The 274,645-nt window shown below is 35.7% G+C and overlaps 38 protein-coding genes and 2 non-coding genes across 85 annotated transcripts; 22 read left to right on the top strand and 18 right to left on the bottom strand.

Moving 5' to 3' along the window:
- Positions 1–5,341: 5,341 nt before the first annotated feature.
- LOC117911482 lies at positions 5,342–8,078 on the bottom strand. The gene has a single exon (XM_034825883.1). It carries the CDS (start codon positions 7,419–7,421, stop codon positions 5,856–5,858), a length of 1,566 nt encoding a protein of 521 aa, XP_034681774.1. The 5' UTR covers positions 7,422–8,078; the 3' UTR covers positions 5,342–5,855.
- Positions 8,079–9,896: 1,818 nt separating this feature from the next.
- Positions 9,897–14,130, bottom strand: LOC117919437. 2 transcript variants are annotated; one of them, XM_034836645.1, is made up of 3 exons: positions 13,771–14,130; positions 12,233–12,383; positions 9,897–11,736 (listed from the first exon to the last, which is right to left on the bottom strand). In XM_034836645.1, exons 2-3 carry the CDS (start codon positions 12,375–12,377, stop codon positions 10,229–10,231), a joined length of 1,653 nt encoding a protein of 550 aa, XP_034692536.1. In that variant the 5' UTR covers positions 12,378–12,383; positions 13,771–14,130; the 3' UTR covers positions 9,897–10,228. The 2 variants fall into 2 exon arrangements, with proteins under 2 accessions (XP_034692536.1, XP_034692544.1); XM_034836653.1 differs by having other exon boundaries at positions 9,897–11,700.
- Positions 14,131–15,606: 1,476 nt separating this feature from the next.
- Positions 15,607–18,193, bottom strand: LOC117917961 (UDP-glucose 6-dehydrogenase 3). Its single transcript, XM_034834456.1, has 2 exons — positions 18,056–18,193; positions 15,607–17,437 (listed from the first exon to the last, which is right to left on the bottom strand). The coding sequence occupies exon 2, from the start codon at positions 17,422–17,424 to the stop codon at positions 15,982–15,984; it is 1,443 nt and encodes a 480-aa protein (XP_034690347.1). The 5' UTR covers positions 17,425–17,437; positions 18,056–18,193; the 3' UTR covers positions 15,607–15,981.
- A 2,465-nt stretch (positions 18,194–20,658) lies between these two features.
- Positions 20,659–24,309, bottom strand: LOC117915675 (40S ribosomal protein S19-1-like). Its single transcript, XM_034831341.1, has 4 exons — positions 24,146–24,309; positions 21,971–22,061; positions 21,682–21,871; positions 20,659–20,955 (listed from the first exon to the last, which is right to left on the bottom strand). The coding sequence occupies exons 1-4, from the start codon at positions 24,236–24,238 to the stop codon at positions 20,889–20,891; spliced, it is 441 nt and encodes a 146-aa protein (XP_034687232.1). The 5' UTR covers positions 24,239–24,309; the 3' UTR covers positions 20,659–20,888.
- A 2,794-nt stretch (positions 24,310–27,103) lies between these two features.
- Positions 27,104–29,887, top strand: LOC117928334 (putative SNAP25 homologous protein SNAP30). 2 transcript variants are annotated; one of them, XM_034848257.1, is made up of 6 exons: positions 27,104–27,286; positions 27,959–28,495; positions 28,994–29,084; positions 29,185–29,315; positions 29,416–29,513; positions 29,607–29,887. In XM_034848257.1, the coding sequence occupies exons 2-6, from the start codon at positions 28,073–28,075 to the stop codon at positions 29,704–29,706; spliced, it is 843 nt and encodes a 280-aa protein (XP_034704148.1). In that variant the 5' UTR covers positions 27,104–27,286; positions 27,959–28,072; the 3' UTR covers positions 29,707–29,887. The 2 variants fall into 2 exon arrangements, with proteins under 2 accessions (XP_034704148.1, XP_034704199.1); XM_034848308.1 differs by having other exon boundaries at positions 27,104–27,304.
- Positions 29,888–30,092: 205 nt separating this feature from the next.
- LOC117928246 (pentatricopeptide repeat-containing protein At1g08070, chloroplastic) lies at positions 30,093–32,959 on the bottom strand. The gene has a single exon (XM_034848186.1). The coding sequence runs from the start codon at positions 32,923–32,925 to the stop codon at positions 30,664–30,666; it is 2,262 nt and encodes a 753-aa protein (XP_034704077.1). The 5' UTR covers positions 32,926–32,959; the 3' UTR covers positions 30,093–30,663.
- A 499-nt stretch (positions 32,960–33,458) lies between these two features.
- Positions 33,459–37,052, bottom strand: LOC117919805 (probable inactive purple acid phosphatase 2). Its single transcript, XM_034837067.1, has 2 exons — positions 36,267–37,052; positions 33,459–34,989 (listed from the first exon to the last, which is right to left on the bottom strand). The coding sequence occupies exons 1-2, from the start codon at positions 36,957–36,959 to the stop codon at positions 33,724–33,726; spliced, it is 1,959 nt and encodes a 652-aa protein (XP_034692958.1). The 5' UTR covers positions 36,960–37,052; the 3' UTR covers positions 33,459–33,723.
- A 9,827-nt stretch (positions 37,053–46,879) lies between these two features.
- On the top strand, positions 46,880–52,598 carry LOC117919896 (probable leucine-rich repeat receptor-like protein kinase At1g35710). Its single transcript, XM_034837187.1, has 11 exons — positions 46,880–47,130; positions 47,220–47,367; positions 47,856–47,927; positions 48,450–48,521; positions 50,820–50,891; positions 50,993–51,136; positions 51,233–51,313; positions 51,424–51,495; positions 51,614–51,685; positions 52,235–52,306; positions 52,402–52,598. The coding sequence occupies exons 1-11, from the start codon at positions 47,037–47,039 to the stop codon at positions 52,490–52,492; spliced, it is 990 nt and encodes a 329-aa protein (XP_034693078.1). The 5' UTR covers positions 46,880–47,036; the 3' UTR covers positions 52,493–52,598.
- A 98-nt stretch (positions 52,599–52,696) lies between these two features.
- On the bottom strand, positions 52,697–54,546 carry LOC117919888 (pentatricopeptide repeat-containing protein At5g66520-like). The gene has a single exon (XM_034837175.1). It carries the CDS (start codon positions 54,391–54,393, stop codon positions 52,783–52,785), a length of 1,611 nt encoding a protein of 536 aa, XP_034693066.1. The 5' UTR covers positions 54,394–54,546; the 3' UTR covers positions 52,697–52,782.
- A 4,806-nt stretch (positions 54,547–59,352) lies between these two features.
- LOC117917714 (14-3-3-like protein GF14 iota) lies at positions 59,353–62,822 on the top strand. Its single transcript, XM_034834083.1, has 7 exons — positions 59,353–59,525; positions 60,740–61,046; positions 61,490–61,577; positions 61,692–61,801; positions 61,890–62,038; positions 62,322–62,371; positions 62,464–62,822. The coding sequence occupies exons 1-7, from the start codon at positions 59,453–59,455 to the stop codon at positions 62,467–62,469; spliced, it is 783 nt and encodes a 260-aa protein (XP_034689974.1). The 5' UTR covers positions 59,353–59,452; the 3' UTR covers positions 62,470–62,822.
- A 456-nt stretch (positions 62,823–63,278) lies between these two features.
- LOC117917700 lies at positions 63,279–67,919 on the bottom strand. 2 transcript variants are annotated; one of them, XM_034834072.1, is made up of 6 exons: positions 67,704–67,919; positions 67,509–67,581; positions 64,852–64,903; positions 64,625–64,694; positions 63,587–63,687; positions 63,279–63,502 (listed from the first exon to the last, which is right to left on the bottom strand). In XM_034834072.1, the coding sequence occupies exons 1-5, from the start codon at positions 67,806–67,808 to the stop codon at positions 63,601–63,603; spliced, it is 387 nt and encodes a 128-aa protein (XP_034689963.1). In that variant the 5' UTR covers positions 67,809–67,919; the 3' UTR covers positions 63,279–63,502; positions 63,587–63,600. The 2 variants fall into 2 exon arrangements, with proteins under 2 accessions (XP_034689963.1, XP_034689954.1); XM_034834063.1 differs by having other exon boundaries at positions 63,279–63,687; positions 67,704–67,918.
- Positions 67,920–70,336: 2,417 nt separating this feature from the next.
- LOC117930742 (triose phosphate/phosphate translocator, chloroplastic-like) lies at positions 70,337–76,071 on the top strand. 3 transcript variants are annotated; one of them, XM_034851624.1, is made up of 13 exons: positions 70,337–70,468; positions 70,584–70,909; positions 71,045–71,116; positions 71,629–71,694; positions 71,799–71,877; positions 71,965–72,085; positions 72,222–72,317; positions 72,523–72,635; positions 72,878–72,955; positions 73,036–73,152; positions 74,232–74,331; positions 74,489–74,589; positions 75,694–76,071. In XM_034851624.1, the coding sequence occupies exons 2-13, from the start codon at positions 70,635–70,637 to the stop codon at positions 75,718–75,720; spliced, it is 1,245 nt and encodes a 414-aa protein (XP_034707515.1). In that variant the 5' UTR covers positions 70,337–70,468; positions 70,584–70,634; the 3' UTR covers positions 75,721–76,071. The 3 variants fall into 3 exon arrangements, with proteins under 3 accessions (XP_034707515.1, XP_034707437.1, XP_034707353.1); XM_034851546.1 differs by having other exon boundaries at positions 70,337–70,474; XM_034851462.1 differs by having other exon boundaries at positions 70,337–70,909.
- Positions 76,072–76,594: 523 nt separating this feature from the next.
- On the top strand, positions 76,595–81,820 carry LOC117912519 (triose phosphate/phosphate translocator, chloroplastic-like). Its single transcript, XM_034827128.1, has 12 exons — positions 76,595–77,106; positions 77,345–77,416; positions 77,970–78,035; positions 78,174–78,252; positions 78,339–78,459; positions 78,965–79,060; positions 79,390–79,502; positions 80,314–80,391; positions 80,474–80,590; positions 81,214–81,313; positions 81,397–81,497; positions 81,597–81,820. Exons 1-12 carry the CDS (start codon positions 76,829–76,831, stop codon positions 81,612–81,614), a joined length of 1,239 nt encoding a protein of 412 aa, XP_034683019.1. The 5' UTR covers positions 76,595–76,828; the 3' UTR covers positions 81,615–81,820.
- Positions 81,821–81,938: 118 nt separating this feature from the next.
- On the bottom strand, positions 81,939–94,079 carry LOC117912512 (pentatricopeptide repeat-containing protein At1g26460, mitochondrial). Its single transcript, XM_034827115.1, has 7 exons — positions 93,406–94,079; positions 91,151–91,373; positions 90,565–91,047; positions 83,425–83,631; positions 82,767–82,904; positions 82,476–82,664; positions 81,939–82,284 (listed from the first exon to the last, which is right to left on the bottom strand). The coding sequence occupies exons 1-6, from the start codon at positions 94,017–94,019 to the stop codon at positions 82,479–82,481; spliced, it is 1,851 nt and encodes a 616-aa protein (XP_034683006.1). The 5' UTR covers positions 94,020–94,079; the 3' UTR covers positions 81,939–82,284; positions 82,476–82,478.
- A 3,791-nt stretch (positions 94,080–97,870) lies between these two features.
- LOC117923429 (PLASMODESMATA CALLOSE-BINDING PROTEIN 3-like) lies at positions 97,871–100,162 on the top strand. The gene is made up of 4 exons (XM_034841713.1): positions 97,871–98,099; positions 98,264–98,506; positions 98,600–98,636; positions 99,531–100,162. The coding sequence occupies exons 1-4, from the start codon at positions 98,048–98,050 to the stop codon at positions 99,793–99,795; spliced, it is 597 nt and encodes a 198-aa protein (XP_034697604.1). The 5' UTR covers positions 97,871–98,047; the 3' UTR covers positions 99,796–100,162.
- A 1,947-nt stretch (positions 100,163–102,109) lies between these two features.
- Positions 102,110–108,291, bottom strand: LOC117914923 (uncharacterized hydrolase YugF). Of its 7 annotated transcripts, XR_004651357.1 has the most exons (13): positions 108,093–108,291; positions 105,758–105,852; positions 105,579–105,676; positions 105,387–105,436; positions 104,925–105,020; positions 104,688–104,777; positions 104,509–104,601; positions 104,270–104,365; positions 103,746–103,811; positions 103,346–103,503; positions 103,088–103,167; positions 102,534–102,581; positions 102,110–102,257 (listed from the first exon to the last, which is right to left on the bottom strand). XR_004651357.1 is itself a non-coding variant. In XM_034830775.1 (11 exons), exons 1-10 carry the CDS (start codon positions 108,273–108,275, stop codon positions 103,348–103,350), a joined length of 1,023 nt encoding a protein of 340 aa, XP_034686666.1. In that variant the 5' UTR covers positions 108,276–108,291; the 3' UTR covers positions 102,110–102,257; positions 103,346–103,347. The 7 variants fall into 7 exon arrangements, 4 of the variants coding, with proteins under 4 accessions (XP_034686666.1, XP_034686365.1, XP_034686585.1 ...); XR_004651351.1 differs by lacking the exon at positions 102,534–102,581; XR_004651372.1 differs by lacking the exon at positions 102,534–102,581 and having other exon boundaries at positions 103,088–103,136.
- A 2,546-nt stretch (positions 108,292–110,837) lies between these two features.
- Positions 110,838–117,299, top strand: LOC117921683 (erlin-2-B). Its single transcript, XM_034839640.1, has 9 exons — positions 110,838–111,171; positions 113,411–113,531; positions 113,627–113,694; positions 113,776–113,835; positions 113,950–114,108; positions 114,435–114,581; positions 115,116–115,330; positions 115,410–115,518; positions 116,726–117,299. The coding sequence occupies exons 1-9, from the start codon at positions 110,998–111,000 to the stop codon at positions 116,810–116,812; spliced, it is 1,140 nt and encodes a 379-aa protein (XP_034695531.1). The 5' UTR covers positions 110,838–110,997; the 3' UTR covers positions 116,813–117,299.
- Positions 117,300–117,470: 171 nt separating this feature from the next.
- Positions 117,471–117,542, top strand: TRNAP-AGG. The gene has a single exon. It is a non-coding gene; the product is annotated as a tRNA-Pro (tRNA).
- Positions 117,543–119,212: 1,670 nt separating this feature from the next.
- Positions 119,213–122,771, top strand: LOC117929305 (ureide permease 1-like). Of its 5 annotated transcripts, none has more exons than XM_034849692.1 (9): positions 119,213–119,340; positions 119,833–119,911; positions 120,042–120,345; positions 120,747–120,885; positions 121,011–121,158; positions 121,382–121,425; positions 121,535–121,629; positions 121,826–122,200; positions 122,336–122,771. In XM_034849692.1, exons 2-9 carry the CDS (start codon positions 119,886–119,888, stop codon positions 122,489–122,491), a joined length of 1,287 nt encoding a protein of 428 aa, XP_034705583.1. In that variant the 5' UTR covers positions 119,213–119,340; positions 119,833–119,885; the 3' UTR covers positions 122,492–122,771. The 5 variants fall into 5 exon arrangements, with proteins under 5 accessions (XP_034705583.1, XP_034705707.1, XP_034705510.1 ...); XM_034849619.1 differs by lacking the exon at positions 119,213–119,340 and adding an exon at positions 119,568–119,737; XM_034849740.1 differs by lacking the exon at positions 119,213–119,340 and adding an exon at positions 119,568–119,737 and having other exon boundaries at positions 119,833–119,928.
- A 1,611-nt stretch (positions 122,772–124,382) lies between these two features.
- On the top strand, positions 124,383–126,039 carry LOC117931852 (putative pentatricopeptide repeat-containing protein At1g26500). Its single transcript, XM_034852955.1, has one exon. The coding sequence runs from the start codon at positions 124,440–124,442 to the stop codon at positions 126,015–126,017; it is 1,578 nt and encodes a 525-aa protein (XP_034708846.1). The 5' UTR covers positions 124,383–124,439; the 3' UTR covers positions 126,018–126,039.
- Positions 126,040–126,084: 45 nt separating this feature from the next.
- On the bottom strand, positions 126,085–128,314 carry LOC117931939. 2 transcript variants are annotated; one of them, XM_034853030.1, is made up of 4 exons: positions 128,090–128,312; positions 127,118–127,240; positions 126,701–126,803; positions 126,085–126,575 (listed from the first exon to the last, which is right to left on the bottom strand). In XM_034853030.1, the coding sequence occupies exons 1-4, from the start codon at positions 128,251–128,253 to the stop codon at positions 126,330–126,332; spliced, it is 636 nt and encodes a 211-aa protein (XP_034708921.1). In that variant the 5' UTR covers positions 128,254–128,312; the 3' UTR covers positions 126,085–126,329. The 2 variants fall into 2 exon arrangements, with proteins under 2 accessions (XP_034708921.1, XP_034708961.1); XM_034853070.1 differs by lacking the exon at positions 127,118–127,240 and having other exon boundaries at positions 128,090–128,314.
- Positions 128,315–128,417: 103 nt separating this feature from the next.
- Positions 128,418–128,488, bottom strand: TRNAG-CCC. Its single transcript has one exon. It is a non-coding gene; the product is annotated as a tRNA-Gly (tRNA).
- A 567-nt stretch (positions 128,489–129,055) lies between these two features.
- Positions 129,056–138,125, bottom strand: LOC117925277 (protein root UVB sensitive 3). Of its 2 annotated transcripts, XM_034844251.1 has the most exons (15): positions 137,927–138,123; positions 137,761–137,818; positions 136,760–136,819; positions 136,637–136,675; positions 136,486–136,548; positions 136,294–136,350; positions 136,053–136,116; positions 135,015–135,098; positions 134,633–134,715; positions 134,409–134,538; positions 131,246–131,338; positions 130,694–130,832; positions 130,333–130,373; positions 130,054–130,241; positions 129,056–129,564 (listed from the first exon to the last, which is right to left on the bottom strand). In XM_034844251.1, exons 1-15 carry the CDS (start codon positions 138,040–138,042, stop codon positions 129,466–129,468), a joined length of 1,314 nt encoding a protein of 437 aa, XP_034700142.1. In that variant the 5' UTR covers positions 138,043–138,123; the 3' UTR covers positions 129,056–129,465. The 2 variants fall into 2 exon arrangements, with proteins under 2 accessions (XP_034700142.1, XP_034700150.1); XM_034844259.1 differs by lacking the exons at positions 129,056–129,564; positions 130,054–130,241; positions 130,333–130,373; positions 130,694–130,832 and adding exons at positions 130,852–131,052; positions 131,091–131,152 and having other exon boundaries at positions 137,927–138,125.
- A 461-nt stretch (positions 138,126–138,586) lies between these two features.
- Positions 138,587–145,059, top strand: LOC117921820 (pentatricopeptide repeat-containing protein At1g69290). 2 transcript variants are annotated; one of them, XM_034839785.1, is made up of 4 exons: positions 138,587–141,026; positions 143,608–143,976; positions 144,117–144,173; positions 144,759–145,059. In XM_034839785.1, the coding sequence occupies exon 1, from the start codon at positions 138,691–138,693 to the stop codon at positions 140,656–140,658; it is 1,968 nt and encodes a 655-aa protein (XP_034695676.1). In that variant the 5' UTR covers positions 138,587–138,690; the 3' UTR covers positions 140,659–141,026; positions 143,608–143,976; positions 144,117–144,173; positions 144,759–145,059. The 2 variants fall into 2 exon arrangements, with proteins under 2 accessions (XP_034695676.1, XP_034695671.1); XM_034839780.1 differs by having other exon boundaries at positions 143,481–143,976.
- Positions 143,163–144,793, top strand: LOC117914313 (wall-associated receptor kinase-like 8). Its single transcript, XM_034829601.1, has 3 exons — positions 143,163–143,976; positions 144,117–144,173; positions 144,759–144,793. The coding sequence occupies exons 1-3, from the start codon at positions 143,163–143,165 to the stop codon at positions 144,791–144,793; spliced, it is 906 nt and encodes a 301-aa protein (XP_034685492.1).
- A 1,025-nt stretch (positions 145,060–146,084) lies between the features above and the next one.
- Positions 146,085–156,227, top strand: LOC117924220 (probable inactive purple acid phosphatase 1). Of its 2 annotated transcripts, none has more exons than XM_034842815.1 (13): positions 146,085–146,186; positions 146,762–146,943; positions 148,470–148,561; positions 148,701–148,767; positions 148,884–149,006; positions 149,237–149,329; positions 149,601–149,730; positions 150,484–150,565; positions 151,520–151,652; positions 152,609–152,814; positions 152,904–153,029; positions 153,647–153,956; positions 155,503–156,227. In XM_034842815.1, the coding sequence occupies exons 2-13, from the start codon at positions 146,773–146,775 to the stop codon at positions 155,806–155,808; spliced, it is 1,839 nt and encodes a 612-aa protein (XP_034698706.1). In that variant the 5' UTR covers positions 146,085–146,186; positions 146,762–146,772; the 3' UTR covers positions 155,809–156,227. The 2 variants fall into 2 exon arrangements, with proteins under 2 accessions (XP_034698706.1, XP_034698700.1); XM_034842809.1 differs by lacking the exon at positions 146,085–146,186 and adding an exon at positions 146,356–146,378.
- A 592-nt stretch (positions 156,228–156,819) lies between these two features.
- Positions 156,820–161,682, top strand: LOC117916625. 3 transcript variants are annotated; one of them, XM_034832768.1, is made up of 4 exons: positions 156,820–157,065; positions 157,167–158,011; positions 158,576–159,003; positions 160,505–161,682. In XM_034832768.1, exons 2-4 carry the CDS (start codon positions 157,237–157,239, stop codon positions 161,285–161,287), a joined length of 1,986 nt encoding a protein of 661 aa, XP_034688659.1. In that variant the 5' UTR covers positions 156,820–157,065; positions 157,167–157,236; the 3' UTR covers positions 161,288–161,682. The 3 variants fall into 3 exon arrangements, with proteins under 3 accessions (XP_034688659.1, XP_034688652.1, XP_034688643.1); XM_034832761.1 differs by having other exon boundaries at positions 157,154–158,011; XM_034832752.1 differs by having other exon boundaries at positions 156,820–158,011.
- A 634-nt stretch (positions 161,683–162,316) lies between these two features.
- Positions 162,317–167,189, bottom strand: LOC117916647 (magnesium transporter MRS2-5). Of its 3 annotated transcripts, XM_034832786.1 has the most exons (8): positions 166,870–167,007; positions 166,621–166,769; positions 165,281–165,873; positions 164,491–164,561; positions 163,800–163,928; positions 163,367–163,711; positions 162,987–163,034; positions 162,317–162,878 (listed from the first exon to the last, which is right to left on the bottom strand). In XM_034832786.1, the coding sequence occupies exons 3-8, from the start codon at positions 165,720–165,722 to the stop codon at positions 162,648–162,650; spliced, it is 1,266 nt and encodes a 421-aa protein (XP_034688677.1). In that variant the 5' UTR covers positions 165,723–165,873; positions 166,621–166,769; positions 166,870–167,007; the 3' UTR covers positions 162,317–162,647. The 3 variants fall into 3 exon arrangements, with proteins under 3 accessions (XP_034688677.1, XP_034688687.1, XP_034688670.1); XM_034832796.1 differs by lacking the exons at positions 166,621–166,769; positions 166,870–167,007 and adding an exon at positions 167,046–167,189; XM_034832779.1 differs by lacking the exon at positions 166,621–166,769.
- A 1,400-nt stretch (positions 167,190–168,589) lies between these two features.
- On the top strand, positions 168,590–172,067 carry LOC117912537. Of its 4 annotated transcripts, none has more exons than XM_034827167.1 (5): positions 168,590–168,780; positions 168,874–168,989; positions 169,994–170,814; positions 171,215–171,316; positions 171,614–172,067. In XM_034827167.1, exons 3-5 carry the CDS (start codon positions 170,000–170,002, stop codon positions 171,768–171,770), a joined length of 1,074 nt encoding a protein of 357 aa, XP_034683058.1. In that variant the 5' UTR covers positions 168,590–168,780; positions 168,874–168,989; positions 169,994–169,999; the 3' UTR covers positions 171,771–172,067. The 4 variants fall into 4 exon arrangements, with proteins under 4 accessions (XP_034683058.1, XP_034683051.1, XP_034683042.1 ...); XM_034827160.1 differs by having other exon boundaries at positions 169,970–170,814; XM_034827151.1 differs by lacking the exons at positions 168,590–168,780; positions 168,874–168,989 and having other exon boundaries at positions 169,004–170,814.
- A 2,909-nt stretch (positions 172,068–174,976) lies between these two features.
- On the top strand, positions 174,977–179,507 carry LOC117921404 (LRR receptor-like serine/threonine-protein kinase RPK2). Its single transcript, XM_034839238.1, has 2 exons — positions 174,977–178,540; positions 178,617–179,507. Exon 1 carries the CDS (start codon positions 175,163–175,165, stop codon positions 178,523–178,525), a length of 3,363 nt encoding a protein of 1,120 aa, XP_034695129.1. The 5' UTR covers positions 174,977–175,162; the 3' UTR covers positions 178,526–178,540; positions 178,617–179,507.
- A 1,424-nt stretch (positions 179,508–180,931) lies between these two features.
- Positions 180,932–187,002, bottom strand: LOC117921414 (ninja-family protein AFP2-like). Of its 4 annotated transcripts, XM_034839267.1 has the most exons (3): positions 185,974–187,001; positions 182,022–182,124; positions 181,600–181,690 (listed from the first exon to the last, which is right to left on the bottom strand). In XM_034839267.1, the coding sequence occupies exons 1-2, from the start codon at positions 186,632–186,634 to the stop codon at positions 182,063–182,065; spliced, it is 723 nt and encodes a 240-aa protein (XP_034695158.1). In that variant the 5' UTR covers positions 186,635–187,001; the 3' UTR covers positions 181,600–181,690; positions 182,022–182,062. The 4 variants fall into 4 exon arrangements, with proteins under 4 accessions (XP_034695143.1, XP_034695158.1, XP_034695150.1 ...); XM_034839252.1 differs by lacking the exon at positions 182,022–182,124 and having other exon boundaries at positions 180,932–181,690; XM_034839259.1 differs by lacking the exon at positions 181,600–181,690 and having other exon boundaries at positions 182,034–182,250; positions 185,974–187,002.
- A 4,852-nt stretch (positions 187,003–191,854) lies between these two features.
- Positions 191,855–200,914, bottom strand: LOC117922360 (nuclear transport factor 2-like). Of its 9 annotated transcripts, none has more exons than XR_004652484.1 (10): positions 200,777–200,914; positions 199,044–199,231; positions 196,975–197,278; positions 196,669–196,901; positions 196,316–196,595; positions 196,073–196,194; positions 195,928–195,987; positions 193,194–193,257; positions 192,336–192,595; positions 191,855–192,264 (listed from the first exon to the last, which is right to left on the bottom strand). XR_004652484.1 is itself a non-coding variant. In XM_034840506.1 (10 exons), the coding sequence occupies exons 2-9, from the start codon at positions 199,227–199,229 to the stop codon at positions 192,390–192,392; spliced, it is 1,455 nt and encodes a 484-aa protein (XP_034696397.1). In that variant the 5' UTR covers positions 199,230–199,231; positions 200,777–200,914; the 3' UTR covers positions 191,855–192,282; positions 192,362–192,389. The 9 variants fall into 9 exon arrangements, 7 of the variants coding, with proteins under 7 accessions (XP_034696397.1, XP_034696407.1, XP_034696427.1 ...); XR_004652486.1 differs by having other exon boundaries at positions 191,855–192,260; XM_034840506.1 differs by having other exon boundaries at positions 191,855–192,282; positions 192,362–192,595.
- Positions 200,915–202,270: 1,356 nt separating this feature from the next.
- LOC117913702 (asparagine synthetase domain-containing protein 1) lies at positions 202,271–215,304 on the top strand. Of its 3 annotated transcripts, XM_034828762.1 has the most exons (14): positions 202,273–202,420; positions 202,681–202,939; positions 203,730–203,923; positions 204,029–204,164; positions 205,058–205,327; positions 205,507–205,604; positions 206,294–206,408; positions 209,794–209,899; positions 210,953–211,046; positions 211,597–211,793; positions 212,719–212,818; positions 212,895–213,011; positions 214,361–214,417; positions 214,905–215,304. In XM_034828762.1, exons 1-14 carry the CDS (start codon positions 202,340–202,342, stop codon positions 215,016–215,018), a joined length of 1,938 nt encoding a protein of 645 aa, XP_034684653.1. In that variant the 5' UTR covers positions 202,273–202,339; the 3' UTR covers positions 215,019–215,304. The 3 variants fall into 3 exon arrangements, with proteins under 3 accessions (XP_034684662.1, XP_034684653.1, XP_034684661.1); XM_034828770.1 differs by lacking the exon at positions 204,029–204,164 and having other exon boundaries at positions 202,274–202,420; positions 203,730–203,936; XM_034828771.1 differs by lacking the exons at positions 214,361–214,417; positions 214,905–215,304 and having other exon boundaries at positions 202,271–202,420; positions 212,900–213,003.
- Positions 215,305–215,434: 130 nt separating this feature from the next.
- Positions 215,435–218,695, bottom strand: LOC117913731 (putative methylesterase 11, chloroplastic). Its single transcript, XM_034828772.1, has 5 exons — positions 218,026–218,695; positions 217,097–217,333; positions 216,304–216,447; positions 216,068–216,199; positions 215,435–215,971 (listed from the first exon to the last, which is right to left on the bottom strand). Exons 1-5 carry the CDS (start codon positions 218,407–218,409, stop codon positions 215,687–215,689), a joined length of 1,182 nt encoding a protein of 393 aa, XP_034684663.1. The 5' UTR covers positions 218,410–218,695; the 3' UTR covers positions 215,435–215,686.
- Positions 218,696–220,747: 2,052 nt separating this feature from the next.
- LOC117925009 (protein SPIRAL1-like 1) lies at positions 220,748–225,208 on the top strand. The gene is made up of 3 exons (XM_034843794.1): positions 220,748–220,857; positions 221,891–222,187; positions 224,679–225,208. The coding sequence occupies exons 2-3, from the start codon at positions 221,927–221,929 to the stop codon at positions 224,808–224,810; spliced, it is 393 nt and encodes a 130-aa protein (XP_034699685.1). The 5' UTR covers positions 220,748–220,857; positions 221,891–221,926; the 3' UTR covers positions 224,811–225,208.
- A 3,946-nt stretch (positions 225,209–229,154) lies between these two features.
- Positions 229,155–231,245, top strand: LOC117911978 (cytochrome P450 78A5-like). The gene is made up of 2 exons (XM_034826381.1): positions 229,155–230,262; positions 230,361–231,245. Exons 1-2 carry the CDS (start codon positions 229,309–229,311, stop codon positions 230,961–230,963), a joined length of 1,557 nt encoding a protein of 518 aa, XP_034682272.1. The 5' UTR covers positions 229,155–229,308; the 3' UTR covers positions 230,964–231,245.
- Positions 231,246–233,949: 2,704 nt separating this feature from the next.
- LOC117914306 (exopolygalacturonase-like) lies at positions 233,950–235,447 on the bottom strand. The gene is made up of 4 exons (XM_034829589.1): positions 235,307–235,447; positions 234,910–235,218; positions 234,282–234,794; positions 233,950–234,177 (listed from the first exon to the last, which is right to left on the bottom strand). Exons 1-4 carry the CDS (start codon positions 235,445–235,447, stop codon positions 233,950–233,952), a joined length of 1,191 nt encoding a protein of 396 aa, XP_034685480.1.
- Positions 235,448–238,487: 3,040 nt separating this feature from the next.
- On the top strand, positions 238,488–265,971 carry LOC117917999 (germinal center kinase 1). 4 transcript variants are annotated; one of them, XR_004651820.1, is made up of 20 exons: positions 238,488–239,248; positions 239,458–239,546; positions 239,642–239,749; positions 239,905–240,012; positions 240,616–240,706; positions 246,198–246,250; positions 246,468–246,530; positions 251,772–251,816; positions 253,037–253,072; positions 254,038–254,093; positions 254,847–254,928; positions 255,969–256,103; positions 256,241–256,391; positions 257,766–257,919; positions 260,892–261,108; positions 262,723–262,923; positions 263,018–263,103; positions 263,530–263,644; positions 265,731–265,786; positions 265,889–265,971. XR_004651820.1 is itself a non-coding variant. In XM_034834522.1 (19 exons), exons 1-18 carry the CDS (start codon positions 238,525–238,527, stop codon positions 263,627–263,629), a joined length of 2,499 nt encoding a protein of 832 aa, XP_034690413.1. In that variant the 5' UTR covers positions 238,488–238,524; the 3' UTR covers positions 263,630–263,644; positions 265,731–265,798. The 4 variants fall into 4 exon arrangements, 3 of the variants coding, with proteins under 3 accessions (XP_034690413.1, XP_034690422.1, XP_034690402.1); XM_034834522.1 differs by lacking the exon at positions 265,889–265,971 and having other exon boundaries at positions 265,731–265,798; XM_034834531.1 differs by lacking the exons at positions 265,731–265,786; positions 265,889–265,971 and having other exon boundaries at positions 260,895–261,108; positions 263,530–263,850.
- LOC117918018 lies at positions 264,651–267,066 on the top strand. Of its 4 annotated transcripts, none has more exons than XM_034834543.1 (5): positions 264,651–265,169; positions 265,698–265,798; positions 265,889–266,064; positions 266,458–266,566; positions 266,653–267,066. In XM_034834543.1, exons 1-5 carry the CDS (start codon positions 264,872–264,874, stop codon positions 266,953–266,955), a joined length of 987 nt encoding a protein of 328 aa, XP_034690434.1. In that variant the 5' UTR covers positions 264,651–264,871; the 3' UTR covers positions 266,956–267,066. The 4 variants fall into 4 exon arrangements, with proteins under 4 accessions (XP_034690434.1, XP_034690444.1, XP_034690452.1 ...); XM_034834553.1 differs by having other exon boundaries at positions 264,654–265,169; positions 265,731–265,798; XM_034834561.1 differs by having other exon boundaries at positions 264,662–265,157; positions 265,731–265,798.
- Positions 267,067–267,171: 105 nt separating this feature from the next.
- Positions 267,172–271,994, top strand: LOC117917990 (receptor-like protein kinase FERONIA). The gene has a single exon (XM_034834498.1). It carries the CDS (start codon positions 269,283–269,285, stop codon positions 271,884–271,886), a length of 2,604 nt encoding a protein of 867 aa, XP_034690389.1. The 5' UTR covers positions 267,172–269,282; the 3' UTR covers positions 271,887–271,994.
- The last annotated feature ends 2,651 nt before the right edge of the window (positions 271,995–274,645 follow it).

The following is a 274,645-nucleotide window of genomic DNA, read 5'->3' as shown; positions in this document are numbered from 1 at the left end:
ATTTTGCATGAACTTTTCAAGAACCAAGCTAGAACTTTGATGGTACTATACTTTATAATAATCTTTTAGGAAGCAAAACATCACGTAACCAAATCACTTTTGATGGTACCATACTTCACAACAATTGTTGTTTATAACCATAAAAAAAAAAAAAAAAAAAAAACCATGAAGAAGATGGTTAAAATAATATTACAGTTAGAACTTTTCTTTTAGGAATTACGTTAGCCAATTTGAGGAATATTCATGTGGTATGTGAGATCATAAGAATGGGTTGAAATCACAGATCAATTTATTTGAAAATTTAAGAAATCAAATTGATAGATTTAAACCATTGTATACATTCCTTTCTTTTTCTTTTTCTTTTTTTTTATCTTTTCTTGGTATATTAATAGTTTGTTTGAGAATATTTTTTAAAACAAATTTACTCTAAATGTTAATTTATTTTCAAAACAAATTCTCAAAAATTGATTTTTCATTAAAAATTTATTAAACTAGAAAACTGTTTTAAAACTAATTTCTAAACGGGCTTTAATTGCTCTTACCTAAAATTTGGTATTCATTATATAATTTGAGATTCTAGTTGGCTCTTTATGCAATAGTAGGCCCTATGTCTAGCAATAGTGGGGAGCTGAGTTATTTGCAATCAAGCTGTCACAACTCACAAGAGATAACTTCTCCTCTTTTTTTTTTCTTTTTTTTTTTTAAGTTTTAGTGCTATAACTTTAACAGAAATATTAATATTATTTTATAAATATAAAATAACTCCATGCATAATCAAAATAGAGCTTTTAAGAAAAGTAACATATTAGTCTTTATTTTTGTAAGTGATAAGCTCTTCTCACTAAATTCATTAAATTATTTTAAGATATTTTTTTATATTTGAGTTGGGAAGTGTTTTCAGACAATGCCCTAATTGAATTAGGGAAGGACAAGTATACGGAGGTGGGGAAGGGATGGGTGACGTATGATATGAGCAGGCTTTCATTCCTATATGCACCCCCCCTCTATTCAAATTTTGTACCACCTGACTCCCTCCCTTGGGGACAATGACCATTGAAAATTGACCTAACCTGGATAAAGTGAAATTTTGATAGAAACTAAACGAAATTAATGCATGTACGCCCACTACCATTAATGATTCCATATTTATCTCCCGCTTCAGACAAAAAAATCAAAACCATTTGGGTTTCTCAACCAACTCACTAAAATGAGACAAATAATAATAATTATTATTAAATATAAAAATAACATGACTCAAATATATAAGTGACATGTGTGACTATTAAAGGGATATCATTTAAAAATGTGTTTGATGTACGATGGCTTAGTAGACTAGGTCACTAGAGAGAGGATTTAATTTTGACACTAATCAAAATTTTATTAAAATGTTACAAAAAGGACAAATGTATTTGCAGTGGGGAAATGAATTCCATAAAGTCGGTGATGCATTAATTTATGAGTATTGGAGAATCAATTTGGTGTCATATAACCACTTTTTCTGGGACTTCTAAAATATCTCCTTTCCATTCTCATGGAAAAGTTGAAGAATCTCTTTTCACACCACTTTTCATGAATTGAGCTCTAAACAAGCACTTTTCCTCTCATCTAAGGTTTATTTGTTAAATAACTTCTCAAGGTGTAGGTTTAAAAATATTTTAATTAAGAAAAACACTTTGAGATAGCGTTTATTTTTTAATTGAATAGAAAAAATTAAAATTTTATTTTTTATATTTAATTGAAAATAACCCATTAATATAATAAATCGATTAACTTTAATTATATCGATTGACATTAATATTTGACTTTTTTTATTTAGTAAAAAGAAATACATTACTTAAGTTAAAAAACTATTTTAAGCGTTTTTTAATCTTATTTTTCTTTTTAAAATATTTTTTATATTTTTAGTTATTACAAAAAAGATATTAAAAGTATCTTAAATTTATTTTATAAAATAATATTTTTTTTAAACCAAATTTGTAGAAAACCATTTTTAATAAAAAAATTTGTGAATTATATTTTATAAGTTAAAACTATTTTATATTTTAAAAATTAAAACATAAAAATATATGTTTTAAAAATAGTTTACAAGCAAACTCATATATTTTCCCCAAATAACTCAAAGCAAATTTTTTTATTCTTTTTTAATAAAAGTATTTTACAGACAATATTGAACAATAATAGAAATTACTTCAATATTGTTAAAATGAGAAGAAGTGGAAAATCGCCACGCCTTTCCCTTAATTTTTTTCTATTTTCCAGTTATCTTATTTTCTCTAATTTTCAATTTTTTTAAGGAAAATGTTATTTTTATTATATAATTTAAAATTTTAAAATAACTATAAAAAAATTGTAGATATAGGAAGCGCGTGGAATACTACACTTTCACAAGTGGGGTATTTTTTGGTGTAATCAGAAGGCAACCAATGAGAATCGCACACGTGCCGTGAACCGTTCGCCTGGCTCAGCGCCGTACTTTTAGCTGACAGAAAAAGGCGCCGCTTTATCCGGCCGCTTCATTCGATCGAGATCTCACCACCATTTCCTCGCCGATTCCTCGTTCGACAGGACCGTTTGGCAGTTAACGTCTGCTTTTCCTCATTCCCTCTCATTATCCTCGTTTTTTTCTCGTTATCCTCATTTTCAATAATGCTATTGACCCGAATTCCTGAAAAAAAAAAAAAATTTAATTCAAATTACTGTCGAAATTTATTTTTTATTAAAAAAATATTAGTTTTTATATCCATTTATAATAATTTAAAACGTTGGTATAAAAATAAAAAATTATTACTCAAAAGTTATTTTCTATACAATATTTTTCTATGAAATTAAATTTTATATTCTAAATGAGTTTGGAATGGTAGTGAATTATTGAAAAGTGCTTTGATTATGAGTTGGTGTTCCAATAAAGCGAGTTTGAGATTGAGGGTTGAATTGATAAGAAAAAGCGTTGAGTGGTGGTAATGGAGCCAACAATGAATGGATAGACACTTAATTTGAACCACATCCTCCTCATCCTACTGATTGGATTAAAAAAAAAATATTATTAGTTAGTCAGCTGATGTTGTATGTGTAACTCCCGCCTCATTGCTTTATACCTTATACATAGTTTTATTACCTTGTATTTTTTAATTTTATTTTTATAAAAAATTCTATCTGTATGAATGCATCCACAAAATCAAACCATCAATATTCTCATGGAAATTCATATTTTCATCATCGAGTTGATGAAGCCTTAACCCAGGCCCAATTTGACCATATAGGTTGGGTTGAGATATCTCAAATCAGGCTGAAGTTAGATTGGGCCCAACTCGCTCACACTACAGCCATGGCCCATGTACAGGCCCAAGCTTAACAGTCTAGTCTAACAAATTGATCCTTGGAAGCCCAAGCTTCCCAAGTAGTTTCCTCATGTTGATAAATTATTGCAGGTTGGGCCACCTACAGGCCCAGTATCAATTGGAACACCCCTGTCTGATTCTCATACCCATTCCATCTAAATTTAATCATTTAATTTGAATGATCTTGATTAAAAAGTTCAGCATTTTCTTTTTATATATAAAACGTGGAGTTTGGCACTATAAAACCCAACCCCGACATGGGATGTTAACCGATCCGATTACACTTCCCAAACACGTCTTATTGGGGATGGAGGAAGACAGGTGCCCCCAAAAAACTCATCCGAACGTAAGCCAGGCCTAAACCCCCTGGACCCCTCTGGGCCAAGACCAGGTCTTAAAGAACAGGGCCCAGAGAGAGAACAAGCCCCATGTCATCAGACCACAGATAATGTTTTATGAATCTACATTTGCATTTAGGCATTGTTGAGGAGCATCTCCAGAAAGTGATGTTTCAAAAATAGATGTATCCAAAACCAGTGACTTCAGTCTGATTCCATCTTCCAATTTCTTGGCTCCAACCTAGGTTTCATTAATCTTTAGACCCATCATTTTGTTCGGGATTATCGGGCGGGACCTGTGTTTAAGAATAATTTAAATAGTTAAAAACATTGGTAGGGCCTAATGGACCGACATGATGATCGGATCACACAGAACAGGGTACCTAATCTGGATCAAAATATTTAACCCTCTTTTCGGAAAAGCAAACTACAGTTGACCAGAATTTTTCAAGGCACCCTAATCAACCCTAATCAGTGTTAGCAGTCATATTCCTTTTTCTAGCTTTTGGGAAAAGTTGTTTCAAGTCCCAGCCACTTGAGCTGAGTGAAAACAAAGAGATAGAACAAAGCAAGAGAGACAATGTGACTTTTTGTAGTGTTTCCCATCACATTTTTACAGTCTAGAATTCCATGAAACACACAGCTGCATGACTCCAATAATCCTCTACCAGACTGCCAGACTACCAGACTACCAAACGAAAGTTGGATGGTTCGGGTTTAATCAACGATTTAACATTGCTAAGTCTCTTGAACAGGGTGAGTGAGTGAGCTTTGTCTAACTAAAGTGCAACCATTTCATCGAAGTAAACCAGTCTATTCAAGCAAAAGTTGCTCGTTGCTTCTCTATTCACTCCAATGACAGCTTAAAGTGGTCCTCAGAATAGAACGGCAAAAAATAAATCAGTAAAGGACACGGCGTGATGACTAAAGAGACGAATTTTGCCAGAGTGTCAACTAAAGGGGGAAAAGGGATTAACAAAGAGGGGGAGAGAGCAATAAGATGTATTGTCATGTGTAATGGTTGGTGACTATACAACCAACTTGAGCTCACACTCCATGTTGAATAATACAAATAGTTTCAGGTTTATCGGCTTTTTTTTCCCCATGATTCCACACACTAATCATCCCTCCCCAATCTTCAAACTTAAAGCACCCCAACTACTTGATATTTCCCATTTCAACGAGAAGGGGCCCAATTAGTTGTTCTTTTTTTTGTCGGGATAGGGACTAAAATTCTAAACAGGGAAGTGTTGATGATAACACAACTGTTTCACAAAGAGGATTCAGCTTCCTAACAAGCCCTTGATCCTCTTTCTGCTGAATGACTTCCTCATGGGCGCCAGCCAGCCAGCCACTGTTTTGACCCCAAAATCTGCAAACTCGGTTCAAGGATGCAGTATCAATAACTGATCCATGAGAGAGCAGTTCTACTTCCTAGCACGTTTTTAGGTGAGAACTGTGTGCAGTAGTGAAAGGGTGTCATGTCTTTCAACCCCATAGGCCATGTTTCCCTAATAATCGTCAGTAGTCTTATCTTGAGCTGTCAAGCATATATGAAAAACAAATAAGAATGAAAACATGAGATCTTGGGAATGTAGTTTCAAAACAAAACTTATCATCAGAACCAGAAAATTTCAACTTCTAACAAGAAAAGCAGGCAGAAAATGAGAAAAACACTTCAATAGTCACACACAAACTTAGAAACACATAAAAGATTGAATTGAAAAAAGGGACTAAAAGTGAAACTAGAAGCCCTTGTTCCTTGAAACTGCAATATAAACAGAGCCTGCACAATATAGATGCCCTAATTCAGTGTCTTCACAAGGCTGCTCAATTCCTTAAAAATGTTGTATTTGAGACGAAACATAAAAGCTCAGTTATCACATCAAGTTTCAGGGTGGAACACGTCAAAAGAACTTGAAATTCCTGAACAAAAGATGGAAACAAAGAATAATTTCCAAGGGCAAGCAAAACTGCTTCTTGCAGTAGGATCAGCAGATGGAGAAGTTACCTCTGGAAGACATTCTTGGATCTGGGGAGAAAATAGAAATAAAAAAACATCAAGGAACTTGACTGTACACTCTTGCATCTCCATGGAACCATATCCACCAAAAAATTCAGTCACAAATCAGACCCACCAGCAACTCATGATAGCTGCTAGCTGCTGTCTGCAAGCAACCTATGATATCATGAACCCAACATGCTCATTAGCTTCTTCCTCAATAGGAGCAGGAAGATTAAGATCAATGAGACCAGGAATCTCAAGAGGCTCTTGCTTGATTACTAAAGTCCTACTGTTTTCGTCTTCACAAACTCCTACAAAATGGGACTTCTTATGACCACCTAAAGCTTGTCCTGATCGGAAAATTTTGAAGCAGATTGGGCACATGTGCCCATTGCTTTTCCTTGACCCGATCTTTTTCTCAGCTTTGCCAGACAAATCCTGAGCAATTGGGGTTTTTCCACTGCCAAATCGAGCTAGCTTCTTATGGGGTGTAGGGCCAGGGCAAGTATCAGTCTCTATGCTGTTCTCAATGCTCTCATAGTTCGATGAATTGCATCCTTCCACCCTTTTATGGTTGGCTCTGTGACCCCCAAGAGCCTGGTGAGAGTGAAAGGTCTTGTTACAAGTCAGACATTGATACTTGCTTCTCTTCCGAACATTCTCTTCTGAGTAAGAATCATTCTTTCTCTTACTCAAATCGTACTCCACTGAAGCTCTATTCACTCGATCATATCCTTCTTGTTTGAGCAGACCCTTTCCCAATTCAGTTTTCACACATTTGGGTCTCTTCAAATCCTTCCCCAATCCAGCTTTCATACATTTGAGTCTCTTTAAACCCTTCCCAGATTCAGCACCAAACACATCAAACCCAGATCCATCTTCCAGTTTAAGCTCCAGAGATTCAACATTCCTGAAAATCCCATCCACAGAAACATCTGATTCAACCCTCTGGGCTCCATTCATAAAATACCCAGAATCAGAATTCTCAAACGGACCAGCCTCAGAGTCCAAAACAGCAGATTTTGACTTCCCATCCCCTAATTTCTTCTTCTCCACAATCTCATCACCATCAGAAACACAATTCATATCTTCTCCCCTACTAATTCTCATATCAATAGAGGATGATTTGGCCTCTAAGACCACAGAATTGTTGTCTGAAGAATACACAAGCGAATTCAAACCACCCCAATGCCCAGAATCCCTAGACAGCATCATCAAACAAATAGCCAACTCTTGCTGCTCTTGCTCAGTGTCAGAAACAGATGGAGAAGGGTAAACAGCAAGAGTCCTGTTAAAATTCGTCCTTTTCGACCTCTTTCGCCTATCCATTACTGGTTTCTGGCTAGCATTGGTCCAAGAATGATCTTCCAAATTGCTTGAAAGTCTCTCCTTCTCAGAGTGACAAGCCATGTGACCACAAAGAGCTTTCAAAGACTGAAACACTTTACCACATTCTTTACAAACATTCTCTTGCTGTGAACCACTCCTTGAATTAGCCAGCCTCCATGTTTTCTTAGGGTTCTCTCTGAGACCGTATGCAGAATGCCCACCACCTTCAAACCCTGACTCCTTCTTGCTGCTTCTCCCACCATTCAAAGATGAAATTTTCTTTCTCTCTGCAGCTTCAGCTGAATTCCCAATCATATGAGACCTCATGTGACCCCCCAAGGACTTCCCAGAAGGGTACCTCTTGTTGCAGAGCTTGCACACATGCTTCGTCTTCTGATCTTCCTCCTCCATAGATGGACTCAATCAACGAGAGTTCAAAACCAAACTCACCCAGTAAACAAGAACCCAGATCAGAGAACCCAATGCGAGCTCAAGCCTCCCAAACAATGCTACATTTCTTGACCTACAAGACCCAAATGGCGAAGAAACAGAGGAACCCAGAAACAGACCCGGATCCAAAACCTCAAATCTGGCAAGCAGGACTCAAAACAGATCATAAAGTTTCCCTCTTTGCACAACTCCCAGACGAGAATCAACTATTGGGATGTGACAGTTTTGTAAAGTACAAGATCCAACCCACCAAAAAGAGCCCTTCAGAATTCCCCATATCTACACGCTCTCAAACCAAACCTTCCCAAAATCAAAAGGGGTTTGCAAGGCAAAATCAAGATTTGCAGAAATGGGTCACACCCCCAAGCTGAAGGAGAGTCAGAATCAATCGGGCTACCTATCTCCACTTTCTCTCTCTCTTGGCCTGGCTGTGTTGTAGTTGGAGGAGAATTCCATGCATGGAAGCAAAGATTAATAAGGGAAGGAAAAGGATAGAAAGCACGTGTAGTCAAGTGAGAATATTTCGCTGTTACATTGGACGGTCAGGATTTGTGGGGTTGTAAGGATCCCAATGTGTGTGATCTGTGTACTGGCTTCTACTCCATGAGTACCATGTAGAAGCATATACAATACTGAAACAACTCCATCCCACCATGACCTTCCTTTTTGTCTTTGCTTCACCTCAGCACTCAGCCCACAACACCAGCCCCTGCCATCTTCCATGCCCCCAACCGTTTTTCCCCTTCACCCCTCCTCATTTCCTCTCTCTACCTTGGGATAAAAAAATAAAAAAAACTCACAACCCGGTTTTGCTTTTAGAAACGAAATTGAAAGAAAAAGATTCTGAATATGGTTTATGATTAAATTGAGTATATGATTTTATGTTTAACCTTTTCAATCTTAGACTTCAATATTTATAACCAAATTTAGATTATTAAATTAATTGAACTTAGATGCAAAGATATGGGACTTGGACCTTTACTTTTCTACACATATATACCCAAAAGCCTTAAATTTAAATAATTTAATAAATGACTAAATTTGGGGCATCAATGGACCAATATTAGTTTTCAATAGTGTTAAGAAATAATTGTTGGATATCATTAAAAAGACATAAAAACCGTAAGGGTTTTGGAAAGTACCAAAGGGTTGAAAACATAGCCAGTTGGTCCATGAAATTAATTGATTTTTGGGGTTCATTTTACCTAACAACCCCACTGTTTTCTTCCTTGATTGAGTAAACCCACCTTTCTGGTTCAAAACCGATATGCTTTTCTAATACGCAATGCTTTATTTTTTTTATTCATTATTATTATTATTATTAATGTGGGTTTTCTTTCATATTCTTCTTCATATTTGATTTTTTTAATTTTTTTTTTAGGATTTAATTTAATTAAGTGGGTAAACCATGGAAATGGTATATTAGCCACCTGTCTTTCTCATGTGTCTTGGGGTGGAGGACACACTAGAGGCTTTGGTGGCAACGTGTCACCTACAGTCAAGCTGACTCGGACCATTCTTCTCTCTTTTTGCTTTTTTTTTTTTTTTTTTTGAATTATTTTTGGGTGTTTATCGTGTTGTTGTTGAACACCCAATGGCCCAACAAACAGACTTAAAAAATTATTGTATCCCTTTCTAAGCATTGGCGTCAATGATGAGAAGAAAAATTAATGGAAAGTATATGATACACTGAATGTAGGGCTAGGAGAGGATTGGGTCAACAATTAAACCCACTCCCTCTAAAGTTCATCCCCATATTTAAATACTTAATCTCCAATCTTAGATGACATTTAACTTCTGTATTTAATAGTAAAAGACTATTCTTTACAATTTCAATTATTGTTGAACCATACGCTTTGGCTTCTACTAGGAGAAGCTTATTTAATAATTGTATTGAAAAATAACATTTTCATCCCTTCATATTTAATAAAATAAATCTATGCACACCAATATCAAAATTGCTTTATAAAATAAAGGAAAATTTTAGCATTACCAAATTTTTAATATCAGTAATTAGATTTTAGTATATAATTTATAACACTGACGTTGAAGATGAAATATATTTTTGGTAACCTAATCATATTCTTACTTTATGTGGGCCGGCATCCGACAGGATACCATCTAATTTAATTTTTTAACAAATTGAGGGGCATTTATTCACATTTATGTTGTGAGTCCGATTCATGGAAGTAGATCCATAAAGCTACAGGCCATGAATAAGATTCAGTCTTTTCATAGATTCATGTCCATCTCATGCTGTAACTCCAGTCATGAGAGGCATGTGGCCCTTAGTGCCATTACTCATTAGGACCATAACTCAGCTCAGCTGTCAACACAATTCATGGTTTCTCATCAGTCCTCTTCTATGTATGTTGTTCACTCTTGACTTTGCACAAAATAATTTTTGAGAAGACACCAAGACAAATACAAGGCACATACATGTCTCTACTATAAAGGGTAGAGATTCTTTTCTTCATTTCTCATCTTTGTGAAGATCTATCGACAAAAAGCAAGCATTTAAGCTATTTTCATGTATCGCCCAGATAAAGGTTTAGAAGAGAATTATAAACAACAGTTGTCATATCCCCATATTCCTGTAAAAATCAACAAGTCTAATAGATTCACAAAGGGAAAGGGACATTTGTGGGGAAAACTGGAACGGCCCCACCTGCCAAAGTCTTGATTATCAGGAGCTTCGCAGTGATCAGGGCTGCCATGAATGTCCAAGATAGACACAGAGAAACAGGGGAGGATTGGCTCAGGGAGCCTTAGCTGATGCTTTTGTCGTCCTTTGTCTTGCTATTCGGTGTGCCTAGTCCAAAAATCTCTTCAATCATATTGCATGTGGGCAGGAGATCAACGCCATTTATGGAACCTGTCCAGTACCTGCCATCCCAAACTTTGGTTTCAGAGGGCTCCAATAAATATCCTGGGTCTACCCTGGTGCTGGACCCATCATCGTCACCATGAAAGGATTTTTGCTGGGTAATCCTAGCTCCACTTTCTTGAACAGAAGCCTCCGGATCCGCAGGAGCACAAGGGTTGGCAACATTGGGTTGGCACTCAAAAGACATGCATGAGTCATCTTGGACACCGAAATCCTCCCCATTGCTATCTGGTACCTTATCCATGTTCCGAGATACAGGATCAAACATGTTGCAATCAAGCAACTTCCCATTATGCGCCATGCCATCCTCTTTGGTGGCACCTTGCTTGTCATCTCCAAAACCACCATCGCCGTCAAAATCACTGTCGTCCTTGTCATCATCTTCTTCATCGTCATCGTCGTCATCATCGTTGTCGTCGTCTTCTTCATGAGGTTCCTCTTCATGATATGCGTGATTATGTTGATCAGAAAGAGATTCTATGCCAGAATCATCTTCTTCTTCTGCAGTTCCAACTTCATTTAAGCTTCTATTATTTCCATGCCATTCATCATCATCGCTGTCGATGTACAAGAAGTTGGATCTGTTTTGGGCAGCCCGCTGCCGAAGCATAAAGACATTGAAATAATAGCTGACAAGTTCCTGCTTGGCTCGATATGAGAATGTTGCAGAGAGATGTTCCCAAAAATTCTGACCCAATGATGCGGGATGTGAGAAAACAACCTCATGAAAAGCCTGTTCTTCTTCTTCATGCCATTTAAGTGCCACCTCTTCTCCCATGTCACAAAATCCTAACTCCGTGAATTTTTCCTGTCCAAGGGTTTTTCTTAGTTTCTCTCGTGCTTCCATTACATGTTGCCGCACGCATCTGATAGAATCATTATCCAGGCAGCCACAATCTGTTCTGCCATCTCCAGTCTTGACACCATTTTCAGCAGACAAATTTTCTTCAGGCATTGGAATGACACAAGTTCCCATCCACCTTTCTTCATTTTCACCATCAACAGTTTGGTCTGAAACCATTGACTGTGATGAGGAAATGTAGCGATTAGAGGTCTCTAACTTATCTAATCTGTTTTTGACTTTCTGCAGGCTCCATACTGGAACATTTGCTTGATGATCTGGTCCAACAGCAACTTGTCTTCTAGGAGAACAATCCAACAAAGAAGAATATATATCCTCAAACTGTGCTACTGTTCTCCGTGGGAGGTAGGATTCAAAATATTCTGGAGAGAGGGATGAGTAAGCAGCTGCCACAGACCTACCATCTTCCTCACTTGAACCATTGCATGACAAGGGAGCGCTGATCTCAAACCCTTTGTCATCTAAAACTGAGACTCCATTTTCAACCCCCTCTGTACCACATTGAAACTTATAAAAGCTGCATTCATCTTCACATATATAAAACAAGATCATTCATAAATCAGTAAGTAGACAGATTGGTCAGGTTCACAACAGACCCATTTTGATCAGGTGTCTAAAACCATCCAATCAACTTAAATTTCTACTTTTCTATTTATTTCATAGTTGTTTGCTTCAACTGGGAAGTATGCAAAAAAAAAAAAAAAAAAATCTTATTATTGTCAATAAGCTCATGCCTTACAAATCTGTCCAATTTCAGGAGAAAAGCCTATATAAATTTCCCCTTAAATCCTTCTATTGCTTTCCCAGACACTTCCAATTTCAAAAGAAGGAAGATTGACATTTAACTTAAAAACCATCCCCACCAAATAAATGATTACAAGAAAAGTGAAATTTATGCACACAAAATGTGCCAACCAGAGAAAATACATGTCTATCACCAAGAAGATAATCAATAGCAAGATTCCAAGAAACCTATTAAATGAGGCGTAAGCATTAATGACGACAAAACAAACAATATTCTACCTGAAATATCAGGTTTCTGAGGGGCATCTTTACATGGAACAATTTCTCCAAAGGAGGCCAGCTTATCACTAGACTCAACACATTTCATGTTCTTAAAAGGAAGCTCCTGAAACTCCTCATTTTCAAAAGACCGTTTGAGTCCCATCTTAACCTGCAAAACAAACAATTAAGAGCTAAGAAACCAATTAGAAGAGAGAAGTGCATGCAATTTAGATTTTGATGCATCAAGCCCTCCATATGTACAGTATGCAATCAGAAAAGGTGTTTACTGATCTATACTTTGCCCAAAAGTAAATGGTAACCAACATATCTAACAAAAAAAAGATTAAGTACTCTTCAGGGTAATGTGTTAACCCTTCATAAGGCACATGCATGAGGTGTTAAGACCTAAACATGTGCCGTTTATCTAAAATGAAAATCTTTTAGAACCATAAAAGCCAGTGAAGAATAGGAAGGAGAAAATATGGACATATTTATTATCATCAACTAATTAAAAAGATATTAACAAATATGAACATCCAAATCCACGAGAGTCAGTCGTAGACACATGAGCAACGGCTCACATGCTTCCTTCCAAAACTACTTATAAATCACTTGTATTATATAAAATAAAACAACAGGCAATATACGATTTGGCTTTTATACAGTGAACCTCATCCAAACAAACATATTAGGAAGCAAAATTAAGCAACCTGATGTTGGTTGGAGAAATCAACAACATGAAACAGAAAAAACACAGAGAAATCAATATATGACAAGTAATATCAAAACTATGGCTCATAGAAAAGCGACCTTAAAAAACCAAGAAAACACTGCATGAGTTAAATGTGATAAAGAAAGTGCCTGCAAGTAAATGATTCATTTCTTAATATGTTATCCTAAATTCAGTCACTATGTGCATTCAAGTCTGTCATAACCCACGTCAAAATGCGTAATAAGTCTATCATAGATTAGCCATTTCCCGAAAGCCAATAACTCCCATGCATTACTAATGTCCAAAAACTCTCCCATGTACGTATAATTACTGTATACACAACCAAAAGCACACCACCTCCCTATCCAAATACTACACCATCATTCAACAACCTATACCTATATCAAATTTGCATAACAAGGCTAGGTTAAGCATTGTTTGGCATTACTTGGTTAGAGGATTTTATAACTGTTCTTTAACTGTATAACCTGATTAGTTGAAACCGTCCTCAATAATGAAAAGCTAACAGAACTTATTTAAAGCATGAAAGTAGCATTTTATTTATGTATTTTTTGTTTTATAATAATAATAATAATATTAACGTGCTTTTATTCCTCCAAAGTTATATTAAAATAAATAAATAAATAAACCCCATTAAAAACTAAATCCCTAATCCTAAATACCAAAACAAGAAATTAATTTCTCAAGAATATGTTTCCCCAATGAAATTCATACACAATATGCAAAATTCGAAATTTACGTCAAACCCTAACCCTAGATTCTCAAAATCACATGTGAAAACCACAAAATCAACAACGAACAAAGGGCAAAGATCGAAACGTACCAAAACCCTAAGAAATTTATATCGAATTAAAGTTTGTACACCTCGAAACCCTAAAGCTCGACAGATCTTAAAAATCAACCAAATTTGAACCAAATAGGAGAGGGTAACAAAAATATAATGAAATTCGATGCCAAATACACCACGGATCAAGGCGATCTGAGGATTGGGAACTGAGATTCGAAACCCTAACCCAGATGAGGTCAAGTCAACGGCAGAAAGTAAAAGAGGGATCAATCGATAGAGGAAAACGAGAATTGAACGGATCAATCGTTGATCTGAAAATCAAATCAAGAAGACGAACAGAATCGGACTTTGATCGAAAGAGGATATGAGAAGGGAAGACCATGGAGGGTGAAGATACGGTTCGTGCTTTTTGTATACATCGGTTCGCAAATGCGAACCGGCTCTGAATAACCTAAGCCGGCTCTAAAATTACTTAAACCGGACCGGTTCAGAATAGGTAATTACATTAACGTCCACGATAAAGTTTGATTCTGTATTTGGCGGCTCGCAATTTTTTTCCCATAAATGATCAAAATTTGACCCATTATGCTAAATTGACATTAATTAAAAATATTTTTATAAAATTTGAATGTAATTTTTATTAAAAAATTACCATAAAATTTTGATTTAAATCTGATTTCTATTAGCATAAAACTAGAAAAAAAAAATTATGTAATCTAATAAGAGAAATTCTAATAACAACTATTAAGAAAAAATAGGCTGATTATGTAGAACTCGTTGACATGGTTTTTAAAAATAGGATACAAAAGTTTAATTATTTCTTAAAATATTTTACAAAAAAATGTGAAAATTTTAATATTTTTTATTTTTTAAAGTTTTTATTTTAAATTATACTAAATAAATAAATTTCATATTTTTTTATTATTTATTTTTATAAAAGCGATTTTCATTTATATGTATTTAAAAAATGGAAAGATAAAAAAAAAAAAAATTAACCTCACTTATCTTTAAGCTTTGAAACCCAAAGTGGGATATGTACATTATTGACCTTCAAAAGATTTTTATAGTTTTAAAACGTATGTATAAAAGTAGCTTGAGTTCGTAAAAAAATATATCGTTAAAGACTTTTTCAATAAAATAAGGAAATACTTCTACCTATATTTAAAAAAAAAAAATTATGAACCAGCCATGAATCTTTTATTAAAATGGATACATAATTTTCAAGCAAATTCTTTAAGATTTAATATATAGATAACAAGCTTAGGTAGTAAGCGTGGAAAAGTAAGGGCATTTTGATAATTTATTAAACAATTTTTAAAAATTAATATTTTAATAGCTTTATTTTCAAAGATAAGGATTTGTTTAAAAATATGTTTAAAAATAATTTTCAAAAACAGTTTTTAAGAACAATTTTCAAAAATATTCTCAAACTTGTTTTCTATTTCTAATATTTTTTATGTAATTATTTTTTAAAACACAGTTAAGAAACTAACTCAAAACAATTAATATATTATCAAAATAACACAAAATTATTTTTAAAAGCAGTTCCACCCTTGAAAACAAGTGGAAGGTTGTTCCCACAAGAAAGTCTAACCCTCTGTCCAAGCAGTGATCAGAATCATTGCTATACATTAGGTCCATTCCCACTCCATTGCATGGGCAGCCAGGTTGACCTGATAAGTCAAGTAGACTCTCTAAAGGTAGTGATCATTCCCCTAACATTAGGCTCACTTCCAAGTTCCACCCCCGTAATGATTCATCCCACAAACTAACAAAGGGTCCATACCCTTCTCACCATCATTGACCAATGACCATTACTCAAGATCAAATAAAAGTAATAGCATGAATGAAATTACATCACATATAGTACGGTTTTTCCAGGAAACAATCCATAATCTTCATTCTTCTGCTGAGAAAATTTTCTGGATGTATAAATGATATTGGTGGGGTAAACAGAGAAAATGGATACATAATCTTCTGACTTATGATTTATTACATTGGAACAAAGTTAACAACAAATTCAGGCTATCTATTAGCTAGACAGAGATTCAGACACCAGTGTGTCATGGAATCCATTATACAAAGTAAAGCTTAAGAAACAGAGCCCCGGAACTAGAAGAAATATAAGGCAAAATGGAAGGAAAAATGATATAGGATGATCAAACTTCATACTTCTCTCAGATATGGATTCTAAACCCTCAACCAGCCCCATGGCACACCAGATTGTGTGCTTCTCCTTCTGGGTCTTTATGCCACAGCGGGCATGTCCTTGAGCCATGCATCCAATGGCTTACCAATGGAGTAAACGATGAATCCGATTTCCCTCAGTTTCTCTGCATCCACAACGTTCCGCCCATCAAAGACGAATGCGGGTTTCTGCATGTTGTCATAGATCTTCTTGTAATCAAGGGACTTGAACTCATCCCACTCGGTCAGGATGCAGATTCCATGGGCATCCTTTGTAGCAGTATAGGCATCCCAGACCACACTGACTTGCTTCACAGAGGTGGGGCTCAAGGGTTGAAGATGAATTGGATGGTCCCAATCAAACTTCTTCATTGCAAGATCCCTCTGAATCTGCTCCCCTGAAACCTGAGGGTCATATATGCTCAAATGGGCTTTGTCACCCAACAGCCCCTTGCACACATCAATGGCTGGGGTCTCCCTTGTGTCACCAGTGTCCTTCTTGAAGGCAAAGCCTAGAATGGCGATCTTCTTGCCAGAGACTGTGTTAAACATTGAGGAAACCACCCGGTTAACAAAGCGGGTCTTCTGGTAGTCATTCACCTTAATGACCTGTTTCCAGTAGTTTGCTACCTCAGGAAGCCCATTGCACTCACAGATATATACCAAGTTCAAGATATCCTTCTGGAAGCAGGAGCCACCGAAACCAACACTGGCGTTCAGGAACTTGGGCCCAATTCTTGTGTCCTTACCAACAGCATGAGACACTTCAGTGACATCTGCGCCAGTGGCCTCACAGAGAGCTGACATGGCATTAACCGAAGAGATCCTCTGTGCCAAAAAGGCATTGGCAGCGAGCTTTGAGAGCTCAGCAGACCAAAGATTGGTGCAAATAATACGCTCCACAGGGACCCAATGGGCATATACATCTCTCAGTGCCTTGATTGCCTTCTGACCCTCAGGTGTCTCCCTACCTCCTATGAGGACCCGATCTGGATTGAAAAGATCCTGAATTGCAGTTCCCTCAGCAAGGAATTCTGGGTTGGATAGAATCTGGAAGTTGATCCCCTTGCTGTTGTGGGTCAGAATTTTTTCTATGGCCTCAGCTGTCTTCACAGGGACTGTCGATTTCTCAACAACAATTTTATCAGACTTGGATACATCGGCAATCATTCGAGCAGCGCTCTCCCAATAAGTCAGATCAGCTGCCTTGCCAGCTCCAAGCCCCTGAGTTTTAGTTGGTGTGTTGACTGAAACAAACACTATGTCTGCCTCAGAAACATGCTTCTCCACATCTGTGGAGAAGAAAAGGTTCTTCCCTCTACACTGCTTCACCACCTCATCAAGGCCTGGCTCATAGATAGGCAATTGATCACTGTTCCAGGCATTGATCCTGCCTACAGAGATGTCGACAACCGCCACTTCGATATCCGGGCACTTGAGGGCAATCACAGCCATGGTTGGGCCCCCCACATAGCCAGCCCCAATGCAACAAATCTTCACCATCTTTGTTTCTTACCAACACCCTGAAACACAACAATTTGAACATAATTTTCAGATTCATCTTCTCTGATTCAAGAAAACAAGCACAGTACCAGGGTCTAGGTCCCTGGGAAGATTCATGCTAGCTTGTGTTCTTTGTCATCAAGAATTAACAGATCTTGAAAACTAATTACAATAGTGACTCGATCAAGTGTCTTCCATTCAAAAACAATTCTCAGAAAGTAAATATTCTCTAACAACATGATGGGTATTCATTAAATCTTGATTTTGGCCTTACTTGAAAACAAACAAAAGAAAATTCAAACAAGCTGCATGCATACAGAGAGAAAGAGATCGGATCTACAAATCCCAATGTCTGAAGTACCTTTGGGATGGAACAGATCCAGAGCTCTTAGCAGAATAAAAGGATTGCTTAATTTAAATTACAAATCCGGCTGAATCAACCCACAAACACCATGCAGGAAAGATTAAAATAAATAAATAAAAAAAAATCCCAGCTACCAAGCACAGCCAGCCATCAGATCCAGATCTTTTCATTCATAATATCAAAGACCCAGAAAATCCCATGAACAAAAGATAAAAAATTTACAGGAAACGAAACCAAAAGAGGCATGTACGTGAAGATGAGAAATACCAACACCCTTGAGATGGGTTCGTGGGAATTGTTTGGGGAGAGAGAAAGATGAGAGAGAGAGAGAGGGGGCGGAAGAAAATGAAGGTGGTGAGAAGGGAGAGAGCTTCTTGTGGCGAAGAATGTGGGGATCTGATGATCTCAGCCTTGAATTTATAGCCATTCTTGCTCAAATGTCAGATTTGAACGAAGGCGGAAAAGAGAGAGGGAACAAGGAAGAATATTCAACACGTTTTCAATTTTTCCATGCCACGTCATCATCATTTTCTCACTCGTCCCAACCGACACCCATCAAAATATTCATTTTAATAACATTTTTTCCTTTTAAAAAATAAAAGTAGTTATGATTATGGTTAAATTATAAATAAAAAATCAAATGAAAATATCATGGAAGTTATTTTGATGAGGAAAAATAATATAAAAGAAAAAAAAATCAAATGAAGGCAGAATATTTTATGATATTAACACGCCCTATAAATCTTTTTAAATCTTTTTTATTTTTTTTTCACTTGTATTTTTTCTCTCTATTGAATCAAATATTCATTAAAAAAATAATATTAATATCATAATTTTTTTATTAAATATAAAATAGAAACTAATAAAAACAAAGATTCTATAAAGCAAAAGTTTATTGAGACAAAAATTATTAAAGAAAATTAAAAGAAAAATATACTCAAAAAAATGAAAAATGTTAAAGAATTTTTCCTTTGGTTTTCTTAAATAAAAAATAAAAAATAAAAAATTTGGAAAACATGCATTGCATTTTTTTTTTCTCAACTTACCAAAAACATTCAAATAGGAAAAAAAACTTTATAATTTTTTCTTATTTTTCTTTTTCCTTATATACAATTTTTGTATTTCCTTTCTCTCAAATTCTTTGAAAATAAACACTATATTTAGATTTAGGAAATACTACGAAAATAAAAAAAAATGTTAAGAAAAATAAATTTTTCAAAATCATGTTTGATTTTACTATTATAAAAATCAAATATAATTAAAATGTATATATTTTTAAATTATTTAATTTGATTATAATAGAGAGATAAGTAAAATGGGTTTAAAATATATATATATATATATATATATATATATATATATATATATATATATATATATATATATATATATTTTCACTTTTTTGTTTTTTATTTTATTTTTTTTATATTTTTTCTTTAATTTTTTGAGAACCAAACATACTCAGATGGGGGAATTTAATAATACAAAAGAGACACTATAAAATCATAAATGTAAAAGTCAAATAAATAAATAAAAAACCACTTGGGAATCTTAAGAAAAAAAGGAAGCATTAATCATAGAGTTTGTTCCAAAAGAACGGTGGGCACATGGAGGGAAGAAGAGAAGAGATGAAGTGAAATGAAAGGCATGAACAATTGAGTGAAGAAGAAGTTGGTTACAACTTACAACTTACAGACCCTATTCCAAAGAAAGGTGCCAAAACAACTAACCACTTTATAATATGCAGGAGTGGGGTGGTGATGAATCTTTATAAAATTGGAGCAAACGTGACATACACTAAAAGTTGAATTCAATTATCATTATTATTATTATAAATCAAATGATAATACATTTGACTCATACGAGAACTCCAAATTTTGCTTTGAAAGCCTCCTCTTAACCTTCTCACTTACTTGTAGTGTAGCCTTATTTATTTTAATTCCCCTTTCTTCCTTCATTTTCAATATATAACAACTTTATTTGTGAGATATTGTTTAACTTCTGCCTTAAATATAGGAAATAAATAAAAATAATATTTTAAATTGAATTGGCCCCAATATTGAATGTTGGCCTGAGGAACCTGGAGGGAGTATTAATTTATTCTGCTGATTCCACTTATGGCTACTTAATGGCTGTCATGTTATGAACTTCTCCTGTAATTCTTAAATGCATTTTTTTTTTTTTTTTGAAGATTAAATTCAATTGAATGCTACTCTGCACTACGTAAGAAAGCATTCTAAGTTTCTGAAATTCATAAATTGAAGTCCAGAAATTTTAAATGACAACAATCCTATTTTTAGGATTTATTGGAGAGTAATTCTTATGAATCGGTTTTTGTTGTTCATGGCGTTTGATAGCAGCTTTATCAAAATAAATATTTTTATGAAGAATAAATTGCTTCAATTAATAACTTCTCTATCAAAAATGCTTTTATGGAGAATAGATATAAATCAAAATACTGTTTCTAAAATAAAATTTTATTTGAAAATTTAGAATATTTTTATGTTTTCAAATATTTTCTAAAAATAACTTTTATTTTCAATCATCTATATTTTCAAAATAATTATCAAATGACTATATATATTGTTTTCTTTCTCTATCAGGAACAAAAAAATTCTCTAAACATAACCTTAGTATCAATCATTAGATTTTAATATAAAATTTCATATCCAATAATACTTTTCATGCTCCTAATTACAATCTTTTAGCTTTGGTCACACTCTTCACATTCCAGCTTATATGAGATTGATTATTGGTTATAAGAATATCTCAAGAGTGAAACAACTCGAATAATAAGGCATAAATAACAAGCTATTTGTAAAAATAGGATGGGAAAACCAATTTTCATATTCAAGCAGTTGAATCAAATATTGTTCTTGAAAATAACTGAAAATAATTTTTACTGCTCGATTGTAAGATGGTTCATGTGAAATTCAACACTGCAAATATCAAATTCCAAGCCCTAGAACAAAACCTCATGTCCAGAAGAGGAAAAACACCAAACAAAAATCTTAGCTCAGGCTAGATCAGTTCAACCAAATTGGGAAACCTACAGCAACACAAAATTGTGGCACTGTGCCGTATGAAAGCCAACATTGGCTTAAAGAGCAACTACAATCCGTCCAGCAACTTGGTCGAGATCCCGCTGGCCACTGGATGTGATTCTCCTTCCACTGGTGCACCAAAAAGAGATGGTCAACACGAAGAAATAATAAACAATTACGAGATTACTTCAAAACCGGATGGTTCAAATCATGTTTCGGTGAAATTAATCCTCATGGCACTACTTCATCTCACTTCCAGGCTGAGCCATGAACAAGCAAAACGCGGAGGAGCCTAGGGGGGTGGATCACTTGATAGTTACAGCTACTTAATGACTTACAGAGCTAGCCATGAACGATCAACCCAGCAGGAACCCATGAAGGTGGATCACTAAAGACACACACCTTCCCTCTTAATACTCTTGGGGTTACTGACAATGTTTAATAAGTGGGCCAGTGGTTAGGAATGTCATAGTCATACAACACTAGAGCAAACCAAACCAAGTTGATTTTACCATTGGGGTCACACCTGTCCACTCAAAATTCAGTCAAGTGTGGATTACACGGTTTGACCAGTTTAGATCTTAAATGGTCCAGTAAAGTAACTAAACCATATTGGTGGCCAGCTGACCCATCTAATGACTAAGCAATTCTTTCAAACTGAAGTTTTGAACCTTTCTTCTGGAAGGGAGAGACCGGAGAAATTAGCTGTTTATATGGCAATTTAATAGTCACATTACTGTCAGCAAAAAGGCAAGATTATAATGAAGAGGGGAAAAAAAATCCCACTTACATTTCACAGGAGGAATGGGAAATTCAGAAAAAATAAACAAACAAATAAAGGAAACTCACCTTCCACCCCTGGGGTCATTTTCAATAATGTTCATCTTCTCCAACTGTTGGAGTATGTGGCGAGCAATGGAACCACTGCTCTTACAGAAGTGGGGTGGGCGACTTCCATTCCTCTTGCTCCCACCATAAATTCTTCGGAAGCCACCAACTCCTAGACCCTGCCTCAAATAAATTTTCCTTGCCATTGAAGCTGGAATCATATTGAGAGGAATAGGTCAGAAGGAAACATTTGCAGGCCCACATGTCAGCATACACATGCAGAGGAGGGAGAAAGAGAGATGAAACATACCAGCTCTTACATAGTACCAATCAGGATCATATGGAGCAAGCTCCTTGAACGTAGCAGTCTTCACAATATCAGTCCAGTGAGGAAGCTCTATCTGCTCAAAGGCAGTTGGTTAGGCATAACAATGAAGCAATAAAGAGGATGGTTGGCAAAATTGAATGGTAAATGAAACATCATACTCCCAAAGAACTACATTGTAAAATTTAACATGTATACAGCATTTTCATAATTCCTCATCCATTTTAACCAAGTAACTTATCTTTGAATAGTATTGACTTCAAATATATCCTTCCACTTTCAAAGAAAGAAAATGATGATATCATTATAGATCCGGTACAAATAAACCATCAGCATTTAATATGCCAATAACCATTTTTAAGATGGAAGTCTATAGAATTTTGAATGTACAGAATGTTACTCGAATAGAGTCCCAGCTGTTGGAACAAAACAATTTTAGTCAATAAGTTGGATAAGCCAACCAAATGCAATCAAGTGGAACAAAGCTTATTCCTTTCTTTATTTTCTTTTAAGTTCTGGAATTCATAGGCATTTGTAAACTTCGGTGACACCTGTGGAGACAGAACACTCCTGCTTGTAAACTTCGGTGAGTCTAAAGTGTTCTCACTAGAGATCCTTGAAGGTCTAAGCATGCTCTGTTACAAAATGATACGACTTCCCTATGTTTTCTTATTTAATTGATTAACCTTCCCAAGAAGTCAGCAAGCTAACCATCTGTATTCACAACACCAGTGGCAGAGCTAGAAAAGAAACTTAGAGGGAGCATGATATGAAATTTGTTTCAGGGGGCAAAATAACATCCAAATGTTTGTATACCCTAATGAAAGTTGTCCATTACAACTCAAAATCTTAGGTGAAAGGATCAAGTCCCTCCTCTTACATACTTTTTTCCCAAATTTCAGGGGGGGATTTGCCCCAGCTGGGCACAAGGTGGATCTGCCCCTGCACAACACACACACGCACACACAGTACAACTAAACATCCTCAATCTTCTAATTCAATACCTAGATACAAAAGCAACACAAAATCTGGATGAAGGCTTCTCTGCTTTTGCCATGGCTTGTTGTCACCTATTCATAGGCTACACCGACAACTACCAGGCTGTTTCCACGCATCTGTAATTCTCACCAGAATCTATATGATCAGCCTTCAGAAATGGCCATCCTCAAACTGTTGCTTTTGCAAAAGAGTTGTACCAAAACTAATAGTTGATTGTATTAGTTTTGCTTTAGAAAAAAGCAAGAAATGTATGGATCATGTTGCACCTATCCCTAGTGGAGGTTGTCCAAGTCTATCTTGCCACTTTTGCAACTGCAGCTGTCTGCTAACTGTCCCTTTGATTTCTCAGGCATCACCCTGCGCCATGCCACTGCATTGCAACCCCAACCCAACAAATGTCCACTTGGACCAATCTCTCGATGACTTGAGAGAGATATAAGCCCAATGTATGGCACCTTCGCAGGCTAAAATGTTGCTACTGGTACCCATGTCAAGGCCACATGAAGAATGGTGCCAGGCTCCATTCCATCTCAGTCAATTGGTAAAAGCATTAGCCATCATATTCCACACCCCGCCTAGTGCATAGGCCAGAATGTTTACCATCGCACACCCCTAATTTCATTCCATAGACACATCCAAAGGGTCATCAAAATTTCTTCATCAAGCGGCTAATGCCACAACAACCAACATGCTCCCATCCCACCCTTGTCTAAACCCTCAGAAACATTGCCTTGGAAAACAATTATAAGGGCATACACGCTCAAATCCAATCAACCCATACTTCTTCATAGGAAAAGAAAACTCATTATAGGCCAGCAACTACATAAACAACCCAAACAATTATAAGGGTATACACACTCAAATCCAATCAACCCATACTTCCTCATAGAAAAACAAAAGTCACTATAGGCCCGCAACTACATAAACAACCCAATCAAGAATTCCAGCCATCCACCCATTTTGATCAAATAACTCCATTCTACAAAACAATGATCTCTCGGACCATGACAAACAACTGTAAACCTCCAATTTCAAACAATCACCATGCTACTGCTTACTAAACCTATTTAAACGTGGAAAAAGAACATTTTGACGGAAAAAGGAAAGATCTTAGACATCAAATCCGAGCAAAACTAACAAAAGCGAAGCAATGAATGGTACCTTCCCAGATCGCTTGAGGTGAGAAGAATAGGCCTTGACGAACTCGTGAGGAGAAACGTCTTTCACAGTTCTTGCGGCTTTCGCAGTCTCCATGGCTGCAAATGGAAGCTTCGCTCAACCAACCGCAATCGGAGACTCTGAACTAGGGTTTCCGTCTCTAGGGTTTTTCCGCTGCCATGTGGAACCATTTTATATGGTGTTCATTCTTTCCTAACGAGTCCCGCTTAACCCGACCCGTTTCGGGGGCAACCCTCACATGGATGCCAATTGGCGGGTGATATCCGAATACTGATTGAACCAATAAAATCGACCCAACAACCCATTCGAATCGATTTATTTTATATTTTTAACAATTTTAGTTGTCTAAAGCAAAATTAGACTCGCCCCTGCAAAGTTGTCTAACATACTATGAGTATTGATCGTATTAATTTGGTGCATAATATTTAATTATGAGTCTTTTGGTTTTGACCTAAATTAATAAAAAAAAAATATAACAATCTTTGTTTTTAAACAGAAAAAAAAAAAATCAAACCATATCAAAATAAAGTAATTACACTTAGATTAGTTATTCCTATTATTAATAAGCTAAATTAGTTAAAGATGAGTTAAACATTTTGTTTTATACATCATCAATCCAATCTATGCACTTCAATGAGGCTTTTTGCTTCAAAGGTTCAAATGTAATTAGTGACATATCGATTAAATACGTGGTAGAACATGACAATGCAAAATGAGTGAAATTCAATATTGAAATTTTGATTGACAAATTGATTGAAAATGGAAAATATATAACGAGTGCTTGAAAGTGTTCCTTGTATGAGAATGAGGTGGGTTCGGAACGTGGGGATAAGTGGGTTTAACAAAAATTAAGAGCAAAATATAAAGAAATGAAATCTAAGATGGACTTAGGTATAAAAAGCAATGTGACCATTATCGAGATACTTGTTTGATAAAATGGAATGACAGAAAAGATTAGAATGAGAGAGAAAGAGAAACAAGCAAACTAATGCTTTTGTTCTTATTTCTTAGAAGAAAAATTACATTACGCTTCTGTAATTTATATATGTGTTTAAGTAGTTGTTGATGCGTATAACTAACTTAAGGGATTAGTTTTAACATAAGTGATCAATTGAAACTAACTGAAATCGAAAACTAACTCAACTGAGTTCATTAACAACCCCTCTCAAACTCAGGGAGGACTTAACCTAACATTGAGTTTGGCATGCATGGTGAGGAATCTAGAGTTAGGAATTATCTTAGTGAAAACATTTGCTAGTTGATCAGTAGAAAGAACATGATGGATGTGGATTTGTTTTTGAAGAACTTTTTCTCGAACAAAATAAAATCAATCTTGATATGCTTAGTCTGAGCATGAAGAACATGATTAGTTGAGAGGTACACTATGTTAAGGTTGTCACACCAGATGACCAGAGTTGTGGAGGAAGATATGTTTAATTCTTTGAGGAGAGACTGCAACTAATAAATTTCAACAACTAAGGTAGCTACACTATGATATTCTACCTCGGTGGAAGATTTAGAGACTATATGTTGCTTTCAAAAGTGTCAGGAAACCAAGTTTGGACCAAGAAAAATGTAGTATCCTGATGTGGAGTGGTGATCATCAACATCTATGCCCAATTAGCATCACAAAACCTTGTTAAGTTGAGGTGTGAGTTGGAGCTACATTGGAGATGGAATCTATGGTGAAGGGTATCAGCTAGATAGCGTAGGATTCTCTTGACAGCTAGGGATGAAAATATCGTTAATCATGAATATATTGGTATTTCGATTTTAAAAATATATCGAATATATCATAGATATATCGTCGGATATTTTGATACAAAATATCGATGGGTCTAAAATTAACCAAAATTTATGAAAATATTAAGAAAAATTCTAAAAATGATATAATAAATAATAATAAACATTTTAAAGTTGTTTTATATATATAAAAAAAATTATATATGCATATGATATAATTAATTATATTTGATAATAATATCGTACACGTTGATAAAAAAATATAAATTTTATAAATTTATATTTATTATTAAATTACATAAAATATTATTTGATAATAATATTGTGATATTTGATTATGATATATTTAATATTAAAATTATGATTCATTTTAATTTAATTGTATTAAATGATATAAAATAAATAATGATATATGAATAAATTTTTTAATTTTTTAATTTTTAATATTTAATTTATATATAAATTATATAAAAAAATTGTTAAGAAAATTATCACAATATTTTTTTATATTTTTAGTGATGAATTAAATGAAATTTAAAAATAAAAGAATTAGAATTAATTTGTTTATTAAAATATTTTTTTTTAATATTTTGTTTTTACGTAAGGTTTTAGTATATGTTTATTATGGCGAATACAATATAATGAGGTAGTAACGTAGTCCGGTGATGAGCCCAAAGTTGAGTTTGCTTGTTTTGGCCTACAAGTCACAACGCATGCAACAAGCCAAAATTGCTGAAAAATCCTGAATTCGTGGAAATATCGTCCCAATATTTCTATGGTGGCTGCCGATAAACCGATATTTTGGGGACATAATATATCTAGAAATTTTCAACCAGTAAGAGGAGCTTGCATGAATTGGTCATGTTTAGATTTATTGACAATGTACATCAATTTTTAAATTTAGACGGTTAAAAGTATAGGTAAAATTTAGATCATTATATGAACATACAAATATATGATATTAGAATATACAGATGGCACCACCTTAGTGGTGGTGCTTTTTCCATAAGTAAAAAATAATGGTACTCTTGGTGGGACTTTTTTTGTCTTTTTGTTTGAAACTAATTTTATTTGCGGAAAACTGATTAAAATTTTTTATTTTTTTTATTTTTTTTATAATAAAAACAAAATAAATTTGAAATGAAGGAACCCAACGGTCTAAAAATGGCGTGTTGGGGATCTCTCTGCTTTTCCGCGGCGCCTTCCATCTGTTCGATTTGTCTTGGAAGAGAGCAAGGTCTTAAAGAAAAAACCTCTCTCTTTCTCTCTCCGCTCCCCATATCTCAAGTTTCATACACAGACATAGAATATGTGTATGAAACTTTCGTTCAATACCTCCAATTTTCAGTTTCTTTTCCTCTTATTTGCTTCAGATTCCAGGTACCCCATTTGTTATATGTATGTAAAATCTCTCTTTGTTGGGCTTATTTTGATGTTGCTTCCTCATCTTAAGTTCCTGTTGGGTTTCTCTGATTTGAAATTTCTGTTACCAATCAACTTTTTGTCTGTTTGGCTCAGTTCTTCCATTTATATCCTGTTTTGTTTTGGCTTGGTTTCCAAGAATGAAGAAGAAGAAGAAAAGGAAAACCCACATCAAATCGAACCCATACATGTATATTTGTCTTTAGTTTGGGCAAATCATGAAATAGAGTTGAGGAATGCACCCCTTATGTGGAATTTTTTTTTTCAGCATTGGGTTTTATTTTATTGGTTTCATGAAATGTCTAAATGTTGAAGAACCCTATTCTGTTTGGTTGGTGGGAAATTGAAGGAAGGAAAGGGAACTTGCCATTTCAAGTCTGACCTTACTTGGAGATGCCTTATTTTTCAGTTTCTTTCCCGCAATTTCTCAGCCATCTGGACAATATTTTTTTTTTTTTGTCCTACATTTTCTCAACACCCAAATGCAGGATTGGGAGTTTCAAATTCATGTGGAATTTTGCTTTCATGGGGTTCCTTGCTTGATTTCACTTCTAATTTGTTTCTCATTGTTGCTTATCACTTTTTTGATTGCTTAACCTTCATTATTATTAATTAATCACTCCTTTTCAGGTGCCATTGTTGAATCTTCATTATTCGAGTGGATTCCACCTTCATCAGTTGTGCCCCTCTTGGAGTGTAAACCAAATAATTATTCATCTTATTTCTGCTAATTAGCTCATTCCAATGATGTTCGGGTTTATGAAATCTCCCATGAATAAAGTTTTTAAGCACAATGCAGTTGACCCAGGACCAGGACCTTCTAACCCTTTTGATTCTGATACTGAAAATGATTCCAAGCAAATCCATAGAGACTCAAAACGAGCTGCTTCTGAGCCTACACTCCCTGGACTAAACTTCAACATTGAGGACCAGTACAAGAACGATTTTCGCGACTCGGGAGGGCTAGAGAACCAGAGTGTGCAGGAGCTGGAGAATTATGCTGCATACAAGGCTAAGGAGACTACCAAGACTGTCAACAACTGCCTGAAGATAGCTGAGGACATTAGGGAGGATGCTACCAATACCCTTGCCACTTTGCATCAGCAGGGTGAGCAAATCACCAGGACCCATATGATGGCTGCTGATATGGATAAGGATTTGAGCAAGGTATTCCCATTTTTGCTTATGAATCCATTTCAATTGTTGTGGGAATATGTGTGTATGCAATTATGGGATGATGACCAGTATTGTTATAGCTTTTAGACCTGTATCCACTTTCATTTATTCTGTTCATCTAGGGGAGGAAACCTTGGGCTGAGGACTGGAAATCTTAAAGCTTTTGTTCTTGGAAGTGCCAATGCAGTCTCTGATTGAAGTCATGGAGTTGGTGAATTTTCCCTTTTGGTGTAGGCTTGGGGTAGAATAAATAATTTGGTCACAGACTAAGGATTTCTAGACCATAACTTCTGATGAGTTTTGGAAAAAGGAAGGGTGGGAAGAAGCTGGCTTACTAGGACTTGGGGTGTCCGTCATCTAAGAAATGATCTCTGGCATGGTTTTGCTGGTCAAATTTTCACAATAATATCAGTTTTCTTTTGATGCTCTGGTTTTCTTTTAACTGAAGTTTACTGGTGATGCATGTTTGTCCATGGTTGTTAATTTCAGGGTGAGAAGCTTTTGGGCAACCTTGGGGGCATGTTCTCCAGGACTTGGAAGCCAAAGAAATCCAAAGATATTACAGGGCCTCTTATCACAAGTAGTTATTCTTTTCTCAATGCAGTTGGTTGCCTCATTTATTCATATTTGATCTAGTAATCATGTTCATGTTTGATTTTCGATTATTTGTTGATTAACAGGTGAAGACTCCAAAGGAGGGCCAGCCAGCTTGGAGCAGAGGCAAAAGCTGGGCTTAGCCCCAGCACCGAAAGGACGGACAACTTCTCGAGCACCTGGTCCTGAACCAACAGCTGCCATGCAGCAAGTTGAGGTTTGTTTTTTCATTAATGATTAGGTATACCATCATTTTGGCACCATCTTCTTCCACATCTGATCTAACTATCCTTATCCATATGTGGTTATTGTACCAGGGAGAGATGTTGAAACAAGACGATGCCCTTTCTGACCTGAGTAATATCTTGGGGGACCTGAAGAATATGGCTGCTGACATGGGATCTGAACTTGATAGGTAACTTCTCTTCTTCTTACCCTCCTCCTCTACCAATTTTTCACTTTCAGTTTTCTTTTTTATTAGTTTTTTAACTAATTATTGTAAATGCAGACAAAATAAAGCTCTTGATCATCTCAGTGATGATGTTGATGAGCTAAATGCTCGTGTGAAAGGTGCCAATCAGCGCGCACGACGACTACTTGCAAAGTGAAGGAACATTGGTTTGATTGACATACCAACCTTCTGAATTTGACCTTGTATTCATCTGTTTTTCTCCAGCTCCTTGATGGCTTTCTTTTGACAGAATTTTTTGACCTTGTATTCATCTCGTTGGTTGTTTTCCATTTGTATACATACATGCAATAATGAATTGTCAATCCTCCTGTTTTTCATTTGCTTCTTCTTCCATCTCTGGCATACTCTTGAACTTCAATGATGACTGAGGCTCTTGAAGCTCAAACACTCAAGTCTCTTCCAAGCTCTGAGCCCTATCTCAACTCTGAGGCCTAATCTCCAAGTCTATAGCTCAGTTTTACTTAGTTGATTTATAAGATCCAATACAAGTTTCATATTTCACATTATTGGGTTATGGATATGTTAGGCATCAGATCAGTTTCTTTCATTTTCTTGATATTAGGAAAATTTACATATCCCAATCTACCATGTTGCGCATCACATGAAGCTAATCAAGTAACCAAAATAGAAAGTTGTGTTTTAATATCTGCTACATCCATGAAAACCCCTAATCACAGAAAACCTTTCCAGTAATATCTCAGTTTGTTTTTCAAGTAGGAACTGACTAGGTTTGGACGAAATATCTGGCTCATGGTGTTCATCCAAGATTTGGGAAGAAACTCTCACCCCACCAACCATTAGCAGTGGCCTCATGTGCCTGGTAGCTCCAGAGTCTACCTCCAAGTCTTTCACAGTAAGACCATGTCTCAAGGATGACTGCAACAATCATCTCAAACTACTAAGCAGCAAGCTGCACAAGCTCATTCCACTCAGAATTTTGCGATCTTTCCATCATCCAACTGTTACCCAAGGATTAAGCTTCACTGTTGCTTTCTCTTTGTTGTGATGCACCTTTTCTTGATCAATCCATATGATTGGATTTCTCTAGAAAATAGTCTGGGAAGTTATTATTCCTTCTGTAAGCAACCAAGTTTCACCAATAGTCCATACATGAACAAGAACCATCTTTGAAATGGTGAAAACGGTTCCGATCTCTAGCAATAATCTCTCTGTTGAATATCTTGCTTATCAGCTTTATTGCTGAATGACAATTTCCACATACACGAAGATTCTTCACTATCCTGATAGTAGTCTCTGGCTTTGTACTAATCAGCCCAAAGGCAATGGCCAACTTCTCACTATGATGACTCAAGGACCCTTCTTTCCACTCCTCATCCATGTCATAGAGCACCTCAGATGTATCAGGCACATGCCCGGCTTTCTCCAAAAGCTGATCTATTTCATCCAACATCTTATATATGTCTTGGCTCTGTTCATGTACTTTGTCACCAACAAGAAACTCGTGAACAACACTATCCACCTCAATTGAGCTACATCCAGGGACCTTCTTCATCCCCTTATCGTTCAGCTTGGTTCTTATTCTTGCTACATCATCCCATCTACCAGCGGTTGCATAAATGTTTGATAAAAGCACATACGCCCCAGGGTTTTCAGGCTCTAATTCAAAAAGGTGTTTAGCAGCAAATTCCCCCAACTCTACATTTCCATGGACCCTGCAAGCTCCAAGTAGAGAACCCCATATAGCACCATCTGGCTTCATCTCCATGTTCTTCATCAGGGCTTCTGCTTCATCAAATAGCCCTGCTCGGCCTAGTAGATCTATCATACAGCCATAGTGTTGCAGTTTTGGTGAAATGTCATAATCTTCAACCATTGAGCTAAAACATTGACGACCGAGTTCTACCAAACCAGCATGGCTGCAAGCTGATAAAACCCCAACAAAAGTGATATCATCTGGTTCAAATCCTTCATCTCTCATTTGTCTGAAAAGCTCAAGGGCCATATTTGCATGCCCATGCATAGCTAGTCCTGATATCATTGCATTCCAAGAACCCAAGCTTTTAGGTTTCATACCAGCAAAGACTTGTTTTGCAGCCTCTATATTTCCACATTTTGCATACATATCGATGAGACTCGTCCAAAGGGAGGTATTGGTTAAACCTACAAATTTTTTGTCTATATAAGCATGAATCCATTTACCAAGATCAAGAGCACCCAAGTAAGCACAAGCAGGAAGAATGTTTACGAAAGTGACATCATTAGGCTCTACATTTGATTGCTGCATTTTCCGAAAGAGAGCCAAGGCCTCTTTATAGCTGTTCATATGAGAATAACCACCTATCATAACATTCCAGGAGATTATATCCTTTTCACATATCCCCTCAAACAAATCCCTAGCTTTGTCCAAATCACCACACTTTGAGTACATGTCAATAAGAGCGTTAACAAGACGAAGATTCGAACCAAGTCCATGGTCTTCAATCCAAGACCGAACCCAATTGCCCAATTCAAGAGAACCAGACTGAGCACAAGCTGAAAGGACAGTTACCATTGTGCTCTCATTTGGTGCAACATTGGCTCTTTTCATCTCTTGAAAGAACGCCAATGCCTCTTCAAATCGACCACTTTGGGCATACCCAGCAATCATAGCATTCCAAGACACTGCATCTCTCACTGGAATTTCTTCAAAAAGCCGTCTTGCATCATCCAAACAACCCCGCAAAGTATAACCCGTGATCAGGGCAGTAAAAGAAACCGCATCCCGAAGAGAACTCTTACTGAAAACCAATTCAGCATAGCCCAATTCACCATTCTGGGCATACATATTAATGAGTGAAGTATGCACAAAGGGATCAGACTCAAGTCCAAGCTTCAAAACATGGCCATGGATCTGTTTCCCTTCTTGGGTAGCTCCAACTTTTGCACAAGACTTCAACAGGAAAGGAAAAGTATAAGAATTGGGTTCAACCCCACACAAAAGCATACGAACATAGAAATCTATGGCACCCACTGGGGAGGAGCTCAATGAGTTCCCACGAATCATGGTGTTCCAAATGAACTGATTGGGCTGCTCAATGGACTCAAATAGTAACAGAGCATAGGAAAGGTTGCCAAATGGAGAAATGGCACAAAACTCAATGAGCTTGCTTAAGGCGAATTGGGTATTGTGGAGACCAGTCTTAATGATTTGGGAGTGGATTTGCTTGAGGTTTTGAAAGCTCTTGCAAGTGGAGAGAAGAGTGAGAGACGGGTGGTTTTGGAGAAGTTTGTATGGAGGATCTGAGGTGGGTTGGAAATGGAGGGTTGGGGGTGGCATGACAAGTGAAGGTGAACAGGATGCCAACGCCATTTTTATTATAAACGTAAGTATGGAATACCCCAAATCCAATTTCATTCAAAGATGAAGAAGATGAGCTCACCTGAGCATGCGAAGCCTGATCCTTATCCCTGACCAGTTAACCAGGTCCCCACAAAAAATATCTTTGATATAATCATATAATTCGTGTTCCTGGTCAAAATTACAGTCAAATTGAGTAACGTTTTTACAGTCAAATTGAGTAGTGTTTTTTCGATGATGTTCACTTCCTAGAATATCTCATGAGTACTTTACTATCAGGGAAAAAAAATCACTTCTTAAAAGTCGTCCATGTACAGGATAGAAACAAATCAGGATATCAGATTTTTCCTGGAAGGATGCAAGAGTAGCAGTACAGTTTCAACACTCCTCAGCCATGGAGCAAACCTTTTCATCGAACAATGACAAGAAGAATATTACTAAAGAAATAATTATTTAGAAATTCCAGGCTTGTTTTCCATATGGGGTATTGAAGATTGAAGCATTGTTTATAACAGCTGAAACAGGATAAAAAGAGAGGTGAAGGACAAATGTACCTTGAAACTCGTACATGTTTCTTTAAAGACAGATCATATAAAAATACTTTCTTTCACATTAAAACAGCTATAAAATGCATATTTACACAGATCCTGAAGGGTTTATATGACATCATACAGCAAATTAATAAGGGCCCTGGGGCCTATCCCATCTGCCTAGAATTGCCGTGTAGAGTTATTCCAACATTTAAGACAGTTACATTTCACAACATTTACTTGGATATGGAGATTTAAAATGTAATAGAAGCTAGGAAATCTGAGGGCCTTTGTTTGACAATTTGCTGCAATGCTGATCAGGAGTTCAGCTATCTTCGATCTTCACTGGAGTCCAGTTCTTTCTCAAGGCAGCTTCTCTCCTGGCATGTGATACGAACCCAATAACATAGCCCATAAAAGCCCCCAGCACCAAGATACTTGCCCCCTTAACATACCATGAAAATGTGTACTCTGCCACCTCAACTCTGGGTTGAGCATCATCCTCTCCAACACCACTGAGAACTTGTCCAGATGCCAGAATCTCAACAGTATCATGCACCTCACCATCATGGTTTCCTACATAAGAAAGAGTAAGCTTCTCTTTGGTGGCAACCAACCTAGTGTACCCAAACTCACCCCCACGGTACAATGACCATTTAGGTTGTGGGTAGACAGGGTCCTTCGGGTGGTCTGGTCTTGGTTCCCATGTGGGCTGCCAGTCTTGCCCTGCCATCCCAATCACGATATGAACAGGCAATCCCCCCAGGTATTCCCCATTCAATCCCATGTTTCCACAAGTGAAGTTATTTATTGGGCAAAACCTCTCATATCTGTGGACATGACCCCAGAGTGCAAGGGTCACATTGTTCTTCACAAAAAGAGGTTCCAAATACTTGAGCATCCTCTCCCTCACCGGGGCATCTCTAAGTTCATTGCTTGTTGTGTACATTGGTCTGTGCCCTTGGACAACCACAAAAGGGGTTTTTTTCCGATCAACTGACTCCAAATCCTGCTTTATAAAGTCATATTGGCTGCTCCCTGGAAGGAAATTGGTCTCAGTTGATATGTACACAAAATGCACTGCCTTCGTATCAAATGAGTAGAAGAGGTTTCGAGTGGCTGGGGCACGGGTTCCAGTTAGTTCTGAAGAGTTTCCAGGCATTTTGAACTTAAGGCTGTAGGGCACTCCACATTCACCGCCACCATCTGTTCCATAAACTGTGGAGGACCAATCAGGTTTCCAAGGCTGCAATGGCCAATCATATTCATGATTACCAATACACACATGGTATGGGAGTCTGGAGGCGATAGGTTCAACCTGAGTGAAAAAATTGTCCCACAACCATGAATAACCTCTAGCATAGCTAATATCTCCAATATGCGAGATGAAGGCAGGGTTGTCATCAAGAGCCTCAATGTCACGGAGGATCCATTTAACGGTTGACTCGCTTTCCTCTTGTGTACGAAGAAAGGTTGAGTATGGTGTTGCTGTCCCCATGTCACCAAATAGAAAAGCTATTGTTTTTTCAGAGTCCATATCCCGTGACATAAAGTTGTGAATTGCGCTCCAACCTCCTGAATCACTTCCAACCTATCAAGAAACCCATCAGTATTCCTAATGGTGGATAAGAAAGCTGACAGGATATGTACTACGTGCAACAGTGGATTAATATCTAAAAGAAAATGCATGATGCTCACAAATATATCAAATATGCCATGGTTGAAGTAAACCAGAGAAAACTTGTATGATATATATATATTTATTTCCAATTAAGCAGTGTTCACGAATCAATGAGCTGAAAAGGGCATGGCCTCTAAAGAGTGTTGTTTATAAACAATATAGCTTATGATGAGATGGGACACAATGGCAATTCATAAAGGTGATATTAGGCATGGAATAAGCTCTGATAACAGTGAGCAGGCTCAATATCAGTTAATTATTTCCAAATCAAATAATAGAAACTAAAAGATAACTATAAATCATAAATGAGCAAAAGAAAACAACATTCGACATTAAAGGTACAATTGTAGAAAACTTATGACATAAGATACAATACAAATCACCAATCAATCTCTCCTCTTAAGATACTTAAGATGCATAAATGATACTCAACAGAGTATATATGGTACATGATGTGACACATGGAATACTTTGGCTTTTGAGAAAAATCAAAATTGAAAATAAGCCACACACCAAAAATTTAATCGTTGAGGACTAGTTGGAACTTGGACTAGAAATTATGGTTAAAATGTCACAAAGTTTATTTTATGAATTCTACAATGAAAACTATGACATTTTAAATGCCATATTTTATCAAGCTGATTTCATCAAAACTTCTAATATTGATTTTTTTCATTCGTTTCGGTTGATATTTGATGATATTCACCTCTTTTAACCATACAATCTTTCAGAAAATTGGTCATACATCATCACGTGTTCCATTCTTATGTGCACACATGCTGTTATCTATGTAGTTTTCATTATGTAAAATTACTTACGACACATGACACGATATTAAAAAGGTTGATAGCTGTGTTTAAACCAACTCTATTATGTAGTAGAACAAACTGAACAGGAACTGGCAACCCGTTTTTATTTTGGAAAAATGAAGGGAAGCAAAGGAAAATGTTGAAAACGGTTTAAGCAAGTCTCTATTTTCAAAGTGAATCAAACAGAGAAAATCCAAGATTATCACTGAACCAGATCAACAAATCCAGCCAATTGAGATTGACAAGACAATTGCCAAATAATCAATGATGGGTTATCAAAAATTTCAATCCAATTGCAGCTAGCCAAATCAGAAACGATCAAACAGTTCAACAACACCAGAGATCAAAATTAATAAATCCGGAAAAAGCTCTACTGACCTTATAATAATATCTCTTCCCTTTCTTCAATTTCCTCATCACCGCATCTTGAATAAACCCCGGATCTCTCCACCCAACACTCTCATTCGCTGGCGAGTCACACATGTCCTCCCTCTCATACCTCCCCACCGCCGCCGTCACCACCCTGTGCATCGCGTCCCTGCTCAAGCCATACCTCACAGTCCTCACGCCCGCGTCCCCCGTCACGAACATCACCCGCATCTCATCCTCCCTATCCGTGTACGCCAAATGGATCTGCTCCGGCCCCCCGCCGCCCCCGAACCCCACCTCCCCGGACTCCGCCACCAGATGCGTTGTCCCCGGCAAGGGATTGTGGTCGTGGTCCATCCGGGTCGGGTCGACCTCGGACCGGGACCACCGGAATATCCGAAAAGAGTAGTTAGCACGGAGATTAACCAGGGGTAATCTGATCGAACCCGACCCAGATTCCCATGTGGGACATGACGACAGAAAAACATAGCCAATGAAGTTGTCGTGGGCAGAGGACGGCGGCGAGTAGATGCCGAGCCAGTCGAGGTCGGACGGGGAGTCGATCCCCGACCATTTGATTCGGATCGAGTCGCCCGATTTGGCTAAGGTTTTGGCGGTTAGGGTTATGGAGACTGGAGAAGAAGATGCGAGGAGAGGAGGAGCGAGGACGAAGAAGAGGCAGAAAGGTAATATTGGAAACATTTGGGGAGGATTTAGAGGAAATTTTGGGAATTTCCAAAGTTTTAAGCCCTGAGAAAGAAAAGCTTCCAAGTGACGGTCTGGACTCTGGTATATTCGTTACTTCATCCTATTCGAAAATACCGTTGGGTGTGACGCCAAAATAAGGAAACTTCATTTGAAAAATAAAAATAAATTTACTTTTTTAAAAACTGTTTTTATTTATTATTCTTAAGCAAGTTTCCCCCAAATGAAACATCAAAATCAAAATTTTCATTTGGTTGTTTTCAAAGTAACCTATTTCACTTATACAATAATTATTTAGGGTTTTAATCTACCCATAATTACTTGAATAATAAGATTAGAAGTAATTATGGGCTTACACAATAGATTTTCTATTCTAATAGGTTAATAGTTCATTCATATCTAAGTAGATAAAACTCAAACAAAGATCTTTAATTAGTAAAATCTTGATCTTTTAACTTATCAAATCACGAAAAAATGTTGGTGGTATAAATTATTTAGTAATAAAAAAATAAAAATCACAACAATTCAAAACTTCAAATCAATAGTCTTATATCTATTTTATCTTAATTTCAAACCTAAAACCCTTTTTCATTTCTTAAATATGTTATAATCATTATGGCTTTTGAACCTTTAGGTTTTTTTTTCCGGTTAATTACCAATTTTCTTATTATAATAACATATGACAATCGATTGTAACTAATTGGATCATAATTTTAGAGTTATACTATCCTAAAAAATGATACTATTATAAAGTTATAAAAAATTTTTTAAAAAAATAATAGTGGTTGCATATTAGTTTTTTTTAAGAAAAAACAAAACAAAAGTTATTAATTTTTTCAATTGAATTTTTAAGTTTATTATAAGATTTATAATCATTGTTGATCAAAATCAAAGTATAGTATCCGTACATGTTCTTTAATCGCTACTAAAAAATATTTAAATTAAAAGCATCAAACCATTATTTACAATTTGACTCACATCTCCTTTATAAGAAATATAAAATACAAATAAATCGAATAACTGTTCAATTGCAAGCAAGCCACATGATACCTTTCCGTGCACGTGTCTTCACTAATTATTTAATTAATTGTACAAGAAAATAAAACAAATAAAAGGGTGTCAATCTTCCCTTTACAAGGAAATTGTTACATAGATTTTTTTTATTTTTTTTTTGGCCAAGCAAAACAAACTTTGTCACCAAAGACAACGCCGAGGACCCAACATGTGGGCCCGGTCCAATGGCTCAGCTGACGAGCCTTCTGGGCTTAAGATCCAGCCTACAGCCCATCTCTCCTCTTCCCAAACCCACCTTGGACTTGTTGGTGAGCCTTAGGCCCTTACCTCAAACAAATATTATAAATTTTACTACACTTCAAAATTTTAGTACCATTTTTTTTTTTTAAGTTAAATCTTATTTTCATATTTTTTTAACACAAAATTTAAAAATTTTAAATAGGAAAATCCATGATTTTTTTTAATTGATTTGTATTCAAAAATAAATTTAGATTTGTTTAGACTTTAAATAAAAAATGTATGCTATTGAAAGTGTATTTTTGAGTCATAGAAGTATCATAGATAGAGGGAGAGAGTGAATATCTAGTCCAAACTTTTTAATAAATAAATTAAATTTATTCCAATTTCTTTTATATTCCAATTAATTTAATTTTTTATTAATTAAATCAATCCACAATAATATATATATATATATATATATATATATATATATATATATATATATATAGTTTTATCTGATTTACATGTACCAGGGTCTTATACCGATTAGTATTTATACTCTTCTTTTATGTTTTTTCTCAATTTCTTTTATTCTTTTTACTTTTAAATTGTTGCTCCTTTGTTTATATCTCCAAACACATACTTATCTAACACTGATTCTTAGTAGCTTGAACTCTACCAAGATCATTAAATTTTTTTAGTTCTTGTCCTAAACTATAATTAACATTCATTGGTCGAATAAGGAAAGCAATGGGTGAACAGAAGTGGAGATTGATGGTGTATGCAAATGAAGGAGTCATAAAGAGTAGGATTATCTGGTTGGTTTTGGAGGTAGAAATGAGTTATGGTGATGGAGATTGAAGGTAGAATATGGTGATTTTGACAAAGGAAATTATGTATAAGATATAGTAATGGAAATGGATGGTGATGATGATGATGATGGTGATGGGCTATGGTTAATGATAGCTCCGACTTTCATGATCGCAATAATTGTTTGACAAAGGTGCTCATCTCTCCCACAAAGGCATTGCTTGGTAGTTCTTCCATTGCTTAAAATAAAAAATAAATAGCAAGTCATTCAAAGATTGGTTTAATTTTGTAGGTTCTATTTGGAAAATATTTTTGAAAACTAATCTTTAACTTAAAAAGTTTTTACTCGTGTTTTTTTTTTTAAATATGTTTTAAAAACAACTTTTATATATGGTACTTTATTGTTAATCATTTTTTAAACTTATATCTATATAATTATTTTATAAAATAAGAAAATAAAAAAAATAATTTAAAAATATTTTTTAAAAATACCATGGTTTTTGTTTTCGAGTTGTAAACCCCATTTTTTTTTAAAAAAAAAATAGAAAACTATAAATAGTTATCCAACAGAGTCTTAATAACTTTACAAATAGGTTCAAATTATTTTTAATATAAATTATGATTTTCTCTCTATTATTATGAAATTATATATCCACATCACATAAGGCCATAATTATATGTCACTATTAGGTTGTATCCTTTCTTAATCAAAGGAATCGACTAGCCCTAGTTAAGTCAAAGATATGAAAAATTCAATACCACAATTCTTGAATAAATTACAAATGAATTTAATTTTCAACTACTCATATTGACAATATGGTTTGTCACACATTTGAGTCATGGAACATATTTCATAAACTATTTGGTAGAAAATCCTAAACCTTAACTTTTTAGGCATAAAAGAAAATTTAAGTTTTAAAATAAGTTTTATTATTATATAAGTGTGACCAAGTTTGATTGACTTTCATTTTTCTAACAAATACGTGAGAAAAATTTTATAATTTTTTATAAAATTAAGATGATTTATATATGATGAAAGAGATACAACAAAAATTATGGGTCTATTTGATTCTTGTTTTCAAGAACTGTTTTCTGTTTTCTGTTCTTAAAAACAAAAAAACTCGAAAAACTTGTTTGAAGAAAGGGATGTGTTTTTGTTTTTTGTGTTTTCCGTGTTCTTAAAAACTCAAAGCATAGATTGTTTTTCATTTTTTTTTTTTTTTTTTTTTTTGTGTTTTCCACAAAGGTGAGCTTCACTCAACTATCACATCCCCACTAGCAAGCCTTTTTTTCTTCCTTAAATTATTAAAATTAATAAACTTACACATGATTACAAAATCATAATTTGTTTAAGAAAATTATAACTGGTATAAAAATTTAAAATTGAATAATTTTTTTTAATTTAAATAAATTGTGCATATGAAATTATTTATATATTTATAATATCAAGTTAATGAAAGAAAATATTTTATTAATTAAAAAAATAACTTTTAAATATGTTTTTTATTTTACTTATTCTAAAAAAACTTTTTTATTAACTTAATTAAACATGTTTTTTTTTATTATTTTTTATTTAGAACAAAAACTATTTTACAAAATTCAGTTCCAAATATAATTTTTTTTTTTTTGAAAACATAAAAAAAAAACTGTTATTAAAAATTATTTTAAAAAACTATTTTTCACAACAGTTTTCAAAAACAGCACTCAGGCGTACCTACGTGTTTTTTCCTTGAGGACGGGTGAACCAAATCCACAAAGTTAGCATACCACAAGTGACCATGGCTAGGAGTCGGGAGTAATGAATGACAACTGGTGATGAGGTGAGCCATAAATGGTGAGCAGACCCCACAATCTTAACTACAAGTAATGGGAAATGTGGAAACTCCCTCAACAAAGTACAATCCCACTCGTTCATATACGTGATTCGTTTGATGAAAGATGTTGATTTTGAGCAAGCACTTCTGCATCTCCCGAAGCCCCAAAACCAATCTTTTTCTCTCTTCATGACTTCATGTGTCTCTCGCCTCTCTATATACTCACCACCACCACCTCCTCCTCCTTATATATTCTTTCTTCTTCTTCTCCTCTCTCTCTCTCTCTCTCTCTCTCTCTCTCTCTCTCTCTCGCTCTTTCTCAAGTCTCACCTGATCTGAAAGTAGTCTTAAATCTTAATCACCATGAAGAGCTCTCCCTCTTCTTGGCTTTGGGTTCTCATGCTTCTTGGCCTTGTCTTCTTGGCTTCATCCGCCACCCAACTGGGCCAATTCTCCAACCCCACAACCACCCACCACCACCACCCCCACCACCGCCGCCACCGTTCTTGTAGTTCTGCAGTGTCATCATCAACTGAACAAGCCCCATCTTCTTTATGCATTCAGATTCAAAGAATCCGGGGCCGTCGACCTCTTCTGCTGCCGCCTCCGCCACCATCATCACCCGATGAGATTGACCCAAGATACGGCGTAGAGAAGAGACTAGTGCCCTCAGGGCCCAACCCTCTCCACAACTGAGTCATTACTACTTGGCAGTACCGTTCATCTTTGGCTTGTTTTCAGTTCTTGGCGTGTCTTCCATGGAGTACCCTATGTTCTTGAAAAGCTACCCACAACACATGGAAGAAGATTTACAGCTTTGGGATGGAGAATTGGCTACAACCAATGAGTTTCTTGCTTCTCTTTTTGATCTAATTAGCTACTAGTATATTCTACTGCAAATGTTGCTATTTCCACGCTTGTTTTTGGATAGAATTTTTTATGCTTTCAAGGAGAAAAAATATGAAATTAACCATGGGAAAAATCTTTGTAGAAGCAGCAGAAACAAGCATGGAAATGGTGTACTAGACTTGTATTTTGGCTTTTGGGGTTTGGGGTTTGCTTTTAGCTTTTTGGGCGTAGGAGCTCAGGAGAAGCCCATGAGTTTCATTAAATTTGGAGGTGGTTTGACGAGGAAATGTGACGTGATTACAGCTATATTTCTTGTGTGGACTGTGGACACGATGGTCTTTTCCCCTCTCTCTTCACTACTGTTTACAATAAATATATTCATGTAAAGTTTGGTGCTGTGTATCTATGACTATGAATATGATGAGTATGATCGATATAATGAATTAATATTGTTCCCACCTTGGTATTCTTCTTTAATTAATTGTGGGCCTTCATTTCTCTTTCATTCTATATCCTTTCCCTTTCTTTTATTATTCTTCTTCTATACATTGGAATATTGTATATATTTGATTTTGAATAATATTCATTTGGTGTTTTTCTTCCAATTGATTTATAGGTCTTTCTAACATCTCAATCAAGGTGTGCCTCTAAGATGTAATGAACTATAAGTCCGAGTTGAATATTTTTATACTGAAGAGATGATCAATTTGTATTCTTTCACCCCACCTCGGTATTCTTCTTTAATTTGTGGACCTTGATTGTTCTATCGAATTTATTTCTCTTTCATTCGATATATCAATCAAAGTGTGCCTCCAAGATGTAATGAATTATAAGTCATTGAGTTGAATATTCTCAACTTTGGAGAGATGATCAAATCCTATTGCTTGAATCTACATCAATTTGGGGTATGAGTTTCTTTGATATTAAAAAGGTACAAGATTGGGGATGAGTTTGTAAAAACTTATATTGCTCGGGATATATCTGGATTTAAAGAGCTTATATAAATTTTTATTTTTTTCCTTACAATAATAAAATCATTTAATTTCGAACTATATATTTAAAGAAATGAATAATAAGTATTGGATTACAAAATATCTATGGTAAAGAATTCAAATTTGATTTCCTTTTTCTAACTACACCAATACTTTTATTACCCTCATGAGAAGATGCATTTCTTAAAGTTCGTTTGAATTTGTTATTGTATATATCGATTAAGGATTTGAGTTTTTCTAATATTAAAATGGTATAAAATATGAGATGAGTTTATTTGGATCCAAAGAGAAAATTTATATTTTTTTTCTTTTTTTAACGGATGATTGAAATAAATGTCCATTAATCAAGTGAATCAAAATCATAATTATGAAATCAAGTAAATATACCATTTCTTTCATTCATTAAATTAACTTCACAATACATATGTGAAAGGCATTAATTTTGAGACAATGGTACTTGTAAATGAACTTGATCTAGAGCTGATTGAATGGGTGAAATTGAAGAAATAAATTGCTATAAAAATTCAAAATAGAAGTTTTTTTTTCCTCCTTTAGTGCATGATTCTAAGTTAAATGATATTATTATTGTTTTAATTATACTAATGCTATAAGACATTAGTAACTTAAATGAGTAATTAATTTGATGGACACCTTTTTTTATGAAATATTTAAAATATTAATATTCTAAATTTGAGCCGTTAGTACATAGCTCGGGTTTATTTGGACCCAAAGAGCATATATTTTTTTAAAAGAACATATATTTTTTAAAAAATTTTTTACCACAATTGAAATGAATATATCTATTCATCTAGTGAATCAAAATCATAATTGTCAAATAAAGTAAATATATAAATTCTTTTATTCATTAAATTAAGTTGACATTACACAAAATGTCTTAATTCTTTAATTAATTGTGGGCCTTCATTTCTCTTTCATTCTAGATCATTTCCCTTTCTTTTATTATTCTTTTTCTATACATCGGAATATTCTATATATTTGATTTTGAATAATATTCATTTGGTGTTTTTCTTCGGATTGATTTATACTAGCTTCAAATTAAATAGGTCTTTTTAACATCTCAATCAAGGTGTGACTCTAAGATGTAATGAACTATAAGTCTGAGTTGAATATTTTTTATATTGAAAAGATGATCAATTTGTATTCTTTCGCCCCACCTCGGTATTCTTCTTTAATTTGTGGGCCTTCATTTCTCTTTCATTCGATAGGTCAATCAAGGTGTGCCTCCAAAATGTAATGAACTATAAGTCCTTGAGTTAAGTATTCTCAACATCGGAGAGATGATCAAATCTTATTGCTTGAATCTATGTCAATTTGGGGTATGAGTTTCTTTGATATTAAAATGGTACAAGGTTATCGGGGTATATTTGAACCCAAAGAGCTTATATAAATTTTTATTTTCCTTCCAATAATAAAATCATTTAATTTAGAACTATATATTTAAAGAAATGCATAATAATTACCGGATTACAAAGTATTTATTGTTGAGAATTCAAATTTGATTTTCTTTTTCTAGCTACACCAATACTTTTATTACCCTCAAGAGCAAGATGCATTTTTTAAAGTCCGTTTGAATTTGTTACTGTACATATCAATTAAGGATTTGAGTTTTTCTAAAATTAAAATGATATGAGATATAAGATGAGTTTATTTGGATCCAAAGAGAATATATATATATATATATATATATATATTTCATGGATATTTGAAATAAATGTCTATTAATCAAGTTGTTAGCTCAAGGGTTCTCCTAATTAGGTTTTGATGATAACAAACCATGGTTAAGTGACTAATTGTTTTAAACTGTTAAGAATCTCAAGCTTAATCTCAAAAATTCATCAAGGACCAAACGAATACGGGATCGAGATCATTTGGAAGACTTGTGATCATAGGAAATGAATGTAAGATGATAGCATGAGTGCACTTAGGATGTTCATACCTTTTCATGCATCTTAAAAAACTCGGTTTATTCTCTAAAACTTGATTTTCTTTAAAACCCGAGTTTTATCAAATATACCTTAGGCAAATTGATTCAAAATTGGCATATTAACTCACCTAAAGACTTTGCCTAAGTATTGGAAAAGAAAGAAATAAAAAAGGATAGATTTTTGGGGCCAAAAGGCTTAACCGGTCGTGGCTATGGCCAAAAGGCTCAACCGGTCGTGGCTATGGCCAACTGGCTCAACCGGTTGGGGAACCGATCGACCGGTTGCCCTTGTCCGGTCGAGGTCCGGTCAAGGTCCGGTCGAGGGAGACACAAAAACTTTCTCTCTCTCCCAGTAGCTTTCTCTTCCCGGTCGAGCCTCACCCTTGTCCGGTCGAGGTCCGGTCGATGCAACGATAACCTGTCATGCATTAAATACACCAACGGCTAGTGATCCGGTCGACCCTTTGCTCGTCCGGTCGAGGCTACTTTTCTGCTGTTTTTGTCTCCCGAGCTTAGAAACCTATAAATTGAGAGTTTCTCTTCATTTATGAGCAAGAGAACAATTGCATTCAAAGCCTACCTACCTGTTCTTGATCAAAAAGCTCTCCTTTTCTTTCTAAGTGCATAAAACCATCACTTGCATATTCTTAGTGCACTCTTGCAATTCATCCTAGCTTTCTCTTGTACTTGAGTCATCCTTAAGTTAGGTTGAGAGTTTCATCCTAGTGTAAATTGAGTGTGAAAGCCTTCAAGTGGTTCAAATCTTGAAGAGATTGTGTGAGAGCCCATTGGAGCCGGAATCCAAGTGTAAGACAATTGAAAGCTTGATTGAAGCTTCAAGTTAGTGGAACCCTCACTCGGTTAGGAGATTGAGGAGAGTGGACGTAGGCAAGGGAGGACCGAACCACTATAAACCCGAGTTTGAATTCTCTAACTTTATCTCTTTCCTTTATTTATTTTGTGCATATATTATTGTGTGGAAAAAGATTTTGAAAAACCCAATTCACCCCCCTTTTAGGTATTTTCCTTAATTATTCATAGCTTTTGTTTTATCACAAGTGAATCAAAATCATAATTATGAAATCAAGTAAATATACCATTTCTTTCATTCATGAAACTAACTTCACAATACACATGTGAAGGCATTAATTTTGAGACAATGGTACTTGTAAGTGAACTTGATCTAGAGTTGATTGAATGGGTGAAATTGAAGAAATGAATTGCTATAACAATTCAAAATAGAAGTTTTTTTTTCCTCCTTTATTGCATGATTCTAAGTTAAATGTTTTTTTTTTCTTTTCTTAACATTTTCCGAGAACAAACATTGCCTTATTGTTTTAATTATACTAATGCTACAAGACATTAGTAACTTAAATGAGTAATTAATTTGGTGGACACCTTTTTTTCTCAATCATATATTTATGAAATATTTAAAATATTAATATTCTAAATTTGAGCCGTTTGGGGTCGCATTATTTGAAATTTGTTTGAATTTGTTGATACATATTTTAATTAAGGATTTCAATTTCTTTAGTACTAAAATGATATAAAATTAGGAATGAGTTTAAAAAAACTTACATAGCTCGGGTTTATTTGGACCCAAAGAGAGCATATATTTTTTTAAAATTTGTTGACGACAATTGAAATGAATATATCTATTCATCTAGTGAATCAAAATTATAATTGTCAAATAAAGTAAATATATAAATTCTTTTATTCATTAAATTAAGTTGACATTGCACAAAATGTCTTAATTTTGAGAAAAAAAGTACATACAAGTCAACTTGATGGAAAGTAAATTTAATGGGTCAAATTCAAAAAATAAATTACTATAAAAGTTTAACGTAAATAAATAATTTGAATATTATTTTAATAATGCTACAAGATAATAATAATAATAATTTAAATGAGTAATTAATTTCATCAAAGCCCTTTTTCTTGATCATATATTTATGAAATATTCAAAATATAATTTTTCTAAATTGAATTCATCGTTTAATCTTTCATTTACCACATGAGATTTTGACTATTCAATTATGAATTAATTGGTCTTGATTGGAAAAAAAAACACTAGAACTTTTAGGTCATTTGAATTACATTTCATTTCAAGCTTGTTTGAACTGTAAAAGTTTTTTCCATCATAATTATTTTGTGGAATAAAATTATAATTTTCCATGATGTCTTTCTTTAGAAATATTTATTTATTAATAAATGAAAAATTTTAATCATTAGAAAAGAAAAATGGAAAAGAAAAGAAAATCCACCGACGAAGCGGTTTTCAACTCCTCGTTCCGCGTCCGCGTCCGCGTCGGCAGAGGCAGAAGCAAGAAGTGAAGTGAATCTCCATTGAAACCAGAGAGAGAGAGAGAGAGAGAGAGAGAAAAGTGGTGAATTGGATCCTTCCATATGTGAGTGTTGATCCAACGGCGAAATGGCTCGTCCGTCTTCTTCAGTGGCTTTGAATCTGATTCTCCTTCTGTCCTTGTTTCTCGACCTCGGCCTCTGCAAAACCCTAAAGCGTGATGGTAATTTTCGGATCTCGAGCTCGGATCTGGTGTTTTTGAGGTTGGAATGGGGTTAGATTTGATTCGGATGTGGGGTTTTGTGGTTGCAGTGAAGGCTTTGAACGAAATCAAGGCGTCTCTGGGATGGAGAGTGGTGTACGCGTGGGTCGGAGACGATCCCTGCGGCGACGGCGACCTCCCGCCTTGGTCTGGTGTCACCTGCTCTACTCAGGGTGATTATAGAGTAGTTACTGAACTGTAAGCGTTCTCTCTTTCTCCCTCTCTATATTTTTGGGTACTTCTTATTTGCATTGATTTGGAAGTGTGTTCATGTTGTAACTGTCGTTTGCTGATTGTTCATTAATGTACGGTTTTGTTGGCGTTTTTCAAGGTGTTTTTTCTTGCTTTTGGGAGGGGAAATTGCGTTTTTTCTAGCTAATTAAAGCTTTAAAAGTACCTTAGAAATGTTGAATTAAACGTTATATTGTGAAGTGTTTGAGTTTAATACTTGTGGGTGTTGTAATGCAAAGGGGTGTTAAGGATAATTCATAGGAATGAATTTGTTTTAACGTACGGAATGATGGTTGGTAATTGATGTTTCAGTTATATATTGCAAATTCATTGAAATGAATCTGTTTTGAACGAATGAGTTGTGGGGGTCAAGTTGAAATTTAGAAACGATGGTTGCAATTTGATGTTTCAATAATGTGTTGAATGCTTATTGGAATATGTTTGTGTGCTTGCAGGGAAGTTTATGCAGTGTCGATTGTGGGGCCTTTTCCTACTGCTGTGACCAATTTGTTGGATCTTACAAGGCTGTAAGTTTCTTTCTCCTTCTGATTAATATGTGATTCTTGGCTTCTGGACTATAGAAATTGCATCCACCCTTGATGCATGAATGATATGTGCAATTAGTATCGTCTCTGACTGGTTTTCTAACAAAAAGTTCGTTTCAACATTTTTTTTGTCACAATATATACTCAGTTGTGCTGCATGGTATTTTTTTGAGGACATGCGTAAATGATCTTCTATCTTTGATATTTGTTATGAATTCTGAAGTCATTTTTGAATGATTTGAAGCTGTTTTTTGCTACGGTTTTGTTTTAATGGCTGTTCACTGATGTGCTAGTTTGCTTGTGTATTAAAATCCCAAGTTTGTATGTTTGTTATGATAGTTCATTGGCCCTTAATGTATTCTAGGATTGCAATGGTGAATTTATTCCCCTTATCTTCAAATGTAAAGAATAACTGGAAGGTGTTTCAGCACTATCAGAAGTTCTTGTTTTAAAATTCCTTTTCCTTCAATTGTCTTTAATCTGTATGACTGTGTATTATGGCAGGGATCTCCATAATAACAAGTTGACTGGGCCTATTCCTCCACAAATTGGACGGCTGAAGCGTCTTAGAATACTGTGAGGCTCTTAACTCGCTATCAGATTTAATATTGGTCCACTTGATTTCACTTTGACATTTGACTTACGCACATAGCATGTTGTCTTGGCGTATGTTCTCTATTATTATATATTATTATTGTTCTGCCATGGATATAATTCGGTTGAAGCAAACATGGAAATGCCCCCTAACTTAACGTATTATGAAATGGCAGCATCTATTTTAAGAGACAGAATGCATTCTTCAATATGTCTATGTTTTGGCCATTGAGCAAAATAGTTCGTTTGGGAACTCCCAATAATTAGACTTGAAAATTGACATGACAAAACAATCATGGTGATAGTACTTTAAGTTGTTGTAGCAAGATTGATCTTAGAATTGGGACAGTCATAGCCATTGATTCTCTACTCGGTGGTATGGGCCATAGGGTAGATTCCTTTCTGTTGTCTTTGCATCTTTATCTTAAATCACATATGTTGTACATTGTTTTTGTATAGAAAGAGTGGCTTGTATGGATCTTATCCTCACAAATTTTCAAACTGTAGTGAAGTAGGTTACATAAGTTTTTACACATTCTTGGGGATAACTTTCTCTGTCCTATTAATAGGATTTTCTTTTGCCTTTTACTTGGCTGTTGCATGACATTGTCCACTTTAAAAGAGCCTATATATAGAGCATATCAGCTACTAAAAATTTGTAGGATTTGTTATCCTGATTTTAACATAAGAACTACCTTGAAAGTTGGTGCCTATTTTGTGTATGCAGCATGTTCATTTTGATAACACTGCTACTGATGATGCCATTTTTTCAAATCAAATATCAGTGGTAGTCTTTTGGGTTGTTATCTAAAGCATGGAGCCTGACTAAATTTAATTGAAAAAGCTGTAGGTATCTCGCAGGTTGCCTTTGGCATCAATCTTCTTTTTTCAGTGAATGTACTGATAGCAAAATATTGTATATCTTCAAGGCGGAAACAACTTTGATTGTTACAGTTCCCTATTTTATGACCCATTTCCACAGAAGCATGCCAGATTTTGTACTTCTCTGACATGTAGCTAGACCTGGCTAATATGTGTCTCAGACATTGATGCATCTTTTCGGATGTGTAACATGTGTTGTTAGCATGGCATAATCCAAGTAATTGGTCATGTTGGTCACTCTGGTCTTTGCTACTAAGAAACTGTTATTGTAGGCAAATAAATATAGATCTATGAATATAAAAATAGAGTCATAATTAGCAGGCTTTTGCTTGCTTTAAGCAGCTAAAATGTATGTACCAGGTTTTGGACTATGCAACTATTAACTGTTTCAGGTTTTGGAATCCTGTTTTCCTAGACACTTTCTTCTGCTTTTGAAACCTTTTAAGGGAGCACACTTTAAGCTGCACCATTCATGCCTTTTCTTTTGGTTTGTATTTCTCACAGTTTCTTTTTTTAGAAACTTGTGCTTATGGAAAATATTTTGGGATCTTATTTATATCTAATCTACAAAGATCATCAGTGGTTCATTTTGTCTTATTAGAAATGAAAATGGTTTTTAAAGATTAATTGACTGGTACTTGGTAATATTGTAATGAGCCAGTGATTACTTAATTATAATCAGCGTTTATGAATATACAATGTCATGATCTTGTTGTTACTCTAGATCCTGAATTCTTTATGGTTCCTACTTTCTGCATTTATCTAGGAGGCTTTCTATGTGTTTTCTCATTCCGTTTCCTAATGCTTTGTATATCCTCCTATGTTTGTGCAGTAAGAACCACGTTTCCTGCCTCTGGTTCTGATGCTTACTTCCTGCACTTTCTTGATCCTATGATATTTTTGAAGGAATGATCTTGTATTGTTTGAGGCATTGTGGATGATATCCCAGTTATTCAAAAATAACATGCCCCTTTTAACTTGGGATATTTTTATGTATAACACCAATTGCTTGTCTGAATGATTCCTTTTAGCAAGAATATTACATAGCCATATGAAATGCAACCTTGAAAGGCATAACAAGATTTGCCTAGGTCTGCCCTACATGATGTCATAAGGCTTGGCTAGTTGATTTTGTTCGACTATAATTCATAGTTGTTTGTATCATCTCATGCACTTCCTGATACTGAGCTATTATGCCATGCCATGCAAACCTATGCATCATTATATCAGTGACCTTTTCTGTACTTCCAAAAATGCCTGTTGGATTAATACCAGATGTTGTTTTGTGAACACTTTTCCTAACCTGAAGCGAATTATTAAGCTTTTAATTTATTCTCTCTCATCTTTTTATTGTGTACTGATCTTTTGTCTTATTTTATCATATTTGGTTTCTTTCAGTAATTTGAGGTGGAATAAGCTACAAGATGTCATTCCTCCTGAAATAGGTGAATTGAAGAGATTAACACATCTGTGAGTAATTTCATTTTTCTGAAGATTATTGTTGTTGGGAATTCTTGTTGTAACACCTATCCTTCTTACAGTTAGAAGATTGTTAACTGATTCTTCTGCAGATATCTGAGCTTCAATAATTTCAAAGGGGAAATCCCCAAGGAGCTTGCAAATCTTCCTGAGCTTCGTTACCTCTATCTACATGAAAATCGTTTTGTTGGCCGTATTCCTCCAGAATTGGGCACTCTGCAAAACCTTCGGCACTTGTAACATTTCTTCTTCTCTTTGCAGATCTTGTTCTAGAGAAACTATCTCTTTATCTCAGTAGTAATGCAACCCATTGTAATATCCCATCTTTGTAGGGATGTTGGCAACAATCATTTGGTGGGTACCATAAGGGAACTCATACGCATTGAGGGATGCTTTCCTGCTCTTCGCAACCTGTAAGTTAATCCCAGTTGAGGAATCCATAATGAATTCATTTATCTTTTGTAACTATTGGTATTATAAACTGCTAATTCTAAGTAATTCTGCTTTTAATTTTTCTATGCAGCTATCTGAATAACAATTATTTCAGTGGAGGAATTCCAGCACAACTTGCAAACTTGACGAACTTAGAAATCTTGTAAGTGTTGCTTATGTATGTCACTGTTAATTGAGGTTTTATTTCTTTTCTGTGTCAAAATTTCCTTTCCTTTTTCTAGTCATAGAGTTTGTAATGTTGATTGCTCTGTTGGTTACAGGTACCTATCCCACAACAAAATGTCTGGTGTAGTACCATCTGGGCTTGCTCATATTCCTAGATTGACTTCCTTGTAAGTTTGGATTTGTGCAATTGTATCCCTTTTACAATTGTGCTGTTTCATCCATATGTAAAGAAAAATATTCCTTCTTTCACTTACTGATATGCATCAAACTGGAAGTTTAAGCACACAGTTCAATGGGATCTCGATTAGATCTCATTGACTGACCATCTTTCTAGCCATTCTCAAAAATGGTCTACAAAGCTAGACCATGCATTGGGCATGAAGCTGCCAACTGGATTATTACTGTCATGGTGACTTTATACTGTAAGATAATTAGCTAGGGAGCTCTAACCTGACCCCTGTAAGACCTGGGAAGATTAGCTTCTTAGTTCCTTTCCATCATAAAGTCAATGTATTCATTATTGTGTTTCTTGATGGGTCATTTTCTTGCTGTTGTGGGGACATTCTTGGAAAATAGGAAAGACTAGAATTCCATCCATCAAAATCCTGAAAGGGAGTAATGAATGGATGAGGACATGACCATAGAGAAGGGATTTTACATCACTGTTTGTTGATGCTTTCAGTATATATCTAAGGTCACCTTAATTGTAATTTCAGGTTCTTGGATCACAATCAATTTTCAGGGAGAATTCCTGATGCCTTCTATAAGCACCCTTTTCTGAAAGAAATGTGAGTCCACTTCTTTACTCGGATCTAGGCAACTTACAGTTTCTGAAACCCTATGTTAGATGGAGGAACTAATGATCGATTCCATGCTACTGTAGGTACATTGAAGGAAATGCATTCCGGCCAGGTGTGAAACCCATAGGTGTACACAAAGTCCTCGAAGTTTCTGACACGGATTTCCTCTTTTAGTCAAGATATCAACATATTTTTTTATTTATATAATGTTGTACTTGTATGTGCAAAAACATATGTTCAACCTATTCTCTGAATAAAAAGAGAAATTTAGCTTCTTTTTGTCTCCAATTATCGCACTGATAAACTCTGCCCTCAAGTTAATCAATACCTGGTTTTGCGTTGGTTGAGAGTTGCTTATGCTGTTCATAGACCCATAGAGAATGAAATATCAAGATTCATTGTGTTTTGCTTCTGTTGTGAAACCTTGTGCTGTTTCTGACTTCCCACACCCAGAGGGCTGGTTGTCAAGCTTGGATGCATAATGTCTCATCAACTTCAAACGGATATGGGTTGAACCCAGAATAATCCATCTGCTTATTCATCTTCTCCAAAACTCTATGTACTTCTTCCATCTGCAGATGTGTCTCTTCCCCTGCAATAAACTCATGAACAACCCCATTGATCTTGACTGAGCTGCAACCTGGAGCCTTGTCTACTCCTCTGTTTTCCATCATCTTCCTTATTCTTCTCACATGGTCCTGTTTTCCTGCAGCTGCATATAAGTTTGAAAGCAGAACATAGGCCCCACTGTGATGTTCTAAATGGAAGAGTCTCTGTGCTGCATCCTCAGCCACTTCTGTTTGCCCATGACTACAACAAGCGCTCAGTAATGCCCTCCAAGCTATGGCTTGCTCCGTGGGGCTGCTTGAATTAGGCATTTTGAGGATGAGTTCCTTGGCTTCTTTCAGGAGCCCAGCTCGGCCAAGAAGGTCAACTATACACCCATAATGCTCGCTCTTGGGCTCGATATTGTATACTGTACACATGCTATTTAACAGCCTTATAGCTTCATGTGCCATGCCTGAATAACTACAAGCAGTAAAAACGGCAATGCAGGTGATATCATCAGGCTTGACACCAGCCTTCTCCATCTCTGAAAACAGCCTAAGTGCATTGTCTCCATCTCCATTCATTGCCATCCCTGAAATCATGGCATTCCAACAAATTGTATCCCTTTGCGACATTCCGTCAAACAGTTTCTTGGCTATATCCAAACTCCCACATTTAGCATACATGTCTATCAGACCAGTGCTCAATCTCACACTCAGTGGATGACCCAATTGGTCCAAATATCTATGGACCCAAACCCCAATTTCCATAGCTCCTAAATGGGCACAAGCACAGAGAATGCTCACAAGAATGGCCTCATCAGGCTCCAACCCTGTGGACTGCATCAAACGGAACATCTGCAAACCCTCCTTAAAACAATTGTTCTGCACATACCCAGATATGATTGAACCCCATATTCCTCTATCCTTCATGGGTGCTTCATCAAAAAGCATTCTTGCTGTCTCAACATCACCCACCTTTGCATACCCAGAAATCATGACTGTCCATGACACAGCAGTGTGCCAAGGCATTTCATCAAATATGCATCTTGCTGCCCTCGCATTTCCAAATGATGAGTACATGGCAATCAAAGTGTTACCCACAAAAATATCAAACCAAAACCCCAGCTTCACACTCTGCCCATGAGCCAATTCTCCTAGATGACAGCTCTGCAGCCCTGCACAGGCCTTCAACACATAAGGAAGGGTGTAGTTGTCAGGGTACAGCCCATTTTCCAGCATCTGGGAGTAAATCTGAATGGTGTTGATCAGTTTGCCCTTGAGTACGAAAGCTTTGATCATTGTGTTGCAGATGCAGATGGTGGGGTGTTGAATCTGTTGAAAGAGTTTCCAGGCATGAGGGAGGCTCCCGTGAAGTGGGTGTGAGCAAAAGGCCAAGAGCCTGCTGAGGGCAAAGCTATCAGTTCCAAGCCCGCAAGTGAGTACCTGGGCATGAGCCTCCTTCAGCTGCTTCATATGCCTACATTTTTCCAAAAGTAAGAGGCATCTTCTCCTACATCTTGACATGGGTTCCAACAACCTCCTTCACTTACCAAACCCACCAAATTTTAGGACCGGATACATCTCAGTATGACTTGTGCATTAGGTTTTTTGTTGGGAGAGTGCTACTGCTAATGTAGTAATCGGCATCTTGGTGGGTCCCGCTATCGGAAAAAATGGTATCGAAAAATAAAACGTGGACAATTATGGTTTCATTTTTTCCCTCCTAAGTCTCACTGAAATATGAGTCCATCGCTTTAGGAAAATTCTAGGGTACCTTTTCGGCACGTACCGAAAAAGTTTTACCGGCCATTGGATCTTGTACAACCATTTTAAATTTGAAATAAAAATTCCACTTAACTAGTTAGGGAGAACCGGTTGTGACCTTATTTCTTCCTTCATTCTCAATATTTTTGGGTTTAAATAAAATAATTATGAGATAAAAATATAATTGAAAAAAAATAAAAAATAAAAATGATATAAAATTTGAAAACATATTTATTAACAAAAAAAAATATCATATATCATAATTACATTATTTTATTTTTAACAATTTATTAAACATTTAAATTCAACATAAAAATGAATATGGTAATATTACTCTTTTAAGTTACTAATGATAGTATTTTCGAAAATAAATTTGTAATTTAAAAAATTTTAAAACTAAAAATCAATATGAAAAATGTGATGAAAGTACTAAACATGTATTTATCACATTTTTCATACCGTTCTCATATTTTTCGTACTCAAAATTATTTATATTTTTAAAATTTCAGATTACTTTTTAACTTGAAATAACAATAATATAGTTTAATAATATTATTTTGAGTTATTATTGATAGAATTGTTAAAAAAACATAAGAATTAAAAAATTTTAAAATTGGAAATAATGTAAATTATCCTAAAAAAATTAGAAAATTAAAACACTAAAAAATTAGAGAGGATATGAAAAATGTGAGAAAATGTATGAAGATTATAAGAAATCCTCACATTCTTCATACCTTACCTCACATTCCCGTATCCTGAAATTTAACAATTTTTCGATTTTTTCGATTTTTTTTCCACTTAAAAATATAAATAATATTGTTTATCAACTAATGAAATGATGAAAATTATTTTAAAGAAAATTAAAAAATTAAAACACTAAGTAATTATAGAAGGTATGAATAATGTGAGGAATGGTACAAAAAATGTGAGGAATCCTCACATTCTTAGCACCCTTCGTCATATTCTTTTTACCCTAAAAAATTGTACAAATTTTTTTCCACATGGAAATACAATAATATTATTTATTGATACTAAATAAGCTTAGAAATGATGGAAATTACTCTTAAAAGAAATTAAAAAAATTACTCTTAAAGAAATAATGAAAGTTCGTACTCTCTCTCACAAAGTTTGTACAATTTCTTACAAAGTTCGTATCATCTCTCACAAAGTTCATACCCTCTCTTATCAAGTTCGTATCATCTCTTACCAAGTTCGTACCCATTTTTACAAAGTTCGTACCCTCTCTCACAAAGTTCGTACCCACTCTCACAAAGTTCGTACTCTGTCTCACAAAGTTCGTATATTCTTTCACAAAGTTCGTACCATATTTCACAAAGTTCATACCATTTCTTATAAAGTTCGTACTTTTTTTCACAAAGTTCGTACCTCATCTCACAAAATTCGTACCCCATCTCACAAAGTTCGTACCCACTCTCACAAAGTTTATACCCACTATCACAAAGTTCGTACCATTTCTCATAAAGTTCGTACCATTTCTCACAAAGTTTGTATCATCTCTAGAAAATTTGTATCATATCTTACAAAGTTCGTACTCCCTCTCACAATTTTTGTACATCCTTTCAATATATAAAACTTCATCTTCAAATTTAGTCTACGAATACACAAAATAATAATATAAAAATATTGATGACAATTTCATAACAAACGATTAAATACTCTCAATTCGATTAATAATAACTTAGAAAAAAATTAAAAAATCTAGATGTTATAAATCATTACATATTTAAATGTCATTTAACATGACATTTCTACCTACAACAATTATATGTAAATGGAAAAAAAAAAAAAATCAAATGTTACTTTTTAACACTTGCAACCACTTGACATCTTTCGTATAATGTCTTTTTCAAAACATATAAAACTTCATCTTCAAATTTTATCTATGAACAAAAAAAAAATTATATAAAAATATTAATAACAAATTGACAACAAAATTTTATAATAAACTCATAAAAAATTCTAAAATCGTTATTTAACATCACATTTCTTCCTACAACAATTATATTTGGATAAAAAAAAAATCAAATATTATCTTTGATACTTATAATCACTTGAAATCCTTCATCTTCTTCATATAATACAAATTTTAAATTTTCTCTCTCAAAAAGTTTTAAACTTGATATTGAAATTTGATTCATCAAAATACATCTTACATATTTTGTAATTTGGTAGTTGAAATTATTTAATTTTTATATTAAATTATTATCTTTTTTATATATGAATAATGAGAGTATAAGAGTAGTTGATAGGATTTTCTTTTTTAGATAGAGTTAGATAATTCATTAAATAACAAATTATATTTGATATTTAATAATAAATTATAAAAAAAATTGTAATATTTAGATATGTATGAAATGCATGTGATTATTTCTCATCAACAAGGCATTTTTACCGATTTGATAAGTTTTTATAAATTTTTTTATGACATATACTTTACACATGTTATTTTATTATTGGGTCAAATGTGGGTAGGTACCCAAAATAAAGTGTGGTACCAAAGAACAATCCATCGCTTTATACCGGAATCCCTTCCCAATCGGAGGCACGGTATCGAGGATGGTACTGTGCACTAGGGTACCGAATTCTCCTTTTCGGTATCATACCCACAAAATTAGACCAATAGTTATAAGGCACGTGCCAAGGTTTGGTAAATTAAAAAAAAAAAAAACTCATCCTATGGGTTACCAAACGGTCCCATGCCATGAAAATAATCCAAGGGTTGACATTCAAAGTCTTCGTTCCAACGGTTGCAACTCATTGGAGGCTAAAATTTTCCATTTTTATTATTATTCATTTATGTTTTAATGTCATTTCTTTGTATTTTGATCTTATTTATTTATTTATTTTATCATATTTATTTATGTTTTTTTTCAAGTACCCAAATCCAAAATTATTCCATATCTTACAATTTTTTTTTAATTTAATTTTTATAAGGAGTTAAGTAAGATTATGTAAGAAGATCTTAAACATATATGAGAAGCATTTTTTTTTTTAAATATTAAATTATTCTTTCTTAACCGGGTGATAGTTTATAACATTTGAAAATATATTCCAACATAAAACAAAAGTGTTAAGGTATTTTTATTCAATTGCGCAATAGAAAAGTGTGTTAGTAATGTATTTCAAAATCATTGTCATTAATGAAAATAAATTTCATATTAGTTTTCATGATACACTAAGTAAGATAATTGTCTTCTATCCTCCCATAACAATTAATTTTTAAATGAAATAATCAAAACCCGACTTCAGAATTAATAGGGTAGGAATTATTGGAATGCAAAATCATAACTTATTAATTTTTCAAATGAGATGGTTGAATCCTTTTGACTCTAACAAATAACAATTAGGAAAATTCTTTGGAATTGATTCCAATCTTCTAACAAAAGCTAGCCCAATGCTATATTCTAGCTTTATATAATTGCTGCCCATGTGTAAATAAATAAAGACAGCATATAATAGAAGGCAAATTGGCCCTCTTGTAGGGCCTTTTCCATCAACCACACTTATCAGACTCCATTATTAAATTGTGTGTCTCATCATCATCATCATATGGTCAAAAAGAATGATAATGATCACCAAGAGAGCCACCCTCAAAATCTTACCATTAAAATTCTATATGTTGTTAGTCCATGTTTGGATATATTTTTTACTTATTTTAAAAAAAAAGCCACATATAAAGTATCGAAATTATTATGAAAAAGTAAGCACAAATCTTGTGAGTTTGAAAAACACTTTCTAAAATTTTAAAAAATTTTGAAAAACACAAGGTAAATTTTTTCTCATATTTATATCAAAACATTAATTAGTTCTTTATAAAAGTATTTTTGATAAAAATACCATCATACAAGTCAAAATATAAAAACATTATTAGAAATATCATTCCCAAACGCATCCTTAAATCTTTTTGTTCATTTATTATTTCTCAATAATTAAATATCAATTAAAATCAATAATTAATAACAATAAATATAAAATTTTCCTCTTTTTTTTTCCTTTTGGAGCCAAGAATGATGTTGTCTTCAATCTCATTTGGAGTTTACTAAACTAAGAAGATCATTGAAGTACCAATAATATAATTAAATTATAAAAAATTATTAAGATAGAAAAAAATAATTAAAATATAAATCATATCAACAATTCTTAATATTGTAATTAATATACAAAACTACAAAAAAAATATTTATATTATTTATTGAACGTGAAAATTCCCCTTCCTTGGTAACTCTAACCATTTCAACCATAAAATTATATAATTAATTTTAATTTATTAATTTGAAGATAAAAATAAAACAATAACTTTAATGGGAATTTATCAAAAATAAATATTTATTTTTAACTTCTAACATACTATTATTTGGAGCTTTTTAAAATTGATAGAAGGTCATATTTGATAAAATCCTCAAAAATGGAATTCACATTTTTCAATTTAAAAAAAGAAAGGTAATAATTTTTTTTTTAATTACATATTTTAAAAATATGAAATTTTAGGACCGTAGCACGTGACAGCATCTTGTGAAGGGGGGGAAGGGAAGAGAGAATTGAAGAAATCCGATCAAATCCGAATATGGCGGATAAGTTTGAAAACTCTCTTCCCCAACTAACGGTCTAGATCCGATCTTCCTTCCTCCCCACTTGCCTTTGACCTTTTGAACTTCCCCCTTCTCTCTATATATGTATATATAAATACCCTTTCTTCCTACCACAACTCCCCTATTTTCTCTCTATTTTTCTTCGTTTTTCCCTCCATCCCTCCAAAAAAGTCTCTGGTGTTGTGGGTTTGTCTCTCTTTCTTGCAACAATGTCGACCGAGAAGGAAAGAGAGACTCAGGTTTACATGGCCAAGCTCGCCGAACAGGCTGAGCGTTATGAAGGTTTTCTTTTTTTTCTTTTTTTTTCTTTTCCTTTAATTTTGGGTTGTTTTTCTTGTCGTTTTTTATTGCTTCGGATCTGGGTTTTTGGGGAATTCATGAATGGATGCGGTTTTATGAAGTTTTGTGTTGGTTTTTGTGGGTGAATATATATATTTCCAGCCAGAAATGGGTCTTAGACTCTCAGGTGATGATTTACAATCTGCCTTTGTGCCAAAGAGAAGTAATGGATTGGTTGCAGATGGGCATGGGTTGAAATGTTAGAATTCTATGAAATGGAGTTGATCTCCTACCCTTTCTCATGCAATTGTTTCTTCTGGGCATTAGGGTTGGTCTAATCATTTAGTTTCTTGACTTGCTTGATTTCATCATGTTTGGTTGTTTGGGAATGTGGCTGAGCATATTCGCCCTGGGTTTCCAATATTGTTAAGAGGCACATTTGGATGTTGTGTTCAAGTTTCCAATGTTGTTAAGAGGCATATTTGGTTGTTGAGTTCCATTGAATGGATCCCTTGTCATCTACGCATGTGGTCTTTGATTTCATCAATTTTTGTATGTGTTAATTTGGTTGTTGGAGAAGATCATAGATGTCCCATTAATGGGAATCAAGCTTTGGAAAAAGCATCATAATGAGAAATCCAAAAAAGAAGGACCATCAATTTTTATTTTTATTTTTTGTTTAGGATATCCATTTAAGGAAATAGTCATATTATGTTGTTTTTGGATGGGTGTATTGTGAATTCAGAGGGATGTGACCTACCTTATACCACTTAAATACTGGGACATGAGTTATACCCGAAAAAGTAATAGAGTGCCTTTTTATCATTGAGGAGGGCCCCAAATTGGGATTGCATTTCCCTCCCTTATTATTTTGGTTATCTTCTTGTAATTTTATTGTTGTTTTCCCTCTTTATTTTCAGGCTTTTTTTTTTGGGTTGGATGTGTGCAGACTGCAGAGATTCTTTTATATGCATTCATGGCCTCCCTAGGTTATTGCTTAAATGTTCATTATATACGTTAACATGTAATTTCCAGAGAGTATGAAACCATTCACATTTCCTAATTTTTAGAGAATAGTGATAATGATAAATGCACTCTTAGAATCAAGTAGAGGACTCTGTCTATGCCTCATATAGAAGGCACCTATTTGGAAATTTTCTGCTTACTATATTGTAATTAAGATCTCCTTCTGATTTGATGTTTTGTTTGCGACACAGAAATGGTGGAGTGTATGAAAACAGTGGCAAAACTCGACCTTGAGCTAACTGTGGAGGAGAGGAACCTCCTCTCTGTGGGGTACAAAAATGTTATAGGCGCTCGACGTGCTTCTTGGCGCATTATGTCTTCGATTGAGCAGAAAGAAGAGTCAAAGGGAAACGAGCAGAATGTTAAACTGATTAAGGGTTACCGCCAGAAGGTTGAGGAGGAGCTCTCCAAGATTTGTGGTGACATTCTGACAATCATAGACAAACACCTGATCCCCTCTTCTGGCTCGGGGGAAGCCACTGTGTTCTATTACAAGATGTGAGTCATGTTGCCCCTAGACTATATTCTTGTTGTTCAATCATGCTGAATATATTCCAAAGAGCATCATACCAGAGAATAATTATGTTCTGATATGATGAGTTACTTTTCCTTCTTCGTACAACTGGTGCCCAATGTGAGGGGACAGGGATTGTGCTTTTGATTCATTCCATGGCCCATATGAGATAGGTCAAACATTTCACTCAGTTACTTTACATATCTCTCTCATTCTTTTTCGAGTTAATAAGATTGACTTTGTGTATTCCCTGTCTTCTCTCCCTATACATATATACACACATTATAACATATATTTGTTTTTTATATGAGAAGAACTCATTCACATGGAGGCTGTGCGATATATTTACATATGTACATTTGAAACTAAACTTTTATATGGGGTTTTAAGTTTATCTTTCCTGGTGTTTTGGTATGAATGAATTCAGGAAAGGTGACTACTACCGGTATCTGGCTGAGTTCAAGACTGACCAGGAAAGGAAAGAGGCCTCTGAGCAGTCACTGAAGGGCTACGAGGCATGTTCACTTCTTGTGACATCTCTTAACAAACACATAATGAGTCAATGTTCGTATTTATGTAACATTTTCTAATTCGATCACTTGATATACCATTCCTTTGCTATTTGTTAGGCTGCCTCCAGCACTGCTAACACTGACCTCCCTTCAACCCACCCAATCCGTCTTGGCCTTGCTCTCAACTTCTCTGTCTTCTACTATGAGATAATGAATTCTCCTGAAAGGTAATGCATATGTTTCAAGCATAGCATAGACTGTTCAAGCCTTTTAAAAGATTGTTATGGCCTGATCTGAGAAATGAAACTTTTACAGGGCCTGCCATTTGGCTAAGCAAGCTTTTGATGAGGCAATTGCAGAATTGGACACCTTGAGCGAGGAGTCATACAAGGACAGCACTCTGATTATGCAACTGTTGAGAGACAACCTCACTCTCTGGACCTCTGATTTGCCTGAAGATGGAGGTACTGTATGGCCAAAAACTAAAGCAAATCTACATTTCGAAAATATGGTACATAGGAACACATGGGAGCCATAGACAATGGTAGGCATTAGACAAGAGTTGAACCCGAGACCTCTAGTTAACCAGAGCTCTGATACCATGTTGAGTTCCCAATTTTTCTTAAACGCTTAGAAAGCATTTAGAATTTGGACCCATAACATTATTCTTCTCCATTCCTGAGATAATAGAGTTGTTTCTGTTGGTTTTGGCTTCTGTATGTCTCATACACAAATACTCCATTGCAGGTGAAGACAACTTCAAAGGTGAAGAACCCAAGGCTGCTGAACCTACTGAGGTACACATTTTTACATAATTTTTTGGGGTCACCATTAGCCAGCTAATGACCAATCCTATGTCGCTGATCAAAATCTGACAAACTTTTTGCAGCATTGACAGAGTACTCTCAAGCTCTGCATAATGGCAATATGATATCAAAGTGCTTTGCAAAAGCAAAATTTTCGTTTTCATCTTTCATTCTAGGATTTCTCACCAAGGAAGGAGATGGCGCTGTGTAAAACACTTGAGAATGTTGTTAATCTTTTCAGGCCCAACCAAAGCGAGAAGATGATATGGGTTGACTAGGCTTCATTATTTTTGATTCATGTTTTGTTTTTCTTTTAATCTTTTTGCCTTCTGCTTCTGGTAAAATGTTATTTCATAGAATCTACTACTTATCCAAAGAATGGATAATCTCTGTGCACTCTTAATATTGTAATGACTTTTTGTCTGTCACTTTGTTTCTGTTAGCATCCAGTATTTGAACTCCAATGCATCATGATCCAATGCAGTTTCCCAGAACATAAAATGAATAGCTGTATAATACTTTCAGAGTCAGGAATATAAATCAAGATTTGAGAAAATTGTTTTTTATATTTGATCTCTTACATATAATTTTGTTCCTAAAAATAAATGAAAACTAATTGAATTTTTTTTTTTCTTAAGAATTGTTTTTGGTAATGTCGTCAAATAGGCCTTCCCTCTTCTCATGGCTTTCCTGATTGAAATCAGGCAGCCCCTTGCAGATATTCTATGCAAAGTAGCCTTGAGTAATTATCTGAAAATCAAATGGTAAATAATGACTCATTTTTAAAGTCATGAAATATAACATCTTTTAACAAAATGATATTTTCATAATTTTTTAATCATTTTCTTATATTAAGCACATTTTAGATAAATAATAATAATAATAATAAAAATAAAATGAACAATCTAATCTTAGCATCGTATTTCAAAAAAAACCATATCTTAGATAAATAATCATTTACAAAGCCTTATAAACAGATATAAATCTTCAAAAGTAACTTCATTATGAAATCAGTAAAAGAATTCACTCCCTCACATTTGGCTCTCTTTGGTAGCAAGATTGCCTCTGTGATGGTTACATTTCACACGGTATCGACATGGAACTACTGCCCACTTCTTGGTCCTTCCAACATCAAGTTGAGTGACAATCATTAGTAAAACAATCTCAAATCTCAATAATAGTGCCAATGACTGCCATAAGCAATACCTAAATTTTGTGAGTTACGATTCTTCTTTGGCAAAATAACTTTGGGGCAAGCAAAATTCTTCCTCTTGACTTAAGAACTCCGAGTCCTCATCATCTGGTTTCTGAAACTCAGTCGGAAAATAAATAATGAAATTACTCATTTAATAGTTCAAAAATGGGATAAACTAACTAAAGCAATCTGACATGCATAAACACATCCCCAAAGTAAAAACGGACAATCAACCAATCCTTTCTTTGTGTGGAAGAGTTTGTTTTGAATCAATAGTCCATCAAATAATGTCTCATTCCATTTTATTTGAGATCAGAAACAGAAATACTGCTTTATGATTTCACTATATCAGAATGCATATTTTCAGTGAAAAGAGCTAAATATCCTTTTTACTATATTATTTTATCCAAGTTGGTTTCAGTCTTTCTTTCTCTATATAGAATCCTTCCACTAGAAGAACTTCCATTGCCAATCCATCAATGGAATTCTTTTACATGTCTAGAGGATACCAATCAGCATATCCACCATTTCAAGAACAATTAGATCTGCAGTTCTTCAACCTGACTACATTAATCTTATGAACACAACATTAGGTAGGCGGGAACCCAGGAAAAGCTCCTCAGGTTTGGAACAGCTAAGAAAAAGGGACTGTCCTTGGCAGATAGGTGCCACTCGTGTGAAAAAAAAGAAGAAAAACAGAGTTGTCAACTACCTGCAGTAACATCTGTTGTCCAATGGCAAATAAGATTTGGTTCTCTCCCTCCCCTGTTCAGTGTGTTGTGGGTCTTCCTAAGTCATTGGGGCTGTTTGTATATTTGCAATTTGAACTGAACTTTCTGAATTAATGGGTAAGATGTTGTACCCACTAGTTCACAAAGACATTCATCAACTTATGACTATGATTTTGTAGAGGAGGTGTGTCAACCATGCAATACAAACATGGGGTTTTCAACATGGCAAATTCCAAGTAAGACCAAACTGTACATATATAAATGTAATAATAACTGATGAATTTTAATTATAATATCAATGAATGTAATTATAGATACCAGCATTTCTAAGTTGTAGAAACGATCCAGCAACTGCAAAACCTCCTCAGAAGTGAAGTTCCGTTCAAAGCTGTGACATGAATGTCAGTGATGTGCAAGAGTATGTAATACAGATTAAGGTTTAGTAACATAGTTAATACACGATTTGAGTTAAAGCCATACCAGAATCTTTACTCAAAAGGTGGAAAACTATAGAGAGTAAAAAGCAACAAAGAGCAAGATCAAACCTTCTTCGCATAAATTCCATTAGACTATAGAGGATAAAGTGACGATGAATGCCTGCAGGAAAACAATTGGTTAAATTATTGCATTTATCAATAAACTGATAATTAAGAAAGAAATTAGAAGTTGATACTTCATCTGTTATTATTAGCTTAGTGCATTGACCACCAGAGGTAGTTTTTCCTTAAAATCCCTGCTTAATGGTAAATGACTTGTAACAAGTGTGAGTTCTATCATCAGCAACATGTAAGTTCTTCAAGGATTGCTAGAAAAATATTTGTCTAAGTGGAACATAACTTTCAATGATATTAAAAGGACCAATTTATCATTAACCATGCTCTATAAAGTAATAAATTTTTAATCACCTTTCCACACCAAGCATCAATCAAATTTTAAAGGCAGTCTGAACAACAAAATCCTACTAAAGAGGACTATTGCATTGTATTTTTATACCATTTCCAGAAGGATTATTAGCCCTACCTGTCCTGACTCTGACATTATGAACTTTCTTCCAAAACTGGAAAGTGCAAGAAAGGATGACAAAATCAAGAACTTACAACTTATCTTTACCCCCAAAACCAACAAAAATTTGCATTGTGATTACGGATAACAGTAATTTTTGCATGACACTGGTTTCCAGAACACTTGTTTGTGCAAGCACAGAAATATAAAATCATTATGGGTATCATGCACAAAAACCATATTAACATGTAGTCCAGCAAAACTGCCTACTTGAACAAAAGAAGGCAGAGTCAAATCTAGCATTGTGCTTGGCACCTTCCTTTCAGCAGCAGTAGCTGTCAATTGACACATCATTTTAATTCCTTTTATAACATAAAGGCATCATCAGATGCAACATCTCTGCTAAAGAGTTCCTTCTTTTACGCCCTTGATACCTTCCTCAAAACCAAGAAATATGTGCTTCCAACATACGACTAGCTTTCACCTTTTCTCATTGACATGAGGCCTCTAGTCATCTCCTCAAATACTAGTCTTCTTATACAACAATGTAGTAACTAGAGACTATGAGATGCAAAAAGTGATGACAATAGAAGCATCACCTCATTTTCCTCTTCAATTTTCACTCCAAAATTTAACAATTTGTGCTTAACATGTTAGATGCATTGAAATGCACCAGCAATTCCATATTTCCCTCCATCTACAAATTATACAGTTGTTTCTTCACACAGAACTTGTTCATAATATTCATCACCATATAATTAATTTTTTAGTTCTTCCGTGTCACTTCAACTTTCTCTCTATTAGTCACAATATGAATGACTTCATCCAACAGGTACGACAAATAATCCTAGCAGCCTTAGCATCCATCTCTCCCCATCCTCTCCACTTTTTCTGTTTCTTTGTTTCTCCAGCAATGCCTTGTGAACCCTTTGCCTATTAGGAGATCATCGATTCCCCTTTGCCAAAAAGAAGTTACTCTTATACTTGACTTTCTCTACTTCATACTGCTGTTTGATTTTTACTATAACTGCACATTCTTGAGCTAAATATTGTGTGTTTATCACTACGGAACACTTAATAGACAACATCAAACCCAAAACCTGGGTACAAGGTGCTTTTCCAACTAATAATAAGAAGAGTAAGAATAAGAATCTTATTTGAGAAACAGTTTGCAATCACAAATAGTTTCCAAGAAAATGGTTTCAGTTTCCACAATTTTTCTATTAAGACAACAAAACTGACCGCTTGTCATCTTCACCCTCCACCTATGCATTGGAAAACCCTATTAACAACCAAGGAAGATAGAGTATAATGGAGCTTCATAGGATCTTTGTATCCAGGCACAAGTAGCACTTTTGATAATATAAAATTCTCAACATCAAGAATGTGACGGAACTACATGTGCTGCTTAAGCAATTGGCACTCATTAATTTGATTATTTAATGGACGCCCTTTGTTCACTTATCCCTTGTGAGAAAAAGAGAGTAAACTAATTTCTGACCTTTCAATTGAAGAACAAGATACAATACGAACTAGTCACATTATGCATTTCCCATAGGATATAAATGAAGGAAACACATTATCACTTCAATTTAGCTATTTCGTTACGGATATGGATGCTATTATAGTACATATTGGTTTGTTAGCATAAGATGCTGGCACCCTTACAATATTCCAGACCACACAATCCCACAAAGGAAATATTTACATTCCAAGGTGTGAAATTAGCAATCAAAAAAATCTACCCTCTGTTTCTGCAATTAACGAGCATATCTCTTATTCAACTAATTACCATCTATGCGTGAAATCCTTCAGAATTACTTTGTATATTCACATCGACAATTAATTTCTTTCTCCATCTGACTGCTTATTAACTCCAAGAGCCAGTCCTTGGACCAAATCAAACGCCTTTCTTCTTCCACAAAACCAAAAGTAAAAAAATGAAAAAAATGGCAGCAAAGAAAACCTCTCAAACATTCCAACATAGCAACTTTCCAATAAAGAAACCAAAAGACCACCATATACTAACTACGAAAGCAAGCAAGACAATATGAAGACAAAGATTCAATCAATGCGGCATTGAAACCTAAGATCACCAGGCATGATCAAACCTGTCTTCACCACCACTCTCAAATCCCTTCCACAAGGATCACTAGCTAATCCAACGTTCATACAATGAAAATGAAGAAAACGAACTTGCCTTGTAGCTTGACAAGAGGATAAATTTCAAGAGCTTCAAGAATTCGGAGTTCCAAATCAACTTGAGATTGCTCCTGTTTAACAACAAAGAGACATCCTAATTCAACAAAAAAACCTAAGGAACCCCACCCCCCACACCAAAAAGAAAAAAATAAAGAAAGAAAGAAAGAAAAGAAACTGAGACACGAATGCATACATTTAGAGATGCCTTGGAAAGAGAAGAAGTGGAAGAAGGGGGAGCTTTGCACGGAGAGTGTACGGACATTCCGTCTTGTTCTTCTTCTTTGGCAGTACCGTCCATGAGGACTGCTTCGAGAATCTGCAAGTGAGAACGTTTTCTCGATTTTGAATATTAGGGTTTCAGCGTTTGATCCAAAAATGATCAGAGAAAATAAGTGTGATTGTGTTGTTGGGTTACGGATTGCTGGGCCAGCCCAAAATTTAAGCTCCACTGCCTTGACTGGACCAAGATTTCTTCTTCTTTTGGATTTTAAATTTTTTAAATTTAAATTTTTTTAATCAGAAACTTTTACATAAAAGTAGAAAATTTCGAAAAAAATATAAATTTATCTTATATATTTAAAAAATAATTTTTAAATATTTTGTAGTAATTTTTTTTTATATCTCAATTTTTTAAAACCTTTAGTGTCTATTTGCACATAATTTCTATTTAAAAAAAAAATAGTAATACTTTTTATAATTTTAATACTATTTAAAAAATGAAGGTAATAAAACTTTTAGAAATAAAAACATTAATAATAGAAAAATACTAAAATATTTAAAACCATGTTAAAAAGATTTATTTAACAAAAATGAAGCAAGTAACTTTATTTTTTAAATAAATAAAACACAAGTCAACCTTTTCATTTCTATCCGAAGATGATGGAAGTTTTAACTTAAAAATGGAATCTTTTGCTGCAATAAAAATAAAAGCGATGTAAATTATTCAAGAATTGATGTTGATTTGCTTTATAAAAAAATGATATCAATGAGCTTCATTGAAATGATTTTACAGGATTCAATCAATTGTCTTGATTATGGGATATTATCAAGAATTAGATACCTGATTCCAATTTTATAAATATAAAACTAAATAATATTTTTAATGAATATTTTTAAAAATATATGAAAAATGTTAGAGTAGTTAATTACATGCTTATTTATTTTACTAAAAGAAAAAAAATCCCTTATAAATAAAATAAAAAAGTGTTAACAAACAATTCTTCTTAGAATATCAATGTCATAATCACTATAGTAGTCATCAATAATTGAAGGCACATAAAGAGAAAATCATAAAGTTGGGACCATATATATTATTTATATAAAGTAAAGCCTATTTTTAGCATTTTTTGGCACCTACTATCACCATAGTAATTTATTAACCAAATAATTTCAAGGAATTGGATTCTATGATAAAGTCAAGGCCCCATTTTCGTATAGGAGATGAAGAAACAAAAGGGAAATATGGTAGAAAATAACAAAAAAAAAAATTAATTTTAATTATTTCCAATTTTGTCTACCTCCCTCTATAATTATTTCCAATTTTTTAATAATATAATTACCATCACTATTTCTCATCTAATCATAAATTAGCTCTCTTATGATTTAAAATAGTATAAATCCAATAAAAAAAGGTTTTAAAGAATAAAAAATTCATTTAGTTCTATATTTTGGGTTGGTAAGGGTCTCTAATTCAAGCATTAAAGCGACTTCCCATTAATCAATAGGAAGAAAATTCAATGACCTAGACAAAAAAAAAAAAAAAAAAAGGGGTAAAATACACTTTAGACTTCAAATTTTTTTTTTTTCTAATTTCATATTTTATCCTCTCACATTAAAAAGTCAACAATTTACTCTCTAAGTTTATTAAAGAACAACATTTTACCTCCTAAACTTATTTAAAAAGTCAATAATAAGTTATTAAACCAATAATCAAACAAAAATAAAGAAAAAAAAATCAATCTCTTTTATAATTTTTATGAAAAGTTTGTAATTTAAAGTAAAATATATAAGTTTATGGTAAAATGTTAAAATTTAAACGTGAGTGGACAAAGTCTTATTAATAATAAAACCTAGAAACATCTTGTTATTAAGGACAAACACGTGACACATGTGAGAGCTCAGTTGTGATTTGTGTCACGCTTATCAACATTATTTGTATATGTTTGGTGGAAATTGAGAGATTCATGTTTTTAAATATAATTTTCAAAAATAAAATTTAATTATTGTGGGGTAGGTGGTGGGAGCAACTTTTAATTTATTCTATTCTAATCCCAAACATCAAATTCAATGAGTTTTTGTTAATAACTATACTCACGGGATACAGACGTGACACTAAATTTTTTAATAATTTCAATTTTTTAAATATAAAACCAAACTAGACCATTCAATCCATGGCTTCCCAATTAAAAAATTGATAATAAATTATACATACGGACTATAATATATAATATCTATTGATTATATTATTAATTTCGTGTAATTTTTTTTTAGGTATTTGATGAGATTCCAAAGTCAGATTTATTTTCATGTTATAATTTATATGTATATATTGCTTTTCATAGTCTAGCCGCATCTTATTTTAGCGGATTCCAAGAATGATAGGAGGAGACGAGGTGAGAGAGAAAAAGGTCCATTGGAGCATCGAAGAGTCACTCAGGCCCAATTATTAGAAGAGTGAGTCACACCCACGTGGCCACAACACAAGTGGGTAGGTCCCAAACAGTTGGGCAACGACTTTTTGGAGGCAACCTCTCACCGTTAATGAAGAACAACCACCTCAATTCATCACTCTTCACATTATTCCACCACTTTTTTTTTCTTTTTTTTTTCCTTTTTATTCTGTTTCTGATGGTCAGCAGGTGTCCATCTTTTTCAAGCGCTTACTCCTTCCATTTTTGAATTTCCATCAGTCACAGAGTGACGACATCGTCTTCAGCGTTTTTCCCCACCACTTCCTATGTTGATGTCTCCGCTTTTTTCTTGATTCCTTGATTTCATCGACACCCATTTGTTTTTGTTTCGTATTCGATGATTTTTATTCTCCGCACGCTCAAAGGCTCTGTATTGTTTTCAGTTGGTGGTGGGCGACGTAGTTTGGGGCTTTTTTCTTTGTGTTTGGTTTGGGATGGCTTCGCTGGCGGCTTCGGTTCGTTGCTCTCAGTTTTCTTCTCTGGGCTTGAATGCGAAGAGAATTTCGCGTAATTATGGACTGCCCAGGACTCCATCACTTGTTTCTGCGAGACCCTTCTCGGCGCTGCCAGACATTCGAGTGTCTGCGGCTCCGGTTCAATTCTCCGGCAATGCTTTGAAATTTGCTGGTTGGGATCCTCTGCTGAGGCGGCAAGGTGGCGCCGGAGTAAAACTTCCTGTTCCGGCGGCTGCAGCTGCGGATGCCGATGGGTTGGGCTTCATCTCTCCTTTTTTTATTTCATTCAAAATTCTGGGTTGCTTTCTTTTCCTACATTTTCTCAGCAACCAAACGCAGCATTATTAACTGCTATAATTGGATAACTAATACTCATGGTGTAACTGCAGCGTTACAAAGCCATCAAAGAGCTTTGCAGAGAAATTCCCCGTCCTGGTCACCGGATTCTTTTTCTTCATGTGGTAGGCTTTTTCTCACTTGTCTGATTCCTTTCCTTTTATCACTCCCCTGTATTCTGTTTGCCATAATGGCGGTTTTTTGGAACTTGCCTAAATTAGTCTTTGAGAAAATGTTTTCACTAATAGGCAATAGAACTCATTCAATTCTCTAAATTGTTCCTTATGAATAATCTTTTGGATTTCATATTTTGAGATTGTCAAATGAATTCGTGATCATACTAATTGATCAATACCATTTGTGACGTGGTAATCATCCTGTTTCTCGTTTGATTGATACAATGCGGATGGTTAATAATCGCACTCGGCCTTTTTTCCTTCATTTTTTGGTATGCTGCTGTTGTTCATGAGTGGCTATGTTCATGTATTCTGAAATTTCCCAATTGAGGGTTTTTGAAATTCTTCATACCAGTTGAAAAAAATCACAATCCACTCACATTTCCGATCTAAGGATTGTTAAAGGAAACTATTACTATTCCATTGCGTTGCTCTAAGCAGAAGCCAGTTTATCTATGCAGGTACTTCTTGAATGTAATTTTCAACATACTTAACAAGAAGGTTTATAATTATTTCCCATATCCATAGTAAGTTATCTTAACTAAGCTTTTGTCAATTTAACCATTTACAGATTCGTGTTTCGAAAATACGATTCTCGTTAACAATTAGATCATCTTTTCCCCCATTTCAGCTTTGTTTCTCTTATACATCTCCTTGTGGGCGTGGCCTACTGTCTTGTCAGTTGGGCTGTTGGTTTACCAAAACGAGCTGTGAGTCCTGTATTTCATATTTGATAGATGTCTACCTGAGGCATGTTATGGATTTCAATTGAATTTACTGTGTTTTTATGAAACCAGCCGATGGATAAGGAGCTCCTGCTGCTCCTCACTCCTGTTGCATTCTGCCATGCCCTTGGACATGTTATGTCTAATGTGTCATTTGCAGCGGTGGCTGTGTCATTTACCCACACTATCAAAGGTGATGAACGAGATGGAATGTCACAAGCATATGCCCTGGTTTCGGATGGGTGGTTTAAGAGTTTGGTTAAGTTGGGTGACAGTTGAGATTATGATAGCTTCTTGCTCATAACCATTTCTTGATGCTTCTTCTGCAGCCCTGGAGCCATTTTTCAATGCTGCTGCTTCTCAGTTTGTTTTAGGCCATCAAATTCCCTTTTCCCTGTGGCTGTCATTGGCCCCTGTTGTTATTGGTAACTCCTTGAATTTTAGTCCCCTTCCTTAGAATTTTTTTCGGTTTTCTTAACTGTAAAAAGAATATCAGATGTCCTCCAACTGCCATGTATATGTATAAATATGCCAATATGGCAGATTGCTTTGTGATTTTGTCGACATGTGCCACATAATTATGTCTAAGTTTGTTCGCTGAAATACTGAACGGCTCCATTTCTATTTTAGGCGTATCAATGGCATCTCTGACTGAACTTTCTTTTAACTGGACTGGCTTCATTAGTGCAATGATTTCAAACATTGCATTTACCTACAGAAGTATATATTCAAAGAAAGCAATGGTAATATCTTTCAGGAAGTGTCTTGTATTCGAAGTTTTCGTTTCATTTCTTACTTGATTATATTCCTCATTTCTCTTCAAGAAGCTTAATCCATGCATGAAGTCATATGTTAGTCTTTATTCATAAATCTCTCTTGACCTCTGCACATAAACTACACACAAACACAAGGGAATGGCATCATCACTCAAGAAGAAGTCTATTCTGTGCTGAAAATCAACTAATTCATGTGTTTTTTTTAACAGACGGGAATGGACAGCACAAATGTTTATGCATACACTTCAATAATCGCCCTCCTGTTTTGCATCCCACCGGCAGTACTCGTACGTTTGCTTATCACAGAGATGAATGGAAGTTATGAAATTCTTGTTTCTTGGTCGAAATTCTGATTATTTGGTTTCAGATTGAGGGGCCTCAGCTGATGCAGTATGGTTTCAGGGATGCAATTGCTAAAGTCGGTCTAACCAAATTTTTGTCTGATCTATTTTGGATTGGAATGTTTTACCATCTGTACAATCAGGTAAGCCACATCCATAGTTACCCTTAGCTCTGGAAAAAAAAAGTTCATTGAACATCACATTCTATAGTTGGAGCTGCTTCTTATTGCTTGATCTTTGTAGTGTAAGTTGTTAGCTTTTCTAGTACATTTTAAGATTTTTCTAGGCCTCCTTGTCTTTTTCTGTCCAAGTCACTTCAGGGATTCCTTTGTAATTAAAATTTAACTTTATGGAAGTCCATAAAAGGGTATATACGTCCAGGATCTGTCACATAACTCGCACCATTTGAAAGTTGGGTGGTGAGAAATTTTGGCCCTGCTTGATGTTACATTTTTTTAATAGAGTCACATTTACGGACAAGTACCGTGATAACGAAGTTAGGATATAACCGAATGAGTTTATTTGTTGTATAAGCAAAAAGCATATGAACCATATAAACCATGTGGTTATATGATGTTTTAAATGCAGGTGGAAAGTGTCACAATTATTGCTTAGAATATATTTTTTTTTTTATAGAAGAAATATTATATAAAATATTTTGGTATGTAATTATAATTAGATTTCTTATAGAATAAAGAAAGTTGACATAAATATTTATATAAATATCCTAGGTTATGAAGAGTAAAATTTATGAAAGAGATGAACTTATGAAGACTATACATAATAGATAAAAATATGAAGAAGGATGATAGACACCCGATAGAATTCGATGGAGTTAAAGAACTTAAGGCGGAGATACAAAAAGTTAAAAATATGGGATAGTTTGGGACTCAATAATTGTATCTATTTCTATCATCTGCAATATTCTTTATTATATAATGAAAGTTCTATCTTATTTGTGAAGATAGATATGATAGACTAAATCATGTTAAAACTTTATGTACTTGTTAATATTGAAGCTTTTATGGGCTGAATAAGTGGTATTAGAGCTTTTGTTGACTGAATAAGTGGTGTCGAAGGTTCAAATGCATCCTGTCAATTTCAAGTTGTTGTGTTAGACTCCAAATGCGCATGTCTGAAAGTGACATAGTGTGAATCAGACTAATAAGGTATTGAATTTGCATTTTTCTGGTTCTTTTAACTCATGAGCTTCCAATTGCAGCTTGCTACCAACACCTTGGAACGGGTTGCGCCGCTTACACATGCAGTTGGAAATGTGTTGAAGCGAGTTTTTGTCATTGGATTCTCCATTGTTATATTCGGTACTGGTTCATTCATCCCCTCAAAATGATTTGTGCCGCCAACTAACTCTAAATTTCGATATCAGAAAAACTTCAGACCTCGATTCAAGATTTATCAGCCATCCTCACTGAACTAACTCTTGTTTTCTTGTATTCTAATGGCTGCAAAATCTGGCAGGGAACAAAATCTCTAGGCAGACTGGGATTGGAACTGCAGTAGCCATTGCTGGTGTTGCCATTTACTCCCTCATTAAGGCAAACATTGAAGAGCAAAAACGGGTAAGATTTTATCACATGGCTGAGCACTTTTACCTTAAAAGGTATTTTTAAAGAAAAATTATGGGCTCATACAAAAAGTTAGAAAAGACCTTTTTCTATTAGTTCGGATGTTTGATAATAATTTTAAAAAGTGATTTTAGACTTTTTAACATGGAGAATTTTGATCTTTTTAAGTATTAAAAGGACTTGTTATCAAACACACTTTAAGAATATGTTTGACGATAATTTTAGAAAACGTTTTTAATATTTTAATAATTGAAATTTTTTATCTTTTAATTATTGAAAGAATTAAAAACACTTTCTAAAATTACTATCAAACACACTCTTAATAAACAAGTTCAGAAACACTTTTAAAGAAAACACTTTTACTAAGAGTGTGTTTGATAGTGATTTTAGAAAACGTTTCTAAACTTCCTTACACTTAAATGATAAAATTTTTTAAGTGTTAAAAATATTAGAAATATTTTCTAAAATCACTGTCAAACGGGTTTTTAAATATGCATCTGATAGCATTTATTCAAAATATTTTTAGTGAAAGTGTTTTCTCTATAAAATCACTTATCAAATATTTTTCTTAAAAACATTATAAGTAATTTTTTAAAATTTTTAAAATATTTCTTAAATTTTGTTTAATACCTTTTTTTTTTTTAAAAAATACTTTTTAAGTTAAAAACACTTTATAAAATCATTACGAAATTACTCTAAATAACGCTTTGAAAAGAAACACTATCAAACATATGTTCCTATGGTTTGCCCTTATTGTTACCCATGAGTCTCTTCCCTTTAAATAAAGACGCCAGGCTCTTCCCTTGAAATAAAGATTAGGCTTGAAGTGCATGGACCAAGTCTCATTTTAAAATATTTTATTTGAAAATATTCTATTATTTTATTTTAAAAAGATCATCCAACATATTTTTATGAATTTTTTTAATCTGAAAAATAGAAAACTGTTTTTGAAAAATCGTTGCCAAATAAGACATATTCATCGGTCTTAGATAACTATGATGAAGAACAAGGAATCAAATTTAGTACTTCATTTTTTACTTCTTCCCTTGTGGCTAAACATGTTTGCAGTGGACTAACAAAATTTTTCTGCTACTTCAGAAAGCTGCTGTAACTCCAGCAACATAGAGCTATCGAATCTATCTACCCACACTCTGCAGAGCTTTGTATATTACTGAGGATAATAAAGGGGTTCTAAAAAATAGATTGAATTAATGGATCCCCAGAATCATACTTGTTCAAATTCAGAGAGACAGACTCCTGAGGTGGTGGGTGGTTTTTCATAAAAGCTATCAGAAACAGAGAAATGGTGCTTTCCAAGCATTTGGATTCAGTTTGTTTGACCATTAGGTTTGCTTCATTAAATGAATGGTTTCTTTCTCCCTACAGTAAGCTGGTGAAAACTTATGGATTAGAAAGGAAGTTAGTAGATAAGTACGGACAATATTCCTTGTAGTGAAAGCTCCTGCTTTGGATTTATTTCACGTCATCTTTATTCAAAAGCTCTTTATCACACAAAAGCTAAAAGCTAAAAGCTCTTTTATCACACAAAAATAAGAAAAGAAGGGAATCCCAAATAAGATATTTCATTTTGCAGCCATCATCCCAGTTAAATCATGATCATAAATTAAAAAAAAAATCATTATTAATGGAATGAAAACCTACTCTTATCAAAATAAGAACATCACTTTATCAACTTCCTTTATTTTATTTTCATGGAAGGCATCATGTTGTGGGGACTTCCATTTGAATGGGGACTTCAATAACTTTTTTAAGCAAATAAGCAATCATGGCTATTAGAAAAAAAAAAAAAAAAAATAGTAGATATGTCATATGTGTATGCATTATTTTTTTATTTATTAAAATTACTGTTTTTTTTTCATTTATACCAACCGACTTTTGGGTTGGTGGGGACGCTACGGCCATGATAGGACGAGGCAAACCAGACAAACCTCCTCTCTCTCTCTTCCTTTATCTCTCTCTCCTCCATGTGATAGGCTGATAGCCACATTATTGTTATTATAGTGAGTTTCACTCTCAATTCCTCATCACCAACATTACTTAATGGAGGAGCTTGTTTTTCTTGTTTTCCACAATTTTCTCCCCTGCTTTCTTCACTCCTCCATTCCAACTTCATCAATGACTTCCATCTTCTACGGCTCACCAAAATCCAGTTCCCGTTTCAGTTGGTTGCTCCTCATGTAGATTTAGAGTCCTGCATTGTGGTTTGTTTCTGATGGCTTTGATGGCTGCTTCAGCTTCTTGCTCTCGGCTTTTGTCCTCTCTGCACTTGCCTCCGAGGGGAATTTCAGGAAACAATGGACTACCCAGGATCAGACCAGTTGTTTCTCAGAGACCCTTTTCGCCGTTGCCGGAGATTCGGGCATCTCCGGATCCGATTGATTTTTCCGGCAGGTGCTTGAGATTTGGCGGTTGGAATGAGATGTTGAGGAGGCGAGGCAGCAAGGGAGGAGAACTCGGGGTTCCAGCAGCTGCAGCTGCAGATGCGGATGGGTTGGGCTTCGTCACACCCTCATTTGTCTTTTTATGTTGTTTGGTTGGATGGAAAATGGAGGAAAAGAAAAAAAGCCATGTAAACTGAAGCATTATGCTTCGGTTGGTGGGTAGACTGGTGGTGGAATGTTATGAAGATAATTAGAAATTCCTTGACTTTCCCACATTTTCCCGTCTACCAAATTTAGCATTGCCCATTGCTATTGTTATAAATTGATACTCAGATTTGTAATTGCAGAGTTGTAGAGCCTGCCAAGAGCTTGTCGGAGAGATTCCCGGCGCTGGTCACCGGATCCTTTTTCATGACATGGTAGGCTTATCTGCATATAACTGGACACCGTTTTGTTTGACAGCTCATAGGGATAAAAGTGCTTTCTGGAACCACTTGTCTAATTGGAAGTTGGAAATATACTTCCATTAACCCGTGGAAACTCCTTTAATCTTCAGCTTCAGATCTTTGCCTTTTCAAAAGAATGTGTGCCTATCACAACCAATGAATGTCCCCCAGTTGGTGGTAGATCTGAATAGTCAAGAGAAGTCCACTAAGAATATAGTGTCAGCGTCCATGGGATTACAGGGCGGTTAGAGCAATCACTCAAGCTCCCACATTAAGTTACGGGTTGATTCTGATATCATTTGTATCCATTCATTCTTATGTCGATTAGGGACAGAGGTTTCTAATACTATTCAAGTAATAGACTCCTTTTAACCACGTGGATGCTGTTTTAAGCTTGTGAGCTTTGACCCAAAGCGGCGGGTTTTTACATATGTTTCATTCACACTGAGGGTTTTAGGAAATTGTTGCTAACTGGACTACTGAATACAAGCTATGATTCCCCAACCAGTTAATGTTATCTATGCAGGTATTTTTCGAATATCATCTTCAACATACTCAACAAGAAGGTTTATAATTATTTCCCGTACCCACGGTTAGTATGTCTCTGCTAAATTTTGTCCTTTCAAGCCTTTATGATTTCCGTCTGCAACTAGTTAAATTGCTTTATAATATACAGGTTGAATCTATAATCCCCATCTCACAATTAGAAGAGCTTTTTCCCATTTTGCAGCTTTGTTGCTTTTATCCATCTCCTGGTGGGTGTGATCTACTGTCTTGTGTGTTGGTCTCTTGGCTTACCAAAACGTGCTGTAAGTCCTAATTTTCATGTTCATTGCTACTATCCTTAAGGTACATAATGATTTTAATTGAATTAACTGTGTTTTTATGAAACCAGCCGATCGATAAGGAGTTCCTGCTGCTCCTCACTCCTGTTGCCTTCTGCCATGCCCTTGGACATGTTATGTCTAATGTATCATTTGCATCTGTGGCTGTGTCATTCACACACACTATCAAAGGTTAAGAAATATGCAGAAATGCCTCAATACCTGAAGCTCATTGTATCGATATTATGTTGATAGTTATGAAAATGTGCTAGCATTTCGCATCTGTTTTTGGGTATGTTTTTGAATGATTTTATAAAGACCGTCAAGCCCAATTTTTGTGCTAATTGCCTAATCAGTATCTGCAACCTTGAAATCTGCTGTCTGGTTCTGAACGTCTTGTATCAGCCTAGGGTGTTCTAGAGCTGAGGCTGATTTCAACCAACCTGTTTGAATCATTTGCAGTCAGTCCCACATTCACCATGTAGAAATGGTCATGACCGAGAGTGGTGAACGTACTAGTGTTCATTTAGAACTAGGTACTTCAATTGATTGACAAGCTTTTACTTCACCATGTTCAATATGGTGATAAAGCTTGGGAATTCTGTTATGTAGCTTAGCGGTTCAATTAAGTTGGGAAACAATTGAGATTATGATAGTTTCTTGCTTCTAACTAATTTTTTCAATGTTTATTCTGCAGCCCTCGAGCCATTCTTCAATGCTGCGGCTTCTCAATTTGTTTTAGGCCACCAGATTCCCTTCCCCCTCTGGCTGTCATTGGCCCCTGTTGTTTTTGGTATCTCTATGGATTCTATTCTTCTTCCTTTTACTTTCTTCAGTTCTCGTTAGTCTAAAATGAACATTGGATGTCCTCAGACCTACCATGTTGGACAAATTATCTAAGACATAATGGTGATCTTGTTGCTAGAAGGGCAAGAAAGGAGAATCATTTATATAGAGATAAAAGATATGATCATATGTCTTGATGTTTATTTGTTCGTTTTAAGTATCTGAATAAATACTTCGACATGGCAGGTCTGGTAAGTTCATTTGTGTCAGCATGTTCCATATAATTATGCCTCTAGAATCCGAAATCACTGAATTGCTTCTTAACTTTTCGTTTAGGTGTATCAATGGCATCACTCACTGAACTTTCTTTCAACTGGACTGGTTTCATCAGTGCAATGGTTGCAAATTTTGCTTTTACCTACAGAAGTTTATATTTAAAGAAAGCAATGGTAAGATCTTTAAGGCACTGTCTTCTTTCTGTGTCTTCGATGTTCTATTTCCATTTTATAGGTTGTGAGAGTGTTTCTATAGAAGGTGGGGAGTTGAACCGTGAAATTGTGAAATTTCCTTTGTTTTTGCTCATCCATGTGTCTAATTTTGATGCAGTGATGAAATGCTTTCTAAAGCTCAGAATGCATCCTCAAGAGACTACTGGGTTTGAGTTGAAACGTCTAATAAGATTCCAACAGAAATGAATCTTGAAGTATCCAAGAAAACCAGGACTTCATAGCCCTTTTGCCCTTGTAGCCCAACTCATTTCACAGCCCATCCCATGGAAAAACCTTTTATATGGGCTTCTTTGAAATTGTAGAATGGAATTGATGATTTGTGTGTGGTCATCTCCATCCACACTGTTAACCTATGTTACATGGGTTTGGGATATGAGGGTGTCGGGTTTAGGTGTCTGATCCTTCACTTTTCAAAGCTTAGGACATAGGAACGATTGAAAAATAATCTTGAATGGTACTGGGATACAATCCTTGATAAGAACAAAATTTATTAGTATCTAAAGCAAAATAAGAATATTTGAAAATGATACCCACACCTACAACACTATCAAGTCGTGTCGAAACAGCACATTGGATGAAGTTGAAGAGTCCAGGTACCACAGCTATTGACCACCCCACATGCACACAACCTACGCATATGCATGTCCTCATTTGTCGAATCATTCAAGAAGATGCCTTGATTGGGTTGAAAATTTACCAATTTAGCATGTTTTCTTGCTATGCTTCTTACTTGTTTTTCGGTTTTTAACAGACAGGGATGGACAGTGCAAATGTGTGCGCTTATACTGCAATGATCGCCCTTGTGTTGTGCTTCCCACCTGCTCTACTTGTATGCTTCCGTATCACATAGACCAAGTGAAGTTATGACATTTCTTGTTTGTTGAAGATTCTCCTGATGTAAACACTTTCAGATTGATGGGCCTCAGCTGATGCAGCATGGGTTCAGGGACGCTATTGCTAAAGTGGGTCTAGCTAAATTAGTGTCCGATTTATTCTGGGTTGGATTGTTTTTCCATTTGGACAATCAGGTATGTGACTTTCTTCCCTTCTTTATAGATACCAAGTAGCAATTGACGTTGGTGGGTCATATTTATGTAATGTCGAAACCTAAACATTCAATGTAACATAGATCAATCAAACCCGATAAGAATAATAATCAAGTTAAAAACATAAATCCAAATATTGCTTAATTATTAAATCAGTTACACATTATATAGCCAATTTAACACATTTACTTATCAAGTCTTGTTATTTAATAATCTAAATAAATTTACAATGAGTCAAATATGAATCAAATAACTTAAAATTATAATTAATCAATCAACATATTTGTTTAAAAGTAAATTTAAAATAAGTCAAATATGCATCAAATAATTTAAAGTTATAATTAGATTAATCAATACTATTATTAAATAGTTCGATTCAAGTTAAATTCATGTTATATAAATCGATATGAAATTGATCCAAACTCGATTATGTTCAACTCATACTTTTGAAAAACATATTGACTTTGAATCATGTTGACGGCTCGTATCAAATTTTACTACTCCTATTCATAGATGAAGACCTTAGTGTACCATATCCAGAAAATCAGGACCTCATTTTCACCATGACTTCTGGTTCTTTTAACATTCGAGCTTTACCATTACAGCTTGCTGTCAGCACCTTGGAACGGGTTTCGCCGCTCACACATGCAGTTGGAAGTGTGTTGAAGCGAGTGGTCGTTATTGTGTTGTCTACCATTGTATTTGGTATGAACTCATTGCTTTCAATCCAAAATTTACCAAACAGGTTCTTTTATATTGAATTCTTTTGTGGTTGAAAAATCTGGCAGGTAATAAGATCACGACGCAGACTGCGATCGGTACTGCAATAGCCATTACTGGCGTTGCCATCTACTCCCTCATAAGGGCAAATATGGCAGAAGAAAACCAGGTTAGAGCTTATCATCAGATTTTGCTCTTTCCAAAGCTAAGGTACCTTTCTTCCATTTTTTGCATTTGACTCTCAAAGTTCTCTCTTCTGCTGTTGCAGAATGCTGCGGCAAATTAAGCATCATAGAACTGGTGGATTTACTCCCACTTCGCACAGCCCTGCATAATACCAAAATAAGTAAATAATGGGGGTCATTGTAAACAGGACTTTTTTTCTTTTTTTTTTTCTTTTGCGTGAAATCAGATGTATAATTTTTTTCTTGTGTCAGATTTTTATCATATTCCGAGTTGAGTTGAGTTAATGCTGATTGTTCAAATTTTTGCTTTGACCAACCCAGAAAGCAATCAGATCCCAACCCAGCAATGAATCAGGACCGGTCCTGTATACTAGAAATGAATGAAAAAGAATGACTATTAAAGGAACAAGAAGCACAGGCACAAATTATGCATCAGGGCAGAAATCAAAATGAACCTAAAACCCTAGGATGGAAATATTAATTATTATGGATGCGGCCCTACATCCCTAAAAATTATTGGCGATATTGAAGTGTCTGATTTGGATTAACATTGCGTCATCCCTTTAGTTTTCCTCAAAAATCGCAAAAAGAATACAAAAACAAGGTGTTAGGAGGCTACACTCTAGTATTCCTCCAGCTAAGACTCAAAATTGAGTACAATCTCTGGTAATTTACAAACATGGAGGAATATTCAAGGGAAAACCAAGGTTGGCATCGCCAAATGTTGAATGGGAATGCCACGATCCAAAGAGAAGAGAAGCAAAAGCAAACCTGAGAGCAGAATAATACGAGTTAATACTGCAACATCATGAAACTGAATCAATGGACTCAGGAAAACAGTACTAGACTGGGAACAAGATGGCAAAAAAGGATGGTTTTCAGAACTGCAAGTTCTTCTGAACGATCGTACAAGATATTAAAGTCATCACATTGTTCGATTTATGAACTATGTCAGAATTTACCTATCAAGCATAATCGGTGTTGTACGCAAGGTTGAACAGCATGTCTCTGCGATTTTCTGTGCCCATACGGATCTTAAACTTTCTCGCCAGGGACTCCACCTGGTCATTACTCTCATAGTCCATTTCCCTAATGCATCGTCTTCTCACCTTTTTAAGTATCTCTTTCGATGGTGCAAATCCAGCATTTATCTGTACATGCAGTTTGTTATGTTACAATAAATCATTTATAAAAGGGATGGCATCCAACATTGATAACAAAAGCCAGCTGATTAAGCAGGAAGGATATTTTACCATCTCTTCAATCACAGAGAGAGCAGCTTTTTGATCTCGGTTGATGAGATGAGCATCCACAAGCAATGAAAATGACATTGCATTTGGTTTTATGCCCAGACTGGTTAAGTGCTCAAACACCCTTGAAGCTTCAAATGTCTGTTACAGGAAAAGCTCTCTACTTAGTACTCTAGAACTACTCCAGCAGATAAAACAAAAGTTTATGAGCGTGTTTAATTTCTTGCATTTGTAGGAGTGTCATGATGCTTAGAAGGCTGTGACTCAGGCATATATGTGGGCCCTGAAAGTACATGGCTGCTGTCTGCTTCTCACACAATCAGAAACAAACCCCCACCCAAATTTGGAAATGAAGGGAAAAAAAGAATTTGTTCCAGGGAATTTACCAAAATTAGTTTTGCCTCTCCAGCAAATATTGCTACAATGATCTAGTCATGAGACTTTTGGTATTTTCACCAAGTAAATTATTAACAGAACCAGAATCACATGCATAACATGAGATACAAAATGGCTCGATACTCACATGAAGGAAGAATGTACGTGCATGACATGTGTGTTTGTGTGACTGCATGTGTGTATCTAAATAGTGCTTGTACAAGTAGATACATAGATGCATAGAAGGAGGGAAAAAGAGGGAGAATTCATTCATAAGATGACCCACCTTCTTGAGCTTTCCAAATGCATACATCAAAGCATTGTATGAATGGATATCAGGGGTCAATCCAAAAGAAGAACCAATTGCCTCAAAAGTCTGGTAGGCCCTGTCAAGGTCCCATATATTCGCACAACCTAAAATAACACAATTCAGAGCAGCAACAGACTTGTAAGGAGGGTCTGCACGGCTCAGATTCTCCAATTGAAAATAAACCTGATACATATTTTAACAATGCAAAGTTAGCAAACAAATCATAATTAAACAGGAGTACAGACAGTACTACAGATGCATTTCAGCATCTAGTTCGGTAGAATGATGCTTTGGACAGAAGAATGAACAACAACAGTGAACTAAACTTTATTATAATATAAAAACAGAACTAGAAATCGCATTTAACTTCATTCTGTCCTTCAACATCCATAACTGACATCACAAGGACACAAATAAAAGTTTCAATCATTGGCGGAGTGACCTTGAAAATCCTGAAACTCGATGAAGTGTGGCTATGAAGATGAGGGTAATGAGACAGATGGCAATGTGCCACAATACACACACAAAAAAAAAAAGGAAGGTCTGAAACAGGGCATGAAAGAAACAAGTACAGAAGAAAATTTGTAACTCGGTTCTGTACATCACAATCATTTCCTGCTTTCCTTAACATGCATTACTTTTGTTTTTTTCTTTTCCACATCAGAAGATAGATGGAAAGAATATGTACACATATACAAAACACATCATTGCAGAAGAAGACCAAACAAAAGTCATTCATTACCTTCGTTCATCACTTGTGTACCAAAACTTCCATGTCTTTTTTTATTCTTTTTTTGATAAGCACACAGAAAAACATTATAGATAAGAGAAAAGGGTGGTAAAAAAGGGAAGGCTAAAGCTCGCTAATGTACACGAAGAGTATACAAAGGGAACCAAGCAAAAAGAACAAAGAAAGGAGGGCAAACAAAGGAAAAACACCACCTGCCCACAACTACATAGCTTCTGGCCAATCAATAAAATAAATGAAAGACAGTTTTTCTTTCTAACATGATCCCAAAAGGAGAGCATAAAAGAGGATTTTAGCAATTGATCTCAGGTTTCCACATCTTCAAAAGCCCTTCATTTTCTTTCAAGCCAAATGATCTAGAAAGGGCACAAAAGGGCAGCTAACCAAGCTTTCTTCCACTTTTTTCCTACTTGAACCCCATTCCAGCTTAGCAACCCAAATAACAAAAAAAACCAACAGCCACAGAAATCAAGTTGTAACACAATGTAGAAGCATGTGGTCATAATCCTTCCTCCATTTTACACATAAAGCATCTATTTATTAAAGAAACCCCCCTTCTTTTCAAGGGGTCTAATGTCAAGATCCTTTCCCAAGAAGCTTCCCATGCAAAAAAACCAATTCTCATTGGGACCCACAAATTCCAAACAGCTATAGCTGGGAAAGCCTTTGAACTCCCTAAGGCAAGAAAGAGTAAGAAAGCTTTAACAGTAAACTTTCCATTCCTTGAAACTGACTAAGTCATTTTATCCTCTGTATCACGCCTATCCAAATGCTTTTGAATTTTCTACAAAAATGGTTACACCATCTCTAACTCCCAATCATGGAACTGTCTTGAGAAACAAGAACTTCAATGACCAAGATGCCCATCTTTTCAAGGGGTCTAATGTCAAGATCCTTTCCCAAGAAGCTTCCCATGCAAAAAAACCAATTCTTATTGGGACCCACAAATTCAAAACAACTATAGCTAGGAAAGCCTTTGAACTCCCTAAGGCAAGAAAGAGTAAGAAAGCTTTAACAGAGAACATTCCATTCCTTGAAACTGACCAAGTCATTTTATCCTCTGTATCACTCCTATCCAAATGCTTTTGAATTTTCTACAAAAATGGTTACACCATCTCTAACTCCCAATCATGGAACTGTTTTGAGAAACAAGAACTTCAATGACCAAGATCCCCATCTTCCTCCCATGTATTTACTACCCACAAATCCTTTGAATTGACAATGGCAAATAAGGTGGGGAAAGACTCTTTTAGCAAGTGTTATAGTGTCACCACACCACTTATCCAACCAAAACTTGATTCTCCTTCCATTTCCAATAATGAAGCAAACTCTACTTTTAAAAACCTCCTAATTTTTTTCTGATAGCTTTCCAAAAGCCAACACCATAACCTTCCAACCTCCTCCTCCTCCTTCCTCCCCAAACATCCCAACAATCAATCGCTTCCACAAAAAGTCTCTTTCCAAGGCAAATCTCCAACCCCACTTACCCAACAACACCATGTTAAGAATAGAGAGATTCCTAATGCCCAAACCCTCTTTTCTTGTCCAAGCACACTTTAGCCTAGTTCACTAGGTGAAGTTTTTTCTCTAAAGCTCCTCCACCCCATGAAAAATCTCTTTGAATCTTTGCAAGCCTTAAACTTACCCTTCTTGAAATTACTAATAAAGACATGCAATAGATAAGGAGACTAGACAAAGTGATTTTAATGAGAGCGAGTCTCCCCACTTTTGATAAGTACTATCTTTTCCACAAGGCTAATCTTTTTTTGACTCTCTCCTCTACCGCTTCCCACATTGCTGCCAAGTTGAAAAGGGTCCCAAAGGAAGACCTAAATAAATAAAGGGGAAACACCCCATCTAACAACCTAATTCACCTGTCAACTCTTCCAAATTATCAATCCTTCCCACTAGGATGATCTCACTCTTTTCCATATTGACTTTCAACCTAGAAATCACATTACACCACATGAGAGACTAGTTCAAATACATCAAGTGCTCTTCATTTGCCTCACCGAGTATGATAGTATCATCAATATATAAAAGGTGAGTCACCTCCACTATCTTACTACCCATCCTACCCACCGAAAAAGCAGAGATAAAACCTTCATCCCTTTGCTTTCACAACTAAAAGCCTCCATGACCAAGACAAATAAATAAGGGGAGAGTAGGTCACCTTGTCTCAGACCTCTAGAACTTTGGAAGAAGTAGATGGGGTCCTATTCAGTAAAACTAAGAAGGAAGCTAACGACATGCATCACTTCATCCAACCCACCCACTTTTGCCCAAAACTCATCTTCACCATAACTTCTAAAAAGGAACTCCAACTAACATGATCATAAGCCTTCTAAATATCAAGTTTGCAAATAATTCCAAGAGTGGAGCTCTTTAGTCTTGAATCAATAGCCTCATTTGCAATTAGGGTTGCGCCTAAAATTTGTCTTCCCTCCACAAAAGCATGCTGAAAAATCATAAACTACTTTGCCAACAATCCCCTTTAGCCTATTAGCTAATACTTTGGCTAAAAGCTTATACAACCCTCCTATCAAATTGATGGGTTTGAAATCTTTTAAATCCTATGCACCCCCATTCTTTAGAATCAAGACCAAGAAAGTAGCATTCAGACGCCTCACAAAGGAGCTTTGCTCAAATAACCCTTTGAAGAATCCCATCACCTCCAACTTAACAAAATCCCGACACTAATGCCAAAAAGTCAGAGTGAAACCATCTGAACCAAGAGCTTTGTCCCCTTCTAAGCTCGATAAGGCAAAGAAAACCTCCTCCCCTAAGAAAAGAGCCTCCCAGAACCCCCACATCTGCAACTTTCTAAACAAGAAAAGACCATTCTACTGATACTAGGCCTCCAACCCCCAAAACTTCCATGTTCAAACTTCACAAAATGTTGCACCAAAAGCTCTTACTTCCAAGGTTTTACAAAAATGCTGACACATTACTTATCAGATCATGTTGCATCTCACATTATAAATTGTGAGACACGGTGCATTGCAACTGCCAATTACAGGGCAGGCACATCAAGTGTGTTGCATCTCACATCATGAATAGCTAGATGCTGGAAATTGCAGAGACATGCAGATCATGTTGCATCAGGCATATGAATTGTGCAACACAGGGAACTGCAGCTGCCAAGTTAACAGGGAAACTGCCCCATTGATGTTGCATCTCACACAATGAATTTTGTGAAACAGTTGCCACTTCTTTTCCATCACAGATTTTGAAGGATTTTAAGACTGCTCAAGATTGAGCCATAAAAGGTGGAGTATCATACATGAGTCACCAAGGGCACGTGTGGAAGACTGAAGTGAATTGCAGCTATTGATCTAATGACTATCAGGGATGACTATTCAAGTATAATAAGTAACAACTGGCTTATCCTCTTGTACAAAAAACTAGAAGTACAACAGAGAACTGGTTTTGAAAAATTTTGAATGTGTTTTTTTTACTGAGCATAGAGCTAAGCTAAAAAATTGATATCCTTTGTCAGAACATTTTACCCTATGAGACATGTAGTATGATCTTCATTTGTACTTGGTTGTGGTTTCCATACTCGTTGGGCGTCATTGAAATTATTGGATAGAGCTACTTTGTGTCTTATGTAAAGTTTGTTTTGCTTTCTTTGGGAATGCTATAGAGCCTACTTTCTTTCTCAATCAGATTCTATAAATCTTCGAAGGATTTCACATCCTTTATTCATACATTCCAAATTTAATGCAATCAATTATCTTGTTTTTTTAATTAAAAAGAATGAATGGGTTGGCAAAAGAAACTAGTAATTATGTTTTCTGATGATTAAAGCAAGAGAATATTATAATATAAACAAGAGACACCAACAAAGCACCCCATAATACACAGGACGTATATAAAAAACACCTCAAGGCATCTCCAAAACAAGAGGGCCACCAAAAAACGTCTCCTCAATAGGAGCCCAACCAGTCTACAAAATCTACTACATACAGGAGACCAGAAACTAAAAACAAGTTAGACCAAGTCCAAAGATTACAAGAAAGAAATGTTTTAGTCTTTGCATAGAGTGATCTTCATTCTCATAAGGGAGCAGCGTATCATGCTTTTTTCCACTTTTTACCCATGAAAGAGTCATGCCAACCTAAAAGCATCTCTCTAACCAAAAGAAGGAAAACAAAAGATGCAACAAAGCCCTTGTCTTAACACAATGAATAAGGATGTGATCAATGGAATTTTCTTCTACCTAACAAAGATAACATTTGTTTGCCAAGGATAATATCTTCTTTAACTAATCCAAAGTTTTACCTTTGCCCAAGTAGCCTCCCATGCAAAAAAGCCTACCTTCAACAGCACCCAAGAGTTCTAAATCACACTTGCTAGAAACAAAGTTATACTTCCTGGTTCTAAAGCTAAATAGAGGGCTTAACAAAGAATTTACCATCATTCGAGCTTGTCCAATTCACCTTATCTTCCTCTTTGCTACTAACTCTCCTTATTTGCAAACTCAAAAGAAACTGCTTCTCAATATTCACCACTCAATCATTTAGGAGCCTGGAAAAGCAAGGGACCTGACAACCCTCTTCTTTTGATAGGTTCCAAACATCTATCACCCAAGCCTCCTTAGAAGCAACAATAGCAAAAAGAAAAGGGAAAGGGTATCACACAATGGCTCATCACCACACCATTTGTCCATCTAAAATCTAACCCTTTGCACATTCCCAACCGAGAAGGCAACTCTACTAGCCAAAAGATCTCAATCCTTTCTAATGGCTTTCCATAACTTTCCCTCACATCCTTGGAACACCACCCACCATCCTCTACCTTGTACTTAATAACAAATGCTTTTAGAAAAAAGAAACTCAAGTTCTTTTCCTTCCTTCTTGGCTTTGTTGATAGTATGGACATCAAGTTAGCTAGATATTGAGATTCAGATGTTTTTTTTTTTTATTCTCTATGTGCAACATGCATGCATTGTGTTTACTTGGTCACATCTTATTTTTTATTTCAGCACTTTAGTTAATATGCTCATCCTTTTTGCCTATCAAGAAAGAAAGAAAGAAATAAGAAAGGGATTGTAAGATATCCTTGAAAGAAAGAGGGAATGAAATGAGAAGCAACTTGCTATGACTAGAATAGCAAAGGACTAACATTGGTATGTTTAGATATTTGTAAATTTTTCCATAGACATACTTAGATAGAAGTCCATTATTTCCTAAAAAGATTAGTGTGGGACAAAACTAAATTCCATGTCTCCAACCACTCAACTTAAAATGGTCTAGAGTCAAAATTCTCTTCCACATAGCTGTCCACACAAAGAAACAGCCATAAATCTTTAGTTGGGAAAGCACCTTCCTCTCCAGTCATTAGCACATGGTAAGATTTCATTGAAAATTCCCTCTTATTACAGCCTTACATCTCAAAATATCTCATCTTCCTGTATGAAATAAAGATGTTAATAGCTTCCAAAGTATCCCTTGCCAAACCTAACGCCCTGGACATCACTCACAAACATCAAATTTCAAAAAGCCCCACCTCTCAAAAAGCCCTGATAACTCAACCAAAACCTCTCTGTCCACAGCAATGGAAAACAACTCAGGAAATCTGACATGCAGCAGCAACTCCCCACACCATATATCATGACAAAACCTAACTCTTCGCCAATCACCCAAAGAGAAGGAAATGAACCTCACGAACTCATCCCACCCCTGATTGATGCTCTTCCATGAATCTTTACCATTGAGAGCTCCTCACTAAGTCAATAATATGGTGGACTAGACAAAAAATTAAAGCATGGAAAGAAATAAAATCCAATAATGCATGATTTGCATAATTTCAAATCTATTACTCAACAAACCATAAGCACTGGTAATATTTTCCTCTTTGCGTATCCAAAAAAAAATGATAAAGGACGAGAAGGGGTTTCATGTATATGTGTGCCTGTTTGGTTTTTGACAAATAAAGGTAAGTGTATATTTTTTATGTTCCAGTTTCAGATTCATTAAGACTTTGTTTGGATCATGGAAAGTGCTATGGGAAAGAAAAAAAAATAGTCTGGTTTTCCATGGAAAATTGAAATATAATGAAAATTATGTAAGAACTTATACATTCTTAAATTCTTTATTCTCTATAGAAAAGAAGAATAATATTGGAAAAGTATGCTAGAGAAAAAATTATTGAGTTTAAGCTTTTTTTTCTTCCTTTTCCATTTTTTCTCCCAATTGAGTTTCCCTCCTACTTTTCGCGATCTAAATTGAACCTAAACGACTAAAAACAATAAAAGTAAAAATAAATTACACCCTAATCAGATTTCAGTATCAATGTATGGAAAATCAACCAACTATAGTAAATGAATTGTGAGAACAGAAACTTTTACAGATAAGAAGACAAACCGTGTCCAAAGTTTCAAAACCCTTCTTGGAGCTTGCCATTACCAAAGGATGTAAAGATGTAAAAGGTGAGAATATATCCTCTTCTGCTTCTTTGGGGGAGTTCCTATAAGCGGTTTCAAACTCATGCAGAGTGCTGAATGCTCTCTGCAAATTCCCCAATGTTGCATCGGCATATATTTTTGCAAGATAAGATTCTGGTTGAGGTGCCTTCTTTTGACGCAATGATCGTCGTAGGATCGCCCATGATGCATCTAGAAGAGTAGAACTATAAGTCCTACCAGCAGTTCCAAGTGCTGATACAACAAGCCCCTCATCCACAGAGAGTAGAACAGGGCCCCTTGCATTCTCACCCCGAGCAATCCATCTGGCCATGAATTCCAGGGCATAAAAAGCTAACTTGCTATTATCCTCTTGCATCGCAATATCTGCAATGAAGATGCACATGTTCCAGGAGGGAGAAAGAGCTTTATTCTGATCCATTGTCTGGTACACACTCCAGAGAAGCGAGGTCAGAAACAGAAACATAACCAGAAAGTGTTCCTCCTAACACAGATGATCTAGAAAAAAATTCTAATTAGTCATGTACCTTGCACCTCTCTATAATAGACACCAAAGCATCCAGCCTGCCTTTGTTAACACAACTTCTCACACACTCAGCAAAAACCCTCATTGACAACATATAACCAGATTTCAAAGTCAAATCAACATATCTCAAGGCAGCATCAATCTGGTCTGTCAAAAACAGCATACCAACAACCAATTCATATGACTCATCATCAGGCATAGATTCCTTTCCTGTCTGCAGCATCCTGATATAAATAAAGTAAAGGTCCATCCATAAAAAATAATGAAAAATATGAGTGTTTGTAGGGAAAGAACCTGTGATGGAGTAAAATTTTATGCAAACAAGCAAAGTGACAAATAGAAGAACAAACTTCTCTTGTTCAAATCCAATCCAGAAATAAAAGAATATAATAAATAGAAAAACAGAGAATAAGGACTGCAAAGGACAGTCCCCTGGCATAAGCATATAAGCCAACTAATTTATAGTGCCTATAAAATAAAATAAAAAAGCATACAAGTCAACTAAAGGTAAATATGATTTTTTAAATAAAAAAAAGATTAAATAAAAAAGTGAAATAGTCGGCTATTACCATTTTTTTTTATAGGTAAAGAAGAAAATAGTCGTCCATGATAACAGACAGCATTTAAATGCTGTTTGGGGCATTCATTTACCCCATCTTCAGATTCCCATGATCCTCCCTTTGGCAGCCATGAGCCTTAAGACTTTGAGGGTATCCTTGTACTCTGTTTTTTCTTTTCTTTTCTTCTTCCCTTTTTTATTTTAAGCCCAACATCAATCTTCAGTATGCACTCACTTCTGCTCTTCATAATTACTAAAGTTAAAATCATACATATGCTATGACCAGCAATCCTGTGAAATTTTAAATTATATACAGTTCTAAGTTCTAAATTAGCATTTACCCTCTATTCCCACTCTTGAAAACTACATCCACAACAATCAGAACACCCACATTCTAAGATATAAATAATTAGTTCACTCATAACCAAAGCAAAAGATGAGAGCTCATGTGCACATTAATGTAAAGCCTGTTGTGATGGAAAAATCATTCATCTCTCTAATTATTACAGTTTAGTCATGTACTTCATTAATAATATCCAACCATTACAGCCAACATCTAACGTAAACAGGTTTCATCATCTTTTGCAAGACACTTTGACTACATTTGGCTGACATGATAGGATAATATATACATATCATAAAGCTCATTGTCAATGTAGAATATGATGTTCTTGGATATTATATCGGATAGAAACGATATTCTAGTTCATTATATCCAATCAAAGATGTTATAATATGCTCATGTTTGATTTGTAGAAGAAATGAAAGATAAAAAGGAAAATATATTGCATATCCGTATTCGATATTTTTTAAAATAAAAAATATACCAAGTGCCATTAAAAAAATGAAGAAAATGGATGAGAGGAACGAATTTAGGATCCATGGGATGTATATTTTTTTTATTTTTTATTTTATAGGCAGATCCATGGGATGTATATATCTCATGAGATTTAAAAAAAAGTTGGATAAATTATCTCATCACTTATCATATCCTATTAGTTGAACATAAGATATGAGAAATGACGAGATCTTTGATTATTATAAGGAATAATCGAGAGGTTTACTTATCTTATCCTATTTCTTATCACCAATGAGAGTTTCTCTAAACCATTTTATCAGCCACCTTCATAAATATTTCTTTATGGCCAATCTCCCAAGCATGAAGCTAATCTTGTTTTGTAAATTCTTGTCCCATATCTTAGCCTCAACTCAAACAGTAATTAAATCTTGCCATTAATGAAGCCTTAATAAATAAACTATTTTATCGGTCACCTTCATAAACTTTCTTCATGGCCAATCTCCCCAACCATGAATCTTATCTGGTTTTGTAAATTCTTGACCCATATCTTAACCTACGGAGCTTTAACAAATCCATGGCATCTAATAACAATTTTACGTGAAAATTAAAATGGAAAAATCCATGCAAATGTCTTAGGTACCAAGTTCATTTTCATTCTCCACTAATCAAGCATATCATATTCAAATTTTGTGTATGCAGTTTCCCAGGGAAAAAAAGTTCAATGATAATTTGTTTTCCAGAAGGAACAGCCTTAATTTTCTGGAAATGGGGGTAAGTGAAAGAGAATTCTGACGTTCCATTTTCAGAAATAGACAAAAATCAACATTAATACTAAAACATTTCTTGAAAAACAATAAAAACATCACTGCGAATATAAACGGAAGAAAAGAATCCTAACCGCTGAAACAACTTCTCGGCGGCCTCGGTCTCTCTGGCTTGATACATTGCCTTCAACACTAAATTAAACGACGCCGTATTAGGAATGATGGCGTAGTCCTCCATCTGCGCCACCAGATCCAGCAGCTCCCCAGCCGAGGCGCCGATCATCAACTTCGCCCTCAAGTAATGGTTATACAAGTTCACATCCGGCTTATTCGGCTTCCCATTCTTATCAAGCGACCTAATCCAAAACTCGAACAGCTGATTCATATCCGCCCACCGCTGCGACGTCATCCAGTCGGCGAACACGTTCATCAGGCTCGGCACATCCAGCGTCTGCGACAGCGCCTGCAGCCGCGACGAAGAGGACTGGTGCAGAAATCCTAGAGGAATGATGGACTGAGCCTGGGGGATGGGGCTCCGCCAGTTCTCGTTGTAGAGCGGGCTCCCTGAGGCGGGGTTGGGAGGAAGTGGAGTGGGAGATGACGGGGGGAGGCTGGGCTCGGCCAGTTGGGGTTCCTGGGAGAGGAATGTGAAGGTGGAAATGGAAGCTTTAAAGGGACTATTGTGGTGGTTTAGGGTTTTGAGGAGGGTTTTACGGGCTCTGGAGAGGATCGCCATTTGGGACGCCATTGATAAGCTCCGCTCAGTTCAGAGGTTTCATCGAGAATACTGACAGAAGCGAAGGAAAAATGGTAGTGACGAAGTCGAGCTAGGGTTAGGATGGGAATGGATTGCATTTGAAGGCCCACTATACAATGGGCCTGGTCTTGCAACGTTATTATTTCAAATATTGGCCCAATAGTCCCCGTCAACCGGGTGGCCTATGATTCCAGCACAACACAACCGAAAATCCAACCATTGTGACTTGTGAGTGGGCAGGGTTGAATCATTCCTTGACATTTGAGACTGGGCTTAGAGAAGAACTCCTCTGCGGATTCAACTTGGCCCGATCTGGACAATTATTTTTATCATGCAGACTGAGCTAAGCGGACATTTTTTTAAAAAGTGGAAATTTGAAGAACAAAAGCTGTTTCTGGAAATGTTTTCAAAGCTAAAAAATCACTTTTGATAATTATTTTTTAAAACCATTTTTTCAATGATATGTGAAATAAAAATCCATTCAAGAACTTAAAATATTCTTAATCTATTTTTTATGTTTTAAAATAATATTAAAAATAACTTTTATCAAAAGTATTTTATTTTCAATTATCCATCATATTTAGATAATTATTTTTTAAAATAATTTTCAGAAAATAAGTGAAAACAACTAAATACATTATTAAAAAAAACACGTGATTTTTGGGCAAGATAATATGTAACGATACAAAATTTGGTTTTGATTGGTGGTTTGAAATTAATCCACACCCACTTGCTTAGAGAAGTGGAAGATTTAAGTAATAATATAGATCATATCATATTGAGTAGCTATGAAGTGTCACTGCCTTTATGGTGGGTCCTTTCACTCGTCTATAACCCAACAAAAAAAAACAATCATACATCACACACATGATACATCTCAATTTAACCAAAAGATAATTTTAGGAAAGCTATGTGAACTGAAGTTGATGGAGAATGTACATACCCTTTTGGATTCTTCCACTTCTTTTCTATATCTTTTTGGAAAAATTAATAATATTTTTATTAAAAACAAATTTCAGAACATAGAAAATACTTTAAATTTTAAAGAAAATAGTAAATATTGCTCATTATAAATTGTATTATTTATTTAATTTTTGGTTTGAAAAATAAATGACACTAAAGTCTTGTTTGGGAAGTCTCTTAAAAGTTAGTTGAAACTTTTCAATAACATTTATGTGTCCATCTAGCTCATGCTTCTCAATGACGTTTACATCTTTTTAGAAAAATTGAAAAGTTCTACTTTTGCCTGAATATGATAAAAGTAAAATATTTTTTTTTTAATTATAAGAAGAAGCCTTTTTTAAAATATATAGAAGTGTTTTTTTTTATAGAAATTTTATATTTGATAATTTATTTTTAAAAGTATTTCTAAAAAACAATTAGTTGATGGATGAATAGTCCGAAAATCATTTTTCTCATTATATAAACTATGATAAAAAGTACGAAAAATGTGTTTGATAGTGATTCTGTAAAGTGTTTTTAACCTTTCTAACACTTGAAAATTTTTATTCTTCAAATATTAAAAATGTCGAAAACACTTTTCAATATCACTGTCAAATGCATATTAAGCATTATTAGTAAAAACACTTTTAGAATGATTCTATGAATGCTAGTAATACACTTTTGAATATAAAATTGATTGCCCACCTTTTTTTCTTTTTTTCTTTTTTTTTTTACTTTTTTTTAACTATTTTACTATTGAAGGCAAAAGTTAACATTGCTCCAAACCTGCCCTTGAAATAACGTAAAGTGTGGAAGCACAACATAAAGTAATTTTATAAGCAGTATAATGTTACAATGAAGCCATCTATTGAAAGTTGACAAGAATAATTTTGCTGCAATATTAAAGATGGGCCTACTGGCCCACCAACTCTTTTCCTTCAAATTCATCTGCAGATATCTTAAACATACATGCATATGCTCATGTCTCTTGCCAATGAGTTGGAGCATTTTTTTTCTAATTAATTTTATGATTAAAATAGCTCATCTAAAAAGTCGGTACAATAATTTAATAACGTTATTATTTCAACTTTAGCCACCTAAAAAGAGTTTCGAGAACCCAAAAAACAGTATTTGATGATCAAATATAACTTTAAAATATATTTAGAGAAAACTTTCAAGAATTAAATTATATTTTTCTAATATAATTTATTTGAGTTTTAGACTATTAGAGTTGACACTATATGTGGGTCCTTTCTAATATTGAAAATACATGATTATTTATTTAAATAAAACAGACAATATCTATACATTTGAGAAACAAATCATTATAAATGTTATAAAAACTAATCCTTGATTCCAATGTGGGTCTTTGTTTGTTCAATCCTGTAATTTTATAAGACATGACGTTGTATTATATTTGCATGGGGTGATTGTGATATCTCATATTGGATAAAGAAAAAAGTTTTTGATACTATATATGTATAAACTCCTTTTAATATTGTAAACCCATTTTAAAATCGTAAGAAGCATTAAAAAAATATGATGTATAAAATGTATTTTTATTAAAAAAAATATTTTTTAAAAATCAGGAGGGATGAAGTTTAGATTATTTCCCACATCCTTAATTAGAACTTCATATTACAAGTGGAGAATCTCCACCTTTTGGGTTTGTGCCAAAATTATTCTCTTTTTCCTAAATTTCAAAGCTTCAATCAACACCTTTAAAGACTAATAAGAGAAAGTAATGTAAAAGCAACCAGAGAAATGGAGAGAATACTTGTGTGTAAAGGTTTACATGGCCAGAGACAAAGAACAAAAGTTGTAGTTTTTATTTAATTTTTTTTTCCTCCCAACTCCACCAAATATTCTCTCCTTTCCTTTTTGTTTTTGGTTTTGTTTGATTCATGTGTCATATAGGCTGTCTTTGATTGTGAACTTATTCCCTAATTATTGGCTGCAATCACCATTCAAAAAGGTTACTTATTCCCATTGGAGCTTCCTTACTAATCACTCTAATTCATGGACTTCTTCCAACAATGATCCTTGCTTCATTTGATGATGAAAAATTGGTAACCAAAGAAATGAAATGAAAATGTTTTTATACTACAATCATTTTCAAATAAGCTTTTAATATTTATTATTAGTTTACCATTTATAATTTTTAAAAAGCATCAGCATTTAAAAAAGTCATATTACCTTGTACCTTCCTCAAATTCTATAGGAGAAGAAGAAATGACAATTTTGAATCTCCATTAATCGATCGAAATACTTCATTTGTTGCAAAAGAAAATCATACTTAGGAAGAACATTACTAGGGTTTTAGCCAAATTGACACGATTTGTATTATTAGTTGCTTACTAGTTTTTAGATTGATTAACTTAACATGGTATCAGAATCTCATCTTCCCACATCCAACCCATGTAGGCCACATATGTAGAATAACTTTTTCTCCTTCATTTGGTCAGTAGAAAGATGGGTGCACTTTGATCAATTTTATCACAACAGAAAAGAGCTCTCTGCGAGATAAAGATGCTGACGGCCAGAGGGAAAAGCAAAGCGGGGAAGGGCTCACAGTGACAGCACACATGGCATAACTAGAAGGGAGCCAGGAAGCTCCAAACTAAACCCTAGGTTGGGTTAATATTTGGTACTGCACATGCCACATGAGTTTAAGACCGTTTGAAAGCTCACACTCTAAAACAGTCAAAATACATGACAAAAGCTTAGCTTAGCTTAGCTCAGTTCCCAAGGCCACACCGCCCCCCAGATCCTCACATCAGAAACAATAAAATACTATGTATTAAGACCCAAAAAACAAAAAAGAGTGAAAAAAGAACAGTAAAAACCGAAAAGCTATTCGAGATACAGACACCCCACCTCCACTACCAGTCTACCACCCACCTCACTCTCCTATTATTGTCTAGAAGCCTCCATTCCCCACAACCCCATCTCTCCCTCTCTCTCTCTCTCTCTCTCTCCCCCTTTCTCTCTCACACTCATCTTGATTTCTAAGTTCCCACTGACCCTTTAAGGAACTGTTTGGTTTCTCAAATATTTCCCATCATCTTGCTTCAATCATGGCTGTTCTAGTGTATTTTGTGCTTTTCCTGGCCATGACTGGCCATTCAAGTAAGCCCCTGATTACTGTGTTTTCTCTTGGGTTTTCTCTTTTTGACTATATTTCTGGGAATTGTCTTACCCCATGAGATGGAAATTTTCATGGAGCAAAGTCCTTATGTTTATTGAGATTTTCATGGGCTGATCCATTGCCTTGGTGGGTTTTCTTTTGCTAGGTGCTGCTGTCTATTGTGTGTGTAAAGATGGGTTGAGTGACCAAGCTCTTCAGAAAACCTTGGATTATGCCTGTGGAGCTGGAGCTGACTGCTCCCCAATTATTCAAAATGGGGCTTGTTACAACCCCAACACTGTGAAGGATCACTGTAGTTATGCTGTTAACAGCTATTTCCAGAAGAAGGGTCAAGCTTCTGGGAGCTGTGATTTTGCAGGAACTGCCACCCAAAGTCAGACTAACCCTTGTAAGTGCCTTGTGAAACCTCGCTAATTTCATCATCCCCAACCCTCATGGAATACTGATTTTTTCTCTTCCTCTATTGTTTGGTGATTTACAGCCAGCGTTTCAACTTGTGTTTATCCTACAAGTGCAAGGTTTGCCTCTATTCCTCCTGGTTTCTGTCCTTTTAGTCTGTTTCTTGTCAGATGGGTTCTCTTCTCACTTTGAAATGCATCATCTTTTTCCCATGGTTTAGCAGTGAGCATCTGCTTCAGATAAAAAATCTTCTTGTTGCAGATCAAAAATATATTTTCCATGCCTAAGATTTTCCCCTTTTCCATGTTTTGATTCTTTTGGTTGGGATGGTTTATTATTTCCCATGGTTTAGCAGTGAGCATCTGCTTCAGACAAAAAATCTTCTCGTTGCAGATCAAAAATATCTTTTCCATGCCTAAGATTTTCCCCTTTTCCATGTTTTGATTCTTTTGGTTGGGATGGTTTATTATCTCCTTTTTATCGAGTTTTTTTAACTTTTTATGATGATCACCATAATAAAGTTTTTCCCCCAATTTCAATCTACAAAATAACCATTTCCCACTGCTTTCTCTTGCATAAGGCAATAATATTGAAATCTAAAAGATAGATTATGGGGGTTGTTCTTCCTGGTTGATTCCTCTGTGATTGGGGTTTCTCCTCCAAAAACAAAGACAGGGTTTTTTGTATGCCAATAGCTAGCAACCATTAGGTTAAATCTTGACAATGAATTAAGAATTTTTTCGACTGTAGTTAAGAAAGTAGATACATCACCCTATTTAATATTTTCTTACATTGATATCCTTCCACGTTTCTCCCCCACTAAAGCTGTGAGCTGTCATGATGTTGATACCCTTATGTTTTTTCTGTGTTTTTTTTTCCTCTTGATGGTGAAAAAATATTGATTTCAGATCTCAGATTGACATCTGTTCTTCCTTCTGTTCCTTTTTCTTATCAATTTGATACTCAATTAGGGTTTGTGATTAACATTGTTGTGGTTTCTCTCCTTCGTTCAGCTCTACAGGAAGCAGCACAACTCCATCCACAACCACACCATCCACGACCACACCTTCCACGACCACACCTTCCACAACCACACCCTCAACCACGACTCCAAGCAGCACCACCAGTCCCTCAGTGTTTGGCCTAGGCCCCTCAGGAAGTGGTGGCATCACCAGCACGGACTCCAGTGCTGCAGTGGCTCCCCTTCACTGCACTGACTTGTTCTTTTCTGCAGCTCTAACCCTCTGGCTCTCAGGCCTAGTGTTGTTGTGGGGCTGATGGATTTACACATGGGGAAACTGGGGTGAAATTGGTGGTGGGGTTTTATCTTTTGGATGTGTGGATGAGATTTTACCACGTACAGGGTTGTAATTTCTACGGTGGGTGGAGCGAGGGAATCATCTAGGGACATACCCCACTATGGTTTTTGTTTCCTTCCTCATATGTTAAAAAAGCTGGGAATTTGATTCCGTTTGAGTGGTGATGTAGAACCTGATCTCTTTAGATTTTTCTTCTCTTTTTGTATATCTAGAAGAAAGAGAGGCGGTATTTTTTAAATTGGATGAGAATTTGGCTACCCATCTACCTTTCTTGTTATGGCTCACCGGCCTTTATTATATTACTATCCATCTGAATTCGTTGTGTCTTTCTCCTAAGCTCTATTTGTGTGATAGTGATTTGGTTCATGCACTAGTGAAACCGTAAAAAGCAATACAATACAGAAACTTTACCAAAAGCTATTCCTTTTGTTATCTTCATGCAACATCTACAATTTGATGATAAGAGATGAGCCTTTTCTGGATTAAAGTTTGGTAGGGTAGGGTGTTTCAATACTCAGAAACATTAGTAAAAGATGACTGGTTTATATTAAATTGATGATTGATTAGGTTCAACTAACAATAATGTTTTCGGGGTGTCGGTTCAGATTAAACTGTTATAATGATCTGTTTTTGGAGGTTACATGAGGCCCCCTTCTGCTTGAAAGAGATTTACTAATCATGTGAGCCATTTAATTTATTTAGTGAATATATATTGTTGTAGTTGGGGTAGATCCAATGTGCCAAAACAACAATCAAAGCACAAATGAGTTTTGACATTTTGGCTATAATGTTTTCTTCAAGGGATTAAGACTTGTGAACCGCCTACTATTTAGGCTTTATGGATCTTTGAAATTTCGGATCATGGGTTAAGATCCACATGACAAGGACTGGGGGGAATTTTCGCCTCAGGGTTTAGTTCGATGGTAGTGCTCTTTGACAATCAGCTAAAGATCCAAATTCGAGTCTCTTTGGCATTTAAATGGTATAGGGATAGAAGGGTGCATCGGTCAACGTATGGCATTGCGTGAGATATGCGATGAGTTTGACACATGAATTGGTTTCGTATCTCAACTCACGGGGGCAACTCAGAATCATAACTTTATGACTCGGATCTATAAAACTGGAAGGAAAAAAAATTATATAATTTCTGCAAATCTAGGAGATTCCGCTTATCAAATGTCTTAATATACACGAGTAGGAATGATAAGTTCAATGTGATTTATTTGCAAATAATTTTTTTTACTATTCACTTTTTTATTATTTTGATTTTTTTACTTTCAAGATATACCTATTATTAAAAATTGGTATTGGGTGTAAAAATTAGTATGGTAATATTAAAAAAAATAAAAATTCTAAACACTATAATAAACCAATTTGAACATGTGCTTTTACAACTAGTTTAAATAATGTTACATGCACTATACATTTACTTATTAATTTGTTAAGTTCATCTAATTATAATTACCATTCTAAAATTTTTACTACTTTTAGAATTTTATAAGAGTTGAGATTGATGTATTCTAGGACTTAAGCCAATAGTGTGAATTTAAACCATGAAAGGGTGGATTTATATAATTTAAGGTGATATTTGTTTTTTTGTTAAATAGAAAAAATCAAAATATTTAATTTTTTCTATTCAATTAAAAGTAACATGTTAACATCATCCAACATAATTAAATTGAACCTATTAATAATAAGTTAATTTTAATTATGTTGGATGAGGTTATCAGATTAGTTTTTGTTTAATAGAAAAAGCCAAAACATGTATGGCTTGCTTCGTTTTGTTGGTAGGTGAGATAAATGTCTTGCTATTTCCTATTGTAAGAGAAAGGTATAGAAGAGGGTTGGAGGGAAAAAGAAAAAAAAAAAGGAAGGGGGGACTTGGGGATTCCCGAGTGTGAAGCCAGAGATATTAAAGAAAACAGAGCTGTGATGTCAGTGTGGTCCATGATACAGACCCATGTGACAATCTTGAGTTATTTACATATGGGCATATATTCTTTTGATAATGCATGAGAGCCGCATTCAAGGAATGAAGCTCAGAGAAAGTTTGATAACTTTTATTTATTTTTTCTCTGTTTTCTTTTCTTATTTCTCTTGTGTTTGCTGCAATATGTGACTTTTTTTGTGTAGACACTTAATAAATGCCATGTGATGTGATGCTGCTCTTTTCTAGCATGTCCACCTAACTCACCTTTCTATAAGGGGCATTCCTTGAAAGGGTTAGAGAAAAACCATGAACACTTCAATGACTAGTGACTACACTAAAAAAATTCACAGAAATAAGTTCCATTAAAAAATAAAGCATGTTTTGCTACTTCTAATCAATATACAACAATGATCAATTCGAAAAATAAATCTTGTGCCACAACAAGACAAGACAAGGATGAATCTCCATTAGTATGCAAGCCCATTTTGGCACTGTAACAAGAAAAATCAATCATTTGAAGAGACATGCTGGTTTATGTTGAAAATTAGTTATTGAAAATTATCATTTAAACCAGGTAATCCTACTAAATATAGGCAAATAATCATAGGAATAAAAATGCAAGAAACTAAAATTACAGAATCGAAATATGAACAGGAAAACTTATCAGGACTGGCTCAGGTGTGTAATCACTACCCTTAAAATAAATCTCGCTCCCCTGAGATAATATCTTAATGCAGCAGGAACGGTCTACCTCTAGGGTACAATACCTGGTTGCCTGTGATGGTACGCTCTAACCATGCGCAATTACACAGCTACTTGAGGGCGTTCCTCCAAAAAAAATGATTGAAATTGAGGGAAGGAAACTACAAATAGTGGAAGATAAACTGTGTATTCCCAGAGAGTTCTACCCTCTGGTTTTGTAGAATACTTCTCTCTATTTTCTAGAGTACAATAGATTTTTATTTCCTCTCTGATTTTTTCCTGTTAGTAAAACAGTTTTGTTGTTGTTTGTTTCTTTGTTTTGAAAACATGTTCCAACTTTTAGGAGTTATTTCTTTTCATAATTACCCAATCACCAAAGTGATTGCAATGGCAGGAAAACATTGAAAAATTCTCCTGAAAATAAAGGACATGTTGCTAACAATCAGCAACTAAAAGTCTTTATCAAATCAGGCCCAACCAGTTGAAGTAACTCATGCAATCTTCTTATGATGCCTCACAGATTGCATGAGTGACACTGTGACAGATACTTCTTATATAAAGGTCTTTTTGTTTAATACGAAGTCCACTGTCTTATAACAAGAATTCTTAGAAATAATACCAGCAATAACTTCTGTTTTCGTTTTTCTTTAAATGACTCCATCTCCTGCATGTTGACATCAAGAAGGCACCTTCAAATCACTGGCATGCAGAATGGAATAATTTCATTTCCACAGGATATCTAAACGACTTTGTGTCAACATGTGTTTGATTTGAATTTGAGAAAAGTTACTAAATCATGAGTACAGTAAACCACTAAGCTCAATATTTTCCGAACAAAGATAAAAAAAAAATAAAAAATCAGGCATAGGGGATAGACCTTCAATACTGGGAAATGCATTGGGCCTCTTTATAGCTATCCTCTTGAACAAATTCCATAATCAACTTGGAAACAGAGTGAGGCTTTTCCACATGAGGGAGGTGCCCACAATCTGGTATTTGGCGTATAATTGCATTCGGCAATTCACAATGTAACCTCTGCATTATACAAGTTTAAGGGTCACATAAGTCATTGTTCCAACTGAATCTATAAATGGACATATAGCATAAAAATTAGTCACAGAAGGTTGAATCAATTAAGCAAATAAAAGAAAATTTTCCACTGGAGTTTTCTCCTCAAATGTCAAGGATATTTCTTATGTAAGCATGTTTTACAAGTTATTGAAATTGGTCTTTTATAGACTTGGATATGATGTATAAAACTCAGCAAATGTACTAACCACAGCAAGCTTGTTGCTGATTATCTGGTCATCCTCACCCCATATGATAAGTGTCTTCTTCTTTACCTGTAGAGCACAATGAGCAATAGCACATACCCAAGTTTTTGAGCAAATAAAAAGGATTCTAACAAGAAAAACATAGCCTATGGTTCATAGGCACTAGCTTGGAAATTATTTTGGTAGAGGTGATTTTCCAAGAAACTTGTGTCAATAGCAGGCTTCCTAACAAGCCAATCAGCTTCAATTCTTATGGATGGGCAAAAAGCTGTAACAGCCATGCCAGAAAAAGACATCTAAGTAGACATAAAAGAGAAATTAACTATCTTTCAGATAAATGATCATAGTCCAGCCTAGCATGATCTACTTCTCTAAGGATGGTGGCAGTGAATCCATCAGATGTATAACTTCATCCATAATATGCACCACAGCCATCATGCATGCAAAACAACTTCTTCATCCTGAATCTCTTTCCTGTTCATAGAATGCAATTAGATGCTTAAATGACAAAAGCATTTCCTGCATACCTGTTGTATCTGAGAACTAACATTATAACCCCCACTAATCATAAAATTCACAGTTGCATCCTCCCACCAGGGATATAGACAATGTAGGCGGCCCACCTATATAGGAATACAGGGAAAATAATGGCATTAGATACAACCTTCCCTTGCAAAATCCAAAAATTTTGTGGATATCACACAATTCAGAGAGATCAATATGAAATTAATTTTTGTTGGTTCTGACTATGGTGGGGAACACTCACTTTTGTCCAGTCTGAGCTTCTAGTGAATGATATACTCTTGAAAGCCAAAACATTTGCATAAAAGCGCAGTGGAATGCTCTTCAATATATGGACCTGCAATAGGAACCTTGTGGTTTAGCATTGATGCTAAAAGTTACCAATACATATATCTCAAGAACTATGGGTGATTGAACACTCACCCCAGCATAGGCAACCACTCTGGGTAACTTCATTAGGTTTCCCGTGCCTTCTGTATATACACTTGCATCAATTAAGACCAGCTTATCAACCTGAAAAAGAAAAACAGGAACAACTATATTATGATATTTCATAGAACATCAAAAGCATTGCAGGCAATTCATTTCAAAATATAACTTGCAAAGTGTCTTCAGATAGAATTAATACATGATCATAACAACTAACAGAGAAATACTTACAGCTTCTGGATGGTTAGCTGTAAAGTCAATTGCAACTGCAGCACCAAGGCTTGGTCCGACCAATATCATTGGCCTTTTGATGTGGGACTTCCAAAGCTGAAGTTAGATATTGAACAGTCCAATTCAGTCCAGCTAAGTGGATGATCAAGTTGAGAACAGGGTGCAACCATGGATGGCAGGAATAGCTTCTTTATGCCAATGAAAAGCCAATTAGCCGCAAAATCTACCATCCAATTGGTCGTTCCTGTACTCTGTCATTTATATGCAAAATTATAATGGATGGCATTAACAGTTCTCCAAAATGCAGCCCATCGAATAGGCTCAATAAGCACATAAAGCACAGGGCATCACCTTATGCTGTAAAAAAATATTTCAGTATTTAATGGAACTTGATTAAAGGCCTTCCTTCATATCCACATGCAAAGAGTAAAAGGAATTTTTAAACGACAAAAGGCTAAGTACCTGATAAAAGTGATCACGCTTAGTTGCCACATCACAAGATGGAAGCCTTTCTAAAACATGCATAAAAATGGAAAAGAGAACAAGATTAAAAAAAAAACCAAAACACACACACACACACACACACAAAAAAAAATCATATATATGGGAAAGCATTAACTCAAAGAATAGGAGCCAAGGCATTATAAAACAAACCTAAATCAGAGAAGCCCCAACCAAGAATGTCAACAGCCCATGTCTCTAAACCAGCCTCCTCAAGCAGCGGATATGTGTATCTCCATTCTAAACAGGAGCTGAAGAATAAGATGTAATGATCCCTACAAATTTAGGAACCAACAAGACTTCCTAATCAATAGTAGAATTACAATACAAACCTGTCAAAACCATGGAGGAGAACCACTGGACTTGTCTTGCTTGGTGATAATGGCTTCACGCAACTGCTCATGATACAACTGTTAGAGGAGCTAAGCTGCAGTACCCGTAGGCAAAAAGCAGAGAGACAAAGAAGTGTGAAAATAAGTATGCTTGAACTTCAAACTGTGTATTTATGTTGAGTCAACTTGATGCAAAGTAATGTTGTTCTGATCTTTCAATGCTGACGATTTAACATGTCTAAACAATTTGGTACACACATCATTTTTCATAAGCAAACTATATATATATATATATATATATATATATATATATATATATATATATATATATATATATATATATATATATATATTTATATATATGTTTGTATATTAGCAAAAAGTGCCTTAGAAAATGCACACCAAAGTACACAGAAAGTATAGAGAGAGCACCATACAAAGAGAGAAACAAAACGCTCCCTCCCCCTACTTAGAACCCAACCAATCAACAAAATCTACCATAGACAATGGCACATCATCTATACAATGCTTAACACAATCCAAGAAATTATATGTAAAAGAGGATTTGAGCACTTGCTCTGATTGCTTCACATTTTCAAATGTCTTCCAATTTGTTTCCTTCCAAATAGTCCAAAATAAACACAAAAGGGCAGTTGTCCACGCTCTTTTCCAGTTCTTCCCAACAAAAGACCCATGAGAACTGAATAGAGTCGGTCTTCTTGAAAAATGGATCACCCAAACAAGGAAAAGACCAGCTGCCACAAAATTTGTGTTCTTGCATAATGTAACAAGATGTGATCAACAGAATCTTCTTCCCTTTTACACATATAACATCCATTCCTCAAAGACAAACCTCTCATTTGCAGCAGATCCAAAGTCAATATCCTGCCCTTCCCCCAAGTTGCTTCCTAACCAAAAAAACTCCACTCTCATCAGGGTCCAAGGATTTCAAACAACATCATCTGGAAATGGCTCTAAACCCCCTAGCACCAGAAAGGAGTAAAAAGATTTGACCAAGAACTTTCTACTCTCTGAGTCCAACCAGATCATCCTATCCTCTAAGCCCCACTTACTACGTGTTCTTGCAATCATAATAGAAAGGCCTCAACCATCTCTAACTCTCAATCATGGAACTATCTTGAAAAGTAAGGGCTCCAAGGGACCATCTCCCCAACATGTTTCCACACATCTGCTACCCACAAATACTTTGAAAGAACTGTTCCCCTCTGCATAACCGGAACCTTCAAAAAATGGCTTTTAATGTCGAGAAACCTGTAGTTCTCATACTCTCGGCTAAAAGGCATTCCAACCTCATTGAAAGTGATCCTTTTAACTGTTAAGAGTAGCATATTCAGACTAACCTGTGACCATTCAAACACAAATCTAAAGCTAAACTAGGCATGGATTCTTCCAAACACAGAAATGCTAATTAAACACTAAAGAAATTTGCATTGGCCACCATATATAACATGGAGAAGGATTTGGAAGACGATGTAAACTAAACCTACATAAATCATACAGCGGTTGATTCGAGTGTAGGACCAAGGATTGTGAAACATGGCCTGTTAGCAACCATCAGGGATATTGGGGTACTTTTAGTTGCCATCCCCATGCTAAATTCCCCAAAATTCAGGAGCAATGCCCCTAATCCAAATGGGGAGCAAAGTGTTTAAGTAACAGAATTCTTGTTGGATTGGGAAAAGGCTTATTTGAGTTTAACTCATCTCGTATAAATCATTTCTCTTACAATTCGTGGTAGAGCTATACAAGCAGCAGGATTCTTGGGATGGTTTAGGAATGAGCTAACCTGAGAATTGTTTGGGAGTTATACAAGTCCTACAGCAGAAACATCCTAATTTTATTTTATTTTTGGGATAGGCAGCGGAAACATCCTGATTATGCTCTTCATATGCACTATCCCCTGATGACATGTTTCTGACCTTTAAACTGCCTGGTTCCAAAGCAAATTTGAATTGTTCAATTGATTCCGCTCCCAACCCTAATTATCATGTACTTCACTGTTTTTCTTTTTTTCATAATCTTTTCTACCAGGCTAAAAAACTAAATTCTGGTAAGAACAGCTTCCCATCTTCATCAGGAACCAAAAGTGAAAAGAAATTGCATGTTATCCATAACTCTGTTCAGTTTCCAGGACAGTGCAAGGGCAATAAAAAAGGAAACCTAAAGTTAGAATCCTAAATTTTCATTCAACAAAAACCTCCGCTCAACTGAAGGGCAATGCAATGTCTTCGACTAGGTAAATTCACTTTTCCTACTCTTGTTTTTCAAGAAAAAGCTTTTTTTCTCGGAAACCAAACACCCCTGTTGATTTTACCTGCACAGGCAGTCTCTCGATCCTTGTCGCTAGCTTTCGAGCAAATGGGTCTTTGATTCTCTCTACTTCTTTCGGAATGAATGAAGGGAACACATCGGCAGTTGCTCTGAATCGCCAGAGGCTTCCGCGTTTCGCCGTTGCACCCAAACCCGCCGGTACAGAACCGGCGACGAGGGTGAACATCTCTGTGACACCGCCCGGGAGATTATCTTCAGTGTTAGACACTATCCGGATATGTGGTTGCTTTTCTGTGGCTGGTGGTTGCTGTAATGACGTGGCAAATGACTTGGCACTGCCATGTCATATCCCATCATTTGACGTGGCAAATGATATCATCATCGTCCTTTAATAATTTTGAGATAAGAAGAAAAAAGAGGACCAATTTATTTGTATTTTATTTTATTTTATTTTTAATTTTACTCAACTTAGGCCATTAAAGTTTGACACAATACCAACACCTTTTTTTTTTTTTGGAAAATATTCATAAAAATATTGTATGTCATAAAAATATTTATAATTTTATTATTTAATAAAATTTTAAATCATAAATGTTCATATAAATTTTTATTTTTACACTTTCTTTTTGGAAAATAAAAACAATTTACTAGATTTATAACTTTGACTAAAAAAACTTTTCTAGTCTCATGTCTAATTTAAATTTGGTTGGTAAAGGAGGACAAAATTTTAAGGTCTATAAAATATTATGCTTTTGGATATGTTATTAAAAGATTATATATCTTTGAAAAAAAAATTTGCTTTGAATAAAATTAAATTTTTTTAATATTAATGTTATAAAACTATGTTAGCTACAAAAAATAAGATTTTGCACAATGTTCAATAAGACCCTTTTTTATGTAAAAGTTTTGTAAATAAAATTAATTTTAAAAGATAATATTTCATATTAATCTTATAAAATGATTTTTATTTGTAAGAAATTAATCCAACCATATTCTTAAAAAAAAAAAAAAAAAAAAAAAACTAGGGTAAGAAGAAGGTGTCACACTGGAATTTTAATATTTGTGTTAATTTTCTTGTACTCCGGTCAATTTTTTTTTAATAATGAATTTTATGAAATATTAGATCTTTTATAGTTTATTAAAAAAATTAATTTATTATGTAAGACACAAAAAAGTTTTTTTTTTTTAAAAAAAACATATTTTTAGGTTTTATATTAGTGAATATTTGGTAAATCGATTTAATAACTTAAAGTTATTTAATAACTTAATTTAAGTTATTAAATAAATTAAATATGTTTAGTAAAATAACTTAATGATATAACTTAAACTAAAAAACAACTTTAAATGATAAGTAAAAATAATTAATTTATTTTTAAGTTAATATTTTTATTATATATTTTAATCCTCAATTGCCTTAATTACCTCAATAATCTCATTTTCTACTCCATAAACTCTTTTATTTTAATTATAATATATGAAGATAAATATGTTAATTTGATAATTTATAATAAGTTTTAGGTCAATAATTCAAATATAATTTAAATTAAAATTAATTTAGATTATTAAATAATAAGTACTAAGTTTTTTAAATATCCCATAAAATTATTTTTTAAATAATAAGTTATTTTAACTGAATTAATCAAACAAAAATAGAAACTCTTACTGAACTTAAAAAGAAAAACTAGTATATGCTGAATAGGTATCATATCAAATTTCAAATCTAAACACTTGAAATATATAATTAAATTCATACAAATTGAATAAAGATAAAGAAATGTAACCCCATACAAAAAAAACACACATGTGCATAAATGAGATATTAATTGATAAAGATGTAAAGAAAACTAACTCCATACAAAAAAAATAACACATGCATAAACGGTATACGGATACACTCAAATAATACAAATCAAATGAAGTACAAATAAATCATACTACAATATAAAATTATGATTTGTGTGTATTAATAGAAAAGACACTATTGATCAGTTATGTTTATAACTAAAGTATCATTGTTCGTATTTAGTTCCATTGATTTATTCCACATATATGATTTCATTGTTTTGTACCTTAGTGACATTTTATTGTACTTTGATGTAATTTGTTTGTCTTTAATATCATTTATTTTTTTTTAATAATAATTCAATTTATTTGTATTTTGATCTTATATACTTATATATTTATTCAATAACTTAAATTTTATCATACACGTCGAATAGTCTAGACTAAAAATTCAATAAGTTACAATTCGGTATCTTATAATTTTTTTTTCCGACTATCACAAAACATAAATCAAAGAAATATTTTCTAATCGGATGGTAATCATAAAATAATCTCTATAGAGAGCAATGAGAAATATCGGATCCCCATACAAAGCAAAAAGGCCAAAAGCAATTTTTATTTTTATTTATTTAATACGTGACAAATTGTGATTGGTTGGTAACATAAAATGGCCCTAAAAAATGCTTTAAGTTTTCGGCCAAAATGGCCGCTATGACCAAAAAATTATTGTATGTAGGGACCTTCCCAAACTTATTATCCATTTAACTCTTTTTATGCCACCTAACAGCCACGTAATTTATTTATTTTTTAAAACTAAGGTTAAATTAATTCATGATTAATTGTATTTTAAAAATATGATTTTGAACTAAGTTTATATATATATATATATATATATATATATATATCATAATAAATTTGGGAAGGTGCCCGTATTGAGTTTTATTTTGAGTCTTTGAGTGTAAAGCCAGTTTTAGCCCTAAACTCTTTTATGCACACTAGAGGGGAGTGTTTTTTGGTGGAGAAAAATAACGGATTGACCCAAAATGCACATATTCTTTGCTTACCTGCTGCGAAACCAATAGAAGGAAGAAGAGAAAGGGCTGAGAAGTTCGACAACTAATCTTCACGCTTTCCGAAACAGCACTCAGTTGACGGAGTGAAAAGCCATGGATCCACCGCAACAGAGACCAGAGTCTCCGATGGAAATCCCCATGGATCAGCAGGGCCGGAGATCCGAAACTCCGCCGCCTCGCCCTCGACCAGCACCAGCAGCAGCCGCAGGCGGAGATTTCTCTGCGATCATCACCGTGTTTTTCTTCTTCATCCTCATTTTCTCCTTTGTAACCTTCTGCTTCTCATCCGTTGCATCAATATTTTTTTTTTATATTTTTTTGTTTCTCTGTTTTTGGTCTAGTTTACTTAATCGAATCATTTTCTGTTCTTCTTATTTGTTATTAAATTTCCTTCTGCTTGTCTGGCTTGATTTTTTTTTTTGTGTCGATTACGGATGGTCTTTTATCATCGCATTTTGAAGTTTCAATCTGGAATGCTTTCCCTATTTGATAAATTTCTCAGCAGCTGTCATCAGCTGTCATCGGTCGAGTCAATTACTTGGTTTTTAATGCTATGTTTGTCATTATTGCATCACAGGGTTCTTGTCCGAGTTTAATCGATTGTGGTTAGGTTTTTAAGAACATTGATTTGTGGAGGAATTTATCTATATTTATCTACTAATCTAGTTAAGCTGCGTCTCCATTTTTCGAGTACATTCAGTGCTCATTTTGCTCATCATCGAAAATTTTGAAGAACTCTAAATTCTAAAATGAAATTTTGCTAGCATATTAAATTATTTTCCTTTCTTTTCACTGGTTTTGTAGTCCGTGATAATTTCAGTTTCATTCAGCATCACACACCCACACTATTTGATCTGTTATTGTTGCTTTCTTGTTCAAATGCATGTTCATTAACAAATATGAATGTAGCTGGCTCTGTAAATCTAGTTTCTATCAAGATTTCCTTTTATAGATCTGTTCAAGAGCAATATTTACGAGGAAGAAAATTTTACAACTGTATTTTGTGATCTGAAATCAAAAAATAAGTTTTATGATTGATATGTTCTCTAAAGAGAAAGAATCTTTGCTAGACGGTGATGTTTCATCAACCATTGAGAAGGTATCAGCCAAATGGTATTAGTCTGAATGTTGACCGTTGTAGCCCTAGAGGAATATCTTTATGAGCTTATGGGCTGATTTTGGCAAAATGGTTAGAAATACTCAGTTAAATTATGTTTGCTGCAAGAAGGTTGAGGCAACATTGATAAATAGATTCTATATTCAAGAAAATGAAAACAGATTACTTTATATATTTATATTTGCTGGCTGTAGATAAATATTATTGTTGTTGGCTTTGTCATTTTGATTATTTGTAATGAGATGTAAGGTTCTGTTGTTATCATTTGAGTATTCCAATCTACCAACTCATGAAATCTACTTTAATAGTTCCTCTGTAGTTTTCATAAGGGAATTTTTTGAGTCTTTAGAACATCTTAAAAGGAGAATTTGGATATTATCTTAACATGACACCTTGAAGAATAATTAGAGGAAAGATCATGACACCTTGAATAAGTTGCTTCAAGCAATAGTTTTAGCATGTACTTTTTCTTTTTCTTTTTTTAAATCATGGAGTTGAGATATATTTTCTTACTTTTTCTGTAGCCCAACCTATTTCTAATTCTTATCCATGTCCTTAGTTTTTTATCTGTCTTTTTTTTTTCTTAGTCTGCTAAACAGGTTTCTTTTGTGATGGATGTGTCACCTTGGATATTGTACTTTGAAGTTCTAATGTGATCATACATAGGGATAGTTCCAAGTGCCATCAGAGATATTTTCTCTCAAACTATCAAGCTTCTGTTGTTTCAAAGATCTCTCTTCCTCTACAACTCTGAGGCTTCCAATTGTTCTACAGCGCCCCCCCCCCCCCCCCCCCCCCCCCCCCCCCCCCCCCCCCCCCCCCCCCCCCCCCCCCCCCCCCCCCCCCCCTTGCATGCGTGCATGCACACACAGACCCTGTTTTAATTGGAAGATAATATTTCATTGGGTTTTGGGGTCTTTTCTATCCCTGGCATCATAAAACATCGTCATCTCATGTTAAAGCCTTCATTTGTTATCCTTTTTCTGAATCAATTCTGAAAACATTTCCAAAAAACTATATAGAAGATCATGTTACTATCCACTAAACCCTGTGCAGGTTTCAACTATTTTCTAGAATAATTTCTAAAAATAGGTAACCAGATAACATTTTAAGAATTTCCATTTTTTTTTTTTGGTTTTTTAGACAGAAAACTGTCCTTACAATAGAACTAATCATGCCCTTGGTACTCCCATATATGATAGCTAGGTTTTGTTCAAGAAAAACAGTGAGCTGGTGCTTTCTTCACTTTTTGAAATCTTTGTAACATACTTACACTAGCATGATGTTGTTGTAGGAATATATTGTTGGAACATATACAAATGGAAATATATGTTGTTAATCACTGTGCTTGAGGCAGGAATTTATTATGTGCTATTTTAAACTTCACAGGTAGCATTCCAGTCATCCTCAACATTAACAAACAACTTAACCCTTTTACACCAAGTCCCAGAAGGTCATGTTGGGATGTATTGGAGAGGAGGTGCTCTTCTAAAAACAATTACAGAGCCAGGTTTAACTATGACGTTTTCTTCTTTTTATTTGCATTCAATAGTTTGTTGTGCAGAGTTTGTAGTCTACCTGCTTGTACTTACTTGGGAGTTTTAGGTTTCCATCTAAAGATGCCCTTGGTAACCCAGTTTGAGCCCATTCAAGTGACTCTCCAGACGGATCAGGTAAATTCCAGTTTTCCTAGTTATGAAGAGGATTTTAATTGCCATCATTATACTTGAATTATTTTTTGGCTGAAAATTCAGGTTAGGGATATTCCATGTGGTACCAAAGGAGGTGTCATGATCAACTTTGAGAAGATAGAGGTAAAGCATTGAGATATTGCTCTATTTTTAACACTACAAATTTAGAATAAAATAGTCATTGCCATCAAAGGTTCTATATTCTCTAGTTTGTTTTAACCAAAGTGTTCCCTTCAGGTTGTTAACCGGCTTCATAAGGACTATGTGTATGAGACACTGCTAAACTATGGTGTGCAGTATGACAACACATGGATATATGATAAGATTCACCATGAGATCAATCAGTTTTGCAGTGCTCATTCCCTTCAACAAGTTTATATTGATATGTTTGATCAGGTAACAAACTAAACAACTATATTATTGTTTTTTAGTGAAATTAATGTGCTCTTGTAACACTGTGATGCTTGCTAATTCTTTAGGGGTCTTGTTTTTATGGATGTACATGAAAGGCAAAATTGGATTTCTTTTTGTGCCATATGTGGGAGCAATTAGTTTGTTTAAAGTTGAGTTGTCAGTGGCTTTATTTGCATATTATGGGATGTCATTAAGTTAGCTAATGTTGCATATTATATTTGTGATAAATTTCTAATTTTTCTTTGTTATAATTTCTTAAAATTTACACTTGATACCTAGTTTGGCTAATAATCAATTGGATGTTACAGATTGATGAAAAAATGAAAGATGCTCTTCAAGGTGATTGCACACGTTATGCTCCTGGTATTGAAATCATCAGTGTGCGTGTCACGAAACCTAGTATCCCGGAGAGTATAAGGCGCAATTTCGAACAGATGGAGCAGGAACGCACTAATGTAATTTCTTTGTCTTGTTAAAAAACACTTTCTTTATTCTTGCATATTCCTACTAGAATTAGTGTAGGGACTAAAAGAATAAGAAGTGAATGATTTACTACTTCCTTTGATATGCATAATTAAAAAATTTCTGGTCAAATGTCATTGAGAATGTGGGACCTTGATTCCTCTACAACCTCCTGTACCAAGAACAACTTTTTCTTGAATCAGTTAATATAATTTTCCATATCTAAAAAGACATAGTTAACTTAATCTGTTTTATTTTTTTGGGTAATGCTTTTTACTTTCTAGTGTTTGAAGATCATTAACGTTCTCTATTATTGCACATCATTGGCATTACCCTGCTCCTATGAAACAATTCAGTCCTGTTCCTCTGGATGGTCAATTGTATTGTTTCATTTTTTCTTGATTCCCTTATGATAATATCTGATGATTAGACTATTAATTATCATTATTTGTTTTTTTGACTATGATAAAGGTTTGTGGAGTTATATTTTATATAATTTTCTGTTGGTGTTGGATGCTTCAATGCAGGTATTGATTGCCATGGAGAAACAGAAGGTCGCCGAGAAGGAGGCAGAGACACGGAAGAAGATGGCTATAACTGAAGCCGAGAAGAATGCCCAGGTTAGCAAGATCCTCATGCAACAAAAGTTGATGGAGAAAGACAGTTCCAGAATGCAGGAGGAAATTGAGAACCAAATGTACATGGCTCGAGAAAAGAGCTTGGCAGATGCTAGTTTCTATAGGTGAAAATCATCTTTATATTTTTCTTCTCTTCTTTCTATTATCATCATATGCAATCATGAAGTTTCTCTCCATCCTCAGGCTGATGAGAGAAGCAGAAGCAAACAAGTTGAAGCTTACTCCTGAGTACTTGGAGCTCAGATTCATTGAAGCCATAGCTAATAATTCCAAAATCTTTTTTGGAAACAAGGTTCTCTCTCTCTCTCTATATATATAAACATATATACACATACACGCACACGCATATACATGTATATATATGTATAAATCATCTTGGAGTTGAAGAACGTCCCATGGGTTCAGTTGTTCTCTGATTCAAGTGTCCCTGGACCCCTTAGTCCCACTCCCTATTTATCAAGATATCTTTTTGGTCAATTTTTTCAGGTCCAGAGCATTGCGTATTAATTAGATAGAATAAGGCTTGGCAGGTTAGAGCAAAGGACTGAAAATCGTTGTATTAGGTGACCCTTTGGCTGCTGATTCAAGTGTCCCTGGACCCCTTAGTCTCACTCCCTATTTATCAAGATATCTTTTTGGTCAATTGTTTCAGGCCCAGAGCATTGCGTATTAATTAGATAGAATAAGGCTTGGCAGGTCAGAGCAAAGGACTGAAAATTGTTGTATTAGGTGAACCCTTTGGCTGCTCCTCTGATTCCAAAAACCAAAGGCCAACTGGGAACAGACTCAGTGGAGATGGATATTTGCCTCTTCCTATTCTTGATGACCTAGTGACTCAACTTGGAAGATAGTTGGCTAGAATAGTCGTTCAAGTGATTCCTTTTTGTCATTTTCCTTTTCTGTATTTTATTCTTCATTCCTCTGGGGGAAAGCCGCCTTGGCAGGCGATCCAGCTTCTAGCCCTTCAATGATGAATTTGTCTAAAACTTTGACCTCAGTAGTGAAAGAAAGGGCTAACTCTTGTCTGCCTACTTTACAACATAGGCCTCTTTATATATATATGTATGGGCAAAGGCCAACTGGAAACAGACTCTCACAGTGAAGATGGATGTTTGCCTCTTCCTGTTCTTGACGACCTAGTGACTCCACTTGGAAGATGGTTGGCTAGAATAGTTGTTCAAGTGACTCCTTTTTGTCATTTTCCTTTTCTGTATTTTATTCTTCATTCCTCTGGGGGAAAGCTGCCTTGGCAGGCGATCCAGCTTCTAGCCCTTCAATGATGAATTTGTCTAAAACTTTGACCTCAGTACTGGAAGAAAGGGCTAGCTCTTGTCCGCCTACTTTACAACATGGGCCTCTTTATATATATGTGTATGGGCAAATATGAACTCAAATTCAAGTGGCACCCTCTGTGTACTTCCTGTGTACATTGGGGCATCTTAGCCATTTTCTGTGCACTTATCAAAAAAATTTGAACTCAAAAACTTTTTGTTGTGCAGGTCCCAAATATGGTTTTTGACCAGAGACTACTTGGGAACTTCCTCCAAAGTGTAGCCAAAAGGGGGGACACCGAAGCTGAGTTCTAGGCTACACCAACTCTGTTACTATATAATAATGATGAGAACCATATGCAATTTGAAAATCCAAGGGGATTTATGATCATATAGTCCAAATCATTTCAGTGATTACCTATTTGCAGCTCATATTGGTAGTCACCTGTAGTCATGTGATGAACAATCCTGCAGTTGCTGTGGAGAGCATCATCTAAAGCCATAGAGAAAACAAGTGTTTTTCCAGTTCATATTTTCCCAGGTATCTGTTCCCTTTCTTCTCCTGTTCTCCCCCAAAAGTTGTAATAAGGAAATACTAGTTTTTTTCTTTTCCTTGTGAAAAGGCATCGGGTACAATGGTTGTTTGAGCAGGTTGTGGTGGCAACCGTGACTGTAAATGGGGTGTGTTTCCTGTTCCATGGGGCTGAAACTTATGTTCACGTTGTTCATTGTCCTTTCTTCTGGCTACTTTTTGGACTTGGATAATCAGATTCGTATATGCCAAATTAATATTTCCGTTCCCCTCCGGTTTGTTTTGGGTCATTCAATCAAATTTTAGTTCCAAAAAACACAGTAGGCACATGACCGACCTTTAATTTCTATGTTACCCGTTACCGCTTTCTGTCTGAGGGCGTCAGTGCCTTCTTTCTTTTCTCCTTATTTAAAAAAGGATATCTTTTACCCTGGCAAGCATGGGCATTTGGTCTAGTGGTATGATTCTCGCTTAGGGTGCGAGAGGTCCCGAGTTCAATTCTCGGAATGCCCCTTCATTCATGCATTTTAGTAATTTCTACAAATTCCCTTAATCTTTCCTATTTATCCCAACCTTTCTTTCCATTGTTAAAATAAAGTAAAAATGATAATTTTAATAAGTTACAAAATAAATTTTAGAATTTTGCGTGGAGTAGTAGTAAAAAAAGTTTATTTCCCACCATCATTTTCTTGTTCAACAAGTGCAAGTAAGAATGGAAGGATATCGACCAATTGACCATCACAATGTAGTATATTCAAGTATCATTTAAAAAAAAAACTTTTTGTTATTTGAGTCATATATTACAAATTTGAAAAACTGAAATCCGTGAAGGGAAATAGTGTTTATATTATAATTTTAATAAATCAGGAAAAAATTATTTAGTGATCCTTTCCATATTTTCCCCCTTCATTAAATCTTTATTTTAGTTTCAAATAATAATATCAGTGACTTAGGAAAAGTTCCCTGTAAATGACATTAACGGACAAGGAAATGTTTTTTTAAGTTTTCCTTCTTTGTGTTTTCTTCTAATAAAATCTTTTTCTAAATTAGAAAATAAAAAAAATGAACAAAAAGAAATGCAAACATATTGAAAATTGTGGATTTTAGTGATTTATTTTTTATTAGAAATATATGATATGTTAAATTAATTCCTTTTTATCGGATTCCATCATTAAAAACTTAGGCTTATTTGATAATTATTTTTTAAAATAGTTTAAAAAAATTGTTTTAAATATTCGTTTTTAAAAACTATTTTATAATATTTTATAAAACAAAAGTTTGTTTACGAATCTAAAATTGTTTTTAACTTATTTTAAATATTTTTAAAAATAATTTTTATGTTAGATAACCTTATTTTTAATTTTGTATAATTATTCTTTAAAATAATTAGCAAAAAGTAACTGAAAATAAAAGAAATTATTCGAAAACACTGTATTAGAAAACTGTTTTTGATTATAAAGGTGTTTTTTAATTTTTTAATTTTTAAAAATAAAAAATTATTTTTAAGAAGAGCCGTTAAAGTTGAAGACTGTGGAGCACGTGCTTGACTCAAATCACAAAAAGATCTCAGCTTTCAAAGAATAACATCACTCCCTGGCACTATACGATTGACTTTCTGTATGGCGTTTAAAGTCATCTATTGTAAGCGAATGAAACGTGGAGACTTTTTCCACCTGCCTTTTGCATGTCGATTTTTATAATACATATTTTTAAAAATAAAAATAAAAATAGGTATGTGAAATTATCTAATTCTCCCTAGTCCCCTGCTTTTCTAAATTTCTAATCTCGTCTTCGTCCTCTTCCCACATTAGCTTATTACAACACTTTGATGAAGATCAAATTATTTAATGTTTTGATATAAATTAAAAAAAATTATTTATAATAATTTTTTTTTTAAATTTATATGTCAAATATTAATTCAAAATGATTTAAAGTAATCGTTTAGGTTTTTAAAACTTTGTCAAGCCTTGTTCAATTTTTTAAGTAATATTTTTTCAACATTAAGAGAGAAAGGTTTAGATAGTAATAAATAAGGGCAATAGAGTGGTTTCATATGTAGTGTGAAAAATTAGAGGAAAAGAAAAGGAAAAAAAAAAAAAAAACACCCATACGCCCACACCTTTCAAAGTATTAGATTCAGAGAATCTATATTTAAGAGATTCCAGTTCAGCATAACCTGTATTTGTCTGTATAGTTCTAAGAGCCCTTTCAAATTTCATTGACCACACCCATCTTCTTGAATTCCTCAACTGCAGCCTGCATCCTCTTCTCTGCACATTGGTCCTCCATTCCTGCCGATCTGTAACTCAAGGTTAGCTCACGTAATCCACTTTCTACTCCTGAATCCATTTCGTAAAAAGTAAGTTTTTCCTCTTGGCTTAGTGGGGTTTGAGTTGTTATGGTGATGCATGCGTGGCCCAGATGGGTCTGTCTCCCTCGAAGTGGGGTTCAGGTTGTTTTTTTGATTAAGCGGGAATTGTATTTTTTTTTTTTTTGCATTTTTATGGTGGGTGTCCACCGTTCCTGCTGGTTGTACATTTAGATTCCTTCCAAATTTCCTTCGTTTTCTATGTCCTGAATTTATTTGATATGGCGAGTGGTTGATGTTGAGGGGCAACTGGGTTTTTGTTCTGGATTTTGCTGCTTTCTGGGCTCTGATCTGCTGGTTTATCAATACTTGTTGATTTGATGCCAGTTTAATTTTCTGAGTCAGTATCCTCTTTGATGGCTTTTAACTTGCAGGAATTGATAGATTTTCTCATCCTTTGTCTTTTTTTTTTTTTGGGAATTATGTTTCTCGCAGGCTGTTGATTCTTGTTTTGACTCCAATCACTTCTGGTGATATCATTAGTTTCAATGAAACAAATGGGCCCTTTATATATGTACTAGTTTCTTTCCTGTGAGATTCTTCCGTTTCTGATTTTTCTTCTCTATGAGTGCAATATTCTGCTTCTTTTATTTAGATAGGTTGAGGGTAAAATGAAGGAGGCTAATTCAAATTGCTGTTTGCAGGACTTTTTCGGGTTTTTTGTCCTTGATCCCTCTTCTAACTGAGGGGATTTACTCTAGTGGATTGAAGATGTATTTGGTGGAGAGCAAAGGAGGTGCCATTGCGTGCATGCTGCTTGCACTCTCCTTCTTGGGCACATGGCCTGCTATTATGACTCTCCTAGAAAGAAGGGGCCGTCTTCCTCAGCATACTTATCTTGATTACACAATCACGAATCTCTTGGCTGCGGTTATTATTGCTTTAACCTTTGGTCAGATTGGCAGTAGCACTGCTGAGGTGCCAAATTTCCTAACTCAACTTTCTCAGGTGACTTCTCATATTTGAAGGACAAATCTCTGTTCTTTTCCCTTGAGTCTTCAAGAAAAATGATGCAATATTTGGAATGATTTGATCTCTGTATCCTGTAATTACCTATGCAAAACATAGTAGATCCATCAAATGGCAAGCAAAAAAAAAAAAAAAAAGAAAAATTTTCTTGATGTGTTGGTGTCACATATGGTTGCTTCACTGCTAGTGAGTAGTGAGTTGCTCTTGTACATGAGACTTTCCATGTGTTGAACAAGTGGTTCAAAGTGGAATAAGTTAATGGGTCTTCCTATTTTGGACCAAATACCATGATACCGGATTTAGTTATTTAATATTACTACTCTAGTCCTCTGTATCAATTACTATAACTGGTTTTGAATCTTCTAAAATGATTGATGCAGGACAATTGGCCCTGCGTTTTGTTTGCAATGGCAGGAGGGGTGGTCCTCAGCCTTGGAAACCTGTCCACACAGTATGCGTGGGCTTTTGTTGGTTTATCAGTTACAGAGGTCATCACCTCAAGTATTACTGTTGTTATAGGTCAGTGTCAATGTGTGTGTTGGAAGAACTTAAGTTTTTTTAGCTACATTGCCTTTGTAAATCGTAGTGTGACATGCTACTGGAATTTTGTATATTGCCTCAATCTTTTGTTATGATTGTTGCAGGCACAACCTTGAATTACTTCCTGGATGACAAAATTAATAAAGCCGAGATTCTTTTCCCTGGCGTTGGATGCTTCTTGATTGCTGTTTGCCTTGCCTCTGCTGTTCACTCGTCCAATGCTGCTGATAATAAGGCAAAGCTTATGGCACAGTATGTCTATTTCTTCCATTAATATATTGAAAATGGTCGATCAATTTTGTGTTGGTCTGTGTCCTTTATTTCCTTCCATGTTTTGTTTGCTATTCTGTTTGACCTTATTTGTTCTAATGGAAAACAAGATCGTTAAAAGTGGAGTATCGATATTGTTGGGCATGTATGGTTACAAATCACTGTAATCATAGAGCACTGATGTTGCGGCTGTTACCTTTGGCAGGGGTATGGATACTTCTGTGGTTAAGGAAGCATCGCCAAACAACGGTAAGGAGCTGTGTGAGATTCTAACTCGAATATTTTGGTTCATCTCATTTAGTTAACTGGCTGGTTTTTCATTTTCCCTTCTGATCTTGTGCATCCATGGTTGTAACAGAGGATCCCGAGAATGGAAGTAGTGGTACTGCACCGAAGGCAAAATTTGGGACTGCTGACTTCCTCATAGAGGTTGAGAAGAGAAGATCAATTAAGGCGGGTGGTTCCCTTCCTAATTACTAAATTTCGATTTTAGAACTTGTTTCTTCTGTTCAGTGCTCAAATCAATATATACAAACTGATGTATGTTGGGAACTCTACATGTACTGAAGTGGCTCATGACTTTTCCCCATTGTATGCATGAATGACTTTATGTATTTGGAAGTTAACGATCGGGTGACTCTGCTTGCAGGTGTTTGGGAAGAGCACATTGATTGGACTGGTCATAACTTTCTTTGCGGGTGTTTGCTTCTCTCTTTTTTCCCCAGCATTTAACCTTGCAACGAACGATCAATGGCACACTCTGAAAGAAGGAGTTCCTCATTTGGTTGTCTACACTGCATTTTTCTACTTTTCGGTCTCATGTTTTGTGCTTGCCCTCATTCTAAATATCATCTTCCTCTACCGCCCTGTAATGGACGCACCCAAATCAACGCTAAGGGCTTATCTCAGTGACTGGAATGGCAGAGGCTGGGCCTTTTTAGCTGGGCTCCTCTGTGGGTTCGGGAACGGTCTCCAGTTCATGGGAGGCCAAGCTGCAGGATATGCAGCAGCTGATGCAGTTCAGGTGAGTTTAAGCACAGCATTCATATTGACAAACACATACGTATAAGAGGCAATCATAAATCGGGGTGTTTGTGTGTGTTTTCCTGCAATCCAATCAGAATGTGCTGATCATTTGAACTTTTCATGGTAACATCAGGCACTCCCACTTGTGAGCACTTTCTGGGGAATAGTTCTGTTTGGAGAATACCGAAAATCGTCAAGAAGAACATATATATTGCTTGGGAGCATGCTGTTCATGTTCATTGCTGCTGTGGGAGTACTCATGGCATCGTCAGGGCATCGAAAAGATTAAGCAGTCACAATTTCCATGTTTGGAAGCAGATGATGTAGCTACCAGTTCAATTAAGATCCAGAATCATGGCTTCAAGATTATGGATTGGGAGGTGCTTTTGATAATTATAAAGTGATATTCTCCATTGTCAATAGGAAAGAAGAAAAAAAAGATAGGAATATTGAAATCTGGTTATGTATCTTCTATTGAATTCAAACGATATTCATCCATTTATCTCAAAGATCACATTGTACATCTCTATTTCAATAATAACTATTTGTGTGGTGAACTTCTTGGCCTTTGTCCCTTTGTTCTCTCTTTTGATGCCTACAATGGTTGTATGGTAATTTATCAAGTTTTAAGTGAATGTACACAAAGAAAAACATCATCAGAAATCCATTTTAAACTAACAAAATTATCACAATCGGATATCATGATGTTTATTAAAATTTCTTGTAGTACCACATTTAACCCTTGTTTGCACACAAGACATCAATTACTTGATGGTGGTTTTGTAACGACCTGCACCCAACCATGTAGATATTGTCCGCTTTAGGCCCAAGGGGGCTCTCACGGCTTTAAAACGCGTCTACTTGGTTAAGAGGAGCCTCTACATATATAGTACCAGGAACATTCTCCCCTATCCGATGTGGGACATCACAAACACCCCCCCCCCCCCCCCATGCAGACATGCGTGTGCCAGGAAGCCCTTATATATATATTTATATATATAATAGATTATGATGGCAATGAAAAGGAAACACAGGTGGGGCGCGGCAGTGCCATGGAGGCTTTTATATATATATATATATATATATATAATGAATCATCATTAGGCAAAAAAAAAAAAAATTTTGTGATGTCCCACATCGGATAGGGGAGAATGTTCCTAGCACTATATATGTAGAGGCTCCTCTTAACCAAGTAGACGCGTTTTAAAGCCGTGAAGGCCCCCTTGGGCCCAAAGCGGACAATATCTACATGGTTGGGTGCGGGTCGTTACAAATGGTATCAGAGCCGATCCTCGACCCCGGTGTGGGGGTTTGTTTGGCTTTGTCTGTTTGGCCCCGCAATCTCATGGGACACAACGAGGACGTTGTGTCTGCATGGGGGGGTGTTTGTGATGTCCCACATCGGATAGGGGAGAATGTTCCTGACACTATATATGTAGAGGCTCCTCTTAACCAAGTAGACGCGTTTTAAAGCCGTGAGGGCCCCCTTGGGCCTAAAGCGGACAATATCTACATGGTTGGGTGCGGGTCGTTACAGGTTTTCGGATATAACATAAAAAAAAAGTATCTTTCAATTCTAAATGATAATTGAACTTTGTTGTTTAGATCTTCTTAGGATTATTTGATTAAAAGGACCCTTAGAAACCCGATTTTAAAAATTTAACCCTTTTTTTAACTTCATTTTAATAAAAATGTCCTGGTTTTTAAAAATAATCCTTTATTTTAAACTACATATGAATACATGAAAAGATAGAAATATCATTTATGTAAAAAATGAGTTACTTTTTAAATAAAAATATTGGGAATGATTAGATTTACCAATTTATGGATTATTTCGTCTATTTAATCACTTAATTCATCTTCTTAAAGCATCAAAAAATGATATCTTTTTTTGGAGGATCTCATCGTATGATCTCTATCTCTTTGTATATTAAACCTAATTCATCTTCTTAAAGCATCAAAAAATGATATTTTTTTTGGAGGATCTCATTGTATGATCTCTATCTCTTTGTATATTAAACCCGAGCACATTTCAAATCTCTAGATATCAAGTTTGGTATGGTATTTATTCTATATTTTTGCATTTTCCTTGTGTATTAGGTCATTTTAAGAAAAAAAAAAAAAAAGTTTGTACCTTGGTGGTGGATACTGAAAATATAGATAAAAGGCAGTTGATGCAGCTGGCAGTGTCCCCGGCCTACCCAATGAAGCTGCCTGCTCTGGTATCTTGAACCAAAATGAATATGAGAAGAACAACCCATAAACTTCTCATAACACTCTTCAATCAACTCAATGTTCGTTCTTTAACTACGCTCCCTCAACTCCCGCAACCCACCTCTATAGTTAACCCAAACCACCTGCTCCGAGTCTGCACTGTCCTCTACCAACAGCAGAACTCACCCGAAGTCAGACTCCAAACCCATCTCCGGGCCTGCGAGTTCCACCTCACCCACGAGTTCTTCCTCCAAGTCTGCAACAAATTCCCACTTTCATGGCGACCCGTTTACAAGTTCTTCGAGTTCACCGAAACCCAACCCTGTTTCCATCACAATTCAGTTACTTTCAACAAGATGGTCGACGTGATTGGACGATCCAGAAACATCAAACTTTTCTGGGAGGTTCTGCAGGAGATGGGACGGCGTCGTCTTGCCAATGATAAGACGTTTGTGATTGCTTTGAAGACGTTGGCTTCGATCAGAGAGATGAAGAAGTGCGTGGAGTTTTTTCATTTGATGAATGCCCACGAATATGGTTATAGTTTGGAGACTTTGAATAAGGTGGTTGAGGTTCTGTGTAGGAGTAAGCTTGCGGTTGAAGCTAAAGAAATTGTTTTGAAGTTGAAAACTTGGATTCCGCCAAGTGGGGTTACGTATGGGTATTTGATTAAGGGTTTTTGTGAGGTTGGCGATTTGATTGAGGCGGCAAACGTTTGGGATTTGATGGTGGATGAAGGGTTTCAGCCGAGCATTGACGCGGTGGAGAAGATGATGGAGACCCTTTTCAAGATTAATAGGTTTGATGAAGCAATGAAGCTTTTTCAGGCAGTAAGAACAACAAGGTTTGATGAGTTGGGTCTTTCTACTTACAGTCTTGTGATCGATTGGATGTGTAAAAGAGGCAAGGTCTCGCAAGCCTATATGGTGTTTGAAGAAATGCTCAAGAGAGGGATTCAACCTGATAATAAGACAATGTCCTCATTAATTTATGGCCTTCTGGCAAAAGGGAGAGTTAGAGAGGCTAATAAGATTACGGAAGGTATTGAAAGGCCGGATATAGCTGTGTATCATGGAGTGATTAAGGGGCTTCTGAGGTTGAGAAAGGCAGGTGAAGCTACACAGGTGTTTCGGGAGATGATAAGGAGGGGGTGTGAGCCTACAATGCATACCTATATTATGCTATTGCAAGGGCATTTAGGGAAGAAAGGGAGGAAAGGGCCACACCCACTTGTGAATTTTGATAGTATTTTTGTAGGGGGTTTGATTAAGGTGGGGAAGTCATTAGACGCCAGTAAGTATGTGGAGAGAATGATGGATGGGGGAATGGAAGTACCCAGGTTTGACTACAACAGATTTCTGCATTGTTATTCAAATGAGGAAGGTGTATTTATGTTTGAGGAGGTTGGGAAGAAGTTGAGAGAGGTTGGGTTGGTTGACTTAGCAGATATATTCTTGAGGTATGGGGAAAAAATGGCTACTAGAGATAGGAGAAGAAATAGAGCAGCTGAACCTTTAGAAGAGCTTCTAAGGTCCCAATTTCAAAATGGGGCAAATGGGATCTCAGGAACTGATCAAATACAACAGGAAAGGGCAAGTTGATGGGAACAGTGACAAGACATTATGCTTGGAAGATGTAATATGTGGTCTTTTTTTAGTGTAGAAATGATGGCAAGGAATAATCTTTTCCTTTATAATAAACTTCGGCTTTTCAAAGAAGAAAAAGCAAATTCAGATTGTACACTTAGACCTCAAGAATTTCTTAGCACAGAATTTTCAATTTTTGTCAGGGCATGTGTGTTGCTTTCCATCAAAAAAGGTTCAAAAATGGCTTTCCCTAAAAACATTATTGGGGCTCAGGTTCCAAAGGCAAAAAATGGTTCAATCCTCTAACTGAATGCTACTTCGAAGAGATTACCAGCCACCTCCTCTCATTCTGTCCTGCATCACAGCTGCCTTCTCCTCTTTCATCTTCTCCACAATTTTGAGTATCTTGGGATTGAAGAAACGGTCACGAACGTATTTCCTCTCTTCAGCCTGTATCTCCTTGATGGCACTAGGATATGGGTTAGGCGGAAGTTTCTTCCCCTGAAGACGAGTAATTTGCTTCAGTCGAGCATATGCCATCCTTTTGGCCTTTTTCTCTGCCCTATATTCCATCTACACACCAAAGCAAAAGGCTGGTTAAATTTTGAGAAAGGATGAAAACACGAACAAAAACAAGACGAACTTATTATGTTCCTAAGAAAAATTGACTCAGGAACCCGGTCAAATGAATTACATACATCGGCTACAGCCATGGCCTCCTCCTCACTGACTCCCTCTTCCTTCAACTCAAGCACCCGACAACCAAATACACGAGCTGGAGGGGGGTTAAAAGCGGTCATCCTGCCAGATCATTACAAACAAATGAAGTTAACATTTGACTCGAAGCTTTTGATCCTAAAATCAATTTCATTATCCCCTATAAAGATCATCGTAATAAAAGATTTTTAATAAAGAAGACTTTGAGATTCTAAACACTCAAAATAAAAACTAAACAAAAAAAGGAGATTAATTTAGAATCTCTCCTTGTTACTTGACAAATTTAAGACATATATCATGAATTTTTCTCTTTCCTATCATTCTAATATCACTTGGTAGAAACAAAATGCATGGCAAAAAGGACAAATAGATAACTGTTTATAAGAATAGAGCAATACTTGATAGCATCTTCATATTTAGAGTCTGGATGCTTTTGAAAGAACTTTCGAATATAAACATCCTCGGGGAGACTAATTTTCTTAACTTTTCCATCAGGTCGAGGAAATGTTGGAGGTGGAACCCTGGTCAACACAATCAAGTGTAAGGAAAAGCAAAAATTATGGCAAAACCATAACAATCACAGATTCTACAACTTATCATTTCTCATCTTCGGAAAGATATAATTTGGTTGATTCCCACATCTCATGTAGGCTCTAGTGCTTCCAAAAGACTTATTTTTGGGCACCACACACGGATCATATATACCCTGACACAAAAAAGTGAAACCTTCATATTACCTGAATCCATTTATTCAACACCCAATATCAAGATTTCTAAAAGCATTAACCTCAAAGGAACAATTTGTGATAACCATATTTACTGGAATGTGAAGGCAGTTCCCACTAGTTAATTTTTCAGGCATGGACATTAACCAAGAAAAAACACAAAATGGGTTAATGATAAAACCCCTAATTCTTGCATCAACCAATAACACATCAATCAAAAAAATTTGCATAAAGCACTGGATCATCAACAATTAATAGAGATCAAGTTTATTGAATCCATATTGCATAACACCCATTTGATGTTTTGCTTCAAAGAAACATAAGCTTTACATCCACAAAATAACTCAAGAAACTTCAACCTTTTCGGAGACACAGTCCATTTCTCCGTTATATTCCAAAATCACGTAAGGATTAACAATGAAAAGAAGGTGTTGCATTATAACACGTATCCCGATGCACACCAAATGCTTTCAGCGATAAATAAATGTGAGAAGGCAAAAGAAAGAAAGCCCATGTTCAGACTCCGAAAACTTATCTAATGGCTCAAAATTTCCGGCGAAAGTATTTGAATAATAACAAATATTTAGAAACAGCCAAATATAAATAAAATGTAAATGATAGAGGGAGAGAAAGAGAGAGACAAACCGTTCCATGGCTTTCAGCCAGGAAGGTTCGGCCTTGGCCAAGCCCTTAACGAGCTTTCTCGTTCTGGTAAGTAGATCTCCTTTCATGTACGACATATAGCCTTTGCTGCTTCTGCCTCCGCCGTCTTTGAATCCTCTGAATTTGTGTTTGGAGCCCGTTAGCATTGAAAGAAACGAGGAGGTGGTTTTTATAACAGATGAAACGGTCTCGTTTCATGTATAGAAAGAAGTCCAGACTCCAGAGAGAAATATGTAAGTTACCAAATAAATGACCCTTCTAAAAAGAAAAGAGAAAAAAAAAAAAAAAATCATATTATTGGAAAAAAGATTGCGCATCCAGGGAATCGAACCCTGGTCAGTACCGTGGGAGGGTACTATGATACCACTACACCAGATGCGCTTCTTGTCGGCATTTTTTCCTTATTTTTAGTATTATTCCACAACCCCATTTCGGCTTCATCTATAGCTCAATGGCCATCAACAAGTAGACAAGAACTCGTCTGCAGAAACAGTTATGCAGATGTAGAGGAAAATGGAGCTCCTGGGCACCTTAGCTTGCTCCATACCAGAAAACGAGTTTCTGGAAGAAGCATATCCAACTACTCTCAATCTCCCCATTTTCCTAATCTTAGGCTACATTTGATCCCTGGAATTTTGAAAATAGAAAGAAGATAAAACGAAAAATCCTAAGGGAAAAAAAATAAAAATTGAAGTTCAATAATTTATTTTTATATATAATTTTAAATTCATTTAACTTATTTTAGTTCTTTAATATAAAAATTGAATAATTTAAAAATATAAAAGTTTCTAACTAATATAAATTATATTTATTTTTCCTTAATATTTTTCATTATACAATTAAACATAAAAAAATCATTTTCTTTATTTTTTTTTTCCTTGATATTTTCAAAGACCCAAACATAACCTAACTTTCTCATAGATACTGTTCCGCAAACGGACCTGCACAGAATAGGAACCTGTTCGACTCTTTTGCATGGTCAATGAGCTCATACAATTGATGTCTAACAAAGTTAAGTCAAGGAACCAAATTCGTAGAAAATCCTGTCTTAGGGAAGTTGGTGAGAGGAAGATTTCTGCATTTATTACAAACGGGGGAAAGAAGCTCTTTGTTTGCTCTACAATTCAAGCAAAGGAGAATCCGAGAAGCTCCCCATCCTATATTCAAAACGTAGTTTAGCATCTAAAAATTTGATACAAGTTCTTGCAAGAACTGCTTGTTGGAAATGAGGTACAGCTTCTATAAATTTTAATCTTGTAACCAAGCAACCAAAAGCTTCCACGCGGAATGTCTGTCAATTTCACCCTTTCCCAGTCATGATAATTAGATCAATTCCATGCTGTTAACTAGAGATTTACCTACTCAATCTTTTCATCTGAAGACCCGCATATCCAATTTGCCCTCCAAATAATTGATGGTGACAGTAGCCGTTCTGTTTTCCAACCTGATGACTGTAACTGGAAAACAACAAGAAAAAAAAAGTGTCAATTGAAATGGAAACAGAATAAACATTTAGAGTAGCAAGTATAAGAAGCTCATGCTTCTGAATTCTCAATGGAACAAGTAGAATTTGTTTTGGCTTTTTTTTAGCACGTTTAATTTTTCTTTCTATAGATCCTCTTAAGTTCGTCCACTGACCAATCACTGCTGCCAGAAAACCGTATGAAGGGGCAATGCAGTCGCCATTCTAAATCATGTTATGTTCAGTTGATGGCCACTGGACAAGCTGTAGGAGCTAAAACCTATTTCCATATACCAAATTCAAGTTGAGTTAGCATACTTGGATCAATTATTAGGTTTTTTAGGCAAAAATACACTACTTTGGGAGCAGTCACGACCATCTGAATACAGATATTTATATCATATTGGCAGCTTCTAGAACATTATATTTGTAGCATACTGCAGTTGACCATCATATTTGAAGTTGAAAATCCACCGAACAATACCTTAAGAAGAAAAACTTCATAGTGTTTATCCATCCATGATCGACTCTCCAAATGTGTAGATATGCTTTTATCCACTAGGTTTGCCATCACAAGGGCATGGATGAATGATTGCAATACATCTGAAGCTGTTGAATCTTTATGCATAATAACACTGATGATTCCCTTCCTTTCCAGCAGCAAATACTTGGCTAAAAAGACAAGAAGAAAAATAATAATTAAACTGAGCCAGAATTTTTGGTAAAAAATCATTGCTATGAAAAATACTATCTAGAGCTCAACCTTTCTTATAATGAGATTCTGCAGAATGTAAGAGGTCTGTCCTGCATTGCAAAGACAAATATCAATCAATAGTCAATTATCTGCATCATAAAATGCATTAAGATGCCATGGTTAGAAGGAGCAGCTCAGAGTCATTTGTATTGCACAGATGTAAGAAGATTTGAACCAAGTTGAAGAGGCCTTGAGATATGGAAACTAGTAATTTGGTGGTTCTGAGAGGGTTCCCCCAGAACATTATTGCAGAAAAGAGACTGAAAAATCAGCATTTTTAAAATACCATGTTTCCAGGTGGGAGAGGAAACCTTGCACCTAAGGCAACCCTGATCTTTAGTGTATAAGCTGAATGGACTTGAAAACTCACATTTCCAGCTTATCAAGTGAGGAGACCCTCACGCCCAAATGTATCCGTGTATGCAGTGACTTTTCATTCTTCAAGCTCCATGATGAGGCCCATAAAGGTAGAACATGTTCCATCTTAGAGACCTCTTGTGGGGATAAAACTGGAAACAAGTAGAATTGTAAGCATTCAAAAACATATATCCTGGTTCAAGATCCAAGATTATGGATATATGTTTGGCTAAAGCAATAAACTTAAAGAGCTGCCTCCATGTGGAAGCCTGAATGTAGACAAATATGTGTACTTCCAAAAGTTGAGATGTTCAAGGTTAGGAAGCAGTTTTTTGTCAGATAAGAATTATTAGACCAAGCCTCTTCCCCAGAACCAGTAAAACATTTCATAGAACTAGTAAATGATTTGACCCCCTTATGAAGTGGACAAATGATGTTCAGTCCTGGTCTTCTGGTAGTGACGTTTCAGTTTCTATGAATAGTTAAGTGAAGAATGTTAATTCACAATTAGTTTTGGACCTATAAAAACCAGCAGGCTATAGAAGAGCAAGATCATGTAGATCACCTTGGCCAGTCTCCATGAAATGCTCTATAAGAATTGAGCTTCTCTCACTGTTCAATGTTGTTAATATAAGGCAACGAACAGCCCTGTAGTTTGCTGCATCCAATAATAAGTACTTTACAACTATATTTAATACAAAAGAAAACCAAGTATTAATTTTAAAAATGATACTATGTGAAACAATGAAAAACTAATAAAACAAATTAAAAATCATAACACTTCAAGTTAGGCATTTTTTGATGACCAAATTCAGAGCTGAAAGTTAAAAGTATGTGGATCCCATACTTGAGCTAGTTTGATAATGTAAATCAAGTAGAAGTAAAAATTGAAATTGATTTAAAAAACCATTCAACATGTTTAGAGCATTGATTAAACACTAAAAGCAAAACATGGCAGTGTTTTCTAGAAATTTATAACTTCTAAATTCAATTTTTTCCTCTGCCCTTGGTGATCAGGAACTTGCAGTGTTTGCAAAAGAATTTAGGAAATTCTTTAAAAATAGAAAGAAGAAAAACTTCAAGTATAAAGAAGAAGATCTAAAGGATCTCCACCTTAGGTCCTGTGCTTAAGCTTTTAAAAATTCCAAAGTTCATACATGAGAATCAACATTAGATGCTTATAAGATTGCAGACAAATTTATACAAAATTGGGTTTTGTCTTAGATCGCCAAAATACAAAACTATTAGGACTCTGCCCACAAATAATATTGTAGGCAATTCTATTCCAGATTAAGTTGTAACTTGAGACCCCTAAGTATGCCTAATTCATCAAAATACATCCACTTAAAGTTTAAAGTGGATGCAGCCTATGTGGACACTGAAACACCTCTGTCATTCTGTCCTTGAACGCACTTTAGGAAAGGTAAGTAATCTAGAGGTCCAGTTTTTGTGCATGGAAAACAAAATTGTTTTTTGTACATTCTAAAATTGGTTTATCAGGGCTACAATTGTAGAAGACTAGCACTTGACATCCACTTGGTGGCTTAATGGATGAAGAAGGAAATTACACTTCATCAATCAAGATAGAGATTTGATTGGTTAACTGAGAAAATTCCACCTAGATCAATGAAGTGTTGATTCACCCATGTTATAAATTCAACCAATTTATTGAAGTGTCATATTTGGGTTTGAACTCTCTTAAAGAGTTATAGCCTCTATAAATATATTTTTTTCATAGGCAACAAGAAAGCCTATAAATATATTTATAGAAATAAGTATAGCACCCGTACTATAGGCATTGCAAAGTACAGGCCAAGTATACAAAAGGCACTGAAGAACAGGTAAGAAGAAAGAGGAAGGAACAAAAAACAATACCCTCTCTCCTCCACTCCTTACTTATAAATAATCCAATCTACAAAGCCTATCAAGGACATGGAATTAACATCAACATACAATTTAACTCATTCTACAAAAGTATTCATAAACGATAGTTTAATCGTTTGTTCTCTTTTTTCCAAATCTTCAAAGGCCCTTCTGTTTCTTTTCATCCAAAGCGTCTGGAACAGACACATTGGAGTTGCCCTCCAATCTTTTTTCCACTTCTTGCCCACAAAAGAATCAGGCCAGCTTAACAAAGTTCCCCTTACTGAGGAATGCAACACCAAAACCACACCAAACATAGAAAAAATCAACTACCACAGAATACTAGCTATAAGGCAATGGAAGAGCAAATGATTAGTTGATTCCTTGTTCTCTTTACATAGGTAGCACCTATTCAGAATACTCTATCTCCTCCTTTTAAATTGCTCAATCATAGAATTCTGCCCCATGATGCTTCCCAAGCAAAAAAACTCATATTCGTGTGAACCAAGGAATTCCAAACACAGCTTGTAGGGAAAGGCTCACTTCTTCCTTGAACAAAAGAGGTAGAAGGATTTTATGGAGAATTTGCCACCTTTGAACTCCTTCCACTCCAAACTATCACCCTCCTCTCTCCTAACTAAGCAAGCTTGGAGTTTCCGGAAAAAGTTTGTCACTACTTCAAGCTCCCAATCATGAAATTGCCTAAAAAACTGAGGGCTCCACCAGGCACTTTCCCCACTCTATTCCCATACATCTGTAACCCATGAACCTTTGTCTATGGCAAAAGAGAACAACAACAAAAAAGATTCTTCCAAAAATGAGTCACCATACCATCTACCTTTCCAAAACTTGACCGTTCTTCCATTGCTAATAGAGAAGCGAACTTTACCCTTCACGAGGTCCCATTCTTTTCTAATCACATTCCACACACCCACCCCCCATAACCATCTCTCACTCCCCCACAAGCACCATCCCCCTTCTTTGACAAATTTTAAAGAAATATTTTGCTTTCAAATAGACTTTCTCTTAGTTGTAAATCTCCAACACCACTTGCCGAGAAGAGCCTTGTTTAGAACATAGAGGTTTATAATATCTAGGCCTCCGCTCTTTTTGCTCAAGCAAACTGTAGGCCACTTAACAAGAGGGTTATTTTATAAATATTAAGCTTAAGGAGTTTATTTTATACCACCATTCTGTTGCATATGGATTGAAAAACCCTTATAACTTACCCTTCACATTCGCCGAGTGTAACTTGCAAGTTGTGCTTCTGATGAATTCTAGAAAGAGCGTGTAGCATCCACTAAAAGAAAAACAAGGAGTTCTCCACAGCATGGCATGAATGTGCAAGCATCAAGTAAGGACTGGGTGTTGTGATCCAGGACTAGATGGTGTGGATACTTCATCTATGTTTTTGTACTCTAACTTTGACTTTTATAGGATTAGTTTCAGACGGTTTACTGTCCCATGGCTACCACCTAATAATTTGAAGAGTTCTCTATATATACTTTTCCTGCTTGGGTTTTTTTTTTTTTTTCAAAAGGTATATACTTTGACTGCTTGGTGTCAACAAGATTCAATGTGTTAGATTAACTAAAATTAATCCCACTGATTTTGAATTGATTTGTTTAAAATTTTAAGAAGTAGACCTATTCAAAAACACCCCACCCACCACCACAGCATCCCACCCCCACCCACAACCAAAAGGTCTATCTAGGCTACCAACAGTGTATTCATAAGCACATACACAAAATTATAAATGAATTGCAGTAATATTCACAAGTTAACACCTTCATCCATGAATTTTCAGTTTAAATATGTTGTGAAGAAGTACAAATTCCAGCATCAGAAATTGAAGCAGACCTTACCATACATATGAAACATGGTGAGAGACATGAAAGAGAACCAAATAGAAACAGAGTGTCCCATTGTAATGCGAGCAAGAAGCATTCCAAAAGCCATGCCAACCATTGTTGCTACTGTCTCTTGACTTCCTTCCTGTCAAAGTATAAAACAAGTTGATGGTTGAAACTAGTTACTTAATCATAAGTTTGTATAGTTTCCATCCAGCCCAGAATGCTTATACTCACACCTTGGCAGATATATCTGCAGCATTATTTTGAAGAGCAAAATGTTGTGTCAATGCAGCTCTAGTTGCTCCACTTGCAACACCAGCTAATTTTGAAGAGTGTAAAATTAGATTTTTGATGAGAAATATCAACACAATGTGCATTATTCTTATTCAGCAGAAGTATTTTCAATTCCACTGACAATAAGACTAAACAAATGTTGAGATCACAAACAGTATTAACATATTAACCTGTCATGTTCACCAAAATACACAGAGTTTAATCAAATATATTTCCTTGTAGATGGTGTGAGTTAGGGCAATAAAAGTCAGAAAGTAGCAGTTCCCAATAGATCTTAACAGCTTTTCATTTTGTAACAACGAATTGGAGTATACAAAAACTTACTGAACGATCTTGATAGGCTCCCTAAGCAAACTATGAACACAAACGCTGAAGGGAACAAAGGAGAAACAAGATCCATTAACATCCCTGCAACCAACACAGAAGCCTCTCATATCATTTTAAGACATAGAGAATGAAATGGATAACAAAATTATAACCAACTATATGGCAACCATATTTAAATGAAATTAATTTCCAAGTTCAAGGGGAATACAATACTGTACACTGATATGGTGATCCTTTTACTAGGTAACATACAGTATCATAGAGTTAATTATTTGGAGAAGCAAAAGCCTAACTCCAATCACTTTATTACAGCTTGATGAATACCAATCCAGCAGTTAGGGGTCATTGCATAACAAACTAGTAGCTAAATTGGCATTTAGCAGCTCCAAACATAAACAATGCTCTCCTTAACCACGTGAAACAAAGAGAGAAAATAAAGGGAAAATCCAGGCCAAATGAGAAAACAGACATGGGAGAGACTACGAACAAGAAACAAAACTGCAGGTGCATACAATTGGTCTAGTTGAAAAAGCAAGAGAAAAAGGAAATAACCATCAGCAAAGGTGAATAATTTTTGCCAGAAGGCTTAACATACTTAGCATACTTCTTTTTATAAGAATTTGCACTTTAGGTATTGGTAGTTGAGACTTGAGAATCGGCATTCATGATGAAAAAATTAAAATGAAAATATCATTATAACACATTATCAAATATATATCCCACATCCACAATTACTACAAAAAGAAATATTAGTATCCAGATGACCAAGAGGACAAAGTTTCCAGTTCTAAAGGGCAAGATATGCAGGCATGCATAAGTTATTAGCTTCAAGTAGTTTACCTTACAAAAAACAAAGGAAATTAGAAAACAGAAAAAAAAAACATTAGGCCTCATGTAAACAATTTCCAAATAGAAAATCTCCTTTTGTAGCTCACAACTCCCTAAAGGGTTACCAATTTAATCATCCAAATGATGATTCAAATTAATCACTTGTTTTAAAAGTCAAATCTAAAATAAGAAAAAATGAGTGCATACCAAGATCATTCATCAGATCTGCAACCAATCGCCACATTTTAGCATTGCTGTCCAGGTTTGAGCCCTGAACAGTAAAGATTTGCATACGTTATCATCAAATCATGAATACAGTCATTTAAACATATTTTGAATTTCTAAGAAAGTGTGCCACAATAACATTTACAGCCAAAAACCCAACATCCATAAGTAAATAAAGACACATATTTTCTAATAGTCATTACAACAGCAAAGAACAGTCTACCTGGTAAAAAGTGAATAAAATTCCTCCAAGCATTCCAGTTAGGTCCCTCAAAAACCACTGCCACAGTTTCAGTATTAAGAACCTATTGTTAATGTAAGTTGTAGCCATAAGTAAATTATCTCAAGTAAACTTAAGAAAGCTGTCTCCAAACTACTTGAGATTTGGAGAGCTTCTAGCATGCATAAAGTTTACCTGAAACGTGGCTCCAATGACAGTTGCTGATTTCTCACCGACCCCAATGGCACTTAGGAGAGCCTAAGAGAGATTTAAGTGCATAATAGTTCAGAAACATGGATGGATCTTCAATGTTCTAAAAAATAACCATGGAAGAGATGAATCTTACTTGGGTTGAAAGCATGGTACGTATATAAGTTGAGAGGCCCTACAGAAATCTGTGTTGTCAAGATCTCGTTGATAAAAGAACCTTAAATGTATGTCTGCTCATGAACAATGTTACAATTTTTACCTGCAATGAATCCCATAATTGAAAAGGGGCGTAATCTGGAGTTACACTGCTAGGAAAACCCTGCATTTACATGGAGAACATGTGTTGTGTTTAATGATCAAAAATGTTTTGGCATGTACATCTTTTTTGGAAAATATATATATATATATATATGAATATAAGGGCCATAAAAAACCTACAGATCTATTTACAAAAAAGAACAGAAATTTTATGTTCCATTTACATCTCAGAAAGTACTAGGAAAATAGCACAAATATGAATGAATTTTAAATTCTCTTCTTTAGTTTGCTACGAAAAGCAAAAGGAAAAAAGAAGCATCGTGAAAACAATTTATAAATTTGAACATTTTCAAATCCTTCATCCTCCATATACCAAATGAATAAATTGGAGACGAATCGCAATGAGATTTTTTTTCCTCAAACTAGACTGATTGGCAACATGTTCAAAAGCCGTTGTCATAAAATAATTTTTCATAAGGGTTCTTAAAAACAGTTCTTAATTGTTTTTTAGAACAAAATTTAACTCAAAAATAGAGAACAATTTTCTTGGCTTATTCTCCTTAGAGATGCTGTGCCCACTTATGTACCATGCACAAATTTCCTTGGCCGTAATTCTATTCCCTCTCCCCCCCGCGCCCCCTTCTTTCCTTCATCCTTTTCCTCACACTCTCCCTGATCCACACCGAGCCTAAAAAAAAGGGAAGAATTCAAAATGTCACCAAACAAGCCCATAATCCATGGGGAGGATTCATTAATGCGCCAATTTCCATATGTCACTTCCAATGAATCCAACTAATTGCCAAAAGAAAAAATCTCTCTTTAGCTTCAAGACCTCGCTCTCTGCTCGACATTTCTAAGGCAGCAACCTAATGAAACTATTCGCTTCCCAAAGCAAGAAAATCATTTTCTGAACAATGCCCTAACTTCAAGAAATCCAAGTACTCAATCAAGTCGATCCAAAATCCTAAACGCGCGCCAAAAAAAAAAAGTTAGAGCACTTGCCTCCGGTACAAATGCCTGGAGAATCCGCCTCCAGACATGGCTGAACCGACTGCCAGATCTGCGAGGTGCGAAAACAGAAGAAAAAGAAGGATAAGTGTTTGGCTTACGGAGAGAGAAAGAGAAAGAAAATCGAAAATGGAGAACAGTGGAGAAGAAGGCGACGAACCTCCGGATGGACAGCGAAGTGATGGTTGCAGTTCTAGAGAGCTTCGATGAAGACGACCCACTCCACTCTTCCACTATCACCTCCGATGAATTCTTCTTTCTCTCTTCTGCATCCATCCCCGATTCCTCAAATCTTTGAGTCAACCTCTGTCCGATTCGAACGATGTTAAACGCACCCGCTTTTTCAAACGTTGAGCCCAATAACCTCTCAAATTGGTTTTCCAAAATTTTAAGGAATTTTTAATTTTTTATATACCAAAAATAAAGTAAATAAAATAAGCTTAAAAAACGTATAAAAATGATTTATTAATTTTAAATTTATTTTTTATTTTCTTTTATTTTATATATATATTTTAGTATTTTCCTTTAATTTTTTTAGAAACCAAATATTATTTATTATTAATTTTCTTTTTATTATATTTTCCTTCAAAATTTCTATAACAAGTTAAAATATAAAATCACATTTTAACTAAAATTAATTTCCCTCTTATACATGACCAGGCTATCATATTTTCATTTCTAGTTTTGGTTTGTGATCGCTCCCTTAGAGTTAGAGTAAGTAAATAGTCACTAATTTTAATTATTATTTTTCTTAATAATGCTAAATAAAATAGATACGAATAAAAACAAAGACAATAAGAAATATATCCCTCTGCAAAATTGCGAATAGCATTGCCCTGAAGCATACCTTCAAAATCGGCGACGGCGGCATACCTATCAAAAACGGCGACGGTTCGGGTGGTATTGCAGAGCGGAAGATGCAGAATGTGGAGAAGGGCCGTGGCAGTGAGGTTTGCTCCACAGAGGCGCTTCTCCTCCACATCCGAATCCGAATTCCCAACCCTCTACTCCTTCCTCCAACCATCACTTTTTTCTCTCAAACCAACCCCTTCAGCACCACGGCCACCACACCCAACATCTCCTAAACCCCTCCAGAGCCCTGCCCCAGAGAACCTAGAATCCGCACTCCACACATCCCTCTCCACCAACAACACGGATGAAGCTTGGAAGTCTTTCAAGGCTCTCACTACCAATTCCACCTTCCCAAGTAAGTCCCTCACCAACTCCCTCATTGCCCACCTGGCTTCTCTCCATGACCTCTATAATCTCAAGAGGGCTTTTGCTTCTGCTGTATTTTTGCTGGAGAAGAACCCCAGTTTGTTGGATTTTGGGACTGTTCAAACCCTTTTGGGTTCCATGAATTCTGCTAATACCGCTGCTCCTGCTTTTTCTTTGATCAAATGTATGTTCAAGAATAGGTATTTCATGCCTTTCTCTATGTGGGGTGGTGTTATTGTTGAGATTACGCGAAGGAATCGTAGCTTTGTTGCGTTTTTACGTGTTTTTAATGAGACTTGTAGGATTGCAATTGATGAGAAGTTGGAATCCATGAAACCTGACTTGGATGCCTGCAATGTGGCGTTGGAGGGGTGCAGTCAGGATCTTGAATCTGTGAGCGAGGCTGAGAAGGTTGTGGAGATGATGTCGGTTTTGGGTATCCAGCCTGATGAATCAAGTTTTGGGTTTCTTGCTTATTTGTATGCATTGAAGGGTCTTGAAGAAAAGATAGTTGAGTTAGAAGGTTTGATGGGTGGGTTTGGTTTTTCAAGCAAAAAGGTAATTTACAGTTATCTGATTAATGCATATGTCAAGTCTGGCAATTTGGAATATGTGTCCAGGACCATTTTTCGGAGTTTGAGAGAAGACGATGAACAAGGCCCAAACTTTAGCGAAGAAACTTATTGTGAAGTGGTAAAAGGGTTTTTGCAAAATGGCAGTATTAAGGATTTAGCAAGTTTGATAATTGAAACTCAAAAGTTGGAGCCCTCATCAATTGTGGTTGATAGATCTATTGGATATGGTATTATTAGTGCTTGTGTTAGTCTTGGATTCTTAGATAAGGCACATAGCATTCTTGACGAAATGAATGTTCAGGGAGTTTCTGTTGGGCTTGGGGTCTATGTGTCAATACTGAAGGCCTTCTGCAAAGAGCATCGAACTGCTGAAGCTGCTCAATTGGTCACGGAAATCAGCAGTTTGGGGCTTCAGTTGGATGCTGGCAGTTATGATGCTTTGATTGAAGCATCAATGTCAAGCCAAGATTTTCAGTCGGCATTTTCTTTGTTTAGAGACATGAGGGAAGCAAGAGTACCTGATATGAAGGGGAGTTATCTCACGATGATGACAGGTTTAACAGAGAATCACCGGCCTGAATTAATGGCTGCCTTCTTAGATGAGATTGTTGAGGACCCGCGAGTTGAAGTGGGTACCCATGACTGGAATTCAATTATTCATGCCTTTTGTAAGGTTGGGCGATTAGAAGATGCAAGGAGGACTTTCAGAAGGATGATCTTTCTACAGTTTGAACCAAATGATCAAACCTATTTGTCCCTTATTAATGGATATGCAAGTGCAGAGAAATATTTTAGTGTTTTAATGCTGTGGAATGAGGTCAAGAGAAGGATTTCAATTGATGGAGAGAAGGGGGTCAAATTTGATCACAACTTGGTCGATGCATTCCTGTATGCTCTAGTTAAAGGGGGCTTTTTCGATGCTGTGATGCAGGTTGTGGAGAAATCTCAGGAGATGAAGATCTTTGTAGATAAGTGGAGGTACAAGCAAGCATTCATGGAGGCGCATAAGAAGCTCAAAGTGGCAAAGGTGAGGAAGAGAAACTTCAGGAAAATGGAAGCGCTTATTGCTTTCAAGAATTGGGCTGGTCTGAATGCATGAGATTGCAATTGCTTGATGCTTGCTTTGTGCACTGGAGCTTCTGCTTACAACTCTGGATGCATGAAATGGAAGTTGGGAAGATGGAAACAACAATAGTTGCTTTTCAAAATTGGCATATGTGATAACTTCACAAGCTGCTGATTGTTTGTTCACTAGGACTCACCTTTATGCTATAGAGCTTGGTGCCTGCTGGAGGACAATTCAAAATGGAAATTGGGAAACGGGAACTTCAGGAAAATGGAAACATTTATTGCTTTCAAGGATTGAACTGGGTTGTCAGGAGCTCTGAAACTGCTGATTCTATTTTGGTTACAAGGCTTTCGCTGACGATACAAAGATTAATGCTTGCCTGGAACCTCAAAATGGAGGTGAGAATGAGGTTCTTTGGGAAAATGAAAGTATGTGTAATCATCATGTTTTGAACAAGTGATTCTTAGATGCTTTCGAGCTTCCAACCTTATTTATGCGTTTTATGCTGCTTCAATTGGGATTAGACGTTGAAACTTGCATAAAAAACTGGAAAGTCAAATCTTAGCACATTTTATGCATCAAGGGTTTGTACGTAACCATTATAATGCAATTGAAAGGAAAAATTTCTTGGTGTTCAATTACGTTTCAATTTGCTCTTCTACTGCATTATTGGATGTGTCAGGATCCTTATTAAATGTGAAATCAGAGTAACTGTTTGCCCAATGTTAAAGAAGATTGAAAATCAGGTGGACTTGTTAGCAGTTGAAGATTTGGATTTCTGTTTGATTTCATTTTATTTAGTCCAGTTAGAATTGGTCTATGATGTACCCTGCATTAGTTGATGAGCATTTCTTTATGTCCTTTGGACTGTATTCCCAAGGATATATTCTACTGATCATTATTAAACACAAATGTCGATATAACCCAATTGTATTCTCACAAAGGTATATGAATGTAAATGGGTTTCTTTTTCCATGGGCAAGATCTTTCCTTTATGATTGAAAACCAGGTGGTCTTTACTGCATTCAGACCTGGACCTTAAGCCTATCTAATTATTACAGTTTTTTTACTTGTTTTTAGTTTGATTAAATTTTTATCAGGGTCCCTAGTTTGATTCTGAAGTTGAAAGTTTGTCAGACTTAAATCCATTTGTTTGATTACCGAGTTTACTGTTGGGTTTTATTTATTTTTCTTTTCAATCAAAATTTGATTGTTTGAATTTCGTTCTTTATTGATGTGCTATGTGGATGCTTGATAGTTTTTGCATTTAGTTTAGCATTGGATGAAGTATGCAAGTCGTTTGGTGGAAAATCCTGCAAGTTATTAATGCGTGCATACTGTTTGATAAAAAAAAAAAACCCAGAAATTTGATGGAGGAAAAATCATGCAAGTCAATGATATGGTGTTTTTTATTTACAGAATAGCATATTCTAGATAATCTTCTACCACTCTAAGTTGGTTAAACTGTTAGAATCAATACAATTTTTTTCCTTTTGTGGTTTTCTTTTGGTTATTGGAATCACATCCCAAGAGGGATTGGTTGGTTTTTTAAAATCTAACGCCAAACCATGGTATCACAAGGTGGTTTTGAAGACTCATGAACAACCATGTTGGTTTTACTGTTGTGACATTTGGGCTTGTTCAAAGGGAAAAAAGAAGTGTCCTTGGGAATATATTTTCACTAAATTTGGTTAGAAATCCATATCCTGTACTGTTAATTTTTCTTTTTGGATATTTTGTTTGGATGGATTTTGGGACATGGCCTAATGATGAAGAGATCGAGATAAAAATTAAAAGGTATAGGTTTTCAAAAGCATACACCAAAGGGAGAAAGTTGATTTCTGAACAACAGAGTCTCAAATCCTTGATCCAAATATATGTGTCCAAATGCAACACATGTGAATTTCTTTTTTCATTTTTCTTTTGCTTTTTTTTTTTTTTTTTTTTTTTTGTTAGCAAAATTATCGTTCTTTTCACTTGGATTGTCTAAATTACCTCTCCAAAACATTTCCCTAACACGAGTTTAAGTTAGTTGTGATTAGAAGCATTTTGTAATGTTTATTTGTTCAGAAGAATTTAGCAGGCTGTTAGAAAATTAACACCTTTTTGTTTTTGTGTTGAATTAGGTTTTTATGACTGTTAGTTATTAGTTAACAGAAACACTTAGACTATTAGATAGTAAACTAAAAATATTAATCAACCAAGTAAAACTGCTATAGGGATAGAAGACTGTTCTTTTCCTACTGGTTGAGATTGGTGTTTGGACCATCTAGGCAACCAAACAAGACCTTGAAATCCTAATTTTCCTTTTCTTTTCGAAGTAATGAAAAATCATATTGCCTTTCAGCTAGAACCTATCAGACATATAGGCTCTACTTTTTAGGAAAGACACAGAAAAGAAAGGGCCCAATGTTGAAAGTAAATCACCTCCACCGAAAAGAACACCTTTTCAAATTTCAATTGCTAGTTGTCCTGCATTATTGTGCTTCCTATTTGTGTCCCTCAAACACCATCTCATCCCAAAACCTTCACCAATGTCATCTTCCTCAACTCCATGGCCTCTCATCCTCATTTTCTTCTCTCTCCCTCTAGTCCATTCCCGCTCCGACATTGTCCGAGCGATGCCATCCAATGGAACATGTAGTGATGTATGTGGCAATATCACTGTCAAGTTCCCATTTGGCACTGGATTTGGTTGCGGCCACCCCGACTTTGCTAGATACGTAAAATGTAGCTCTGGGACACTTCAATTCTCTACTCTCACTGGCATTTACACGGTTGCTTCAATTGACTACTCCAGCAGCACTATCATTGTCAATGACCCTCTTATGTCGACTTGCACTTCTATGCAGAACTCTGGAAGCTTTAGCTTGGACAGGGCCAGCCCATTCACTATAATGGCGGATGATGTATTTGTCTTGCTTGGTTGCTCCACAACCTCTCCAGTGTTTGATCTAAATGAAGATTTATGTGATACAGGTTCAGGTTCTCATGCATGCAGAGGGCTCTATTCTTGCAAAGGGGTGACTGGGATTGGCTTGGACCCCAATGCACCGACTTCTACTTGTTGTGTTTACAACTCCCTGGATGGGGTTGGGTCTGGTTATGGGCTGGATCTTCCAAAGCTACAATGCTCATCCTATGCATCGATATATGGGCTTGGTGATGATGAGGGGGACCCAATGAAATGGAAATTTGGGATTTCTTTGCAATATAATAGCTCAGATTCTGATGCTTGCAAGGATTGTGAAGCAAGTGGGGGCTTGTGTGGCTTCACTGGTTTGGATGAGTCATTTGCTTGTATTTGTCAGAATGGGGTGAACACCACCACCAACTGCTTTGGACGAGGTTAGCTTCTAACTCAGATTGTTTTTGTCCAACATGGTTTTAGCTAAAGAGTGTGATGCAGGCATGCATAGCATACTTCTTTGCTCTTAAAAGAAAGTTTTGGATTCATATCTCTGGTTTTTGATACTTGATATGATTAGGGTATGCTTGGAGTGGAACATGGGGACCCAAAATTCAAACCAAGATGAGTATTGCAGGTACATCAATGGCTTTGCCTTTTCTCACTTTTTATGTCATGCTCTTAACCTTTTCCCCCAAAGTCTTCTTTTGCCCAAGATTTTCTGGGGTGGTGGGCCTTCCATATCCCCATTGTTGACCGCATCTGCAAGATGTTCATGCTTCCCTACAGTTCTGAAAATCAAAATTCTCTCAAATGCCATTTTGAAATGACAAACATTTGGCAGAAAGTGAATTATACTGATCCCAAACTCAAAATTCTACTGACCTTGCTTGCTTGCCACTATTACCATTCACATTTCCAGCTGTCTGCAACAAAAAAACAACTGTGTTAGGTAACAAATAATCTCATGTTAAAAACATTTGATTCCCCATTTTTCTTTTTGGTCTTGCTTGGTAAGAAAGCATGAGAAAACCGAACAATTACCCCGGCCTATCTGGGTTATAACTTTTAAGTTCTGGGTTTAGCAGTAGAATAAATAGAAGTAGAAGTAGTTACTGTCGCTGTGCTGATTTTATGTTTGGAGACTTCTTGTCACAGCCTCACAAATCACCATGATCCTCATAACCCTTGGTTTAACTTTGGTATTACTTTTCTCTTCCAGGACTTCTGCTCTGGTGGACGGTGTTCTCTGTTTGAAGCGGGTTACACAAAACATAAATGAAATTTTTCGACAAATTGTTCTTTTGGTAGTGGGTAAAGAAGAAGACCTGAGTACTGCAATTCATGTTCTTTCTTATGTATATTTTTCCTTCTTTGGGTTAGAGCTTTGAGATGGATAGATAGACAAGGTAGTGTTTTTGGGTTGGCAGCTTCATTGTAATATCTTATTATGCGACTGCTGTGGAAGAACAATTCCGTAGGTGCCTCTTTTGGATTTTACAGTACAAATTATTTGGTGGGCATGGAAGGAAATATTGAGATGGATGGCAATTTTCATAAAAAAGGAAAAAGAAAATTAATTAAAAAAAACCCAATTTTTATAGAAAAAAATGTATTTTAGAAAATAATTAGATTTTTGAAAATATACCTATATTTTAAAATATTTTAAAATGAATAAAGATAAAATTGATTTGAAAAATTGAAATTTTTTACTTTTTATAAATTAGTGAGTTAAAGCCTGTTTTTTTATTAAATATTTTATGCATTTCTAAATTATTTATCCTTAAGATAGGAGAGTTAAAATAAGTTAAATAAAATTATTATCTGAAAATAGGATTTTAAATTTTAATCTAAAATCATCACCCTTTTTTTTTTTTGATAAAAATGAGAAAAATAATTCAGGCTAACTTCTAAAATTGTATTTTTGAAAAATAATTTAAATATGTAACTTGAAATCATATTTTACATTTTAAATCAAAACACGTTTTGTTTTTTGTTTTTTATTTTATTTTATTTTTTCTTTTTTTTACAAATTTCTTTTATAAGAAAAACGTTAGAAGAATAATGGATCCAACAAATGGGAGTGTGGATAGGAAAAGAAAGGTCTTGTTAAAAAGGAAATTGAAAAAGGTCGGTTGACCTTTGTTGGAGATCTTGCACCATTTAATGCATATTGAAAGAAATAATTATTAATTAAAATAAAATCAAAAAATAAGTAAAGGAGTACTATTTTGAATATATTTTTTATTTTTTATTTTTAAAAATAAAAAATAATAACAACTCTTATATAAAATAAAAGTTTTGTTTAATATTTATCTCAAAAAATTGAAATTTTAATATTTAATTTTTGAAAATAATTTTTAAGGATATATAAGAATATTAAAAGAAAATATGGATTTTACTATTTATTCTGAATATTTGTTTGGCATGAAACAATAAGAAGCAAAATATAGAGTTCTATACTATACATTATTAGAAGAATCCATCGGCCGTTGAGCTGGAAATATGGTTGCTTAATTACAGAGAATCTTCCTTTGAAATATCCGAAGAGTCCTTTTTTATAATAGTGGATTTCATTGCTGTTGTCTTCAACTTCAGTTTTCATTTCCCATTCTCTCACAAAACATCAACTTCTTCAGTTATTCTACAGGTCTGGTTTATCCAATTCTTTGATACCCAAATGCTTTATTTTCAGTTTATTTTGTTTTTTCTAATATGGGGTTGGGAGATTATGAACTATCATCTTTCATTCTCTCGCAACCCACTTGTTCAGTTGTTCTTCTAGTTGATCCAATTCTTTGATGCCCAGTTGCTTGTTTTTCTGTTTATGTTGTTTTTTCTGGTATGGGTTTTTGAGATTATGAGCTAGTGTAGAGGGAACTGTAGATTGAGGCATCTCTTGATATATTTTCATTTAATCATATGTATATGTGAAGATTTATTTCCAAGTTTTACTTCTGATGTCCTAGATATCATCTTTATTTTCAACTAATAGCGGGAGTAGAGAGGATTGAAATCTTCAATTTCTTTTAGCTTGAATTTGAATTGGCTGTTGTGCTGGGTTCGCTTGTTTGTCTGAGTGGCAATCCAACTTTACGTTTTTTTTTTCCCCACATATTTGCCTGTGTTTTTGTTTTGTAAGTTGGTTTATAGGACTTGGTTTCTGCAGAAATGTTTCTTGATTGTCCCCGTTTTTCTTTGTTCTTTGTGGTGGATTGATTTCAGATTTTGGTGGGATGAGAGTTTTTGGGGCGAGTCTGTTGGCCATTTTGTGGGCTCTTGCCTGCATTGAAGGGGCAATATCACATGGGGATCAGCCTCTCGCTAAGATTGCTATTCACAATGCAAAATTTGCTCTTCATGATCAAGCTTATGTCAAAGCCTCTCCTACAGTTCTTGGATTGGGGGTAAGATTCAATTGCATCATTTGGTCCTAGACTAATTTAATAGCTGTGAAGGAAAATATGCTAGCCTTTTTCAATCCGGAAATCCTGGCTTCTAATCAGACAAGCAATAAAAAATTATGTTTTTTTAACATTAGGAGACCAAATCGTAGGCTCCATAAAGCTGTAAGAACAGTTAAAACTCTCTAAGGATCTAATTTCTACAATTAAGACTCTAGAAACTTCTGACATAATCATGAAAACAGTAGGAAAAAAACCTATGAGTTTGTTTGGTGGGTTTTTTGGTCCTGCATCCGTCCCCTCCACTTACAGAACTTGTTATGGGTTGACCTCCCAAAAGTGGAATCTTCCTCTCAAATGGAATACATATTTTGAATGCATTTGCCTTCTTCTTCTTCTTCTTCTTCTTCTTCTTCTTCTCTCAATTGGTTATTGAGAATTTTAGCAGTTAAAAGTTCCTTTTCTTTGGTCTTCAATTTAAAATTTTCAACCCAATAAAGATCAATATAGATGAATTAGCAGTTAGAAAGTCTTTGGGAAAAGCCTTCAACTGATTGACAAGATCCACAAAATAAAGATTGAAAATTAAATTAAAATTTTCACATTCAATAAAATGAATTCTTTTATAAATTGTAACATATCATTTTTCAGAAAGTAACTAGGCTCTTCAGACTTAGAAATTATTGGCCTGCCTTGGTTCCTATTAAGTTCCTGTTATGAAAAAATTTAACTTTAGCTAGGAATTCATGCAATTTCTGGCTCTGTCATTTCTTCATTTGGGTTTGAAATTTCAGTATGATCTTCTTGTAAAATATCGTTCTCAAATTCTAGAGTTTCAATTTATAGATGCTGTCTTGTGATAAAGTCAACACATTCAAGAGATGTCTCATCCCCATCGTAGTTTCACAACCTTGTGATTTTCTCATCATGATGTGAACTTTTCTTCAATAAATTGTGGTGTGTTATCCTCATTCTTGCCATTGGTTTGAGTTGTGCATACCTTATAATACTGAAATCATCTTCACAACGCATTGGTTTGATAGCAATCCTCAGCATGATCTTTTACATTATTTTGATTTGTATGAAAAAATATATTTTATTATAGGCCATAAATGATCTTGCAATTCTAGATAATTCCACACTCAAACTCTAAACTTATATGTTGTAAATCTCACTTTTTGCTCTTTTTAAATCTTCATCTAATAAAAAGAACTCTCCAAAATTTTTCCTTCAAAGGTAGGCTACCAAAGGTCTATCCACTTAGTCCATAAAATTATTAAGAATAGGAATGCATATATGAACAAGTTTTAACTAATAAAATCCTAGAAACTGATAAATATCATAAAACAAAATTAGAAATTTCTAAACAAAAAAATTAAATATCTTCTAGTAGTCTTGGTTTTGGCTTGGTATCCATCTTGTTCTACATCAGTTTGCATCTCTTAACAGAATGCCACTTTCATAGTAGTTAAATCCTCTTTGGTGTACATTGTGTTCTGAGGCTGATGCAACATTTCTTCACTTTTTAGGGACAAAATACAGAATTTTTGACTGTAGAGTTTAGCTCCCCAAGCCCATCAGTTGATGATTGGATTGGGGTATTTTCTCCTGCCAATTTCAGGTAAATTGATGCCACTGAATATTAATACTCTCTGTGAAGATTTGATTTCAGCTGAAACTTTGGAAAATGGTTTTTGTGCCTTTTATTTCACTTTAATTGTAGTGAACTAATTGGAAGAACATCTATTCCATAATTTCAGTGCTTCAACCTGTCTTCCAGAAGATATCCGGGTTACTCCTCCATTATTGTGTTCTGCGCCTATTAAGGTTTGTGTCCTTCTGTTTTGTCATGGCTGTGTTTTAAATGGATCCTGAGCCTGCTTTTCCTTGATCTGGAAGATGGCCTCCCATGTGAATATTGACCTTGCAATCTTCTCTTGCAGTATCAGTATGCAAATTACACCAGTCCTAACTACAAAAATACAGGGAAAGGATCATTGAAGCTTCAATTGATCAACCAGAGATCAGACTTCTCTTTTGCACTATTTTCTGGCGGATTAGTAAATGTATGCTCGTAACTGTCTTTGGCCTATAATTACATAGTTATGTAGATCATTGGCTTGTCATCTCTTGCATGAATCAATTTGTAGAGGATGATTGTGAACTGTCTTGAGTTCTTATTTACTGGACTTTTATATTAGATCATTCCCTTGTTATTGTCATTCTTTTCTTACATCTAAAGGTTGTACTGACAATTGTGATGCTCATTGAAATGATTTTATTCTTTGTTTATTAGCCGAAGGTGGTGGCAGTGTCAAATTCTGTAGCTTTTGCAAATCCTAATGCACCAGTTTACCCTCGTCTGGCACAAGGAAAAGTATGGAATGAGGTAAGTTTAATTTTTTCAACACTACATTTTTCTGGGAACATGCCTTACATGGTATATAAGAAGAGTAAAAGATTTATATATTTTGCATATAAAATATATCTATCAGGGAAAAAATTTGTTACATCTTGCTGGCTTATCTTTCTGTTTAATCCATTCTTTGGTGTAGGGCCTGTGTCTTTCATGTAAAGACCTTCTCTTTACTCGTGATTATGTGTGTTCTATTTGTCTCATGATTCCATGCTGAGATGGCAAACTTTAATATGATATATAGATGACTGTAACATGGACGAGTGGATACGGGATCAATGATGCAGCACCTTTCATTGAATGGGGTCTGAAAGGAGGAGACAAGGTGCGTTCCCCAGCTGGGACACTGACTTTTGATCGTAGGAGCATGTGTGGTGAGTAAATTTCCTTTTCTCTTGAATATTGTTCTTACAAGATGCATTCGAATGGCAAATCAACTTTATTTTAGCAATGGATTCTTAAGCAACTTTTAGAAATTGATGTTACTCTACATGCTGATCTCAACATACACAAAAAGTCAATGCATCAAAAATTTTATTCCAAGAAAAAACATGATCACTGTGGTTCATTTGAATTAATATGAGTAGTACACTGACATGGAAAAACCTTTAAAAATGGAATCTTCATATTATTTAGATGTTTTGCTAAATTAAATATATGATAATAGCACAAAAACTGCGGTCACCTTTTGTCCAATCTTTCTTTTTTGTGGGTGAGGGGGGTGTGTTGGGAGGGTGCTGTGCTGCTTATATGTAAGATAAATAGGTACAGGAATAGAGAATTTGCACATTATGTTATGCACCAGTGATGAAAAAGATCCTATATGAAAATATAGTGAACTAATAATAACCTTCTTGTCTATGCCCATTATGTTGTGGAATAAGGATGAATAGATTCTACATGAAAATATAGTGAACAAATAATAACCCATAGATGATGAATAAATGTCCACAATGGCCAAATCTTGTTATAACCTTGTCAGATCAGAAAGCTTAGAATTTTTTTCTAGAACTAAAAATTTTAAGCATATTTTTTTGGTTACAGACATGGGTTAAGATGCTCCATGTTCTTCCACTTACTCAACTTTTCTTTGGTAGATAATACATCATATGAATGTCTATGTGCAGGAGCACCAGCAAGCACAGTTGGTTGGCGTGATCCTGGATACATACATACTAGTTTCTTGAAGGAGTTGTGGCCGAACTTAGTGTATGTTATCTCATCTGCTAGCATATGATGTTCATTATAGATCTTAAATTTTAGTCAAATTTGTAGTTTTATTTGTTCTATTCATCAAACTAAATACCATGTAATTTGAGATTTAGTTTGAAGTTTGTTGGTAGAAATTTTGCTTCTTTTGACCTTCACTTCTCTTGGAAATTGCAATTATAGTTCATTAATCACCTGCACCTTAGTCTACTCTGTTTAATGGTATAATATTCAATCAAATTGCTTGTTTAAAGTTAAAAGTAAAAGCAACAATGAAAATATTTTCTTTGATAAGCAAACAAATGTTTGATTGAAGGCTCCTAACAAAGGAGAGGGCTCACCCTATATACACAAGAGGAAATCAACAATACCTCCAAGAATTGTGGCACGGCTGGGACAATATTCTTAAGGGTTTCTTTTAACACCAAGATGAAATCAACTAGATATTCACATGTAAACATATATGAAATTATTCCTACTTGCTTCTTCAAGTAAATAAGTGCTCTAAATCTGCTCTGGAGTTGAAGATATATATGACCTCTCTCTCATATTATCATTTTCACAATTGCTTTGGGTTTTTGCTCTTGGATCTGATTGCTTAGTTGCAGGCTCATGCCTATTTGGTGATATTAGTCATGAACAAATTCTATATGCAGGATATCTAGAAATTTTGCAATAGTTGGCAGAAACAAGAGGCTGGGAAGGGGACAGGAGAGAGCAGTAGGATTGGTAGCTTTTAACAAAACGATCTTTTCTCATTGTGAAGCAATCTGTTATATCTACCATTTGATATAAAGGGGAAAAAAGAAAAAGAAAAAAGACTGTTAAATACAACTGTTTTGATCATTAAATGAGCTGGGTTTCATGTGATAACAATTGTGGATCTTTATGAAGAATTTCAGTTTGATTTTATTTCCAGATGAACATTATCTATGCTTCTTGCTTATTGTGCAGGTATAGCTACAAGCTGGGGCATAGATTGTTCAATGGTACATATATTTGGAGTCAACAATACCAGTTTAGGGCTTCTCCTTATCCTGGTCAAAACTCTTTACAACGTGTTGTCATTTTTGGTGACATGGGAAAGGTTTGTAATCTCTTGGAAACTCTACTTTGCATATCAAATCTTAAACCTTCTTTCATCTATCATGAGGATTATGGATTTGACACCAGCTGATTGATGTAAGCATTGAATATATCATTGTGTCTGGATAGGCTTTTTCTGTATAGATTTGTCATCAACTGGTAGGATTAAATTCCTATTTCTGGGAGGAATATATGCTTATCAAATATTGGCTACTTGAGGTGTATGCACTACCTTTATCAACTTTAAGTGAATATCAATTTCCAGGGGCATATTTCTTTCTTTATGGATTGTGCTGCTTCTTTTGATATCACTTATGTTAGATGTACTTACGTCCATGTGTGGGGTGTCAGCATATATCTAATCTAAAAGTCGGCGATTTCCAAATTTTAGGACTTGGGGATATATCCAAATAACCTAATATTCACTTTTCTCATTTTATACCAAGCCAAATTGGAGCATATATCTAATATAGAATGTCAGATATGGGTGTTTTATTCATATCCATGCAACAAAAAAACCAGTCAAAAGTGTCCAGAGAGGGCATTTGGTAAAACTTAATGCTTAGTGACTCAAAATAGCTTTAAGTTAAATTATGCTTAAGTTATTAAGTCATATTAAGTCATGAAGTTGATTTATGAAAGCTATTTTTAACTTGAAGTTGTAACATTAAGTCATTTTACCAAACATACTTGGTGTCCTTAATAACTTAAATGAAGTCATTGAGTCATATTAAGTCATTAACTTGATTTACCAAACACTCTTTAAGGTAACTTAGAATGAACTATAAACTTTTCTTCTTTTTGGTTATTGGACACTTCATGTTTGGCACCATTACTTCACATACTCCAGAGTTTCCATGTTCTAAAATTTTATTTAGGATTATGAAATCTGTCCCATATAGCTGTTTGGATTAGTTAGGTGCAGTTACAGAAGTAATCTCTTTTTTCACCTTGCAGGATGAGGCTGATGGTTCTAATGAATACAACCAATATCAGCGTGGCTCTCTTAACACTACTAAGCAGCTTATTGAAGATTTGAAGAACATTGATATTGTCTTCCACATTGGAGATATATGTTATGCAAATGGATACCTTTCGCAGTGGGATCAATTTACTGCACAGGTTGAGTCAATTACCTCAACAGTGCCATACATGATTGCAAGGTTTGGCATAATTCTCTTGCAAACCTTGTTGGAAAATGTACACATATCCTGCTCTATCTTATGTGACAATTGGTGATTTTTCCTTCCAGTGGCAACCATGAGCGGGACTGGCCTGGAACAGGATCCTTCTATGGAAACCTGGATTCTGGAGGAGAATGTGGTGTGCTGGCTGAGACTATGTTCTATGTGCCTGCTGAGAACAGGGCTAAATTCTGGTATGAGAACCTTGGAATAACATCATAGATTTAATTTAGTTTGTTGTGCTTAATGCTTTTCAGATTAACTTTTGTTGGTAGTTTCTACCTCTTATTATGTTCACATTTTTTATCTCTGTCCATCATGATGCTCTAAATTTTTTATAACTAGTGATTATTGCTTATTTATTCATTTAAGCATATGTAACCTTCTTCAGTTGAGTGAAATTTGTGCTATTGAGGCTTGGATCATGTATGCAAGCAATTGGGATGGGAAAGGGGGGTTGACTCCCAGCCTAGTCTCAACATTGTCTGCATCATGGCTCCTTTCTGTTTATTTACAAACGAATCCCTAGTTCTTGCTTGCTTGCACTTTGAGAAGTTTCTATATTTTCAATCTTTAAATCCACCCATTAGATTCCATGATTATATTTAACTCCCTAATTCCATGTGAAAGCGTTGTTATCTAATCAAATACAAGATATAGAATCTTAATGCCATTGGGTATATTACATGTACTTGTTCTAATTTTACAATGAAGGTTCATGTTTCTTACTCTACTAAACTTAAAGTCATTCTCCAAAAGAATTTCCAAGCTACTGGTCTTGAACATTATCCCTTTTTTCTTCTTCTTCCAGGTACTCCACTGATTTTGGCATGTTCCGGTTCTGCATAGCTGACACAGAACATGATTGGAGAGAGGGAACAGAGCAATACAGGTTCATTGAGCACTGTCTAGCCTCTGTTGATAGACAGAAGCAACCATGGTTGATCTTTCTTGCACATCGTGTTCTTGGTTATTCTTCTTCCTCCTTTTATGCTGAAGAGGGATCCTTTGCTGAACCAATGGGGAGGGACGACCTTCAAAAACTTTGGCAGAAGTACAAGGTTGACATTGCCATGTATGGTCATGTGCACAATTATGAAAGGACTTGTCCCATTTATCAGGTAAATAGTGATGTTTCTGACCTTATTCATGTTTCCTTGTTGCATTTTGAACTAACCTGGAAGTCTTATTTAATTGTTCCAAAGAAACCAAGTTAGACCCATTAAATTCTATCTTTACTCTTTATCAGCCATGTAGTTAAAGTAGGATTTGGGACTACTTTCAAGTGTGTTTGTTCATGCAATTTGTGTCTATGGTCGTCAATTTCAAATGTATTAGAAAGCAATTTTTTTGGAAGAGAGACTTTTATTGATGACTGGAATGATTTCTGATTATTGCACAGAAGGTTACTTTTGAAGGGAAATACCATTTTTACCGACGTTTTTTCATTCAAATACTTCTCTTTCCACTCCATGAAAATCACTCTATCTAACTTCTAAAAAGCAGGTAGTATCTTCTTTTAGAAGTTGCTTGGACAGTGAAATTGTTTAATGCTTATTAGTTGGTCTTTGCTGCTTCTTTAAAATTACTTCCTGGAACAACCCTTCTAGTAATAATAACATTTCTTCAAAACTTGTACACTAGTAAAGAATGTTCTTGAAGTAGCTGAAAATGGGCCATTGTGGATGGACCACATGGCAAGACCGACAGCACTCTAGCCAAGCTGATGGTGACTGTCTGAAGAGTCTGTTTGGAAGTGGTTTTGACAGAGTTAGAAGCTTTTCCTAATGTTTGGAAGTGTGTTCTTACAGAAATTAGGTGTTTGACAAACTTTTGAAAATCACTTGGTAGGTGATTCTTCAAAAAGTTACTTTTAAAAAGCGTTACACACTAGAAGTGCCTTAATCAAAATCACTCCAACCAGGGTTCAACTCCTACAATAAAGGATGGTTGGATGAACAAATAGATACCCAACCACCCCCTCTAAAGGATAAGCCAGTAAGGGATGGGGAAAAATGGGAATAAGCAGGGAGAGCCATGAAAGTGATGGCTTCTTGCTTGTTCCCATTGACGGCTTCAATTGTTGGGCTCACCATTTGATTCATCTATCTGAGTTCATTCTCAGCTGCTCTAACAACTGGTGACATCTATGGGAACTACCAAGAAGCTCTCACTTTCTTGGTGACAGCATGAGCTGAGTCCAACATTCTTTCATTCTCACATTCTCTCTTCATCTCATTCTCTGTGTCTCTGCATTCTCATTTTCCTCCATCCCTTACTGATTCATCCTTTGGAGGGGTTGTCCAGGAAGTTTGCCCAGCTTTCCTTTGTTTTAGGAGCTGCTCATGAGTTTGTGCAGTCACCGTTAGCTTGGCTAGAGTGTTGTTGAGCTTGCCATTTGATTCATCCACCCAGGCCCTTAGCTGCTCCAAGTACTATAGTTTTGCCTACAGGAGTCCTGGGGCAATGAGTAAATCATAAACAAAGTAGCTCTTTAAATGCCGATGAATGACTTTACATGATCCATTATCATAATCTTCATTTCATTAAGCATTGAACTAGTTGTCTATGCTATTTACATTCGACTGAAAATGCTACTACCCAGATTTAAATCTGTATTCTTCCTTAACCAATGATTTGATTGTCTTATTCTTTTTACTGCTACAGAATATTTGCACTAATGAAGAGAAGCACTATTACAAGGGCACCTTGAATGGAACAATACATGTGGTTGCTGGTGGGGGAGGAGCAAGCCTTGCAGATTTCACCACCATCAACACCAAGTGGAGCATCTTCAAAGACTATGATTATGGGTTTGTAAAACTTACAGCATTTGATCATTCAAACCTGTTGTTTGAATACAAGAAGAGCAGGGATGGCAAGGTTTATGACTCTTTCAGAATATCCAGGGGTTACAGAGACATCTTGGCCTGCACTGTGGATAGCTGCCCAAGCAGCACCTTGGCATCTTGATTTCGGAATAAAAGGAACAAAGACATTTTTAATAGTTTTGTTGTATTGGATTCCTTAATGAAAAAAAAATGGGTTTGTTTTTAAATTTAAAGCAATTGTTAATGGGTTGAATCCATGCTCTTGAAATTTGTTTGTTAAGGTGTCTTTTCTCTGCAACATTCTCAACCAAGATCTCTCTTCTTCCCTTTATCTAGATTGAGATAATGAAACCCTCAAAAGAACTCCATGTGGTGGTCGTGTAGTAGTTGTATGGCTGTGTTGCATGTTGAGAAATATTGAAAGCTTGCAAACATGATAATGCTGAGATGGCATGATCCTCCATTTATGTTGTGTAATGAAAATGAAAACCTAGAGGGAGAGTATCAGTACTTTTGTTGTATCATGTTATTATGGAGATATGGTACAACCATTCATTCATATTTTGTCATCTCAACGATTAAAGATGTAATTTATCATTTTATTTATTTTTACAATAACTAATTTTCAATGATATGGTAGTATAAAAGGATGATTATATCATATTTTGTAGTGTAGATACTGAATACTTTCTCAAACTTAGATATGATACCAAGGAACATACCTCATCCTTTTCAAATCAGACAAGATCTGAGTAAAGCCTTATTCTAAGTTCTTACCTTCTTTTTTGTCTGTTTTGGCAATGTCTCGTTGCTGTGGAAGAATTTTTTTTCCAAATTTTGCATTTTTTAAATGAGGGCATATCCCATGTGAGAATGGGATTGTTTCCTAACAAAAATACCCACAAAACCAAATCACCCAAATTTTATTTCCTTCTATTCTTCTCTGATTTTGTTCCAAACAAGTGTGAAAATCCACCAAATAACTCATCAACAAAATTTTAAGTAAATCAATTTCTCACTAGGACTTTACATAATGGCAAGCTTTCCCATTAGCAAAATACAGACCCTTTTTCATTTTTTTGAAGACATTGAGAGCCCTGAGCCCCTCATTTTCTTAATTAATAAAAATTCATGACCTCATTTTGGCTCCAGCTGTACAGATAACATAGCAATGGGTGTGACTGGTCCTAGGTTTTCAATCCACAACCGCAATCTAGTGGCTTGGAATGTTTTGTTTCATTCCTTATTCCAATGAAGACATTTCCAGGCCTTCATGTTGGGACCATATGCCTCATTTCATTCATGGGGTTTACTACAATACAGTTTTCCTTCTTCAATTGGATGCATTAGTTAATTTTTTTCCTGTTTATGTACATTCTGACTTCATTTTAGCTTCTGGGTATGTGTATATATGTGTATTTTCATCCATTTTTTGAGTTCATACACCTGGTTATTAGTATTTCATTCTTTGATATCTGGGATTTTAGCATTGAATTTCAGGAGAGAAGGGCTTTTCTATGGGAAAGTTTGACAATTGGGTTGATATTTTTTGAGTCAAGAAAGAGAGAACATGGATTTGTGGGTTGTTGCAGCAGCTGCTGGTGCTGGGTATTTGGGCAAGTACTGGCAGAACTTTTCAAACGAAAAGGAAGGGTCACTATCATTATCTGGGGAGTCTAAACCCCGTAATTTGCTGCAACAAATACAAGAGCGGAATGGCCCGTTTCGGAGATTGAGGCAGAAACAATTAGGCATAGATGATATTTTAGGTAGTGAAAACTTGGGAGAGATTGGTGATTTGGCTACAGGAGTAGCTTCTACTAATGATTTTGATGGGAAGGGAAAGGCCGAGTTTTCTGGCAATTCTGATAATTTAACAGATGTCCTTACGACCCAAGAGACCAGATTTAAGCGACACAAGGCTTTTAGAAGTAGAAGGCCTCTTGAGTATTCTATTAAGCCACTGGATTCATTAGAAAGTTGTGTCGCTTCTCAGCTGTATAGGGAGCATGAAAATATGAATGAGTACGAATTCAGCTCACTGCCATCTCCATATACTCCTACAGTGAGACCGTTGTTGGCGACTGATGGCAGCCGAGTAATCAGCAGAGTTGGTGGTGGTTCTTTTAGAGCAGAGTTGCAGTTTGAAAGTGAGAAAAAGAAGCTTCATAAGGGAGATGGCATGTACTTGGAGGAAAATGAGACACTTTTGGGGCTTCCACCACTACCAAGTATTGGATCATTGCAGCTCCCTTGGAAATTGAAACAAAATGTCAGAAAGGGGAGGGTTCAAAGATCGAGCAGTCCTGGTATAAGAGCATCTAGTGAAGCATTCCATTCCCAAGGTTGTACTCTATTCACATGGTTTGATGAAATTGCTTCACTATCTTTAGCATTCGTGCTTTTCACTTCTTTGTTTGTTCACAATCGAATGATCTACTCCACTTGTTAATTAAAAAAGCCTTGTATGTTGGTTTGGAATTAGCAAGAATTCTTCTAATATTCTTGTTCTAGTCACATTTTTCACACTATGATTATAAGACTGTCTATGCAAGCAAAATAAGACTTAAAAGAACGAAATTTTAGACAGCCAATCCCAACAGAGATAAAGGTGTCTGACATGGTGTCTATGAAACCAAATGAACTTCTGCATTGAAGGTGACTGAAAAGGTTTCTACCATGCATACATATTAGTTTCTGGTGTGACCACTAATGCTATAGTAGAAGTGCTCTTATTCCGTGTGTACAGAAGCCTTTCTATATTTCTAGTTGTTCATGTAAACCTGCAGCTGAATGTGAAGATGTAATCATTTCCGTGTGGATTTTTGTATCTGATTTAATGGTTGTTACGTTCATAGATTGCATCTCTTCCTTGAATATTTATCATTTTATGGTTTTACTCTCATCAGGATCACCCAACGGGATGTTTCTTTTCTTTCTTGGAATCACTATTGGTGTAATGGCCACTTTGGTTGCCAGTAAGAGAGAAGTGGACAAATTAAATGAGCAGTTAAAGCAGACTGAGAACTTGGTTGAGGATTTACATGAGGAGCTTGAAATGAAAGATTTTCTTACTGTCAAAGATTTCACAAATGAGGGTTTTGAATCCATGAAAACTAATGATTGCTCCTTCAACAGTGGGATACCAACTTCTGTGTCACTTGAACAGGAATTCAATCGATCTACCAAATTCAACGCAAAAGAGCCGGACAATCAGAATACAGAGAACTCTGAATTGATGAGTGAAATTGAGGCGGAGCTTGAAGCTGAACTGGAGAGGTTGGAGCAGAACATGAAGGCATCGTCTAGTTTGGAGAGACTATCGGATCTTGTTGGGGTAAGCATGCATCTGAATCTTTTAAAATTGAACTGCATATGATTTTGTTTACATAGATAATCTGTGATCATTCCATGGCCTAGATTTTGATAACCTCTGATTCTTGTTCAACTTGTTTTATATAGTGCAATGCTTCAGGGGCAAGGAAACTTTTGAGATTTCACGATTAACCTTATATGTTTGCTCATATATTGGCTATAAGTTGAATACACAATCTATGTTCCTTCAACATGGTGACATATTGCATTTCAATTTTTCTCCAACAACTCTTTAAATATTCTTGAAGATATCGTATGAGGACATTATTAGCTACGCTTTTTCTCCACACTGAACCAGAATCCAGGAAAATGACAGATTCTGGCTGCTGCTTATGCAGCAATGCATTCTTTTTAAAACTTGTTTCCCATCTTTTGGTTTCTGTTTGACATGTCTTTCCACATGAGATGAGACCTTTAAACCTTCAACTGCTGATACTTTCAAGCATTAAAGTGATGGTGTCCTTTTCATCACCATAATATTAATCACATAGGCTGAGTCCTACCTATTGGGTAAATACCAGCCCTCTCATGATTGAAGTCCATATCCTCCCTTGGACTGATTTGCTTCAAACAATTGTCATAATTCATACTGTCGCTATCTTTCTTGCCTTTCAATGCACTCTACTTCTGTTGTCTCCATTACCTTAACTACAAAGAGTCACAGACTAAACCATCTCATTCAAACTTTTATTTTCCTTTGCTCCAGAGCCCTAGAAAGTTTGTACATGTAGAGATCAGTAGACACTTTTCATTGACACTATACAGTTTATATCTTTACATGAACAATAGATAAAAATTGTTTGTTTTAAATAAAAGAAAAAAAAAGGAAAAAATTGGGCTCTGTGACAAAGGCTTGCATCTTTATGGGGCTCTTATAAAGTGGGTCACGTACATGACTCATTAGTTACTGATATTCTTATTAATTCTTGTGGAATCTTCTGCCTGTCGTGAAAGCAGAAACAACATTCTTAAATCCGCATTTATCAATGACTACACTTTGGGTACTTATCGAATATTCCCATTTGAATCTTCAGCTGTTTCTTTTACTCTGTCTTAGAGAGTGAATCTTCAGGGCTATCATTCTTGAATCCATGCTTGTTGGAAGTTCTTTTAAGTTGCTGTCCATTTTCTACTAGCCCCTTCAGAATCTCTTTTGTTGCTGAGGGGGTGATTATGTGCTAATTCATTCCAGAGTGAGCACCAACATTCTCAAATCTGGATTATAAACAAAACACTGGAAGGCAGTGGGATTTACTGCTGGAACTGAGTTGAGTAGTTATCTTTGTAACTGGATACAGGCAACAAATTAAGCAGTCAATTTACAGCATAATGTATTATGATTAATTAGCATTGATTAATTATTTTAGTCTAAATGAAGCTCAATTTTGTTATGTATGGTATGATTCATTTGAAGATGACTTTTGTTATATGGAATTATAATACTTTCAAATACTTGGTTGCAGCTTGATCCTGACTTAATCGCAGATGTGGTTCAGGGAGAGCTGAGAGTGGACACCCTTAACAGGCAACCTGGTGAGCAATCAGACTCGGACCTTGATGTAAGTGGATCCTCAACCCATCATTCTGCAAACTATGCAGTATCACCTCGGGAGCTGAGCTTGCGTCTCCATGAGGTAATCCAGTCAAGGCTTGAAGCACGCATCATAGAACTCGAGGCAGCACTTCAAAACAACCAGAAGAGGCCACACTCCATGCGACAAGAAAGCATAATCTCTACGAGGGAATTGTATAGTGAAGTAGGATCTTTATCAACCCAGGAAAGCCCAATCTTTATGGATGAAGGCACTAACCATCCTATGGTTATAAATTTGTCAGGGGAAACCCTAGAAGCATACAATGAGGCTTGTGAAGAGATCAGCAAGATGCTTAGAACAGGTGAAGAGGTTCCACCAGAGACTATATATAATACTGACCATATCAAGGAGATGCACCCATTTGATAGAGAACTATCCCTAGGTGGGAATGGTGGGAATGGTGGATCCATCATGCATCAAGATATCACTGGAGAGAGATGGTTGTCGAGAAATTTGGTTTGTGATAGGATCAGGTCTTGGGAAGAACAGACGTCAAGGAGCTGGGGATCAAATGAGGTTGGTGAGAGTGAGGATGATGAAGAAGATGAGATGGGAAAGCTTTTGATAAAGCAGATTGTGGAAAAAACAAGGCAAGGTTCTGCTGCAGTTTTACATGCTCAAAGGATGTTGTATTCTATGAATGACCAATGATATATGAATGAAAAGCTCTCTGCCATTCACTTAATTTTCAACCTTAGAACAGAAACACACAAAAAAAGATCATTGATAAATTGAGGGCCAAGGTCAATGCACTGTCTGAAAAAACATGTGCCGTTCTTCTGTAATTTAATTGACAAGAAGGATACTGTTACAGTTTCCTGAGAATTTGATTTGTTCTTTATCTGTGTCTATATCTATGACTAGCAGAATCATGATTAAGTTAATAGGTGGAAAATCTGAGGGATTTGAAAAAAATTTGAATGATTATTCTGAAGATGTATACCAGATTTAGTGTGCATAATTTTAGGATAGTTTCCTTTCCCTTTTCTTCCACGACTCTGTATATGTATAAATAGTTTTGTATTCTATAGAGTATTAATGAGAAATATTCAGAATTCTTTCATAATTGTGCACAGATGGGCTGCATCAAATGAATGGAAGCATTGAAAGTGACCAGTTCTCTACCCAAGGTTTTCCAAGCCCTGGAAACAATATAAGCTTACATACCAAGTGTGTATCCAACATATTTCAGTAATAAGACCCATAGATCATATGGACCTTGCTGCTCATCAATGTCTCATCCAACAAGGCCTCACAAGTAGATCTAAAAGTAACAGGGAAAACCACGAGACCAAAATGAGAATAATGGGGAATTATTTCAGGAGATGGGACTAAGCCTATGGGGTAATCTACTGAAAAGATTGGAAGAAAAAGAGATATCAGACTTACAAGAAATAGATGTCAATGTCAAAACTTGATCAGCTGCATAAAGTATGGCAACATGCAGAGAGCTGGAGCTTGTACCAGCAACAACAGGTATTTCAGGCAGGATTAAGAAACCCTAGATGGCAGTCCAGGGTTTATCATTGAAATGGCTGGTGAGTAGGCGGCTGAATCTCCCTTTAGACAACAGAGAATACAGACTGATAAGGAATGGAGTGTGCTTCAATTCCTTTTCCAGGGAAAGCATTCTGTCATTTCTCAATTCCATTCAAAGCTCATTCACATATCTGCACTATCTCTAGTAAAACTTCCTTGAATTTCATATATTAAATCCACAACTGTATAAGGCAAATACATTCTCAACAAGCCTTTCTTGAAGTTTAATGTGGGTTGAATGAGCTTTCCCTTTAAAGTAGGAGAATAGTCCAGCCACAAGGAAGAAAAAAGGGAGATAGAATGGGAAAAGAATTGTGCCAATGGAGCATACAAGCACAGAACCACATTGCTCCAAAAGCATTAAATTTTATCACAGGAACAGCTTCGGAGAAACTATGGTTCAAAGATAAGAAGCTCAGAATTATCATTTAATGGCAGTAATAATCTGAAATGGAGTTATTTACACAGCAAGCTATGATGGAAAAACTTTCTTGTGCCGGAAATACAACAAGAAAGAGAAGTATAAGAAGCCACAGATAACTCCAGTGATAACCAGTACCCAGTTAAATGCTGACGGGTAATCAAAAATTGTGGCTGTGAAGTTCATTCCAAACACTCCTGTCACTGCAGCAAATATTGTGGCCACGAAGGTGGCCGCTGTCAGAAGCAACTCGAATTGTATGAGCTGGTTCTGAACATTGCCCTGTTCAAAGAGTAAAGATATGATATCTTTATATGTAGTTACATTGAGTGGTTCAAAGAAAAGTTGGAAAAGGGAAGGAAAATTTCTAGTCTTTGAACAATTCCTTACAAGTTTAATGTTGATCAAGTCTTCAGTATCATCAATGTATTCCTTGAGCTGCATATCAACAATAAAAAAGAACAAAGAAATTAAAACTTCCACAAGCAGCTTCTGCATAGTAGATTTTTGTATTTGCGATTCTTCTAAGGCACATTATTAGAAACCTTGGATCAGTTTCCACATGTTGCATGTAGTTGCACATGGCAATTCTTTAGGATCACAAATTGGAACCCTATATTAATCAACTGATTACAAGGGGATATCCCGAATGATGCAGCATTCTTATATCCCAGCTGATTTATTGACACTTGGTCAATCATAAGGTAATTAGAAAAGGTTTGAGTATATATATATTTATACATATTTTTAGAAAGTCAATAATCTCATACCGATAACAACTTGTTGAGAGTATTGTCGATGAAAACAAAATATGCTTCAAGTAGCATTTCAAGTTGTTCAATATTTTCCCCATTATTAGATGAACCCGTAAAGCTTCCATGTTTGCTTGAATTCATTATAGTGCTAAAAGCCCTTTGCAATCTCTGGGATCCACTGATCGACTCCACCGGTGAAACGGGTGCAGATGCTGGTAGCACTCTGGTCCCACCTGACACATTACTCAGTGAATGTAGGTCATTCCAGGGATAAGCCTCCATTCTCTGTTTCTTTTCTGTCAGGTACATCTCAGCCATGTCACCATCATCATCCATGAGATGTTCTATTTCATCACGAACCTAAAAATTCAATCAGCTAATAATGGAGAAAATGAGTGGAATCAGAAATACAAATAGGGAAATGATGACTAGATTTGATTATTTTTACCTTTTGAACTCGTTGAGTAAGAGCAAGAAGGTGTCCTTTGAATCTACGAACACGTTCTAGATTAAGAGTGCTAATGGATGATGCTAGTTCATCTAGCACGGGATATATCTCCATTTCCAGCTCTTTAACCTATTAAATCCAAATTTGTCAATGTGATACTTTCACCTAACAGTTCTTCCACATTTTTGTAATATGAACTAAAATAAAATTATGCAGAAACATGTATGCTTATATTTCCAAAGCAGTGTATATGCTTGTCAGAATTCAATGTTCCTTGATGTGATGACAGATGAAAAAGAAATACAAATAAGATAAAGAGTTCATGGAGTTAGCATGGCTGCCAAGTCTACTGCTTATATGATATGGATGTCAACTAGCCAGCCTCAGAGCACGCTTCCCTAGCCTAAAAAGCCTAACTGAGCTCAGGTGGGTTCTCCTTAGTTGCATACCATCACTTATATGTTATCAAATTCGGGCTTTGTTATTGATATAGAGAAAGTTACAGGCTTATTACAAGGTTATAGATTTGTGGCAGGTATCCTTCTGCCCAGCGGGGGTCGTAACAAGTAGGGACATGGATTGTACTCCACATCTACTCATGTATATAATTTTGAGTTACAGAAATTTATTTGGTTAATAATATTTAAAAGAAAGCCATCACAATGAGTCACTAGCATAGTTTATTGCATACCTGAGCATCAAGAGACATGCATGTTAGTTCCAAAGCCAGCTCCAGTGCCCGAAATTCAAAAGGCAAGTCATCTGAATCAGATCAGCACAAACTGTAAGCAATTCATTACAACATGCTATAAAAATAAATAAAATAAAATAAAAAGGAAAAATAAAAAACTAAGGATCCAGTTGTAGGACTTTTAGAATCCAATAACTACGTATTAATTTATTTATAACAAAGAATGTTTCTTGAGATTAGCAAAGACCTTGGATGACTCATCCAATAGAAGACACTGAGGTTTCTCATTGCACTACTGTAATAGAGGGCTTCAGCCTTTGGAAGTTGATAATTGTCTAGAGTTTCACTCAGATACACCAATTTTCCTAAGTTTAACATTGCAGCAGTACTCAAGGATCATTGCAAGATTGTGGTTCCTAAAAGGCGGAGCTTGGTCTTCATGCATATTACGTGATCCCAAACAAGGGATGACAGTAGGGTCGAAATAAACATAAATTTTGGGTAATTCCAGGATTTCTCCAATTCTTATGACAAACGCTTTCAAAAGGGAAAAAGAAGAGAGGGCTTCATCCAAAACCAATTGAAAACATTTCAAAAGAGCATGCTGCTTCAATTATTGCCCTAGCAAGGAAAAGAAACGAAATTTTGGAATCTTGCAACAAACAATACACCTAACTACTTGTAAGATACCAAATTTCCTTTCCCTCAAATATCTTCTGCAACCAAATGGATCATAAGTGAAAGGCATAAGAATTTTGGAGCAAGTGTCGTAAATAGGTGCTATCTTTACCAGCTTGATCTTTATTATTTTGAAGACGTTTGCACAATTCTGACTTATACTGAACAACACAACCATCCAAGGAATTCATCAGGATAACCTCTTCAGCTGTGATTATACACCTAATTTGTTCAAGATTGACCACAATAGCCTTCTCCCGGCCTAATATTGTAGAAGGATAAATGAATAAAGGGTCCAAAAGGCGGAGATCTCTAGCAGGCAAAGAACAATATCTCATAAGAGCTGCCTTATCAAGCTCCAAGGTCTTTGAGTTCCCATTCTGATCGATTTCTATCCAAGAGCGGCTTCCATGCCCTCTTTTCTTCCGGCCTGGGAAACCAGGCCCCTGAAAGAGATTAATTGCATGTCCATCTGCATTACACCTTACAATGTTATGAGATGAGGCAGATGTGTTGATGCTGTTAGGTCGATATGGTGTCTGGGATGCTTCCATTGGATTTTACTTTCTCCCTTACATGTGATTCTACAATATTGCAGCAAGGGAAAGTCTGCATCAGTAGAAAAGGGTATTAGATGTCACCCTATGCACTGCAGCCTCGTTCGTGCAAGATGGTATCAATGTTACCCGTCTTCTTTATGCATTTCTGGAGTAAAACATGAAAATCAAAAGAATGTATAAGAAATACAATCAATTCATCAGTTAAACAACATATTACACAGAATGAAATAATCAAACCTAAGGATCTAGGCCTAAACAGACCTGACCAAAACCATCAACTTTGACCAAGAACACGATCAATTTTGCTCGATAGACAAATGAGGCAAATAATTCAATTCGTATGGTGGCTAAGAGAAAATGGGAAAATAGAATAAATTAAAGACCAAATCTCGGATGTTTCGTTATTTAGAACCACAGAAAACAAAAATCCCCACTCAACCGAGCCCAATACAAGCGCAGGGCTTAGTTGAGATGAGTTTTATTTGTCTGTAACCTGAAAAACAAGATAAAATCTAGCTAAGGAGTGTTCTCTTCTCTTCTTCCTCCATTTTTTTGGAAACAAAATCAACTCAAGAGATAAGAATTAAGTTTAAAAATTTTAATTTCATTTTTATTTCTTAGTTTTCTCAGCAACCAATTGGATGGTAACTAATATTATCAATTTCTGCAAAGAACCCAATAGATCTATCAAAGCCAGAACCCCAATTAGTATATCCCCACCAAATGATAGTACAGAAACCAAGATTCAATTTGTGATCACCCAATGGGATGTAACAGAGAAATCTGCAGAAATTACATAACCACAGAAGAACAAACACAGGATTTGATCCAACAATTCAACTCAAATCAAGAAGGGCATGAATGGATTCTAATATGTATCAGAAATACAAACCTCGACCCTCAAAACCCTAGAAATTGCCTCATTTTAATCCATTATCCAAGAATTGCTTACACCATTGGGTTCAACTGTAGCAATTGTATCAGCAACAAGACAAGAATAACTTCAGAGAACCCCCAACTCATCACTCCACCCACCAGTTTCTAGAAAAACTCAGAAAACCCTTTACCCAATCTGATATTCGTGGACCAATCAAACAATCAACAAACACCTCTAAAAAAAATAGAAAGAAAGGATTTATACCTCTTGAAATTAGCCCCAGATACTGAGACCTGAAAAAAGAAGTTCAGTGGTGCTTCCCTCTTCACTGTGACAGTGAAGATAGAGAAACTCACACGATATGGTTCCAGGAACCATCATGAGACAGAAAGCTCTGTACAAGTTTGGATGTTTCTGCAATTTTGATTATAGATATTTACCTTTCTATCTTTCTGGTGTTGAGTAGTGGGCAAAATGATTTGTTGTTTTCTGCAGTAAATCAACACCTAACAGTGGCTGCATGTGATTACAGGGTGGCTTCTGCGCCACAAGAAGATGAAAGTTACGCCACCTCCTGAAATTGAAAGGAGAGTCGATCATTTGAATGATTTCTAGGTAGCTTTTATGGCATTTAAAGTGGGTGTGGACAAAAATGCTTTAAATGTTTATAGATATATTCTATTAGATACTATAATTTATGAAATATATATATATATATATATATATATATATATATATATATATATATATATATATATATATATATATATATATATATTAATTTGATGATATCATTTAGAGGTGTGATAACTGATAACTGATCGATCACATTCGTAAGTCGTACGGAAAAAGTAAGTGGAAAGTAAAAAAAAAAATTAAAATTAAGAAATATTTGAGGAAAGAGGATGAGATAATATTAATATCTGAAAAAAATAATTTGTATCTGTTGAAAAACTTATCTATAACCCAACTTTTATGCAAAAAGTATTTGATATGAGATTAGGATTAAAAAAATTATTAAAAAGTATTTTCATTCAAAATGATGATATAGAAAAGAAAAGTTCATTCTTGAATTTGTATTTTACTAATTAAATAATTAATTTCTTACATAGAATTTATTATAAATTATAATTTCCTTACTATATATTCTTTACAAATGAATTGATTTTCTTATATGGAAAAAATATTGACAACTTTCCCTACTATATATTTTCACTTACTATGTTGTCCTTTAGTTTATATTATTGTAAATGAATGATTTTTTTTACCTATTTATAAAATAAATTACTAAATATTCTTTTTATCATATAATTACCAAATATTTTTAAAAAAATTGAAAAATATATTTAGTTTCAACATAAAAATAGAAAAAAAATCAAATATAATTAATATTAAATAGAAATTTATATATTTTTAAATTACTTAATTTTTAGATAGAAAGAAAAAAATAAGTGAAATGAATTTGAGGTAGCATATGAAATAAATTATTAGTTTTAAATCTATATTTTATTTTACTTCACTTTTTTTTTTTTTTTACTTTTCATCTCCATTTTTTTTCATTGTATTTTTTGGCATATTTTCCGGAAACTAAATTTAGTTTTAGTGTTTATAAAAATTGAAAACATAATTATAAAATTATTCTCACCTTAATTTTATGAAAAAATAGATTCGAGGGTTACATGTAAAATAAAAGAAAAATAGTTTTATATTTGTTTTCCATATATTACCTCCAATTTATTTCTATCATAATGCATTTTTTTGTATTGCTTTTAAAATCCATACTGAAGTTATAGTTAAAATTTAAATTCAGGGCCAATGTCACTAATTTTAACTTCAGTCAATAATACCCCTGGGTGTTAATGAAATTGTCGAGGAGGCCATCTAAACCCCAACCCTAACCTTGTAATTTCAGCCTAAGCATAAAAGAGTAGTTGGGGATGGCGCGAAAGACCACAAAAGTTAGTTATTTTGGGAGCTGAAATTTCCGACGCTGCCGCTATGCCTTCCATCACTATTTGTCCACACAACCCTCACTTCCCCAACATTTTCCATTTCATTTTCTTCCTCCATTTTCGCACATTCTCAATAACCAATTTCAAAATCAATTCAAAAGCTAAATTTAAAACCAAAATTCTTGCGATCTTTTTGAGCCAATCCACGTTTCAATTTTATCAGGTGATCTTGAATTTTAACTTCAGTCAATTTTTATTTGATTTAGTTGACTTTTCCCAGTTGATTAAGGTGTTTTATTTGGTGGGTGATTTGTAGATTGGGGCGGGGCAAAAGGGGGAGCTGGGAATCGCCGGTGCCGCTTCCGGCAGGTGGATTTTAGCGGCTGGAATTGGGGCCTCTTTCGGGGATAGAAGGCCTGGTCTGGGATTCAGGTAAGTGTCTTCACGGTGGTTTTGGGTTGATGATTGTGATGATATTCTTGGGTTTAGCTGATATGTATTGAAAATGAAGAAACAAATTTAGAGAGAATGAATGAAATTAAGCAGAGGAATGCCCAATTTGAAATGAAGGCAAGTGGATTTCTTCTAGAAAGTTCCCGCTTAAGGAATATTGGACTTGAAAGGGAAGGGGAAAGGGATGCTCCACAGCATTTATGAGATTTGTGAAGGGATTTTTATCAATTATTTGTTATGATTTTCAAATAGTCATCTATATGTTTGTTTGTTTTGCTCTGAGAAAATTGTATAGATCTGTGTGGAAATGGGAAGCCGGGTGTTGGCAAATCAGGCATATAATATGCGCATGAGACAGTGCATGGTCTATGGGGGAAAGGTATTGAATTAATTGTACTGGATTAACATATCAAGTCTGAAGGCAGCAACAAGTGGTTTGCAAGCTGTGTATTCTTGCTAAAATAAGTTTGCTTCTCAAGGAAGAGATGGAAAACCTCATTTAGACTGGCATTCTAGGGAGAAATTTTTATGCATAAAGTAGGTAGTGGACCTAGTGGTGCCTTTCATGCACTGATCTTATATAGTTGGAGTTTAGAACTACCTACTGCTAGGTTTCTCTCTCCCAATTCATGAAAGAATTGTATGTCTTTTCAATTAGATATTGCCATATTGTCGGAGCATTACCTTCCCATATGAGGAGAGCTGCCAAATTAAGATTGTTTTTAAGGTTTTTTGTTTCATTTTGTTGATTGGCCAACATTCCCCCCAATCTTAGGCTGTTCCTGCATGTATGCATTATGTGTATTGAAGAATTATAATGTCTTTCCTCAGTCAAGATTCAAGGATCAATATTCACACACGGGAATCTAAATACACACTTTATAACATTGATGCTTCCAATGAGCACTTGGTTAAATTTTAAATCTCATTTATGTTCCTTTTTTTTCTTACATTTCAAGCCTGGATTCCATCAATATCTTCAGCTAGCTATGGACCTGGAACATGGGAGTGGAAGCAGCAAGCATTCAAGAACACATCCAGAGTCTACTGTCAATGAAGCTGATCCATTTGCCCCTGCTGCCATAAAGTTAGGGTCACAATTTTCTACATCTTCATCTTCATCAATCTCTTCATCGGCAGATCTCTTCCAAGTGGATACAAATTTAGTGACTCCTAGCAAAACTAAAAGTGATAAGGATGCGCAACTAGAACTAAAAGATGAAAATGATACAGGGTTTCCTGGTCCTGCATCACCATCACAGGTTTCTGATCTCAGACAAGAGACTTCATTTCACTGCATGTCACCCACGCAATCCCCCCCAGTCCAATCGATGGAAAGGTCAGGAGATGATGAACCGTATAGGATTCCATCTTCTGTGTTTGCCAGAAGTCAATCAACAACTCCATTGGAGTGGAGTGTTGCTTCCAACGAGTCACTGTTCAGCATCCATGTAGGGAACAGTAGTTTCTCCAGAGAGCATATTTTCATGTTGGGTGGAGATCATACCAAGTCTGGAGAACTAACCAAGTCTGGAGAGTTGATTGTGTTCAGCTCGTCTCCACCAGCTCGGTTAGGGGATAATGTCAGTAAGAGTGTAGATACTGGAAAGGACTTAGAAATGACTGCAAAAGCAAATGAGCCCATCAAGGATGATGTACCCATCAAGGATAATGTGCCAGTGCCACCAACTTCAGCTGATCAAAATGTTGAAAAGATAGCTCGACCAGAGGTGCCTTTTAATTCTAGCAGTGTGCGCCGTTCTGATGCGAGTGCAACCAGCTCACGCTCTTTTGCATTTCCAATGTAAGTTAATTTCATTCTCTGTGTAGTTAGAGTAAAACATTTTTTGCATAAAGTTCTTCTCTTCTTGCATTCGTATTCACCTATATGCTAATGGATGGACAAGCATCGAGTAATGTGCATACATGCAAATATATGTATTCTATACTGTCTATCTCATACGTGCACATATGCATTGACACTCGATACATATACATGTATGTCCACAAACCTCTGTTTGTGCCTAGGTGTTACCATGGAAATGCCTCTGTATTTGTGTATTTATCTGTGCATGTAAAGTGGATATGACTATGTTTCTCCACAATAAGAATACATCTATACAATGCATATATATATGCCTAATCTGTATGGAAGTTCCAAACCTAGCACTCTGGATGAGGAATGTACCCTTTGTGTGTTGCAGAAAGAAGAAGTGTGCATGGCCAAGATGCTACTGTTCTAATTGTAGCTGGGCGTTCTGCTACCTTTGGAACTGTAGTGGACACTGTTGTTTTTCGTCCCCCATGTATGCTTCTCTCTCTCTACTATACTGTTAGTCCAGTGTCAAGAATTAATTGAAAATGCATCTCTTTTTGTTCTTTTTCTCTTTCATTTTTTTTTTTTTTTGCATTGATGATGAGTTTCTTTTTATTCATCATTTGTTATTTATTGCCATTTACTTCACATACTTTTTGCATGTTGAGTTTGTCTGTAATTTATTGTCCAATGTGTCACACATATAGCAATATTTACATCTTTTTTTTTTTGGGCTTTGTTCCATTTCTACAAGCAGAATGATTTAATTTGTTTTGGTCAATTACAGTTTGACAGAAGAGGAAAGAAATGTTTCAATCAAGGAGCAACCTGAGAAACAGCTTTCACAGAAGCAACTGCAACCGAGAGCCACTGAAGCGACTTCAAGTGATGCTGCTAGCAGCATTTGGTTGAGTTGTGCTTGTTGTCCATACAAATGCTGTTGAGAGAGTGAATGCTAGAAACCTCTTAGGCCAACTCTTCAAGATGCCTACCTGCCCTGCCCCTTTGGGTTTCACTGGAACTGACGAAAATCACAGGTTGTTGCAAAATGCAAAGGCTCATTGTTTGCAGTCATCCTTTCCCTCTTCTCAATCAAAATGGCGGTTCTCCATCTTGTCCTGGGTTGAGGTCTGTTTTTTTCCCACATTTGTTAATTGCCTATTCCTTTTGGCTATGTTTGATTCCCAGGTAAAAGGAAAGAGAAAGTGAAGGAAAATAAAAAATAGATTTAAAATAAATAAATTATTTTTATATACCATTTCAAACTTTTATTTATTTATTTAACTCTTCTTTATAAAGATTAAATAATTTAAAAATATACAAATCTCTTAATAATTTTAATTATATTTAATTTTCTTTCGTATTTTTTATAAGAAAACCAAACATGAGAAAATCATTTTCCTCAACATTTTTTTTCTTTCCCTAATATTTCCTGGGAACCAAACATAGCCTTTAGCATCATCAAAAAAAGAAAGATGCCAAGGTGGCAACGGTTGAGGAATCTCCACACTTACATCAACATGATGTAGGACAAAGTTAGGAGAACAAAGCTGTAGATGATTCCCATTGTATTGTTTACCTGTACCTGATATTTCACTCCATTTTTTATCTCTGATAGTGCTGTAAATTTGAATATGTTGACACCATACCCTAGTTGTATTAGAATTCTTCCTCGAATCCGTTTTTGTCGCATACTTTTTCTGTTGATTAGCGGCATAATATTACATACTTTCGTGTCATTTTGAGTTGTTAATTATTCCAGATTTGTAGGTCCTTTGATTAGATATGATCCATAAGAATCTCTGCAAAACACCCCTTACAATATTGTTGAAAAGGTCTTGTCTGTGATCCTCTCATGTTACAGCCAAAAATCTATAGATTATCATTCTAAATCAGCATAAAATGATTGGCATACTTTACTAATACTTTGGTATGATGAATCAGGAAGGGGATTCATTTTTTAACAGAAAAAAGATGATCTGAAATTAGCAATCCTGTTGACAAAATCTATCCATCTTAGTCATTCTTTTATTAGAAAAACAACATATAGTTGCATACTAACCTGGATGAGGTCAAACCCCTTGTGTTATTTTCCTCCCTTTTTAATCCAAAATGTTTGTATATCATTAATAATAAGGCTATGTTTGGTTCCCGGAAAATACAAAGGAAAGAAAAAAAATGCTAAGGAAAATGATTTTCTCATGTTTGGTTGTCCTATGAAAAATATCAAAGAAAATCAAATATAATTAAAACTAATTAAAAACTTATGTATTTTTAAATTATTTAATCTTTATATTGATGAGTTAAAATAAATAAAATGAGTTTGAAGTAACAAAAAAAATAATTTATCAACTTTTAATCTATTTTTTTATTTTCCTTCACTTTTTCTTTCCTTCTATTTTTCCTTTGTATTTTCTTTCCCTCGCATTTTCCCTCAAATTTTTCGGGAACCAAACATAGCCTAAAAGTTTGTGAGACTAGGTAAACAAAGCAGATTCCAACTTCCCAGGATTGCTGAAACCATATCCAAATGGTCGCTTGAATTATTTAGAATTTTTATTTACATAATAACGAAGTGGCATCTTTCCAACCTTTTTTTTTCCTTTAAAATATTTTTAAACCAATTTTGTCTATTGAAGGTAATGATTAAGATTAAGCAATAGGAACCCGATCGAGGAGTAAAAATAAGATTGTGTGTCTCTTGAAGGAGCCAATGACTCGTAAGCAGGTGCTCGGTGAAGGGAACCCATTAAAGCTGCAATGAAAAACCAAAAGGAGAGGGGGGCATCAAACCATTTAATGAAAAACTATGGCTTGATAAGAATGGTCTCATTGTTTTGCAACTTGAGAGTGATTAGTTCATTCTCATTTTCTTATGCGTTATCTCATTTCTTGGTGCCAGAGTCGTATTTCTTTAAAAGTTCATTTAATGGTGGAGACAGAGTCAATACACCTCCATAACTTGGATTTTAAGTTGGGTCTGATATCAGTTATACACCTTAACTTTTAGGACACCTCTAGTCAACAAAAGCGACTAGGGTTTTATGAAGCATGGGTCCAATATGCTCCCTATTGAGATTCCCTTTAGACACAACCCACATTGGCCTGTGCCTAAATGGGTGGTCCTGCCCCTCCCTGGACCACAGGAAATAAGTTGACTTGACTTAAGAACGGAGTTGTGCGCACAAAGTCAATATACTGGCCAATTGGATTGATGGAAAATAGAAATGAGATGGAAAATAGGAAATAACAGTAAAAGGCCCCGTTTGTCCTGATTGGAGAGAAAGCCCCATGAAGGTGAGAATGAATTGAATATTTGCATCCCTGTTTGGCCATGAATTATTCTTATTTTCTTGTGGACATGGGGTATTCTAGGGTTTATCTTTATTTTCTTGTGGAAATAAAACTTCCAAACCTCTTTTCCACATGACTTGGCAAGTGGGTAGTCACTTTCCCTTTTCTTTTTTTTGTTTGATTTTGATTTTCCTTATCTTGATGGGTGTAGTCAATTTTTCATTTATAAGCATTAAAATATAAAAACAAAAATAAAAATTTGGGTGCTCCTTAAAATCTAATTTCCAAGTAGATTTTATGATGAATTTGATTTAAGCTCCATTTAAGTCATAAAAGTATTAAGATTTTTTTTTAAAAAAAATAACTTTTTAAAATAAAATAAACTACCCATCTATATATGGAAATTTTAATTTTAGAGAGAAATTTCCTTAAATCACAGAATTTGCCACCTAATTTACTAAAAATTATTTAAAATAACTTTAGAAAGCACCCAAATTAAATGACTTAAATAAATCCATAATATTAATCTGCCAAACCACTTAAATGTAGAATGAAATATGGAATTAGGTAAAAACAAATACCATAAAATACAAAAGTAATGAAATACAAAGCAAAGCAAAAACCAATTTGAAAACGTGGCAAGCTCTATGCTCACATGTGAGAAAAGTAACGGATCTATGCATGCAGAGATGACCGGATGACAGCCATTATCCGGTAGGTGTGATGGGGAGGTGTCTGTCGTTGACGGACCCATTCATTTATTGACCGGCACGCGGACCACCATGTCACCGGCAAAGTCCACGTGGACCCCACACGTTGTAGAGAGGCCAAAAATAAAAAAAACTACACTTCTACTCAAAAAACGCACGACTCTAACCCCGAAGGCTGCTGCTTCTTCCTCGCTTCTTCTCAGCCTATGAAGAGGAAAAACCCTAATCAAAACGCGTCTTTTTGAAAGCTACAGGTTTTTCTTCTTCTGGAGGAGGGGATTTGGGGTTTGTTAGGTGAGTTAAGAGGTTTTTTTGGAGGGTTTTCAGGCAAAATGAGATGGGATTGTGGCTTTTGTAAAACCCTAGCTTGGTTGGATCTGTTGTTTCTCTTCTGCGTTTTTCTTTCGGTTTATGGAAGGGTGTTTTCGGGGGAAGTAGTTTCCGAGAGGGAGATTCTTCTCGAATTCAAGAGCTCAGTGTCTGATCCGTATGGGGTTCTGTCCAGCTGGAGCTCAGAGAACTTGGATCACTGTTCTTGGGCCGGCATCTCCTGCGACTCCAATTCTAGGGTTTCTTCGTTGAAAATCACTGGCGGCGGAGGTAAGTCTGGAGCTTTTTCTTGTTCAAAGTTTTCGCAGTTTCCGTTTCATGGTTTTGGAATCAGAAGGGATTGTTTTAATGGGAGTGGGAGGTTGGTCGGAGAACTGTCTCCGGTGGTCTCGAAACTCACTGAACTTAGGATTTTTTCGCTTCCTTTTCATGAATTTAGTGGTGAAATTCCTAATGAAATATGGGGTTTAGAAAAGTTAGAGGTACTTGATCTTGAGGGCAATGCATTTACCGGAAATTTGCCTGGCGAATTCTCTGGTTTGAGGAAATTGCAGGTGTTAAACCTTGGATTTAATATAATTGCTGGGGAGATTCCGTTTTCACTGTCAAATTGTGTTAATTTGCGGATTTTGAATTTAGCTGGGAATGAAGTGAACGGAAGAATTCCAGGGTTTATTGGTAGTTTTCCCAAGTTACAGGGGCTTTATTTGTCTCACAATGGAATGATTGGAACAGTTCCGGTTGAGATTGGAAATAATTGTTGGAATCTTGAGCATATTGATTTGTCAGGTAATTTCCTAGTTGGTGTTATTCCACAGAGCTTGGGGAATTGTAGACGGTTACGAACACTTTTGTTGTTCTCAAATAAGTTTGATGATGTCATTCCTCGTGAGCTCGGTCATCTGCGGAAGCTTGAGGTTCTAGATTTGTCGAGAAACAGTCTTAGTGGTCCCATCCCTTCTGAGCTTGGAGATTGTGTTGAGCTGTCAATTCTTGTCCTTACGAATCTGTTTGATCCACTTCCAACTGATAGGAGTCTACGTGGAAAGCTGGTAAGTGATACCGCTGATGATAAAAATCATTTCCAAGGTTCCATTCCTATGGAAATTACAACCCTTCCAAAGCTAAGACTACTGTGGGCGCCTAGGGCAACACTTGAAGGCAAGTTTCCCAGCAATTGGGGCACTTGCAGCAGCTTGGAAATGGTAAGCTTGGCCCAAAACCATTTCACAGGGGCAATCACTGGAGTGTTTGCCAGCTGTAAGAACCTACATTTTCTGGATTTGAGTTCAAACAGGCTGACTGGCGAGCTTGATGAGAAACTTCCTGTTCCATGCATGAACGTCTTTGATGTTAGTGGGAACTTCATGTCAGGTCCCATCCCCTATTTTAATCACCATGACTGCCTCCACATGGCCTCATGGAAGTTAAGTTTCATGGAGCGGTACAACCCATCCTTGGGGTACTTATCATTTTTCACAGATAAGACTCGTTTTGAAACCTCTTTACCATTTTCTGATGCTAGTCTTGCTGTGATCCATAATTTTGGTCAGAATCAGTTCACTGGTCAGATACCATTGCAACATATTTCACTGCAAAGATTGAGGAAGCAGACTGAATACGCGTTTCTTGCTGGTGGGAATAGACTCTTTGGATCTTTTCCTGGAAACTTCTTTGGACAATGCAACAGATTGAATGGATTGCTCGTTAATGTCAGCGACAACAGGATATCTGGTGTGTTAGAGACTGGTACAATGTGCAGATCTCTTAAGTTTTTGGATGTCTCTAAGAACCAGATTTCCGGTTCAATACCTCGAGGTCTTGGAGATTTGCAATCTCTCATTGTTCTTGATTTGAGTGGGAACAAATTGCAAGGTCAGATTCCTGTGGAGCTTGGCCAGCTGAAGTATCTTAAGTATCTGTCTTTGGCTGGTAACAACCTTACTGGTGGCATCCCTTCTAGTTTCAAACATGTACGCTCTCTTGAGGTGTTAGAACTTTCTTCAAACTCTCTGTCTGGTGAGATTCCACAAGGTCTTGTAGAGTTGAGAAACCTAACTGTTCTTCTGCTCAACAACAATGAACTCTCGGGACCGATTCTCTCTGATTTGACTCAAGTGAAATCACTCTCTGCATTTAATGCATCCTTTAATGACTTGTCTGGACGATCACAGTTGGACAACAATGTGATGCTTGGAAGTCCTTCTCATCATTCTGGCCACAGGCATTTCCTAGCTGAGCAGTCTTTGGATCATTCAAAGAGCAATGGGAGTTCAGCCACTCCATTACAAAGTTCTTCTGAAGATGATGATGATGGGCTCAGTTCTATTGAGATTGCATCCATAATTTCTGCATCTGCTATTTTTTCTGTTCTTGTGGCTTTGCTCGTTCTCTTCTTTTACACGAGAAAATGGATCCCCAAGTCCCGGGTTCAGGGTTCTGAGACAAGGGAAATTACAGTTTTCACTGATATTGGTGTTCCATTGACATTTGAGAATATAGCTTGGGCAACTGGGAATTTCAACGCCAGCAACTGCATTGGGAATGGAGGTTTTGGCGCCACTTATAAGGCTGAGATTTCACCAGGAGCCCTAGTGGCTGTGAAGAGACTGGCTGTTGGGAGGTTCACTCAAGGTGTTCAGCAGTTTCATGCAGAGGTTAAAACCCTTGGAAGGATTCGACACCCAAATCTCGTAACTTTAATAGGTTACCATGCTAGTAAAACAGAGATGTTCCTGATATACAATTATTTGCCTGGTGGTAATTTGGAAAATTTTATCCAGGAAAGATCTGCAACAGCTGTTAATTGGAAGATTCTTCACAAGATTGCTTTGCATATAGCCAGTGCACTTGCATATCTGCATGACCAATGTAGTCCACGGGTCCTCCACCGTGATGTCAAGCCTAGTAATATCTTGTTGGATAATGACTTTAATGCTTATTTGTCAGACTTTGGATTATCTAGGCTATTGGGGACTTCTGAAACACATGCAACAACTGGTGTGGCAGGAACATTTGGGTATGTAGCTCCAGAATATGCTATGACTTGTCGTGTGTCCGAGAAGGCTGATGTTTACAGCTATGGTGTAGTGCTCCTTGAGCTGATTTCAGATAAGAAAGCATTGGACCCTTCATTTTCTTCACATGCAAATGGCTTCAACATTGTTTCATGGGCATGCATGCTATTGCGGCAGGGTCAGGCGAAGGATGTTTTCAATGAAAGGCTATGGGATTCAGGTCCTCATGATAACCTGGTAGATGTACTTCATTTGGCTGTTATGTGCACTGTTGAGTCATTCTCCATCAGGCCAACCATGAAGCGGGTAGTGCAACGGTTGAAACAACTGCAGCCGCCCTCAAACTAGCAATAGAAAAGATCTGTAAGTTGCATAGATGCCATATTGGTTGCAGTTTCCATAATAATATGCCATCCACCATTTTCTGTTCTTGCATCAGGACAACTTATGGATGAATCTGCAGAAGAATGCAGATGATATTCATCCTCAGTGCTGAGCAATTTTCAGAACCTCCTTTCATTGTACATGTACCTCTGTTCATTTTGCATCTCAAATATAGATCAAAGCATTCAGAGAATCACCAGTACTATGATGTCTAACCAATGAAGATAAGGTTTGAACGTAGAAGTAACACAATTTCCCTGAGATTGCTGTGTGGCAACCTAGTTGTCCTTGCCATTTTGCAGTAATGCAGCATTGTCACATGTATGCCCTTGAGAATGCAACAGAACAATTTTATTCACGTCTCTGTTCATTCACAAACTCTCTTTTGAGGAATTCACTACCAAACTTTATGTGGGGTTTGTGGATGGATATTTTCCCAAAAGTAATGATCCATTTCTTGATGGTTCTGATATGGGCCTCTTCTGGACAAAACTGAAAATCTGATCAGACCATGAAATTGTTAATAGCTTATCTTGTGATATTCTCAGAGCTGCAGATATAGACGATGACTAAATGCAGGTTTACTTTCATCCATGGGTCACTCTCTCAGGTACAAACTATTTTTCAGATCATGTGGTAGTCTTGTTAGTTTGATTGGAGGAGTCAGCTGTGTTGAACATCCTACCCTTTTCCTTTGTTGTGTTCTTGTACTGCTTACTGTCCATAGCTTGCTTTTGTAAGGTTGTCCTCAGCTTCTTGTTTCCTGCTCTGTGTTTTCTTGAAAGAGGGTGTGGGTATTAGACAAATATGGAGCCATTCTAGTATAGCTGTGGCCTCATTCACCAATATTAATATCTCCATAGTGGTGGGTCTGTGGTTCATGTGAGAATAGGAAAATGCTATCGCGTATTTAATTTGTGCAATACCAAAGTTCTAATCTGGATCATTTTAAGTGCGACTAATTTTGGACTGGCGAATGAAGGTATGTAGAAATAAGATTCACATACCAAAAAAATAGGATCAAGAATTTATGAGAAATTGAAAAAAAAAAAGAAAAAAGAAAAAAGAAAAGAAAAGGTAAGAAGTATAAAAATGTTAATTATACTATGTTACCAAACTTTAGAAGGTATTTTAAAAGACATTAATTACGTACATAATATAAATATATTCATTGATAAAAATTGGAAATTGAAACTCCATTCTATATCTTCCCATTTTAATGCACAATAGTTGAAGAAAAAAAAATTAGTCACATTAAAACATTAACAATATTGTATACAGACATTTCATAAATGTTGGTATATAAACTAAGTTAGTAATTGAATGTAAATCAAAAAATCATTTTTAAATTGTAATAATAAATATTTATTTTTACAAATACTTTTCAATTAAAAAAAATGGTTTCAATCTTCTTAAAATCACCATCAAACATGATCTTAGAAAGAAATAAAAAATAAAAAATCAAACATGGCAAAATAAATGTGAGAGGATGTGAGGAGATGTAGACCCTTTCTTCATTCTTCATTTGCCCATCTTTGAAAGTTTGAAGGGGTCAAGTCAATTGCTTTTATAATTCCACCATTTTTAGAACTCATGACTCAAACGCTTGCTTAATGCTTCTCCTTTTTGGTGGGCTTCTCCTTTTTGGTGGACTTCCCCCATAAAAACTTGGGGGTTGGATGGAATCATGGAAGTGGTCATTTGTGGTTTCCCCTAACCTAAGTTCTTCATATTAATTAATATCCGGTACTCTTTGAAGTAATTTGTTACTGGTATATTGACCAATTATACTACTAAATACTAATTTACTTATACATATATTATCTAAAAACATTAGTTTAGTATATGCATATTATGTATTATTTTATTCGTAATCAATGATAAACCTTTTTTTTTATTTTTTTATCTGAAATTTAAATGACAGAACCCCACCTGTGACCTGTGACAATCTGTAACCCAGGTTTGTTGAAGAGCACATTTAGGGTTGCATCTACTTTCTCTAATTTACTCTTAGTACTTTAAGTTATGGTTGAGTAATGTTTGATATTATATTAAACTATCAATTTGTTGACAAGGTAAAAATAAATAAATAAATAATAAAAATAAAAAGAGAAAATGAGGAGCAAACTTTAAACAAGAGGATGGCAATTAAATGACCCATTTCAAATAAAGATATTTTCATTATTAGCAAAGTAATGACCTCATAGAAGATAGAAGAAGAGCTTTACATCTCCAAAGTCCCCATACAACAACCCAAACATTTATATCATACTCTCAAACACTCTTTTCATGTGCAATTTTATACCCACATGTGAAAAGGCAAACAATTCTAGCTCTAGCTCAATTAATTAATGAAATAAACATGTACAATAAAATTTGAATTAATGACCTTCTTCTAAATGAGACTCCAATACTAGGATCTGGATTCATAATGCACATCATGCTCTACAACAAAAATAAAATAAAATGAAACAAGAACAATGAACATAACCTTCAAAAAGTACAGTTGAAATCTTTTCCTTTCACCATCAGAAGCAGTTGACTCAAAACATAAGAAGTTACCTATCAAGAGAAAAGGAGGAATAAATAAATAAAAGAAGCTATAGTTGTTTATGAATATTCACTTTTGCTTTTTCCCCCTCATTTTTTTTCCTTTTTTTTTTAACCTCCCAGCCTTTGAAGGGATGATGATATTTGGAAACCAGCATTATAAGAAGGAAGCAGAGGAGGGGTTTACAACTATATGCCTAAGTGGGTGGGCAACATCACCCCCACCAGCATGCTTCACAAACTCTGCTGGGGACAGAAAGCTACCATGGCATACACACATTATTCTCACCTCCTCCCCCTTTCCATACTTATATAGAATTCCTTCTATTCTTCTTCCATTTGGACCGTCTCCCCTTGTAAAAACACAAGGCATATCCCCCATAAAATTCATCCCACTTCCCCTCCCTCTATTTTCTGATAAACCAGGATTCCTAGATGGATTCTCCATCTCAGCTCCAGAAGTTCTGCCTGTACCTTCATTTGGCTTTGTCCTGGAAGAACCTGAGGCCTCCTGAATGCTTTGCTCTTCCAATGACTGATTGCAAGCAAGGCTTCTCGCTTCGCCACAGCTGCTGTACCCTGTGGTGTAAACGAAAAACTATTAAGCAAAATAGCGGGTTTAAACTAAAGAAACTAGCTGTTTTCATTTTGGTTTGTCATTAGCTATCTGGTTCAGATAAGTATCCAGATTCAAAATGATTACAAAAATTATCAAATCAAATTCAGTTATAACGCAATCCAGTCCGCTGATTTATATTACATAGTCATAGATCTTTTATGCCTAAATCCATTGCCCAACATATATACCGGAAATAAGTAGATATCTTAATTTCATCCAAATTTGGTATCTTCTCTGTGGAAATACACGATATCCAGTCCTTCATTCCAAACTTTATTTCCAGGAAATCACCTCTAAGAATGATGCCAAACCAATTGTATGGTAATCAGGTCTCACAATTGTAAGGTTTTGGTGAAACCCTCAAGCCTCAGGAATATCTCATGCCTTCTCATTCCTGCTACAACATAATTGTAAAGAAATGCGGAGATTAACTCCATGGTAAATCATGCCACAGAGGCTACAGAGCACGCATACATGCACCAGTCTGCCAGCCTAGAAGCTACATGCTGAGAAGCAATGCCTGCCAATCTCCATGAGAAATATAGAGAGAATTTTCACAAATAAAACAAATAAAGCAAAATAAAGAAAAAAGAAATATAAAAAGATGGAGACAAGCAACCACAATGCGATAAATTATTGTGGAATGCCCACAGTGAAGCAAAAGCCGCAAGCCACCGTGAAGTGACCCACCAAACAACAGAAGGAAAGTGTACCAGAGGTTCTGCAGAAATCTGACTGGAGGTTCTATGGCAAGGAATTATACAAGAACAAGGAGTAACTTGTATATTTCTTTCCTGCCCACAAAAATGTCAAGAATGTTCTTCAGATTTGTACAGGCTGTGATTCAAGATCAAATCGGTAGTTACAGTCCCACTTTCAGAGAGAAGAAAGTGAGAAGGTGGCTAAACCCAGACCCTTGTGTTTTCTTCTCCAACCCCACAAGCTCTAATTTAGTGATTCCGATTAATTTGCCCAAAAACACCTATTTCATATAGTTAAAATGAGCCGTCTAATTTGCTCCCATATATGCCTTAGACAAGGCCAAAATTTAACACGTTGAATATAGTAGTAGTTCAGCTCCAAACGGGGCACAATGCTAACAGCAAAAGAAAGAACATACAAAGCACTTTGGGCCCTTGCAATGCCCATTACAAACATGACTCATTCTCCACTTCATGCCCTAGGCTTAATACCTTAATCTAGTTCATGATACTAATATTTTTTTAGTATCGAGCAGTCAAAACATGAAGCAACTAAGATGCACCAGTACAAAACATGAATCAAAAAAGATATTAAGCATGCAAGACTCATTAATGTTCTGGTTGTTCTTGTAGCCTGCAGAACTGGTGTGGGTTCATGGAAGTTCGTTTTAACACATGGTTTAGACAGGTTTGCTTTTTTCCTTCCCATATATGGGGAAGTTTTTTGTTCAGTAAGGGTGTTGGAACTTGAAATATTTGTTTTGAAATTTGAATGCAATTGCCACAGGAAATAATAATAAAAGAATCAAGTATAGAATATTTCATATGGTTTTAACTCATCACTATGCAATACACAAACCCGCTACTCCTAGCAAGCGCCCCCCCCCCCCCAACCCACCACCAAAGAAAGAAAAGGATATATATATATATATATATATAGAGAGAGAGAGAGAGAGAGAGAGTGAGTTAAATATATTAGAGAAGGGTAGGGAATATTTCTAGATCACCATATAAAGAAATGGGGATGATGGTGTTTGACCATATCGAGGGGGAAGAACACCCTTCTACGTCTCCAAATTCAACATTTAATATCATAGTTTCTAATTTATAGAAAAATAAAAAAATCTTACAAAAACATACTATTTTTCATTGGAAACGTATGGAAACCCAATGGTTTTACATATTCACCCAGGGTGACTGGCCTTCCCAATTTCCTTAAATATATTTTTTTTCCAAATTTTCAGCTGAATCAATTCACCACAAAACAAGGCAGCTAAACTTTCCAACTTTTGGCCAAAATATTTCTCATTCCTATCGCCGCAATAGGGGCACCAACTTGGGATCTGAATTCAGCTGATTAATTGCTACTTTCCAGGAAGACCATACAACAGGCACCAGGTCTTCCATGAATAGCACATAAGGAATGTTTTAACAGGTAAACAATTAAGATACGTGGAACTATTTAAAGTCTGCAAATTAGGAATAGTTCCAGGGATGATAAACAAGGGAAATTAACCATTGAAAAAGTCTTGAGAACTGGAAAGCTTGTGTGAGCAGAAGGCCAAAACAAGCAAAAGAAAATAGCAAAAACTACATGGTGTGTGTAATTTAATGCAAGCTGGCTTCCAAATACTGTTAAATACATATTAATGCAAAAATTTTCAGCAGGCTAACATAAGTTAGTTGAGGAACAGGAGCATCTGGAAAAGATTCTGGTGGTTCAACTAAATGGATGAAAGAGTAAACGTATTTATACAAGTAACAGAGAGAATCCACTATTCTATATGTATATATATATATTTCAATCACACTATTATTGATGCAACACGTGGCCTCTCGGGAATTTACAGGTTTAACTTCAATCTTCTTATTTAGACTATAATCCTTACAGTGTTTATCTAATATGCTCCACCACATTACCTGTTCTGGAAGTTAGTCTTTTACCAATCATAATTTATTTATTTTTTCAAGCTCCAGGCCAGCTTTTTTTAGTTACATGCTATAGATTTTTTAATCACAATTATGCCAATTCTTCAAAAAGTTAGCACAGCATCAGTAAAAAAGTTCTCCAACTGTTGTTCTATCCTAGAATTTATCAAATTATCATCTTTTCAATGAATACAGCTAAGGTTGCAACTTGGCCGGTCCGTCGAGTTGATGTCTAATTCAAACCTAACCCAAATTAAGAAATAATCAATTTGAGCACAACTTAACTTCAACTCTAATGAAGTACTCAACCCAACCTTATTTCTTTAAGCTCAAGTTGAGTTTAGATTGGTCAAGTTAAACTCAGGTTGTTTAGGTTGATTGGGTTGCATAATCAAAATCCATCTATAATGTTTTTTAAAAAACTTTTTTCTATATATTTATATGAAAATTTAAATGGTTGATTCGACAAAATTTCAATATAGCAACAAAAAATAAAAATAAATTTATATGTCGATTTAAAAAATAAAAATAAAAATATTTAATATGATATAATTTGATATATATTTTCTTTTAAATCTAATATGAAAATGAATATTATTATATAAAATAATATACATTATAAACATTATATAAATGTTAAATCAGATTTGAGTTAGATTTGGGTTGTCCAAATCTTGGCCCAAGCCCAATCCAAGTTCAGCTCAAGGCCTAAAAAATCTAACCCAAACCGAACCCTAGTATTGAAAATGATTGTTCAAGTGCGCCCAAATGTGGGATTGGGTTGGATTAACCCACCCAAGTTGCACCCGTAAATATAACATCCTCCTTCCTTATACTTCCTGTAGGCCTACCATTTTAGGCATCCCATGTAAGAAGTGGAAAATAGAGATCTTCTGAAACTAATCATGTATAACCATAGTGTATAAAATCTAGACTTGAATGCTTTCTGTTCAACATAGAAGAAAACACCTAGACTTCATACAGTAATTAGGCACCCCATGTAAGAAGTGGAAAATGGAGATCTTCTGAACCTAATCATGTATAACCATAGTATATAAAATCTAGACTTATATGCTTTCTGTTCAAGATAGAAGAAAACACCTAGACTTCATACAGCAATGAAGAAGCATACAACAGAATCCCCTAATCTTTAACCGAGAAAGTATAAGAAACGACACATAAATCAAATTACAACATGGATTAAGAACAACGATGCTGATGATAGAAGTACACACACCAATAAAACTGAAAGTAGTGATATGAAACAATGAACAGAGACCAGAATTCATGTGAATTCATGTCAACCGTGCCCTAAGGAAAACCTGAAAAGAAAATGCCAGTAATTTAACTGGGTTGTCAAGTGAGGACATGGAGAAGAAACTATAACAGTTAATAGACATAGAAGACATATAATCACAAATCAATAGAGGGGAATGTGAAATTTGAGTCACCATTCCAATGAAGCAAACACCCAATTCCCAAAACTACCATACAATAAAAGAAGGAACGTGAGATCTTTACAGCAACATATATATAATACCTAACGAATAAATGTAGTAGAAGCAAACTCAGTTCAATCAAAATCCGCGAAAGAGAGAATCAAAATGCAGTACCTTGAAGAGGCTTGCTCTCCAATTCCGACATGCTTGAAGAGCTCCCCCCTTGGGATTCTGCCGAGCCCTGGGAAGTCTGCTGCACGAAGTTTTGTAAACTACCACTACCCTTCCCTTTCGCAGCAGCAGCCGCCGCCGCCCAAGTGGGGAACCCAAATGCAGCAGCCGACCTATTGGCGGCCACATAGTGATGTGCTTTCTCAATGTTTGATCTGAAACCCACAATTGGGCTATCTAAATCGCGCTTTTCATCCTCGACACAGCCCTCCTTATTCCTCTGCTTCTCGGAGCGCCTCCTCTTGGCCTCCATCCGCCTCAGTGTCTGCAACTCCTTCCTCTTCCTCCACTCTTCTTGGGTCTCAGTCGGAAGTGAAGAAGTCCTCATCAGACTAGAGTACGAAACAGCGGGAGTCACCAGCGCATCCTCGTCCCTCGTTATCCCTATCGAACCAGCAATTGAAGACGACCTCATTAGCTTCTTCTCGCTCTTGTCCACTCCGAATCTCCCACCCAGTGACAGCCCAAGATTCAGCTCTATCTCTTCTGGGTCATCCTCTCCCTTCACCATGGACGCGTACTGCGACTGCTCTCCACTGTTCCCCATCAACCTCTGCAACAGATCTCTCGGGTTCTTCTCCATCCTCAAACCAAAATGCTCCATCCCTCTCCTGCTCTCTCCATCAGCTCCACCAACACCATCCTCACAAACCAAAACCAGCAAAACCAACTACTGTATTCGCTGGTGCGTGAACTCCACGATCCGATTCACACAACCCCATATGCACCAAACATCCCAAGACTCAACCCAAAATCCCAAATCGCAATTCGCCCACACAACACAAAAACAAAAATAAAAACAAAAACATGTTTCTGTTATCAGATCCTCTTCAGTTCACAAGAAAAAAACACTGAACCAATGAAGCAAACAAGAAAGAACACACATAGAGGGAAAACAGTGAGATTACTAAGCAGACAACCCAAAAATAAAAATAAAATAAAAATAAAAATAAAAAATAAGAATTGAAAACAGGAACAGAAAAAACAAAGAAAACGGGAGGAGGAGGAGGAAAGCCTTTTTATTTATTTTTCTTTATTTTTAAATAATGAAAGTGGTGGTGGAATACCAAGAATGCCCTTGAGGTGGACTAACAAAGTACGTGGAAAGGACAGGTGGCGATCATGCGGGGCTCTGAGAGTGACACGTGGACAGACCTTGAAAAACCTTTTACGGGAGCGACGTCTTTTTGGCGTCTCCAGCGATGAGTTCAAAAAGTGGGAGGCGAGTCTCTGCGCGGACACGTGTCAACAACGGAATTAGGAGGCCGGTACGGCCACGTGTCGTTTCAAAATTCGCCTTCTCAAAAGGTCGGATGTCGCTGTTCTTCCTTCCTCTTTCTCCATTTCGCTCCCCTGTGGACGCGTGCTTTTACCGTTGCTTCCAGCTCCCACGTGTTCTTCTATGATTGGAGAAATTCTAATATTTTCCCCGTTAAAAATGTTATCAATACTATAGGTACTCTTTGATTTTATTTTAACTTTTAGACGCTAAATTAACCCTCCAACTAAAGTTATGGCTTTTAAATTGCAAGAAAAATTATAATATAAATAGAATGAAAATTTTATTAAAAATTAATATTATATATTTATTAAAAACTTCACTTTAATGTCATGGTGAAATGGGTGTGATGAGAAGTGGGAGCCCACCAAATTAGTTATTTGCTTTTAATTCAAGCAATAAAAATAATAGAATACTAAAATTTGGTGAGATGAAATCACTCAATCAGATTGGAGAAAACACTCTTGGCCGTCGGTTGTATCGACCATCTAGAACACATCACTAGGGTTAGGTGGCTGTACCAGATTTGACCCTGGTCAAGCAAAAAACGGAACGGAGTCACCGAGGAAACCGTAAACTCGGCGAGGAGAGACTGCACAACGCACGTGGTCCCCTCGTCACGGCTGAAATTTTAAAACTATTCAAAAAAGATAAAGAGAAAAAGGGGGTCCACCGAAGCCAAGTTGCACTTTTTCTAAAATAAAAAAATGAATAAAATGTAAAAAAGGCAAAGGAAGGGGAAGGGATCGAAGCAACGGTGTAGAGATGTAAAAGCCACGTGTCGAAAAGAATACGAGGTACACGTGTCGAATGAAAGAGGGTCCCCACATTTTAATAATAAGGAGGATAAGCGGTGAGGTTAGTGACTGCTCTGGATTTTTCTTTTTCTTTTTGCCCTTTAAGCTGAGCTCGATGACGTCATAGACCATGACGTGTCACGCACTCTCCCTTAGATTAGAATTTAGTTAGTTATTAAGCGAAAAAATTGTAAAGGTGTTTTGATTTTTATTTTTTTATCCTTTTTGGAGTAAATTATGGTCCTTTCTCCAAAAACTAACTACATATATATATATATTTGAAAATTCGGGAATTATTTTTTAAAAAAATAAAAGCAATTTTAAAGAATTTGTTTATAAAATCATTTTTTTTAATATTCAATTACCATATAAAAATATAAAAAATTATTATGATAATTTTTATATTTTTAAAAATAAAATGGAATAAAAAAATAAGATCATTAAAATTAATTAATTAATTATAATTTTATTTTATTATTTTACTTTTTGTATGGAGATGGTCAGAGATTTTATTAATAAAGTTTATATATATATATGAGGGCAAAATTAGGAGAAATATAGAAAATATCAATAAATTCATAGAGATATAGATGGTAGTGGTCAACTTTAAGGTGAATGAATTTTTTTAATCAAGGTCAACTAATACACAGATTTTGAAATATTTTTTTGGGGTATTTTCAACCTTCCCTACATGTTATTTTTTAGAACTTTATGAGTTATTTAAAAAAAAAATAGAGATTTGAAAAATAATTAAAAATATAAAAAATATTTTTAATTTTTTTGTATTATACATAAAGACATCACATTTTCACAAAGATCAAGTTGAGAAGAATGTTTCATATTTGAGTTTTAGACATAAGGGTGTTCATGAAAAATTGTTTTAGAAAAGGCTACTATGGATTTTACATTTGCAATGAATAAAATTATTAAAAAGAAAAAAAAATATTCAAGTATAAATAAACAAGATCAAAATATTAAAAATAATAATAATGAAGAATTTAAGTCTGAAGAAATGAGACTTGGATTTGAAGAAATAGAAGCTAATAGAATCTATTTTGGCTATATGACTTTTATTTTTAATAATTCTTTCCAATACCATAAGAAAAGTCATTAAATTTTTTAAAAAATAAATAAATAAATAAACCATAAGTAACAATCAAATAAGAATATGTAGATAATAATTATAATCAACAATTTATATGATATTGGATTTTGGGTTGTGTGAGTGAAGCAGAAGGATTTTAGAATGCCTTTATTTGATAATTTAGGACTTGTAAAAGCACTTTTAGTTTGTATTATCTTCATTGACAACGGTTTTAAAAAAAAAACATTTTTTGGATTATATTTGTTGATAACATTTTTATGAAGAAATAATTAGTATTTGAATATAAATCAATTTCATACTTTCCTAAATGCCTAATGACCCCATGAACTATCCACCTACATCAAGGTGAACTACTTTGCATCCTAAATTATGTCAATCTAAGGATCAAGTTAATAAAAGTACTAACATCCACTAACTTTTTATAAATGTTGTTCATAACCACCATTGCTTAAATTGTTATGATTTTTCAGGTGGCATGTAACACATGTATGGGATTTTTATTGGTTGAAAAATAACTTTTTTGAATGGTGATTATTAATTATTGGACATGTTTTCTATGATGGTTAATTGTAATACTTTATAGGAATAATCATTGTGTTTTATCAACACCTTTTGCTTCAATGGCACGATCGGCTTCGAGGGATTGATCACTTGGGTCAAGTAACTGTGTCTAAACAGAAGCATCCAACATCTTTTATGGTTTCCCATCATCCACAAAATCTCTTGGATTATCCTATCAACATTTATTATTATTTGCAAAGTTTGAACTAATTAGTTCATACGTTGTTGGGTTAGATTTGGATCTATAAACCTTATCCACCTAGTAGGACACAAGGCCATAAATACCCACCTTGGTTAGTCTATGAAGTTAGATGACTTCTAACACTAAGGTGACTCTATGTAATATACTATATTCTACGAGTGTTTTGATCTTTTCAACGATCAAAGTACACACATTAGTGTTCGAGTATAATGTCATAGACTTTTTAATGACTAAATTGTCTTGAATCTCAAATCTTCCAATGACAACAATTCTTGTCCAATCATAATGGAACAAGTTTTCTATTAGTATAGGTCATTTTAGCACTACATCAAAATCAAAAGACTATTTTAAGAATGGTTTTAGTGATAACGTATATAGTTGAAAAAGATTTTAAGAGGTGTATAAAACTTTGTTTAAATACCTGATTTTAATGATAAAAACGATTTGAAGCGATGGAAAAGGACTCTAACCTAATGTGAAGTGTTGTCAAAAACACAAACTTGGTTTTACATTCATGGTGTTTGTGTAAAGAGGAATGAGAGGAAGGTGGAAGGAGTAGTGATTAGAAAAGGGGAAGGGATGTAGGGAGAGCCACGTGTTGCGATATTCTTTATTAGTTAGGTGGTGGCAGGACCCACACTTAAGAATGAAGAAGAATACTATGGATAAAGAGGGGGGAAAAAAGAAAAAACGGAAAAAAAAAAAATGGGGGGTGGGGAGGAGGGGGACAAAAAGAAAAGGGAAGATCTGGTAGGATGATTTGGTTGGACACGTCATTGATGTTTGACATGGATTTGAAAGATTCTCCGACACTGCCTCACGCCACGTGTTTGTTTTGATTTTGAATTTAGAAAGGACAATTATTGAATGTTGCCCCCATCTATCTCCTCTTTGATGCGACAATTCATGCTCGCTTAGGTGTCACCCTTCCCTTAAGCCTCCTCCTTTTCCTTGTGCTTTTCCATTTTATTTTTAATGAGATTTTATTTTTACTGTTAAGGGGAATACTCTGCTACTATTAAATAAAAATACTTAAATATATATATATATATATATATATAAATGATGACGACGACACCGATACCTTTTAGTACAAAGCAAATAAAAAAAGAAAAATTGGTGTGATTAAAACTTTTGATGTCATAGAAATGCTCACTTAATTAATATCTTGAGACTTTCCATTGTTTAAAAAATTCCTTGTGATAGCATATTTTTGACGAGGAGTTTTCCAAAATATCTAAAAAATTATCAAATTTAAGTATCGTACATGTTGAAGCAAGGAACCATAGCCTATATGGTCCAAATAGAATCCCTTTTGAGAGAACTATTAAAACATTATTTTATTGAAATACAAAGATTCTGCTTTTCCCTCTTTTAAGATTGCTACATATCTCTCAGAACATGGTGCTTTGAAGTATAATTGAGATTCAGATGCACACGCCAGTTCTTCCCTTTTGAATCATACAAAAACCTTAGACCTGTTTGATGACTATTCATAAAAATAATTTTTTGCTTTAGAGAAGAAAAGGGTTTTCTCCGATCTTGTTTGATAACTATGCCTAGAAATAATTTTCCCTCGGTATGGAAAACAGTTTTCTTAACTTAGATAACATGCTTTTAATTTAAAAACAACTTTTTAAAAATTTGTTTTAAAATCATTTTCTTTTCTAAAACAGTTGTTTAGAACTATTTGGAAACTTAAATATAAAAAACAGTTTTCTCAAAAAAAAAAAAAAAAAAAAAATTGCATAATTGTTGAAAATACCTCAAGTTTCCAAATAGTTCTAAACTTTTTGAAAACAGAGTCAAAATAAACGTCTTTTCGCCTCACTTTCATAATAGCTATAAAAATGAGTCATACAGCAATCGTGAAGATAGAATAAGAAGGAAAAGGCGAAATTGAGATTGAGATACTTCCCCTAGTGGATTATAATGAGGTCGATTGCGTGTTTTAGAGTTAAAAAAGCAGCTAGGATGTCCGTGGTTTAAGCAATATCCCCGCAAGCAATGTGCAGATAAGTGCTGGGAACTGAACACTTGGATGCAAAAAGCTGAACCCAGGCCCACTCCAGTCTCTTCAATATAAAGCCCAGCCTGAGTTCAGATTTCCACAACTTGGGTCCTCCCACACTCGCAGTACTAGGACCAGTGACGTTTAGCATGACATGGAGAAAATGTCTAATTACAGAAAACAGTTTTAATATACTCCCCTACTTCCGGTCTAAGGAAAGAACACGCCTTCATCTCAAATGATGTGTTAATGTCAAAATCCTCAGGTGCCACCAGCTGACTACAAAAGTAGCTTTCCCTGTATCAACGATGTGAAGAGTAAAAAAAACAAAAGGAATATGGGGTTGTTACCAGTTATGGGTTCTGAGAATAGAAACCTCACTCTAGTTAAATCCATATCGAGTGTTAAACTCTTCCACCCCTGTTCTGATAATCCCTCTGGTAGGGGTCGCTATTGCGTCCATTAGGGGCCCGACCTCGTCCATAGAACTCGCCCCGGTTGTCAAACTCATTCCTGCCATAGCCGCGTCCACCAAAGTTCCCACGGCCCCTGAAATTATCGTTTCGGTATCCACCTCTTCCTGATGAGGGCCTCCCCCTGTCATTGCCAACTGCAGATGCCAAAATATATCGTCAGTCTTGCGTGTGGATTTAAATTTTCTCCCTCAAAATAAACTCATCAGGAATTAGAATGAACACAACTTTGAGTTAAGAAGTACAAGTTTAATATTCCTGTCTTAAAATATCATATTTCACCCTTTACAATTGTGCAGAGATGCAGAATGGGTAATGAAATTGTTTTTGCCATAGTCGAGGCGAGCATGGGGGCAGTTCAAGGTTGTCACAACCAGCAAAGAAATCAAGGATAATGCATCACAAGAGACTGGACAATAACGGGTCTCTATAATCTATAGGTCGATTGAAGGGCAGAAAATTCCTTTCTCTAGTATATATGAAAATTTAACTATCAAAGATATGTTAGTTTCTTTGCCATTTGAAAAATTGCGCAGTTTCATTGCATATAATGTGTGCATGAAAAAGGTCAATAGTGATATCATCTTATCTCAAAAACAGAACCAACGGTGTAAGTGCAACACTTTTTTCAAAGAAAAGACATGAGGCACAGGTAAAGAACCTTGAAGTTTTTAAGAAAAGGAAATAATTTTGCCATTCGTCATAACTTGTTAAAAATAAAAGATTTGAACTTGCCTCGAAGGGTAGTCTTCTTCTGCTCAATAGTAGCCTGGTGACCGCCAATTGTAATAGGAGAAGCCTGAAACCATAAACAATTAATGTCAGCAGAGAGAGAACTTTCAGAATGTTACTGGGGATTGGATAGACATCTGATGGAGTTTCACAAACTTCAAATAAATAGGAAAAAAAATTGTGAAAGGAAAAAAGAATAGTTTGCAAATGAGATTAAAGCATTAACTCTAGAAGCTAATGATGGAAGTCCTTTACACCATAATACTGTTGTTTATTTCCTTTGCTCTTAATAGTGGCTTATATTTCTTTTTTTTTCTTTTTCTTTTTCTTTTTTTTTTTTAGTATTATACAAGGAAAAGTTTTCTCAGAGATGCCTTACAGTGAAATGAAAATTATCTCAAACAAGAAATCAATTCACCACATCTCAATAGGATTGCAGATAAATGAAGGACACACTTAGAAACAAAGAGAATCATAAATTATAAAAACTATGATTTGAGAGGACCCTTTTTGTAGATTGAAACCATGTAAACTCTGAAAAGGGGAGATAAACAAAAGGGGATGCATATTTCCAGTATATATGAATGTTGTTTTCCATGAGAGCATTAAGCATTTTCCATCATCTTTCCATGTGCTTCTCATGAATTCCCTCTTTGGATGGAAAATGCTCTGCATCTGCATATCCAAGTGAATGCTTCTAGTCCAACAAATGCAATTCTCATGAACAAATTTTCCATGTGTTTTATGTGACATTCTTACTGCAGAGAGTGGAGCAGAGTGAGAGGCAAGAGGTGACCAGAAGGAGTGGCATTAGGATCAAGGAGATAATTTGAAGAGAGCAGGAATTTCTTCTACTTTTGACTGACATCCATATCCAAACGTTATAGCCCAATGGCATAAGGAGATTTGAGGAGAGAATGAGTACAGCAGAGAATTCGAACCTACCCCATGCATTGAATCCTAAGGCAAAGTGCATCAAGTGTCAAGTACAAAACTGTCTCCCACATGTTATACTGAGTTTCAAGACATGTGGCACACTATAGTTGTCTGTACTACAATGGAGTTCACATGTTACAAGTTGGAAATGTGGCATGCAATGATTGGTTCACATGAACTTCTCTGAATAAAGCATAACAAACTAAACAATTCATATTTTGTTACCATATTTGACATATACAGCTAATGTTAATCTTTGGATTCTATTTAAGCATAAAAAAGAATAGTAGCAAAAAGGAAAGTAATGAAATTAAGATAAAATTACTTATCCTTTTGTACATTACTGTAGACTTAACAATGATGACGAATGAATTTGATGCATTCATGTTCTCTCTTTCTAGGGGGGTAATGACGAACATGAAAAGTTAGAACTTTGAACACAGTACACAATCACATCTATGCCAATGTCCATAGAAGTGTACAGCGATATTTGTATATCCTTTTTTTTTTCCTTGTATATTAGTTAGAGGCTCATAGGAATGGAAAATTTGGTGTATATAGTGACCATGTGGAAATTATAACCTAAAATGTATAGCTAAAAGTATAGAAAGTTTATCCTGGACTTTTATGATAAATATATGCCTGAATATATCATATTTTGTCAAATTGATTCCACTGCAACTCAAGGGTTAGATATTTTTATAGGTATGACACTAATGAATGCCTATGTCTATCCATTTTAACTCTATGATCTTTCCATGAAATTACTTATAAAAAAAAAAAGAAAAAAAAAAAAGAAATGATCTTTCCATGAAATTTGTTACTGTTTCTTTATGGCATTCTATGTGGGCTTCATACATGCATACACTTTTTTTTTTTCAAATCATTTCCAACATGTAAAAAAACTTATGACACTTGATATGATACAGTACATAATATGGAAAAGACAATACAGGTTGACAACTACAATTATTGCCATTACTGGATGACAGTTTGTAAACAAGACATTCCTGAGCAACATAGGACAGGCATTTTCCTTAAGAGGCATCATTTTGGGTCCATATGTGCTTGATTTAAAATCTAAGCATACTACAAGCAACCATATCTACTATAGTTTTTTTTTTTGGTGACACATTCTGCATGATTTATAACTCCATCATGAAAGATGACAACATATCACAATATGGACCAGAAAATCCAAGAGATCAGCAGAGCAAGCTTCAACCAAAAGAAATCTATTAAGAAAACCTTACAGATGAAAGAGAAAAGATCCAGATGGCCATAATCTGGCTCTTCTTGCTGATCAGATAATTTGAATTAACTCATTCTGGGCAAGATAAAGGCATATGTAGTTTATATGGCCTCTTGCCCCACCCACTTTGGAAACTGGTGGAAGAAGCAGCTAATCATAGATCAAACACAAGATCAGCAACTTAACATGATTCTATCACATTTATTATATTTACCAAAGCTGAATCAGAAATTTGGATGTTCCACATGCAATTTTACAAATCATCCACATAATTATGTGGAACAGTGTTTTACCAATATTTGTATAAAAATAAAGATTGCGATTCAGTAAACTCTATCTTGCAGTTGGGTAACATCTTCAATAATTTAGAAAGAAACTAGAATCTTGAATAATTGGGACAATACAAACACTACAACAATGTTCTAAGAGCAATTGACCTCATATGTAGGAGACTGTGAGCAACAAGATTCAGGAGTGCAACTTAACTAAGCTAGTGCAAACAATAACCACAAACACATGAGTCAACTTATAGCAAATAAAATCCAGTACCTTTATTGCACTATGCATGGAATCCAAGGATTCAAACTCAACAAAACCAAAACCATAGCCCTGTTGCCAGACAGAAATTTCATTAGAAACATGCAAACATTATGTCAAGAAGTAATGATAGAACAATTTAAATCCAAAAACAGACCTTGTAACTTCTAATTTGGATACCACCACTTATGATGGGCCCAAATTTCTTAAACACCCCTTCAACTTGTTGAACAGTCGCATTCAAAGGCAGATTCCCGATGTATATGGAATGGCCACCAACTGTGACGAGTAGGATAAAAAAAATTAGAAGGAACAAGTTCAGCACTAGAGAGGAAAAGCGGTATAACATCTGAAAAAACTACAAATATTGATGTACAAACACAAAACAAATGAATGAAACCTTCAGGATGATCCTGGCCACTTTCTGGAGAAATGTTGCTTCTAGGGGCACCATTATTAGTGGGGGTACTGTTGCTACTGGGAGCATTGTTACCACTGGGGGCACTGTTGCCACTGGGGGCACTGTTGCTACTATGAACTTGTGCTCGGGGTGCTGCAGATGTGCTTACATGTCGCTCAATGTTTGCAGGTGAAACCTTTGCATTACTTTTAGCAGCTCTTACAGCACCAGGAGGTACATGAACTGAACTTGTAGCCATCTCCCCCTTCATCACCTTCACCTGTACCAAATTTAAATATTTAGTGAAGTTCAATAAGTCAATCACTGAGAGACAGACTTATACAGTAACTCACTATGGAAGCATAAGACTTCTTTGGTGCATCCTCTTCAATGACAGCAGAAACTGTCTCAGAGACTGGGTGAACATCTTTACTTGGATCAACTGGGATTTCACAAACAACCTTTTCTTCAGAAACTGGTCCCCCTTCATTTTCTGTTAGATCACATACTTCTTCATCATCGGCAGCATCTTCTTCCACGGGACTAGTGTTATTCGACTTAGGGTGATCAAGAACATGAGTGCTTTCTGGAAACAAGAAAAAACTAAATGAAGTAGTAAATAAAACAATACCCCCAACACACAGAGACACAAACCAGACCTGGCTCTGGAGTCAAAGGCGCTACTGGAGAATTTTCATTTACATCATTAACTGCAATGGTTTCAACCATGAGCGATTCTCTTTCATCCATGTATCTAAAAACATCATTTAAGACAAAGTAGCCATTATCTTGTGGAGCTAGAAAGAATGACTGAGTGAATTTCCTTCTCACATTGTCCTTCCCAGTCAAACAACCGGTTACCAAAACAACCACCCCATCCTTGTAGGAAAACTGAGCATCTGCAGTCAATATCTCTGCCTTATGGCCCTTGTAGTCAAAGGAGAGGATCATGTCATTAATTCCCTGTTTCAAGACAAATGCAGATATCAATTTATTCATCAGCCAATGTGATCCAGTGTCAATTAATAGGTTAAACAAATCAAACATGAAGTTTGACCAAACAAAGAGAAGCCAAAATGCTGACATGAACCACACAGAGAAAGAATTTGTACAAGTTACAAGTACATGATGAGATTTGTCCATGGATAAGAGACTTCCCAAACAAATCTGAGGTTGGTGGGATAACTATCATTGAAATTAGTCAGACCACATTACATAGAGTATAATTAAGGATCAAACAAAGCAAGGAACAAATGATCATTAAGTAACTGTTTGGGTTATGCTAAGCCTATGTTATCTCTCCAATCTCTTTTCTTGACATCCCTAACAAGGTATAAGAGCAAATTGATCTTTGTTGTGATTTCTGATCAGTTATACCGTTTTCTCTTTCCTTAATTTTACCTCTTAATCCTTTAAGAGGCACTCTAGCAAAATTTTCTGGTCAAACAATCACCAACAGTTGCAGTTGCAGCCATCACTCTGAGCCAACCTCAACATTGTAACAACAGCAGTAATATTAGTGTTTTGTTTGGGATTTTGCAGATCCCATCCTTAAGCAATAATCAAGGATCCTTTACTCTTGAAAGTTTTCTGGTCAAACCATTGCCAATAGTTGCAGTTATAGGCATCAATGAGAGCAAACCTCAGCATTGTACCAACAGCAGTAAGGTTGGAAACTTTTTCTGGTTGGTTTCTCAACAGGCTTGAGTCCATTTTTAGAGTTGGTTTGAAGGTAGAAATCCATGAGAAGGCCACAACCAACAGACAGTAAGCAACAAAACTACCTAGACAAGTATAGCCAGTCATGAATGACAAGATTTTCTTGATTATGTATGATTGCAATTATTAACAGTGAATTTTGCTGTCTTCTTTTATAACGAGGAAACCCAATGCCCTGATCTAAAGAACCAGAGAAAACCTCTGACATACCACTCCTCCCCAAAGGATGTATCAGGTATGTCCAGGTCTTGAACTTTAGATGTTCCATTACCTTTTTTTTTTAAAAAAATTATTATTATTATTATTATTATTATGAGCAACAAGAAATAATATATATATGAGAAGCGCCTGAACCAAAAGCATACAAATTTAGATGTCCCATTACTGAGCAGGAACACGTGCCAGATTAGCTGCCCATGCTTGGCAAAATAGTTCTGTGCTGGATACCTTCAGCCAATTGCCTTACCAGCTTGCATTTCTTATAATCAAATTAAAGGAATGGAGAGGTCATGACTCAACTATAGGAGTACTTCTAGCACTGCATGATTAATCATCCTGTAAGTATGCTTTCTAGCCGTTACAAACCTTAATAAGAGAGTACTGCTTTTGCATTTACTGGAGCAAACAGTTTCTAAACACATTCCAGGCTATAAGAAGCCATGTGTCCTAAATCAAACCAACAAGATACTCCTCACTTCAGGATGCCGATAGTTTAAGCTCACAGCTTCACCACATTGACCACTTTTCTAGCTTGGGATAGATGTCGAAAGGATAATACCTACTGACTGTAGGATGTATATCTGAATCCAACTTTTAGTACATCTTGATGTAGACAACATTTAGTTGTCAGAAATACAACAATTAGCAACACGATAATAATCACCAAAAATGTGTATGCTGTCTGAATATGTTGGCTTTCTTAGTTTGTCTTTACAAAAAGATTTATGGTATCCTTGATAAGCCCAGTCAAGAACACATATAATGACTAACATTTTTCTCACAAACTTACTTCTGAGGTTGTCACTGTTGTCATTACACCATCAGGCCCAGGTCGGCTTAGCACACTAGAATCATGATAAAATCTGTAAACCAGTTCTGGGGATTGATAAAGAACGAGGTAATACTGTTCCACAAACACATTCCCGACCACTTCAGCACTGGGGCCAGGGGAAGAATCTTCTGTTTGCATTGCCATCTCTGCCAAAAAATATTAATGATACATGAACATAAGAAACTCTGTTGAAAAAAAAAGGAGGGTGGAGGGAAAAAATAAAACATAATATAAACATTATTCCATTTCATATTCAAAAGAATGAGACACAATGCCCTAAAATGAGCATTCATGCGGAACTAAATAAAAAGGAAAACTTAAATGATGCAAGTTCAAAGAGCAGTGATTACTATGAAAGCTGCAACTAAAAAGTAATAATGGCCTATAGATATTATGAAACAAAATTATAAACATCCAAACAACACATTAAATCTTGAGCATGAAGATGCTACAAGTTGAAATCTAATGGCTGTAGCACTAGAATGTGGAAAACAGAAAAGGATAAAAATAAGAAGAGAGAATTGGGATGAAACTTCAAGCAAATGTCAAACATAAATTAGTTGAAGGAAAAAGACAACAAAAGATCTACTAATCAACTAAGCATTAGAAATCTCCAACCTATGATACAGATCTATAAAAATTGCCAATCACTACTAAAAAACCAATTTAAGTGGTTAACAAAACTGAATCAAATTTGTACCACAGTAAAAATGACCCAACAACAAATCTGAAACCGAGCAAACATATAATCCAACCTATAATAGAGCACAGGCCAAGCCAATTTGGCAGAAGTACTTACTAGTTACTACATATATCAAATCCAAAATATATTAGTCTTTGGGTGATTGATATGCCAACCAGAACTGAAGGAGAAACAGGTACTGCTGCTTCTTTGGAAAATATTCCAGGGAACAAAATTCAGGAAAAATAGATTTCTAATGCATTTTGAAATTTCTGAAACTTAGAAAAAGGGGCTTAAAATTACTTTAAAATAAATTTCTTTGAAATAGATTTCTAAGACAAACCCTTTCCTGCACTATCCTTCCGCCTCTATTTCCAATATCCCAAGGCGACATTAAGACTCTCTATGAGCATGTGGAAAAGACATACCTACGAAATAGTTCATAAAAAAAACTCTTAAACTCCAACCACATCAACAAATGCATTATTGCAGCGCGTTTAAGACTAAAAAACTCTTTACAGATGAAATCTATTTTCTCCTTCAAGTCAAGAAAATTTTTCCAACAGACAGAATAAATTTCGTTTGCACAGAAAAAATTTCCCCGGAATCATTGAAGATACACAATAGCTGTCCAAAACTTTCACGGTAAAATCCGCCTGAAAAGAAAAAAATAGCAACAACAACACAAAATTCCCTGTACATTCTCCTAGGAACTATTTTCCATCCAGACAAACAGAACCAAAAGTTTAAAAAAAAAAAAACAAAAAAAAAAACAAACCCTAGATCTAACCATAACTAATCTCAAAACCAAATCAATCACCAGAAAAACGAACAACACGTCAAAACAAAAAGAGAGTTCCGATCATCGAACCGGATGAATCGAACACGGCGTCGGTGGCGGCGATACGATTCGCACATTGATCAAACAGGGGAATACGGGAATACATTCATAAAATCACAATCAAAATCGGTAAATAAAGAAAAAATAAAACAAGAAAGGGACAGATACCTCGGGAGCGAATGGGAGAGAGGAATGGCGAAGCCGTACAGTGCGTACAGTTCAGAGAGAAGAGAGGAGCAACGATGGAGAGAGTGGTTGGTGCATGAAGGAACAATGAGAGAGTTTTGCTAGGAGACTAGTCCTCCACTAGGTTGGAGGGAATTTTTGTAATTTGCCGACTGTTCAAACGTACGATTCTGTGGGTGCGGGGTCCACCTCTGAAAGCTACGTCGTGATTAGGGTGGGCCCGGGGATGGACGGCTGTGATGGGTTGGGTGGGGCCATGCGAATTATTGACGGCTATGATTGGTGGGCCTTCGTGGTGGGGCCTGTGCTGGCGTGGCGTGGGATGTCGTGGGGATTCCTGCACGTTTTTCTCATTACAGCGTGCCTCCACTCGCTCTGTTGAAGAGTGGGGTGGATTGTGAGATTTGCTTTGTACTGAAGCCCCTTAGTAATATCGCTGTCATATAATCGGTGGCGGAAAACTTAGGTCCAATGGGGAATTGCCACGTGACTTTTGACCAACTGTATGCTGCCATGTTTTTATGCCCTCTTTGATTATGAATTATAGTTTTAAAAAATATTTTCAAAATCAAAATTTAATTAGGAATTTAAAGATAAAGATAGTTTTAAAATTTGATCTGTGCTTATCTACATAATAAATAAAAATTCCTAATCAATCCTTTCTATTTTTATTTATTTCTTTTGAAAACAAAATCTAAAAGCACAAAGGTTTTATTTGAAATTCAAACATAAAAAATAATTTTTAAAATTTAATCTCAATAAATGTATCTTGTACTTCTCTACATGACAAATAAAATTTCCTAATTAATTTTTTTTTATTTCACTTGAAAAAATGAGAACATGTTTAGAAATTATTTTTAAAAATAATTTTCTCTTCCTAAATATATAAAAGTGTTGTAAAATAAAAGAAGTAAAATAATAAATGGTAAGGCAATAAATAAGAATGTTGAAACAAATACAAACCTATTACGTTATTACTTGTATCCTTTTTATACACTATTAAAAAAAAAAAGCTAAATGAAGAAAAATATAATACAATATTAGTTTAAATAATTTAACTGATAAAAATATTGTCATTAAACCCCAATAAAATAAAACTTAAAAAAATAAAAAAATAATATATCCATATTAGTTTCATAGAAATTATGATATTAAAATACGATTAATATTGATTTTGATAATAATAAAATAAGATTTAGAAATAATTTTTTTACATTAAGCATATTAAAAATAAGAAATTTTAAATATAAAATCGTAAAGTTGAAAAAAAAATGAAAATGAACACTTCAAAAAAAATTGATCATTGTAAAGTTGGTGTGTTTTATAGGATCGGTTGTCGGTGGACTAAGTTTATATTACAATTCATTTTTATTTAAATAAAAAAATAATCCAACTATTAAATTGTTTTATCTGTTTTAGAGGGACGGTTTCATTTTCGCACTTTCAATTTTTTTCATGAAAAAGGCGGGCCCCAGGCCAAGAACCGAACCAGAGCCTAATTCCAATGTCAAAACCCTAAGAAACCCCTAACGCACAAGGGGAGAGATGTGCGGAATCGGTGTGATCATCTCCGGCGTTCGCATCGGTTCATCATCTCCAATTTCCCATTCCACCTCTCCGGTCTCGGTAAGTCTCAAACTCCGCGTTTTACTTCTTAATCCTTGCTTTCTATGTCCTTCATTTTTGTTATTCAGTTGAAAAGTAGCAAAAAAGATGATTTAGTTAGTTTCCGGTTACGGTAAGTCTCAAACTCCGCATTTTACTTCTCAATCCTTGCTTTCTTCATCAATCATTTTTGTTATTCAGTTGAAAAGTAGCAAAAGAGACGACTTAGTTTGTTTAGGAACTTGAATTCAATTCTACTGACTGTTTTGATGCACCTCTAGTCGGCGTTTTCAGTGGATGATCTTAAGGCGGCTCTTGGGAGGAGGGGTCCGGATAGTCTGGGATGCAAGAAGATTTTTCTTCATCCCACTGTTTCGGGGGAAGAGTGTGTGGAATTGCGATATTGTGGCGATAAATGCGATCGCACGTTCTTTGCGAAAGGAGAATTGCACTTCATTGGCGCCACTTTGCAGCTCAGGGGGGTGAATCCTATTACCCAGCCCTTGGTAGATGAATCTGGCAATATTCTTGTTTATAATGGTAGGAAACGATTTGATGATTGCGTGGGCTGTATTTCCATGGCTTTTGTTTTTGTTGGTTTGGTTCTTTTGTTGATATATTCACAAAAGAATAGGCTGTCTATCGGGAGGGTGAGCACAAATTCATAGCAAAACAGATAAGCATAACATGATCATTTTGGTTTTTTTTGGTTCCAGATAATAATTAAAAATTGATTTAAAATCAATAAATTATTTTTATACGCTACATCAAACTTATATCACTTATTCTCACCCTTCTATATAAAGATTTAATAGTTTGAAAATACATAAGTTTCTAACTAATTTTAATTATATTTGATTATCTTTCATATTTTCTATAATGCAACATATCATATCATGAGAAAATAATTTTCTCACATTTTTTTTTCTGAGTACTTTTTGGGAACCAAGCATAACCTTTAGTTTTCAGCTGTTCATTCATCCATTATCATTACACATCTCTCTCTCTCTCTCTCACACACACACACATATGCTCAGGATCCCGGCACCTCTTCCGTGTTTGTCTATTGTGGGGTTTTGTGTCATTATAAGAATCCATGCTACACATCTAGAAGACCAGGACAATGCATAAGACTTATGACTCAATTACATGATGCTTTTGTGTTTTGTTAATTGCATGGTGACATGAGAATAAGCCAGTCATTCTGATTGCGATCATCCCTGCAGTTTTTCTAATTTTATTCTTTCTCCTGGTACTATACATTTCATTATTTAGTCTCTTTCACTGAATACAACCAATTTGATGTCTCATTTGTTTTTGTATTTTGAAGGTGAAATATTTGGAGGAATTCATGTTGGCAGTGACAGCAATGATGCTGAAATTCTTTTGCAATCTCTAGGAAAGTGCTGCACTTGTGGTTCTCATGGACACACTACAGCGTGCAATTACAGTGGATTAGGAAAAAGTTCCATTCCTGAACTTCTTTCAACCATTAAGGGGCCATGGGCTATAATCTATTGGCAGGTAACTTCAAGTGGTAAGTTTCTAGTTGTAATGATTTCAAATGATACAGCATGGACATTTTTTTGCATCATTTTCCTGAGGTTTTACTGTATTTATCACTTATAGGATAGTTCAAGAACCATGTGGTTTGGTAGAGATGCATTCGGAAGGCGGAGCCTCCTTGTGCACTGGCCGAATTTGGAGGATTGCCGGTTTTTGCTATCATCTGTATCACCAATTTCTTCTGTTGAGCAGAGTTCTGGTATATAGTGCTGACAAGAGCTTTTCTTATTTTGTCCTTTTGTTGAAAACATTATTAAAATATCATTGATGAAGAGCGAATTTGAAATGGATTTTTCTATAGAAAATGAACATGTAGTTGGATTCAAACTTATTCTTCTTGCCACTAATGTTTTCCCATATCATCATCAGTTATTGACTTTAGTGAATTAGCCTTAATGACATTTGCTCCCTAGCCAATTCATTGTTGATTTTTAGTGAAAAAAGCGTACTCCGCTAACATGTGTTCCGCTTTTGTCATAAAATTTTCCTTGCAAGTGTTTTCACTTTTCATGGGACCTGTTACTAATCATAATTGTTGGGGGAGATTTTGCAATGCTGTTTGGCACTGGGTTAACTTTCTTTTCCTTTGGCTGGTGAAATTCTTCATACTCATTTTGGATATTTTTTAAGCGGTCCACTAAATTGTCTTCTGGCTGGAACAGCAACAAGCCCAGTACCAGTCATCCTTCCACGAGGGTTTTCCTTCTTTTAATGATTTTTTTTTTTCAACTGCAAGGCGCAAAATTCTAGAACTCATCTCCCTCCTGATATAAAAATGGTCTCATATTGCTGTCAACTCTGGCTATATTGGCTGACAAGTAACAATGTCCTCTGAAGAATGTTTTCATCACTTACTGATGTATATTGTTCTTCTTAATCTTCTAGCATTTTTTGTGCTTTTGCATACTTGTTTAAATTTGAGCCAGTTTTGTACTTCTGCTATTGTAGGCTAAACATCTCTAGTTGTCCAGTTTGGCCCTTCCAAATATTGGTGCTTCTTTATTCCACTTTTTCTATCAGTTTTTGAATTTGTACCTGCTGATTGTATAGAACTCTGGCCTGTTTTTATCAAGTGATGTTAATTGGCTGCAGATTTTGAAGTTGAAAACGGAATTACAAGCATCAATTTCTGGGACGAGCTTTCATGTGGGGTGTACAGTGTATCCATTGGTTCGTCAAAAGCAGATAAATGTCTGCTCGGTGAAGTAAAAAAACATGAATGGACAAATCCCATTCTAAAGGAACTAGTTAAGTGGGAGAGAACATATGTTGAACCCAAACCAGCGGAGTTACATTTTATGATTCCCAGCAAACAGCCTGATGTGCATTCAATTTGTTTGGAAAGAAAGCCTTCGGGATTAGGTAATTATCTGACCATGGTGCAGATAAAGACATGTGCAGTGTTTCTGTTTCTTTGCTTAATAATCTGGTCAAATTTCAATTTATCTTAAGAAGATGCATTGCTAGTTTTAGTTGTAGATTTGGATGCCTTGTGCATCAAATAAGGTCCCTGATAGTGGTTTTTCTCTTGAATGATGTAGGGGCGATGCAAACATCAGTTCCGGTGCCAGCACAGACGGTGCTTATTGCTTTGAGAGAATCTATGATGAGACGCACTACACAAAGTGCAATTTTTCCGGTCTGAAGTTTGGTTATTTTGAATTGAAATTGTTGTGGTGGCTGTATGTTGATAAACAATTTAAAAATGTGCATATTCAGTAGCATGGATAATTTTTAGTTTGATCACAGTATAGATGTGAAGTGATTTAAGGAGACATCCTTCATTTTCTTTCGTTGTCTTAGGAAATATGGACCTAGGATTTGGGCCTTATACGTGTGTCTTCTGCCATTCCAAGATGTGGTGTAGTGATGTGTTATAATTTTGTGGATGGGAGTATGTTTTAAAATAATGGATTGCATCTGGATATAATAAAGCACAGGGTTATTCAATCCATACTTTTGTATATCTGTTTTCCGGTATTAGTGTCTGGATTTTTTGTCGAGTTCTTGGAGCTAGGAGAATATCAGGTCAAATCTCTTGATTTGTGTATAGTATTTGTACTTGTGAACTGTATACATCACATTTTGCCCATCTTTTTTATTAACATAGTCCCCCTTATGGAAAGAACAGAATACATTCATTTCAGATCATCTATAAGACACAATGGACTGGTTCATGTTTAATGGGACATACACATGTGCATTTTTAGTTAGAACAATTTCCTTATGTTTATGCTTGAATAAGATTAATTTTAGAAGTTAGAAATTTTCTTTTCCTTTTAGTGATAAGGAGTTGTATTGATAAAATTATTTGGATTTTATATTTAGGCAGTTACATGTGACCTTCAACAAGAAGAACTAGTTCCTGTGGCCATTCTTTTTTCTGGTGGATTAGATTCAATGATACTTGCAGCATTATTGGATGAGTGCCTACAACCCAGCTGTAAGTTTGTTGCATAAGCTAGCGTATGTTGTTTTTTCATTTAAAATTTTTGTTCTTTGGTTTTTTATAACATCTCATTAAGCTCACATGCTTCTATAGCAACTTGTAGCGGGTGGCAATCATGGTCCAGCAGATAAGATTATACTGCCCCTTAGATCATGTACTTTGTTCTCCTTATAAATAAGTAGGTCTCTTAGGTCTCAGTAATTTCAGGTTCAGCACTTGGAGGTCCCTTGTGCTATTCCTGCTATAGGACTTGAGAATTTGAACTCTATCTATCTAAATCTTGATGAGAATAGAAGGTTTTTGTTTTCCACTCTTGTAAATATTCCTTTTAATTCCTCATCATGAGTGTTGACATGACCAATACCCTCGAGAAAAATTATTTGGAAAATGGAGGCCTTCTTTGGCCACTAGCAAAGAAGAAGACCAATACCTATGACATCCTTTAAATTTGAAAGCCTTACAAAGCCTTTAGACCTCATAGATGTCTATGCATTTATGGACATCATGGACTTTTTTTCATTGACCCCTTGCTTATGAGTTGTGGTAGAGGCCTTTGAGGATATTACTAGTATGTTGATTATCTATCAAAGGGTTTTAGTAGGAGGAAGGGGGTTAGATTTCTATGGAGGTTAATGTGTCTTTTTTTATTGTATCTTTTTTTTTATATATATAAGTAAAAGCAATTGTATTAAGAAAGCCAAAAGTACACCTGAAATTACACATGATGTACGCAAGGCTACAAGGCTAAAAGGCCAAAAAAGAGAAGGAAACCACCAAAAACCACCACTTTTCTTACACCACAACCAATCAATGAAATCAAGTAAAGACCACGAGCTAGAGTCTACATTAACCCAGATCCAATCCAAAAACTTATACAGTAAGGATTGGAAAATAGCTTGATCCGTTAGTTCGATGTCTTCAAAGGCTCTTCCATTTCTTTCCTTTTATAAGGTACAAAATAAACACAATGGGGTTGCATTCCATGCTTTTTTCCTTTTCTTCCTAACAAAAGAGTTGTGTCAACTAAGTAAGGAGATCTTGATAGAAAAGGACATGACCCACTGAACACCAAAAAGAGCAAAGATGGGTTGTCAAATCATGGTTGCCTTGGGACAGTGAAGAAGTAAATGGTTTGCTGATTCCTCTTCAGCTTTACATAGAAAGCAGCTACTTGGTAAAGACTAACCCCTCCTTTTTAGTTGATCCGTAGTTAGAATTCCCTCCCAAAAAGCTTCCCAAGCAAAAAGCTAACCTTCTTCGGTACCCAAGGATTCCAAACAATGCTTGAAGGGAACTCTTTAGCAATGCAAGGAGTTAGGGAGGGGTAAAAGGACTTGACAGTGAAGAGGCCTTTCTTTGATATCCACTAATTCATGACATCCTCATTATCCCTTCTAAGCATTTGTCTGTTTAATATTCTAAATAGAGCTTCTACCTCTCTCATTTCCTAATCATTGTTGTGTCTTGTGAAAACAAGATTCTAATGACCCACTTCCCCTTTTCCCATCCCACAACTGGGTAATCCAAGCTTCTCTAGTGGAGGCTAATGAGTACAAGCTTGGAAAATCCTCTTTCAAGGAATTTTCTCAAGACCACCTATCCTTCCAGAACTACACTCTTCTACCATTTCCCACCTTAAAAGCCACCCTTTTGCTAAACTCCATCCACCCATTTTTGTTGGCCTTCTAAAGACCCACCCCATGACCTTCCCTTGAAGCACCAAAACACCAACCTCCATCTTCCTCTCCATGTTTCCCTACAATCACCTGTTTCCAAAAAGGATCGTTCTCAGAAGCAAACCTCCAATATCATTTTCCGAGAAGAGTCTTATTTAGTAAGGAACGATTTCTGATGTCCAAGCCTTCGTCATTTTTCTCTATGCAAACAATAGACCAATTCATCATATGAGGCCTATTCTAGAGCTCGCCTCCCCTTCAAAGAAAGTCTCTTTGGATCTTCTCTAACCTCAAGCACACCTTGCAGGGAATGACAAACAAGGTCATAAAGTAGATTGGGAGGTTAGAAAGAGTGCTTTTTACCAAAGTCAATCTCCCTTCTTTTGATAAATATTGTCTCATAAAGCGAGTCACTTCTGAAATCTCTCTTCCACTACCTCCCAAACACAAGGGGACTTGAAAGTGGCTCTTAAAGGGAAGCCCAAATAACAAGAGGGGATAGAACCCACTTTACAACCCAACACCCTAATCAATTCCTCAAAATTGGGAACCTCCCCTATAGGAATCAACTCGCTTTTATGAAGATTGATCTTTAACCTAGAAACTGCTTCAAACCACATGAAAGTCCAATTCAGAACCTTCAAATGCTCCTTTCTTGTGTCACAAAACGCTAAGGTATCATCAACAAATAAAAGATGAGACACAACAATACTAGCTAAGAAGTTCTCTAGAAATCATCCTTGAAAAGCCCCTTCAAAATACAAGAAAGCGCTTTCTTATTATATCTTTTTTTTTTTTTTTTGATAAGTAAGCATAAATTGTATTAAAGGGCAAACCGCCATAAAACATACAGGGAGTATACAAACGCAGCCACACCCCAAAAAACAAAAGAAACAAGTAGCCTCAAACGGCCTTTAAGTAGCCGCTAGCCACTCCAAAAAGAAGAGTTTTATCGAATCTTATTTACATATCACAAAAAAAAAAAAAAGAGTTTTATTGAGGTGCATGGTCTTTCTTATGATTTGGGTGTTATGGTTGGAGTAAAATGCAAGGATTTGAGAAGAGGATTATTCGTGGAACATTTTTGGATGTAACATGTCCACTCACATTCCTTTTGGTGTCCATGTCCATGGAATTTCTCTGGATCCTGTTGAGCTATATCTTTGGATTATTTAAATGCTTGCTTGAGTATCTAGAGGGAAAATTATGTCATTTGACTTTTTTTATCCTGATTATTTGTTAGCCACAAGCTGAATTTTGATGGTTGTGCTTTAAGGTTCCCTAAGTCAAGTGCTTTGGGGGCTTCTTAGATACTCCAGACTGGGATTACGGATGCTGTGCTTTTATCCCTGCAGGAAAGTTTGAACATGACAGTTGGTTTTGGCTGTAACTAACCTTATTTCGGAAGGTTGTTTTTTGGCCTCTTCAGGAGGCAGACTTCCTTGGCATCTCATTCATTAGATGAGGAGGATTTATCCTCTTGATAAGGTTTTATCAGCAATTTTAGAGATACTCCCTCTTCATTTATTGGTGCATAGAGTGGTTATGTTGGACTTTTGGTTTTTCTACTTGCTGCTTGGCTTCTTGTTTCTTGAAGGAGATTTCATCCTTGTGGAACGTTCTCTCCCATAAGATCTTATGTCTTATATATCGTGTGTGAAAGTATTGTAGAGCTGGTTGTTTAATAAAGTATCTATTGGCAGATGGTATTGATCTACTTAATGTAAGCTTTGATGGTCAGTCTGCTCCTGATAGAATCTCTGCTAAAGCTGGACTAAAAGAACTACAAAGAATCTCACCGTTAAGAAGGTACCCAGTAAATTGTTCTTTGGCTCAATTGTGGTGGATCTAGGTCCCATGAAGCTTTGCATCAAAAATTTATTTGAATTATTTCAGTTTCTAAAATGAGGGATCATATGAATTCTGTTGCAACTGAAAATTGACAGAGCATGTTAAAACTGGAAAATCATAAACTGAGCCAAAATTTATAGGCAAAGACACATGCATGATCACATGTATGACAGGTCAAAAGCAAAAAGTTGGGAGCATATTATGATACAGACAAGGAGAAAAACAAGCAAAAAAAAATGTTCAATTGAAAAGTCCATAAGAATATAAAATAAACAATATTCTGCTAAAATGTAGCTCCAATGGGTGGGAGTACCTAAAATGGAAGATATGAAATTTCAATTTTTTGACTTCCAGGTTATGCCAGTCTGCCCATTTTCTTATCTTTAAGATTTAATATGGTCACAAAATTCTCTTGGTTCATCCTATGGTTTCAAATTTCCGTGTTGAATATGTGCTCTGCCTAAATGGTTTTTGAGAGAGCAACTAGTCTTTAGCTCACCCATCTCTGAGTTTCATCTGACTAAAATGAAGTTTAGTTGATAGTTTGTGTATTTCCTTTGTCCAGTCTGGGATAGTTCCTAAATCTGGTTTAACCTTTATATGGTGATGGATAAAAATCCAAATCTGAGTTAATAGTTTTGTTATAAACCTTTTTGTCATGAGTTTTATGAGTTCCTGGAGAGTATTAAACTTTTATTGGATTTGGGTGTACATATACTTAGATCACCGATAGTAGTTTTTTGGTCAATAAAGCTAAAAACATACTGTCAATATCATCAGGAATTCGGTTGATTTTTACTTCAGTTTGTGCGCTGTTGTTGTGACACTTGAGTAAAGCTCCAGCCTGTTTTCCTAAGACAACTTTCTCATGCATAGAATGAGTTTCCCTTGTTTTAGATATAAGCCTTTGATTATTTAACCATTTTTTTTGGAGTGTCACTTTCATTTTTTATTTGTTTAGATTTAATGTATTTCTTATGTTCAGTGCAAATTATGCAATTGAGAGTGCAGGTGGAAACTTGTGGAGGTTGATGCTGATTTGTCGAAGTTAACCCAGGAAACAAAGCATGTCATGTCGCTCATAAATCCTGCAAAAACTTACATGGTATTTAGTCTTATTTTGAAGGGAATTCTGTGATATGGTGCAGTATTAGCATCCATGGAAGTACTTAAAATTTTATGTAAATACCTAAGATGAAATATCCAGCATCATGGTGTATGCATACTGCTTTCATCAATATGCTTTACAGTAAAAAATACATATCATCACTAAAATCCAGAAGGTCTCCTGTTCTCATTATTTTACCACCCATGATCCCTATGAACAAAGTGCTCAAAAAATATATTCAGGCTATGCACAGTTACATCCTGTCCTTTAAAGGTTCTTCTTTTCTCCTTCCTGGAACTCACATCAAACACAAAGGGAAAGCTGTCCACATCTCTTACAACTTATTACTTATAATGACTTTCCTTTGGTCCTCATAAAGTAAGATCTTTTGATTTGGTTTGTCCTGTTAAAAGCAGTGTCCTCCTGTAATATGCAAAACCTGTCTGCTTTTATTTTAAGTACATCTCTAGTATATCCACTAGTCTAGATGACTTCTTCAAATTTTATTTTATTTTTATTATTATTCTTTAATCTGTTTATGTTTCAGGACTTGAATATTGGAATAGCATTATGGCTTGCAGCTGGTGGTGATGGTTGGGTTCATGAAGAGATTGGGGAGATTGATAATGATAATTACCAGCGTGTTAAGTACAAGTCCAAGGCCAGGATTCTCCTAGTTGGTTCTGGTGCTGATGAGCAATGTGCTGGGTATGGTAGGCATAAGACAAAATATAGAAGTGGAAGGTATGCTTATCTTATATTGGATTAGATAATGTTGTTATAAGGTTTTAATTTGTCATCGGATCAATGATCATGACACAAATTAATGATTTTAGGGTGAGAGTAGTTTTTGAACAGAAATTTAAAGACATATTAGCAGGGTGAGTATTTCAAAATAGTTTGATTAGGTCAGCTCAAGTATAATTAGAGCTCAATGAACTTTTTGTGCTTTGATTGCTCATTTATCTATTTATTTTTAAATTTGAAGAATTGTTTGGACATGCTGGAGTTATCTTCAATTTCTCACCTCAAAGGGATGTAAATAGTAATGAGATGATGATCTTCACCAGCTTCTCAGTGGAGGCATTTCTCCAACATTTAAACAACTAAATTATCTGTTGGAGGAGCATATGCTCCCTATGTCCTCAATTATAATCCAAATAGAAAATAAAATATTTAACATTACTACTCCTGAGTATATACACCGGCAACTATGGAATATTTCAATTTGTCCTGGGAAACTGGATCTTTTAATATTGGCATACTGGTAACTGAAAGAGACTGCTGGCGACTTCATTAGTTGTAACCAAGCAGTCATTCGCTAACTTTTGCAGTTATAGTGGGCATGAATCTGCTGGATTCCATAGATTTACATGTGCTTCATGTACCCTTAATCCACATCCATTGTGCCCCATTTGGGCCTAGTGGTGAAGATGTGGATTCTCTTCCAGAGTAAAATGACTGATTAACATGTAATGCATTCTAAATGATTCTGATAGGGTACTGCTATTTCTGTATCAAATGGGTGCCAAATTTAGTTGATTTCTCAGAATCTAGGATGGAATATTTTTTAGAATATGTGCTATTCCTGAAGATATTCAGTTATTGTGATGGAGTATTCTTATTCATTTTGTCTCACTATCTGTGCCTTTTGGATTTGTATTATCAGTTGGCTTGGGCTAAATGAGGAAATGAAATTGGACATGCAGAGAATTTGGAAAAGGAACTTGGGGAGAGATGATAGATGCATTGCTGATAATGGCAAGGAGGTAGTACTAACAGTTTTAAAAAATATCATTAATTGCCTGGCACATGTTGACCATATTGATTTTTTATTTTTGCTAGGCTAGATTTCCTTTCTTGGATGAGGATGTCATAAGGACACTGCTTGATATTCCCCTGTGGGAGGTTGCCAACCTTGATCAACCAAGTGGAACTGGTGACAAGAAGATTCTGAGAGAGGTAGCTAACTATTTCTTTTCTGACTTAATGTTTAATTCATGTGCTGACATGGACATTGTTGTGGCATCATGACATGGATGCTGGACCTTAAAAACACTCATACTAGGAAAAAGGTTTCCTTGGTTTTTCATGCATTATTGCCTTATAATTATAACATAATGATGTAAATACATCCTAATCCTGTTGTATAATTTTTTTTTCTGCCCATTTTTAAATTAGGCAGAGGTATTCTCTTTTTGCAAGTGTCCCGACTGGTGCTTGACATGTGGGAATTTTGTTGACTATTTCTCGATGTGCTAACTGTCTTGATTGTGATGCATGCTACATATTTTAGCATCTCTATGTATATTTTATACGTTTTGAATTTTAGGAAACTTAGGCAATAAATGTTCTGAAAGTTTTGCAACCACTTTACTGCGAATTGGTGAACTTCAGAAGAACACTGAAAACTGATTTTTAAGATACTTAACTTGACAACTGGATCAGGCAGTTACTTGAACAATCACTGCAATTAGAAATTTCAGGACCATTCTGTTTATGGTTATTCCACTAAGTTAATCAAACTGTGGAGCCAAATACATGTATCTGTGACATAAAACTTCAAAGATAAAAGAGACCAGAAAGTCAAAAGAATGAAACATTCAAAAGACTCATTGGATGAAATAGATGATGTTAGAGAGCATTCTTGGAGAATCATGAATGTAAGTCAGGTGGCTCTATGCAACGAAGTTTCTTGGGCTTCCCTAGCTTCTCTCATCTCCTTTACCCTTCTCTACTTTTTGTTGGCCTGGTTTAAGATAGCTTTTTGCCTTTGGCTTTAGCTATAAACTGAAACTAAAGCTGGAGCCATGATTTCAAAGGGGCAGTTTTGTTATTATGAAAATTTCATTAAACATGAAACAACTTACCCCATAAGTTGAAAAGGCTTCTAGGAAAAGCATGATTGTCCTTATTTCTATGTTCTAACTTATTTTTAGTTGGAGGCTCTTTTAATAAAATTACCTAAACACACGGAAAAGCTCTCGCTAGACTCAAAAAGAACTTTTGAGTTCCAAACAGCCAATCCAAATGGGGCATGATGGGTAGCCGCCATGCATGGTATGGAAGTTTGTTTTAAGCTGAAAAGTTCTTTAGGCTTTAGTTTACGCTTTATTCTTGTTAAATTAATTGAGGATGCGGCCCTTGAGGCCTTGCTCAAGTAGTAAAGGGTTTGCGGGAGGTTTATTACCCAAAAAAAAAAAAAAAAAATTAATTGATGTCGAGCACACTCACTAAGGTTAGGTAATAGCTTCATGTAGTGAATTATGACCATGAATTAAATTATTTAATCGTTCATCTTTTATTTGAAGGTTGCACAAATGCTTGGTATATATGAAGCTGCAACTCTGCCTAAAAGAGCAATACAGGTATGAATTCTTTCTTTTGAATTGATAGAATACTTATTTTGAATGTTTTGAAATCCAGTCTGTCCTCTATGCAACTTTTGACTTTGTGCTGAAATTCTACTTGATATATAATTTTCATTTTTCTTCTATTATGTGTGTTTTGGGGTGGAGTGAAGGGGAGGAGTTGGGTGGGTGGGTTTACTGTTTCCCTTTTTCTTTTCCTTCCTGATTCTAAGAATACTTGAAGATTGTGTGACTTGAACTTGTCGGTCATTCGATAATTTTAGATTGGTTGTATAAATTTTACTCAGTTTCAAAAGGTAATTTGTAAAACCCACAAAAACCTCCTGGCTATCCATCTGATTTTTTATGTAGTGAAATCAATTGCATGGGTCAAAGCCTAACATGATAAGCTTTAGTTGGAGTTTTGCTGATTTTCCACCCTTTTCACTTTAACACTCTAGATTCAATTGTGAAATAATCTAAACCTTTTATGCTCCTTCTGTAGTTTGGTTCAAGAATTGCAAGGGAATCAAATAGAAAGAACTTTGGAAGTAATCGTGCAGCAAATCAGGCGTCTGCAGGGAGTGTTGTGATTTATGGGACATCCAACTTGACTTAATATCGTATTTAGAGGTGCTTGATGCACAGATCGTCCTTCCCTCTGGTCTACAATTTTGGTCAGCTTAGTTCCAGATTCAAAAATGGATGCTAACTAATGATGCAAGCAATGGCATCATTTTGGTGGATTTGGTCTGAGAAATTTTCAAGGTTTCGTTTATGCACTCAGTACATGAGAAAATTTGTCAATGATATTGATCTCTTGTTGAATGCTTTAGGTCCGAGGGAAGAATTTTATAACAACGCTTGACTAATTGTCAATTAAATATCATGTCTTTTGCAATCAATCTTTTGCTTACTTCGAATTACGAGGTCTACAATGCATTTTCTGCAACATGTCCATATTTGTTTCTTGAAAAAAGTTGTACTTACCTTAAGTTTCTAACAATCTTAACAATTTGATTGATACCTTTCTTCTGTGAGAAAAACACAATAAACTAATTTGATTGATACCTTTTTTCTGTGAGAAAAACACAATAAAGTATCTATACAGATGAAACATTTTGACTACAAAAATATAGATACAGATATGTTTGTGGACTGGTGGGGAACGATATGTGAGTGCATATGATCATGAACGAACCATTCGGGTTGTTACTTGCTCTTCCAAACCGTTGCTGCTTGCTATGTGTAAAGCCTATGTTACCGTCGCCTGAATGCACAGGAACTTCATACTCGCTTTGGTGGAATCTTTGATATCTCCACTAAGAGCCTGTGAAGGGACTGAGGCTTCGAGAAGAAGGGCGAATGATCAGAGCCTTTAAGCTGGAAAACCTGTTCTGGGGGATTCGAGCTTATTATGATCTCTTGCAGAAGACTGGGTAAGGCGCAATCTTCTTGAGTTTTTATATAAAATCTCTGGACAGAGCCGTACTTGGCATCAGAAAGAGACAGCTTCTCCCAAACAGGTGCAATGGGGATTGGCCTCATTGATACTGATGCCAATGCAACATCCTGAATGGAAAAAGAAAAAAAAAAAAACGCATCATTTATAACAATGCAACTACACATCTTTCAAATTTCTGCAATTTTGATATGTAGGAAACATACCTTAGCAGTACATTGATTGAACAGCAAGTCTTTCAACAATGTTTTGTCTAGGTCAATGGCAGTCGGGGGTTGATCCTTCCCATTGGCATAAAGAAATATTTGAGCTTTGCGCATCAGATCGTTCATGCCGGTCTGCATTAGCAAGAAGAATTTCACTTGTTAGTAGGGAGGAGAGTGTGGAGACTATGAAATTGATGTTTTGATGTGTTTTCTCCTCTAAAATTCCAGGGGCAAACCTGTTGGGTAAACATATCAAGGGTGCTCTGTCCATTAGTCAGCATTGCTGCAGCAATGAAAATAGCCTTCGCAACTTTAGAAGGAAACAGCTCCATGGCATATGAGATGCAAGCACCACCAAAGTCATGCCCCACTAAAATCACCTGTATCGAGGGAGATGAAAAAACTCAAAGTTAGAATTTAATTCTAACACTTATTTTACAAATGGTCTCATAATCGAATATGGGAGGTTAGCAAAAAGCATGTCAAAACTTTGTCATCACAGGTGGGGAAGGACTTGAACCCGAGACCTCTAGTTACCATAACTTTAATACTATGTCGAGCTATCAACTTTTTCTAAGGCTATGTTTGGTTCCTAGAAAATTTGAGGGAAAATGTAAGAGAAAGAAAATACAAAGGAAAAGAAGAAGAAAAGAAAAAGGGAAGGAAAATAAAAAATAAATTAAAAATTGATAAATTTTTTTTTTATTACTTCAAACTCATTTTATTTATTTTAACTCATCAATATAAAGATTAAATGATTTAAAAATATATAAGTTTTTAATTAGTTTTAATTATATTTTATTTTCTTTTATATTTTTCGTAGGACAACCAAACATGAAAAAATCATTTTTCTCTGTATTTTTTTTTTCTTTCTTTAGTATTTTTCTGAACCAAACATAACCTAAAAGTTTAAAATGTTTAGGATTTGGACCTACATTGCACATCTTATTAGGCTTTGGACTCACAAGCTGGAAGATACTGACTAATGGAAGAAGTATATTTACGAGAGAAAAAGAGAGAAGAACAGACCTTCCTTCCATCTGCAAGTTTTCCAAGGAAATCAGTGAGGGGCTTGACGTATAGTGCTAGGCTGGTGATGCTGTTGGTATCAGATGAGTGAATTCCAGAGCCCATTAAGTCTACTGTATCAACTTCAAATCCAGCTTCTTCTAGAAGTGCTATGGTTTTGTACCAACACCAAGCTCCAAAACCACCTCCATGGACAAGGACAAAATGTTTGGTCTCCAACTCATCTAACTTCAGATCCTATAAGAAAGAAATAGAAACGAGTTGGTTAAAAAAATTGATAAGAGACAAAGAAAATTTCACTTGATAATTCATGAGTTGGGCAGTCCAATTAGAGAGGTGAATCATTAAAATAATGTGATTCTTCATGACCTAAGATGAGATTCATCACTAATCACACCCATATATTATTTGGGCTTGACCTGATTTTGTTGACAACAATATTTCTTTTTCATTTAAACAAATAACATTTCTTGGTAGACACCAAAAAAATAAACAAGGTTCCATCTGAATACTCTCTCTTTCCTTCTTTTAAATAACAAATAATATTTAAAATTACTAAAATATCCTTGTCTTCTTTCTCCACTTATGAGTTTCAGACATAGAACCCCAAAAAGATAATTTAAAGTAATTCAAAATAAGATATGAACTCCCTTTCCGTCTTCCATAGGTCAGCAAAGGCAGCTGCCTCACCTCCCAATTGAATCAAAGTCTGAAACCATATATAGCCATAAAATAATAAATTTGACCCACTCAACCACCACCCACACTCTTCCAAAACAACAAACCAGAAGAAGAAAATAGTATCTAAAACCTAAAATTCCCGTGAAATATAATCAAGATTTTTAGCTAATCAAACAATGATCAAATCATATTCTTTTTGAGTTGTAATCAGCAAGGTATGATGCTTATATGAAGGCTGAGACTCAAACCTTTGTGAGGAGCTGATGGGGTTTAAGAGGGGAGTCTGAGAAAGACCCAGTTCTAGTACTTGCACTGCGGGGCAAGTTGCTGTGTTTGTTCCAAGATGGGGCTGGAATTGGATATACGACCGAGTTTGATCGGTCAAATGTCATGGAACTGCTCCTCTGGTGTTGGCGAAAGAGGATAGCTGCAGCCACCGCTTGCTGTCGAATCAAAGCGTCGTCGTCCAGTCTGTTATCGTTCTTCCTCCTCGACGGCGAAGGTGACACTGTTGCATTCCTTCTTTGGCTGAGGGAGGTGGGGAGTGGTCCAGCAGGCCTTGGTGCTCGCTTGGAGCGCTTCTTTGAAACCGCTTTCTGATGAGATGACAGGCAGGCGAATGCGTTTCCCATTTTTCATGCACGAGAATTCAAATTCAGATCGTAAGTTTGATGGGTTTTGGTTTTTCTTTTCTTTTCCTTGACCTGCTACACTTTCTCGGCAACCAAACAAGGGGGGAGAAAGAGGTGAGGAATTTCAGTTTGTGTTTTTTGGCTGCAAGTGTTGGAGGTTGCTGCTGGAGGAGCTTAATTATATAGAAAATGATGGGACCAAAATGATATTATATATTTGGAGCCACTTCTCTTCTGGTCTAGAAGCCTAAATGGACTACACAGTGATGGAGGTTCAAAAATGGCATTGAAAAATGAATTTTTTCCAAGAAAATGAATCGGGGAAATTAACCATAAAATTCCAAGAAAATGACATCATTTTATGTGAAAATCTCCACACCCATTTATTAGAATGAATGGGAACACAAGGAAATGAGGGGCTTCAAAGTCTCAAGAAGATGGCGACAGTGGAAACTTCCAACCATAGAGAGAAAAACGTGTGGGCATTTTTTATTTATTTATTATTATTATGGTATATATGTTTTAGGGCAAGAACCTTTAACAACCCAAATACAAAGAAAATTGGGCCTTTTTTGACTTTGACCTAGAGAAATCAAGAAAGGAGGAGGAGGGTTCCCCTAGTTTTTTTCAGTGGGTGTTTAATGGATTCTATGATTACATTTTTGTTTAGTGTGTGGTGAATGGTGATGTCATGTGTAGCATGCTTAAGTTTGGGACTTAGTCCAAATATTTGATCAGGGCTGACTTTTGAGCTTCATTTGACTAAATAGAGGACAATGGATTTGGGAGACTGATTTTGAATATTTATAATTGTTATTGGTTTATGATCCAACAACCTACACTTTTGGATCAATTTTGAATATTTTCCCTATTTATTAAGCCCAAATGCAAGAAAAAAGCGATGCTAGATGCTACCGATACATTATTTTCACTAAAATAGATTGCATTAGATTAAATGAAAGTTCTTTTGCAATAACTTTCTATTTTTGGTTTTTATTAAAATTGAAAAACGAAGTTAAAATCACAAATTTCAAAAAAATAATATTAATATTATAAAATTTTCATTAAATATGAAATATTCTGTTAAATAAGTCAAGAAAATATTTTTAGAAGAAATAATATTTTTTATGGTTTATATCAATTTCTTTGTTAGAACGTAAACCCTTTTAACAAAATTTAATCACATCTGTATATAAACTCTCATTGAATTTAAAAAAAATTGTTTTTAACTTCTTAGCAATCGATGAAACATTATCCAAAGTATGTGATGGCCCTCTTTTCAAGTTGCAATTGATTGAGTAGATGAAAGGATTACCTTAAGTATTACCAACATATCATGGTTTTTCATTTGGAAGCTTAAATATTAGTAGCCTCCTCTTTAGAACATCATTGGTTTAGCAGACAAATTATGTATGATTTTGACCCAGGAGGGATAGAATTCTGTCTGATGGGCCATGATCTAAGGCCCAAGCCCAAACCAGGAAATACCCATAATCACAAATGAACTAAATTCATGACCAGATGCCAGGGAGAAAAGGGTAAAGGAACAGTTCTCAAAAAAGTGTGTTTAATTATCAATTATTTTCACAAATAAAATTTTATTTAAGAAATGAAATAAAAAAAAAAAAAGGTTTTCCCAACCTATTTTCTATGAAAACATTATACATATTTATATATATATAATGAAAAAAATTTGACCTAATTATATTTTCAATTATTTCTTAAAATACTATATAAAAAAAATTATGAAAAACACCTCAAATTTATTAACATTATTTTTAAAATCAATTATAAAAAATTATTTTCAGTATAAAATTTAGCAAATATGTTTTTGAAGTCTAGACAACGAAAAAAAAAAAGATTTTAAAGACCATTTCCAAAAAATTTGTTCAAAGGTTAGGGTTTGCCTTTTTTGTTTTTGTTTTTGTTTTTTCCCCTTAATTGCCTTGCTAGTTGCCACAATGCAAATCCAAAGGAGAAAAAACAGAAATTTAATTAAGAAGAAGGAAGGTCCAAACGCGGTCTTAAAACAGTTTTTGAACGACCATCCATGTGATGTGACACGTGAGAGCAACCCACTGTGATCCACTCTCATCATATGCTACCTTGTTATTTCCACTTCCTATTTTCTTATTTAATTTCCTCTATTAAATTCCAAAAATTTACATTAACCTCTCATAATTTATATTATCACTAAATTATAATTTTTTTTTCATCAAATTCTCTTTTCCTTTATTCACAAATTATATAAAAGTAAAGATAATATTTTAATAATAATAATAATATAAGTAGGGAAAGATAAATAGGAAGCAAAAAAAAGGAGTGGAAATACAACATCATACCTTTTATAGATCATTTCAATTTGCAGTTGCTAGGCAACTATTTAGTTGGTGCTCACTACTTCTCCAGTGATCTCAGATCTGCTCTGCTCTGCTCTCTCATCCACAGGTTCTTTTCTGATTTCTACACTTCTTTTATTACACCTGCTGCCACCCCCATTTTGATCTTCAGTATTTCTTGCCAAATTCTGCTTTAATTGTTTCTACACTTTCTGGTTTGTGCAGTGATCCGTGGGTTTTGTTGTTTTAGATCTGTTGTTGATTTCTACTGCAATATTATGTGATTTCTTGTCTGGGTTTGTGACTCGAAGTTGGGTTGTTGGAATGGAATGATTTGACATGGTGAAGTTTGGCTGTGAATCCATAATCTTATTATTATTATTATTATTTTGAATGCCAATCTGCCTTTCTGTTGGTTCACTCCTGATATTTTCTCCATTTGGGGAAAACTATGGTTTGTTGTTTAATCGGTTGTTCATTTATTAATTGTTTCTTTGATGTATTTCCAAGATCCGATCTTGAAAGATAGGAGGGTTCTTTTTAATATGTATATTTATCTGGATGTGATAATGATTGTGACAGTAAGCTTTGTTCGGTTCTTTGGGGTTATGGTTTTTTATGGAAAAAACACCCAAAATGGAGTAAATAGAAAATGCAATAGGCAAGTTGATCGTTTTTATTGTTGTTTCCACAAACCCCTTTTGGAATTAGCCCAATATATTTTACTTAAGACAGCTTTGATGTAATGGAATCATTCTCAGAGTGATGATATACCAATATTTCTGTGGATGCATAATGCGCCTGTCTATGCCATTTTAATTAGCTTTTAAAATATTTTTGAAGACAGATGGGGGTATCAATTTGCTGATACAGCTTCTTTTGACCGGGCCAATTTGATTTTTTCTCTTTTTTCCACAGCGTTAAGTGATTCAATGTTTCCAGAGTGAATTGATGTGATGTAATTGTTAAATATATTGAACCAAAGATTGAATTTTCATGTTACTGGTCTCTGGTACTTGCATCCAATGGTATCTGTTAGAGATGTCCTTCAACATCATAGTTTCATGTTTTCTGTTCTTTATTTTGCTCGGTTAGTGGCTTCCTGCTGTTTGATGCTATTATCTAATTGGACTTTGTGGTAGATTTGGATTTTGTCATCGAAGAAGAAGTTGGAGATAATGGGTCGAGGAGTCAGCAGCGGTGGAGGACAGAGTTCATTGGGCTACCTTTTTGGGAGTGGAGAGGCTCCCAAACCGGCGCCAAACAATGCCCCAGCTTCTTCTAGCGAAGGACCAGCTGCTAATACTGGGGCTTCCACCAAGCCCATTGCTGCAGCTCAACCAACAGATGTTACTAAGCAGATACCTGCAGGTATCAATAGTAACACTGCAAACAACTACCACCGGGCGGATGGCCAGAACTGTGGCAACTTCATCACGGTATGATTCCAGTCAGGATAGCTTTGATATTTTTTTAGTGTGAATTACATGACTTTGCATAGTTTGCCTGATAGAATGTGTTTACAGTTCCCTCAAATTCCTGACATTCTCATGATGTTTTTGAGTCAGCAATAGAGTTTAAGAATAAAAGAGATAGGAAAAGGCACACACAAATAATAAGTAGTGGAGAAGAATAGGCTACCATGTCTTTTCTAATCAGAGTCAGAAGGTAGTGCTCATCCTAACTTGTTTACTTGTTGAGGGGTTCAGAAGATTTAGAGTAAGAATTTGGTATCTTTTTTCTAGTTTTTCTACTAACTAGCTTTGGGGGGTTTCTCTTTGATTCATTTCTTCATATGTAATTAATGTAAATGATTTGGCTTGATGATCGTCATCCATAGTCTCCTGAAAAATGATTCTGTTTCTTCTGGAATTTGATCTATTTGAAGCCCATGCAGAGGTCCTTTTTTTCCTAAGAAGCCTTAGCATCTATTAGGTTTAAACTTGAAATCCTTTAAAAAGTCGTAAATTTATTTACATTTTTTTTTGTTCATTTATTTTGCTTTCTTTTGTCCATTACAAGGTAGATTTTTGTTTTGCATGTTTTCATGAAGCTTTTGGTGAGAAAACTGCTGAATTATGTTTGCAGTTTTCTAATTTCTATTCTGGAAACCATGACTTGACATCCCACTTTTTGCCATTGCATATTTTTAAGACTGTGAGACACTTTTTTCATACTGTAGGAACCGATGGTATGCATCTGCTCTAAATCTTTTGGAATTCGATATAACATTTGCTCATGAACTAAGCTCAGCCTGTGGCGTAGTTGTCATGTTTATAATTTTGGTCACTTATATTGGGCACAGTGATCTCTGATTATCTTACCACAAGGACACTGGCATTTTAGAGGTAGATCAAAGTTCAGTGTTCAGTAAAATAAGATAAGAGGTCAATGCCTAAATGAAGCAGATAGCATGAAAAACAGCAACCAAGTTGAGAATCAGAATTGAGATGCTATAAATGACGGACAAAGTGTGCAACCATTTCTAGGGATCTGGCCATGAGATGAGGTGTTACTAAGAATTTAGGAACCAAAAATGCTGTGAGACGTAGTCTGTTAAGTTTGGAGGTAATTTGATGTGTATTTAGTATCAGAATTAGGAACAATTTGTTGATTCTGTATATCTATACTGTTACGAAATCCAAACCCTTGTTTATCTTTCTCCTCTGTCTCGCGCAATCTTAACTGGCAACTCAAAAACCTACCATAACCCTAGTAGTAATGTTAAAAATGGTAAATGATAAGTTCAATGAAGTAACATTACTAGACATTGTAAGCCACTATCCTAAAATATTTCCCGAAAGTGTCTCTTCCTCATCTTCCAATATTTAATGTCTCTTAACTTTTCAACAAACTTACACATATGCTCTAAATTGCCTTCAAATATTGTATGGTGTTATGTTTGTATGCACAATGCATGTGCCACTGCCTGTAGTCTCAACATAATTTAAGAACTGTTGTGTATGTCATGACTGATGTTAGCATAAGATTATTAGTAATATTACTTGTCAATTTTGCTTAAGTTTTGATGGTCTCAAAATTCAGACTAAACAAGGTCATTCTAGCTGACAATGAACTTGGTTCCATGGCTTGAATGGTGAATTTCATAGTGATTTTATTAGCCTGCTAATATCTCCTTTTTTTTCTTAAGGAATCTATGCAGATGTGATCATAACTTGTAACCTCTTAAACTTTAAGCTTGTGGTGTTGACCATCACATTTCCCTCGCCAAATTTCCATCTTTCTGTATCCACAGTTGGTACCGCTTTATTAGTTGAATACTATAGTTTCTCTATCCTTGTTAGTTTATTCTTTCAGCTATATTTTAAACCGTTGATGCCATGGATACTAGGTATGTATTATATATGAAGCATATTATGAAGACAAATTACTAGTTAGTTGCCTGATATTAGCATGACGGATGAGCAATTACCTACTGAAAATGATGGGCAAGTGTGTCCTACTTCAGGGTTCTTAATAACAACTATAAGTTCCTAGATGTTTTTCTATAATAATATCAAAAAATTTGTTCTAAGGTGATTATATAAGAAAGCAGATATTATCTTCTTTCTGTACAGGAATGGGGAAAATCACATTACATTTTAGTGTTGAGTTCTATAACACCCAACACAGGGATAAAAGTTTTATGGCTATCAAGAATCGTTCTTCCTCAATAATGCTTGTTATAGCATGATATATATTGTAAATCCAAAACTTAACTGCTCAAGTTTTTAAGAAAATTAGTAACTCAACATGGTATCATAGCTCTAGTTAACTGAAGGTCTTGGGTTTTCAGTCCTCCCCCATCTATCTTTTGCGGCTATTGCTAAATTGGTTCTTTTTAATTTTATTTTTAAATGATTAGATATGTTTCATTACCACACACATGTAAGCATCGTTATGATTGATAAACTTCTTTCCTGGATGCAGGGTCGTCCCTCAACTAAGGTCCACTCTGCACCTGGTGGTGGATCATCTTTGGATTACCTCTTTGGTGGTGGTGGTGGTGGTGGTGGTGCTAGTGGTGGTGGTGCTAGTGGTGGTGGTGGTGGTGGTAAATGAGATATGCTACATTTCTTCATATGAAACTACTATTCTTCTACTTCTCTGGAACCTGCTGTAGTTTGGATGCCTGTTTGATCTTCCATAAACATCAGAAACTTGCTTGATCATGTAAATGATGCATATAGCTGGGGTGGGTCTTTCTGGAATCACTCTACTCAATGCTTGATTATAAATGCATTTGTATTTCTTGCAAAAAGCAGTCGATCAAGAACAAAGATAATTGCCTATGCTTAGTGGCTTGTCCTTTTTGGTGTTTTCATGGATACTGCCAACCACTTCCCTAGCCTGTTTGCTGTTTGGAGTGTCATACAACTACCTTGTGATCATGTTCATGAATGTTGTTTTGCTATAAATCAATGAGAGCATATATGGGTGTGGGATTGCCCTTGTTGAAAGTGTTTTATCTGTTCTCCTTTTAATAATAACCTTTCTTACTAGGAAACAATTGCCATTTGTAGTTCAAATGACCTTGGTTATATTTTCCTTCTACTTGGACAATTATGATATGTGTTAAGAGTCTCATGGTGCTTATGGTAACCTTTTAACATATTCAATCATCACTTATTGAGTAGGTGGTAAAAAAGGTGGAAAGATGGAAACTAGATCACCATAGCAAGTGGTCAAAATGTTAGTTGGAAACTAGTCGATAAAAATGTTTGTTGGAAACTAGTTGATACCCTAACCCTGGTCATGGGAGCTAGTTGTCACGGACTTAGATGGTGTTTGTTTTTTTACTTAATTCTAAATAGAACTTTAATGCTTAATAGTATTAAATATTAGGTTGTTTGTTTTTGTAATATTTTATTTCTATTAAGTATTAAAAAGTAAAAAAAACCATTATGTTATTTTTTCTATTCAGAAAAAGTTACATATTTTGGTTTTTTCTATTTAATAAAAAGTTTATAATAAGTCATGAAAAAGTAGAAAAACAAACAATCTAAATTCTAAAACTAAATTGTTTTCAGCAAAAAGCTAAAAAAAAAACACCACCTTAGTCTTTCCCTAAGCTTGTGCGATATTTAGACAAGTCAAGACCCTTGATCTTTTTAAGTCAGTCTTATTCTCGATGCTTAGCTTTTTAGGCTAAAACGCACCTGACTTAGAAGCTTTAGAGGGCGTAGTAAGCGATACTTAAAAATTGAAACTTTATTGCTTTCAAAGGAAGCTATGCAATGGAAGCTCACTTGCTTGGGTTCTAGAAGGGTTCTTTACAAATCATGAATATTCTAAAACAATCTACACGATTCTATGTACTAGTCTACATACAAGAATATACAAGAGATCTCTAAAATTATCTAAAAAGCCTTGAACTCCTCTCATGCCTTCCACCATAGTGTAGAGATATATGGACATCTCTAGGCATCTCTACAACTTTTCATACTCTTCCCACCAATGGCTAAGAATAGGAGTCTTCAGAAGCTTCCAAGATTCCATATAAACCCATGGGGAGGCTCATTTGAAGCATCTTGTGACATGATTCTACCTTGTTTTTGCTAGCATTGTGGTATGCTTCAATATGGGTAACCACAGTGGCCATGATAGTTCTTGGTCATATTGGGTGTGTTGTGTTGTTGGCATCCCGTCATCCCTTGCCCTTGGTTACAGACACTTTTGCTGAAATGTTTACCTTCCATGACCTCAAAATAAATGGTTTCTACAGAAGAATCTCATGTGGTTGTTCTACACAAAATTGTGTATTCAGAATAATGTTGGTGTGGTTCATCCGTTCATGAGAGTTGATGAGAATGAAAGATAGAAGCAGAAAGGAATTGCGTTGTGATGAATACAATTATCCTCTTAACATTGCATGCATATTCATTTGCATTTATTTTCCTTTCAACCAAACATCCCCATCTCCATCCAACTTAAATCACATCCACATGTCAATATATGGATATACCCAAGTGTTGCGGTTAGGGTTAAGTCTGTCTTGAAGTTTATAGGTTAAAAAAGGAATAATCCAGGTTGTTTGAAAACATTTTTTTATTTGAGATATTTTCAGATGTTTTTTAGAAATGTCAAATAATTAAAAATATAGAAAATATTTTTAAAACTTTTATATTATATATTAGTGTACGGTATTTAAATAGAGAATAAAAAGAATTTTTTTTTTTTAATTTCTAAATATAATTGTATTTATGAAATTTATTTCTAAAAATAATTGAAAATTATAGGTTGGAAATATTGGAATGAATTTATTTTTATTTTTAATATTTAAACCTCTTATCTCATGTTTGATTGTAAAAAATTTGAAGTAACATTTAATAAAAATTGAAAAGAAAATAGAGAGAAAAAAAAACATAAAATAAAAAAGTTTGCAATTCCTGTATGAAAGGGACAATAAAAAAAACATATATTTATGTTATAAAAAAAATAAAAAGAAAAAGGAAAATAGGTGGAATTACCACAATTTCTTCACCCAATTGAAATTTTCAGGTATGCTGTCAGCATCAAGCCTCATTGACTTGGTCACGGACAGAAATGCTTTGCCAAAAATATACATGCTGCTTTGATGAATCGGTTCCGGAATTTTGAACTTTATGATCAATTTCAAAGAAATAGAACCAAAAAATAAATAAACAAAGCGGATTTTGTGACTTTTTCAGCTGGAATTCCAAAAGCACAGCTGTGCCATGATGCACCACCACATGTAAAGAAACATTGAACATTTGTTGAATACAAATCTCCAATGGTTGTTGTAAGCTTAATTTCCATGCTTAGAATTAGTGGGTGTGCCACCGTTGAACATGGCTCTTCTTCAATACTTAGATCATGTCATGTGGGAGAAAATTTGTTAGTCAGCTACATATATCATTACATGATTTTCAAACCAAATCAATCTAACAAATTTCCTATAAAAAACTAATTTATTAGTTGTTAGAAATTGCATGATAATATATACATGCAATTTGCCCTTTTTGTGTCAAATTCGTGTCGCTTTCAATTATATTTTCATGCATGCATGGGCCACCATAATAATATATGCAAGGCCTCACTATGACACCAAGTAAGATATGGTGAAACCATTAGTCGGGATACCCGTGTGGACCTATCCAATCCTATTCATAATTTTATTGTTTTATATTTTGAAGTTTGAACATTATCTTATTATTTTATACCTTAATATTATATATTTGTAACTTTGTTTAATTGTTTAGATTTTATTAGGGGTGTAAAGTTATTGTCGATTTTTATTTGACAAAATTTTCTTATATCTTTCTCCATATTGTAATTTTCTTCCTTATTTTAAATAGTAAACTAGTTAGGAAAGTTGGATTCCCCTTCTTGGATGTTTTTTAATAGTTTTATCCAAACAAAAACCTTAAAAATTAATATTATTTTTTCTATAAAATGAGCTTTAATAATCTCGTACAATTGAAGGGATACAAAATCATTGATCCATTAAAAGAATTTTATCTATTACATAGTAAGGGTAAGAAAATATTAATTATATGGTTATTTTTTTTATTTCAATTGGAAAAGATTAACAATTACATTTAAAATTAATATGTAAGAAGAGATGAAATAATCCACAAATTTATGAATCAAACTTTTCCCATGTTCTTATTTGAAAAGTAGTTTATTTTTAACATAAATACTTTTTATCATTTTGAATTTTTACATTTAGGTTTTAAAAGAAAAATTATTTTCATAAAATAAATAGTTAGAATATTTTTGTGGAAACAAGACTAAATTTTCAAAATTGGGTTTTGAATGATACAAGGAAAAGTTTAAACAATTTAACTACTTACCATTTTATTTATTTTTACATTCAATTAATGATGGTATTAATACTTTGTTCACTCTCATACATACGCATTATTAGTAATGCTTCTTAATAATAGAAAACACGAATTTTAATAGTATACTGAATTGAATTGTATGGCTAAAAATATAGGATGATGATGCTCATCGCTCATACACCTATGCCAGATTAAATTTAAATAAATGAATAAATAACTTTTTTTCTGGATATGTCATATGTGCAGGAAGAGAAAGAGTAGGGAAACTTCAAACAATCCATGGCGAAACTTAGTGGGAAATAATGGCAAGTCCTGTGTTGGAATATATGTCAGAGTAGTGTCGATGGCTTGATCAAATTCCCCAGCAATCAAAATAAGCGAAAGATTCACAGAATCCGGGAAACCACGTGAACTCCGCTCCTTTATAATCTCCCCTATTCGATCTCCTCCACCTCAACGGCTCTGATTATCTTAGCTCCATCCTCGTGGGACCCCATATCAAATCTCTACCATCGCCATAAAGCCTTGGAATCCAAATCCCATCGATTCGCCGAAAGATGAGCCTGTAACCCTGGTTGAGTTTTTTTCCTCACCTGGGGTTCATTCATTAACTGCCTCCCCCCCACCCCCTATTTAACTGCCACTCCCACACTCTTCTTCTCCTGCGCTTTTCCAGTCACTCTCGATCTCACAGAAATCCTCTCACTTTGAAGGCGGTTTCCGTTGGTCGGAAAACCACTGGTGGGTTGAGAATGTCATCGGAATACCAGCTTTTGTTTGTACCTGATATCGGTAGGTGGTCTGTTGTGAGTGTTGAGGTGGTTGTGGGTGTGGTGTTGCTCTGTGTTGTTTTTGGCTTCTGGCTCGCTCCGGGTGGGCTGGCATGGGCTCTGGCCAAGTGCAGGGGGCGTTTCGCGATTCCGGGTCCGCCTGGTTTGCCCGTCACCGGGTTGCTTCACGTTTTCTCTGGGTCTGAGGCTCATCGTGTTCTTGCGAAGCTTGCCCGGAGATGGGACGCAGTCGGTTTGATGGCTTTCTCGGTGGGGCTGACTCGGTTTGTGGTATCGAGTGATCCGGAGACAGCTAAGGGGATTCTGAGCAGCTCGGCTTTCGCTGACCGGCCGGTGAAGGAGTCGGCGTATGAGCTTCTGTTCCACAGGGCGATGGGGTTTGCGCCGTACGGGGAATACTGGAGAAACCTGAGGAGAATATCGGCCACCCATTTGTTCAGTCCGAAGAGAATCGCTGCCTTCGAGGGTTTCAGAAGGGACATATGTCTCAAAATGATGGATGAGATAAGGGGTTTGATGGTTGAGAATTGTGAAGTTGAGGTCAAGAAGGTTCTCCATTTTGGATCTTTGAATAATGTGATGATGACGGTGTTTGGAAGGAGCTATGATTTTGATGAAGGAGGAGTTGGGTTTGAGCTTGAAAAGCTGGTGCGTGAAGGGTATGAGCTTCTGGGTACTTTCAACTGGAGCGACCACTTTCCCCTTCTGGGTTTGTTGGATTTGCAGGGAGTGAGGAAGAGATGCAGACGTTTGGCCTCAAAGGTGAATGTGTTTGTTGGAAAGATCATAGAAGAACACAGAGCGAAAAGGGTGGGTGGACTTTCTGTAAATGGAGTTGGGGACTTTGTCGATGTTTTGCTTGATTTGGAGAAAGAAGACAAACTCACTGACTCTGACATGATTGCTGTTCTCTGGGTATCTTTCATTCCCTTTCACCTTTCTCATGCGGTTCTCTCACTTTTCTCCACTCTAACCGTTTTGGGGTTTCCCACGTCGATCTGTTTGTTTTCCAGGAAATGATTTTCCGAGGAACTGACACAGTAGCAATCCTGCTGGAATGGATCCTTGCCAGAATGGTTCTCCACCCAGAAATCCAATCCAAAGCCCAATCCGAAATCGACGCCATGGTGGGAAACTCCAGACCCGTTTCGGATTCCGACATCCCCAACCTACCCTACGTCCAGTCCATTGTGAAAGAGTCTCTCAGGGTGCACCCACCAGGACCTCTACTCTCCTGGGCACGCCTCGCAACCGACGACGTCCACATCGGAGATACCCTAGTTCCGGCAGGGACAACAGCCATGGTGAACATGTGGGCCATCACCCACGACGAGAAGGTGTGGCCAGAGCCTCTTGAGTTCAAACCAGAGCGCTTCATGGACACTGATATCAGCATCATGGGCTCTGATCTGAGGCTGGCTCCATTCGGGTCTGGCAGGAGGGTCTGTCCAGGGAAATCCATGGGGTTGGCCACAGTTCACCTCTGGTTGGCTCAGCTGCTCCAAAGCTTCAAATGGGTTCCTTCCCATCATAGCGTGGACTTGTCCGAGACACTCAATCTCTCCCTTGAAATGAAGAACCCACTCATCTGCAAGGCAGTGGCTAGGGTTGCTTGACATGCATGCATGTAGTATTGGTGGGAGTTGGTGGCCTTAATAATAAGAATGTAATTATGGGTTCACCAACATATGTCTATTATTTTGTTAGATTACTTACCAGTGGCTTTGCTAGTTAAGTTTAAGTCATATATAGGTGTGGACCAAATTAAGTTTGGTCTATGTATTGTAGAATACTAGTAAACATGCACTACTCTTTTGTAAGATGGTACGTTGGGTTGGGTGGTCAATATATGTATGCATGGACATAATTTGAGAAATGAGAGTTTTTATATATGTGAATATTGAACTCTACTAATATTGCGCGCAATATTGCTTTGTTTGGTACGTTGGATAATTGACTAAGGACATTCATCCACTCCATTCGTGCCAATGAATCAAGAACAATTCGGTAGAGTTTCATCTTAATCATTATGTTGGTAGGGTTTTATCTTAATCACTATATTAACATTAATTGTTTCAAGCATCATGCGAATTGCATGAGGCATTTCTTCGGCTGATTTGCCAATATGATACACGATCTTGGGAAGCCTTACAAGAACAGTAAATTAAAGGGGGGGATAGATATTCATTTCCTGAAATTGATTTGTGCTTGGAGATTAGATTCTATGAGATATGAACTACTAGGAGATTTTTCATACATATGATATGGATTCTGTGCATAGCATAACCTAAAATGAATTGGATATGCTTTAAAAAATCCCTTTCATGGAGAGTATATACGCTTTTGGGAGAAACCTATATTTTTCATGTGGTCAATTCAGTTAGAACTTGGCCCATGAGATAGAACAAAGGGAAAGCAAAGATAATTGAGTGCTCAATGGATTTGTGCAGATGTGGTCCTTGCGTCTAAGCTCCTTCTGTTGAGAACATATTCATAAAGTACATATACTCGAGGGAGGTGCTTGACCACTCCAACGACCTCACCCTGAAGAAGGAAAAAAAAAAATGGCACATGTTTTGAGCTTTAGATCATTATCAAGTAATGATCATAAATCTTCATTCTGACGGAAACTTCTTCTCAATTTTAATCATTTTTAGTTTGAATCACAGAAGGGACATATAATCAACATTGTTGCGATTTATCGGGACATAATCAGAGTTCATCACAGTATGCAGGAATCAATTGCAAACATGTTCAAAAGGCCTTGTCTGTGATCACAGTGGTCAATGTGTCTTGTGGGGAATAATGGATTGTAGAGATAGTCGTATATATATATATATATATATATATATATATTCTGATATCTTGGTCGTACGGTTCATGGAAGATGAATCCTCTCTTCCTTTTGGGTTGAAGGTCATGACCCCATTCAACGGCACTGACCTTGTTCCTTCTTTTGGTCAAAAGCCTCCATGGAACCTCCATTGGCTGCAATCATATATGTATGGCTGTTTCTAACTTTATTCTCCTTTATATACTTTGTCCATCTTTATTAATCATGGGCACAGCTGATGGAAAATATGGTTTGCCATTAAGAAGGCCTTGTAATGAACTTAATCTCAAGCTTTTACCCGAGTTTATTTGTGTGCATATTCTTGTCTAATGTGTTGGACAATCTTTTCCTGTTGAGGTAACATAATTAAACTAGAAGAAGCAAAGCAACAGATCAGGATAAGAAATTAGAAATGATCATACCAGCTAGCAAGCTAGAAAAAAAATGATTCAATTCCTTTGTTGTGTAGTTGCTTTGATTCGTCAGTATGGAAATTCCGTTGCTTTGAGTTGCACTCGACACTACAATTCCTTGAGATGATGATGATGATTGAAGAATAAGAACCAAGACTGATATGGCTGTGTTCTTTGTGGGATTCAAATCCTTTTAGCTAGGAGGAATATATGTATGCTGTGCGCTTGTAAAAAGCTTTTCTCCTTTCTTTCCTCTCCTAAAGTAGATGCACTTCGGATTTGAATATCCAAAGCTAACCTTTTCTACAGTAAAACAAATGCAAGTTGCTTTGTTTGCCCCTTTATTGATTCCCATCTCCCAATATTCCTTCCAGCAGTGTCCCTTAGCAGTAATCACATGAAATTGATTCATGGTCTATGACCAAATTTCTGGATTTACCAGGTATCATGTTCAGCTATTTTCTCTGTTGTTTCCAGAGTTCCTTGCTGGGGCTAAGCCCCGATCCCTTTCAACTTAAGAAAAGGGTTGTAGCAAGCATCTACATCCACATGAGTGGACCCTGAGGAAGTTAGAAGATAACTAACTACTTGGTAGGACTGAAGATGCTGTTTGGGTTAATCCTTCATGCAGCTGATCATTAGTCTGCTGCCAGGCAGCAAGTTCAATTGATAGAGATTCAAATACTACTATGGTTTAATTCACAAACTTTGGTTACCTGCTGGTGAAGGGTAGTTGATCTTTGATTCCTTTACAGAAAGAATAATATGTAGAGAGAGGGAGATAATTATATCATGGCATATTTGGGATGATTAAGGGGCTAGGAAGTTACCAGAAAAGGAATAAGCCCTAGGAAAAGAAAAAGTAAGATACGAGCCATATCAGGTATTCCATGACCATTAATTACGTCACTGTTTGGCATACCTAGGGTTTTGTTCATGGTCTCTCTACTCTCTAGGCAGAATATGATCATGGAAAAAGATAAATTTTCTTTTTCATCGCATAAGCAGGAATCATCATTTTTTGTGGAGGACCATAGATTTTTTCTTTGTTCCCATACCATTGAATTGTTTAATAGATATCGTGACATTATATGGTGGGTCTACTGCACTTTGGCAATGATCAGTTCTTTATTGTTGCAGTTTATATGATAATACATTTTCATCCGATTCCTCAGGAAAAGGACAGAAAATAAGCAAACTTTAGAAATTATAAATTAAGTGCATATAAATGCAGTTCATTATTTTCATTAAATGTTATTGTTCCTTGTGGGCATACGGATCAATTAATCTCGCACGCAAAACTGACAGAACTAGCTGGCTAGTACATTTGGAGATCAGTGAATTAATGAACAGTGACTATATGCAGCTGGGAGGTCTTTGTACCCCAGAAGAAACACCATTGACATGTCGACAGCTTGAAGTTGCAGGTCCTCCCTGGTCATGGTACACTAAGTCGATGTTATGGAGCTCGATGTCGGAACATGGAATTCTACTGCTGCAGATGAGGCTCACTGCAACTTTTGTACTTGAAGTGCCCCGGATGTTTCTGAATTTCACATTTTTGATTTCAACTTGTGATTCACCCTGTATAGAGAGAAAGGAAGATGAATGACCAGTAGTTTGAAGTTTGAAGAGCATTGCTGGTGGAGACAAATTGTGGGTTATGTGATGAATTTAGTATACTATACCTCATTGCAAGGAGGGTGGGGACAGTACTCTTGATCGATGTTGATGGGGTTTCGGACATTTTCGACGACAATGTCTTCAAATGTGAAGTCTGATGCAATGTTTCTGGTAGAGGCCGCCCAAGTTTTGATTCTCAGACCGTTATCGCTGCCCTGAAAGGTGCAGTTTCTTACTGTTATTCCCCTGACTTCTTCTTCCCCCTCGTCCTTGCCTAGACTTCCAACACTAATTCCATGGCCAGGCCCACATTGAACGTTTTGAATGTGGATGTCTCTACTGCCTTGTTTCAAGGATATGCAGTCATCTCCGGTTCGTATCTCTGAATTTGTAATTCTGATGTCGTTTGATCTTCCAATATGGATTCCATCAGTGTTGGGGCTCTCAGCAGGGGCCAATATTTTAACGTGGTTGATCCTTATCTTCTGGTTATCATATATATTGAAATGGAACATCTTGCTGTTGATTGATGTTATGTGATCAATCCTGCCATTTGTGACAAATTTGAAAGACAATGACTGTATATATGTATACACATACATATTGCTCAGTACCCTTATAAAAACTGAATCAAAATTGACAGTAAATCAAAGAAATTAATGAGCTGATGATGATGATGATGATGATACTCACTGAGGAAAGGGGTTTGCAGTCGCCGTTCTTATGGCAATCGTTATCGTGCCAAACCTTCTCTCCCTGGCCATTAAATGACCCACCTCCACTGACCCTCAACCCATCAATTTCTTGAAAGGCAATCCAATTATCAGCGTGGATTAAAGCTGGGTCAGTAGGAGCCAGCACCTCTCCTGTGTTCAGGAACATGGTTCGACCACTGCATGGACCCTGGAATTTCACAGGGTGCACCATGTAGGTTCCCCTTGGAATCAGTACTACACCGGTTCCTTTCCAATGGCACGCCTCATTCCATGCTCTCCCCAATGCCTTCCAAAAACACAAAAATGACTACGATTCAGCAACAGTATAGATCTAAACATGAAATTTTGAAACAACATTTTTCCATGGTCATCACCTCGCTGTTGTCATATTGTCCATTTGCAATTGCACCATAGTTCATCACATTGAAGACCTTCAGTTGACCTTGAGCATCTCTGACCCAAACAAACAAGATCATCAACAGAAAAATTCTAGTAAAAGTCACTTGCAGGCCCATTTCTTATTGTTCCACTTCCTCCACACCTTTTTGCTTTGTTCTAAATATATTATATAGTACATGAGTTGAAACGTAATTGGAAAAGTACCATGTATATATATATATATATATAGTGCTTCTTTCCTATATGATAACTTTTTCCTTTTTTCTGTGTTGGACCGTTGGTCATGGTCTAATATTTTGCCTGACATTAAGAATGATTAGATTTTTAAAGGAGTGAAACAATTTTTATGGAGGAATGCGCAATCTCCTCACACCAATTGTTACAACTAATTAGAATATGTGTATGGAAATGATAGAGGAAGCCACGGGACAAAAATCATGGGACATGAAAAGAGTAAAAAGGTATGATTTAATTGCAATATATGGAAAATATAAAATCACGGGTCATTTGTTATGTTTGAGTAGAAGAAAAGAAAAAGATCAATAAAAATTATAAAAAATTTCTCAAGGTAATGTTAGGTTTGTAGAAAACATAAAGAAAAAGAATAGGGAAAAAAAATTAAAAATTTTCTATTATTTGGTTACTAATGAAACAAATCCTATTTGTTTGATTTTTTTTTTTTGTCAAAGAAAATAAAAATAAGATTTTTGTATAATATTTTTATTTTTATTTTTATTTTTTGAAAAATTGAGTTCAAAAAAATGAAAGTATCAATTTAGTGCTTTCAACCTTTTTAAAAAAAAGAAAGAAAAAAAGAAAAGTGAACTATTTCCTAAGAAGTTGAAAATAGATAAGAGAATAAAATTATATAAAATGCTATATAAAAGGTATATCTCATAAGAGAATATTTGTATAATATAAAATTTTAATTGTATTTATTTTTCACTTATATTGGTAATTTCAAAAGTAAACATGATTTTATAAATTCCATTTTTTTTATAAAAAAAAAAACAAATTTCACTTTTGTGAATCGTTCACATTTTCAAGAAAGGAAAAGGGAGGAAATAAAAATTAATTTTAGAAAATAAAAATTAGAAAACTTTTTCAAATTAAATGCAACCTTAAATTCTTATGAAATCCTCATTTTAAAAACTTTTCCCACCTTTTTTTATCCAATAAAAAATGGGAAGAAAAACTTTGCCATAGATTCAAATATAATAAAATCATTTTTCTTAGTATTTTTTTCCTTTTATTAGTACTTGTCAACAATCAAATGTTATACAACTCAACACTTTTATGTGATGATCCCCAAACTCAATTAGTTCGATTTTTTATTAAATTTTATGTTCATGCATTTATTTCACTCATCTATCTTGTAGAATTGGTATGGGTTGCCTCCACTAACCAATTGTTAGAAATCTAAACTCTTAAGATAGAATTTAATACTAGTATCCTAAATTTACAAGCTTGTGGCAAAAATCGCCAACCTCTTCGTCAGTAACAAACTTAGTTTCAATCTAATCAATTTCTATAGTCCCTAATTGTAGTTTATCACAATTTTTATAGGACCTCCATCTCCATTTGTTGGTCTTTTGTGACATAATATTTCAAACCAGTGCTCTTAAGAACATAGCATTTTGGCCCATCGGTCATTGACCATCTTGATTTGATGCCAAATTATAAAAGACATCAATAGGCTAAAAGAGCAAATTATAGAAATATTGCAATAAAAATTACCTGACCACAATTTTAAATCACACATGAAAACAAAATTGCACTTTAAAAATTCTTTTTAGTTTTGAATGTGTATTTCAAACTATTAAATTCATAAAAAAAATATAAAATAAACTTTAAGAAATGAGTAATAACTAATGACCTGAGCATATATCTTGTCATACCCAAAACCTTTCTCCTAAAAGTCCCACACAACTATTACCAAACAACTCCTTAAATCTTTAATTATTTATTTCCTAAATTTAACAACTCTCACATCAAGCTTGTTTCTCTGTTTCCTCTTATGGACCCTTACTCAAAATCTTACTATTACGAGAGATGAAAAAATTGGAGTAAGGTTTCCCTTTTATAATTAATAAGGGGTGGTGATGTTTTCTCATTAGGATCTTCAAGTTTCTTAATTGAAAATATGGTGGTAGAGAAGGAAGAATAATCGGAGATGATTCATTATAACTTGAGTGATATTGACTTGACTATGGTGATGAAGGGTGATGTATGAATTGATCGGTGATATGAGTGACTTTAGATAACAACTATAATGGTGGTCATGACAATAATTGATCGATTCGACTATGATATCATTGTTTTGAACAAGTCAATGTTACTTATTTAGACACATTTCGTTAAATTGGTTTGAATCATTATTCTTTCACAAATGATTTGTAAGATAACGATTTAATGAATTTCTAATTTGCGAATTTTATATAATTCAAAATTTTGATTTTGTCCAAGAGTATGGATTTCACTTTATTCAATAAAAAATTTAATTACTTTTAATTGCAAAATAAAATCCTACAAGAATATAAATTATCATAACATTATTGATCAAGGAGAATTTTGGTAAAGAAACATTTTCCATTAAAGATAAATTTAGTTGTGATGAAAAGGAAATTGCTACTAAATAAGAACATATTGAACAAATATAATAATAATATTTTACATTTTAATTTGATCTTTTGAATTTTATATTCTCATGGATTGTGAACTTTATGACTATAGATGCAACGTAAGCCAGGTAACTCTAGCTCAACTCAAATCTAACTTAAAACCTTAACCCAAACTAAGACTCAAACCTAACCTGGAAGCTCAACCCGACCTAGGTTCGGGTTGGATTGAGGTTCATCAAACCAAGCTAAATTCATTATTATAATAAATAAAAATTGTATAATTTTTTTTTTTAAATTACATATTTGACTTTAGCTAGTTGAAAACCAGTCCTACCCTAGTGAATTTGAGCTTGGGTTGAAAATTTCGGATCCAAATTGAGGTTGGGCTTGAGCCCATGCGCTTAGAAAAACACAACAGTACAATCCACGTTCCATAACCAAAATTGTACAGCCCGTTACTTATATGGGCCGACCCATTTTCTTTTATTGGCCCAGAACATAGCCCATCTAAGATCGCTCGTTTTCATCGGCTCCAAGCCTCCACCAATGGCTGAGCACCAACGTCCGTCTCGATGGATCCATCGCTCACCCCCTCTCGCCGGACCCGGCCGGCTATGCCCAAATCCGACATATACTCCACCTTCGTCGTCCACGACGACGAAGACGACGACGAAACCGCGTTCCAGGAAAAACATTCCCGCCGGAGAACGAAATCCCAAGAGAAAGAAGATATCTATGCAACAATGGTCTACAAGGACGACCCTAACGATGACGACGACGATGATTCATCTCTTCCTCCGCTTCTCAAGCGCCTTCCCAAGGACTTCGATGCTGCACATGACTACTACGACGAGGACTCCACCGGCACCGGAGATTTCGGAACCATGATAGTCAAGACCAGTCGCGATCGCTTGTCTCCGTCGATATTGTCTCCTTCGATACTGTCTCCGGCGAAGCCTCGTGGTTCGCCCTACTTGGAGCGGAGCACCGGGAAGAGGACGGACGATGAAGACAACTACTCGACTTTCGTGGTGAGATCTACGTTGGGGACTCGTGAGAGTGGGACTGTTGTTCGGAGGGGCAGCGGCGGTGCTAGTGCATCGTCGACAATGAGTAGGGCGGTGGCGAGTATGCAGGCGTCGGGAGAGTTAGGGTTCAGAAAGCATAGAAAGGGAAGCGGCTCTTCTCAAGGGGACGAGGCCCGATTTCAGGCAAGCAAGATTTCGACCAGCTCGATTCCAGAAAGCATGACAAGGGAAGATCCTTCGACTAAGTACGAATTGCTCAATGAACTAGGTAAATTTGCGATTTTATTTTTAAAATTTTCGGTTCTATGTTTAAGTTTGTGAGAATTCGATTAAAATTGCTGTCATCTCAGCGGTGATTAGCCGATTTTTAGCTCTGTTTTATGAAAAATTGCCAAAATTGTGTCGTTTAACTGATTAACTTTAGCCTTGTGTATAGTTACGTGATTGAGAAGTGAGTTTGGTCTTTGAGGATTGCAGGGAAAGGTTCATATGGGGCTGTTTACAAAGCTCGGGACATTAGAACGTCAGAGCTGGTTGCCATTAAAGTTATTTCATTATGTGAGGGGGTGTGTTTGCTTTATCCTTCCTACTTAATTTCTTTATGTAATTGATTGAGGTGGGTGAGCTATTGAAAGTGAATTGTGGTGTTATTTGTGTTCAGGAAGAAGGATATGAAGAAATACGTGGTGAAATTGAGATGTTGCAGCAATGTAGTCATCCAAATGTTGTCCGCTACCTTGGAAGTTACCAAGGAGAAGAGTACCTTTGGGTAGGAACTAAGGATTTTATTGCTTACTTGTACCCTATATGCCAAAGATTCAATGCTTTTAGAAGTGTGATTTTAATTATTTTAATTTTTGACGTGTTTAGAGCTTATGATAATATTATGCTGTGATTGCTATGAAAAATTCCATCTTTTGGCAGATAGTAATGGAGTACTGTGGAGGTGGAAGTGTTGCTGACTTGATGAATACCACTGAGGAGCCCTTGGAGGAGTATCAAATAGCATATATTTGCAGGGAAGCATTGAAGGTACAATGCCATTTGATTGGTTATGTTTGAAAAAAAGAAAAATTTGTTCCAGATATGCTTGATAAATCACTTGCTTAATGAAAATTATATCAGGGTATGTGGGTGAGAAATCAAGTAAGAAAATCTTTGCACTATATTTTTGTGTAAGAAAGGATTGCTTGACTTCTCTGCTTGAATTCCCTTTTGTGGAGACACAGAAACATTAGCCAACTTGCATAACCAATATGGCTGGTTTCTCCACCCACAAATTGTTTTAAACCAAGGTTCATGGCAGGCCCCTCTCTCTTTACCAATTGGTCCCCTACGATTTTGGCATCAATTGGGAAGGGTTATGGCAGGTTGAGAGCTGATTGTAAATCAAACTCTAATCTAGGTGGATCATGCTCTGATTGAAAGAGCTGATCCCAAGTTGTTTTGACAAGGCTTGTTGGTCTTGATTGAATTTCTGTTCTGGTATGTTGTGCCTGCCCCCCTGCTGTGCCCCACCCCCACCCTTACCCCGAGACACACACATGCACACTCACCCAACATTTTGATGAGGATAATTCTTTAGATCCTATAAATTATATCATAATGCTTGGATGCCTATTTTATATTCTGCAGGGTCTATCTTATTTGCACTCAATTTTCAAAGTTCATAGAGATATTAAGGGCGGTAATATCCTGCTGACTGAGCAAGGAGAGGTCAAGTTGGGTGAGTGCAGTTCACCATTTATTTCTATAGCAAATTAAAGAAGCATTGCTTTTGATGGAAAGCATGAGGTGAAATCCTAGTTGATGGTTGAATCCAACTGTTCTTTTGAGCTGATGATGTTGACAAGATAATGTCTTACCATATTTTCGGTTATAATGGTCTGATTCATTGAAACTTCTTTTAGCGTATTTGTAGTCGACTGATCACTTTGAAATACTTTTGCACCTTAGTCTCTTTGTAATATTTATACACTATGTTTTGACTGAAAGTAAAAGGAAAAACACAAATCTACAGCCTTACTTGTGATTTGTGCTTAAGTCTCTTTAGTTGAAAAGAAAGAAATAAATGAATAAGATAAAAGAAAAGAAAGAAGACCACTGATAGCCTTGAAGATTTCAATTCAATTTTTTTTTTTTTTTGATAAATATCATGAATATATTAAAGGGCAAAGGCCACCAAGCATACAGGACGTATACAATCTGCCTCAAAAAAAGAGCACAAAAAAACAAGCACCCTTACCCTCCCTAAGTGGCCGCTAGCCACTCCAAAAAACCTAAGAGTGAAGAGGACTCCTCTCCAATGTACACCCTAGCCCAACTCCACAAGGTACAAACAAAAGAATTTTTGAGTTTCTGTATATTTAAAACCCCTCCCTTGAAGGCTAACCTATTTCTTTCCTTCCATACCGTCCAAAAAATACACAATGGTATAGAATTCCAAATTTTTTTCCTCTTTTTCCCCACAAAGGGGCCCTTCCAACTTAATAACGCCTCCTTCACCAACTCTGGGAACACCCACTGAACCCCCACTAGGGCAAAAATAATTTCCCATAAGGCCCTTACCACTATACAATGCAAAAGAATGTGATTTACACTCTCCTCTTCACACCCACACAGAAAACATCGGTTAGGAAATTGCTATCCCTGTTTTTGAAGCCTATCCAAGGTCAGAATCTTCCCCCATGCGGCTTCCCAAGCAAAAAACGCCACTTTGGTTGGGACCTTATCCACCCAAACGCCTCTATACGAAAAATCACCATCATTGATAACAACCAGCTTGTTGTAGGCATCCTTCACCCTGTACCTCCCATGGCCCCCCCCTTTCCAAAGCACCACGTCCTCTTCTGAAGATAGTTTGAAGTCCCTGAGCATAATAAGCAATCCTCTAATCACGTCCAGCTCCCAATCATTAAAGTCTCTATGGAATCTAAGATTCCAACCTCTTGAACCACTGCTATGATCCCACATCTCATTAACCGTTGCATTCCTGTCGACCGCCATCTCATGCAATAGGGGAAAAGAATGGGACAGCCTCTCATTCCCACACCATTGATCAGACCAGAATTTCACTCTAGTCCCTTTCCCTACCTTAAACTTTGTATTTTCCCAACACCACTTTGCTTCCTTCATAATCTCCTTCCAAACCCCCACTCCATAAGTACCCCGAGCTTCTTTGGTTCTCCACCCAAGCTCTTCCTGACCATATTTCACCCCAATCATTAGCCTCCAAAGATTATCCTTTTCAATTGCAAATCTCCAAACCCATTTGCCCAACAAAGCTTTGTTCAGGGAGTCAATCTTCCGAATGCCAAGGCCACCCTTTTCCCTTCTAGTGCACACCACCTCCCACTTAATTAAATGGGCCTTCCTCTCCAAGCTGCCCCCTCCCCAAAGAAAGTCCCTTTGTAGTTTTTCAAGCCTCTTTACAACACTTTTCGGCATACGAAAAAGGGACATAATGTAGATAGGAAGGCTGGCCATAGTGCCTTTGATTAAGGTGATACGCCCTCCCTTTGAAATATATTGTTTTTTCCACTGAGCTAATCTCTTTCTCATTCTCTCTTCCACTCCATCCCAAATGGAGGCAGCTTTATGATGGACTCCAAGAGGCAACCCTAAATCAACAGTGGGCAGCACTCCCACTTTACAGCCAAGTTCCACAGCCAGCTCCTCAATGTCTTCCACCTCACCCACTGGAATTAGGACACTTTTATCAAGATTAATTCTAAGACCGGAAGCCGCCTCAAACCACGCCAAAATCCAGCTTAGAGCGGACACTTGCTCTTTGCTAGCTTCACAAAAAATGATCGTGTCATCAGCAAAGAGTAGGTGGGAAACTATCATCTCCTCTTCCCCTCTCCCCCGCATTCTGCAGCCTAATACGAAGCCCCCTTCAACCGCCTTTCTAATTAGGATACTAAGAACTTCCATTCCCAACACAAAAAGATACGGGGAAAGGGGATCTCCTTGTCTTAGCCCCTTAGAATTTGAAAAGAAACCAGTCGGCACCTCGTTGATCATGACTGAAAATTTGGCGGTTGAGATGCACCACCAAATCCACTCCACCCACCGCGACCCAAAACCCATTTTGACCAGAATTTTCATGAGAAAGTTCCAATTAATGCTGTCGTAGGCTTTCTCAATGTCCAATTTACAGATCAGCCCATTCTCGTTTCTCTTTTGCCAAAAATCGATCACCTCATTGGCAATAAGAGACGCATCCAAGATCTGTTTGCCCCTCACAAAGGCGTTTTGGTCCCCGGACACCACCTTATCTAACACTTTCTTTAACCTATTCGCCAACACCTTAGCCAGCAGCTTGTACAAGCTCCCTAACAAGCTAATTGGCCTGAAATCACCCAAATCTTCAGCCCCTCCTTTCTTAGGAATGAGGACTATAAAGGTGGAATTAAGGCTGTTGGCAAAAGAACGCTGGACATAGAATTCTCTAAACAGTTCCATAATCTCCTCCTTCACTACCTCCTAGCTTGATTGCCAAAAAGCAATTGTAAACCCATCCGGGCCCGGAGCTTTATCCCCATTCATACCCATTAAGGCTGCATAAATTTCCTCTTCAGTAAATTGCACCTCCAGAGAATCAGCTTCACTGGAACTAAGACATTTAAAGTGCACCCCCTCAATATCCGCCCTCCAACCAGGTTCTTCAGAAAGCACCTGCTGAAAAGCACTCACTATTCCCTCCCTCATCTCCTGCTCCTCCGTCATCCAAACTCCATTAACCTTTATTCTATCTATAGAATTGTTCCTTCGATGAGCATTAGCCATCCTGTGGAAGAATCCAGTGTTTCTATCTCCCTCCTTAAGCCACAATTCCCTTGACATTTGTCTCCAGTGTGTCTCCTCCAGCAAGACCCATTTTTTAAAAGAGTCCTTAGCTTCAATTTAATTTATTGTTTTAACTTCATTGCTGTTTGAATTCTAGATCAATACATAGATTTTCTTCCACTTCTTGGATGAAATATTAAGAGTGAGACCAAGGAGACATGAAAGTTTTACCAGTATTTCATCATGGAAAAGCTTTCTAATAAAGTGGACATCATCATTATTGAGACTGGAAAACATTAAATAAGCACGTGCATTTTTTTTGATAAGCACATGGTATATATATAAGCTATAGAAAGAGCAACAACGAGGAATATTATGTACACAGGGAGTATGCAAAGAGCGCCAAGAGGGAGTTGAGGTGAAGTGTAAAATCTACTCAATAATTGTTGTTGCCATTATGGAGAGGAACCAAGTTGCTTAGATATGCATTATGATCCAAATTCACCCTGGGGACCAAAACAATTCATAATTTGGTTACTTAGAGGATTGATTTCTACCCCTAGAGCTTACAGGTACATTTGCCCATAGCTCCATGCATGACACTGTTATAGAGGAGTTATGTTAAGACTAACAAGTACGACTTGTAACATTACTATTCGGAAATCGAGTTGATGCCTTCTGAATTAATTTATGTGATTCATGCTATACATCCTGAGTAGGGATGCTTGTCGGGTTTAATATATTCATATTTTTGCTTGCTTATAACAAGAAAAAAGAATAATGGCGAACTTCCCTACTTGAGGCTCAGTGGAGGGGATTTTTTTTTTAACAGGATTAAGTGGACATATGGTAAGGCTGTACAGGTTGCTAAGAAGCAATTGAAGAAACTTGTGAAGATGCTGATGGAAGGAACTGTTTTTTTCTCTCTTTCTAAATGGATGTTGGAAAATAACTGTTCATATAAAATTTCTATGTATTTATTTGTTATTGCAAACATCAATTTATACATCAAAATCAAAACATATTAACATAAAAGGAGTTCAAGAAAAAAGCCCTACCAAAAGTGTGCCAATACCGAATGATAGTAATATAAAAAGGTAGATACTTGAGGAGGGAATGACTTCCTTGTTTTTTTTTTTTTATAGATAAAAGGTTGTATCTTAAACGAAAAGAGGAAGCACCAAAAATAGTGCCCTCAAAGTATACAAGGAGCATACAAAAGTAGCCCAAAGGCTCAAACCAAAGGGGAAGGGATAGAAACACATCACCTCCCTTTACTGAGAGCCTAACCAATCAAAGAAACTTACAAGAGAAAAAAGGCTCAAAACTATAGACACCCTAACCCAAGACCAAAGATTACATATAAAAGAATATTTCAGTATTTCCCTTCTTTATTTTCCATCTCTTTGTCTAAGGATGCTTGGGTGTCAGATGTTTGGAACCCCGAAGGTGATGGGATTGGTTGGACCTCTCTTTTCTCTAGGGCGTTTAATGATTAGGAGATTGAGTTGGTGGAGCGTTTTATGCTTAAGATCGGTGCAAAGGGAGGAGGAAGATAAAGTGTTTTGGACAACTTCAAAGTGTGGTGCTTTCTCAGTAAAGTCTCTTTATGCTATGTTGGAGCCCGGAGATTTTCCTTTGTTTCCTAGTGGTAGTATTTGGAGGGCGAGTGTGCCTCCTAAGTTGACTTTCTTTGCTTGGGAGGCTTCTTGGGGTAAAGTCTAACTTTGGAGCAACTTCAAAGGAGGGGGTATTCATTGGCAAACAAGTGTTTTCTATGTCTCTCTGAAGTAGAGACGGTGAATCACCTTTTACTTCATTGTGTAAAGACGCGGGTTCTATGAAATCTTCTTTTCTCCCTATTTGGTGTGGCGTGGATTCTCTCATGTTCAGTGAAGGAAACTCTTCTTGGGTGGCATGGGGCGTTTGTGGGGAAAGCTGGTAGAAAGACTTGGCAAATGGCCCCCTAAGGCAATGACTTCCTTATCATGTTCAAATTAGTGTAAACTCATGGATACTTCTGATGTGCCCATAGATGGTGTGTTGTGGACACTGATATTTATTGGATATGGCTTGATATTTGTTGGATAGAAGCCACATGCATCTTGAATTCAAAAGTATTTTTTCAGAAATTGGATGTGTTTTAGAACTCTTAGGTTAGAACCTGGTACACTTAGGATTTGGCAGGGTTTATACAGCATATTTGATGAAAAGAGAAGTACAGAAAATAGGTTATATTCCACAAAATGCTATAAATTATGAACACGATACACAGATATTTTATTTAATTGTCTGCATCCATGCTGTATAGCTTTAGCTGTCTGATTCTCAATACAATGATATTACTTTTTTGGTTTTATTTGATTTTACAATATGAAGTTGGCGTTTATCCATAGTTGATGTTATGTTTTTGATAACATGAGCAGGTGATTTTGGGGTTGCAGCGCAGCTTACAAGGACCATGTCAAAGCGTAACACGGTACCAAAATTTTTTTCTTTTAGTTTTTTGTTGGGTAGAATTCTCATCTTTCAGCACTTAATCTATTGTAAGCATTCAAATGTTATAAAATGTTCTGCTTCTTTGCAGTTGTGTGTTGCTGTGTGAATCTATGTTCTCAAATGCTGAACTTTGCTAATTATTTATTTGTGTTCAACATCTGGAGGTTCTTTTTGGTAATATCGTAATTTATTTGCAGTTCATTGGCACTCCTCATTGGATGGCTCCAGAAGTTATTCAGGAGAGTCGTTATGATGGAAAGGTATTCTATTCAAATGGCCAGCGTGGATTTGATTTTCTTTTGAGTTTCACCTCTCAGTTCTTGACAGAATAGAAAGGCATGATCTATAGGCTCTGCATAGATGTAGAAGTATAATTAATGTGTTTTAAATAACTGGATGCATAATATTGACGTTAAGTTTTATTTGTTCATGAACCTTGCAAACTACTATTTTCCTTGGACCACTTGGAAAGGATATTAATAATTTTCTTTTCTTTTCTTTCTTTGATATATTCCTTGGACTTTTTTCAATAAAGCAACAACTAGCTGCTCAGAGGGAAATGGGTGCTAGAAATCATGTGAAAAACGAAACAGAAACTGCTTTGTCTTGCAGGCCATGAATATCATCTTTGAAGTGAATTGGAAGCTGGAATTCAGGTATTCTTGAAGAGAGATAGGTCCCATTAATAATCCTGACAATATTTAGGCACTGTTATATTTTAAAAAATAGCAGCCATGACACTACCTTGTTTCATGGGTCTAAGATTTTCTTTATTTTTATTTTTTGGAAGTTAGATTCTGTTCTCCAAAAAGGTTGCGGGATTTAGAGTACACAATGAAAAATTGTGTCATAAGGGCTCTATCGCAGCTTCTATTTTCTTTGTTTTGCATTGCATGGGTCCTTTGTTATACGGTCAAAGAGACTCTCCTAAGTTGGCACAACTTGTTTGTGGGAAGAAAATGGAAGAAAGGTTGGAGAGCCAAGCAATTTGGAAGAAAGGGAATCAAAGGGTGTTTAGGAGTAAGGACTAGATAGTTCAAGCATTAAAACACACTTTTCTTAGCAATCTTAGGTCGTGAGTTAGTTTGTATACAGAAGAAGCCTCAATGTCTTTAATTGATTTTGTAGATTGCGTGGGCTCTAGCTGAGAGAGGGAGTTGTGTTTTTTTTATCTCTTTTTATTATTATGGCAATGCCTTTTGGCTCCTTTTGCATGTATCTTGTGTACCTTGGTATGTAGCTTCCTTATCTATAATTTATAATATTTTCTTTTGCTTACTTTGATTTCTTTTTATAGGCAAATAAGGTATATAGGTACACAGGAAATGAACCAGGAGCACTGAAAAACCAGAATAACTAGGGAAATGACAATGGGCAGAAGGCAATGGAAAAATCCCTATTGATGCTGTCAATGATGTACAAAAGAAACAAATTTCCATCCCATAGAGAGCTCCTTGACCAAGCATATAAAGATTTGAGAGGATACACTTTCAGAACCAAGTCTGAGTGCTCCTAAACTTCAAAAATCCTTCAATTGCACTATTTTCAACTATACCAGAATCACAGAAGGGCCATCATCCAAACACTCTTCTTACCCTTGTCCCTTGCCAACATAGCTGCCTTGCAGACTAACCAAGATACACAAACATGTGTAAAAAATGATAAGTTGTGTGTATTTAGGGCTAAACACAACCTATGTGGCAGGGCAACAAGATAAACCATGTTGGTGGGGTTGACACGGCAAGTTTGCAGTAAGGAAGAGAAGAAAGCTGTGAGGACAGCGCCGATTTGTATTATTTGGGTGGGAAGAATGTGATAAAAGAATGTTCGAGGGACTTGAAGCATTAGTATGGAACCTGAAGGAAATTATTTTGCAATCCCATATTTTCATTGAAGATATGGGGTGTTCGAGTTGTAGGCTTGTAGTTTCCTCTATGATTTGTCTCTTCTTTTTTTTTTTGTTTTTTTTTTTTTTTGTTGTTGTTTTGTTTGCGCATGCACATGTGTGTGTGTGTGTGCGGAGAGAGAGAGAGAGAGGGTGCTAAGGAAATTATTTTGCTGTCCCATATTTTCATTGAAGATATGAGAGCTTCAAATTGTAGGCTTGTAGTTTCCTTTTTGTGATTTGTCTCTTGTTGGTTTTTGTTGTTGTTGTATTGTGTTGTGTTGTTTGCACGTGTATAGAGAGAGTGAGAGAGCAAGGGCACTAATATGCATCTCAAGCCTATGAACCCATTGTGAAATAGTTGAGGAAAGCTAGTTTACATTCATGAGGAAAATGTGTTCAATGAAAAATAGAAGTTTGGAGGGAGGGAGTGAGAGCAATGCATCTCAAATTTGTGAACCAATTGAGCAAAATTGGTTTACATTCAAAAGAAAATGTGTTGAATGAAAAATAGACATTTGGAGGGAGGTAGCATGAGAGAGAGAGAGAGAGAGAGAGATAGTGTTGAACTATGGAATGTCAATTCAAACACTAATCATATGAACTATTGAAACTAATGCCTTAGATAGTCTTCATGCAATAAAGTTGGAGGAACCATTTTTAAAGAAAGAGGTGTTCAACGCCTTGTCAAATCTGAATGGGGATAAAGATCTAGGTTCGGATGGTTTCTCAATGGCTTTTTGGCAGTGTTGTTGGGACTTTGTCAAGGAAGAGGTGATGGGATTCTTTAGGGAATTTCATGAACAGTGCAGATTCGTATAGAGCCTCAATCCAACGCTTCTAGTTTTGGTGCCAAAAAAAAAGGGAGGGTTGAAGACTTTAAAGACTTTAAGCCTATAAGTTTGGTGGGTAGCCTCTATAAGTTTTTGGCTTAGGTGTTGGTTAATAGGTTTAAAAATGTGATGAGCAAAGTGGTCTTCAAATTTTAGAATGCCTTTGTGGAGGGTAGCCAAATGCTTGATGTTGTGCTTATAGCTAATGAAACAATTGATTTGATGCTAAAAAGTAACAATTTTGGGGTGCTATGTAAGCTTGATATTGAGAAGGCGTATGACCATGTTAATTGGGACTTTTTTTTTGCGGTCTTGAACAAAACTGGATTTAAGCAGAGGTGGATCAGTTGGATTTGTTGGTGCATTTCTTCTCCAAAATTCTTAGTTATTGTGAATGGTAACCTTTTTAGGTTTTTCATAGCTTCAAGGGATTAAGACAAGGGGACCCGCTTTCACCGTACTTGTTTGTGTTAGCCATGGAGGCACTCAATTGCCTTCTTGGGAGGGTTAGGGAGGGTGGTTTTTTGTCTGGTTTCAAAATGAATGGTAAGGTTGGAGAGGGTATGAAGGTTTCTCATTTGTTGTTTACGGATGACATTTTGGTGTTTTGTGAGGCATCTCTAGCTCAAATGACTTATTTAAGTTGGCTACTTATGTGGTTTGAGGCCATTTTGGGTTTGAAAATTAACCTAATCAAGAGTGACTTCATTCCGGTTGGGAGGTGGAGAACTTAGAGGAGTTGACCTTTGAGTTTGGTTGCAAAGTGGGTGTTCTTCTGACGTTTTATTTGAGCCTTCCTCTAGGTGCTCCTCATAATTCTTTGGCTACTTGGGATGGGGTGGAACAAAGATTTCGTAAAAGATTGACAATGTGGAAACAACAACATATTTCCAAAGGGGGAAGACTAACATTGATTAGGAATATCTTATCTAGTTTGCCAATCTACTTTATGTCTCTAATTTGGATGTCAAAGGTAGTGAGTTTGAGGTTGGAACAAATTCAAAGAGATTTTCTTTGGGAAAAAGGGATCTTAAAGAGAAAACCTCATTTAGTAAAATGAGTTACTGTTTGTTCAGATAGGAGGAAAGGGGGCTTAAGAGTTAGGCGTCTTTCTTCGCTTAATAAGACCCTCATGTGCTAGTGGAATTGACGCTTCGTAACAGAAAGGGAGGTTTTCTATAGACAAATTATGAGTGGTAAATATGGAGAAGCTAAAGAGAGTGGTGTTCTAAGGAAGTGAGTGATGGTTATGGTGTTGGGTTATGGAAGGCCATAAGAAAATTGTGAGTGGTAGTTAATTGTAGAATATCCTTCTCTGTGGACAATGACAGAAGAGTAAAGTTTTGCAAGGATTAATGATGTGGTGACATGCCTTTAAGTGTGTTTTTTCCCTCCTTATTTGCCTTAACTAGTTGAAAGAAGGTTTAGGTGACAGACTTGTGTAATGGAAGACATGGTGTTTGGACTCTTAGATTCTCTAGGTGTCTAGATGATTGGGAGATTGAGATTATGGAGCGATTCTTGGAAAGGCTTCAAAATAAGGTAGTAGTTGAGGGAAGGGAGGATAAGGTGTATTGGTTGGAGACAAAGAGTGGAACTTTCTTTGTTGAGTCCTTTTACTCTAGCCTAGAGGTTGGGAGATCAATGCTGTTCTTGGTAGGTATTGTGTGGAATGTATGGGTTCCACGTAAGATGAGCTTTTTCGCTTAGGAGGCAACTTGAGGAAAAGCTCTAACTCTTGATCAGTTACAACGGAGAGGTTGGTCAATAGGTGTTTTCTATTCACACTCATGAGGAGTCAATTTACCACATCCTCTTCCATTGTAGCAAGGCAAGGATGTTATGGTAGCTTTTGATCTCTTTTTTCGGTGTTTCATTTGTATTTCCCTCCTTAGTTAGGGAGGTTCTGCTAGGTTGGCATGACTCTTTTGTTAATAGGAAGTGAAAAAAAGGTTTGGAGAACAACTCCTTTATGTCTTTTTTTTTTTGGATAATTTGGAAGGAGAGAAACGGAAGATCATTTGAGAACACAAAGCTCTTTCATCAAAGATTGAAAGTCTTAGGCTTGGTTTGGGGGGCATGTTGATGTTGCCCTTTCCTTTGGCTTGTCGTAAGGTGCTTTTCTTCTATTCTATGTGTACTTGGATGCGCCTCTTTCAAGCGCTTTTAATTTAACCACTCTTTTTACTATCAAAAAAAAAAAAAAAAAAAAAGAAAGAAAGATTGAAAGTCTTGTTTCTGTGTAACTTGTTTTCTTGGACTAAATTGTTTATAGGAGAAAGCTTGATGTCTTTATTTGATTTCATTGATTGGTTGCGTTTGGTTTGAGGGAAGGGGTACTTTTTTGTTTTCCCCTTCCTTTTTGGTGGCCGTTGTATACATCGTGTTACTTTTGTGCACCCCTTTTTGATGCTTTTCAATACTATTTTTATTTATCTATAAAAAAACACTAATCATATGGGACATGAATTTAAAAATATCCTTCCTGACCTGATAAGACTTCAAAACTATCCTTCACAGGTATATGTTAGATATTAGAAATCGATCTTTTATACATTTCAACCACTATTTTTAATGTTGAAAGAAATATAAGGTATGTGATTGAAAGGAGTACAGGGATCTGGTAGCTTATTTTTGCTAAGATAATAACATTAAATTCACTTGGAGGCACTGTTATTTAATAAGAGTACACTGAACATCATGCTCTCATGCAAAAATTTTAGGTCACATGATTAGTTAATTGTGGTTTTGATTTTTCTTTTTTGGTTGAATTCTTTTTCCAGGTGGATGTGTGGGCTCTTGGTGTGTCTGCAATTGAGATGGCAGAGGTTTGTTTTTTGATTGTATATTGTTCTAGCATTTCTGAGTAAACCTGCATAGCTTGGCCATGTTTTTTCAACACTTATTGTCAGCAACTTGCATGAAAATGGTTTTTCTTTGTTGTATTTTTGCTTGTAGTTAGCCAGTTGATTTTGAGTCAAATCAGTCCTCTTAATGCCAGTTGGAAATGAACTGGAGTCTGCAGCTGGTTGGTAACGTGGGATAAATGAAATTGTAAAAGAAAATTGTGCTGTTGGGTTAACACTAACATTCATAGGCCTCTCTGCTTTTGCAGTAATTTTTCAAAACTAATCTGTTTGGTAAATTAAATAAAAAATGATTATTAAAAAATCTTACCCACATTGGGAGCGGTTTTAAGAAGCAAATAAAAGGTAATTTTTTAAGAGGTAATTGACAATAAAAAGGGTTAATTTCATTTATCTCACTTGAGGTTTTGGTTAAATACACCTAGCCCCCATCGGTTTGAAATTTCATCAAATACCTTCACTATCATTCTTATTTCTAATTTTCACTCACCTCCCCTCTCACTCAAAATAAGGAAGGTCTTTAATGAAATTTCAAACCTATGCGGGTTAGATGTATTTAGCCAAAACCTCAGGAGAGGTGAATGAAATTAACCATAATAGAAAATCGATTAATATAAATATATTTACTTGTTCATTAGAATAAAAAATAAGAATATTCTTAAAAAAATAAATAAAGTATTAAGAATTGCTTTTAAATAATAAAATGATTTCTTTAGTTAAATGTTTTTTTTTGATAGGCAGATAAATGTCAATTTTTATATTGAAATAAAGGAAATTGTTTAAATTTTTAGCAGCCCTATTTTGGTCATTACACATAATTGGGAGTTTAATAATCTAGTTTACCAAATACTTAAATGTTATTTTTGAAACCCGTAGTGCTTCAAAAACCATAATTTATGAAACACTAGACTGCCTTTTGTCACAATTGATTTTTCTTTCCACATAGTTAAAAAACGATTTCTCTAAAAGCTGCAACAATACCCAATTAGCCCACAAACTAATTCATCTTAAGTCAAATAGTCTTTGCATCAATTTCTAAAGTACTGTTTTTCATTGGACAGTTCTAACATTTCTGTGTGTACATCAGATTTTTCTTTGCTGAATAACGTTTCCCAATTTCTAATTTTCTTTCCTGCTAAAAGGGGGAAAATCTTAATATTTCTTGGTTTTATTGTTTTCAGGGGCTTCCTCCAAGATCAGCCGTGCATCCAATGAGGGTTAGTGCTTGATCTTTAAGCATTTTAACTTTTGTTTTAGTTAGCAATGCACTCTAATTTATATGTGCTTCATATTATGGTCCATAATTTTAACTGTATTTTTGTCTAATTGGAACTTGGTTTTCTTAGTAATGATGGATTAGTATCCAAATGTTAGTCAGATGAAGATATGATAAATAAACTGTAGGATGTTGTCGAAGTGAAGTAGTGGACATTTGGCAGAAATGTCAATAGGTGAAGTAACGTATCTTATTTGGTGTCTGAAAGGGCATTCTATGACCAGATACATTGCCATGTCTAGAAAAATATGGATGACGTCCCTTCACTAATCTGCAATGAGTTCCACCTAGACATAGAAATTGGTTAAGATTATGGATATGCGATAATTTCCCATTATGTTTTCGTTTCTGTTTGATACCAGCAGTTATATTTTGTTAAATTTCTTGGATCTGTCATCTTTGTCCTTTGTTTATTACATTTTTCAAGATTTAGTCCTTTCTATTCTGAATTTTTAGGCATTGGTCACCCCATGTAGGACACTGTCTGAATGCTTAGGTTCAAATCCAACAACCATAAGATTAGGGACATGGGCATGACAGATGGTGTTAGCTTCTTAGCTGCAACAGCTTGAGGATCTGGATGACCAAAGATCAAGTCCTAAATAAGTCAGTTGGAAATGGGGATGGTCTCCTATAAGTGTTGCGGACTAGATTCATGGTGGTAGGTTTTGTGAAAACATCTTGATTCTCTTGTGACAAAGGATAATTTTGGTACCTTATGGTCAAGATAAGTGATCAGTTAAACTAGGTTGTTTATGTATATAATGCTCTGTAAATTATGATTGATATAATAAATAGATTCCTACATTTAAGTGTGTAATGAGTTTTTATTTTTATTTTACCTTATCATTTCCTGTTTTTAAGATTATTACTGGATAAGGATATGTTATTTATCATTTGTGTTAGGTCTTGTTCATGATATCTATTGAGCCAGCTCCAATGCTTGAGGATAAAGAGAAATGGTTTGTCTTTTATTCTTCTCTGTCAGCAATCTTTCTATAACAATTGATCTAAATTGTAACTGTATTCAAAAGTGCTAATTTACATGTTATATGGAAGTCACTAACTTAACTATTGGAAACTCTTATCCCAGATATTCAGAAATGGTTGCATTAATCAGTTGTCTACATTCTATTTTTATATCAGAGAAGCCTCTCAAACTTCAAAGAAAATACTTGAACTTGCTATGAAGTTGGTTTGAGAAGTTTTTTTTCGGATAAGTCTGAATGATCATAAAAAGTTGGTTTGAGAAGTTGCCACCTGAAACATTGAAATTTCCTCCTTACCTATCAAAAAAAAAAAAAAGAAAAAAAAACATTGGAATTTCCTTCCTAAGAGGCACAATATATTTATTGGGCTTCAATAGCCAAATCACTATGCCACTTCAAAATTCTAGTTTAAGAGGAAGAAAAAAACAAAATTGTCAAACCTCTCAGTGTTGCCGTCATTACTATAAATCCCTGAGAACAGTCAATGTTGGCCTTAGGCTGGGCCATCAACTCTTTTTGGGCAGAGCATTCTCAGTGACTGCATGTACATGGGCTCATACAATCCATCTTAGAAAATCCCAATTTTCATCACATGAAACATGCCAAAAGTATGACCTGAAATTGGAGAAGGAATTAAGCACAATGCTCCACTGTAAAAGTTATTTATCTTAATTTTTTAGCATCATAAACTGTGAAATTTCAACTGAGGTTTGCCCACTTTTGCAGGTCTCTTGTGTTCCATGATTTTGTTGCAAAGTGCCTTACAAAAGAACCCCGTCTTCGGCCTACTGCATCTGAGATGCTAAAGGTATGTCAAAATAGTTATGTATTAAGAAAGATTCACATTATAGGAGAGCTTGGTTATTTGACATTGAGTTACTATATAGTATGCTATACATAATTGGTACATAACTGTTATTTTTCTGATTCTGTTGTACACACTTGTTGGGGAAGACTTCTTTTTAAGGGGGCCATTCTTTCTCCAATTATTCTCTCCTTGTGTGACCTTAGGCTGTTGAAATCAAGTGACCGGTTAATGGTGTCTTTCTATGTTTGATAACTCATTTGAAGTGATTTTCTGTGTTTCTACATAGCATATCTTTAATGGGCATGGGGTTCATAGATTTTCACTTAAATGTTTAATTCTGGATGAGGGGGAATTTTCCCTGTATTCCAAGTTGTCACAGACATTGAAGATTTGAGATTTTTTCTTTGATAGGTACATTTTTATCCCATTGGGACTTGAACCTTGAACCTCTCACAAACCCTACCCAACTCTTTACCACAAGAGCCAGGCCTCAAGGGAATTGAAGATTTGGGATTTTTTTTTTTTTTAATTCTTTAATTTATATGGAACCTTGTGCATTATGGACCATTTCAACATTATGATGTCCACTACTGGCGGTTTTTGTTTTTATATGGTGTTAAGAATAATTTGGTGTTGAGGAAGGCACTTTGGTTTCTTTCTTAAACAAGCTGACTCACTTAAGATGTTTTTCTCCAGTGCATGGATTACTTCAAAGATAGCAATTTATTTCATGGAATCATCTCATTAGCACAGTTGATACACATTTTATTTTGCATAAGAAACGGAGAAAAGGAGAAAAAAAGTTACCTAATAGAATGCAGCTTGCAAATGTTAGGCAGTTTCTGTTATCAATAAAAGCAATCATTTATCAGATATTTATCAACATGAGAGCAATGATTCTAAAGCTGCATCTTAAAATTATGGGCTTCATGAGGTCCAAACATGTAAAAAATAGTTTACTGCCTGTCTTTTACTTAAAAAAAAAAAAAATATCTTGTTCAATTCTAACTTGAAACTATTGCCTCATTTGTGAAACTTAGCACAAATTCATAGAGAAATGCAAATGTGGAGCTTCTGCAATGTTACCAAAGATTGAAAAGGCGAGGCAAATTCGGGCCTCGATGGCGCTGCAAGCACAAAGTCTGGCTCGAATCACCTCTATATCAGGAGATGCTGTATGAAATTTATCCTTTTTACACTCACAGTCTGCATCCATCTGCTCATCACCCACACTTACTCCCTCCCCTCTTTCTATTTATCAGAAAAAAGTCGATCTTTCATATTGTTTTTACATGTTTCTGATTTGAAACAGCCTCCGGAAGGTCCAAAATTGAATGAGGATTATGGAGATACAGTTCCATCAAGGCCTTTCAACAATGGACTTCAAGTTACAAATGAGGTACCCACAGCTAGTACTTTGGTGAAGCAGCAGATATCTGATGGTGTGGAACTAGAAGGAGAAGGTAGGCTTATAGTGTATATTGTACCCTCTAGGTTATATAAAAGGGAAGGCTACACTGTGTTTGGGCCTAGTAACAGGATCCTTCCTTCTTGTTTATGAAATTATACCGTACTTCCATCTGCTTCTGTTGTTGGTAACAAATTCTCTTCTCCACTAGTTAATTCTCATGTTCTTAACTTCTCTGGAATTCTTGTTTTTGTCCTTCTCTTAAAACTGCTTTGCACTTTGCTCTCTCCTCAAAGTTTTATTCTTTTTTCTCTTATATCCAAATCTCTAGGGCCTCCCAACTCATCATTCTTTTCTTCATTATTTCCCCTGATTTTTATTTCTTTCATTGTTATGGAAATGGGTTGAAATGGAGAAGCTAAAATTTGTAGCAAGAGTTCTAAAAATTCTCTCTTCAACTTCTCCTTCACCACTTGGTCCTGCATTGGAGCCTCACAACCAGCCCCATCGCCACCAAATCTACCTCTACTTGAATCTTCTCAACTTCCTATGTCCACTGGCCATGTCTGTGGCATTGCAGTTTCATCTCCACACCTTCCACCATTTACTGATGCCACCAATTCTATCACCACTTACCTTATGATACATGCACCATATCACATCTACTTATGTACATTATGTTTCAGAAAACATTGCCATCAAAACACTACTGGTTCAAAGAAATTGATTTCAAGAAACAACATTCTTCTTCTCTCTCTCTCTTGCTCATTTTATGTTGGTGAGTCCTTTTAAATAGACACTAAATCAAGAAAAAGAAACAATTTCTTGCAATTGAGAGACCTTTACTTATCAAAAAAAAAAAAAAAAAAAAACTTGAAATGGAGAGACAGGAGTAAATAGAAAAGGAGATGGAGAAGCTGACGATGGAGTAAACACATATATATATATATATATCCATTTACTCAATTTGGTCAGCAATTCTAATGGGCAGAGGGTGGTGTGGTAGGGGAGGATAGTGAGCAGGGGTCATTAGGTCTAACCTCAAGGAATGTAAATGCAGTTTACCTCTATATAACCTGGGTAAACCTTTTATGGTGCTCCTGTGAATTCAGCATTCTCAGCTTCAGTACAAACTGCTCAATGTATTCCACCAAATCTGGGAGGATCTGAAAATGGCAACTTTATTTTTTGATTTTTGTTTTCTTAGAGTTTATCTTTGTCAATGAAACCCTTATTTTAGGGTTTACTTAATGCAATATTATGGATGAATAAGGTGTTTTATTCTGGAAGAAAAAGAAATCTCTGTAACCTCTTGCCTGGTTGGAAATAATAGCTTATTCATCTGTCTTCTTGTTGAAAAGGAAAACAATGCCTAAAAATCTAGTGGAGTTACGGTTTTATGATTTTGTTTGTACTCTTTGTTTAACAGGTGAGTTTGGGACTGTAATAGTTCATGGTGGGTTTGAGATGGATAAAACCGCCAATCAAACACCTGTTTCCAGTACAAAAGAACCCTCAGCTGCTCATGAAAATGTTGAGAGCCATCCTGTTGGTGGCCCTGGAATCAAATCAACTAACAACTGGTATTTTTCTTCCACTGTACTTCTACTTTTCACTTAGATGCAAATGTTTTATTTTTAAAAATATGATTTCAATTGATCCGCCAAATAAAGAAAAAAAACTTATAATCATCAGTAAGTTATGATGCTGATATGAAGTTTGGTCATGGTAATAATTAATACTTCAGTCTTCATTGGGGTAAGAATTTTCTGTCACCCTCTGACATTGAGTCCTCATGTAAATATTTTACTTGAGAATTTGAGATTGTGATATGTCTTGCCTACTCATGGTAGCATGTGCAAAGGTATACTTATTTCCAAAGTGCTTGTGTATGTGTTATTCTGAAACAGTCCACAATTAATTAAATGTTTCTTTTCTTCTACTATTTCCTATTTATCATTGCGTTTTCTTGCTGTTGAAATGAAGATCAAATTTTAGATTTTGCCTGTTATTTCATATAATGCAAGCTTGATAACTTTGGTGGAGCTGAGGGTTTTGGTTTTTCCATGTGAGAAGAGGGTGTTGGCTTCTGTCAAGAATGACTAATTACAGTTTGTCTGGATACTAATATCTGTCAATTATGTGACTGGGCATCAGCTGAAATGTTTTCTTTTACACATAAAAGATACTGAATATGAGAAAGGAAAAATAAGATATAAGATAATCTAGGGAAGGGACTTGCATATTGGAAGAATAATAGCAGAGGCAAATGGCTTTCTGAAAATGATTTTATGCAACTGTTACCACTATGTCCTAGTATACTGTGCCTCTACAGGATGGTAAACAGTTGATGCAGTAGCCGTTTTTCTTTCCTCCTTGATAATGATGCTACCCTTACAGTTTAAAACCATCCAATCCCCTTCCTGATTGTGGTGCATTGTATCTCTTCAGATTTTTCAGCCCGAGGACCATAACCTAGACCTCCTTGGAATACCCACAATTGAAGAGGAGATGATTTTTTTTGGAATTTAGAAGCAGCTTAACCAAAATGATATTTAGGTCTCTGCAGTGTGCTTCAATGTGTTGATGAAAAACTGCAGTTCAAACTCTCCTTTCTCAACACATCCATGTGAATGAATGAAAATAAAATGAAGAAAAAAGAATCACTGTGGTTATAGCCAATAGAAAGCACACCTCTTTAGTGAGGATGTTCTCTCCAGTTTTATTTGGATGCTCATAAACAATTTTAGTTGAAGCACTGCACCAAAGCTCTTTCTCCCACCATTTTCTTTTCAATTCTATTCTTTGTTGGGGAATAAAATTGGAGAATGAGTGCACAAAGAATTTATTGAGCTCAATTTATTTTCTTTATATTTTCCTTTTCTTTTTTCTTTCCCTCATCCTTCTCATAACGCTTTCCATGATGCAAACAGAGCCTTAGCCAAATAGACTTCTTAAGCAATCTTGTAGCACAAATTCCAATTTCTAATCATTAATGCCTTGGAGAGCTGGGATTTCAGTGCATTGCTTCTCTTGTCCACACCATATAGTTGTCTTTCCAAGCCTTTATCCATAGCAATGCCAAAATAGTTTGGGAAATTCAAACGGATTTCCTCTAGGAAGGTAGGGCTCTAGAGTTGACATTGTGCATTTGAAATGGGAAGCTCTTTGGAAGCAGGTCATAGGAGGAAAATATAGGGAGGATGAAGGGGGGTGGCGTTCTTGTGAAGCAAGGGATTGATATGGGGTTGGACTATGGAAAACCATTAGGAAGGATTGGGATATGTTTAATACTAGGGCCTTTTTCTCTATATGGGATGAGGTGAAGTTTTGAAAGGATAAATTGTGTTCGAATCATGCTATTGATGATACCCTGAATTTACTCGATGCTGGTTGTTGTGGAGCAGTCAACACCTTGAGGTTGAGTCAACACCTTGAGGTTGAGTCAACACCTTAAGGGCTTGGCCATGGAAAGTTCCTTGGTTTAAAAAAAAAAAGGGTAAATGGTGTAGAGATGAGCCTTTGTGTGTATTCTTTCCCTCTTTTTATGCATTAGCTAAAAAGAGGTCTTTGGAATTATTGATATTATTGATGTTTAAGTTGGAGAGAGGTCTTTGGAATTATGACATGTGGCTTTGTCAAATCCTAGACCTAGCTAGTAGTGAATTGTTCCTTTTCTTAGTCCCCATGTTTAGCTAATAATGTTGCAGCATTTTTAAAAGGGTGTGGAGCTAGCAAATGATTTTTTTTGTAGGGAATTTTTTTTACCATCTTGATTTTACATTGTTGCTATATTTTGTATGTATTCCTTTTTAGTTCTGGACTGCATCCCTCTTATTGCTCTTGTTAGGTATTTCCTCCCTTTTTTAATCATTCTTTGTATTTTTGGTAGGATTTCTCATCCTTTGCTTGTGCTAAAATTCATGTCAATGAATTGTTTATTTTTTATTATGAAAATATATATTTTTTGTTTTGCCCAAAAAATCATATCCTTTACAAGTTCCTCCTGTACTTACTAAAGGAACAATGGAATGGAGAAAGCTCTATGCTTTTTTTTATATGTTTTTATATGTTACTCTGCATTTTTCTTATCACATTGGTAAACTAGTTGTTTCTTCAATCTCCCACCCAAAAAGATTAAGAAGAAATATGGTTATGATAATAATAGCAACAGTAATAATACTAATAATACTGACAATACTAATAGCAATAACAATAATAGTAATAATCAACCCTAAGCACTAGCAAGATGAAACTTTTTCCTCCAGTACTCCAAATGAGTCTTATATGTTTGCCTTTTGGCTCAAATATTAGTCATCCATTTGACTCCATTGTGCTCACTCTTTTAACTGTTATCTAACTTATTGTCCCTTTTGTTGCCAATAAATGATGTAGAATAAAAAATTGAACCTTAGAAGTTTTTCTCCTCCTTTTCCCCCTTCTTAGGATCTCCTCTTGAATAGCTTACTGCACAAATATCCCATCTTTACCTTTTGCCTGTAAGTTTTTCCTTTTAATGTCTTCAAGAGTGTACAACTTCATTGAGATATTCTAGCAGGGTGGAGGATACAGTTGATGTTGCTGCAAACAATGACCAGGTTGGAGAATCACATCCAGGGGAACAAACAACATCCAAATCAGTATTTGGCTCTCCTGAGCAGAATCTCAGGACAAATAGCATTTCTCAGGTGCAAGCTGGAGGTGGTGGTGTGAGCAGTAGCCAATTGAAGAATGAAACAGTCAGTAGGACAGCCTTTGCATCACAAGATAAGGTAAATTCTACATTCTCCAACCTTTAATTTTCCAAATGATAAATGAGTATGCACCAAATTGCTCAGGGAGCAACCAGAATTTAGTCCTTGGCTGCAGAGTTAAATGATGGATAGTCCAAAGTTGGAATAAGTGATGCAAGTTTGGAAGTTTATGGAAGTTCAAGTGCTTTTATGTATGGCAATTTGGAGCCTATTGGGGAGTGATTCTAGTTAAAGAACTTTTAGCATGTAGCGCTTTCATTACAAATGCTTTTAAGGAGGATCACTTGGGCTTTGGATATAAACAAACAAAACAAAGCCCTTGGATAGTCTTTTTTTGGTAATGTGTTATATAGTAAACAAGGCAATTTTTGAAAGAATCACTATACTTTGAGTTGCTGTTTTAGTGGCTCTTTTCAATACAATTTTATCTCTTTTATTTATCCTTTTTTTTTTTTGAAAGAATCACCTACTAACTAATTATCTAAGAATCACTTGAAGTGATTCTCTAGATTTTTAAAAATAATTTTCAAAGGTTTGTCAAACACATAATTTTAGTGAGAAAGTGCTTCCAAATATTATAAAGTACTTGTAGCTTTCTCAAAATCACTCCCAGATGGGCTCTCAGACCATGGGAGTTCAGAATTTCTGGTCTTGAGAAGATGGTCTAATTTATGGTCCATATATGTGGTATGAGACTTAGCACATTTCTGCCTTTTCAGCTGGGTATCATTAACTCTCTAGTTTGTTGCTGGTTACCATTTCTATCACCATATAACTCATAACATGTTCAATGTGTTTTTGGAGTAATCAGCGCCCAAGCTTTTCCTAGCATATATATGCCTTTTCTTTTCTCTCATTCAATAGTTGATGTACTAATTGATTGGTATTTATGAGTTCCTTGAGCTTGCTTCATTTTACATTTTGAAAAGGTGAAATGAAAGTTCCTTGGAATGATGGATTTTGTTTTTGAATTTCTGGGACAGTTGTTTAACCTGAATCCAACTATCTGACTTGCTGAATGCATGGTGTACACTATAAAAATCAAATATTTCAGTTTTCCTGAATTATGCACCATAGCTTCCCCAAATTCAGCATGTTTTCCTAATTATTGATCTCAAATTTGTAACTGAATCAATGAAGAAGATAATATAATGTGATTTTCCTGAGTGCAATGTAAACTGCTTTGGTGGGTACACGCAAATGTTTAACTCTTAGCCACTAGCTTATGCGAAGCTGCTGAAGTTTGGAACCTTATCAAATTCATCTTTCCCAGTACCCTTCTTTGAGGGTAGACCAGAGCTAGGTTAATGGGTGATGAGCTAGTTTTCTCATTTTCCCCTCAGTTTCTTCTTTCTTGGGCCAAAATTCTGAATTTGTAGCTGAATTTTATCTGGATTCGCACCATTCAAATCCAGCTTACCACTCCAAACCCAATTTGATCAATTAATCAGGTTTTACACCAACCTCTAAATAATGCTCGGAATGAGGCTTGATGAGGGTTTATGTTGTGGCCTTTTTAATGTTTATCTGGTATGCTTCTTAAAGTGTTCTCTTTTTCCTCGTTGCTGGAAGTGCTTGTTGGTATGAGTGCAACTTGGGTGTCTTCTTACAAACTGTTCATTGTCATTGTAGCTTTGGTCCATATATGCAGCTGGTAACACAGTACCCATTCCATTCTTGAGGGCAACTGATATATCTCCAATTGCTCTTTTGTCTGGCGATGTTCTTGGAGGAAGGCAACGAGAAAGTAGTGGAACTGTTGCTGTGGAAGCGGTGCAGGAGCTTTTTACTGGTGATAGTCAGCTCAAAAAGGGTAGAAGGGGACAGAATGAGGTTCCATCTCTCTCTCTCTCTCTCTCTCTCTATATATATATATATATATACACTTCTACTTTGTTGTTTAATGTGATATTCGATGTAACTGCAGATTCCCCTTCCTCCAAGCATGTACCAGAGGCTCACTTCAAGCTCTACGCTATTGAATCTGGCACAAGCTTTGGCTTACCACAAAACGTATGAACTTCAAGATCTTGTAGCTCTTATCTTACAACATGTTTATTATCTTTTTGGAATGAGATCAACCATAGAACAAAACACCCAATCAAATTTTCTCAGCTATTGCTCAAGGCACATTTGTCTTTTTGAAAATCACATCAACCAAAGAACAACCATGCATGAGCACGCTTCTGCCCAGGATGCATTTAAACTTGAAACGCTACCACATACATTCCTTATAGTTTGCTCAAGTCTTTTATCCCTGAATGCTGAAGCTCGTTTGCAGATACACCTTGTTTTGACTGCGACTTTTGTTGCTTATTTATTTGAGTGGGGGTCTCAGAACCAAAGCAAAAGACATATTCATGGCCGGTTGTTATAATATGATTTATTTACTTTTCGATCAGCTATTTGTTCCTAACCCCTGTATTTCATCTGTTGCAGGAGTTATGAAGAGATGCCACTCCAGGATCTGCAAGCAGTACAAGAGCAACAGACTATTCAAAACCTTTGTGATACACTTCGAACTATTCTGCGGCTGTAGATAGTCTCTTTTCCTGTAAGAATTAAGTGTTTTTTGATTTGTTTTTCTTGATCTCTTTGAGTCTGTAATTTAGGATCTTAGTTTTGTGTAAAGGTGAGAAAAGGGTAAGACTGGAAGCCACAAGAGGACAGTCATGGCCCATCTTAATCTTCTGTTGCAACTTTGCATGTATATCACCAATCCCATTGGGAAATAAATCAGTATTTCATTTTTGATCTTCACTGCTAATGTCTCTCTTGCTCTATTGGAAGTTTTTTCCTCTTTGTTTAAAACCCCATTTTTGATTTTACAGAAATTTCCCTTTTCGAAAGGGTCATTCCATGGTAGGTTTTGGGTGCCATTAAGAAAAGTGGTAACCTGTGGTGAGGAAAAATTTGTCTCATTTTTACTCCCCAACCCTTTATTTTAATGATTTTGGTTTCACAATATATATTAAACTTGGATGTGATCCTGAAATATTTGCAAATTCCATGACTTTCAGGTTAATCCAACACGAGAAAATTGGTTAAATCTTGTATGTTGCAGAGGAAATGAGAATTGTTTTTCATTTCATTTAAACAAAATATTTTTGAAGATATAGAAAACAATTTTCAATTTTCATGAGAACATTAAAATATTGCATTTTAAAACATAAGTAGTACTTTGACAATTTAAAATATTTGAATACTTTATTTTCCTTTAATACTACTTTATTTTCAGCCGGGCCTAGTTGTTTCAGAAAAAAGGAAAAAGAAATGGAAATTTTGTAAAACCTTGGTGGGTTAGCACAATCTCAATTCTCAAGACTCAAGTGATTTAGTTATATTTAAAAATAAATAAATAAATAAATCTTGTTACCTACTCCTCTATAAAACTTTTGAAAATGTGTAAACTACTATTTTTATTTTTTATAAAACTTTTTAAAACATAATTTTTGTACTTGTACTCGTATTTCTTTTATGGTTCAGTAACCTACTTAATAGCACAAACATGTAATGAAATTGAAAAAAAAAAAAATGAAGGTAGAATAAACAAAAGTTGAATTCTAAGTTAGGCAACAAGAAAGGGGCTTTATGTGAATTGTGACAATTTCATTTTTCACTACCTAAATCAGTGAAAGAAAACCAAAATAATTTACAAATGGGTCTTTCCATTATTTTGGGATCATATATGTGTACATAGCCATTTTATTGCTAAGCGTCGTCCTTTAATCAGAGGCAAAAGCAAAACTCAAAGACAGGAGCAGCACCAAGCTATTGAGAAATGGGAAGAATGAGTAGCAGAATCCGCACTTCACTGCTACACACCATTCCCAGGTCCCTCTTCTCCTCTTCTATTTCTTCCAATAATCTCTCTTTCAGAACCCTCTCCACACTCCCCTCCTCCCCCCAAAACCCTTTTTCTTCATCTTCCTTCTCTCCTCCTATTTCTCATTTTGTTGGCTTTCCATTCAAACCCGCATCCTCACTTTCTTCTTCTCCAACTCTTAGATTCCTAAACACTAACTCCTCTGATCATATTGACAGCAAAGAAGATCACCCACATCAGTGTAAACCTCTACGTTTGTTTCTTTCTTCGCCTTTTGCATTTACTGGTCTTGTTTTGAATTAGATTCCGTGTTTTCGTGTTCTTCTATCCCATGATGTAGTTTTCTTATACTTTGTTGTTGTGCTGTTTGGAGTGTGAGATTACTGTTTTGTTGGTCGCGTTTGTTCACGTCTGTATGGTGAATGTTCTCCAAGTGTTTGATCAAAGTTCCGCATCATCTCTGATGGCTAAATCTTGTTAATAGAATTTTCTTTTTGCGAATTGATATGAATGATCAAATGGGTTACACTTCATTCTATGCTGGTGCACCTGATTATATGTATATTTCTTATATTTAATAAGCTTTTTAATGCTATTTGAATGTGGGTTTGTATTTTTTTTATAGGGTCCCTGTAAGCACCTTATCAAGATCATTTTCACAATCATATGGCATGTAAACAAAATAGTTTCCAATAATTTGATTCAGCCTTTAATTTTTCTTCTCTTTTTTTGGGTTCACTAGCTAAGTGCTGTGAGATTAATTTGTTAGTTTTTTGTTTAGGACGTTATTCTCTGAGCATGCTTACATTTACAGATGAAACAAGTGAAGGAGAGACCACTGATGGATGGGAGGAAGAGGAAGAAGAAGAGGTTGAGCCTGAGGTGCATTGTTTTGGATTGCATTTATGATGGGTCTACTTTCATTTTAGTTGTAAATTCCATTTTGGTTGATGTCTGTCTTCAACAATTTAGATAGGTGATGGAGGGGATGGTGGTGGCATTGTGCTGCAAAATGTTCCCTGGGGCGAACGGGTTCTATCTATTGCTCGTGAGGTTCTCTTACAATTTGGTGGTGACATGGAACTCTTCTCTTTCAAGACAACTCCACGAGGGTACATATATGTGAGACTAGACAAACTATCAAACAAGTAAGGATTTTCATGTCAGGTACACAATGTTTCCTATAGTTGAATCATGGAGTTTCGACAAAATATTCATCTTATGGGTAAAATTAAGAAGGAACAGATGCATGTTGAATATTCATTCTGTTACTATGGTGACAATGAAAGTTTCCATTTTCTGTGGAAAAAATATGACCTATTTTCTCTTAAATCTCAAAAAGATAACCTATGATGGTCAGTAGCTTGAAAAAGGATGACTTAAATTTCTTGGTAAATTACTTCTGGTTCTGGTTAGTCATTTACTGAAAGATGATGTTCCTCCTATCGAGTCCATATAATTAATCAATAGAACTTTGTATATTGTTTCAATTTGGATCTCCAAAGTTTGTTATTGACAAAGACCAGTATGATTGTCACCAGATATGGGTGTCCAAGCATGGAGGAGATTGAAAGGTACAACCTAGAGTACAAGAAAAAACTAGATGAAATGGGAGCACTTGGAGAGATACCTCACAATTTGGCTATTGAGGTAACTGAGAATCTAACTATTATGTAATCAAAATACCCATAAAGTTTGTTTCTTATATTTAAAGAAAACATTGTTTTATTTTGTAGGTATCATCGCCAGGTGCGGAACGGTTGCTAAAGGTGCCAGATGATCTGGATCGATTCAAAGACATGCCTATGAGAGTAAGCTATGTAGAAGATGTAGAAACTCAATGCCTAGAAAAGGATGGTGTTTTCATGCTCGAGTCCATCAAAAAGGAATCAGCAAATTGTGTGTGGAAGTTGGCAAATGTGAGGGAAAATAGGGACCCTTTGGGCAAAGGTAGACCTTTGAGCCGTAAACAGAAGGATTGGAGATTGAAGCTGCCATTTGAAATGTTTAGGAGGGTAACTCTGTATCTTGAATACTGAAAGTTCATTGCTTTGTGCTGTTAAAATGAGATGATAAGAATTTAAACCTAGCAGTAATCTTAAATCTTTCCAATCTTGGGAAATAGTAGTTTCACTTTTTTAGCATGAAAACTCAAGGTGTGTGCTTTACATTAATCTTGGGTGGTTATATAGATTCCTGTGTCTCTGGTCCTGAATATGGTTCTTCTTTAGAATTAAGATAAGTCATAGAACCAGAACAGTGTTTATTGGGTTGTCAAAGGCAAAAGTTGTTGACACTGCAAAAATATGCCATTACAAACTCTTCTTTGGCATCTGATAAGGCAAAGAATGGCTTCAACATGCCCAACTTAGTGAGAGATTAAGTAATTAGCCTCTTGTCTTCTTGTAGTGCTAAAAAAAATGAGAAACCAATGTGAAAATGAGAGGCATGGATTTCTACAGGATAGAACAGATTGATCTTAGTTGGTTGGCTTCAACATGCCCAACTTGGTGAGAGATTAAGTTAATTAACCTCTTGTCTTTTTGTAGTGATAAAAAAAAAATGAGAAACCAAGGTGAGAATGAGAAGCACGAATTTCTACATGACAGACCAGATTGATTTTAGTTGGTTGTTGGGATTCCAATGTGAATTGTACTTATTTCTTTTCTATGTTAATGGTGAAATCCAAATTCACCTAATCTTATGAATTCTTTATCACAGTGATTACTAGCCTAAAACTGAATTATTTTGGTTCACTACATGAATCTCCAAGATAGAACTTGATGGATTTCCCTTTTATATTATATACCAATGCTATTATACCATGAAAACTGTGTTTACCATATTGTGAAGTGGGTTGTTGGGAGCCTTTTAGTCTGGTGGATGTACACCCTAGGAAGTGAAAACACTTTTGCTTGTAAGACAATAGGTTACTAATATCAATCATACCCAGATCCTTTTCTTGAAGCAAATGGTAGCTGACACTGATCCAAGTAAGCAATACGTTTGAGTTTGGTGTGTGGTTGAGATGAATTGAAGTGGGTCAAGAGAAAAAAAAGTTGAGAATTACTGTAAAAGCATCAACTTGGATGCCATAGTATCAACAATTGGGTGGTTTATTAATGAAATGAAGATAGACTTTAGGATGGAAGATTCCATGATTTGGTCTCACTTTCATTATTTTATTAGTCTAAAGTTAGGGGTGCGAATTGGCCCAAAACTTGAATTATTCAAACATCGTCAAGGTACAAAACAAACTTGTAGTTTATTTGTGGTTTGTATAAGTTGGTGTGGTGCTCTTTCCACTTGAAATATGCTCCATTATCTCCCTCGTTTTGTTAGGTGAGGAAACAGGTAAGGAAGCTTGAAAATGGACTCTTTTACATGATGATGGTTTCTTTTGTTTACATCATATAGTACTCCCTTTCACTCTCTCTGCTTCTTGGAATGAGAATGAGGCTGAGGGAGGGCTTTTGCTTCTTGATGATCCTCATTGCTAGTATCCATGTGGTTGCTTCTCAAATGACACACCATAAGAAATGTCTGGAGGCCACCATTGCCGAATGCTTCCCAGGGGAAGAGTTGTTCATGGAGTCTGAAGTGAGCTACCGGTTTCTTGCAGAGGCAAGGGCCAAGTCTATATCATACGGGGCTCTCACTCCAGACAAAGGGATCTGTAAAGGCTCAACACCAGCATACAGCAGCTGCCTACCGGGCCCAAACAAGGGGTCCGACCGCGGCTGCAAGTCTACCTATCGCTGCCGTTCAGGGTCCTGATGACCAAACGATTATGTTTTTTTTTTTTGTTTTTTTTCACCTAAGCCCCAGCACCCATTTGTTTCCAAGGCTATGCCACCCCCTTTTGTTTCTCCTGAGTTTGGAGCTATGTTTCTTGTGTGTGAGTTGGTTGATACAAATAAAAAAGCATTGGGAGTGGGAGTGCTTTCCTGCCATGGCTGTTCTCAAGTGTAACGATCATTTTGGTTTCAGATATCATAAAGAAAACATGAACTTCATATTGAATGTGAAGAGGAGATCCATCTCCATATCTATATCTTGTAGTGTGGAAAGATGTTGACCTCAACTTTGTTGTGTAGTGCGCCACTTACAAGTGGAAAAGATATGGGCCTCCTCTTCTATTTTGGAATAGAGTCTCCAGGTTATCATTACCATGAGAGGTGTGGGGTCTTCGTCCAGCAAATGCTCACATTGTATCACAGTAATTACTAATTTTTTTTATCTCAATCCTGTGAGACGTTACTACGTTTAAAGCCATGAGGAGTGAGGACCTATTGGAACCCCATAGTCTGACCGAATATATATTCTCCATGTTAAAACCGTTTTCGAGAATGGACCGTTTTTAAGAATGGTTTCCATCGTAAGGCGCGCTATGAACAACACTGATACAAACTTGGTGCTCTTCCGCATCCTTGCTTCTATCCATGCCATCTCCATTGTCATCGCTGTCACAGCTTCATCATCACCCTACACTCCTGTGGAGAACATAGCTCTAGATTGTGGAAGCCATGGCCACAGCACCGCCCCTGATGGCCGCAAATGGACTAGTGACACCGGTTCGAAATTCATATACTCCCAACTCAATGCATCTTCCATCTCCATGGCCTCCACCCAAGACTCCGTTCCACTGGTTCCTTACATGACTGCTCGTATCTTCACCTCCCAATTCACTTACGCCTTCCCGGTATCCCCGGGCCCCAAGTTCCTTCGCCTTCACTTCCATCCGGCCTCCTACTCCAATCTCGATCCCTCCCACGCTTTCTTCTCTGTCACGGCAAACCACTACACGCTGCTTCACAACTTCAGCGCTTGGCTCACTGCTGGCTTTCTTAATCAAACCCATTTCAGTAAGGAGTATTGTGTTTGGGTGAGCTCGGAGCAGCTGCTGAATCTCACTTTCGCTCCAGTTGCAGGTGCTTTTGCCTTTGTGAATGGCATTGAGGTTGTTTCCATGCCCACGGATCTTTACCTCAAAGGTGAAGATATCTCCATGGCTGGGCAATCGCAGCCATTCACGATCAACAACGGCACTGCACTCGAGATGGTTTATAGATTAAACGTGGACGGGCAAGCCATTTCGGCCGTCGACGACACCGGCATGTTCCGAGAATGGTCTCAGGACGACTCCTTTATCTTCGGACCCGCAGCTGGACAAGATCCATTTCATCTCACAATTAAGATCAAATTCACCAAGGTTCCACCCTATACTGCGCCTGAGATTCTCTACAGGACTGCTCGCTCCATGGGGATGAACAGGCACGTCAACGAGAACTACAATCTGACGTGGATATTCCCCGTGGATTCAGGGTTTTACTATCTGGTGAGGCTCCATTTCTGCGAGATTGCGCCGGAGATAACTGGGATCAATCAGAGGGTGTTTGAGATATTTTTGAATAACCAGACGGCTGACGATCAGATGGATATTATGGTTTATGCCGATGGTATCGGAGTACCGATTTACAGGGAATTCGTGGTGATGGTGCCGGAAGCAGGGGGAGTCCGCCAAGAGCTATGGCTGGCGTTGCACCCCAACACCGGAGCTCATGCCAAGTATTCCGATGCTCTTTTGAACGGTTTGGAGATATTCAAATTGAACGCAAGCGACGGAAACCTCGCCGGACCCAATCCTATCCCTAAACATAAGTCTAAAGCCGGTGTGGATCAAATTGAACCCATTCAAACGGCGGATCGTTGGAATAAGGTCCGAAAACCGTTGATTTTCGCCGGAGTAGTGGTGGGCGGGGTTGTTGCCGTAGCTTTGATTTTATTTTTCTTCATTCTCCGGCGCCTGGGAGCGAAGAAGAAGGCAAGGACTGCAGGCACGAGCCGAGGAACATCCTGGTGGACTCCATTCTCGCAATCCGGCGCCGAGTCAACCAAGACGAGATATACGCCTCGGCCGTCGGAGCTGTGCAGGCATTTTTCGCTGGAGGAGATGCTTTCAGCGACGAACGACTTCAGCGACGATTTCCTCATCGGCGTCGGCGGCTTCGGAAACGTCTACAGGGGCGCCATCCACGGCGGAGCAACCCCAGTCGCGGTGAAACGATTGAACCCCACGTCCCAGCAGGGAACGCGCGAGTTCCGCACAGAAATTGAGATGCTCTCGCAGCTCCGCCACATCCACCTGGTTTCTCTAATCGGCTACTGCGCGGAACACGGGGAGATGATCCTCGTCTACGACTTCATGGCCAACGGCGCCCTCCGGGATCATCTCTACGGCACTGATAACCCTCCTCTCCCATGGAAGAAGCGGCTCGATATCTGCATTGGCGCGGCTAAGGGACTGCACCATCTGCATACAGGCGCGAAGCACACGATCATCCACAGAGACGTGAAGACCGCCAACATACTGCTTGATGAGAACTGGGTGGCGAAGGTCTCTGATTTCGGATTATCAAAGTTGGGACCCGCCGGCGGGTCCGAGAGCCACGTCAGCACCGTGGTGAAGGGCAGCTTCGGGTACATAGACCCGGATTACTACCTCCTCCAGCGGCTGACGGATAAGTCTGACGTGTACTCATTCGGGGTGGTTCTGTTTGAGGTTCTGTGCGGCAGACCGCCGGTGGAAAAGCACCTAGAGGGGAGAGAGGCGAGCTTGGTGGAGTGGGGAAAGGCCCACTACAAGAGCGGGAGGCTTGAGGAGATCGTGGACAATCGGGTGAGGAATGAGATTGGGGCGGAGTGTCTAAGGAAGTTTGGGGAGATAGCGACAAGCTGCGTGGGGGATCGGGGGACGGAGCGGCCGGCGATGGGTGATGTGATGTGGGGGCTTGAATTCGCGATGCAGTTGCAGAGGAAGAGCGGGGAGGTAAATGAGATAGAAGAAGGATTGGAGGGTGAAAGGAGGTGGAATGGGCATGGTGGGGGTGGGGGTGGGGGTGGAGGTGAATCCACATTGGGGATGTCCGGAGATGTCTTCTCTGAGATCAGAAATCCCCAAGGCCGATAATGGGGCTCATCGGATTTTAGCCATTTTACTTGAAACCCTTTTTTATTTTGTTAATAATAACCAAACCGACCGGTCATGGAACCAGTTCACTGGTAGGACAAGGTCAAACCGGTAATGTAATAAATATATAATTTATATATTATATAAAATTAAAAATATATAAAATTATAAATTTTAATAATGTTTAATTTTTATATTTGGTATATTAAATTAAATGATAAATTTTAATATTTTAAATTTTATTAAATAAAAATATGTAATATTTAAGAATGAAGATATATTTAAGACGAAAAAATTTATAATATTTAATTTTATTTTTTTGTCTTGTTTTAAAATTATTCTATTAATTAATTTATATTATTTTTTATAATTATTATTATAAAAATAAACATGAATTTAAATATATACATTTCTTTAAAGATTTTATATGATAAAAATTTGAAATAAAAACATTAATCTTAAATTCTTATTATATATATATATTTTAACAACATCATTTAATAAATATGGTGCAATGCTCTCAAAGGCTTCAAACTTTGAGATCCGTCCTACCCTCCAAGAAGTAATGTTTTGCCTTTAATTAGTCCCAGTCTCAATCTCACATAGGAAGCACATGAATTACATGTGCTTCAAGTGCTCTATAAATACCTTCAACATCCAACCCAAACATATCAGCAAATTGGGCCTGGAAACATGACCCAAATATAAGTTTTATAAGCTTTCTTGTTATTGGATTGGAACTAGTGGCTTGGACCAAATATAGGCTTATAATTAGTTTTAGTTTTAAAAGTATTGGGTATGGAAATGGGCCTGATGGATAATGGGCCTCTTAATAGTTAACAAATATTTGTAACAATTAAGGTCTGATCGGTTTATAAAAAATTGGACGGTTTGTCTTGTTCAGTGGTTCAGTCGTCGGTTTGAACGGTTCAATGTCAGTTTAACCATGAAACGGTTCATTGAGATGGACCGAACCGGAAAGTTCACTGGTCGACGGTTCAACAAGTCGATCTAGTCTGGTTTTTAAAAAAATTATAATAACACTTTCCTCAAACTTAAAATTTTTTAAATATATATTATTTATGTATACCATCTAAATAATCTAATTACCTTTTAAAATAATTTTTTAGATATAAAAAAAAAATTCATGAAACACCTTTTTTTTTTTTTTTAATAAGAAACGATGCTTTTGATCCTTTCAAAATTGGTCCCACCATATGAGATTATGATTTTAGAATGTATGAGATGCCTTTGCTCATTTCAACTTAGGGTACATTACATTGTTAATACATATCCTCTATAAGTTTAAAAGCTTTTAACAATGCAGTGATATGTTATTTTAGCTTGACATGTCTTGTTATGTCATATGTGTGTGTAGGCTTTTAACACAAATTGATACTTGGCACGATGTTAGAACCTCTTTCGGCTCTAGGAAAATAGTATGAGTTAATTTTTATTTATTTATTTATTTTCTTTGTTTATTCATTTAAATGTAAAATTGTAAATCGAAATTTTTTATATTGTAAAATGAGGATAAATGCAACGCAAGTCAAAGTAGTAGAGATAAAACATATATTACTTTAATAATATATATAATGGGAAGAAGGAATCAGGGAAGGGAGTTGAAAAAATGAAAGACGAAGAGAATGAGAGAAAAAGAGAAATTTCTTTCTTGTTTGGGGATACATATTACAGGGGATGAGAATTCCTTTTATAGGTTTTCCAAATGACTTCCATTAATATTCCCATTAATGAATATTAATGAAACTCATAAATAACATTAATGGTTTCCATTAATGAGTATTAATAAAAGTGATAAATAATACTTAATTAACATCTATTATAATTAATGTGGTGACATTCATTACTTTAATTATAACACTCCCGGTTGGATGTCCACCACATTTAAGAATATGTCTCATTAAAACCTTGCTAGTAAAAAATCCTATGGGAAAAACCTAGCAAAGAAAAAAAAAGTACTATATTTTTATAATTCTTTAAGTTGCCCTTGGTATGTTAGGACTGCCTCGTTAAAAACCTTGCCAATAAAACCTAGTAGGACAAAACCTGGACGAAGGAAAAAAAAAAAGTACAATACACTAACACCCTTTTACAAGCATACTCCCTCTTATGTCGATATCCTTGAGTTGACGCATTCCAATCCTGTGTATTAACTTTTTAAATGTTGAGGTTGACAATGATTTTGTGAATAAATCTATTAAATTATCACTTCAACGTATTTGTTGCACATCAATTTCACCACTTTTTCTGGAGTTCATGTGTATAAAAGAATTTTGGTGAAATGTGTTTAGTTCTATCTCATTTAATGTGGTTCCCTGTTATTTGTGTAATGCATGCAACATTATCTTCAAATAATATTGTCGGGTCACCTTTGATAAAGGAGAGTCCACATGATTCCCGAATATGCTAGATCATAGATCTTAGTCATATATATTCACGACTTGCATCATGAATTGCTAGTATTTTTGAATGATTTGATGATGTGACCACCATTGTTTGTTTGACAGATCTCCATGAAATAGCAATACCATTGCAATTAAACACATACCCTGTTTGTGACCTACATTTATATGGATTTAAAAGATATCCTGCATTTGCATATCCAAGCAATTGTTGCTTTGATTCCCTTGAGTAAAATAAACACATATCAGTAGTTCCGCGAAGATAATGTAATATATGTTTGATATCATTCCAATGTTTTTGAGTTGGAGTGAAACTGTATCTTGCTAATAAATTGA

This window comes from Vitis riparia, chromosome 1, assembly GCF_004353265.1.
Source record: "Vitis riparia cultivar Riparia Gloire de Montpellier isolate 1030 chromosome 1, EGFV_Vit.rip_1.0, whole genome shotgun sequence".
In the NCBI taxonomy this organism is placed as follows: Eukaryota; Viridiplantae; Streptophyta; class Magnoliopsida; order Vitales; family Vitaceae; genus Vitis; species Vitis riparia.
The sequence above is the reverse complement of the archived record's forward strand: the minus strand, read 5'-3'. Positions and strand labels throughout refer to the sequence as shown.

Bases quoted from the DNA above. Each gene is read 5' to 3' on its own strand.
- LOC117924220 (XM_034842815.1), top strand. From the start codon at position 146,773: ATGAGAGTTTTTGGGGCGAGTCTGTTGGCCATTTTGTGGGCTCTTGCC. The intron at 146,944-148,469 runs GTAAGATTCAAT...TTCACTTTTTAG, and splicing joins CTACAGTTCTTGGATTGGGG to GGACAAAATACAGAATTTTT. The intron at 149,007-149,236 runs GTATGCTCGTAA...TTTGTTTATTAG, and splicing joins TTTCTGGCGGATTAGTAAAT to CCGAAGGTGGTGGCAGTGTC.
- LOC117916625 (XM_034832768.1), top strand. From the start codon at position 157,237: ATGGATTTGTGGGTTGTTGCAGCAGCTGCTGGTGCTGGGTATTTGGGC. The intron at 158,012-158,575 runs GTTGTACTCTAT...TACTCTCATCAG, and splicing joins TGAAGCATTCCATTCCCAAG to GATCACCCAACGGGATGTTT. The intron at 159,004-160,504 runs GTAAGCATGCAT...ACTTGGTTGCAG, and splicing joins GACTATCGGATCTTGTTGGG to CTTGATCCTGACTTAATCGC.
- LOC117921820 (XM_034839785.1), top strand. From the start codon at position 138,691: ATGTGGAGAAGGGCCGTGGCAGTGAGGTTTGCTCCACAGAGGCGCTTC.
- LOC117929305 (XM_034849692.1), top strand. From the start codon at position 119,886: ATGAAACAAATGGGCCCTTTATATAT. The intron at 120,886-121,010 runs GTCAGTGTCAAT...TGATTGTTGCAG, and splicing joins AAGTATTACTGTTGTTATAG to GCACAACCTTGAATTACTTC. The intron at 121,630-121,825 runs GCGGGTGGTTCC...CTCTGCTTGCAG, and splicing joins AGAAGAGAAGATCAATTAAG to GTGTTTGGGAAGAGCACATT.
- LOC117919437 (XM_034836645.1), bottom strand. From the start codon at position 12,377: ATGGGACTCAAACGGTCTTTTGAAAATGAGGAGTTTCAGGAGCTTCCT. The intron at 11,737-12,232 runs GTAGAATATTGT...ATATATGTGAAG, and splicing joins TCAGAAACCTGATATTTCAG to ATGAATGCAGCTTTTATAAG.
- LOC117925009 (XM_034843794.1), top strand. From the start codon at position 221,927: ATGGGTCGAGGAGTCAGCAGCGGTGGAGGACAGAGTTCATTGGGCTAC. The intron at 222,188-224,678 runs GTATGATTCCAG...TCCTGGATGCAG, and splicing joins ACTGTGGCAACTTCATCACG to GGTCGTCCCTCAACTAAGGT.
- LOC117911978 (XM_034826381.1), top strand. From the start codon at position 229,309: ATGTCATCGGAATACCAGCTTTTGTTTGTACCTGATATCGGTAGGTGG. The intron at 230,263-230,360 runs GTATCTTTCATT...TTTGTTTTCCAG, and splicing joins ACATGATTGCTGTTCTCTGG to GAAATGATTTTCCGAGGAAC.
- LOC117922360 (XM_034840506.1), bottom strand. From the start codon at position 199,229: ATGGCAATGCAAACAGAAGATTCTTCCCCTGGCCCCAGTGCTGAAGTG. The intron at 197,279-199,043 runs GTAAGTTTGTGA...GTCTTGAAACAG, and splicing joins CAACAGTGACAACCTCAGAA to GGAATTAATGACATGATCCT. The intron at 196,195-196,315 runs GTTTCATTCATT...TACTCGTCACAG, and splicing joins TGGCCAGGATCATCCTGAAG to TTGGTGGCCATTCCATATAC.
- LOC117917999 (XM_034834522.1), top strand. From the start codon at position 238,525: ATGGATCCATCGCTCACCCCCTCTCGCCGGACCCGGCCGGCTATGCCC. The intron at 253,073-254,037 runs GTTAGTGCTTGA...CATTTGTGTTAG, and splicing joins CAGCCGTGCATCCAATGAGG to GTCTTGTTCATGATATCTAT. The intron at 263,104-263,529 runs GTATGAACTTCA...CATCTGTTGCAG, and splicing joins GCTTTGGCTTACCACAAAAC to GAGTTATGAAGAGATGCCAC.
- LOC117918018 (XM_034834543.1), top strand. From the start codon at position 264,872: ATGGGAAGAATGAGTAGCAGAATCCGCACTTCACTGCTACACACCATT. The intron at 265,170-265,697 runs GTTTGTTTCTTT...TTTTTTGTTTAG, and splicing joins ACATCAGTGTAAACCTCTAC to GACGTTATTCTCTGAGCATG. The intron at 266,567-266,652 runs GTAACTGAGAAT...TTTATTTTGTAG, and splicing joins CTCACAATTTGGCTATTGAG to GTATCATCGCCAGGTGCGGA.
- LOC117917990 (XM_034834498.1), top strand. From the start codon at position 269,283: ATGGTTTCCATCGTAAGGCGCGCTATGAACAACACTGATACAAACTTG.
- LOC117913731 (XM_034828772.1), bottom strand. From the start codon at position 218,409: ATGGGAAACGCATTCGCCTGCCTGTCATCTCATCAGAAAGCGGTTTCA. The intron at 217,334-218,025 runs GTTTGAGTCTCA...TCTTTCTTATAG, and splicing joins CCCATCAGCTCCTCACAAAG to GATCTGAAGTTAGATGAGTT. The intron at 215,972-216,067 runs GTATGTTTCCTA...TTTTCCATTCAG, and splicing joins TCAATCAATGTACTGCTAAG to GATGTTGCATTGGCATCAGT.
- LOC117911482 (XM_034825883.1), bottom strand. From the start codon at position 7,421: ATGGAGGAGGAAGATCAGAAGACGAAGCATGTGTGCAAGCTCTGCAAC.
- LOC117916647 (XM_034832796.1), bottom strand. From the start codon at position 165,722: ATGGAAGCATCCCAGACACCATATCGACCTAACAGCATCAACACATCT. The intron at 163,929-164,490 runs GTATGCAATAAA...TGGATTTAATAG, and splicing joins GCATGTCTCTTGATGCTCAG to GTTAAAGAGCTGGAAATGGA. The intron at 163,712-163,799 runs GTAAAAATAATC...TTGAATTTTTAG, and splicing joins TTACTCAACGAGTTCAAAAG to GTTCGTGATGAAATAGAACA.
- LOC117912519 (XM_034827128.1), top strand. From the start codon at position 76,829: ATGGCTTTGATGGCTGCTTCAGCTTCTTGCTCTCGGCTTTTGTCCTCT. The intron at 78,460-78,964 runs GTTAAGAAATAT...TTTATTCTGCAG, and splicing joins ATTCACACACACTATCAAAG to CCCTCGAGCCATTCTTCAAT. The intron at 79,503-80,313 runs GTAAGATCTTTA...GGTTTTTAACAG, and splicing joins TATATTTAAAGAAAGCAATG to ACAGGGATGGACAGTGCAAA.
- LOC117914313 (XM_034829601.1), top strand. From the start codon at position 143,163: ATGTCATCTTCCTCAACTCCATGGCCTCTCATCCTCATTTTCTTCTCT. The intron at 143,977-144,116 runs GTTAGCTTCTAA...TGATATGATTAG, and splicing joins CACCAACTGCTTTGGACGAG to GGTATGCTTGGAGTGGAACA. The intron at 144,174-144,758 runs GTACATCAATGG...TTTCTCTTCCAG, and splicing joins AACCAAGATGAGTATTGCAG to GACTTCTGCTCTGGTGGACG.
- LOC117921414 (XM_034839252.1), bottom strand. From the start codon at position 186,634: ATGGAGCATTTTGGTTTGAGGATGGAGAAGAACCCGAGAGATCTGTTG. The intron at 181,691-185,973 runs GTACTGCATTTT...TTTACACCACAG, and splicing joins GGAGAGCAAGCCTCTTCAAG to GGTACAGCAGCTGTGGCGAA.
- LOC117917961 (XM_034834456.1), bottom strand. From the start codon at position 17,424: ATGGTGAAGATTTGTTGCATTGGGGCTGGCTATGTGGGGGGCCCAACC.
- LOC117919805 (XM_034837067.1), bottom strand. From the start codon at position 36,959: ATGTTTCCAATATTACCTTTCTGCCTCTTCTTCGTCCTCGCTCCTCCT. The intron at 34,990-36,266 runs GTCAGTAGAGCT...GTTTCTTGATAG, and splicing joins GGAAGAGATATTATTATAAG to GTTGGAAGTGATTCAGGAGG.
- LOC117921404 (XM_034839238.1), top strand. From the start codon at position 175,163: ATGAGATGGGATTGTGGCTTTTGTAAAACCCTAGCTTGGTTGGATCTG.
- LOC117925277 (XM_034844251.1), bottom strand. From the start codon at position 138,042: ATGGATGCAGAAGAGAGAAAGAAGAATTCATCGGAGGTGATAGTGGAA. The intron at 137,819-137,926 runs GTTCGTCGCCTT...CGCACCTCGCAG, and splicing joins ACTTCGCTGTCCATCCGGAG to ATCTGGCAGTCGGTTCAGCC. The intron at 131,339-134,408 runs GTAAGGTCTGCT...TATTGGATGCAG, and splicing joins CACCATGTTTCATATGTATG to CAAACTACAGGGCTGTTCGT.
- LOC117913702 (XM_034828762.1), top strand. From the start codon at position 202,340: ATGTGCGGAATCGGTGTGATCATCTCCGGCGTTCGCATCGGTTCATCA. The intron at 203,924-204,028 runs GTAACTTCAAGT...TATCACTTATAG, and splicing joins GGGCTATAATCTATTGGCAG to GATAGTTCAAGAACCATGTG. The intron at 214,418-214,904 runs GTATGAATTCTT...CTCCTTCTGTAG, and splicing joins TGCCTAAAAGAGCAATACAG to TTTGGTTCAAGAATTGCAAG.
- LOC117923429 (XM_034841713.1), top strand. From the start codon at position 98,048: ATGGCTGTTCTAGTGTATTTTGTGCTTTTCCTGGCCATGACTGGCCAT. The intron at 98,507-98,599 runs GTAAGTGCCTTG...GGTGATTTACAG, and splicing joins CCAAAGTCAGACTAACCCTT to CCAGCGTTTCAACTTGTGTT. The intron at 98,637-99,530 runs GTTTGCCTCTAT...TCCTTCGTTCAG, and splicing joins GTTTATCCTACAAGTGCAAG to CTCTACAGGAAGCAGCACAA.
- LOC117930742 (XM_034851624.1), top strand. From the start codon at position 70,635: ATGGCTTCGCTGGCGGCTTCGGTTCGTTGCTCTCAGTTTTCTTCTCTG. The intron at 71,117-71,628 runs GTAGGCTTTTTC...TTATCTATGCAG, and splicing joins GGATTCTTTTTCTTCATGTG to GTACTTCTTGAATGTAATTT. The intron at 73,153-74,231 runs GTAAGCCACATC...TTCCAATTGCAG, and splicing joins TTTACCATCTGTACAATCAG to CTTGCTACCAACACCTTGGA.
- LOC117928334 (XM_034848257.1), top strand. From the start codon at position 28,073: ATGATGTTCGGGTTTATGAAATCTCCCATGAATAAAGTTTTTAAGCAC. The intron at 29,316-29,415 runs GTTTGTTTTTTC...TTATTGTACCAG, and splicing joins CTGCCATGCAGCAAGTTGAG to GGAGAGATGTTGAAACAAGA. The intron at 29,514-29,606 runs GTAACTTCTCTT...TTGTAAATGCAG, and splicing joins ATGGGATCTGAACTTGATAG to ACAAAATAAAGCTCTTGATC.
- LOC117915675 (XM_034831341.1), bottom strand. From the start codon at position 24,238: ATGGAGACTGCGAAAGCCGCAAGAACTGTGAAAGACGTTTCTCCTCAC. The intron at 21,872-21,970 runs GTATGTTTCATC...ATATGATTCCAG, and splicing joins TTGGTACTATGTAAGAGCTG to CTTCAATGGCAAGGAAAATT. The intron at 20,956-21,681 runs GTGAGTTTCCTT...CACCAGTGGAAG, and splicing joins AATGACCCCAGGGGTGGAAG to GAGAATCACATCCAGTGGCC.
- LOC117928246 (XM_034848186.1), bottom strand. From the start codon at position 32,925: ATGAAATTGGATTTGGGGTATTCCATACTTACGTTTATAATAAAAATG.
- LOC117912512 (XM_034827115.1), bottom strand. From the start codon at position 94,019: ATGGCGTCCCAAATGGCGATCCTCTCCAGAGCCCGTAAAACCCTCCTC. The intron at 91,374-93,405 runs GTTAGGATTCTT...TATTTATATCAG, and splicing joins GCCGAGAAGTTGTTTCAGCG to GATGCTGCAGACAGGAAAGG. The intron at 91,048-91,150 runs GTACATGACTAA...AGTGTGTACCAG, and splicing joins CTATTATAGAGAGGTGCAAG to ACAATGGATCAGAATAAAGC.
- LOC117919896 (XM_034837187.1), top strand. From the start codon at position 47,037: ATGGCTCGTCCGTCTTCTTCAGTGGCTTTGAATCTGATTCTCCTTCTG. The intron at 47,928-48,449 runs GTAAGTTTCTTT...GTATTATGGCAG, and splicing joins TTGTTGGATCTTACAAGGCT to GGATCTCCATAATAACAAGT. The intron at 50,892-50,992 runs GTGAGTAATTTC...ATTCTTCTGCAG, and splicing joins TTGAAGAGATTAACACATCT to ATATCTGAGCTTCAATAATT.
- LOC117914306 (XM_034829589.1), bottom strand. From the start codon at position 235,447: ATGGGCCTGCAAGTGACTTTTACTAGAATTTTTCTGTTGATGATCTTG. The intron at 235,219-235,306 runs GTGATGACCATG...TGTTTTTGGAAG, and splicing joins GACAATATGACAACAGCGAG to GCATTGGGGAGAGCATGGAA. The intron at 234,178-234,281 runs GTATAGTATACT...CTCTCTATACAG, and splicing joins CCCACCCTCCTTGCAATGAG to GGTGAATCACAAGTTGAAAT.
- LOC117917700 (XM_034834072.1), bottom strand. From the start codon at position 67,808: ATGGACGGTACTGCCAAAGAAGAAGAACAAGACGGAATGTCCGTACAC. The intron at 64,904-67,508 runs GCAAGTTCGTTT...GTTTTCCTGCAG, and splicing joins TCCTCTTGTCAAGCTACAAG to GCATTCATCGTCACTTTATC. The intron at 64,695-64,851 runs GTTTGATCTTGC...TTCATGTCACAG, and splicing joins ATGGAATTTATGCGAAGAAG to CTTTGAACGGAACTTCACTT.
- LOC117921683 (XM_034839640.1), top strand. From the start codon at position 110,998: ATGGATCCACCGCAACAGAGACCAGAGTCTCCGATGGAAATCCCCATG. The intron at 113,836-113,949 runs GTAAAGCATTGA...TGTTCCCTTCAG, and splicing joins TCAACTTTGAGAAGATAGAG to GTTGTTAACCGGCTTCATAA. The intron at 115,519-116,725 runs GTTCTCTCTCTC...TTTGTTGTGCAG, and splicing joins AAATCTTTTTTGGAAACAAG to GTCCCAAATATGGTTTTTGA.
- LOC117931852 (XM_034852955.1), top strand. From the start codon at position 124,440: ATGAATATGAGAAGAACAACCCATAAACTTCTCATAACACTCTTCAAT.
- LOC117912537 (XM_034827151.1), top strand. From the start codon at position 169,901: ATGCTTCCAATGAGCACTTGGTTAAATTTTAAATCTCATTTATGTTCC. The intron at 170,815-171,214 runs GTAAGTTAATTT...TGTGTGTTGCAG, and splicing joins CGCTCTTTTGCATTTCCAAT to AAAGAAGAAGTGTGCATGGC. The intron at 171,317-171,613 runs GTATGCTTCTCT...GGTCAATTACAG, and splicing joins TGTTGTTTTTCGTCCCCCAT to TTTGACAGAAGAGGAAAGAA.
- LOC117919888 (XM_034837175.1), bottom strand. From the start codon at position 54,393: ATGTCAAGATGTAGGAGAAGATGCCTCTTACTTTTGGAAAAATGTAGG.
- LOC117914923 (XM_034830775.1), bottom strand. From the start codon at position 108,275: ATGTTCACCCTCGTCGCCGGTTCTGTACCGGCGGGTTTGGGTGCAACG. The intron at 105,677-105,757 runs GTTTGTATTGTA...CTTATTCTTCAG, and splicing joins CTCCTCCATGGTTTTGACAG to CTCCTGTTTAGAATGGAGAT. The intron at 105,021-105,386 runs GTACTTAGCCTT...ATCTAACTTCAG, and splicing joins AGCGTGATCACTTTTATCAG to CTTTGGAAGTCCCACATCAA.
- LOC117917714 (XM_034834083.1), top strand. From the start codon at position 59,453: ATGTCGACCGAGAAGGAAAGAGAGACTCAGGTTTACATGGCCAAGCTC. The intron at 61,047-61,489 runs GTGAGTCATGTT...GAATGAATTCAG, and splicing joins ACTGTGTTCTATTACAAGAT to GAAAGGTGACTACTACCGGT. The intron at 61,802-61,889 runs GTAATGCATATG...AAACTTTTACAG, and splicing joins ATAATGAATTCTCCTGAAAG to GGCCTGCCATTTGGCTAAGC.
- LOC117931939 (XM_034853030.1), bottom strand. From the start codon at position 128,253: ATGCTAACGGGCTCCAAACACAAATTCAGAGGATTCAAAGACGGCGGA. The intron at 126,804-127,117 runs GTATTGCTCTAT...ATGATCTGGCAG, and splicing joins AAATATGAAGATGCTATCAA to GATGACCGCTTTTAACCCCC. The intron at 126,576-126,700 runs GTATGTAATTCA...TTTGGTGTGTAG, and splicing joins AGGCCATGGCTGTAGCCGAT to ATGGAATATAGGGCAGAGAA.